At 34.8% G+C, this 263,171-nt stretch overlaps 5 protein-coding genes and 3 long non-coding RNA genes across 13 annotated transcripts; 3 read left to right on the top strand and 5 right to left on the bottom strand.

The window, feature by feature from the left end:
• Nucleotides 1-18,924: 18,924 nt before the first annotated feature.
• On the top strand, nt 18,925-21,430 carry LOC143911331 (beta-1,3-glucan-binding protein-like). The gene is made up of 8 exons (XM_077430577.1): nt 18,925-18,945; nt 19,050-19,257; nt 19,336-19,490; nt 19,603-19,766; nt 20,458-20,709; nt 20,791-20,942; nt 21,025-21,123; nt 21,207-21,430. The coding sequence occupies exons 2-8, from the start codon at nt 19,057-19,059 to the stop codon at nt 21,318-21,320; spliced, it is 1,137 nt and encodes a 378-aa protein (XP_077286703.1). The 5' UTR covers nt 18,925-18,945; nt 19,050-19,056; the 3' UTR covers nt 21,321-21,430.
• An 8,170-nt stretch (nt 21,431-29,600) lies between these two features.
• On the bottom strand, nt 29,601-33,501 carry LOC143911087 (uncharacterized). The gene is made up of 2 exons (XR_013260530.1): nt 32,348-33,501; nt 29,601-31,528 (listed from the first exon to the last, which is right to left on the bottom strand). It is a non-coding gene; the product is annotated as an uncharacterized LOC143911087 (long non-coding RNA).
• A 16,132-nt stretch (nt 33,502-49,633) lies between these two features.
• On the bottom strand, nt 49,634-52,742 carry Cdc2rk (cyclin-dependent kinase 10). Its single transcript, XM_077442543.1, has 7 exons — nt 52,471-52,742; nt 52,321-52,393; nt 52,049-52,223; nt 50,588-50,790; nt 50,288-50,515; nt 49,994-50,212; nt 49,634-49,914 (listed from the first exon to the last, which is right to left on the bottom strand). Exons 1-7 carry the CDS (start codon nt 52,678-52,680, stop codon nt 49,736-49,738), a joined length of 1,287 nt encoding a protein of 428 aa, XP_077298669.1. The 5' UTR covers nt 52,681-52,742; the 3' UTR covers nt 49,634-49,735.
• Nucleotides 52,743-57,192: 4,450 nt separating this feature from the next.
• On the bottom strand, nt 57,193-97,253 carry LOC143919919 (rho GTPase-activating protein conundrum-like). 2 transcript variants are annotated; one of them, XM_077442509.1, is made up of 12 exons: nt 96,648-97,253; nt 74,848-74,971; nt 68,110-68,336; nt 61,414-61,535; nt 61,131-61,339; nt 60,949-61,057; nt 60,720-60,876; nt 60,481-60,640; nt 59,234-59,400; nt 58,980-59,157; nt 58,715-58,898; nt 57,193-58,638 (listed from the first exon to the last, which is right to left on the bottom strand). In XM_077442509.1, exons 2-12 carry the CDS (start codon nt 74,957-74,959, stop codon nt 58,455-58,457), a joined length of 1,809 nt encoding a protein of 602 aa, XP_077298635.1. In that variant the 5' UTR covers nt 74,960-74,971; nt 96,648-97,253; the 3' UTR covers nt 57,193-58,454. The 2 variants fall into 2 exon arrangements, with proteins under 2 accessions (XP_077298635.1, XP_077298644.1); XM_077442518.1 differs by lacking the exons at nt 68,110-68,336; nt 74,848-74,971; nt 96,648-97,253 and adding an exon at nt 63,938-64,083.
• Nucleotides 90,649-96,367, top strand: LOC143920003 (uncharacterized). 2 transcript variants are annotated; one of them, XR_013261297.1, is made up of 2 exons: nt 90,649-93,148; nt 93,432-93,783. It is a non-coding gene; the product is annotated as an uncharacterized LOC143920003 (long non-coding RNA). The 2 variants fall into 2 exon arrangements; XR_013261296.1 differs by lacking the exon at nt 93,432-93,783 and adding an exon at nt 95,906-96,367 and having other exon boundaries at nt 90,655-93,148.
• A 5,455-nt stretch (nt 97,254-102,708) lies between the features above and the next one.
• Nucleotides 102,709-221,532, top strand: LOC143919900 (uncharacterized). Of its 3 annotated transcripts, none has more exons than XM_077442497.1 (4): nt 102,709-102,822; nt 102,903-103,147; nt 218,561-218,992; nt 219,064-221,532. In XM_077442497.1, the coding sequence occupies exons 3-4, from the start codon at nt 218,604-218,606 to the stop codon at nt 220,925-220,927; spliced, it is 2,253 nt and encodes a 750-aa protein (XP_077298623.1). In that variant the 5' UTR covers nt 102,709-102,822; nt 102,903-103,147; nt 218,561-218,603; the 3' UTR covers nt 220,928-221,532. The 3 variants fall into 3 exon arrangements, with proteins under 3 accessions (XP_077298623.1, XP_077298607.1, XP_077298615.1); XM_077442489.1 differs by lacking the exons at nt 102,709-102,822; nt 102,903-103,147 and adding exons at nt 214,438-214,466; nt 214,591-214,656; XM_077442481.1 differs by lacking the exons at nt 102,709-102,822; nt 102,903-103,147 and adding an exon at nt 214,412-214,466.
• LOC143919991 (uncharacterized) lies at nt 129,240-137,658 on the bottom strand. Its single transcript, XR_013261294.1, has 2 exons — nt 136,586-137,658; nt 129,240-130,542 (listed from the first exon to the last, which is right to left on the bottom strand). It is a non-coding gene; the product is annotated as an uncharacterized LOC143919991 (long non-coding RNA).
• Tap42 (immunoglobulin binding protein Tap42) lies at nt 206,357-210,120 on the bottom strand. Of its 2 annotated transcripts, none has more exons than XM_077442556.1 (7): nt 209,863-210,120; nt 209,580-209,788; nt 209,399-209,507; nt 209,105-209,330; nt 208,854-209,016; nt 207,043-207,139; nt 206,357-206,970 (listed from the first exon to the last, which is right to left on the bottom strand). In XM_077442556.1, the coding sequence occupies exons 1-7, from the start codon at nt 210,034-210,036 to the stop codon at nt 206,860-206,862; spliced, it is 1,089 nt and encodes a 362-aa protein (XP_077298682.1). In that variant the 5' UTR covers nt 210,037-210,120; the 3' UTR covers nt 206,357-206,859. The 2 variants fall into 2 exon arrangements, with proteins under 2 accessions (XP_077298682.1, XP_077298692.1); XM_077442566.1 differs by having other exon boundaries at nt 209,111-209,330; nt 209,863-210,088.
• Nucleotides 221,533-263,171: the final 41,639 nt, after the last annotated feature.

The raw sequence follows: 263,171 nt of genomic DNA, 5'->3' as shown, positions 1-263,171 counted from the left end.
AAAAAGCGCATACTTAAATTCGTTCGCGGAGCTCGAATAATTTTTTTCGGCTTTTCCCATAATTAAATTATTACATCGTTTACGATTCGCAGAGGCAATTCTCGAAAAAAATAGCTTTTTAAAGTAATTTTAAACATCTCCCGTTCTATGGTTATTGTTGAAAATTACATTGAGCCACAAAAAATCACGTTTTTTAGTTACCAGAGCGGAGACTAACCAATCTTTACTAACTTTGACCCACTGAATTCGAATATGATATTGATTTTTGCTGGTTGGTGATTGTTTACGAGATATGAGCGTTTAAAAAAATGCGCGATTTTTACAGTTTTTTGGCTTTTGCGGTCTTTAACTCAAAACCTAGTATTGCTGTGCTCAAAGTGAGTATTGGAATCAATAGTCAGATGTTTTTCCTATTGATTGTGATATTGCATTGCTTTAAAATACTTATAATTAATTGTCTAGCGAATTTTAAAAGTCAAAAAAATATTTTTTTTACGGATTTTTTCTCCGTGCTATTTTGCATTTATTTGGCAATTTTTTTATTTCACCTCGTTTATAAGGATTGGTTTTCTATTTCAATATTTTTTATTTTTATCTAAACGTACTAACTCGAGCGGTAATTGCAATTTAAATGCTTTCGTTTTTGTTGCTCAGTGTTATTATAGTCACATTAAAATCTATATGATAGTTTATAGTAATTAAGGCTCATTTCGTTTATCAATAATTTAATAAGGTATATTTTTACTAATTAATATCTTTCGCTTTTGTAAATTCGAAACATACATACATATGTATAACGAATTATGTTTACATCTATAACTGTCATCCAGCGCTCATCTGTTCATCTAATGTATAATTTCTTTAATAATATTTTATGCGTATAAAATATTACAAAGACCTTACAAGAAATTATATATTTTCAAATATTTGGACCGAATGAACGAACTCATTCAAAACGTTTTTTTTTTACTATGAGTGGCAGTTTTATTGCCTAAAGATAAATAATACCGCGTCTCATAGGCTAGGCTAGAGATGCTCTGCAAGTCATTTTGATAAAAGAGTTCTCAAAACGACTTTTGACAACTGTTTCTCGAACTACTTTTTTTCTTGATTGTTTTACATGACATGTTATACATACATACATATGTAAGGTTTTTCAACGGGTTTTTGCGGTATCATAAATTCATGGCCCTCAAATTTGGTTTCAAATAATGCAATGACGTAAATGATTTTATACCCTTTATCCTTTTATTAAATTCAAATTATTCTGAAAATATTTTTCATCACAGAGTAAATTCCAATAACTATTTTGAGGGAAGGTCTTGATTTCAAAAATATTTCGCATTTTAATTTAAGTATTTCATCCTCAACTAGTATTTGGTCTACATCCAAAAATTATTTTAATTTGATTGATATTTCTTCTATTTGTATTTCATCATTGAATGGGAATGACATGAATAATATTATATCCTCTATTTTTGAAAAATCTTTAAATCTATCAAACACATTTCGTAACTTATTAGCATATTGATCATATTCATGTGAGCTTCTATCGTAGATATGGCAGCCATATTTTCGAATTTGCATATTTGAGCTGGGCTCGTAAAAACTGACTTTCGACATTGTATTTTTGGTGATCAATTTAATATTCTCTATTTCTTCACCTTAATTTTTTCATTATAATCATCTGCTTCCTTTTTTTACCATTCATTTGACTAAAAAAATAACTGAACTTAAATAAATTATACAGTTAACATTAAAAAAGGAAAATATATACAAAACGTGTTTAAAGTATTGTCTAACATTCGAGAGTTTTTTTTTATAACTTTCTATTGTAGGGAGATATTTTCGTATCACATTTGAGCATTGAAGTAGATACTTCAATGAATTTGAGTCTTAAATGGTCAGTTTATTGTTCTCAAAAACATACCCAACTAACACCAAACATTCGAGCGAGAATTAACCTACGTAATTATTTTTTTTCCTGTATAACTGTAATCAATTCGGCTGCGATTTGTGTTTTTTAATTATTATTTAGTCGATCAATAGAGCGACTATCATCGGTTTGTTTGTTAAAAAATGTGGATCAACCGTAATAAATGCTTATTCCTAATCTTACGAAATTCCAAAATATGTAAAATTTGTATTCAAAGACATTTATTTATTTACATTAAATTAATTTTAGAATTGCTGGTATGTAGTCAATTCTAGAAACTCATAAATCGACCCGTTTTATTCGACCTTTTTTAATTTATTCCAATATTATTTTTTCAATATCGTATTCAAATTATTATTAATATTATTAATATATCACTGATCAAGTGATTTACTTTTACAATTTCTTGCTGGAAATTTGAAATCTGAACCGCTGTATTAGATAAACAGATGAGTGCTGGATGACCGTTATACATATGTACATATGTAGATGTAAACATGATTCGTTATACACGTACATATGTACATATGTATGTATGTATGTTGCTACTTTACAAAAGCAATAGATATTAAAAACCATGTGAACTGTATAATAGGTAAGTAAATACGAAATGAGCCTTAAATAATTTTGCAATCAATCCGTCGATTTTCATTCAGTATTTTTTTTTCTTCTCGAAGCAGGTTTTACGATTACCTACCAAAACAATGAAATAAATGGTCGGTCCCAAAATTGCAAACATTTTTCAAATGGACACACTTTTTTCTCTTTTAAATGTTATATTTCAGTTTTATCAATTGGATAAATTCACACCCTATTCTCAATTTTGTACTACACTGTAATAGTTATACATAATTACAAAATATTTTCTAACAGTGATTCATTCAACATTAGATGATATTTTGGACCGATCCCTTCAGGTACCGATCCCTTCGACAAAAAAAAGGGGAAGAACATAATATTTGATATTTTTACGATACAATCGTCTTAATGCAATACAATGCCTCTTTGGCCCTTCTGCGAACAAATTCTCTCATTGCCCCGAAAATATAAAAATCGATATTCGTACAAATTTACGTAAAAAATATTCGTACAAATTAAATGTTCAAAAATAAAAATATAAATACTTATATAATAGCGCGAATTGCATCGGCTTTCGATGATCTTAAAAAATATGGGATCAACCGTGTGATTGGTGCTTATTTTTAATCTTACGAAAATCCGAAACGTGTAAAATTTGTAACTCTCAACATTAGATCAATTCTAGAATCGCCAGTATTTAGTATATTCATCAAATCATAGTATTTGTTCCGACCAAGTCTTCATGGTCAGCTTTCGTGGCGTTACGACCAAAGGAGCCGTTTTGGAGGGAGATCGGCGCCGAGCGCGCGTCCCCGCCTCCTATTCGTTTTCCGCTTCGGTCGAGTGAACATCTCTGTTCGCTACCGAGTTTGTTCCCACCACCGAGTCCCGATCAGCTCAGCCTGGATCGGCAGACGATACTGGAAGTACAGCTTCAGTATACGTCCGGTGAGAAGTGAGGAAATCCTGGTCTTTCTTCGTCGAAGTCAGATCACGTAGTCACGTGAGGAGTGAGGTTATCATAACCTCTCGAACACGTGCGCGCTAATTTCACGACGGACTCCCCCCCCCCCTGCTTATTCTCTGTATTTATACATATATAAAATACAGTCACCATACAAACAGAATTATAACCTGTTTTCATTACTATTCAATTTCCCGCCTTTGTCCCGTATCACCCTCACTTACGCACACTGTACGAGAGAGAGAGAGATATACATCGAGCCGAGCCGACAGCAGCAGAGACCAGACCACCGACGACGAAGGAAGGCACCTTGAGGAAACCAGCCCCGCCCACGCTTACCACGAGCTTCTACGAAACCGACTTCCGGGGTGCTCTCGAGTTGAACATCCCTGGAGTCTGTACATTTGGTCCTTCGAAAGAGCCGGATTTCTTCCAGAGCTGGTCTGTCAACGTCGTCGAATCCAGGTTGGTCGTAATTAGCATTTTTCTGTTGTTGTTGCTATTTTTTTGGTCGTCAACGTCCATTTTGTTTTTTCCCGCGTCCATTTTTTCCTTTGTTTGATTTCGTCGCATTTCAATAATGGCGTCTTTGAGTACGCTTAAAAATACGCGGAAAAGAATTCGCGCTCGGTTAACGAGAAACGCGAATCAATTGGGGGACGATCTGAGCATCTTCGAGCTCAGAATCAGGCTCGAAACAATCAGACCATTACTGTCTGAATTCGAAGCGATCCAAGCTCAGATAAACGAGCTGGACCAAGAAGAGGCGCAGGCCTCCGAATCCGTCGTGGACCTATTTGATAGGGAGCATATGGCCGCCTTCGTGCGATGCACCGAAGCAATCAATTTGCGTGAGCCGCAATTGAGCGCTTCACCGTTAGATGGCGCTAACCTCACAATGTCACCTGTACCGCAATCAAATTCGGCAATAAAATTGCCCCGTTTGGAGTTGCCCACCTTCGAAGGCAACGTCCAAAATTGGCCGCTTTTTTCACAACGCTTCTTGGCCGCTATGGCCGGCGAGAGTTCGCAAATCGTCCGGTTCCAATACTTACTAGGAAGCCTAAAAGGAGAGCCCCAACGTTTAGTTGACGGCTTGGAATTAGCTTCAAATTCATTTACGAGCGCGTGGTCCATTTTGGATCAACGCTATAACAACAAAAAAATTGTTGTTCAGTATCACCTTCAGGCATTGCTTGAAGCCGAGCCAGTCGTGAGCAACAATCACGTCAGTCTGCGTCGTCTCATAGATGATGCCAACATGCATGTACGTGCGCTCGTTAACTTGGGCGTCCGGGTCGAGACCTGGAACGAGATTCTGGTGATGTTTATCACCAGAAAACTCGACCGGAGTACACTTCTGCAATGGGAGCTTCAGACTCCCAAGTATGAAGACTGCACGTTTAGCAAAATAATGCATTTTCTAACGTGCCAGTGCCAATCGATGGCAAATGCCGACTTCGTCTTAAAAGGCGAGTCGAATCCTCGACCAAGAACCATTACGAATCCGAAGGCAGCAGTTCTGCATGTGAGGAGGGAACGCCCCTCCTGCATCAGTTGCAGCGGAAGTCATTCTCTGCTAGCCTGTCCATCATTCCGCCAAATGAGCGGTGATGAGCGTAGGTCGAACGCCATAAAACGTCGACTATGTCTCAACTGCTTGAGGCCAGGGCACATAGTTCACGCGTGCCAAACAAAGCAGAGATGCTTCAAATGCGGTCATGCCCATCACACCATGTTACATGACTCAACTCCATACCAAACTTCGCCTTCAAATAAGGCCAAACATTATCGGAGCCCCAAGAAATCAGAGAACGCCAAACCCGTAAAATCATCGTTGGTTTTACACTCGGTGAGACGCGTATCGCCTTCTCACGCCCGAACTGTCCTGTTATCCACCGTGGAAGTACAAGTTCGCGGCGGAGATGGGCGTTCGCACAAGGTTCGAGCATTGTTAGATAACGGCTCCGAACTCAACCTCATCTCTGAAGACTTAAGAAGGCGACTCGCCTTAAAGTCGAAAAGGATGGACGTCAACCTGGTAGGAATAGGTTCAAATAGGACGTCCATTACTAGTGGCGCGGTAATTCGAATTCTACCGCGCATCCCCAATCAGGGCTCCAGTGTTGATCTCGATTGCGCAATCATGCCCGAGATCGCGAATCAACTTCCATCGCGCAACGTGTCCGAGATTCGGAGCCATTTGCCGCTTCATCTCCCCCTTGCCGATCCGTCATTCGATATTCCCGGTACAGTGGATATGGTGATAGGCAGCGACGCCTATCATGCGATGTTACGCAATGGCAAACGTACCATTTTAGTTCCCTCCAAGTCACGCGGTGACAGAGGAGGACGCATCGCGATGATGAATACAGCTTTCGGCTGGATATTGGGCGGCTCTCTAGAAGCGCCCACAGTTTCAAGCGATTCTCGGAATTGCCATCACACAACGGGTCGTGATCCGTTATCTTGTTTTGGCGCGAGACGTCCAGTCAAGACAGTTACGCGTCCCCTGGACGAATCGCGTATTTACGCGGAACGAAGATTCCGCTTGCCGAAGCGCAATGTACCCGCGCCCTTTAACCCTCACATCTTTCGACCTTCCCAACCCAGCTCCCATAACTCCTGGCCAGTTCCTAGTTGGCGCACCACTAGTTGCGCAACAGCAGGAGGATCTGGTCGATCAACCCGGAGCGAGGGTGCTACCACACCAGCACATGCAGCAGCGGCCCCTGGCAGACAGGGGCACAGGAGTAGGTCCTACTACTCCTCCATCAGCAACACCAAGCGAGCAGTCCGGCGAGTAGCTCGACTGCCAGTCGAGCAGCACTCAGTGAATTTGTGCAACGGTGTGGCGAACGTTCATAACGTCCCACATTAAAGTTGGCGCGTTGTTTGTATCTGTGTTGTGGATTCAGTTTATGTGTTTTAACTTAAGTTTTTGAGTTGCTTTTCTTTTATGCTTCTCTTGTTGGTTTGATTGGTGCTTTGTAATGGAGCTATCAGGATAGATTGGGACATATAACGGTTGAACAATATTGTTACCTAGCATTGGTGTTGGTTATTTGTTGGTGTTTTGGTTGTTTGTTTGTCTATTTTTTGTTTGTTTCTTGCCGGCTTAGTCAGCTGCTTATGTAGGATGGGAAACTGACGGTGGACTAATGTTATTTTGTTTGCTGACTGGGTTATTTTGTTGTGTTGTTTTTTATTTTGTTGTTATTTTTTTGCTTATTTGCTTGGTTTTTGTGTATTTCATTAGTCGCGTGTGCACCATTAATTCTTGTTTGTTTTGGAATTCGATCCTCTGACTTCCAACGGGGGGAGTATGTTCCGACCAAGTCTTTATGGTCAGCTTTCGTGGCGTTACGACCAAAGGAGCCGTTTTGGAGGGAGATCGGCGCCGAGCGCGCGTCCCCGCCTCCTATTCGTTTTCCGCTTCGGTCGAGTGAACATCTCTGTTCGCTACCGAGTTTGTTCCCACCACCGAGTCCCGATCAGCTCAGCCTGGATCGGCAGACGATACTGGAAGTACAGCTTCAGTATACGTCCGGTGAGAAGTGAGGAAATCCTGGTCTTTCTTCGTCGAAGTCAGATCACGTAGTCACGTGAGGAGTGAGGTTATCATAACCTCTCGAACACGTGCGCGCTAATTTCACGACGGACTCCCCCCCCCCCCCCTGCTTATTCTCTGTATTTATACATATATAAAATACAGTCACCATACAAACAGAATTATAACCTGTTTTCATTACTATTCAATTTCCCGCCTTTGTCCCGTATCACCCTCACTTACGCACACTGTACGAGAGAGAGAGAGATATACATCGAGCCGAGCCGACAGCAGCAGAGACCAGACCACCGACGACGAAGGAAGGCACCTTGAGGAAACCAGCCCCGCCCACGCTTACCACGAGCTTCTACGAAACCGACTTCCGGGGTGCTCTCGAGTTGAACATCCCTGGAGTCTGTACAGTATTAATAAAGTTTTTTGATTTACTTTTCATTGATGAATAATGAAAATAAATATTAAATTGAAAATTTTCAAAATAACATATGTACATATGTATGTACATTCATACAACACACACATACATACATTGAAAAAATTATTTCCATGCTAATTATAACATTTGAAAATTACAAGGTTTATCTTAGTTTTGGACAAACCTCCTAAAACTTTTCCGATCGCTTTGAAACTTTGCCATTTTTTTTGGAATAAAAAACGTTTATTTTATCGGAGAGGTTTTGAAAAAACGATGAAAACCATTTCAGAATAATTTGAATTTAATAAAAGGATGTTCAACTCGAGAGCACCCCGGAAGTCGGTTTCGTAGAAGCTCGTGGTAAGCGTGGGCGGGGCTGGTTTCCTCAAGGTGCCTTCCTTCGTCGTCGGTGGTCTGGTCTCTGCTGCTGTCGGCTCGGCTCGATGTATATCTCTCTCTCTCTCGTACAGTGTGCGTAAGTGAGGGTGATACGGGACAAAGGCGGGAAATTGAATAGTAATGAAAACAGGTTATAATTCTGTTTGTATGGTGACTGTATTTTATATATGTATAAATACAGAGAATAAGCAGGGGGGGGGGGAGTCCGTCGTGAAATTAGCGCGCACGTGTTCGAGAGGTTATGATAACCTCACTCCTCACGTGACTACGTGATCTGACTTCGACGAAGAAAGACCAGGATTTCCTCACTTCTCACCGGACGTATACTGAAGCTGTACTTCCAGTATCGTCTGCCGATCCAGGCTGAGCTGATCGGGACTCGGTGGTGGGAACAAACTCGGTAGCGAACAGAGATGTTCACTCGACCGAAGCGGAAAACGAATAGGAGGCGGGGACGCGCGCTCGGCGCCGATCTCCCTCCAAAACGGCTCCTTTGGTCGTAACGCCACGAAAGCTGACCATGAAGACTTGGTCGGAACAAATACTATGATTTGATGAATATACTAAATACTGGCGATTCTAGAATTGATCTAATGTTGAGAGTTACAAATTTTACACGTTTCGGATTTTCGTAAGATTAAAAATAAGCACCAATCACACGGTTGATCCCATATTTTTTAAGATCATCGAAAGCCGATGCAATTCGCGCTATTATATAAGTATTTATATTTTTATTTTTGAACATTTAATTTGTACGAATATTTTTTACGTAAATTTGTACGAATATCGATTTTTATATTTTCGGGGCAATGAGAGAATTTGTTCGCAGAAGGGCCAAAGAGGCATTGTATTGCATTAAGACGATTGTATCGTAAAAATATCAAATATTATGTTCTTCCCCTTTTTTTTGTCGAAGGGATCGGTACCTGAAGGGATCGGTCCAAAATATCATCTAATGTTGAATGAATCACTGTTAGAAAATATTTTGTAATTATGTATAACTATTACAGTGTAGTACAAAATTGAGAATAGGGTGTGAATTTATCCAATTGATAAAACTGAAATATAACATTTAAAAGAGAAAAAAGTGTGTCCATTTGAAAAATGTTTGCAATTTTGGGACCGACCATTTATTTCATTGTTTTGGTAGGTAATCGTAAAACCTGCTTCGAGAAGAAAAAAAAATACTGAATGAAAATCGACGGATTGATTGCAAAATTATTTAAGGCTCATTTCGTATTTACTTACCTATTATACAGTTCACATGGTTTTTAATATCTATTGCTTTTGTAAAGTAGCAACATACATACATACATATGTACATATGTACGTGTATAACGAATCATGTTTACATCTACATATGTACATATGTATAACGGTCATCCAGCACTCATCTGTTTATCTAATACAGCGGTTCAGATTTCAAATTTCCAGCAAGAAATTGTAAAAGTAAATCACTTGATCAGTGATATATTAATAATATTAATAATAATTTGAATACGATATTGAAAAAATAATATTGGAATAAATTAAAAAAGGTCGAATAAAACGGGTCGATTTATGAGTTTCTAGAATTGACTACATACCAGCAATTCTAAAATTAATTTAATGTAAATAAATAAATGTCTTTGAATACAAATTTTACATATTTTGGAATTTCGTAAGATTAGGAATAAGCATTTATTACGGTTGATCCACATTTTTTAACAAACAAACCGATGATAGTCGCTCTATTGATCGACTAAATAATAATTAAAAAACACAAATCGCAGCCGAATTGATTACAGTTATACAGGAAAAAAAATAATTACGTAGGTTAATTCTCGCTCGAATGTTTGGTGTTAGTTGGGTATGTTTTTGAGAACAATAAACTGACCATTTAAGACTCAAATTCATTGAAGTATCTACTTCAATGCTCAAATGTGATACGAAAATATCTCCCTACAATAGAAAGTTATAAAAAAAAACTCTCGAATGTTAGACAATACTTTAAACACGTTTTGTATATATTTTCCTTTTTTAATGTTAACTGTATAATTTATTTAAGTTCAGTTATTTTTTTAGTCAAATGAATGGTAAAAAAAGGAAGCAGATGATTATAATGAAAAAATTAAGGTGAAGAAATAGAGAATATTAAATTGATCACCAAAAATACAATGTCGAAAGTCAGTTTTTACGAGCCCAGCTCAAATATGCAAATTCGAAAATATGGCTGCCATATCTACGATAGAAGCTCACATGAATATGATCAATATGCTAATAAGTTACGAAATGTGTTTGATAGATTTAAAGATTTTTCAAAAATAGAGGATATAATATTATTCATGTCATTCCCATTCAATGATGAAATACAAATAGAAGAAATATCAATCAAATTAAAATAATTTTTGGATGTAGACCAAATACTAGTTGAGGATGAAATACTTAAATTAAAATGCGAAATATTTTTGAAATCAAGACCTTCCCTCAAAATAGTTATTGGAATTTACTCTGTGATGAAAAATATTTTCAGAATAATTTGAATTTAATAAAAGGATAAAGGGTATAAAATCATTTACGTCATTGCATTATTTGAAACCAAATTTGAGGGCCATGAATTTATGATACCGCAAAAACCCGTTGAAAAACCTTACATATGTATGTATGTATAACATGTCATGTAAAACAATCAAGAAAAAAAGTAGTTCGAGAAACAGTTGTCAAAAGTCGTTTTGAGAACTCTTTTATCAAAATGACTTGCAGAGCATCTCTAGCCTAGCCTATGAGACGCGGTATTATTTATCTTTAGGCAATAAAACTGCCACTCATAGTAAAAAAAAAACGTTTTGAATGAGTTCGTTCATTCGGTCCAAATATTTGAAAATATATAATTTCTTGTAAGGTCTTTGTAATATTTTATACGCATAAAATATTATTAAAGAAATTATACATTAGATGAACAGATGAGCGCTGGATGACAGTTATAGATGTAAACATAATTCGTTATACATATGTATGTATGTTTCGAATTTACAAAAGCGAAAGATATTAATTAGTAAAAATATACCTTATTAAATTATTGATAAACGAAATGAGCCTTAATTACTATAAACTATCATATAGATTTTAATGTGACTATAATAACACTGAGCAACAAAAACGAAAGCATTTAAATTGCAATTACCGCTCGAGTTAGTACGTTTAGATAAAAATAAAAAATATTGAAATAGAAAACCAATCCTTATAAACGAGGTGAAATAAAAAAATTGCCAAATAAATGCAAAATAGCACGGAGAAAAAATCCGTAAAAAAAATATTTTTTTGACTTTTAAAATTCGCTAGACAATTAATTATAAGTATTTTAAAGCAATACAATATCACAATCAATAGGAAAAACATCTGACTATTGATTCCAATACTCACTTTGAGCACAGCAATACTAGGTTTTGAGTTAAAGACCGCAAAAGCCAAAAAACTGTAAAAATCGCGCATTTTTTTAAACGCTCATATCTCGTAAACAATCACCAACCAGCAAAAATCAATATCATATTCGAATTCAGTGGGTCAAAGTTAGTAAAGATTGGTTAGTCTCCGCTCTGGTAACTAAAAAACGTGATTTTTTGTGGCTCAATGTAATTTTCAACAATAACCATAGAACGGGAGATGTTTAAAATTACTTTAAAAAGCTATTTTTTTCGAGAATTGCCTCTGCGAATCGTAAACGATGTAATAATTTAATTATGGGAAAAGCCGAAAAAAATTATTCGAGCTCCGCGAACGAATTTAAGTATGCGCTTTTTTTTCGTAAACGTATTTCATCATTGAAAAAAAATATAATCTTGAAAACTTTGAGAATCGCTATTAGAAAATATTTTGTTATTATGTATAACTAATACAGTGTTGAGAAAATTGAGAATAGAGTGTGAATTTATCCAATTGATAAAACTGAAATATAACATTTAAAAGAAAAAAAAGTGTGTCCATTTGAAAAAAAACTAAAAGCACTGCGCGAAAGATTCAATCGATCATTTTTCTTTTATATTATTTTGGAGAATATGTAGGTACATATGATTTGTCATCTTACAATTATTTTTTGTGAAAAGGTGCTACACATGTATTTATAAAAGTACGTTTAATATAAAATTCCAGCAAATGTAATATAATATAGCGAAAAAAATTAATAGTATGATTCGTGTTGTTACGAAAAATTGGTAAAACTGAAACGAAAAATAAAGCGGTATAAAGCATATGTATGTATGTAGGTAGAATATTTGTCAGTGCATCGGAAATTCCTATAACGCTCCGTTCGCGGTCGTTCCTTGCAAAACGCAGAGTTTACGTAAGCTTGGCGACCACTTCACCAGCGGGCCGTGTCGGTGGTCGCCCACGCGCCCTGGTCGCCCGGTCGCCGTCGGCCAGTCGATGATCGCCCAGTGCGATGGGCGCCCAATTGACGCAGGGCCCAATTGACGCAGTGTCCGCCAGTCTCGTCGTCCAATTGTCGCAGTGGCGAGTAACACTGATCGCCCAATCGTCCTGGGCGCCCAATCGTCACGTACCGCGGGTTGGTCCCCACTCGCAGGAAGGCAACCAAACTCGACCATGTCGTATAAGCGAGCCGCCACATCACTCCCCCCCCAGCATCAGCGATACCAAAATTACAAAGAAACAAATTTTACAAAAGAAAAAAATTATTGTTACACAAAGAGAAAAAATTATTACGTGGGGAGAAAAAAAATTGTTGACGTGGGTCATCCGCTGTGTACATAGGTGTACCGCCCTGAATGGTCGGTAGATTCGAGGGCGGTGACGTCGCGAGCAGGACGGTGGGTGGTCCGATGGTCGCGCCGATGCGATGCGATGCTGCGGCGGCGCCGCTCTTCCGAGGCTGATGTCGGTTGGTGGGTCGGCGGGGGCGGCAGGGGCATCGATGTGGTTGATGATACTCCGAGCTGGACTGTGAGTCGTTGTGGCTCGTGGAGGTGTTGTAGCGCTACCGCCCGTCTCGGCGTGACGACGCTCGTGGGGACGGACGGGGCCTTGATGATGATGATGGTGCTGAGGTGGTGTGTGATGAATCTTGTGGTGCTGGATGACCGTTCTATGTGTAGTGGATCGCGCATGACTCCACATCCAGCTGTCAAGATCGTCGTCTCATTCGCTCCCCCATTTTTTTAAGCACCTGTCATCGACGTTGTGGCTGGACTCATGTCGATAGATAGGTAGGTAGGTAGGTAGGTAGCCGTGTCTGCTCGTTTATTGTCACCCGCGGGCCGCGGCGTGCTGTGTTGATGGCGATGGGGGCGCGGCGGGTAGCTGGTAGCGGGTAGCCTGGCTCGGCGAGGCAGGGATGAGCGGCATCGAAAATGATTTTCGATACATAGAAAATTTTCAGACAGCTACGTAATTATCAATCAAGGAAAAGGAGAACTTGATTGACCTTTCAAATTATAGAATTTAAAAACTGAATTAAAAACAAATAAGGTTATTAATTTTTGGCTAAGTATTAGTGAAGAATATAAACGGCTGTCTGGCATAGCACTCAAATTTCTGTCGCCGTTTACTAGCACTGAAAACTGGTTGAGAGAGCTTCCTCTTCATATATTTTAATAAAATACAAATATAGAAATAGATTGAATGCAGCTCCAGACTTCAGGGTACATCTCGCATCATTTGAACGAAATTGTTAAAAAATTTTCTAAAAACAATCACAAGGATCTCATTAAATTTATTTTTTAAGGAGATTTATGTAATTAATGAAAATAAAATATATTATATGTACTTTGAAATCTTGTGTTTTTATTAAAACCGACAGAATAGTAAAATTGAGTATATTATAATCGTGACTCCGCAAATAACTATTTTTCCACAAAATTTCTTAATACAACAGATCTATTGCGTGTATCCTGTCACAACTAACGAAGATTTGGAAGAATAGAGCCATTACAACTGCTGTCAAAGTCCGTCTCGTGAATTCTCGTTTTTACATACCTCCTTTACGTTTCACTTACGATTACAATTTAGGAAAAAGTTTGCCTCTTATCCGATCGTTTAAATGGATCCTCCGCCATTACGATGGTGCAAAAATATCGTGTAAGATGCGTTTTAAATCTGCCCGGCGAGATAGTCGTTGACGCCTATCCACCGTTTGTTTATTAGTTTTAAACATAGATGGCGGTAGCAAAATTAAATAATAATTTTATATACACATTATAGAAGAGGTATGTTTTTAAAAAACCTTTTTTTTCTGTCTGCCTTTATGGAGTCGAGACGTGGACCATAAAGGCGGCGGATAGATGGAGATGTGGTCCTGGAGACGGCTATTGCGCGTGCCTTGAACCGACAAACGCACAAATGTGTCTATTCTTGAAGAATTAAAAATCAAGGATAGACCTTCAACAATATGCCTGAAACGTATATTGCAGTTACAAACGTATATTGCACATTGCACGAAGAGGTGAGGATAGTCTGGAATCTTGGGGATGGTGGAGAAACTCGGTCACTCCTAGTTGATTACGTTCGAGTATGGGCTCTGTAAAAGAAAATTTTCTACACCTGTAATTCAATATATATGCTTTTATTCAATGTATGCCATAGATAAAAATATGTATAAAATTATAAAAATAAATAAAAACTAATCTTTATGATAAAACTTTGTATATTATGGTATAGAATAAGCACTTGTAGGTGTGGTAAATGGAGGTGAATATAAAATTGTCTTTTTTTATCAGAAAATGGATTAGATATATCTCTAGAATAGTGATGACGTTCTATGACCTGAAATAAAATATAAATCTATAATTAATGATCAGTTTAAATTAAAACGAGGTACAATAATTCACTTACCTTATCAAAAAATCTACTCTATTTCACAGCATTTGTGGATCCAGGTGCAAATGCACTTTAAAATAATAGAAAAAAATCTATAAAGTACATATTTACAATTGCGAAAACTTCATATCGATCAAGTGATTACATGCTATCATTCATATTTAAGATAGTTACTTCATTTTATTAATGATTAATTATCATCTCTTAAATCCCATTTAATGCCGACCACAAATATTGGAATCTATAAATGAAAAAAGTTGTTGATATAACCGAAATAAAAAAAACAACTATATTATGTAATATCAAACCTGCGTAGTTCCGAAAAAATTGTTCAGAGTCTAAACCGGAACTCGGTAATAAACCATCAATTGACTTTTGCGATTGGTCAAATCGTGAACGAGTATAATCCCTGAAACTTATGTTATTGACCAACTTCATACCTTTAAAACTCGAAAGTCATTAAAGCTTTAATGTTGATGAACACATTGTAGGTACATACATACATATGTAGGAATTTGATGTATAAATGATTACTTAATGTAAGAGTAATGTCAAATAGTTGTTACACTTTAGTATTAATTTTTAAGAGTTGGTACCCCAGATACCGATTGAGTGCGGCTGAACTGTGATTGGTCGGGAGTGTCAGCGAGCCAGTCAGGGAATCATGCTTGGTGCGAATGGAGTACTGAATTGGCTGTATCGATATACATAGAATAAAAGACTTGCTATAAAGTCGCGTATAATTTCTCCCTCTTCACGATATTCCCTTACATGAATTCCCACACATATGTATATACCGTAGGTTGAATGATAGAAAACTGATCTCGATTCTTTATGATGATTTGACCCACGGATGTCATACAGTTCTATGAAATATGTATTTTGTTAAGGAGTTCCTTGTTTATACGTGTGCAATTTAACCGACACAGAACACCCGATTTTCAATGTGAAAAATTTCATTCCAATTGATGATGATTTATCTGCCAAAGCTGTCTTTCCAACTACTAAGCATTTGAATATAAATATACATACAAGGTGTACAATGTAGATGAATCCAATAGGATTCAAAAGGTCTCCAAAAAACTGTTATTAAACTCCTACGTCATTAATTTTATACTTTCCAGCAATGTGTTATTTATTGGTTTTGAATTATTGGTAATGGAATATTGTTGAGAAAGGATAAAAAAGAGATCCTGAATGATAGAAATCCTGTGTGCACCCAAGTCCTCGTTGAATGGCCTATTTTCAATGGTACATATGTACATACATATATGAAGTGGTTTCAGTGAAAAAGCCTAATTGCGTGCATAGAAGTATACACATTAAAACTTCCAAAATGACACTGTATTTAAGAATATTTAAAAAAAAATGTTATTTTAAGATTTAGATTTAAAAAATGCTACAGGGAAGATTTGTTGAAATTTGAAAAACAAGTTTGTGTTTAAAAAAAAGTTTCCTTATTGGTTCAGAATACAAGTTTGTATTATTTTATGTACAAAGGAGGTAGTTGCACGATTTCGGAGAATTGGGCTGGCTGAACTCCAGAGGCTCACTCTGTCGTCTGGAACTGGTGCACTGGTTTACATACTTTAGTTTCATACACAGCCGTGTGCAAATGGCATTGCCTGTAAAGTCGCTTTCAATGAATGCAAGAGTAAAAAACTATAAAATCGTTTAAAATTAAGGAAAAAAATATCCAGAAGTTTTCTCAGATCAATTTTATGAACAGTTCATTTAAGTAATTTCATTATTGAAAAACGATTTCACTGAAAACATGACCATAAGACAATTTTCACAATTACTTATCAGAAAATACAGTTGTTTATAAAGTGAATTTTCGAAAGTTTATGTCGTGTTTATTGTTATGTTATTTTTTACTTTACCAATAACAGTGTTGAGTGTTGAAATATCTAACAGTAAATTAAAAATGATTAAAAACCACAAAATAAACTCTATCGTACAATGAAGGCTAAATAATCTTGCATTGTTGGCCATTGAATATAAACAAGTGGCAAAATTAGAAGTTAAAAATTGAATTTTAGTGATTTCGCGAATATGAAAGAAAAATATTAAAATTGGTGAGCTTATTTCTGAATTATTTTCTCTATTATATGAATATTTATTATGTCAAACATGTATAGTATTTATTATACATAAACTTATTTCATTTCGTATTTAAAAAAATATCAAGGGGCCCTTGCTAGAAATTTTGGGCCCTGATGCAAAAATTACGTAATTATATTATGTTTAGATACAATATGTTGTCGCCATGAAATCAACAAATTATCTAATTTCCATTGTAAAATAATAATATTTTTACTAAAACAAATTAGTATTGTAATAATACTATTTATTTATATTTAATCGCTAAAAATGAAACATCATGCTTATAATCAATATAGTATATATCGGATTAGTGATAAAATTGTGTTAAGAAATTTCTTACGTCATAATCCAAATATAATCCATATAAGCCATCACACATACGATATAATGTAGTTATTATAATAAAGTACTAGGTGTTATTAAAATTGTGTGTTATTTAATTTGATCTTATTTATATTCCTAAGCATTATTGTTTTATATGCGTTATCACCAGGGTTGTGGAATCGCTTCAAAATTTACCGACTCTACCACTATCAACCTAAACATGTTGCACTTTTTTCTTAATTAAAGGGAGAATTAGATGTCTATGGATTTGGTACTAATAATTAGAATCAATATATCCTTCCCTTGTTTAAAAAATAATATAATTTTTTTTATAGTTGTCAATATTCTTTTAAAGCATATAAATAATGATAACAGATTTAATACGAGATATAATACGTAATCACGGTAATCTTCTTAATAGACGACAGGATGAAGTGAAGATAATCTGGACAGATTTCTGCAAATTTCGGAAACGAATTCATTAGAAACGGCACATCACAAACATTTTAAAACCATAATAAAAAGTAGGTATGTGGCCTCAACATTTAAAGGGCTTCCAATTCCTACGAACAAAAATCAATTATTTTGATTATATAATATTATTATATTCAATTATAGAATTTTGCCATAAAGCATTCGAGCTTACGACTCCTTTTTACTTAATCTATGTATGTACGCAGTAACAATAGATGATTTTATTTTGTCAAGTACTAGGTTTTGCGATAATAATGTTTTCTATACTTTTATACCAGAACTTGTGTAGATCATTGAAACTACTTTCAATAATATTTTATTGGTTTATGACCCGGTCTTCGTCCATTACTAAATCTCAAAGAAACCGCTAAGGGCTGTACCTTTTTACTTTATCTATGCTTTTGTTGTTCAAAGAAATATACGCCTATTACCTATGTAAGAGAGTTTTGAAATTCATAATTGTCATATTTGAGGAAAAACACATTTTTCGCTCGGTTTTCGGTCTTTTGAAAAATGGTCAAAAAGCCGGCATTTAGGTTTCGGTTTAAACCGGCTTGGAAGCCCTAGACTTATAATTATCATTATTTATAAGCTTTAAAATAATATTGAAAACAGATTTAATACAATACATAATAAGTAATCACTGTAATAATTACAATGAATGAGAATAATTAAGATAAAAAAAATCTAAATTTTAAAAAGTCTGCAAGTACGTACTTAATAGACGACAGGAGGAAGTGAAGATAATCTGAACAGATTTCTTTAAGACCAGAAATTGATAGACACACCGACAATATTCGAATAAATAATAATAGCTCTTAGAGGTAACAGCCCCGCAATAGGAAAAACAATAAGAGGTAAATTCAGAGCCGGTTTATGGGGGTACTGGGTCGGGCGGCGTCTAAGGGCGCTGAATAAGTTAGGGCGCCGAACGATGTGCCAAAGGCGCTTTAAAATTTAAAATTAGCGCCAAAAGGCATTCAAAATTTTAGATTAGAGCCCCAAAGGCGAAAGTTCTTTCTAAGGGTGTTTAGAAAAAATTGCCCGAGGGCACCATCGGGTGTAAGGCCGGCACTGGGTAAATTATTCACTTTAACCATCTATTGTGCACATGAAAATATCTTCTCAATTCAATAAGGCATAAAAATACAATAGTACATTTTAAATGCAAATAATATTATCATATGGTATTTGGAAATGCACCGTGAATTCAAAATATCATATTTGAGTTAGTAAGTATTCATAGTTTACAAAAAAGTAATTAATATTCATTAAGGCACTATCATTTATGTTATGCTTGTAGCCCAGTGTAGTATATAAAGCTGTAAAATGATACCAGATATCAAGTCAGCCCTGGCTCTCGACTGGAGGTAATTATCTAATTATAATTATTAGTAATTAGTCCAATGATTTGTATATTAATTTTGATAATTTGATCATATTAACTATCATACTATGAACAAACTAATTGCAGAATCAAAATGAAGATTTTATCGTTGTTCGTATTGTTATTTATTGTATATTCAGTAAATTCACAATGTGCCCAACCAAGTATCACGACAGCGAGTGGTCTCCATAAGCCAGCGGGTCAAATTTGCGCAGGAGATCTCATTTTTGAAGATAACTTCGACAAACTGGACTTTTCCAAATGGCAACACGAGAACACACTGTCCGGAGGAGGTGTAAGATACATATATTAAATAATATACCACAAAAGAATGAAATATAAAAATGTATACTTAATTATTACACTTTCACAGAATTGGGAGTTCCAGTGGTACACGAATAACAGAACTAATAGTTACACCAAGGAGGGACGCCTTTACATCAGACCCACTTTATTATCGGATCAAACTGGAGAGGGATTCTTATCGTCGGGGACTTTAAGTTGTCATGGTGGAGCACCAGCCGACGAGTAATACAATATGATTCATACTTTTACAATATTAATTATAATAAATTCTTATCATTATTACGAATACTTTTAAATCATTATCGTAAATTAAATTAAAATTATATTTTGCCAGATGTACAAATCCTGCTTTTTGGGGTTGCGAAAGAGCTGGAACTCCTTCAAATATTATCAATCCAACCAAAAGCGCCAGACTACGTTCGGTAAACTCTTTCAGATTTAAATATGGCCGAACCGAAATTTCAGCAAAAATGCCAGCCGGAGATTGGCTGTGGCCAGGTAATTAATTTTTTGTTGTTTTCAATCAGTGCCGGCCTTACACCCAATGGCGCCCTTGGGCAATTTTTCCTTAACACCCTTAGAAAAAAATTCGCCTTTGTTTTGTATGGCTTTTAGCGCTCTAATTTTAAATTTTAAAGCGCCTTTGACGTATCGAGCGGCACCCTAACTTATTTGGCGCCCTCGGGCGCCACCCGATCAAGCCCCCCCCCCCCCCTGAAACCGGCACTGTTTTCAATAATACTTGATATTTTTAAGTTCAACCTGTATAATTATCGGGTCTACCTAACGGGCCGAAATGTGAAATGCCGTAAAACGCAAATATCGGAAGGCAAAGATCGAAAATCGAAAGATCTTAAGTCGAAAGACCAAAAAAAAAGGGTGCATGGTAAATGGTACATATTCACTTAATTTGCGCGAGCAGGATACAATAGGAACAAGAGGAACAGCCTGTTCCTCTTGTTCCTGTTGTATCCTGCTTGCGCAAATTAAGTGAGTATGTACCGTTTACCATGCACTCTTTTTTTTGATCTTTCGACTTAAGATCTTTCGATTTTCGATCTTTGCCTTCCGATATTTGCGTTTTCCGGCATTTCACATTCCGGCCCGTCACGGAGACCGGTAATTATCTCATAAAAATTCTGCCGAATGAAATCATCTATTTGAATAACGAATGGTAATATTTTTTCAGCAATATGGATGTTGCCGGCTAATAATGAATACGGAACGTGGCCAGGATCAGGAGAAATTGACTTGGTAGAATCACGAGGTAATAGAAATCTTGAAATAAACGGTCTTAATATTGGAACCCAACAAGTCGGCAGCACTTTGCATTACGGACCATACCCTGGACTAAACGGTTGGGAAAAAGCTCATTATGAACAACAGTTTGCACCAGGATATGACACAGTTTTCAAAAAATATCAAATGGAATGGACTCCAGGTTATATAATTAAAGAGAGTTAAATTTTGTTCTTTTGTTTACCGTCTACAGACTTCTACAAATTTTTATTATCGTTTACAGACTACTTGAAATTTTCAATTGATGATGTTGAAATCGGAAGAATGTCACCACCTGCAGGTGGTTTTTGGGAACATGGTAATTTTGACGCGGCGGCTCCAAATACTGAAAATCCTTGGAGATTTGCAAGCAAAATGGCACCTTTCGATCAAGAGGTATTATTATTTTAATATGTTAAGCAAATAAAATTTATTACAAAACTTAATTGAAAGTTTGAACTAATAATTGTATTTTAAGTTCTATATTATCATGAATTTGGCTGTCGGTGGTACAAACTACTTCCCAGATTTCGCATCAAATCCTGATGGCAAACCATGGGATAACAATTCTCCCACGGTAAAATTATTCATTTCTTAAAACACACCTGTGAAATATGTTCATTACTGAAATAATCAATCTCAAACAAAATTATCATTCAGGCAATGAAAGATTTCTACGAACAACGTGAAAACTGGTTGCGAACATGGAATCTTCAGGATGGCGGAGAAACTCGATCACTTCAAGTCGATTACGTTCGAGTATGGGCTCTGTAAAAGAAATTTTACTACACCTGTAATTTAATACATATGCTTTTATTCAATGTATTCCATAGATAACAATATGTATATAATTATAAAAATAAATAAAAATGAATCTTTATGATAAAACTTTGTATATATATGATGGTGGAGAATAAGCACTTGGAGGTGTGGTAAATGGAGGTGAATATAAAATTGTCTTTTTTTATCAGAAAAAGGACTAGATATATCTCTAGAATAATGATGACGTTCTATGACCTGAAATAAAATATAAATCTATAATTAGTGATCACTGTAAATTGAAACGAGATACAATAATTCACTTACCTTATCGAAAAATCTACTCAATTTCACAGCATTTGTGGATCCATGTGCAAATGCACTTTAAAATAACAAAAAAAAAGTATATAGTACATATCTTCCTTTATACCCAACGAATGGAAAACTTCTAACAATTCCTATCTATCCTTATCCTTTTTGTAGATAGGAAAATTCCTATCTACAAAAAGGGAAACAAATTAAAAGCTATCAAGCTACTAATTATCGTCCTATCAGTCTTTCACCCATTTTGCGAAAATGTTTGGAAAAAATCATCTCCCCTCAACTGACTATATTTCTAGAATCTTGAAACCTATTATCTATATGCCAACATAGTTTTATAAAAGGCCGATCAGTACTGAGTAATCTTTTAACCGTGCACAATGATTGGTCTCTCCTTCTTAACAATAATATACCCGTAGATCTCGTCTAACTTCAAAAAAGCCTTTAATCGAGTTCCTATCGATCGGCTTTTACTAAAACTCGAGCATGTAGGTTCGAGAGGACGGCTACTTGACTGGATCAGAGTGTTTTTTAAAGTCTAGATACTTCTCAGTGAGGATTGGAACCTGCTCTTCAGAATCTCATCCCTTCCTTAGTGGTGTTCCTCAAGGGTCTGTTTTAGGCCCAATTCTTTTTTTAATTTACATATATTAATGATATAGCCCAGCGGTTCCCAACCTGTGGTACGCGTACCACTTGGTGGTACGCAGTCGATGTTTGGTGGTACGTGAAAAAAAATTAGTAATGGCGGACACGCAGGAATAATTAATTAATAATATCTTTATATAATTAATAAACATTATCTTAATTAATCACATTCGACGTCAATATGTTCAGTCGATGATCGAAAATCTAGCAATCGATACGTTTTCCTCTGATTCGGCATGGATTTTGGAGTGCCTTTTTAAATTTACCGCGTTAGCGCTCCAATAAATAAATGAATTGAATTTTACACCTGAGAACAGCTCGATAATGATCTTTTATGTTGCAGATAAAATTGAAAGTATGATTAGAAAATTATATTTTTAGTATCTATGTATCGAAAATGATCATAAAGAATATGTGTTACTCCAGATCCAGATCCACCCCCGATCGTACCTTTCCATATCTTGTTGGTAACTCTTTATTGAACTGGATCGATTCAACTGTTGATCTTGGGGTTGAATTCCATAGTGACCTAAATTTCTCTGATCATATCGAACATATCGTGTTGCTCTGCCTCACGAATGCTTGGGGTTCTCTTTCGTAATTCTCGACACTACCATAATCCCGCTGTTTTGAGATTGCTGTACAATGCTCTAGTTAGGAGTATTCTGGAATACGCCTCTATGATCTGGAATCCTTACACTAAATTTCTATCTATGAAACTTGAACTTATCCAAAGATGATTTCTCAGACTGCTTTATAAGGAGCAATATGGGATTTACCCATACTTATTTCCTTCACAATTCATCATGGGTATGGTCGGCTACACTTATCAAGTTCTTGTTTTCCATATTTAGAGGCTATATCTCCTGTCCGTCTATCCTAGCTGAGTTGGGCCTAGGGATCCCAATTGAATATTCGAATTATTCGTCTGATTTTTCAGTCATTCGTTATTCGAATATTTCATCAACTATTCGAATATTATTCGTGTATATATATTTTTATAAACTAAATAAACAAAATCAACATGAAAAGAGTGATGAAAAATAAGCCGACGATAATGAAGAAAATGAAATATATAATGGGGATAATTGTGATAAAAATGAAGATAATGAAGAAGATGAAATGTCTACATGTGAAGAAACGGATTTTTATTTATTAAATACGGAAATGTTTGAAGAAAATTACTTTTCGATCGATAATTTTAGAAAACATCAGAAAATAATACGAATATTTAACGTCTTGAACTCTGAAAGCCACTATAGTGGCTTTCGGATATTCGGCTGCCAGCTCTGAAAGCCAGTATAGTGGCTTTGTTAAGCGACTACTTTGAAGCTTTAGTTTTAATATTCATTGGCAAATTTTTGAAGGTTTTATTTTACAATAGTGTACTTAAAGGATACGAGATGCTAGAAAATGTATAAATAGGATAATTACAGTAAAGGGTTAGCGTCTATATTGTTTCTAAGAATATTTGAATTCTTTACCTGCTTCTACATTTGAGTGCGCCGTTTTATTTGGGCAGTCGGTATCGATACATTGTGCTCTAAGGAGGTATTTTAGGTGGGGTGACCATAATTTTACGACGTGTTCGGTAATATTAGTGCATATGGAGAAATAATAAATACAAGTGTTGGCAACATTGAAATTTCAGTTTTTAAACTGTTAGTTAAAATCACATTTTCTATTCGTTACCTAATAGAAAACTTTCAAAACCTAGAAGACTTCCAAAATGATTGTGATAATAATGAAAACGATAGTGAAGGTGATATCAGAGATACAAACAGTGATAATTGGTCGATTTTAAGTCATCATATTTTCAACCAAAAAATTTTTATTTTTCGGTTGAAAATATGTTTTTTAGGAGTGTCTTCAAAAGAGATCGGTTTCTACAAATATTTCGGATATTACAACTCAAAAATAATAATGTAGAACACAATGGCTTTTTGAATCATTTAGATGCTGAATGCAGACAATTAATTATACCGTGCAGAGACATAGTGGTCGATGAGTTCGTCGTGAACTTCAAAGGCAAGATTTGTTTGAAAAGCGTAAAAAAATAGTGATCAAAAACACCGTGTATCTGTTAAATCTAATATTTTCGTCTTTGCCCGCCTTCTGGGATGATCCAACTTTTTTTTTCGATGTATCCTACAAGTAGGTAACGAATAGAAAATATGATTTTAACTAACAGTTTAAAAACTAACCAATAGACACTTTATGAGGGTGGGTACGCATTAAAATACAATGAGTAAACAGACAATAGCTTTGCATCCTTGGACCCAAACTGCCTAACGAACTATAGGGTAGGTATGAAAACATTTCTATAGGCATATTTTAAAAGTTTCTAGTAATAAAACTCATTTATTATACAAAACTGCTGTCATAAATAATACAAGAAATGTAGAACTTATCATTTAGTTCGATTTAGTAATTATGATGGTTTGAAATAATTGAGTTTAGTGACTATATTCGAAAAATGCTATCCCAAATCAACATCATGTTATTATGGTCACAATTGGAGACGAACAGATAGTCCCAAAATAACTGAGCACAATATTTAGTTTTTACCTAAAAAAAAAAATTGCGTATTTTTTGCTAAAATGAATTCACCAATTTGATCTTCGACATAATTTAATAATATGAACAACTAAAATTAAAAAAAAAATCATATAATTTTTTCCATCCTAGAGTAGACTAGTGGTGAAGAGAAATTCCAATAAGAGTGCAAAGTGTTAAGAAGTCACTGGCGAAATATACATTTTTACAAGAAATCATAATGAAAAAAGAAAATAAAAAATTGGAATTATTATTGGCTGTAAAAACGAGGTATGACTATGATAAGACGATTCATTCAAACTTATGCTTGGTACATATATAATTACCTTTTTTTAATTTTCGAATAGCTCTTGATTTACTATTCGATATTCGAATAGTTTAAGTCGACGAATATTTGGGATCCCTAGTTGGGCCTTCATGCTCCGGAGAGTGTGATATGGACCCGCCATCGTCCCCTTATTCACACTCCTCTGGTTAGAACTGTGGCTTTTAGTTATTCTCCCATTCCTCGTGGCCTCCGTTTCTTAAATTCACTGGATGGTACCATTGACATTTGTCACAGGAATTGGTGCAGTTACGGAAGTCGCGACCATTTAGAAAGGTTGAGTTAGTTTATTTAATTATGAATTTATTAAGAATTCTTTTTTTCTGTCATGTTTTATTTAGTTATCTTTTCGGTATGTTCCGAATCTTGCCTTATTAAACTCGCCAGAAAGATCCAACTCAATTTTAATAATTGCATCTGTGCACATCGAAAGGTTACTCATCTGATGTGCAATCTATCATTCGAGAAAACGAGAATTACGTTTAAAGCTGCCGTTCTGTTAATCTGTCGTTCGTTTGTCTGGCGATTTTAGAGCGGATGCACCAAACCCAAGGATTTATGGGCAATTTTTTTCGGTACACTCTTAGATGGCACAAATTAATAGAATAGAACAATTCTTGACGTGAATATGTTAGATCTGGTCTAATCAAATTATTTGTGGTCATAATATCATAATATATATGGGACGAAAGAATAAATATAGCCAGATCCTGAATCCGCTAACACGTATATTCTGATACCACATTTATTTGGTTTGTTAAGGTTATACATCAGGAAACAAATTATACCTTTGAAATCAGTGGCGTAACGTGAATTCCAGGCGCCCCCCTCCTTTTAACACATATTATTTCATGTGTGTAAGGTGGGGGGGGTTATACACATGTATAAAAAAAACTTTCCAAAATAGTAATACATACCTTTCTTACATAGAAAAATCTGTTCTGCATTCAGTCACACAACCTGCTTTATATTTGGTTATCGATGATTTCAAAAATGGATCATAAGTTGCTAAAAGTAATAAAAGATGGAAAATTTCCAGGATTGTTAGAAAAATTAGACTGTCTTGATACCATCGAAGTGCCGAAAACATTTAGCCAATTTAAATGACATTAATAACACGATGAATGACTTGACGCCAGTATTTTACATGACTTTGCAGTTCCGACGAGATATGTATATTCTTCAATTGTCGCTGAATTTATCCACTAATCACACGTAAAACAGGATTTAGCGTGTAATTAAGATTTTTCTTGTCTTGATTTTTCAGTCTTGTTGTTTTACTGATTAACCTTTTTTTTTTTTTTTTTTTATCGTCGGAGGTGGGGAATCTTCCAAAGACATCCTCCAGCCCGCACTGGAGGATAGTGTCGGATTTTTACCGACTAAACCCCACCCCCTTGACTCCTCCGCTCCCCGGACACATTTTCATGTTTTGCTTCGGGAAAGCAGATTTGTCTCAGCCATTTATGGCTCTTCCTTAAAATTATCGGGTTCTTTCTGCGTCTTCTTTACTTTTCATTATCTTGGAAGCAAATGCTTCCCACGCTGACCAGGCAGTTGCGCTATCCAGTATGTCGAAGATCATGTTTCTCAGCGTCAGGTGTTCTACGTCGATGACAGTTCTGAATGTTCTTCTGTCATCAAAGGTTGTGTGGGCCGCGTCGTCCTTCTCGTTTTCACAGTGGTGGCACTTCGGAGTTGTTTCCTTCCCTATTTTGTGTAGGAAGGTCCCGAAGCACCCGTGACCTGCGAGTATTTGGGTCGTGTGGTGATTCAGTTCACCGTGCTTTCTTTGGCACCAAGCTTTTAGGTCTCCGATGAGATGGTGTGTCCATCGACCTTTTTCAGACCCGTTCCATCTGTCTTGCCATTTGATCATTGTGGTCTCTCTGGCTGTACTCTTCTTTTCACCTCTGTAGATCGCTTGTCGTTCAAGAGCGAGTAAGTCGATCGGTGGAATGGCGCACAACACCAGGATGGCATCTTCTGATACTGTTCGGTATGCCGCTGCGACTCTTAATGCAGCTTTTCTTTGAACTCTAGCGAGGCTGAGCCTCGTCCTCTCAACCTTTGTCGATTCCGCCCAAATCGGAGCACCGTACAGGAGGACTGAGTGTACTACTTCGCAGTATAGTTTTCTTCTCCTCTGTTTCGGTCCACCGATGTTGGGCATCAGTCTGGCGAGGTCTTCTGCTATTTGGGCCGCCCTAGCTCCCGCTTTTTCCGCATGTTCTGCAAAGCGTAATTTGTCATCCATCTGCACTGCCAAATACCGTAGTGATCTGCTGAACGTCACCTCAAAACCGTTGACTGTTATTTGAGGAGGCAGCAGCTTTCTGCGGTAAAGATGTTGTGTTCTTTGCGGTGACAAGCAACGCGACATCGTCAGCAAAGGCGACCAGGCTCGTTTCATCTGGCATTGGGATCTTCAACAAGCTGTCGTACATTACATTCCAAAGCGCCGGGCCCAGGACCGATCCCTGTGGTACGCCCGCAGTGACTGATCGCTCGTATTTTTTGCCCATGCATTCTGTACGAAAAATAGCTCTCGATCATCTTGATAAGTTTTTACGGAGCATTGATAGTGACTAATGCATCGAGTCCTTCCCCAGTTGGCAGTGTTGAATGCATTTTTTATGTCGAGTGCGATCATCACAACATGTTTGCTCGCCTTGACGCTCCCACGCCATGCAAGTCTTACGGTGTCTACGACTTCACTGATCGCGTCAATAGTTTAGCGACTGGGTCGAAATCCAAATTGCTGCGATGACAGTCCTGTGTCGTTGTTTTCCAGCTGTTGTTGTAGTCGCTGTAGAAGAAGTCTCTCTAGTAGTTTTCCTACCCCATCTAGTAGGCAGAGTGGTCTGTATGATGAGGGTCCTGGTGGCCCTCCCTTTCCTTTTGAAATCAGCACGAGTTTTTGTCTTTTCCATGGTTTTGGAAAGGTTCCTTCCGACAGACAAGCGTCATACTGAATAACCTAGCCACTTTATATGTATCTTAATCCCAGACTGGTTGGTCCACTTAAAAATTTTTTTGGAAAATTCTTTTTACCATATTGTCGCAAATATCGAATTTTGCATAATTGTATAAAATGCTGTAAATTTGACCATAGATGTCTCTGTGCATGTCAATTGATATTTGTATGATAATGTTACGTACACCGCCGAATAAGTGCAATCGGATTAGGCCAAGTAGCATCCCAGAGACTATATGACCGTTGTAATTGGTTTCGAGGATTATCTTAAGTGCATTCGGCTAACAAAGAACTCCCGAATGAACTAAGTGGGCGGCACGGCTTCCCGGTCGAGTTGATGGTCGGTCGAAGAAGTCAAAACATCTTCGAACCCACAGCGATAGCGTGGGACTGACTTCCGTGGCACATCTAGTACGTGACCACAACAATAGGTAAACAAAACGGACGTCGAAGATGCCCTGAGAGACCTGTCCTTAATAAGGAGGTACTTATGCGATATCAAGACATTCTGGACGTAGCACTGCTAGTGTGTGTATCTCCTTAATCATCAATAAATGCTGTGAAACGACTTTGGCCTTTTACTTGGATCCTCCACCCACCCCTACGCAACAATACTTATAATTCTTTGTACAATGTTTGACCATATGTTGTGTTTAATGTAAAAAATGTATACATGTATAAGATAAATAATAAAATGTAACTAATATGTTTGGTCACAGTGCTGCAATAGATTCAGTGCAATAGCTGCCACTGAAGTATAATAAATAAAAATAAATACAGTAATTTGCCTTGATTCTTTTTATTTACTTCACACATGCATATGTACATGTATATTTACGAATATATATAACATATTAAGTTTTTATTAAATTATTCTTAGAAAATAGAGCGATGAGGACACGAAACCATCGATGAAACCCAAATAAACAGTATAAATTTTTTGTCTCATTATATAATGTTGAGTCTGTTGATTCCAATTTGCTTTGCCTTCCATTAATTATTTTGCTTGCTTCCATTGGAGCGTTTCCTTTTCACTGTGCTGCAATCAACATAGAAATACGATGTAGTAAAAAAAAAAAACCTGATACCGTATAAAAAGTTATACGTTAATAAAACAGGAAAACATTGGTATATTATTGAATCCAAAAGTATGTAGGTACTTACATCAGTTACTGATTTGTGTTATCAGTTTGTATTGCTTCAGTCATCAGGATTTACATGCTTGCTTGTCTCCGGACGAACTCGTCTACGGGTGCGATTGTTGGCCTATTACACCGCCAGGATTTCTCCTAGCAACTCCTTGATTATGCAGACATCAAGTGCCATGAATCTGGAAAAATCAAATAAATAAGTGTCATTTTAAAATGCCGATTAGTAAGGAAGAAACATATATGTATGCTATTTATTATTTATATATATATATATATATATATATATATATATATATATGAGTAATTTATCTTTATTTATGTGTATATGCATGTATAATGTTTGTATGTTTATGGATGTATGTAATGTATGTGTATGTGTATATGTATATGTGAATATATATATGTGTAGGTGTGTATGTGTATTTTTATATTTATGTATGTATGTATGTGTATTTGTGTATATATGGATGGTGTACATATATGTTTATATAATTGTCTTTGGCCAGGAAGGTGCATTGGGTTTACCTGTTAGGCCTTCTTGGTGTAAATTAAATAAAAAAAAATAAAATAAAATAACATAGAGCAGTTTACCAGTAAGGTGGATGAAGATGATTTGTGGATTCGAAGATGTTTTGATAAAACCAAAACTATTTGTGGCTTATGTTGAATCCCAAGATCATATTATTTGACGTTGGCAATTAAAACAATGAAAATAGCTTCTTATTATTTCGAGGTAGCTGTGATTACTTACAGCCGTTATGGAGGCATTATTAGTAGATGCGAAACTGGTGAAAATATCACACCAAGAAACGGATACGAACTTGGCCGAGCCCCCTCTCGCTCGACAGAATTCGTAGCAGAATTAATAACAGAACTTCAGAACTCGTGCACCTTTTTTTGTGAGATAGGGTGACGCAAGCAGAAGGAATTCCTGCGAGGAGTCGTCCTTCAGGGATTGAATTCACGCTCACTAATGGAGCAAGTGAATGGATCCAAACAGCCCTGAAAAGACGATTTTCATCAGAGAATCTTGTAACAGTAGAAATATGACCCATGACCGGTGCGATCCTCAAATCCAACAACTTAAAAACACGCAATTGGAGCATCTAAAATGAGATACAACTTGATCTATCAAGGACCACCATCGATGGGAAAGACAATAGTGGTTTTAATGTTTTGAGTCGATAAAAATCGATTATATAGGTCCCAATCCCATCTCCCAACCACATAAATTGTGACCCCGCCAACAGCCAGAGTCTGGAAAAGTGGAAACGGAGATGAAACGAGAACAAAAATAAACAGTGACCAATACAACCAAACGTACTTCTTCGCTGGTATAAAGAACTCTTCGGCAATTCACTTTGATATGTATTTCTTTGTTTTATAGGTTAGCCCGTGAGGTTCTCGCTAAATCGTGTAGAGATCCATATTGTGGGTGCATTAATTATTCTTTAAGGATGAAACCAAAAAAAATTAAATTAGAAGCTACCTATGTACACACACATGTGTATACTTCGATTATACTATATAAATTTAAAACTTTTATGCATCTCCATTGATTTTTTAAATAGCAACCTTGTTTGAAGTTGAAATAACTTTGTATGATACAATCGAAGCTTGTTTTGAGTCGATAAAAATAATCGATTATATAAGCCGCACCTTTGATGCGATAGTCGATTAATACCATCAGACTCATTGAACAAGTCAAGTTTAAAGAACTCTTCGGCAATTCACTTAGATATGTATTTCTTTGTTTTATAGGTTAGCCCATAAGGTCCGCGCTAAATCGTGTAGAGATCCATATTGTATGAATTCTTTAAGGATGAAAACAAAAAAGATTAATAACGAAAGGCTTTGATTTCGTTCTCAAGAAATAAAAAGTCTGGGTCCGAAAATGATCGGAAAATCGAGTACTTGTAATTCAAGCAATCCCGCGCAAAGATAAAGATTTATATTGGAGTGCAATTTCGGCCCATACTTCGGCGATAACATAAAATGTTCCAAATCAGTACAATTCTTCGTGTACTGTATACGTACATATAAAATAACAACCTCAAAATAATTCGACGTCGTGATTTAATCATACCCTTAATCAACATGTATGAATGTTGTTGCGTGGGCGTGAGTAGGGGTTTCCAGATCAGATCGAAATGATACTAGTGGCGAAGTGTTCACATCTTGGGATAGTCAAGTTTCGAATGAATCAACGTAGCAATCCGCTGAACTTTTATATTATATGGACGGACTTGTGTTGGTTACGACCTATTTCCCCCTCCATTCAATCTAATGCTCTATAAGTTGCAATGCGCACGCACGGTCAGACAGACACGTAAAATCAGTCACTCGAGCCCACTCATACACACGGCAGCCGCTGGCACGCAACTTATAGAGCAAGCCAGGAAAGGATAGAATAACGGCTGCCAAAGTCAATATTCTCATTCGAGCTCTCACTAATTGCGAGTTTATTATCACACTGTTTACAGTGAGTGACATTATGAGCATAACATATCCAGTCAGCAAAATCTTACAAGACCCTAGCATAGACGTCGCGATGGCAAAATCAAAAATAGATTCGACGCTCAAGGTGTATGAGGACATGAGAGCTAATGCTGATAGCCACTTTGCTCGTATTGTTGAAGAGGCGAAGGCAGTTATGGAAGAGTTGGACGTGGAGATCAGTGTTCCTCGTCTTACAGGCAGACAAAGACACAGGGAAAACTGCGATCATAATGATGATGCTATGACATATTGGCAAAGAACTGTTTTTATTCCAACACTGGACCATGTTACGACTGACATGAGAAAGTTTTGCTGAAGAAAATATTTATCATTTAAAATTCAACATACTTTTGCCCTCACAACTACTAAAACATGCCGGTAATGATCTGGCACATAAATTGAATCAGTGCTTAACTGAACTATCGTTCTTTGAAGGAGAATCACCCTTTGTGATTAAAAAGTGATTAATGGGAGAGATCCTTCAATATAAGCACATAAACATAAACGCCCTTAATTATCCTGTGATTCTGTTATGCAAGCCTTGTCTGTTTGTCCTAGATCTTACTATCCTACTTTGCACACGCTGTACAAAATATTTGCTTGTCTACCTGTATCTATTGCTACAGTAGAAAGAAGTTTTTCAACATTGCTGCGTACAAAGACATGGCTGAGGTCGACAATGAAGGAGGATCGACTTAATGGCTTTAGCTCCTTCCTCACCGTCGCCTTCAAGCCAAGCATCGGACAGCCTTGATCTTTTTGAATAAAATTTTGTATGTTTTAGTTTTATGTAACCATTTTGTAAGTTTGTAAGTGAACTAAGCTTAATGCAAGCGGTCATTCGCGTTATTTATGAGAATGATGTAGTTTTACAGACGATTTTCTCATTCGGCTACCTCAAGATATAATAACTACTGGTATTGCAATCGGAGGAAGTAATATTGCCAAGGACGAGCAATGACGATACTCGTCGGTACGGACCAATAGTCCAAAATACATTGAACAAAATTAAAAACCCAAAAAAGGAAATAGTAGAGATTGTTATCGAGAAAAATTGTAGTTTTCCAGCAAATTTTTCCATTCAGGTACCTCAAGATTACTGGTAACAGACCGGGGAATTAGGCCTCCTGTGATGAGAGAACTTGCTACCACCGCAAGGGTGACTTTTTTTGCAACAAGTTTCTCTTATCATATATGTATATGCATATATGATAAGAGAAACTTGTATGTATATCCCATTTTATGAGGTCCGAGGTTCGGAACTTGTTTACTGGACAACCACAAGTCATCACGACTTACGTACCACGTAACACCAAAACCAACCAACACACCAACACCAACTCGACAAACCGCTTACAACGCACCAATGGCTGACAACGGATATACAACACAACCCGAAAGGCAACAAGGAGTCTACAAAGGTAGACCCGAAAACCGTAGAAACCCTCGCGCTATACAGTCTTCTAGACCTGACGCGCAAACCCAGTCATCTGGTAGTAGGCAGTCGAAACCGCCACTTCCCAAAACCATCCCAAAAGGAGGAATGGCGCAACGGGGGCCACCCCCCACACGAGATGAGATAGTGGAAAAGCCCACCGCTCTCGAGACTTCTGCGTTCCAAAGGAACCAAGTAGTCAAAGAGGCGAATATTAATGTGACTTTCACACCCTCCCTCGCCGCATTTCCCGAGATTGTGCGCATGACGCACCGGGAGATAATGTATTGTTTGTAATTTGGCCAGGAAGGCGCATTGGGGTTTACCTGTAATGCCTTCCTGGTATGTAAAAAAAAAAAAAAAAAAAAAAAAATAATAACTTTGTTTATATTCCTCTTGAATCTATTTTCAAAAAATACTCTGTTTGATTCAACACACACATAATAGGAAAACGGGGCATATGAATTTCGTGCATAAACACAATTTATAAATTCTTAAAAATTAGAGCCCTGTAAATCCTGTGTCATTTATAGATAAAAAATAAATAAGCATCAAAAATATATATCGTATACAGTTAGAAAATAAGTTCTTGAATATGTCTTATATTGTATTGTATTTTCAGAACCAACGAAACTGTAAATTCATACATTTACACTGAAAACTTTCCAAAATTAAGTCCAAATTATAGTATCACATAATTCAATCACTCGATTATTATAACTAAGTTTGCCATTTCTCAGAGTTTGACACATATTTTGAGACTGTTCATTCAACAAAAAGGCTAAAAGTCAGGACGCACATATTACATTTATATTGATTTTTACTTTATTCTATACCCAATTTTATGCAAACGTCTTTTGAAGCACTGCAAAGAACAATCAACCAGTAACGATTTCAATACATATTATGACATTATAGATTTTATATCAACGAGCCACTTGCTATCGATCAAATTTACCCTTCACTGTCATAACCGTCAAGATTAACATTGCGGGAAGTAATGCGTCACTGAGATGGACCACTGAAGCTCCCGCCTGAAACACCGGGCCCGGGAGATTACAGCCAACCCGTCCTCGGTATGAAAGTGACAATGAATGGGAGATTAGTGGTTCACATCTGAAGGTCTTCAGCACTCCCCGGCGGCTGCATTCGGCGGCTGATCAACGACCCGTTGGCAATTAGTTAAGTAACACCAACGTCCGCGGCCTTAAAGTTGCACGGGGGTGCACAAATTTCCAAGGTTTCAAAATTCTTAGCCCGCAATGTCTAATCCAGATTGGTTACAAACAATAAAAAAAAAAAAAGAGACTGAAAATGTATATAAAAACAATATGTATTGAGACCTATCTGCAGTTTGAGATGTTAATTGGGAACAAAAAACTTGAATATTAGTCGAAAAAAAAATGTCTAATTTAGACATTTTTTATTTATTAAGTCACGTCCTTTCTTTGCCCCAAAACTTAATATGTATGCCAGTTTATCAAAATCGGAAATAAAATTATTATTTTGAATAAAAACAATAATTTTATTTTACTACCGCCATCTATGTTCAAAACTAATAAACAAACGATGGACAAACGTCAACGACTATTTCGCTGGGCAGATATCAAACGCGTGTTACACGATATTTTTGCACCATCGTAATAGCGAAGGATCCATTTACTTATATTGATGACCAAAATGAACAATATGGCAATAAGTATGAAAACGATCGGATAAGAGGCAAACTTTTTCCTGAATTGTAATCGTAAGTGAAACTTAATGTAAAAAACAAACAAATTATATAAATTGCAAAGTTTTTATATGTTATATATTATGGTGGTAGTTCAAATGTGTTAACAAAGTGCGAATGGAATTTTCTAACTGTATAAAATAAAATTCGTAAGGTCAAACTATTTAAGTGGAATGTAAAAGGTTACTTACTTATTTAATTTTAATCGATCAGACACGGCGAAAAGTATTTTGGCTGTACCAGTAATTGTGAGCATACCTAACTGGAAATAATTGTAGGATTCAATTTGTGAATGGGGTGTACGGGTGGTCTTATTTTGGTGGTAAATTCATCTTTCCAGGGACAGGTTGTCTCCAAGAGTTTAACGATGATGTTTTGAAAAAGACAATGGATCTAAACACAAGTCTTAACGTTGTATTCAGACTTCGTCTTCGGGTAGTCTACTAACATACTGAATACGAATATAATTCAGAGACGCGAAGTTAAAAGAAAATATTCATTTATCTCTTCGCCATACTATCTTTTTTTTCACTTATGGATATAATGTATTTAACTCTAATGATGTCTTTAGTCATTGTTAACATGCGCGACTTTTCAACATTTACTCATGTCTCCAAAGGTAAAAGTATTTGCAAGTGGAAATACACTGCACTTGGAATACTATACAACTCTTTTGACTCAGGATCATCTTACTGGAATCAATATTGACTTTGTCGGTCTTGTTACAGATCGTACATCTTCTACTGCATTTGTTTATAAGCCCGATTCTTCATTGGAATCGGCTGTTCAACTTTTAGCAAGTTTTTAAGAATATGAATATTATTTACGGTGGATGATATATTAGCTCATCCTATGGGTGATAATGGCTACTAGGAGATGTCATCAAGCAAATAGTTATGATGATGATATACCAGTTTATATGGAAGTTTACAGGATTCTAGTGCACACATGGACTGTACACAATGCGAAACAAACAGCTGGAAAATGCGTTCATTCAAATCCATGCTTTTGAACAGGAAGACGTCATACCAGAACAACACATGGATGATAACCAGTTCCAGACGTCACAAAATACAGTGACAAAAGGATGAGTTTAAATTTAATACTCATAATATCTTTAGATCAAATTTAAAGCAGTAAGAATCGATTACTGCTATTCATTATAGATAATACTGGGACAGGAAAATCTTCCCTATTACCACAAGCTTGCCGACGACATCAACGGTTCCATTTTCTGCACCACTTTCTAAGTTACGGAAGTCGCGACCAATTAGAACGGTTGAGTCGATCACTAAGAATTTTTAATGTCATGTTAATTTATTTTTCTCTATTTCTTTTCTTCCATTTATGTATTTTTACTTGTATTTTCATGTACTTTTTACCATTCTTAATCGGTGTAGCACACTTGTTGCTTTGGAACAATCTGTTAGACGAGTAGGCTTGATTAATTTATGTATAATACAATATGAAATGCTGTGCATGATCAATTCAAGGCCAAAGCCATTAAAGAACAATGACAAGTTATTTGGAGGTATCAAAATGGTCTCCCTCGGTTGCTTGGACAGTATTGACGTATTTTTCTGTATACGTATTGTAATGTCGTGCTTTAACCGCTTAGACGCCCAGCCGACGCGCTGAGCGTATAATAGATACGGCTGTTTGCTCCTTAAGGCGCTTTGGGCAGCTAAGCGGTTAAATCAATTTACAACCGGTGTGACGTGATCTATCTGGAGGAAATGTTCTCCAAATCTTAGATCGTTGGCATTCTTGAGGCCACCTCCGAAATAATCTTGGTTGCGCGAGTGGAAGATGACTCCTCGCGGACGCCTGACACTCACACTCAGCTGATTGACCTCAAGCTAGCGGATAGTCTAATAAAGGACTCCCGTGGAGCAGGCTGTTCTTCGCCCCTTGGGCTATATAATGCTGAAATTGGAAAAGTTCTGATGATGCGAAAAATCCAGGGATGCTAATTTAAAGCCGAGAATAGCTACGACAGCTGCAGCGAACGGTATTCAATAACCGAACCTTGAGCTATATAAAGTTGAATTATCATTGTCCGCCGTGTTTGGACGAGGATTTGTCCTAACGAAACACCATCTCTCTACGAGAGCTGCAGCGAACGGTATTCAATAACCGAACCTTGAGCTATATAAAGTTAAATTATCATTGTCCGCCGTGTTTGGACGAGGATTTGTCCTAACGAAACATCATCTCTCTACGAGAGCTGCAGCGAACGGTATTCAATAACCGAACCTTGAGCTATATAAAGTTGAATTATCATTGTCCGCCGTGTTTGGACGAGGATTTGTCCTAACGAAACACCATCTCTCTACGAGAGCTGCAGCGAACGGTATTCAATAACCGAACCTTGAGCTATATAAAGTTAAATTATCATTGTCCGCCGTGTTTGGACGAGGATTTGTCCTAACGAAACATCATCTCTCTACGAGAGCTGCAGCGAACGGTATTCAATAACCGAACCTTGAGCTATATAAAGTTGAATTATCATTGTCCGCCGTGTTTGGACGAGGATTTGTCCTAACGAAACATCATCTCTCTAAGAGAGCTGCAGCGAACGGTATTCAATAACCGAACCTTGAGCTATATAAAGTTGAATTATCATTGTCCGCCGTGTTTGGACGAGGATTTGTCCTAACGAAACACCATCTCTCTACGAGAGCTGCAGCGAACGGTATTCAATAACCGAACCTTGAGCTATATAAAGTTAAATTATCATTGTCCGCCGTGTTTGGACGAGGATTTGTCCTAACGAAACATCATCTCTCTACGAGAGCTGCAGCGAACGGTATTCAATAACCGAACCTTGAGCTATATAAAGTTGAATTATCATTGTCCGCCGTGTTTGGACGAGGATTTGTCCTAACGAAACATCATCTCTCCACGACAGCTGCAGCGAACGGTATTCAAATAACCGAACCTTGAGCTATATAAAGTTAAATTATCATTGTCCGCCGTGTTTGGACGAGGATTTGTCCTAAAGAAACATCATCTCTCTACGACAGCTGCAGCGAACGGTATTCAATAACCGAACCTTGAGCTATATAAAGTTAAATTATCATTGTCAAAGTTAAATTATCATAGCTAAGTACAACTTCGATGTCATCGAACAAGATATTATCTTATACAATGCAATAGATCATTCTCAATTAATTATGATGATGGTGATACCAATATATATGGATCCCATCAAACGCACTCGTATTGGAATGACTTTAAGTGATGCCCTTAAAAGAATGTTTTTTGATCACTATGCTGGTTTCCTAATAACTGTGTCCAAGACACTAGGAGTCATGCATTGTGATGGTCGGTATTACTTCTTAGATTCACATTTGTGTGATCTAAAAGGTTGTATCGCATTTAATGGTAGGGCTTGTGTGATTGAATGAATGCGATACACTTGACGAACTTTTTCGTCATCGAACAAAAAAAAGGGAATCTCGTAACGTTCCGTTTACACTTAAATGTGACAACTTTTGATACTGGCGATGATCCTTTGCTAGTGGATAACCTACTTTCGTCACAAGACGCAATGAACCTTTCCTTTACAGTTGTAAATTAACCGTAAATAATAGGTGGTTCAGATATTTCCATGGAGAATATAGCAACCAAGCAGAAAATGACACCGCTCAAAGAGTGTACGTAAGACATCGAGGCCAAGACATAGACCCTTTTATGTCCAAGCTGGGCAAGATAGGTAAATTTACTTTATAGCGGCTCATCGAGGCACAGCCATAGATGTATGTAGAATGACATTCTATATCTATGGCTGTTATGGCTAATATTCTATATCTACACAATGTTGCGTGAGATATTAGAAGTATTGAAGTCCAGCATTACCGACAGAGAAGAAAATAAAAATAAAGACGCTGGTGAATTATTCTTGCTATCTTTGCTTGACGATTTTAAGTACATATATACCAAGTTCTTGCAAGGCAAGTGCAAAAATTGAGGTGATCAACCTAATTCAAAAATATCAGACATCATTTATTTCATTGAAGTGTGCAGGACATAACACAAGAAGTACCTAACAAATGAAAATTCTTCGGATGAAAGTGAACCAGAGGATGAAACACATTTAGCGGAATATAGAAAAATAACCACCGAAAATTTGATGCATCAAGCAAAACGGATCACAGAAAATACTGCCACCTCTGAGATAATGTTTTGAACTGAAGGAAAAATTATCCCGAACATAGTAAAGAATCTGCACATGTAATACAATTCACATTAGAAAAGGATTCTATTCAATTATCGGTGCAGACAATCATGAGACGGTGCCATGGAGCAAACCAAAAATAAAAAAAAACCCCGTAACACAGGATAGAACGTCAATTGTTCCGAGTTCAATCGATAAGACCAAAGGGGGACTGAAAGACCGAATTCGAAGTGGACTCTGCAAAAATGGGGTAACATATAATAATTCCCAGGATGTATGCTGTATCTCTAAATACCAAGATAAAAAAAAAACATTCTTATTTGTATTTCCTACTTTTATTTGTGGTCCCCTTGATATATATAGGAAAGCTTCAAACTTATGTTCGCAGAATGTACTTCAATAAAAAAAAAACGCAAGTGCAAAATAACAGGACAACCATCGGTTTTATGTATGCTAAAGATTGCTCAACAACAATCGTTTCCAGCAGAATATAAAGCTGTATTAAATAAGAATCCTATATCGAGTTCTAGTAAAATTCTTAACTTAAATCCTATATTAGTAAACAATTTGATACGAGTAGAAGATGAATCTGTAAGGCGAATGTGCACAAGTCGTAAAATCAAGTTTTCGAACAAATAAGGTCATATATATATGTATTTGAATCATGTACACACAGAATCTATAAATAACACATACATATTTGGATATTTTCTATGTATCAACTGAAAATCATTTTGAATTTTTACGTTAGTACTTGAAATTTTAAATACCCGGACCCGGCGGGTTTTGAAAGCCGGGTCGGGGTTTTAAGACATTACCCGGCCAGGTCGAGTCAAGTCCAGAAACCCTACCTTTATTGTGGGCTATCGCAAGAAAGTTTTTGATAGCATTTCCTTCTTCGTACTTCGTGGAAAGAGGTTTAAGTGTAGTTACCAATTTTCTTACGAAAAAAAGAAATCGGTTGCAAATCACTGAACGTGGAGATTTACGACTGTACCTTACGAATTTGAACCCAAATATTGACCAATTGATATCGGAGCATCCGGTTCATCCCTCTCATTAACAGAATTTATTATTTTATGTAAGAATTTTATTGTGTTTTGATTTGTTCATTTTCATTAAAAAAAAATTCAAAAAATTTAGAATCGAATATGATTTTCTCAGTCGTACTTTGGATTTTCAAGTGCTTAGATCTCGTTACGCGGTGTGTGTGTGTTGTGCTAAGACGCTGTTGTTTCTGTTAATTGTACGAAGATTATCTATTTTTATGTAAGTACATTTTATTTCAATATTTATATGTCCAGTTCTTCGATACAGCGAAGAATAAATCATCAATAATAAACATGGTTGTAAGTATGTCCAAATACTTCAGAGCCCGATATCGAAATAATAGATAATGACATAGAGAAAGTTAAACTAGAAATTGAACAGTCCTTGCAAGAAAAACTTGATCAAGCAAAGTAAATAATTGCAAAACTTGTCATCTGCTGTTTTGGATACCTAAATAATAATTTTAAAAATTCTTTATTACAGCTTCACCGCAAGCGTGGCATCTACAAAAAAAAAGGAGAAGAACTGAAGAAGAGCATCGAGAATTCAATCGGGATTGGATGGAGTCGTTCGCTTTCATATGCAACTCAGATGGCCTTCCGACTTGTCTCATTTGCCAAGAAAAACTCGCACACAATAAGAAATCAAATTTAGAGAGACACTTCACTAAAATAACATACTCAGTTTGCTAGTAAATATCCAGCCGGCGAAGAACGAAAAAAAGCTGTCGACGAGCTCTGTGAGAAGCTTTCAGATATGTTGCCAAGATCTATTGAAAACTCGGACCGCGTGGTAGTGAACGAGTATCTCGAAAACCTAGACATCACTTGGAAGTTCACTATATGTCGTACCAAGTTCGTGTTACCGACCAACTCAAGTGTTGAATCGTCTCAGCCTCCCTTACATAAACACTTACTTGCCATTAAATAATGTGGCAAGAATAGTAAGGGCCTCGCGGAATCAAGGTAATAGTAATATTTTCAATTCCGGATTTGCAGGAATGAATGAAGAAATGCAGTCAGAGCTGCATTTCAGCATCTCGCCATCTGCATGGGAAGGCGGTTCCCTCAATATTTTGTCTGCTTCATACAACATATAATAGACTTTTCAGTAAATTAAAAATGATCCTTCAAGATTGGGAACCCCATAGGGTAATGATGGATTTTGAGAGGGCAGCCATCAATGCCGTTCAAACCCAACGGCCAACTGCACAAGTAACAGGTTGCTTCCAGATAAAACTGGAACAACATATAATAGACTTTTTAGTAAATTAAAAATGATCCTTCAAGATTGGGAACCCCATAGGGCAGCCATCAATGCCGTTCAAACCCAACGGCCAACTGCACAAGTAACGGGTTGCTTTTTCATTTGTCCCAAAGTACCTACAGAAAAATCCAGGAATTGGGACTATCGGAATTTTATGATAACCAAGAAAGTGCAATTAGATTTAAAATGCTATTGGCATTAGCATTTGTTACTCCAGAAAAATGTCGTTGAAAGCTGGGAGGAACTCCTCCAAATTCTCAACCCATGGTTATTGGCACAAGAACTAGAAATCCAACAGAAGATCGATGATTTCCTCTTGTATTTTGAGGTCAATTACATTGGGAAAATCATGGCGAATGTCAGACGTGAACCTCGGGTAGCTGCCATAGACATATGGAATGTTTGAGCCCGAATATTAGATAACTATGGAAAAACGGACAACGAAGTGGAAGGCTTTCACATGAAAGTTGGCTATACAATATTGGAGTCCAATTTCCAAACCTATGGAAGTTCTTGAAGTCCCTTCAAGGTCTCCAAGCCGAAACCGAGAAGTTAGTGCAAGAATTAAACTCCGGAGCTGTGGGAAGACAACAGCGGCCGAAATACATACGCTTGGCAGAGAGGATACAAAACGTCACAGCCAATTTGGCTAATAAATCATTATGATATTGATACTGGTTTATATGGAAGTTAACAGGATTCCATCAATCGATAGTGTATCATTACATTTAGATCTCGCCATCTACATGAGAAGGCGATACAAACGTATCGTTGCATCGACTGCAAGTCAACGTTTGTTCATCTCGGATAGATGGAACAATGAGACTGGGGATCGAGAGATCGTTTCATTATTGGTGGCTGTTGATTGACAGCCATTGTCATCGGCGACAAAATCTACGCAACAGTTCGACCGTATACGTAAAAATATCAATTAATAAAGTGCAAATGTATTTAATAGAGTCCTATTATTGGAAATACCGCAACTAGATGATTCGGATACCGAATTTCACGTCATTTATGATTAGAACCAAAGCAGAGGAATTTAAGAGGTTATTATATTAAAGTAAAGAGGCTTGACACGACAAGGAGTAGAGGTGCAGCTCCTAAAAAACGAAAATTCACTTATAATATGTCGAATCTCTTCGCTTTTTAGATAGCACCAAAGAATCTCGTCCCACATCCCAGCAACGTAAGTGCTGAAGTCTGTATTCTACATACAGATATTACTGACAACCCCGCAACGCCATTGGAGTCACCAATGGTAATATAAAATAGGAGGAGTTGCATTAACATCAGATCTTTAACGGAAGGATTTTACTTCACTTCAAGATTATATTAATAATTCAAAAAATTTAAGTATATTTAATTCCAAAATGATTAATGAATTTTATTCAAATGTTCATATTATAGAATCAAACTTTAATAGTTCTCTAAGTTCTCATTGAAAACTGTAACGTTTTTGTTTACCGTGAACTAATTAAAACAATGGTTGACGGAAAAATTCGTAATACCCTTACAAATGTAGTACATATATAAATACCAAAATGTGTAGAGTGTTATCATTTCCAGCTGTTAAAGTAAAAATAGTACCGAATACATCACCATTAGTGGTGATGGATATACTAAAATACTATTTTATCTTTAGTGGAAAGGTGGAACAATTGCGAACGTATCATTAGATTGACTGCAAGAGGAGTCAACGCTTGTTCATCTCGAATAGATGGAATAACAAGACCAAGATTTGGGAGATCATGGCTCCATTGTCAACGCTTGTTCATCTCGAATAGACGGAACAACAAGACTGAGATTTGGGAGATCATGGCTCCATTGATAACGCTTGTTCATCTCGAATAGATGTAATAACAAGACCAAGATTTGGGAGATCATGGCTCCATTGTCAACGCTTGTTCATCTCGAATAGACGGAACAACAAGACTGAGATTTGAGAGATCATGGCTCCATTGATAACGCTTGTTCATCTCGAATAGATGGAATAACAAGACCAAGATTTGGGAGATCATGGCTCCATTGTCAACGCTTGTTCATCTCGAATAGACGGAACAACAAGACTGAGATTTGGGAGATCATGGCTCCATTGATAACGCTTGTTCATCTCGAATAGATGTAATAACAAGACCAAGATTTGGGAGATCATGGCTCCATTGTCAACGCTTGTTCATCTCGAATAGACGGAACAACAAGACTGAGATTTGAGAGATCATGGCTCCATTGATAACGCTTGTTCATCTCGAATAGATGGAATAACAAGACCAAGATTTGGGAGATCATGGCTCCATTGATAACGCTTGTTCATCTCGAATAGATGTAATAACAAGACCAAGATTTGGGAGATCATGGCTCCATTGTCAACGCTTGTTCATCTCGAATAGACGGAACAACAAGACTGAGATTTGAGAGATCATGGCTCCATTGATAACGCTTGTTCATCTCGAATAGATGGAATAACAAGACCAAGATTTGGGAGATCATGGCTCCATTGTCAACGCTTGTTCATCTCGAATAGACGGAACAACAAGACTGAGATTTGGGAGATCATGGCTCCATTGATAACGCTTGTTCATCTCGAATAGATGGAATAACAAGACCAAGATTTGGGAGATCATGGCTCCATTGTCAACGCTTGTTCATCTCGAATAGATGGAACAACAAGACTGAGATTTGGGAGATCATGGCTCCATTGATAACGCTTGTTCATCTCAAATAGATTAAATAACAAGACTGAGAAATGGATGATCATGGCTCCATTATCGACGGCTGTTGTTTCACAGTGGTTCATCAATGACAAAATTTACGTGACAGGCCGACCGTACAATCGACATATAGAAGAAATATCTATTAATAAAGTGCAAATGTATTTGGTGGAGTCCTATTCTTGGACGCACAACGCTGAGATGAACCAGGTAATTTCACGAAATTTGTGGTTAGAACCAAAGCGATATCTGATTGACGTCGTACTGTCGTCCATCATTAGTTGAAGACACATTCCGTGTCTGATCAGTGATTCGGATATCCAAAAGAAGATAACCGAATCGAGTAGAAAGATATGGCCTAATCCACTCATTCCTGAAATTCCCCTTACAATTAGACCCGTAAGCCTGTCATAGGTACTGTTATGTAGTTACCACAATAATCGAATTCCCACAATACTGCTCAGTATGTTACATTTCTCTGATAATGTAACTCAAAATTCTGGGGATAAATTATAAAAAACGAAACTCCTAATTGACCACACGTGTCAAATTTTCAAGCAGACTGAGAACCCCTATAAAAAAAAACCTATGTATCGACGAAAGCATTGTTGTTTTCAAAGGACGTCTAGCTTTTAAACAATTCCTTCCAATGAAACGACATCGACTCGGAATAAAGACGTTCGTTTTATGCGATGTAAAATCATCATATACTGTGGAGACAGAACAGAAATAACTGACGAACACGGGCTAGGTATGTCGGGAGTGATTGTTACTACTTTACCCAAGGACTACATTGGTAAAGGTCATATATAGTCTTTGGGTAGACAATTGGTAAACCAGCCCCAACTGATTTATCCACTTGCATAGACAAAATGCATAAAACCAAACAAAAATATTACAAACGCATGCAGTATCGTACGTAATATTAGAAAACGAATGCCCAAACGGGACGTACACATGCTCACTACCATTCATGACGACATTTTGACAATTTGTGCCGACTGGCAAAACAAACAGACAGACAGGGGAAGCCACACTGAAACCAAACTGTGTGGTGGACTACAACAAAAACATGGGGGGGCTGTTGACAAGACTGACATGATGCTCTCAAGCTTAAATTGCTCGAGGATAACAGTTAAATGGTACTAAAAAGTCGTATTTCATATATTCGACTTATACTTACTGAACGCCCATAGTATATATATGAATGTTAATGTAAAAAAGACCAGTTTGGCTAGTTACCAGCTAAATATCCTGAAGCAGTCACTGGAAAAATATAGAGATTCACCGACCTTTCGACTACAGTCAACCACATCTTCATCAGGATCCGGGCCGCCACGCATTACGTCATGTGATTTGGCGAGACATACACCGCCATATAGCTAAGTATGTGCAAATTCGCCATATAGCTATGTGCGATGTGCGGTTGTTCTTGTGCGATATTTATGAACAACCGTCTCGTTCTCCGACGAAAGGGTCTCTTAGACTGTATTCGTTGGGGGGTTGGTGGCCTCATATTGAGGGCTTTAAGGGTCAAATTCCTTGACCTTTAAAGCGGGCTTAGTATAATACTCACAGTAATGAGCGTGTATAGGGATCACGTTAAGAAAAAATTGTTGTTTTACAAAATCATGCCGTAAGGATTGTTAAGATTGAAAAAACTTATGTTAAGAGTTGATCTGTTTCCCGCCAAATGTAGCGTCCGGCCGCCATTTTGAAGAACGCTAACCGCTCAGCTCGCGGCGGCCATTTTGAATTACCGGCAAACCAATAAAAACATAACCCCCAAGATGTCAAGGTTGCGAAAAACATTTGAAAATAATTTTAAAAATACTCTGGAATTGCACTTATCGGTGTGCATTATCATTATAAACTCGATTTGATTTGCCGGAATATATACTATATATAAAAACAACGTGTCGGTAAATATGTGACGGACAACGGGCGCACTATGGGTAACCAATTATCGTATCATTTTTTCTCATTATCTTCAGTTTTTAAATTGCAACCAATCGTTTCAATTTCTTTTCGAAACCACCCAAATCAACGGGCACAACACTAGTTAATAATATAAACGATTGTGCAAAATGGATTGCATTGTATGCTAGTCTAACAAATTCATGGTGGATTGTCTTCCAAGTCGATAAAAAAAAAACGACATCGGATATTAATGTTTGCACTGCAAACATAATAAAGGAGTGACTTCTGGATAAATGTATATAGAAGACTCAAACAAAATATTCCGTAGACCAATCAATATACGTAGTCATTGGAAGGTGATTTTGCCAGTGTCAATGGCAAAATCCTCGGCTGGACGGATACGCACCATTTCGTGTATAATACACATCGAATGCGATATTTTCCACCTCGTTGAGGATATTATTTTAACATATTTATCTGGTAACCTGCACTCATCATTACTTTCTTAATTAGAATGTGATGTATGAGTGGAATCTTAATCTACTCTCTTCCGTTTGGGCCTCGCTGTGATTTTATTTTTTATTCATATTTTGTTTGATTTATTTTACTTTTCCGTTCTAATTTGTATATTTTTATGTACTATTTTAATTGTATTATTATTTTCCTTTTGTTACTTTTTTATTATTATTTTATTTTACCATGTTTTCAGCTTTTTAATTTTTTACTCATTTTACTTGTATTTATATCTTTGTTAAATGTAGGCCATTGTGGCGCATTAGGTTCTTCCTGTAATGCCACAATGGTCCAAAATTATTAATATATAATATTGGGGTAACCTGTGAAGACGATTGTGGTGCGTTTATTAAAATAATATATATATTAAAATAATATATATATTAAAATAATATATATATTAAAATAATATATATATTAAAATAATATATATATTAAAATAATATATATATTAAAATAAAATTTATATTTAAATATTACCCCCCCCCCCCCCCGAGAAGTGACAATGTGGTACCTCAACAGCAAGTTATTGCCAAAATACGGTCCAAATTTCTTAGCAAACAAAACATTGCATTGACTATTTAATGGATGAAATTCTCCATCCAGGTTTTTTGCTTAATTAGCAAACGAAATGGTTTGGTTAGAAGATTTGCTTCAGATTTTTCCACGGAAATGCAAAAATTGGTCGTTGATGAATGTTTAAAGTTATGATCGATATAATTTTTTTTTTCACGATTACACTTGAAAAGCGATACGTTTACAATAAGAGTGTAACCATCAACGCTTCAATAAGCGAATTATTTAGGGTTTTTTTGAAGTAATTTTTTTCATTATTTGGATCAATATGTAATTTAAAATAAATGTGTATCAACATAAGATATTAAAAACAAGATTTTTATCATTTATGTAGTGTATGTGATGACCCTGATTCTGGCCCGTCGTTCATTTGTACAAAACGGGCGTGGAGCGCGATAACGGGAACGCGCGCGTTTGCATGTGCATGTGCACGTGCACAAGTACACGTGTTCGGTGCAAGAGCATACACAAAAGTCGACAATGACAATGACAATGACAAGGGCACTTATCTTGGCAGAAGGCGGCAACGGCAACGGCAACGGCAACGGCAACGGCAACGGCAATGGCGATCGTCAGGTTCGCTGGAACCGGTAGCGATGGCGATGGCGGCCATGTTGGACGCGAGGCCGGCACGGAGCTCAGCTCGCGACGACAGCCCAACGGCTTCTGCGGTTACCCGCCAACGTCCCCTCTATATATAACCTCGCCCGGATCGCGCACGGCCGCCAACTGTTTCGTTCGACAAACACCGAATTTCAACTAAACTTTCATTTGAAATTGTATCTAATTTAACTCAAATTACACGTAAAACACGCTTCTCAATTCGGAAATATATTGTAATCAATTTTTTATGCGGCGTGAGTCTAGTTTCTTCGCTTTTTCGATATGGCCGTTCACACTTGTCCGCAAACCCAGACGTGACGTCACGGTATCACCTCTTCAGATTGAAATTTATCGATGTACCGTTTTATTTGTTGGAACATTCAATCGAACGATTGCACGAAGGACATTTTTTTTTATTTATTTAACGATAACGTATGTTCGAAACTCGGTTCTACCGTTGTCGGAGCAATTTATTTGTAAAAATGGCACAATAACGAATTCATTATTGATTTGTTTATATGAATTTTATTTTTAATCGTTCGAAAACTATTCTACTCATGTATTGTAGTATAATTTAACATAATATCTTCATATTTAAGGTGATGGATCAATTTAGATGCGTAAAACCCACTCAAAACATATTGACAGAGCTGTCATCTGACAGATTTTAAGAAACCTTCAAAATTTTAAATTTCTAGAAACCTTTATTATCACCGAAAAGTGAAAGACATTCTGCAACTTGTTAAATATAGTTATTAATACACGTTTACTCGACAGACATGTGTTGGAACAGAGTATTTTTAAGAGAAGATTAAGATTTTAGGATCTTAATGAGAAATCTGTACCTACATTATAATGATTAATGAGTTGATCTATCTTCAAAATTATTTGTATACTAGTATTTTTTATACAATACTAGTGACGACTGAGAATCATACAGAGCATTCTTCATATAAAAACAGTCATTTTTTAAACGATGAGTTATTGCAAATGTATGGTATTTTATTTAAGATATTTTTGTAATCATCGTAGGATGTATTGTTTTATTTTGTCAGTTTGACAATTCTTTGATAAATACATAGTAAAGATATAATTATTATGAAATCTGTAAAATTATATCAACTTAACTAGATTTTTATGTATGTACTATGAAATATAAGACACCTCCGTTCACAGATTATATTACATATAATAAAACTCAACAAATCAGCAGTTGTATTTGATCCTCATTGTTTTCATGTCCTAGCTTGTGTATTGTTGTAGTGTTAAATAACAAATTCCTTTAATGAAATGTGATCTTTATAAAATGCCAATTGATAGTACGAGTAAGCTTTTTACAAACCTCTTCTTTGTTCATTATTTATCAGGTTCAAAGATTACTTTGTCATATATGAGATAGTATTTTAATATATTTGTAGAAATTGGAAGACGGTACAATAATACATGACTCCATGTTGAACATGAGAATTTTAATTTTTTTTTTATCATATATTCAGTATGAAGAGAGGTTAATCGACTATCAAAAATCATTTGGTGTGTCAAATATAAATCGTTACCTTATTTTGAAAGGGTTTCAGCTGTTAGTTTAGAACCTTTTCACAGTGAAGTAACAATCTACATATATTTGAAATATTAAAAGATTTTTAAAGACACCCCTGATTCATACTCAATTTTCTCACATTTTGACCGAGTTTTTTCTAGCTGACACTATTGGGACAGTTTAGTTCACAATCGACAGTATTTTTAAGCATCGGTACAATCTATTAGATAAGAACTGACATACGTGTAAATATATACCCTGTTATCATTTAGAATCCACACATTACACATTACATTTATATAAAAAAAAATTTCAAACGCTTCTTTATTAAAACTTATTTATTTTTAAGTAAATACATACATTTATCATATCTTTTACACGGAAAAAAAAACCATTTTGCTTACAAATATATCAATTGATAAAAAATTTAGTCAACGCGTCTTTTTTTGACCAAAGAAGCAAAAAGATCAGATATGGCAGGGAGATTACTCGTTTGGTCGTTTGCTCCGGTGTTCATTGAGGAGTTTTGTCCGGAGCCATTATTTTTCGATTGCCCTTTCATGTTGCGATGTTGTGGAAAACTCGGCATCAACTTAGGATCACAGGCTAAATTAAAAAACATAGACATAAACATGGCAAACTTCAATACATCAACATTATCAACGAACGCTGAACGACAACTTACGAAGTGGAGCTTCTTTAAAATAGGAACTCTGAAGACATTCTTCGGCCGTCGCTCTCTTGTTTGGATCGTACATGAAGAGGAAATTGAGCAGTCTCAATCCTGCAGCCGACAGCCATGGGAATTTCTGTTTCAAATTATTATACGGCTGTTGTTTGAGGGTGAAGTTTTGCAGAGCGGGCAGGGAGCTGAACTCGGGCCATATCGCATCGGACGGAGTACCTGACATAATTAAAAATATATAAAATAAGCAGATCTAATGAATATTTTCAATGGTTAGGTTCAGAGATCACAAACCCAACAGATCGACGATCAATTCCAGCTGAGCGATTTCAGTACGACCCGGCAGCAACGGTTTGTGAGCAAGTAATTCTCCCAGTATGCATCCAGCCGCCCACATATCCAAAGCGGGAGTCTGTAACGGAGCTTGGAGCAGTAATTCCGGTGCTCGGTACCACAGAGTCACGACTCGTGGAGTCATACCCCGAGGCGGGAGACCAAGCCATCTTGCAAGACCAAAATCAGCTATAAAGTAAAAAAAAAATCAGTATTTTCTAAACATTGTATACATATACGTATGTGATAGTATTATTATACCTATTTTAACGCAGCCTTTATCGGTTAATAATAAATTTGAAACTTTTAAATCTCTGTGGACTATGTAGTTGGCATGTAAATACTTCAGACCTTTTAAAACTTGCAACATCAAACATTTGATTTGTGATTCTGTAAACGGAGACGCCATGTTGTCTAACAAGGATGCCAAGTCTTGTTCGCAATACTCCATTGATAGAAATATGCTGTAATAAAATTAAAATGAGTGAATACAGGAAGGACCAGCTGTGAATACAAAACAGACCCTGTGAGGCTCGAAAGGAAGAGAGAAGATCAAAATTCAATCATACATCACATGAAAATAATGATGAGTGCAGGCTACCGGACAAATAGGTTAAAATAATCTCTGGTAATCTACATTTACTGAGGTGGAGAATATCACATTCAGGCACGGCAGCAACGATTTCATTAAAAAAACGGAAATCTTTTGGAATAGGAGCCATCCGATAAAGATTGTGCGGGCAGGAGGTACAACCATCAAAAGATGATATCTTTTTATTTTATAATTTGCTCAAAAGAGTTTCTCAAGCTAGATGGAGAAATTTACAATGAGAATTCTTTATGGAGTACTGGTAGGTAAAAAGCTCGGGAGTTTGTTTTATGTAGTTATTTTTAACCGTTTGCCCGCGGCTGTCTTCTATGGAAGCTTTGCGCGACAAGTCTGTAGCGCGGCTGTCTTCCATAGAATTTCTGAACTATGCACGGGATTTTGAGCCTTATATGCGCCTATTTCAACTGTTTTAAGGTTCAAAATTGGTTGAATATATTACTGAAGGTTGAATGCCATCTATTCAATTTGCTTAAAATTCATATATACCAGTCAAAATTAGTTTTTTGTGGAACCATACTGAAACCTATTTTATGTGACGTCACGTCTGTTGAACAATGGCGAGGATACGTCTCAATTGTATGAAGAATGATTATTAGACAATTAAGCCAAAACTATGAGATATATTATGTATTTTATTGTTTAAAATAATACTTTATGTGTTAATTAACATATCTGGTTACTTGAGTAAATATTAAAATCTGTATCTAAGGTCGAAAACTCGATTGCCAAATTAGCGAAAAAGGTGCCGCCTACAGGGCTTGTTATACTAATGAAATTGAAAAAAGTCAATATTTTTCGTTAGTTTGTGATATATTCAAGAGAGTATTTAGTGTCAAAGGTTGACAACTAAACACAAATAATAAAATAATCGAATCGGTTTCAAAAAACGCTTGGCGATTAAGTGGTTAATGGTCAGATAATTTGATAAATTGGTAAACTCTGATAGAAAACGATCGACCTGGAGTCACAAATCCAAGGTCTGGTCAGCAGAAACTAGTGGGATTTGAACCCGTGACCACGTTGTTGCAATGTGTAACCTAGTATTTGGATCCTGAGCTTATTAGAAATATTCACAAGCTTATAAAGCAAGAAATAAAAGCAATAACATATACCTTTCCAAACTTTTTCCAACTAATACTTCCTTCAACTGTACGATGTTTTCATGCCGGCAAGATAACAATACTTGTATCTCGCGCAATCCACTCAAAGGCAGTCCATCTTTTTCCACTTCCATTCTCACTTTTTTCAACGCGACAATATTACCGTTGACTTTATCCTTGGCTCGGTCTGAAAATCAAAATCAAAATAAAAAAAAAACCTGTAAGCCACACACACAAGCGATAGTATATAATACGCTAATAAAATTGCAACAACGGTAACTTACAAACTATACCATAGGTCCCCTCACCGATGCGATTTAACTTTTCGAATTCTCCGACAAACCTACATTTACCGAACTGTAACAAGCAAAAAAAAAAAAACAACAATGAAATGTATGTATGTACGAATTATGTTTATAGTGTATATAGCTCACGATGTCTTTGTCTGGTATTTCGATGGTTTTGCCGTTGCGGAATGAAATTAGCAGTGGTTTGCGGGGCGAGGGGGCGTGCGGGTCTGAATCGGAGCCCGGGGGCAGAGCGCCTCCGCCCCCACCGCCGCCATCTTGACCTGCGGCTCCGCCCCCCATTTCGGAGCCCCCGTACTCGACTCGGCCCCCGACTTCCATCATGCCCACTGACATTACTGATCGGATCGACGAATTACGATTGTTGACAAGTGACAGGTTAGGTGGAGACGCCGACACAAAACAAGCGCGCTGGATTTGGTCGTAATGCATCCAAAAATGGCCCTCTTCTAATTTTATTTATTTCATTTTGCATACATATATCTTTAATTTATACCAGGAAGGCTTAACAGGTTGTAGGAATATAGTACGACTTGTGCTATTACGAATCAAAACCAGTGATCTCATCATCGATCCTGTACAAACATGCATAACTCAAGGGCAACGTCCCCTTTGACCATTCAAAAAGAAAGTGTTCGAGCTAAAAGCCCTCATGGCCGTTGGTTGTCCCCTTACGGCTTCGGCCTTTTTTCCTCACCTTTTGCACCGACCATCTGTCAGTCGCCCTTTATATTCCTTCCCGTGGGTTCGTATGTCCGGTGATCCCAGCGCGGACCGCCAGATGTAGCAGCCTCGTAAAACCCAGCCTTACTCAGGCAGGCTGGCCCGTGATTGACCCCTGCCTCGATCACGGCGAGCTCTCATTGGCATAGAAGTCCTCCGAGGAGTCTGACTTCTTATCGACTATGACACTTATCGACTACGGCCAGCTCGACCACGTGTTTCGACCCGAGGGAGCTCTCAGACGCTCCCGAGCTATCAACCAAGGTGATTGATGGGGCTGGTTCAGAGGTTCACCCTTCCTGACCAGCCAGCGCTCTCATCCACAGCCCCGCCATCAAGGGGCAGAGGCGCCGAGCAACTCTCCGGCTCGGCCATTCAAGCTCAATAAACGAAGTCGTAACTAAACTGACATTTCTAATTCCCCCACCCCGCGCCGTTCCAGAACGTGCTCGACGAGAGAGAAGACGACAACCATCACACATACACAGCCGCTGGTCATCTCCAAACAAACACATACACACATACAGCCCCTGCAGCTATCGAAACAGAAAGAGTTCATCGCTTGATCGTAAAACGAACGAAACCCAACAGTGATGTCATCAGGCAACCGCAACACATGTCCTAAAAATCGTTTACACGTGGCACACGACCGCATTCTTAAACGAACGACCTTCTGGCGCTGACCCCATAGCGCCCCGAAAACAGGTCAACACGTGTCTTGGAAATGAATACAAAGCATTTGCACACGGCACGCTTCAAGCCAGAACGTATATAAAGCGACGCACCAGCTCCAAACACCAGAGTGAACCTCTGGAGTTCAATCAGCTCACTTCTCAACCGAAGCTCAACCTCTTCGTACATACAATAACCATTGTAACAATTGAACAAAAATAAGCGATCCTCTTACAAACACAAACGGTGTTTTCTTAGACCGGCACACGGTCAACATATCTGTCCCGCATACTAAATTGATGACCACCGACTACTAAAAGGTAAACCTTAATGCACATTCCTGGCCAATTATAAACATCGATATACAATATTTTTTTAGAATTGTAGGAATCTCATCACCGTAATCGAAACCATCGAAATCTATTGCGACGGAGAATACATTTCTCACGCTCAACCATTGACGTCACCTCAAGTCGAAGAACACCTGCAGCCATTAAACTAAATCGAGTGGAACGACGCCAAACATTCGAGAAACGTCCACCCTAATCGACAAACCACATTCCTCGCATAACTCGCACACGTAAACACCACCTGCGACCAGTCACGTGGATCCCCAAAAGAATATAAAAGGAGGTCCACCCCAAACAACTTCAGTCGACCCACAGCAACAAGAGTCGACACACAGCAGCGGACCAGCCGAACGAGCCAGCAACACACTGCCGTATCCAGAGACTTGCTGAACATAGCCGAATGCCGAGCCAGCGACACTCTACCATATCCAGAGACCTTCTGAACATAGCCGAATGCCGAGCCAGCAACACACTGCCATATCCAGAGACATCTGAACATAGCCGGATCCAGAGCAACGACACATTGCAGATCCAGCGGCCCGCACGACACCAAGTCTCGAGAACACTACGATTCCAGCCGCTTCAACAACATATTTATACACTTGTATATTCAAACAATAAAGTACCTTATTCAAACAAACAGCAGTATTAACTACTAAAACACAAGACAAACTCGTCTATAATACATGTGGGACTGGTGGTGAAGAACACCTTCACAACTAGATCAGTCCCCATAACTGGTGACCCCGACGTGATCTACGCAGCCTTCACAGCATTCAACAGCGCTGTCAACACTACCTACCCCGCCTACAGAATAATGTTAACAAAGCTGCTTTGTTAACATTATACCATGTCCAGAGAAATATAATAATAATACAAGAGCCCTTACGAATAAATAATTGTTATCAATATTACGTGGTGCGTCTCTATAAATACGCTACAACGCATGGAATACAATCGGATCAATTTAATTATAAAAATGTATCCCATGTTGTTTATTGTGTGTTTTTGAATGCATTGTGCAATTTTTACCGATGCTTGCCCATTTTGCGAGTAATATAAACAAATAGATAAGTTTTTATCGGACATACGTCGAGCACCAAGCATCAAATACGACTGATGCTAAAATTATTTAGGAATGTCTGTGGACAATCGTCACTTGACAACAATATGACGCCTAAAGTCACTTCTATTAATATAACATTTCTCTGGGGTGGACCCTCTAGGCTCGGAAGCGAGGCTCGTTCGACCCACTCCTTCCTGTCATTGGTTGCTCTTTGACGAGTACAAACGAATGCGTGTATATTACATTCGCAATATGTGGAATATTTCCGTACGCTGCCCAACCGTCCGAAATTATATGCCAACCAGGCAGTATATGTCGGAGTATTTCATAAGGTAAAAGTCAAGTCAATTCAAGGCACGGCAATACTAAAGTACTCGTCAAAGAGCAACCAATGTCAGGATGGAGTGAGTCGACCGAGCCGAGAGGGTCCGCCCTGTCGAGAATTCCAACTTTTACCATTTTTTTAGGTATAATGTCAACAAAAATGCTTAGTTAACATTATGCCGTGTCATCAGATTAGGACTGCCAGGCGTCCCGGTATTCCGGGTTTGTCCCGGTTTCAAGCTTCTTGCCCCGGCATCCCGAAGGGACCTTTCGGAACAGCCAAATGTCCCGGTTTTCGATAGCTGCTTATTGACCTTTCATTATTCAAAAATACTGACCCCCGCAGTTATGAAACTGCACAAAAATGCACGAATCTCAATCTCACCGTAGATCCACATCCATGGTTAAAAAAAAAGCAAGAAAAGCGCGATTGAGAAAATCATTTTTTTTTCCAATCATCTTTGGCAATATGTAATTCTTTGATTCGATATGTATTCTTCTTTTCCAATACCTTTTCTATACTTTTGTTTTCTTTTAGTTATTATGTCACCGTTTAATATTATATATTTTTTTATTTTTCCTCTTTTGGTATTTTTTCTTATTTCGTATTTTTTTTCATATTACATACCTCTTTTACGTTTCACTTACGATTACAATTCAGGAAAAAGTTTACCTCTTATCCGATCGTTTTCATACTTTGCCATATTTCTCATTTTGTTCATCAATACATATAAGTAAATGGAGCCTCCGCCATTACGATAGAGATAAAATATCGTATAAGAAGCATTTCAGGTCCGAAGATTTTTAATCTCGGTGACAGTTGGTAGTCATTAGTTTTATACATAGATGGCGGTAGTAAAAAAAAAAATTGGTGTTTTTATTTAAAATAATAATTTTATATACAAATTATACAAGAGTTATGTTTTTAAAAAACTTTTTTTCTTCTTTCTTATTATTGTTATGAATGTTTTTGTTTTTATTTTGTTATTTTTATAAGTCAAACCCTGTGGGTCTATCGGCTTTGCCGTCTTCCTCATGTATTTAAATAAATAAATTTTGATTTCTAAATTTGAAAATTCGTCAATCACGAGATCTACTTTTTCTCAGTCAATGTTTACCTTCTGCTTTCCCCTATATGATGAGCTGCATGTTTCCAAGTCTTCAAAATATTTTTGACCACAATTTGCGTATGAAATGAATGGTGGTCAAAATATTTTTTTTCTTTTCTAATTAAAAAAGTTGTAATTTTAAACTTTTGTGTTTTTAAACATACGAATAATTGTTAAGCGTCAATCTATACATCTCTAGGTATCTAAGTGAAATTCTATGACTCTAAGTTTTTCATGTCTTCAAATACAAAGCAGAATATTTTAAAACAGGACTTCGAATTTGTTTGCATCATCTTTCCAGAAAAATATAAGGAAGAGACAATAATAAATGGGATGTCAATGGTCAATTTTAAGTTATATATACATAGCTATACACAGATTGGCAATGAATAAGAGATTTTGGGTACACAAGGCTTTCAGTGATGTTGTTTTTTTTCCGGTGACCAATAGTAATAGTAATATCTTATGTTTTATCAGTTTAAAGATAAAGTAAGCATTTAGTACTTATCTGGCCAATTGTTGCGGTCTTTTTCTTATGTGTGTAAGGTTTTGTTTGTAATCATCAATTTAATTTAATTAGAAAAATAATACAATTTAAAAAATTAAAAGTTTTAAGCGTGAATTCAAATTTTTATTCTCATCAACATGTACAATGGAATAATTATATCATTATATTCAATCAGTCTTCTTTTGTACAAGTCTCCAAGCAGTAAAAAGTTTTGTTCGTTAATTAAGAACTACTGACATCGTTTCTTACTATCACATAATCGATAAACATTAAAAAATGCCATAAAGGTATGTAAATGCAACAACGAAAATTTCATATATAACGAAATACAGAGAGTATTGGTATATTTAAATACATATTCAAACTACATATTATCGACAATTGAAATCGTTGTGCTATCGTTGATTCTTATGCATAATTAAGGTAACCCCATTTTTATAAATTATATATAGTCCTGTGATATACACACTGACACAAGAAATTAAACTATGTATGTAAAATACGCTATAATGAAATAATAATCTTGAGAAATAATATTAAAAAATCAGATATTGCACTGAATTATCTGCAGAATGGTACGCAAGTGATGAATACTTCATTGAATTAACTTATTATATTATTATATCACTTTGACTCTCTTTTGATTTTCTTTATCATTTAATTTAGATATTTATAAGTATATCGTAAGATACTGTATTTTACCGAAACTCGACTCTTCGAAGCTCGCTGCATTTAAGAACCAGAAGTTATTGCATGTGTGTATATTTAACAAAAAAAAAAGTCTGTAATATGGACTTTGTATATTGAATATATACAGAATAGTTAATTGTATATACAAAGCATAGTTCACAGATTGATTTTAATATGGCAGAGAGTCCAGGGAATCGTGTTTTGGTGAATGTGATGCCACCCGGTAAGATAACGTCTATGAAGAGAGCAATCTTATAAATAAATAGAGGTAGTCGGCTTTAAACCAACGTCACATAAGGTCTTTGGCAAATAATTCACTAAAATAAAGCAGATTCATCAATATAATAAAAACTTATAAAATGCCATATAGTAAAAAAAGAAATGTAGAAGCTTAAATAATATGTACATAAAATAAATGTGAAAGCAACACAATTAATATCTATCTATTATACACTTTGAAATTCAAACTAATTTTCTAGATAATGTAATAAAAAGTGGTTTAAAAACATTAAAAATATATAAATACACAATAGCTTAACTAAAATGGGTAAATATTATGATATATGTATATGGCTTTAGGATAATTATTTTTAAGTGTGACATTGGTTGTAATATCTTATGACTTTTATATTCTATATGTGAGTATAAAATGTTGGCTCGTTGAAAGGTCAAGAGTTTAATGCGTGTCCGTTGGCTTTTTTGAGATGAGGTTTTCTGTCAAGTTGGGAAGCAATCGACGGTGGAACGAGCCACAAGCTGTCACAATATCTCATCAACGCTTCGGTTACCCGACAACTGTTTGCGGCCATCTGAACTTGAGCTTCCAAACCGTCAGCCGGTCGGATGACAAGACTGCAATATAAAGTTCATATTGAAATTGTGATAATCGAAAAAAAATAACAGTAAACGGTATTATAAATCAAAATACCTAGGAGGAAAAAGTGTAGGAGCAATAATCATAGCAACGTTGTGTTCAGACATTTTGTTGGACGCTTGGAATTGAGATATTTTATTCAACAATCGCAACAATTCCAAGAGGGTAGCTCGATGTTCGAATGCCATCAACAGAACGAGTAGATTCAGTGCTCTTCCTTGAGCTGGACCGTCAAGATCTATAAATTTCAATTAAAAATTATTTCTTTGACTACGTTTGATATTGAGTAAATGAGTTACATATATGCACGTTAAAATACCATGCGTTTGGTAGAATAATTGAACCAATTCCGTTGTCAAGATCGGCTGAGGGAGTTCACGTAGGAATTTCTTTAATGCGGCTGTGATTTCATGGCATCCAGCTGCGGCGATTGCACTTTCGACTATTTCAGGCTCCGCGTAAAAGTTTCTCTCTATTTCTTGACACAAACTATCAATCTGAAAGTTTTCATCGTATAAGTAAACAGTAAAAATATAGTCGGTTGTTTAAATTATATGAAAAATAATAGCTAACCTTATGCTTATTTCCAGTGATTCTGAGAATTCCTTCCTCGTGCACCTTTTTGGAAAGGGCTTCTAATAATAATCGTAAAATTTTTGGAATAACAGAACCGGCTTCACCAGCAACCAAATGATCTTTTCGAATTAGTGTTAAAATACAAACTCCAAAAACGTTATTTTCTGTAATGAAAAACAAAATTATATGTAAATATCATTTAAATTTTGAAATTGCCTGAAATATATATGTACATATAATATTTGGATTAAAAAAATGATAAATGATACAAAAATTGTGAGATTGATAGTCAGAGTAGGGCCTGTTCTAAAGCCGTCAGGTTAGAAAACGTACGTTAAATTGGATTCAAGCCTTCAGCTAATAAGTTTCAAGTCCAATATTTTATTTTATTTTTATTACAATCAATGTACACTCGTCATTACAGATCGCTCCAATGTGACGAGTGTACGAGAATGGTCAGACAACGTATACAGTACGTTCAATAAACATCGAATACAATAATTAATCAAGTACAGAAATAATAATCATAGAGACATCTATGGATTATTTTTAGATTTTGTGCACAATTATTATTACAATTCCTATACACATAATAAACACGAAATTATAGAAACATCTATAGATTTCAGATTTCTGTGTATAATTTCTACAAATTATACACACAGATTTTTGTGACAACAGGAAATGGTCAATTACCAATTTTTAGGAATCGTTTCAACAATTAGATGATAGAGAAACGATCGATTTGGAGTCACAAAATCCCCAAACCTGACCAGCAGTTTGGCGAGTCGATCCATCGATCGCAGTGGTGCTAAATATATACGCTACCATTAAGCCAAACTGCTGACTAATAACATCTGTTTTCGTCCTTGATCAGGTTTATTAACTTTACCAATCTAATCTGATCTGAATGTTGATCTTTAAACTACTATAAAACAGAAAAGTTTTAGTTTTTGATCATAGTAAAAAGAAGACAGCCGTAGAAACGTGATTAAAAGTTATTTTCCTTTAATAAGTGTATGTGTGTCGCTTTTCTTGCTAAGCGAAATATCTTTTCATTTAGGATCAGACCTGGTATTGGATATGAACTACATATATACATATTTATCGCTACAGGTTTGGTTGGAGCCATTATTAGTATGTGAAAAAAGTCATAAGTGTCTGTCACTTGTTTGATTATTTTAGAAATGTTCGACATTATCGTTGAAGTACAGTAATTTAGTTAAAAATCAATTGAAAATCACCTTCTTTCTTTTTCCTTTTGTGAGGTTTTCTTTTTTGGAATGGTAAATTATGTCGGTCGTATAATGTAGTAAGATTCAACCACAAATGAGGAACAAGTTTCTTCAAGTGATTTTCGGACAAGTCTTCTATGTTTGTAGCTAAACCTTCTTCCGGCCACATCTAAAAGAATCGCATTATTATAGTACAATTTAGTCATCACTGAATGAATGTTAGGTAGATAAAAAAAATCAAAACAAACCTCATCAATAATAAAATGATCAGTATCTTTCTTAAACTTTTGCTCAAAGCTCAACACTTCATGAGATAAAGCACGGGAGAGATTAGTCTTGTCATCACCCAATCTCTCCGAAGCTACGCTGTGGGCTCGTGTCACCGAAGAGTGAGATTGTTTACGCCTGTAAAAATAGTTTCAATATTATAAAATTGGAATCAGAATGCAATTAACAACATGCTGATCGAATTCTCACTTGGATACTTCATTCTCAGGTATCAGTATTGCTGTCGGAAGTCTTTCTCTACCTAATCGGGGTCCTTGAATCGTTCCGAATCTTTGGTAGCCCAGAAGTTCAATACCCTCTGCAAGCAAATTTTAATTTAGAATTGAAAAGTTTTAAATGATTGTAATATAATGCAATTTTAATGCAACTACCTGTATTCGATGCAACGTCTGCCCAATGTAGCTCGGACGGTTTGAATAGTTCATGAACTGGAACTTGGGTGAAATGTGACGGTGGTGAGTGTCCATCTCTTCCATCGATGTCACGATGGTGAAGATTTGGAGGCAAGTGTGTGAAGGTTGTGGGCGGTGCAGACGGCGTCCGATACAAAGATTGCTTCGATATTGGATAGCCATCGCTTCTAGAAATGTATTTAGATTAATATTGATCTAATATATGCGTAATGAATTGATATAGTTAAAAAGTTTGACGTACATCATCAAATTGGGTGGAGGGTCTGCCCATTCCGTCGGCGGACTACCTGAGCCGCCGCTCGGTAATGAGTCTAGTGAGTCCGGCGTAGCACTCCGAGAACGAGGTTCACTTCCACTCGAGTTCTGAAAGCGTAATATAAATTCACGATTAAATAATGTAATGCATTGATGATTATATAGGTATAATAAATCTAAAGTTTCAATGTTATTGAACAGTCCTCCAACACCAACTATAAAGTACACATTTCTTTTATATAACCACAAAGAGCGGGAATAAATGTAAAACTATCCATATATTAAGAAACAGTCAGGCTTAAACAGCCTGTTTTTAATTATATAAATTGGAAGGCTAAGATCAGGGCCTAGGAGTTCGGCCACCTTTGTGCGAACTTAAATTGGCCGCTCTTTATTTTTATCATAGCATTTCTTTAAATCATATTAATTCGGGGTACAGTGTTGAAAATTTTAATCACAATAAAATTAACAAGAATAACAGACAGAAAAGCAAAAAGTTTAGTTCTGAACGGGACCAGACGACAAGAAAGACTTAACGTTTTCAAGTTTATTCATAAAAATATAGTGTTTTTACCCCCCAATTCTACCTCTAGGACATTGTTCTTTCGATGACCAACCAATACTCAACATCCGTAAGTCGCAAAGATAATAGAACATAAAAGATCTAGCTTTATGCGGAACGAAGCTATACCTGCTATCCCCTTATTTCCTTGAATTATAGTTCGGGTGTGTTACAAGTTGTAACTTACAAAAGCAATCCACAAGTATACAACAAGACAATCTAATTTTTTTATTTTAAAAAGTACATTGTCTCGTTTCTTATTTTTTAAGGAATATAATTTTTTCGACTCTAATTTTTTTTGCGGCCTGTTGCGAGGAACACATTTTTATAAACACATGTTTACTTGAGGTGTGCGTGCATTCGCACGGCACATTTCAGGTATTATTTCCTAACGCATGCGCGCTTTACGTGTTCATGCGTTGTTGTTTATTTTGTACTTGGTTATGTACAGTGTGGTTTTTTTTATTAGAACAGTGATGTGCGGCTGTTCTTGTGCGATATTCATGAACAACCGTCTCGTTCTCCGACGAAATGGTCTCTTAGACTGTATTCGTTGGAGGGGGGGGGGGGGGGCGGCCTCATGTTGAGGGCTTTAAGGGTCGAATTCCTTGATCTTTAAAGCGGGCGTAGAACCAGTTGTTGAGGAGTGTTCTGGATACATCAGAAAATATGTATAAGCTACAGCGGTTGTGCTATCTGAGATCTTACTAGAGGATTTGGGCCTAAAGACACATTAAAGACAAATTACAAATTGAATTGTCAGAATGTTAATTACATAAAATTTTTATAAGATATAGTTTGAAACAATTAAAATCTGACAAAAACGAGTGGGTGGCGGAAAGTCAAATATATAAGGCCTACTTGCCACTATACGTCACCGTCTCCAAAATTTTTGCATTCTTAAACGATTACGATTATTTTAAAACCGGGCAAAATAGCAAAGTTTCAAACCGATGGGAAGAATGTAGGAATCACTGGCGGATCCACGGTGGTGGCACAAGGTCAATGGTCACCACCCTAGAGGACTACATAATATTATACATATACAAAATAATTAAAATTCGTATTCGGCGTTTAAAAACGTGCCTTTTTGGTTCAAAAAGTAACATTATTGAATCGGGGGTGTAAGCAGACCACTCTGCCTTTCAGGTATAAAATGTTTACATGTGCATAATCAGTGCAGCTGATCCACGATCCTTCGCATATACTAAATATATAACGTATATGCGAAGTTGAAAATATTTTACAATGCCTCTTCTTATGTTTACTTCGCAAACGATTTATTATATAGGTAATTTAGTTGAAATATTGCTTCACAAATTAATAAGCTTCTATGACAATACATCAATAATATAACTGGATATACATACGTCTTATTTTTGACGTATATTCAATGGTTCAGGCAATATTTCTACTAGGAATAATGCCTGAACTACTAGCAAAGTGGAACATATAAAAGCCTTGTAAAAATAGCAATTTTATCAAATGGTACCCAAGATAATAAGAAAGCGAGGTGGGTCTGCAGAAAAGAGTAGTTTGGTGTGGTCCAGAATAGGGAAGATTTGTATTGGAGAGGCTTTTATCATCAAAGAATATTAAGTTTGAACACTACATATGTACATAAGAGTTTGAAGTCCGTCTAGTATTTGAACAAGTTCCCAGCTAACCAGTGGCACAGTATTCAGCTGATCAATAGAAATAATTGTGAAGCGAATTAAAGGTTGTTCCAATGAATGAATGAATGTTTGGTGTTATATACATATATGTAGATGTCCTTGAGTTGGCTGGGTATTGTTGTTTAACTAGTTCACAGAAGTTTAGCTCAACAAAAGCGATTAATAGCTTTGTAAAGGTCGTGATTGGGTGACGAATGCACGACTTTCGCTCCAAGCTACAAACTTACTATGTTTAAAGTACATATGTAGTGTATAATAAAGGGCATAGTTACAGAACGTGATAGTCTATCGAAGGCGACTATCTTCGGATAGGAGACGATCATCGCCATGAGGAGCCAACAGACCAGGAACACACGTTGTGACAATATTATCAACAAAAACAACAACAACAACCAACAACAACAACGGTTGCCGACTAAATGCTAGAGTGGCGCCTTGCTCGCCTTGCGACATTACCGCCACTCACCTCACAATTTACAAATGAATGCGTTGCTAAATTTGACTAGAAATGCGTAAACAGCAATGGCGAGTCTGGTTGAAATGCGTTTTTAATTGCCCAACAGGCAGATAGCATAATAGCGCCGAAAAATAAAACCTAACAGCGACAAACCCAGAAGTTGTCGAAGAAGAAGACAATCGTGCTTACGTGCAAGTTCTGGAGATACCTACTGAAGTGCTTGCTTGAAATTTTCTGTAGAAATCGGTTTCTACAATTGCCACGCGTTTGTAGAAACCGATTCGATTATTTTATTATATGTTTTTAGTGCCAACCCATGACATCTACTTCTTTAATGTATTAAAAACTAACAAAAAATATTGACGTTTTGCAATTTCATTAGTATCACAGGATATTTTTACATGTGAAGAAACCAAAATTAATTTCGAGTCATAGCCTTAAATACGAAGGAGCGCGCACCGTTGCGCTTATGGCGATGAAGTGGTTAAGCTTCAATAGCTCATATCTAGTCACCGGAGCCTGAGGGGGCCGTGTATTGTTCAAAGGTTGTAAATGCATTGTTAAAGGTTTGCCGAACAATGGATAGCACTGTGACTATCCTACCTCTACTCATATCTAAAGGGCGGATAGAGAGCGTGCTTTTTCCAGGAAACACGGCGTTTTGGGTCTATTCACAAAGCTAGAGTGCAATAAAAAAGGTTCGGCGAACCTTTAACAAAGGTTCATCATAAACATGAACAATGCACAACGAACAATAAACAAAGAACAGCACGCTTCCGGTCCTACCTCTACTCATATCTAGCTCGCATTGAACAATATCGCCAGTGAATTTGAGTACAAATGGTACTTATGTACATAGGTTCATTGTAAAATAAGTTTTGTCTTATCTAGAAGGATCTGAAAGGACGAATAATGGTAAGAACCGACGTGTACGTGGGACTCCGGTTGTGAGAGGCGTATCTTCATGTCACTGCTAATTCGTACAATTTTTTTTAGGATAACCAGTAGCATAGATCAATGGTTAGCATGTAATGCTTTCAATTGTGTGGTCACGGGTTATATTCCGTATGCTGCTGGCCAGACCTTGAATATTTATTTATTTACATATTAGCCACAGTGATATTACAGAATGTTCTAACGCGTCACTGTGACCAGACATATAAGCATAATACAAATACTACATATATATATATATATATATATATATATATATATATATATATATATATATATATATATAAGAAAATTAGCGAGACATCACTCGCGTTATAGATAATACATTTTTGAAATCATATCAAATAGTAGTGACATAGTGGGTAGGATGGTTTTTGCCAATTTGATGGAGGAACCGCTTCAACAATGAAATCAGATAAATTGGCAAACTCTAATAGGAAACGATCGACTTGGAGTCACAAATATCCAAGTGTAAGCTCTACCGAGGTCAGCTCACGGTATCGAACCCGGCGACCTCTCGGTGCTTAGGATCAACACAACCACCGACCCATGCTGATGGCTCAGTGGTTGTGCTGTCATGTGACCCCAAGTTCGATCGTTTCTTATTAGAGTTTGCAATTTTATTGAAACGGTTCCAACAAATTGACATCGATTTCGCAAAAATTCGAGCTATTCAGCATCTCGATTTTCGCTGTTTAGAAAATGCTGCAAAAAATTGTCCATAGATGTCTCTGTGGCTGTTAATCGTTTGACCATATGTAGATGTCGTGTTTATTAAATAATTAATAATTAATCGGTATAGCACAATCGTCAATCTGTTAGGCGAGTTGGATAATACTCTAAGGGTGAGGTTTGTCAAGGGACGCGACGATACAGATTAGCGTTTTGTGCATGTGCAAAAATATCTAAAAAAAAAAACACATGTCGTGTATCTCTCTGTGTGTTTACCTGACATTCCTACGAAAGATTTCCTTATTAAGATTTTTAATAACCTGAGACATCTAATGCCATATTCGCAACTCCTTTGAGGATATCATCGAAACTTCGAAAGGACGAGTGAAAGTTCCAGATCAGCCCTCTTCAGGTTAATATTTATATCTTTCCTATGCAATGAGCATTTTTGTTAGACTTTTTTATTTCATTCTTCGTTTCGGCTCTAACTTTCGGTCACTTTCACTCAATATATTTTCACCCAATGACATACAATTGACAGAGTGGCCTCAATTTTCACTCTGTCGCTCGTTCCTCTTTGCTCATTAGTGGAGTCGATATTGATGAACGTGTCCTTGCCTTGTTAATTGCATTTTCACATTACAATGTGACGAAAGTTTTAAAAGCAATTTCAAATGTATAACATGTGAAATAAAACACCAGGTTGAAATATTAACAATGCGGTGGGGAAATCGTCAAAATAATCTAAAGGTGAGTATGAATATTGATTGGTATGCAAATGGCAGTAAAACGCGTCGAATGTGCTAATGAAATCGTTGCACAAAATCTGATATACTTAATATAATATAATTTTGCAATTATACTCTATTTTTTTTTGCATAATGTGTTAAAGCAAGTATTTCGCGATAATTCAAAACGCGCAACGTAAGCGTCGATGCGTAAAATGTAAAGATTTAGATATGTATATGCATTTTGTGTGAACTTATTATGTGTGTATTTAAAAAATAATAATGAAATTATTTAACGGTGAGTGGTTGGATGATTTTGCAAAGAAGATAGTATGTAGTATATTGCGCGACACGCCATTCATTCGAAAATCGGAGAGAGAAGATGAGATGTCACTTGATAAGATGCCATTTTCATTAAAGGGGCAGATATACAGAGATATACACATTTTTTTTTTTAGTTAGTTTTGCACATGTAAAAAAAATGCTAGCACGCCTGATTTATGCTATGGCACCCAAGCCAAAACTTTTTGAATTAACATAGGTTTAACAGTGATTCCCATATCTGAAGAAATGTAAGAGAAACTTGTCGAAGAGAAACTCCTGCAGTGTGAGACATACTTGTTCACTACATGAGGCCAAGAACGCGTCCGTGCCGTACTCATCCATTCTCTCTTGTCAAAAATTCTGGATTATTAACTATAGTTCCACTTTTAAATTAAAAAAAATTAGAAGTTCAACATTCTTCTTACCTATAATACTTCTATCTAATGTTTTAACATTAAAATATGGTTTTCTTATGTGGACATGGCATAAAGATCAAAAGTAGTATTAAAAATTGTTGAAGGTATATTAAAAAGAAGAGAACTTGGGATTCAAGCCGAAAGGCAGCTATGACAGGCGAGTGTTTTGTGGATGATTTGTGTCGCTCCAGTATGTAGTTCAATAGCTTGTATCATAGTCATTCACAGCCATTCGCCACCCACTTGCTAGATGAAGGCCTCTCCAACACGCTTTCATTCGTCTCTGTTTTGAAGAACTCGCATTCATCTCATTCCACACATTTTTATGATCACTCATGTCCTCTGTGGCCTTCCATGAAACTTTTTACATTCTCTCGGGTATAATTAAAGCACTTCTTTCGTCCATCTATCGTCCGTTCTTCTAGCTACGTGACTCGCACATTTCCATTTCAATTTCTTAACTCTCAACATTACACAAACCACCTATTTTACGTATTCCGTTTTCTATCTCTCCTAGTTATTTTAAGCATACAGCGTTCCATCTTCGAATGCTCTAGAGCAGAGCACCGCAACTTGGTGGACGCGGCCCTTTTAATACCTTACGCACAACTTTGATCTAACGCGTGCGAGCGAGATGGCGTGTGAGGGAGAAAACCGTTTGTTAGTTAACGTTTTGTCACCTATGTACATATGTATGTAGGGACTAGCTAGCGACTCCCAATAAATTACACATGTATGTATGTACATAGTTGACAAACTCTACGAGTCATAAACAATGTGTTCCGCGAATATGCAGCATTCTGATTTTCAATGACCAAGTTTCGCATCCATACGGCATCACTGACAAGACATGAATAAAATGTTTTAATTTGATTTTAATAACAAAAATGTACCTCGTGGTCGCGGAACACATCTCTGATGTCTGGTCGTCGCGTTCTCTGTCTCCTGAGGGTTCTGTTGAGTCTGCGGACGCGACGTCTTGCAGCATCAGCTTGAGCCCTTGGCAATCTTCTCAGAGCTGCTGTGACTTCAGCTTCAGCAGCCTCTCGTCCAGCTAGAAAGGGAGCGGCTAGCTGTGCCAGACCAGCTGCCACCAACCATTCCGCCTCTTGCTCACCCTCTGAAAACAAAAATAAGCAAACATCAGCCTCGAGGATAAACAAAACGGATCCATTTTAGTGGAGAGGACATATCATCACATTTGGATTCTGTGATTCACTGCCGGCAAATGAGAAAGCTGACTGCTTCGAGCGCACACATCCGGCCTCAAATTAAAGTTTATTTTCATTCCGATCGAATTACATGCTAGTAAAATTTCATGTCTGTATGTTTTTTTTTTACCTAGGACACAATTGGGTAAAGGACACAACGCTCCCATCTTGTCAACGAGGTTCGTTCAACCCATGGTTGAGCTGTACCAACTAACCGAAAATACGATAGAAATAATAATACAGAGCAACGGAATATGTGTTCATCTTTTTGGGTTTAGACAGACGACAACACTCAACACTGCTTTCAGTGAAACTGAGGAGATTTCTGAACTGTCTCACCACTAAGAAGATCTGGAATAGATGACACACCAACTTTTCGTATTCAACTCCTACAGAATCAACTAGATCACCTTTGGTACAGTTATTCTTGTACTTTTGACTGTCGGAACTTTCAACAGAGTAATGATTAAGTATCGTGAAAAAAATAAGTAAGGAAGTCATCTGTATGCGCTACAAATTGGTGATTGGTTCTAATTAGATTTCGAATATGAAAGTCAAACAAGGCCGCTGTGAAGTGAACTTCAAGTTGTGCATTCGTTTAATTAGCATAATTGGGTATGGAATTGGAAGTATGTAAGTTCGAGGAAAGGTTCCCCCCGGAAAGGTGAGAAAAGAGGGTTTCTATTTATAGGTGGGTGAATCAAACGTACGAAGCACTCTCAGCTGAATCAGCATATGAAAAATGGTGTAAAAAGAAACAAAGCAAAGCTGTCGAAAGCACTCTCCAGAGTCGACGGAACGTTTGTTGCCAAATGGTATTTTCTCGCATCCGCCTTCTGTGTCATTACGCAGATATAATAGCTGCTTGAATTATGCAGATGTCACCCAGTGTAATGGTGGTACCTAAGGAAAAACAATAATCGAGAAAAACCTGTTCGGCAAATATTGAATCGACCTTGAATTGAATTAGAATATGTTTTGAGGTCAACCGGATCGTTTTCAAGAAATGAGATGTCGTTTGCGTGAAATCGCCGATGGTTTGCAAAGAAAGCCTTAAGCAAACTCAAAACCTCACCCAGTTTATATAAATTACATGAAATCCAACTTGAATGTAAGAAAAGTGCTCAAATGGCACCCAAGACGGTAAAATTACGCAAAGGAAGGTGAGGTGATAAGTGAGGAAAATGTGTGGAATTATAATATGTATGTACATAAATGCTCAAAACAGAGAAAAATGGAACTGTGTTAGAAAGGACTTTCAGTATTAATCTCACTATTCTTATCCTAATCAGGGCTCGAAATGGACGGGAGCGCATGGGAACCTTTCCCTTTCGTGAAAAATTCAATATTTAAAAATCTTTCAGTCTTGCATATCCCTCTGATGAGAAAACTTGAATTTAGCGACCGTGTTAAATAAATAAGCAATAATTAATTTGAGAAACTCTGATTCATCACACACAAATCTGTCAATCTATTATGAATATATGTACATATATGAATATGCATTTGTACATATGAAAACTTTTGAACATACTCTTCTTCGAACAGTGGCCCATTAAGCATATATTTTACACCAGGATTTCTCAAACATTCGAAATAAACTAATGCCTGCGGCGTATGATATTTTTTAATTGAACATAATGAATAAGGATACTTTTCTATTTCTGATTAAGACATACAATTTTTACTTTATCTATGTACATACGTAGTAACAATAGATGAAGTTTTGTGATCATGCGAAAATTCGAACTCGAGATTTTGACTGATTCGAACTCAGAATCGATTACTGATCACGTTTTCATGATCTAGTTTTCCTTTAGCTCAGGAGCAAATTTTTCTTTTTATCTCAGGTAACAAAATTTAGTACCGGCTCTAAATAAGAATGCATATAATGTTATAAAAAAATCAAAATTATGTTTTGAAAAAATAGGAAAAAGAGCTCAATATATTCAATTTATTAGCAAGTTTGTTTCGAAAAGTCTCAACTCCTCCCCCCCTCCCAGGGTAATCTTCGACTGTGTTATTAATGATGGATTACTGTTAGCACCTTGCGAAAATCTTGCGCTATTTCCAAACACCAAAGATCAGTCTGTTGTGGTGGTCCATTGCCCAACCTCAATATTTGGTAGATGGACAACAGAAGAAGACACCGCTTGCATGTGCCAGATACATCCTTGTCCACTAACCAGTCTGACCGGCCATCGTAAGCATTTTCGTTTCATAACCCAACTCAAATCATTGTTTTTTGTTTTCAATCCAGGTCTCAAGCCTGTCCATGTCAATTTTGGATTATTGCCGTTATTAATTGCAACCTGGGCGTGCATACAATTATTAGCAGTTTGTCAGCTCTTCTCTTGGGCGCTTGCGACGTTCTGGAATCGATTAGCACAGTTCGTATGTTCCACTTACGCTTTTACCTACCGTTATGCTTCGTCTTATTCGGAATTGATTAAAATTTCTTCTAAATATTCTGTGACATCTACTGTTATTTCACGCTTATCTACCAAAGTCATCGTTGCAAAAAATATCCTCATAATTGAAATATCTGCTTCGGTGACATTTTTTAATATAATCTTATACACATGTAGAACGAAATGTCAACATTTGCATCATATCTTGGCATCTCAAGTTTTTTTACAATATAAAATACTAGTTTTGTTCCTGAAGCGTGAAAAATGTCTACAAGTTGGTTAGTCGACCTTTACAAGTTGCTAGTACGTTAAGTAAGTTTGATATTTTTTACTAGTGAATAGAGTTGCATTTAAGGATAAGATCACAAAAAAAATGAGGCCAAAAGTTCCCATAATGAGTTATTTACGACCGTGACAAATTTACCCAAACGCATCTCGAGAGGGGTGGCGTAATATTCTGGTCAGGGACTGTAGTCTGACAGACTTCCTGAACTCTTCCGTTGGCTTTGAAACTTTGCCATTTTGCGAGGCTTGGCTCCCGATAGAAATATCAATTGTTTCCGCAATTCGACAGTAAAATTTAATTGTCATAAACAAGTTTAAACATTCAAAAAATGTGGAGATGGTGACAGCTAACCCATTGCCTTTAGCCAGTAGCCTCATTTTTTTGACTTTCCGCCCCCTACTAGATTTGTAAAATTTTAATTGTTGAAATGTCTATATGTCTTTTTCACACTATGTCTTATAAAATGTGCATTATAGGCTTTCACTAATAGATTATATAATTAGGATATATGTACATAAATAGTTTGCATCGTGTATTTGCCATGCGTGGAAATTTGACCGAATCGAGACTTGGTAGACGGACTTTAAGCTTACGGACGTACATTAAGTCTATTGTGTGTCAAAATTACTTAAAACCCAATGAAAACACATATATTATTCAGAAATCACTTGACTTATCAAGGATTGTAAATAGGTTTTTGAGCTCTTTTTCCTATTATGCTTTAGATTAACATTAGAATAATATAATACTGTGATTACTAACCAAATTAAATTAAAATTGTAAAATAGAAAATGATCAGTAGATCAGTAGCTATTAAAATAGATATAAGATGTATTGTGAACATAATTTCGTAATAATAAAAAGCATTTAAAAATCAAAATCAAACTTGACTTATCATTCAAATTTGATATTTTTGATAAATTTAAACGATTAAAAAAATCATTCAGGCAAATGTCAGCCTAGCGTCCATCGGCCAAGTGTCCGTTCGGCCAATGATCCGTCAACCGTACTTGCAGAAATGAATAAGGGCGAAAACACACTGAGTGGTACGGAATGTCATGTCCTTGGCTCGCCGCTGTTACAGCGGGTGTTCCCCAAACCGAACTCGGGTGTAGTTGCACGTGCAGAGTGCATATGTTTCTCCTACATTTCTTCAAATATGGAATTCACCGTTAACGATCACTGTCAAGCAAGGGTAAATACAAGGATAAAATATCACCGAAAACACACCAGGATGTGATTTTTGCGACTGTGCACCATGTACGTGGGCCGTTTTTTCGCATGTTTACAAGTATCCAAAAAGAAACACGTAACACGTACCACTCAGTGTGTTTTTTTACCCTAAGAATACTAATTATTAGCATTTCTGAAAAAGTTCCCATTTCAAAATTCGTTTCTCATGATTAATGAAGAAAAAAAATAAGAGGTCAACTGTAGAGTTTATCATAGAATTTATCAACAATCGTTTCAAAAGTTTGGCTGGTTGTTTTTTAAATAAGTATCTCATATTACAAAATAAAATAAATTGTGAGCTAAGCAAATGCGGAAAATGCTGGCAGATTTAGATAAAAAATTACATTAAAAAATATGAAATTCATGATAGATCAAACTGGTGATAGTTTTATAAGTGCTATTAGCACAGTGCGTGTAGGAAGTAGTAGCTGGTCTTCAGAAAGCGAAAGCATTGGCTGGTTCCTGTCTAGAAGTAGGGTCAAAAGAGTCACTGTTATCATGACACAATATTCTCTGGTGGTTCTTGTCATACCATGTAACAACAGAAGAAGTTTTTTCCCACGCGTGCGTCCACAATTGAGAAGAACTGTTTAGTGTCAAATCAGACTCCTGCAACAACCACTTGAGCTGTGATCATTGTTGTCCAGATCATTTCCCACGTCTTTTCAATGGAGCGGTAGCCGTTTTTGGTTCATATCGAACCGTATTTGTGAGTCATTAGCCATCAGATTTGAATTGTTTTGGAGCGGTCGTGGGTAGTGTCAATTGAATGTGTAACGCAAATGAAACGCAGATAAAGAGCTTTTGAATGCAGATTAGACGAAATCTTAGTGGCCTACGTCACAAGTTGACATAGAAAAGCTGTCGGTCACGTGCTTTCGACTATTTTTAAATGTTTTAATGTCGTAATAAATAAGCTCAAGAAGTGGCTAATTTTGCTCAGGATGCTACATTCGCGAGCACATGTTTTCCATGTGGTTCAAACTTTCGGAAAGAAAAAAAAATCGATATAAATAGTAGTACAATAACCGCTATAACAAAAATATAAAGAGATAAATTGAACTTGAGAATTAAATGTCAAGATTCTAAAGTGTTGGGTACCAGATGTATGCACGTAGCACAGAAATTGTAGGATCTTAAGTTGAAATGAGAATGACAATTTAAATGCGCATTTTATAAAACAAATATTTCGTAAGCTTTTCATAAAATTTGTGTGAATTAAAAAAATATATTATATTTTTAAAAAATATATTTTCTAATATATTAAAGAAAAAACAGCAACACATAGAAACAAATTATGATTAGATTATAAAACAAAAGAACACATCAAATTATGTTTCTTTAATATAATATTTGTACACTTAAAAAATAAAATGAGAAAAAAGACTAAAACCCTTTAATAAATAAATAATAAAAAAAGACGATCAAACGTATAAATAAGATATAATTAAGATTACAAAAATATAAATAAGATAAAATATTGCTAAATGTAACATTTTTTATTTAACAGAAATATATTAATTTAATGCGAAATTAATTTTATTCTAATGCGCAAATGATTCGTTCTATGGAGCAGCTATTTTTCTAAATAAACCGTTAAATGTCTGTTCATACCATCAAAACACTTTTTTAAACGGGTACGATTTAGGGCGCGAACACACAGCGCGGGCTGTGGGATGTGGTATATGGGACGTTTTTTTTAGATAGTTTTAAACATACAGAAAAAACATGTACACGGAACCGTCTATTCATTGGAGCGATCTCGTTGAAATTCTATAGTATTGTTTATCCTTGCTTGACGGTGATATATACCAAAACGACCCTTTGGATCATTGCTTGACAGTGATCGATAACGGTGTATCCCATATTTGAAAAAAATATAGCAGAACTAATAAGATCGAAATAATAAGATCGTAGGAAATAAAAATTATAATAAGGATTTCATGCTTTTATTGTTTAATAATAGCAATAGAAGGCGGAGAATACTTTTTCAATTATTCAATTGATGGTTTTTTTTACCCTAACAACGTAGGTTGCGAACTGATTTGAAATTATTTGACATAACTGATTTGAAATTATTTCCCGGTTTTTTTCCAGTAATCTTCCCGGACATGCATACAACAAATCCTGAAAGTTCTATCATAATCGGTTCAGTGGTTTAGGAGCCTATTCGAGACACATAGACATTCATTTTTATATATCTATATAGATATAGATTGGGTATAAGAAGCTTGTCCGTAGAATATTATTTAATTGGAATGCGCATGTAAGCTCGGAAAGATGGATTTACAAAAGTGGAAACATAAAAATTTGGGTGATATCAAAAAAGCAATGAAAGAGGTTGAAGATGTAACAGCCAAGACATGCAGTTTGAAAGCGCACGAGGGACGCTTAAGTGGTACCTAAGATAATGTAGGAGGAATCATGGATGGATGTAGCCCAAAATTATTCATGACTAGGGTCGATGTGATTATATGTAATGGAGATTACCTTCGTAGTGTTGAGGCTCTTCGTAGAAGTTGTGATGGCGTGCCAGGTCATATTCAGCCCAATAGTCGGCCAGCTCGTGGCCAACTTCTGGATAAGCCACCGTGGCCGCCATCGTAGGTGAAACCTGCAAAGATGCAAAATACCTATTAATAATATATCAACTTGGAAGTAGAGGCTCCCGAGGCGACAGCCTAAGCTGCTTTTAAACATGGTAAATATTGGAAAAGAACGTGTTGTCGATATCAAAATAATTAAATTAATCGACCTGTCGAACGAGATGTACATAACCTTGGTGCACGGATTTGCGAAGAAGACCACCCGGTGATGGAGACGAGCAAAAAATTATATTATGGCACACAAACAAAATGCGTGCAGTTTGCTTGAATAAATGATTACACCTGATGTTGGAACTATTTTTATAATTTGACTCTCCCACATGCAAGTGTATTTTTGTGTGACAAACAACTTAAATGCGTACAACATTCTCATTTTCTCAATTGAAATCAGAGTTCTTTACGTTATTGCTTGTTTACATACTCTCTAAATACGCAACAGGCAGTGTTGGGTAGATTCCATAGAGAGTGGCGAGTTAACTTTAGGGTTAATTTATCTTTGTGTATTGTACATTATGTACTAGTGGTTAGCATGCAATGCTTTGAACAGAGTGGTCACGGTTTCAAATCCCACTGGTTTCTGCTGGCCAGACCTTGGATTTGTGACTCCAGGTTGATCGTTTCCTATCAATTTATCTGATTTTCATTGAAACGGTTCCAAGAAATTGGCAACCTTACGTTTTCAGCAATCGCAAATTTCACTGAATTGTATAAGATGCTGCAAATTTACAAATTTGATCATAAATGTCTGTGAAATGTTAATATGTATGTTTACTGAATTTCGCTGAATTGCTTAAAAAGCTGCAAATTTATAAATTGTGGATATTAATTGATATGTGTTTATGTACTTTGAATAATACTAATAATATTTGTATCAAATGTGTTTATGGCCAGGAAGGCGCACTGGGTTTACCTGTTAGGCCTTCCTAGTATAAATTAAAGATGAAAATAAATAAGAACATACAAATATGTTATAGTTAAAGTGTTAAGTCTAGTTGATGTATATGTTGCAGTCGAAGTGTCAATCATATTTGAATACAATATTTTTACACTGAATAATTTATATAAATATGTATGTACACATGTGTGTATATTAAAATATTTTTTTTTATTACAGAAAATCCATTTTTTTTTTTGGTAAATATATAAGTACTAACAATTATATTTATACAATATCATAGATATCTATAGACAAATTCAATACACAGCAAATTTTTGTGAGAAATACATATGTACATACATGTAGGTGGGTAGCATATTTACAATAATCAACAAATTCGAGATGCTAGAAATTCAAATTTTCGAGAAACGTGAATACATAATTTGTCAATTTTGGTGGAACCGTTTTAACAACGAAATCAGATAAATTGGAAAATTCTCCAAGGTCTCCAATTCTCTAAGACCCTCATTGAAAGCATTATACGCTAAGCACTGAGCTATGCTGCTGGTCACTATTATACATCATCATCTACAGCCACTCACCATCCACTGCTGGATGAAGGCCTCTCCAACACGCTTTCACTCGTTTCTGTCATGCGCAACTCTCATCCATCTCACCCCACACATTTTCCTAATTTTGTCTACCCATCCTCCCTGCGGTCTTCCTTTTACCCTTTTGCATTCTCTCGGGTACCATTTTAGCACTTCTTTTGTCCACCTTTCATCCATTCTTCTAGCCACGTGTTCACTATCACTATGTTCATTACCCTTGTCATGTTTTTCACTCACGTATTCCGCTTCCTGTGTTTCCTGGTTATGCCAAGCATACAGCGTTCCATATCTCTTTGAGTGCATTGGATTTTGTGTAGCATTTTGGTGTTCAATGTCATCACTGGCAAAACGCATTGATCGATGTTTTTCTTCAGGCAGAGTGGCATTTTTGATTTAAAAACAACATTCAATCGTCCAAATGCACTCCATCCCAATTTCATACTTTTTTTTCTTTTTTACTACCGGACATGTCTATTATTTGACCTAAATATAAATAATTATGTATTTAAGCGCATTACGAAATAGTTGTCGACAACTAGCCGCATAGTATTGATTAACAGCTTGTTTTTACGGCTAAAACTCGACGTACAAAGTCATGTTTATGTTAAATTCCCAAATGTAACTCGTAATCATTATTGGCCATTGTCACGTCATACTTGACATCCTCGATCAATATATAAAAAAAAATGATATAGTGTATCATTGTCGTTGTCTCTAAATGGAGTTCATTTACTTTGTCTATCAGTAAACAGCGAAAAAAAAAAATAGATCAATGTATTATATTTAGTACGTCACTATGAACTTTGTCAATCATATGTACATATTTCTAATCAACGATATTTTATTACGACGAGTACGATAATTTAATAAACAGCCAGATTAGATAAAAATGCGGCAGTGATATCGAAAGAATGTGTGAAAAATATTTTTTTAGCGTTTGCGTAGAAAGTTATAAACTCAGCAAGGAGCAATTTCGCAATTATTCAGTCTCGAGTAAATCACATTCGCGATTTCACTGACAATGTGCAATTATTGGTAAATTATTCAATCAATCAGTTTGAGAGGAATAGATTCGAGCGAAAGGCGGCGCGAGAGCGGAAATCGAACGCCATTGATACTAAAATTCAAAATGATTGAAAAGAATAATCAAAGTAGCAAAAAACAAAATGATTTCAACAGAACTAATTGCGTATTGCTGTGAGCAATCAACGCGTACACACGTACACGAGAAACAAAAAGCGTAACGAATGATTTTTATTTCGTTTTCATTGTGTGAATGATCGCAGTTTTTCCCGCGCTTTTTCCAAATCGTTACGCCGAAGCGCAGATGACTGTTTTATTAATCGGAGTTTCGCACCGATGGGCAGCCGCAGATAAAGGGTCAACGCTCTTGCATCATATAGGATAATAGGGCTGTGCAGTCATTTTTGTCATCAAAACACTTTTTTATTATGTACATACAGCGTGAAATGGTCCACGTGGACTAAAACCTTTGACCAATTAGAGCAACGACGATACATTCTGACCAATGGGTGCATTCTAAGCTTCCGCTATAAGCGGAAGCGGGGAAAAGAGGGGTGTGGAGCGTCTAACATGTGCTCCTGATATTGAGAACTTGACTTTGAAATGGTGACGTCAGCGTCAGATGCGCTGCGCGGGAGCGTACACACATACAGCCAGCAGCATATCTCGGTCGTTAAGCTTCTACCTAGCACTGAGAGGCGCCGGGTTCAATCTCATGAGCTGACCTCGATTGAAAATAATTTGTATGTGTATATCTGTAGTGCTGCTGGTCAGACCTGGATATTTGTGACTCTACGTCGAACGTTTCCTATCAGAGATTGCCAATTTTCTCTGATTTCATTGTTGAAACGGTTCCCGGTAAAATTGGCTAAATATCCTTCCTACCCACTATGTCACCACTATTTGAGATTGATTAATGTACAATTCATAGATGTCTCGTTGATTTGCGAGTTTTTCAGTGTCTCGAAATTCAGCGACTTGTATAGTAAAAAAAAAATGCTGCAATGTTTGTAATTGGCCAGGAAGGCGTATGAGGGTTACCTGTAAGGCCTTCCTGGTATATACATATGTAAAAAATGAACACCGATAAAATCCTACGTAATCTACTGTTTTCAATTTAAAATATGCATTTCAGAGTCAGGGTTGCGAAGTCTTAAAAAAAGTTGGAACCTGACCAAAGCATGTCCGAGAAAACTTTTATGAATGGAATGATCCATTCATAACATAATTTGCACAAGTTTCGGAGTTTTTTTTTTTTGAGATAACTAAACATCGGATGGGAACTGCAATACTATCGAAAAGGAACGCTTAGAATGATCTCTACAAAATATTGAACTTTTGTCAATACTGTTGTCCTACAAAGCATGAGAGCAAAAAAAAGGTTGACAATAGTAAAACATTGTTTGTGGGTTAAAGCATCCACGCCGCCTAAGTTTGGTTATAAGTGTTATAAGTAGAGGTGGGATCGGAAGCGTGCTTTTTCTAGGAATCAGGGCGTTTTGGGTCTATTTACAAAGCTAGAGTGCAAAAGAAAAGTTCTTCATAAAATTGGACAAAGCACAGCGAACAATTAACAATGAAAGCAACGTACGCTTCCGGTCCGATCTCTACTTATTAGTAGAGGTCGGAATCTGAAGGGGCCGGAAACGTGTCGCCTATTGTTCCATTGTTGTAAATCCTTTGTAAAAAAGGTTCGGCAAACCTTTAACAATGCATTTACAATCTTTGAACAATAAACAGCCCCTTCAAATTCCGGTCTCTACTTAAAAGTAGTCTTCGGCACAGGACGGTGCTTTTCTAGGAAAGAGGGCAAACTACAAAGCTAGAGAGCAAAAAAATAATTCACAGTAGAAATGGACAATGGGGCGCAGGGTCGCGCCGGGCTATAGATATAACACTAAAAATTCTCTAGAGTAAAAGTACTACTTCCGGTTTAGGAAAAAATATTTAAAAAATATTGGGGTATAAAATTTATAATTTTTATTACATGTAAAAAAGTTTCAGTCCGATTCAATAAGAATTTTGAGAGATAATTGAATTCAAAAACTTAAAAAAAAATAGGACAGCTATAAGGGAAGGTACCATTTCCGGTCAACTTAAAAATATGAAAAAAATCTATGTCGTATCGATAAGAATTTCAGTAACCGATACTAAGTTTCAGTTCGATAGGAATAACGGTGTTCAAAAAATCCCCAAAATACACACACACACATTTTTTCTAGATCATAAAATCGTGATCAGCGATCGATTCTGAGTTCGAATCAGCCAAAATCTCGAGTTGGAATTTCAAGGCAAGGCAAGATTCAAAGCTTGCCTTATCAAACTCGCCAGAAAGATCCAACTCAATTTTAATAATTGCATTTGTGCACATCGAAAGGTTACTCGTCATCTGATGTGCAATCTATCATTCGAGAAGACGAGAATTGCGTTTAAAGCTGCCGTCCAGTTTATCTGTCGTTCAGTATGTCTGGTGATTGTCGAGCGCTTGCACCAAACCCAATTTCATATCGCAATCAGATAGTATGATTCTAAGAACGCATATATAAAATATTTTTAAAAGAATAAATTCTTCACAATTGACTCCACAGCCCTGATTACAGATAGTTACCCATCGTTTCGGGTGTACAAACATATGAGATAATTGGAAGCGTATCTTATGAAATGTCAAACGAAATTATCTACGTCCAAGCCGGAAGCAAGGTTCAATATTGTAATGACGAAAATGAAATGCAACGGGAAATTTTGTAAAACCGACACGCGGTTGGTCAATTATTTCGACACTTGAACAACTAATGGGACACCATTGATGATAAATTCACTTCGCACGTATGTAAATAGTCATGGTTATCTTATCGGAAGGCTGCTAGCTGAGGACAGTTCTAGTGCGGGTATTTTTATTACCTGTCATAATATCAACGCGACCTTTGCGATTGTGCTCTACCTGTATTTATGTAGGCATATATTCGTATCTACAGGTGGATTTCTGGTATTTGGTTAGAACCTCATTGAAACACTAACATATATGTAAATAGAATTTGACATTGGTTTGTATAATCTGACGTATTGTGATTGAAATGTTTGCTGAATTTTGCACGATGCAATTCTGGGATTGATGTGAAAGAGTTGGAGCTGTCATAGTCAATTTCGATGTTGTCACAGATGCCATAAGTTGTCAGAATTATATTTAAAAATGGACTGGAAATATATCGACTGAAAATCATAGCATAGCTCGGTGGTTGAGCTGATGCTAACCACCGAGAGGTTCCTGGGTTCAAGCCCTGGGTTGACCTCGATTGAAAAGAATTTATTCGGAAGTATTTCTGTAGTGCTGCTGGTCATATTTGGATATTTATGACTCCAAGTCGATCAGAGTTTGACAATTTATCTGATTTGAAACAGTTCCCCATCGAATTGGAAAAACTACTATTGGAATATGATTTCAAATTGATAATCTATAAATTTATATATGTATAAGTTTAATACCATAGGTGTCGCTCAGGGGCAATCTGCAATGACATAATGGAAGAACATATGTAAATAAAATAAAACACAATAAAAAAAAGTTTTTTAAAAACATACCTCTTCTGTAATTTGTATATAAAATTATTATTTTGCATAAAAATACCAATAATTTTATTTTACTACCGCCATCTATGTATAAAACTAAAAACTGGATAGACATCAGGCACTTTTCAGAAATTAAAATTTCAAACGCGTCTTACACGATATTTTTGCACCATCGTAATGGCGGAGGATCCATTTACTTACATATATTGATGACCAAAATGAGCAATATGGCAAAGTATGAAAACGATCGGATAAGATCGGCAAAAATTCCTGAATTATAATCGTAGGTGAAACGGAAAGGAGGTATGTAAAAATGAGAATCACCCTTTTGATCACTGTCAATAAAAGGATAAAATACCACTGAAAACACTCCAGGGGGTCAGTTTTGCCCTGGATCGTGACAGTATGGATCAGGCGTGTTAGCGTTTTTTACACGTGCAAAACTATGTCACCACTATTTGAATATGATTTCAAATTTATATACATATGTACAATTTTAATACCATTGGTAATAAATGACATAATGCCATCATGAGAAAATATAAATTTTATTTATTTATTTAAAATACGGTAAGCGAAGATGCCAGAAGTGACAATGGCAATAATTTGAAATCGTATGATGAATTGAGTCCGTATTATCATATGATGGACAAGTTATATCAGGCCTGGTATGTATGTATGTCATCGAGACGGATTGACTCCTTTTTTAATTTTACCTGCTTTTTAAGTAAATATACTATTATTTACTACATAATTGCTGGTGCTGGTAAGACCCTACGATGCATATTTATCATGGTAGCCGTTTGATTATTTCTTCGAATCCTCCTTTTCCCATAGCGGAAAAATCTTAGTATACGAACATCTGATCCTTTTAATACGACGGCAAATAGCTCGAATTTCTTTGGTATTTGATACACAATATAGCCGTTGCGATAGACGCGATTTATGTAAAATCAAATGTAAGTTGAGGTGTAGATGTAGGCCGGGTAACGCTTGGTAATTTAGTGGAGTAAAATTTTGTAATAGTGCGACCGAGTTTACTCCACAATATCGCAACAGCTGATTAGTGCAGCGAATTGACGCAAAGGCAATTTTGAAAGCAGTGTACCATTTTCCAAGGTTAAAAAAGCATTGTCATGACTTCATGAGTTTAGCAAGCTCATAGTAAACGGGCAAATTAACTTCGGCTGTCGATTTTTCCAAAGCGAAACGAAAATATGTGCGAGACTATTAACGCTTTTCCATCATCTGGGCACTTCGATGGTTAAAAAGTCATTGCTCGAACGGTGAAAGGCTCGTTTTGAGATTCTGTGCAAAACCAGTTCCTTTTTTTTCTTCGTCTTATTTTTACAAGCACACACACACACACAGATGGATACATCGAGCGAGACTTACATACATACTACGACCCGTTGCTTACATCATTAAAAAATGCGAATCAAAAGCCTTGAACTGACGACAACTGAGATCGGAGATTCAAGGTTGACTTTCTAGTGGAAGGAGTTGTCAATCAAACGCTCCTTAAAAAGAAGAGAAAATTCCACTCGGAAAAGGAAAAACTACAAAGATTTCTAATGTCGTCACAATCTCTGAAGATAAGATACTCGAATCGATGGAATAACTCGGAACTGTGATAGGCGAAAATGTGTCATAATGAGACATCCCCGATCGGCGTTCTTGATATGCGGATCCTCAAAGAGCGGACAAACTAGTCAGTCGTGATGATGGCTCGAGGATTTGATGGTTAATTTATTGGCTATCGATCTCGCCAGTGTGTACGAGACGTGTTAATTACCACACGAAAAAGAACAGGCGTAGAAAAAAAATTGAATTTGAAAGCGAATGATCTCATTTGGTCAGCGAAGGAAAATCGTGCCATGTGCGGTCACGTGTGTATGAATCGAGATATGTATGTATGCACGAATCGATTGTTGAATGGTCTTCATTTTTACAAGCTTTCTTATTTATTATTTCTTATTAGCTTCACTGTGTTAGTTCAGTGACATTTATGCCCTTCAAAAAATTTTGATCTGATTTTGAACCATTTCCACTCTTCAGCTCGATGTGATATCTTAATGACATACGGGGTTTAGCTAACATCGAAGTAGGCTAATGTCTCTGACATGAAGCTAGAGGAGTTTAATCATTAAAAGTAACAACGGAATCCTGTGTCAGATCGAAGCGATGATAGCTAGCTATCCATACTCGGGATTCTACCGCCCCTTTGCTACGTCATTGAACAGTTATAAAAGTTACTTTTTTCAGTCTCAAATTATCTCATCATATATGTATGTATATAATATCGCTATTCTATCTGTCTGAGATAACGCTCGCCGTATTATAGTCGTTTCGATTCGATATACATATGTACGTCTCAACTAAACCACTGCCAAAACGTATATACGAATACATACGGGGTTTAGCTAACGTATACACATACTAGGTTTAGCTAACATTGAAGTAAGTTAATGTTTCCGACATGAAGCTAGAGGAGTTTAATTACTAGCGAAATCATTAAAAGTTACATCGAAAGATCGAAGCGATGACACCTTGCTATCCGTACTCGGCTTTCTACCGCCCCTTTGCAACTCCATTGAATAGTTATAAAAGTTATTTTTTTCACTTTCAAAACATCTAATCATATATGTATATAATATCGGTAATCTATCTGAGATAACGCTCGCTGTATTGTAATAGTCGTTTCGATTCGTCATACATATGTACGTCACAGTTAAACCACTGCCAAAACGTATATACGAATAGATACGGGGCTTAGCTAACGTATAGACATACTGGGTTTAGCTAACATTTAAGTAAGTTAATGTCTCCGACATGAATCTAGAGGAGTTTAATTACTAACGAAATCATTAAAGGTTACATCGAAAGATCGAAGCGATGACACCTAGCTATTCATCCTCGGCTTTCTACCGCCCCTTTGCAACTCGATTGAACAGTGAAAAAAGATACTTTTTTCACTCTAAAATCATCTCATCATATATATAATTTCGCTATTCTGTCTGTCTGAGATAACACTTGCCGTACTATAATAGTCGTTTAATGGAACCTAAAATACTGTCTGAATTAGTAATACGTATTTTCCGTCTGTTTATCTTGTGCCAGCAAAGGTAAATCATCAAATAACTATGTCTATATCATAAATGATGTTTGTCTACAAGTCTACTCAAAAACTGACCTTGTCATTGTCATCTTTCAGCATTTAGTATGAAAGGAACGTCACTGGCAACACTGCTTGACATGTGTATTCCAATAGTAATAAAGTGCATGCTTAGAAAATGAACGAGTTTTATCTGAAATTGAGATGATTCAGATTGGCAGCTTTTCCTCAAAACAAGTCCTGCATCTAAATGAAGCATACGCCAAATGGGACTCAAATTGCAGTCGATATAAGCACGTCATTGAGGGTAAAAACATACAGCGATGACCGTGGCACATGAATTTTTTTCAGATAGTTTTGCGAAAAAATTCATGAAACGCCCAGCAGGTCCCAAAATGACCCCCTGGAGGGTTTTCGGTGAAATTGTATCCTTGCTTAAATACAAGGATACAATTTCAGTGATCGATAACGGTGTATCCCATATTTGAAGAAATGTAGGAGAATTTGTCGACGTTCCACGTGCCACGTTCCGTGCTGTGTGTTTTTGCCCTAATACACTTCACTGGGAACAGGCCTGTCGTAGCTGTTAATGTCATTGAAACGCGACGGCATACAATACGGTCATTAGTGTTTTATTTTAAGAACGATACAAAACAATAAAATTCGAATAGTTTAGTGAATTTATAGGTATTCGAGAAAGTAGTATACTTCGAATGCGATAATTTGAAGTTCCGTTTGAGCTGTGAACAGATTAACGGGTTTTTGGCAGTTAATGAAACCGAACTGCCTGTTGGTTATTTTACTTTTACGATGGCAATGCAATATACATATGTATGTACATATATGTATATGTATATAAAATAACGGAATGTTCGGATACGTCCTATATATTTCGAATCGATCGAGGTGACATCGGACGGCGAGATAAAACCCAAAATCTCTTGGGTCAGTTGGACAAGGTGGTTCAATTCAATGGTAGATCGTCGAAATTGATACCGCAGGGACGACGAGGTATTGTGGATCGCTATTATCCGTTGGGACCACCTTTTGTACCTGTGACGAATACAGGTACAAAAAAAAAAGGTACTAGACTCATCTAGAAACGAAAAACTGGAACAGGTTTCAACTACAGGTGTGCTCACGATGCGCACTGAGACAAGGGAGTTGTGGTTTCAAGAGTAACAATATACAATACATACTCAATTGATACACAAGGTGAGAGTAAAAGTTTTCAAATTTTCAATACATCGTATCAATTAGAGGTGGTTTTGCATAAAAGATCCAAACCAAGTAAGTATACAGAATTTTCTGCAATATCTATATTAGATATTAATTATGAATTTGATACAAGATTGTTTTTTGGTAGTACTTTAATATATTGAAGTTCTTCTGTTTGGATTTTGAATATCGGTTGGTCGATGAAAAACATATGATGAGTTGATTTTGTAGCCGATTGAGTTACTTTACTTGTTGAAGTGTTGTTTTTGGAGAAAAATTAGGCTTTCTCATTCGATTGGTTGTGTGGTAATAAAAATATGATGTAATGGAGTTTCAGTTGTTATTATTGTAGGATCTGGTTGTTAAGAGACATAGACCGTAGAATAAAATTATAATTCTTTGGAGCGCCACAACGAACTGATCGTTCAACGCGTTACATGTTACGATATGACAACTTAACCATTCATCAACTCATGCATGCGAACTATGTATATCATACTAAGGTTAACTGTTCGTGTTGTTTTTGGGAAAAAGTTCACATTTAGTTCTAAAACTCGGCTTCCTCACTCGATATTTTGGGTAGTAAAAAAATATGACGTAATGGAGTTTCAGTTGTTATTATTTTAGGATGTGGTTGTCAGGAGATACGCCTCCGGTAGAGTAAAATGAGAAATGGTAATTATCTTTGGAGCGCCACAATGAACTAATTGTTCGACGACATGTTACAAGATGACAACTTAACTATTCTTCAACTCATGCATGCCAACTAAATCATTCATATATGCATCTTTGGTAATTGGATTATTAGTCACATCACGATCGCCCAAAAGACAATTTTTGCCATGAAAATCGCGAATACGGAATATTTGGCACTCCAGTACTCTTTAGTATGATAGTTATCGTTAGTATGATGGACTCTTCGGCTGCCAGATGTTCCGTTATAAATATTTTAGTGACTTTTGGGCGAGCGCTTTGTGACCAATAACACTGTGACAAATGACGACTTTTTTTTTGGTTCAGAGACGAGCTATGACTTTTCTTATAGATCTATGCCCAGTGAACACGAATCTGGTAATAAAAAAGATTTGAAAGGTGAAAAGTACTACAAATAAACAGAAAATTGACAGATTTTGAGACATCGACTGAACAACACCAAGATATAGAAAAATCGCACGATTTAAAAAACACATATCTCCGCATCTCCAGCCAATCAACATTTTTTATTACCAGATTCGTGTTCACTGTGCATAGATCTATAAGAAAAGTCATATCTCGTCTCTGAACCATTTTTCGTGTCGAACAGTGTAATCACCGAACCGCATTCTTCTAGGTAAGGAAACTAAATCTCACATTATTTTGTTGTTTATAAATCCTATGAAAATATAAATGGTTGAAATAAAATTCTCGAGATAAGTCACTAGCTCATGAAACTCAGGTATGTATATACAAGATGAATGGTTGAGGCTATGATTATACCAATGTATGCGCATGTAAGTTGAGATTATCACAAGATCAAGGTTTCGAAGAAGCATTTGTAAGTAGCAAACTTGCTTATGTTCTATGTATGTAGAAAAAAGTTTTTCAGTGTACATCAAATAACAGTCCATAATTTTTATAAATTGAATTTTGTTTTTATATATATTTTTTTATTTCTATAGAAATATACATGTATGTAATTGGATTGGTTTTGGAATGTTATGGTTTTAATTATAATAATAATAACATGCGGGCTTTGGCTTATCGCTTCGGTTTATCGTCGGATGAAAAGTGGACGGTGACGTCACAATGTCGTCTGAAAAACATTCCAATCAAGTTTTACGACTAATGCATTTGCTCCACGCGAGAAAAATAATTATGCAACTGATTTTCATGTGGAACGGCAGCTGAAAAGAGTCGTCAATTACAACTGTAGAAATGCTGGCTAGAAAACCATTTGTAAAGCACAAATTAGCTAATCGGGAATAAATGCAGCTAATTTCTAAACAGCTAGTTAAACGAAAAACATACGTCAGATTTTAAAACAACATTATATATGTATATAGAAAGTGTAGCTCTAAATTAACATGTTAAATTAACGTAGAAAAAAAGTAAAAGTGATAGATGGTAGATTGTTCCAAGTTTTGGGCAAACATTTTGTTAAACCAAAAGCGATACGTATTTTTTTCGACTTGGACATTTTAGTACGAATTTCTCTCGTAAAAAGTTTCAATTAGAATTCCATCATTCCGAAACAATCATTTATTTTCGTTTGAGTATATAAAAGTTAAGAATTTGTGTCAACTACGTAATAAACGAGTACTAATTTGTGTAGTTTTGAAGTCGTTCCATTTATGAAGGCCCATCTCCAGTCCACGGAAAAGATGCGCACTCTAGGATTATGTACTGTTTCTTTACTTTTGCGCATCTTTTCCGATGAGTGGGGGTAGGCCGTCGTAAACGAAACGACTTCTAGTAAAATGACGATACATGTAAAATTAAATATAGGTGAATGTTAAGGATACAATGTGAATGTCTCCTAAGAATGTAATCTTTTAGATTTGAATAAATACTGGTTCATACAATACAAAAAAAAAACAATTAAATACTAGAGAAAGGAGTGAGTTCATAATTTTTATTTTTATATTATTATAATTAGTATAATTTCTTATTATCATTATTTATTATTAATAGTTAATATTTATTTTTTAATATTATTATATGTACATATATTATTATAATCATTATATTATATTTATTAATTGTATCATTCATTTGTATCATCTATATATTATTTATAATATATGGATGATGGGGATTGCACTATTCTCCCTATTGTCTGGAATAAAAAAATATTATTAAAATTATATATATACATATACCAGAAAGCTTAATAGGTAAACCTATAAACATCGATAAACAATTAATAGAGAATCATAGAGTCATCTATGGATACATTTGATAAAACTATTCGCATTTTTGCGCCATTTTATAAAATAAGTTAATTCGAGATGTTGAAAACTCGATTTTGTGCGAGAAATAGGACAAGGTTGCCAATTTGTTGGAACCGTTTCAACCAAATCGGATAAATTGGCTATGATCGACCTAGAGTCACATGTTCAAGGTCTGGCTAGCAGTCTGGGTCAGGGATTGAACCCGTGACCACTCAGTTGAAAGCATTACACGCGTATTTACTATATATATATACATATTATAACATTGATCTATGCTGCTGGTTATAATATACATATATACGTATAGTAAATACATGTTAAATACATACATATGTAAAACGATTCTACTGGACTTGAAATGAGTTGCTATTTCAAAACGATTTCTACATGTATGAATGGTAGACTAGCAGAAAGTGGAAAGTTGAAACTTTCATAAAAACTTAATTCGGAAGGATATTTGGCAACGAAAGTGCGTTTTCCAAATTTGTCAATTTCCTTATTCAGGTAGAGTACGACAGTTGACTTTCGAATGATTGTGCCAGAATTTTAGTGCTTGTGCATGATTGGGGTAAAAAAGATCAGGATCTGATATTTTTTGTTCCAGGCTTAACTTCAGATGGATCTTTGAAGAAAAGGTGCACAGAAATAGTTATGTAATTAACCACATCCGTCAAATCCCTATTGTGTGAAGAATTGAAGGAGGCTACCGACAAAGAAGCCGCTCCACTAAGGACGATGATGGAATTATAAAATGGTCTCGCAGTTTATACAACACGCTTGGTTACCCACAGGTAATAGACCTTATAGCCGGGGACAGGTAGAATCCAGAAGAAGAAAAAAAAGCACACACGGCAGCATTCAAAAAGCAAGTAAACTTTTCATATTTATTAATGGGTATCAGTTAGTTGCATAAATTACAGCTTTAAAAGACAAAATAATAGTTGGATGGATGATGTTGTCGAACCAAAACGATAAACTGGTTCACTTCAGCGATTTATGGTCCTTTTTATTGCCGTATAACGAACTGTTATTATTGCCTATCACGTTACCAGTTGTTGAATCGCGTGCGAATTAAACGCTTTGTACAAATTTATAACGCCATTGGAGACTTATCCGTGTGAAATATTTCCTATTCAAACGTCTGGTTGGGTCGAAGTGTAGGATTTTTAAAAATGGCCGGAACAATTACGTCTATTATGTCTGGAAATTGGTGTTAAACAAAAAATGTGTGTAAGTTCAAGGCAATATTGATTAGTGTCGTTCAATACAGTTGGACTTTGAGTGGCCAAATTTGGTAGAGTTCTGTTTATGGATAATTTCCTTTGAGAGATGACTTCCGCAGATGAGATAATATATCTTGGGTAAAAAATTTGGAGCGCTGTTTCCGGCTCAAGGGTCGACGCGTTTTGTATGGGAAATGTTGATGGAACTTTTATGGTTGTCGTTGATACCGGTCTAGTCTGCTTAGTCTACTTGTTGTTGATCGGGAGAATTTCATTTATTCCATAAGAAGGCGTGAAAGCTTGGGTGTAACTAAAAATCGTTACGTATTAAATGCCGTAGAAGACTATAACCATTGTGGACTATATATGTATATGTTTTTACATTTATGGTAAATAAATGGGTTTTTAATTAAGAATATGATTTAGAATGTGTAATAGTTTTACAGCTCGAGGCAATTTTTGTGCACATAACACATTTATTATGTAAAATTGGTTCATATGAATTCATTTGAGCTCATTTTACTGCTAGTTACTAGGCCATGTCCTAGAGCAGGAGGATTTGATGCAAGTTTCCTTGTTCCAAGTTGATATCTTGCAATATAATCTGATAGAGCTTTCAATTTAGAAACACGTGATAAATAAGATTCAATGGTTGTATATCAAACTCATAGCTGGATGTTTGAGTATTTTATAGGAGCTGGACTGATATTAGAGATGAACTTCCATCTCACCTACTAGTCTAATTTCTGATCATATGTACATTCCAGCAGTATAGATCAGTGGTTAGCGTGTAATTCTTTCAACTGAGTGGTCACGGGTTCAATCCTTGGCCCGGTGATGCTGGTCAGACCTTGGATATGTGACTCCAGGTCGATCGTTTCCTATCAGAGTTTGCCAATTAATCTGATCTCATTGAAACGGTTCCAACAAATTGGCAATCTTGTCATATTTTTCGCAAAATTTGAGTTTTCAGCTCAGTTCAAATTTGCTGATTTATAAAAATACAAAAATGTATGCTCTGTAAAATTGCTTTATAAATTGTTTATCGATATTTATAATTGGGCAGGAAAGCGCATCGGGGTTTACCTGTTAGGCCATTTTTTTACATTTTTTTTTATTTTGATTAAACCGCAGTAGCATTACAGAGTGATCCAACGCGTTATTTTCGCCATTGATTATTTATTTTACTGGTATGCACTCATATATTTTTACATTAAATACGACATCTACATATGGTCAAACATTGTAAGTATGTATTATACAAATATCAATTAAAATCCACAGAGGCGTCTATGGTCAATTTTGTAGTATTTTATACAAATCGGAGAAATTCGTGATGCTAAAAACTCAAAATTTGTGAGAAATGGGTAAAGGTTGCCAATTTGTTGGAACTTGGCAAACTCTGATAGGAAACGATCGACTTGGAACCACATATCCAAGATCTGGCCAGCAGCAACCAGTGGGATTAACCCGTGACCAATTTGTTCTAAAGCATTATATGCTATCCACCAGTCTTCCATCAGTTCCTGGTTAAATGTATAAAATAAAACATGCTGCATGTGTTTTTTGAGCATGATTTCATCTAGGCCGGAGTTCTAATTTGAGTTATGGGTATATGACGATTAAAGCGAAAACACGCGGAGCGGTACGTGGTACGTGATTATTTTTTAGATACTTTTAAACAAGCGAAAAAAACGCAGCACCCCTAGCCTATATACATGGTACACAGTCCCAAAAATCACCCCCTGGAATGTTTATCCTTATTATCCTTGTTTGACAGTGTCGATAATGGAGAATCCCATATTTGAAAAAATGTAGGAGAAACTTGTCTGTTGCATATGTATATGCATACACGTGCGACCTCCCAAACATATGCATTCTGCACGTGTAACTACACCCGAATTAAGTTATACGTGACGTCCCATACCTCTCAGTGGGTTTTCACCCTTGAACTCCACTGCGGTTGTACATATGTATGTATATCGCAATCTTCTAATCTTATATGTTTGGTTAAATGTTAATGAATCGAAATTGGCATTAAAAATTGTTTTTTGATTTTAAAAATTATTCGCTGGTTTCCTGTATTAGTTATAATATTAATAAAAGAATATTGAATGAGTTTAAAAAGCGAATAAACGATTGATAATATTTTGCGTCGTTATAATAAAACGGCAACATTAGGATAATATTATACGCAATTAGTCTTTGCGCATGAGAATATGATAATCTGCAATGGCTAACTGCCGTTTATATCATTTTCAGTATTTAACCGCTGGTACATAAATTAGTGATAAAATTTTACTTCAAATTATTTACCAAACGTTTAAAATTAGAAATTTTTTAAATTTCTTTTTTTCCCATGAGACTTTTTTCTTAAAATATTATTGTACAGTGAATTATATATTTTTTTTGAATAAATTAATGATTCACGAAGTTTACTTGTCGCGTGTTAAATAATTAAAGTTGTACAAATACGGCAAAAAATATATATATACACATAATTAATAAAAAAAAATGAGTCACTTTGAGTTTGTAGACACCTAATGGGTCAACAACAGCCCACTGTAGGTACACATATACAAGGCGTACAAACATCTAGTTGACCATATGTGATCATAATGTGACATGTGGAATAAATTTATGATGATTGCTCGGTCCATAAATCAAACTTTAATATCATGGAAGACGATTCTGAGACTTTGGAGGTCTTCAACTTTTACCTCGGACACGGTAAGAGGAAATCAATTTGGCCACTGCTCAAATGGCCACGGCCATTTCGAACCATACGGAAAAATTTTCCACAACACTTGTAATGAACAATGTCGAGAAAATGTGGAAAATGCAAACGATAGATAATCGAATGCGCTTTGCTTTGCATATTCACCGTGTTGCATATTAATTGTGCATTAAGTCGAAGGCGAACCGGCTCTTGTGAAACATATGTTCGCAAATTGCCATTTGCGGCAATGTCATGTCATGTCATGTGGAAAATTTGAAATTGCAGTGCTTGTTGAAAGCGAAACATGGAAAGTGACATTCGATGCAATTCTTCAAAACTGTTCAATACCCAGTAGTGTATTATATAACAGAAATACTTGTTCGCAACAGAAATACTTGGGTACAACCACATATTGAACAATGGATCTTGTCTTCCACTACTTGATTGATTGATCTCACAGAAGTATCGAGTAAATATGAAGAATTTCCTTCTGATATTTCATCATCATCTGTCTATCTTATGAACATTCATCCTGTTGAATAAAAAAATCTTAATTATTTTGGGTAGCATTCTAGGCTTTATTTTGCCACCTGTCATAAATTCCTATACACATGTATACCATATCATGTATTGGGGAACTGAAGTAAAGTATTGCAACCAACCTTTTAACCAACAACTATTGATTCCAATACTCACTTTGAGCACAGCAATACTAGATTTTGAGTTGAAGATCGCAAAACCTTCATATCTTGGAAACGATCACGAACCAACAAAAATCATTATTCGAATTCAGTGGGTCAAAGTTAGTAAAGATTGATTAGTTTCCGCTCTGGTCATTTTTTTTGTTGCTCAGTGTAAGAAACGATCGACCAGGAGCACAAACCGAAGTCTGGTCTGCAGTGGTACTCGAACCCGTGACCAATCTGCTCGAAATCATAATATGCTAACCACTAGTGTACGCCGCTGGTTATTATAATAGTTGATTGCTTACATTGGTAATACTTTGCACCAAGTTTAAAAGAAATCCTTACGACTTCTAAACCGGATATGGGACGGAAGTCGATGATGTGTGAAGATTGTGAGCATAAAAGGCAACTGGTTTGTTCTGGTTAGACGGAAGCGAGACGTAAGTGAGAGATCACTGAGGTGAAAAAGAGCAGACAAAGCACAGCAGGCAGGAGGTAGGTACTAGGTAGTCACCGATGCATCATGATGTGAGCATGGTATGGGTGGGTCTCACAGCACATGACGTCGTACGTGCAGGCATCGAGTGTCAACAGGTGTGGACACGGTTCAGATGCAGGTGCATCGTCACCTTGGCCCGGCATTGAAGTTCAAAAGGTTGTCAAATTGGCGTCGTTTTTCATCGCGTTTTCGAAAAACCGACAAACGAGCAGAGGGTCTGAGATTACTCGTTTCCAGTTTTCACTTATATAGCGAGCGGTCAGACGAGAATCTAATGCCATCTTGTCCCCGATCCGGTACCGCCATTCGAGTTTCCTCATACCAATGTAAGTTTCAGCTTGTATGTGCACTTGCACACATCCTACATACCCATGTACTTCCAACCGGGTGTGGAAGTAGGATGTGCTCTTCGTTGGCAATTATAAGATGCGATTTCACGTCGCAATGCAATGCAATGTCGTGTTTTGAGACTTGACAATTAGCAGCTAGTGTGCTGTTGCGGAATTCAATTGATAAACGACGCTGTTTTAGAAAACTGTGAAGATTTGAACGCTTGCATTAAATTAGAAATTGAATCAAAATGTCATAGGGCGATACTGTGGACTTTGGATTGCTACACTCAGAAGTTGTACAAATAAACAAAATACATAGTATTAATGCAAAGTCGGGAATACAATACTGATAATCGACTTGGTTGGGACATGTATTAAGCATTCGAGGAAGATGTTTAGTTGAAAGGCCAAAAAGGACATGGAATTGATTGATTTAAGGGGATTATTTCAAGACTGATTCAGCTCAATTGGGAAGGCATTTCAAATACTAAATAATTAACCAGTAGCGTGGTCTAGTGGTGAATGTTGAATTATCTCGTATTTGATGTTACGAGTTCGATTCCCGCTAAGTCTCGCTATTGGCCAGACCTTGATTTGTCAAGGTCGATCGTTTCTTATCAGAATTTGCCAATTTTTCTGATTTTCACTGAAACGATTCCTGAAAAATTGGCGTTTCCTTCCCAATTTTCTATTATGAACCTTTAGTTATTGTTATATCTTAGGTTTCGCCATATTGCTCACCATAGATGTCTCTGTGGTTGTTTATCGAATATAAAAAAAAATCGTATTGTTACATGAAAGTTATTCATCGTTATTTATCGTATTAATACGATATTTGTAATATCTGACGACAGATGTCAGATATTGTTTAGATTTACATGTATCTATGTAATAATTATGTGGACCAGGAAGATGCATTTGGGGTTTACCTGTTAAGTCTTCCTGGTATATTTGTATATATGTATGTAAAAATAAATAAATAAATAAAATACGGTCCAAAACAGGTCCGTGTATAATATAATACAAGAGGTATTCAAAACAGAAGATATGTACGTACACATATTAGAACGATGAAATGACACAATCTATTAAAAGAATATGCAACGTAAATACAATCTTAAAGAATAAGGGGGAGTGAAGAAGTGACGCGACTGAAACGGTAATGGGTAGGACATGTGCCAGAAGATGAACGAGTGGGTATCCAAGAGAATATATTAAATGTGGAGTTTTATACGGTTGTATACCAGATCGGGAAGAATTGAAGCGATCTGAATAGTATGATTAAGGGAGCAAATGTGGTGGGTTGAGGAATGATTTGATGGAATATACGAGATCGGTCCAACCTAAGGTGACACATTTTTGGAATTAGTTTAAACAGTATCATGAGGACCATTTCATACTTTTACTCTGACCCATGTAGAATTGTAATGATACGAGATGAGTTGAGAGTGAAAAAAGTAACTTATATCACTGTTCAATTGAGTTGCAAAGGGGTAGAAAGCCGAGTATGGATAGCTAGCTGTAATAGCTTCGATCTGATACAAGATTTGAATGTAAATTTTAATGAGTTTATTAATGATGAAACTCCTCTAGCTTCATGTTGGAAATAATATATTACTTCAATGTTAGATAACCCTCTATGTCGGTAAAATATGGAAGCAACCTGAAGATTGGAAGTGCTTCAAAATCAGATCAGAAAGGACAATGTTGGTCTTTTGAAAGTATTCAAAGAGCACACTCGCTTAATAGATCAATTAAGTTTATAACGCGATTTATAATCTAATTATTCAGAATATGTAGAATTAAAAGATATCAATCTTATTATTAGATTTTAAATAATTCAACTGATTTGTCTGAAAATCTTTCTAATTATTATACAATACATACGTTTTGATCTTATCAGCAGAAATTTACACCAGCGGCTATTGAAAATTTGGATACCGGTTAATTGAATTATAATGGAATACATGCACATCTAAATCAGATATTATCTCTTTACGGGTTTTGAATTGAGATAATTAAGAAATGACAAACCGGCGGCGTGGACTATTGGTTAGTATATTATGCTTTCGAGCAGAGTGGTCACGGGTTCGAGTCCCACTAGAGTCCCGCTGCTGGCCAGACATTGGTTTGTAACTCCAGGTCGAACGTTTCTCATCTTTGAAACGGTTCCAGTTAAATTGACTTCTCATTCCTATCTCTCTTGCTAATCTGAAGTTATTCAGCGTCTCGAGATTCGCCAATTTCATTATAAAATGCTGCAAAAATTTCTCCAAATAGATGTCACAGTGGATGTTTGTATTAATTCGCATTGTATAAAATGCTTATGTGTATTGATTGTATTGTATCTTGGTTAAGTGCACTCGTCGCTTTGGAGCGATCTGTAAAGGCGAGTGTTCATGTTCTATGACATAAAATAAAATCCATCAAAAAAAAAAGGCAATGATATCAATATATCATGATTCTTCAACGTTCCATGAACTACTTCGATTACTTGCGACAGCGATAAGTACTCATACAAAACGTCAACTTGCTAAGTGTGTGCGATTTTTCTCTTTTCTCTTTTTTTTCCATATTGTTTGGAAATTGGCGAAAATTAAGCCAAAGAAATTAGCGTACCATTGTTCCGAAAGTCACGTACAGTTTACGTGCGAAAATCGTCCGCTAAATACACTGCAATTAATACCGACAAAATAACACCAGTTTCGTTTAGTTCAGTAGAACGGAAACGACACGTCTAAAAAAAAAAAAAATGGCGGCAAACACAATTCTTCCCCCTTTTTATTATTATAATAATTTCCTTATTTTAACATATGCCGTCGTGATTTTACAGGACGTCATAATGAATACGTAATAATATAATATAATATACACATTTATATACCTTTGCAATCGGAATATTGGCGGTAGTTTCAATTTTTCGGCCGCTTTTGAGATTCCGCGGGCAGCAACATGGAGGAGCGTTGCTCAGCCCAGGCGTGGATTCCTCTCGCTAACGATCCCATTTGTATTCAGAATGCTGCACGTTAATACACAAACACACACAGACGCATTTGAATCTCCAACGATTATTTTTCCCGGCGTACGGGACGTCACAGCACAAACGCGCGATGGGTGGCAGCACTGGCGGTCGGGAACCGAAATTTTTCAGCACTGGCAACAATTTCAAATGCCCGAAACTGTTATCGTCCCGATTGAAACGGTCGCTTTCGAGGTTACGGCTGCAGTTCGATTGCACAAATTACAACTTAGATTAGTGTTTGAATGATTTATTATTTAGAATAAGTCACGCCGTTTATTATATACAGTAGTTTATTCGATTCAATTGTTTTGTTTTATTTCATAGATAAATAGAGTAAATAAATAACGAGTGTATGGAGAGTGGCACGACACACGTGCATACGCGACGAGTGCCGAAGCGCAACTGTCATGGCGCCTGTTGAGTGTGTGTCAGGTGTTGTAAATCTTGGGTGCGCGACCGTTTCAAAGTGGCGATGGTGCACACAAATCTTTTCTTACGATATTGTTTTTAATTTTACGGCAAACACGTGTATATGTAACAGTGAAACTGTTATTGTTAGTGAAATTAAAATTTCACCGATTCAATCAGTGAGTACGGATTAGGGATCCCAAATATTCGAATATATTCGAATAAAGAATATCGAATAGTAGCTTTAAATTATTTATTTGCAGTTTTAAGAAGTTCAAGATATTATTAAAATTTTAAGAGAATAATTATCCGGAATATCAAATAAAACTAAATGTGCTGTAGATTGAAAATAAAAAAAAGTCCGTATAAAAAGTATTCGAAAATTCGGATTTGGGTTCCCTAGTACAAATATAATGATCATTTAGAAATTACAAATTCACTTCTCAATGGCAGTGAATTTGTAATTTAAATTATAACATACTCCAACCCTAACAACCTAATTTAAAATGAATAAAAACAACCCTAACTTAACCTAATCTTAAATAAATAAAACAAACCGTAACTTAACCTAACTTAACCTAACCTAGCCATAAAAAAATAAAACCATTATTTTTTTTCGCTGCGCTGGAGGTGGGGGGGGGGGGGGGGGGGAGGGCATCTCCAGAAGATACCCTACAGTCCAAACTTAGTATAGTTGTATAGGTTACAGGGTTTTTTTTAATAGTATAGTTAGTATAGGGTAGTGTCGGATTTTTACTGGCTAAACCCCACGCCAGATCTCCACTATCTGGGACTTCTATGTATTTCATAGAGACTGGGATCCATTTATTCGTCGTCGTTCATTCGTTTTTCTTATTTCCCTCATCTCTACATCACAAATATATACATAAATTTAAAAATGCAAATCGGAATTTAAGAAAAAATAAGTTTAGAAACAAAATAAATAAAACCAACTCTAACTTAACCTAACCTAATCTAACCTTAAATAAAAAGGTGTTGGCTGCTAAGATATTGTGATATGTTTGCTTCCGCATCCAATCCCACACATGCGGCATCAAAAAAAGCCAAATCTAAACAGATAGTGGACCACAAGGAGATTGGGAAAGGACAGGAGCGGGGTTGCGGGGTGGGCGTGTGAGTGCGAATTTGGCATCGGAGTAGGGATGGAGAGGAGCGGGGTTGTGACGTGGGGTGGCGCGATTCGTATCGGCGGCGCACTATCATACAACGTCAAAAAATTTTACTGTGACATATACACACGAAAAATTCAACTATACGTACATACATATGTATGTGTGTATTCAAATTAAATAATATTTTAAATATAATCTATGTATGTATGTAAATATTTCATTTTGTTTGTTCCTTTTGTTTTTGTGAATCTCTTCAACGCCACCATATTGGACAGTTCGTTGTTCGAGCTAGCGTTTACTTCTCTTCAAATATGAAATAAGAAGACATCGATTAGCTCGGGGTGAGTGATCTTTTCACTTCATGGGTTCTAAAAATCCACTTTATGTGCAAACATTTGTATATCAGGTCACTAGTACGGTTCGGTGATTATTCCGCAAAAAGCGATCTCGCGCACGTCACTAAAATCTCGATCACGGAACATCTGGCGCCCAAAAACTCCATCAATCCACGCGAAATATCGAACCAACGAGAACTCGAGTGCCAGATTTTTGTGGCAACGATTGTCGTGCGTTCGATCGCAATGTGCGTAATAATCCGTTTACCCGTTGGCTTATCGATAAAAAGATTTCGATTCCTATCGGTCGACGAGATTTGTATATAAACCGTGTGCTTTATCGTAATCGATGCCTTGACATTTTTTTTTCATTCTGTCCGTTTTAAGTAATGTGCGTGCGTATTATTTTAATGAAGTAAAAGTGAAATAATAATTCTAAGGTCTAATATAAAAAAAAATTGACACACATGTAAAAATTAGACTGCAATTATTGCGAGAATGTACACATAAAGTTTTGATCGATTGTCGTCAGCTGATTTTTTTTTAATAATAATTTGTCATAAATTAAATTAAATTTCAGTACAAAATGCCATTGATCTATAATTAAAATATGAGGACAATAATTTTTATTAGTATGTTCTTTTGAAATTTCATTATTTTTTCAGTTTTTTTAATACATGCATAAGTATGTATGTAGATGTATGATTGTCCTTATTTTGTCGATGATTTATATATTTTTTTATTTTCTAATAAGTCTGTTAGTGAAAGTCTAGCGGTCTAATTTATTTTTTAATACTAGCAGATATACAGTCATCTCTCAAGTTAACATTATAATTTGTAAACATTTTTTATTACTCGACAACACGCTATGTACATATATTATGAAATATTTATACTTTTAATTAGAATGCTGGAAACCAAATTACATTTGAATATATGAAAATTTAAATAAGTGACCACTTTTATAAATAATGAGTGATGTTTTTGTTAAATATTTTTTTATATAAAAGTTTCGTTTATGACATGATCTAAATATGCAAAAGTAAAGGTGAATGAAAATTTTAATTTTATTGCGTCAAATTTAAGTGAAATTAATGGTTTGCCAAAAAACTTGTCAGATAAAACAAAAGCAAAAAAAAAATGACAGCGCGGAGATATCACGGTGCCGAATTTATTTGAACAATCATATTGTACGTATTAATTCGAAAATTTGTTGCACAAATTGATAATAATTAGAATAGAAAATGCTTTTTCAAAATTTATTCAACACATTAACTGCCTTAAACGACCAATTAACGAGGGAGGAGACATTCAGTCTCCGTGACGATTACACGCCACGGTGTTAGAGTTATTAATTAACCACTGTTATCATAGTTTCGGATATTCATAATCGCTGTCGTGTTATCATTTTAATTTTTAATTTTGTTCAATTTACTAATGTTTTAACAAATTTTCGATTTTATCTAACGGCACGTCGGATTCGATTTCACGATTGTGGTTATACTGTTTTGTTGTGGTACCCAGAAGTCGGCAATAGAATCGTGACGGTATTATTATTAATCGAGTGACCGACAAGAAAGTGATATGGACGACGAGAAAGTAGTGCTTTCGTGCTTGATGAGTGTATAGTTTTGTTTTTATAAACGTCGATCGGTTTTGTCATTTCTACAATTAAATCACACTTGGTGTTCAATGTTTTTGGAATAAAAGTTCAATATATTTAAGCAGATATTATATTATTTAATGAAAAAAGATCATAGAACAGAATGAAGACGACCCAGTTGAAGTGATCCCAAAAACCAATCAGTGAAAGGTTGGGAAAAAGTACATACATATGGAAAGCACGGTAATTGGATTATTTGTCACATTGCGGTGGTCACAAAGACAATTTTGGCCATGAAAATCGCGAATACACAATATTTGGCACTCAAGTTCTCGTTAGTATGATAGTTATCGGTAGTATGATGGACTTTTCGGCTGCCAGATGTTCCGTTTTAGAGATTTTAGTGACTTTGTGACGAGTACTTTGGGGTCTACGTGACGAGACAGAATTTTAAATTACAGAAAACACAAATATCGGAAGGCAAAGATCGAAAATCGAAAGATCTTGAGTCGAAAGATCAAAAAAAAAAAATGGTGCATGGTAAACGGTACATACTCACTTAATTTGCGCGAGCAGGATACAACAGGAACAAGAGGAACATGCTTTTCCTACCGTATTCTGCGCGCGCACATTAATACGGGAGGAAAAGCCTGTTCCTCTTGTTCCTGTTGTATCCTTTAAGTGAGTATGTACGATATTTGCCTTCCGATATTTGCGTTTTCTGTAATTTAACATTCTGTCTCGTCACGGAGACCGGTACTTTGTGACCAGTAATCCCTAGACTGCGGATAGAGAGCGTGCTTTTTCCAGGAATCGTGGTGGTTTGGCTCTATTTACAAAGCTAGAGTGAAAAAAAAAGGTTCGGCAAACCTTTAACAAAGCATTTACAACAATTGAACAATGAAAGGCGCGCTTTGAGTCCGCACTCTAGTAATCACCGAACCGGAAAGCACAATGTTGGTCCTTTGAAATTGTTCAAAGAGCACACTCGCTTGATAGATCCGTGAAGTTATTAAAAAATACAACTCATTCGTCTGAAAATCTTTCTAATCATTATACAATATATAAGTTTTGATTTTATCAGAGATAATTGAAAATTTGGATACCGGTTAATTGGATCAGTTGAAATGGTCCCAAAAGTTGTTGGAAGAAAATCAATCAATGAAAGGTTGGTCTCCAGTGGGAAAAAGTACATACATATGTATGTAGATTCTTCTGGACGAACCTTAGGGCGAAAACACACTGAATAGTACGGAACGTCAGGTCCTTGGGTCCACGCTGTGACAGTGATTGTTCCCTAAACCGAATTCGGTTGTAGTTGTAATTGTAGAATACGTATTTTTCTCCTACATTTCTTCAAATATGGTTTCAACGTTGTCGATCACTATCAAACAAGGATAAATACATGGATAAAAGATCACCGAAAACTCTCCAGGGGGTGATTTTTGGGACTGTGTACCATGTATATGGGCAAGGGGTGCCGTGTTTTTTCACATGTTTAGAAGTATATGAAAAAAACACGTATCACGTTCCACTCAGTGTGTTTTCGCCCTTATTGTGACTTCGACCCAATCTTAGATAAGGAGTGCGGTTCAAAAGGTTATTTATTCTTAGCCCAAAATAGAGAAAAAAGGAAGCGTTTTGGATTAACCAGAGATAAGGTTGTCGATACCTATTCTCTCTGAATTACTAATACGTATGCTTGTTTCCAGATGTGGAAATACATACATATATAGGTAGGTAGTTGAGTTTAATTTATAAAATGTTGGAACTCCAGAAGTAGCCGAAGATATCTATCAAATTGAGTAATTTCAGGACTTTAGAATTCTGACCCAATTTTGGATGAGGTAAAAAAGAAGAATAATGAAAAAAATTCATAGGTCACGTCACCTAAAAAGTCGATCTTTTTTAGGTGACGTGAGAATGGTGAGTACATCATCTTGTTGGAAGATGAATCAGAGTCCGAGTTTCGATCGATGCACTGCTCTGTATCCGTAAACTTATTAAATGGTGGACGTAGACTGATGACAGTTGGTATTATTAAGATAAATCTCAGAATATTTCCAGGGCTAAGTGATGCTTAGATTACGGAATTTGAAACTCCTGCCCTTGCTAAGTACATACTACACATATAAATACTAGTGCTGTTGTAATTACAAGTTATGTATTGTCCTGAGAGTTTTCTGCATTGAGAACAATGGTGAGATGTCAGTCTCTCCTCTCATATCTTAGATGCGCAATATCCATAATCCTTGTATTGTTTTGGAGGTCATTTTGATATTTTCCGACGAGTGATGTCCTTTCAATACAACAACGACCATGGCTCACCATAGTCAAATGTCAACAAGTACCGGATCGAGTGCTCTTATCTGCACTTGACTATTGTCAGTATTGACACGAGTGGTCTTTGACGTCATTGTTTTCCAATTCTTTTCAGCTGGTTCTTTGATTGTGCGCCAGCAGCAGGTGGTGGACGTGAAGCCTGCCTTGTCCCACTTGAGGTGCGGAATTTGTTCGAACCACGACTCGAAAACCCGGAAAAGTGAAAGTGGCGTACGGTAACGTCCCCATGATATACTTAACATACCGCGAGGGGAGCTTTCACTGACCAAAGCATGTGTCGGTTCAAAATTGCCAGGTAGGAGTGGACACGCAGGGGCAATTGGGTCGAAGCCCTCAAGCCGAGACGAAAGGACCAGACGAAGGTTGTAGTCGTTCGGCAATGGAAAGGTCGTCTCAGAAGTGTTGTCGAAGAGTGGCCTGTCGGAATGTCGTGCCACTTTGCGCTGGTGCTGGACCAGAACAGCCTCCGGCAAGAAGCACCTTCGCGTTCTCGCGAGAAGCAGCAGAGGCAGCTTGCCGTTTCGCCGAACATTTTCGAAGGTAGGCGATTAGCACTCGACATGATCGGATAATGGCTGTCGATAGTGTGGAGGCTAAATTATGTTAAATGCTATATTTACTAGGTAATTCCTGGGTGCGTATTACAATACAGAATATTTCGAATTCTACAAATGCAGGCAGTGGCGCGGACTGGGACTGAAATCAGTGCTTGCAAGGAGTCAAAGGGTTGACTCCTTGCAAAACCCAGGGTTGAAAAAAATTGTCTCCCCCCCCCATGTAACAAAATTTTCTTCTTTCCATCTCGCTAAAAATCAAGGGTAAAAAATAAATAAAATTTTCAAAAATGCACGAATCAAAAATTAAAAGTGCAATGATAATCAAATGTTATTTTGGAAGTATGAAGTAAATTGAATCGCTGGTTGATGAAGAATCATCCTATCAAAAATTTTTGAAGCAATTCTGTTGCGAATTGCTTAAAACAATTTTATTTATTTATTTTTTTACATATATGTATGTATACCAGGAAGGCCTTCCTGGCCAATTACAAACATTACAGCATTTTTTTTATTATACAAGTCGTTGAATTACGAGACATTGAAAAACTCGCAAATTATCGAGACTTTATTGTACATTAATCAATCTCAAATAGTGGTGACATAGTAGGTAGGAAGGATTTTAGCCAATCTAATCGGGAACCGTTTCAACAATGAAATCAGAAAAATTGGCAAACTCTGATAGGAAACCTTCGACTTGGAGTCACAAATATCCAGGTCTGATCAGCAGCACTATAGATATACTCAGAAAAATTCTTTTTAATCGAGGTCAGCTCATGGGATCGAACCCGGCGCCTCTCGACGCTGAGCAGAAGCTTAACAACCGAGCTATGCTGCTGGCTATTTTGATAGGATATATACAAATTCTTGAGGTTGGAAATGGGCCCGCGTAAAAGGGCCCACGCAAATGTCGAAAACTTACATTTCGACCCTTATTATAAAAAATAACCAATCCTTGAGCTGTAAAAGCAGGTATTATAGTATGGGTCATTTGCATCGATTTTTAATGCAATAATACGCCTGTATATGTACTTAATTCGCCATAAAATAGTTTCCGGTAATTACCAATGGTGAAATTTTGCAGATTTACCGGTAAATCAGTGAGCCGGCAAACCGGTAATGCATTCCCTGATAGTACCTCTTCTTCATTATTCAACATTAGATTTTGTCCCAATTTTTAGTGGAGTTCTACAGAAAAATAATATTTCGGTTCCTATTGGAACCTGTTTTCACTGAAGTTCAAATCCTTTTACAGACTGAATCTAATCAATAGAAATCTAATATATAATTTCGAAAGAGACTTTGTATGTACATATATATGTATCTTTGGTTGGGAATTTCGTAAACACGTCAAAATTTCTAAGAGGACGAGTTGATTTTTTTTTCGATTCAAATAAATTTAATAAAAAAATAAATGAATATTTACTATTAGATTCGCCATGTTTACGCTGTTTATATTACAAACACTGAGCGAAGCCGGGTAAAACAACTAGTGATCAATAAACCAATTTCTAGGAATTCCGTTATATATGTCTTATTTGAATAACTTAGTTGCGTTGAATATTAAATAGATGAAGAACAAGACTAAGTTTAAAATATTTACTGATCATATTATTGTTCTATCCATCTTCATTTGACCATTTACATATAAATGTAAAGCGTTCTCATGACAAATGATTATAACTGATTATATTAAGTACCAACACATGTATGTATGTGTATATTCACATGTATGTATGTACATATGTACATATATACATATTTATTTGTATCCATTATAATGATTTTAGTTTTTTATTGGTGTATCTCTGTTAATCGAAGAATTAACTGTATATTGTTTACTTTGAATAATCCAATCGTTCGATAAGCCGTTCTCCAATTAGGCAACCTGTCTAACGGCGATCATCAAACGTGTTATTTCTTTTCGACTGAAAATACGGATGTGTTCCAAAATCAATTACCAACGAACGGTACACGTTGAACGTGAACATTCGTAGAAAGAGCCAGAATTTAGTTACCTATATATTTATATGTGCATACATACATATGTGTATACATATAAATATTCAAGTATAGTATCATTGGGAAGACGTCTCTTTTCCCGGCCCCCACCCTAACCTAACCACCCCCTGCCCACATATTCTTTGATAATTACCCCATAAGCCTAAACTGTTTCTCAGTGGGTATGTACATATGTTGTAGATCTTGTCGCATGTTTTAAAAATAAATTGCTTCAACGAATTGTTGTGAGTGCCAAGTACCTGCCATTGCCAGACTAACAGGATGAATTGAAATATAATAATAGGATGATACCGAAAAAAATAAATAGCAGAAGTACACCCGCATGACTAACACACGGCCAAAACAAATTTGATAAGTTTGTATGTCGTAGGGCTTGTCTTAGGGTTGACAGATTATTGACTGAATTGATATTTGGCCGATGGACGCTTGACCGATGGAAATTTGGCAGAATGAAATTTGTAATGGTTTAAATTTATCGAATACTATCTGAATCTGGCATGCGTTGCAATGCCACAATAATGCGTGCAATTCCCGTTCCCGTTCTCGTTCCCGTTCCCGTTCTTGTTTCCGTTCTCGTTCCCGTTCCACAGACATTCAATTTTATGTATAGGTATAGATATATTTGTTGACGTGGGCCATTAATGTATCTATGAATGTTAATTGATTTGTATTTTCAGAATTTCGCTGAATTGTTTAAAAATGCTGCAAATTTACAAATTTGACCATAGATGTATTTACTTTGTATAATACTTGTATCAAATGTACAATGTTTCTGGCCAGGAAGGCGCATTGGGTTACCTATTAGGCCTTCCTGGTATAGATTAAAAATAAATACCATATCTTCCTTCCGCGACCCAAGGCTTTAAGTTTTATATTTATATTTCATTACATTAAGAGGGCTGTACACCCGAAACCTTAATTTTTTTACCGTTCCTTTCTTCGATATATATATTGAGTGTATGTATATATTGAGTGAATGCGACAATATATATCAATATATATATTGAGTGAATGCAACAGTTGCGCTTCGACCAGATAAAACGTATTTTAAATTGACAAAATCGAGGTTTCGTATTCTCCTATTTTCTCCTCCAAAACTAAACCAATTTAAAAAAAAAATTCATCATCGGTATGAGAAAGATACTTTCTGTGCATCTATCGGCATATTTTTTTTTAAATCGACCGTTAAATAAGCATGCTGGAATCGTTTCGTGGGTGTAAAAAAGAGGCGATTTTATAGATGTTTGGCGGCTCCTAGCTCCTATAAAAAATAATTAATCAAAAAAATAAAACAATAGATGCACCCCAATGGTGGATATCCATAGCATATTAAATCATTTCTCTAGTGCCATAATTGAGGAAGAGAGAAGTATAGTACGTTTGTATGGACAAGGCGCTGCTGTCCAGCCCTCTTAATCCTTTATATCAAATTTTCCTTCCTTCTATGAATTTTATAAAAACACTAGCTGAACCCAGCATGCGTTGCAATGCCACAATAATGCGTGTAATTCCCGTTCCCATTCTTTTCCCTTTCCCGTTCCCGTTTCCGTTTCCGTTCTCGTTCCCGTTCCACAGAGATTCAATTTTATATATAGGTATAGATATACATATTTAATGACGTGACCCATCCACTGTGTGTTTTTGGTACAGCCCTGAATGGTCAGTACATTCAAGTGTGAGGTAGGCGTGGCGCGATTATTGTCACACTCGCGGCGTGATGCGTTGAAGGCGGGAGGATTACTTTTCTTTCGCGTCAGTAAAATCGTAATTACGAATATTATTATTAATAGGTTTTTTTCACAGTAATCTTCCCGGACATGCATACAACAAATCCTGAAGGTTCCATCGTAATCGGTTCAGTGGTTTAGGAGCCTATTCGAGACATTCAATTTTATGTACATATATATGTAGATAGATACAGTAATAAACGGTGTCCAGTCAAAGCCACTCGGTAAATAAGCGCCCCGACATTACCGCGCGGCGACAAAACCACGCGAGACATAACCGCGCGGCGGCAAAACTGTGCGCCGACAAAACCACCCCAACAAAAAGCGCTCGGCGACAAAACCGCGCAAGAATATATAACAATGAAATATCTTTTGCGTTTTGTCTCCCAAGGTTTGAGACTTGTTCGGCGACTAATCTCCCCGTCAGTGAACCTTTTCCAGTGTACCGAATCAACGCAGTCATCAATAACCATCGTTTACGTCGGAGGAGATGTAAGACGGCGATAATGGAGAACAATGGTGAATACCCAGGTGGGCATGGGAGACTGGTTACTTCTTCATTGAAGACCAGAATCGACAAGCGTCTTCCGCTTCAGCTAATTCGAGGTGTACGCCGTCTAATTGACCGTCGTCCGACCGAGAGTGTGCTTAAAAACCGAAAATGGGAAAAAAATGTGTTCTCACGAACCGGTTGATGGTCTATCGCGCACCCATAGAGAGCTTTCGCTGACGCTTGAATTGCCATCGTTAATCGCTTATTCGTTATGAGAATATTTCGCATCGCATTTCGATCTAAATTTGCCGTGAAAAACGCGCATCTGTCGGTCCGTCCGCACCATATTATGGTTTCTAATTGCAGTCGGTCGCATTGCCACACGCGAATTCCGATTCTTCCGTCGTCGCATTCCGATAATACGATTCGATTCAAGTTTAATGCCAAGAATCAAGATTCGACGCCTCTGATGGTGCATTGTCAATGATGAATGACGTTGGGCTACTTACGTTTTAAACCACTGCCCACTCAATAGTTGGTAATTATATATTTCTGGTTCGGCCATATGGAGTCCTAATCATTTAAGGTACACGCTAATGTTAGAGAGGGTGCAAAGAAAATTTCTTCGCTATATCTACATGAGAGAGTTTGGGCGCTATCCCTACTTATTTCCCAGTAAGTTTGTCATGGGCTCCTTGGGCTTTGACTCCTTAGCTTCACGTAGAAACAATCATCTTGGTAAGCTTTTTCTAAAAATTCTAAGGGGTGAATGTCATCTTCCTGAAGTTCTGTGTAATCTTAAACTTAGAGTACCTGAGAAACTGAGAGAATCTCGCTCCAGAACTAATGTGCTTGATGACTCACCCCTTTCAAGAGCCATTCGACTATTTAACCTGCTTTCTGGGAGCCTTGATGTTTTTACTTCATCATACTGTTCTGTCAGGCAGCATATTTTAAATGACTTCTAGCTACATACATATTTACAAATGTTGTTTTCATTTTGTAATTTTATTATTTAGCATAATGTGTATGTATGTTGGTTTTATCTTTATTTATATATGTATACTATTTTTTATTTTTATATATATATATATAAAAATAAAAAATAGTATACATATATAAATAAAGATAAAACCAACATACATACACATTATGCTAAATAATAAAATTACAAAATGAAAACAACATTTGTAAAATATATATATATATATATATATATATATATATATATAAGCGTATACGAACGAGATACATCTCCCTACCTGAATACAAAAAAAATAAGGGTCGCCAGTCAAAATTCGGTCCCACAGAAGCAATAAATCTTCCACATAATTGCTTTCAGACAAAAATTTTTAACGAACTTTACTTAATAGAATAATAGCAAACAGAAACGGTGTTTCCCAACTGTCTAATAGTTCTTTTTCATATTTAATTTATATTAAAGTAATTCGTGTAATTTTATATTCTTTACTAAATTTATTATTAAAATATTAAATTGCAAACCGCACTCACATATATAAATCCGTTGTCTCCAAAGAGGCGTCTCACGATAAAGATCTGTAAAAAAGTAGTATAACAATTGCTAATCTATTATTATCATAACTAACTACTTTCACTTACAAAGTAACCCTGTTAAATGGCATGTAATAACTCATAAGTGATCCAAGTGATACCTAGGATGACTATCTGTCAAAGCTGACCACAGAGAAGAGTCTATGGCGGTAAGAACTCACTCCTTGAATGGAAATCTCTCTCAAGTACCGCCTTTTTCTCAACACATCTTGGATAAATGCGAGAAAAATAATATCCAAACCTCCAACAAGGTAAGAGTGACGATGGATGATAGCTTAGCTAATAGAAACCTGTATTTAGCCACGTACAATGTAAGAACGTTATCGAGTGAAGGAAGTGTGCTTGCATTAGAGAATGAATTAGAAAATATCAAATGGGATATAATAGGACTTAGTGAAGTAAGACGAAAACAGCAAAACCAAATAATCCTAAAAAGTGGTAACTGTCTCTACTGGAGAGGGCTACCAAATGGTAGAATAGGAGGAGTAGGGTTTCTTATCAATAAGAGAATAGAAAGAAATATTATAGAAATAAGCGACATATCGGAACGTATATGCTATATAGTATTAAGAATCTCGAGCAGGTACACTTGTCAAATCTTCCAAGTGTACGCCCCCACATCTAGCCACCCAGACGAGGAAATAGAAGACTTCTACGAAAAAATACAGGACGCATACGATAATAGCCGTCACCACTTTAAAATAATCATGGGCGACTTTAACGCAAAAATAGGACAAAAGGCAAATACTGAAAGAGCAGTAGGCAATTTTGGTACCGGCCAAAGAAACGACAGAGGCGATCGCCTCATAGAATTCGCAGAACACAACAGGCTCTTTATCACTAATTCATTTTTCAGGAAAAACACCAACAATAAGTGGACTTGGGAGAGTCCTAAAGGAGACAGAAACGAGATCGATTTCATCCTAACAAATGCCCTGCACTCCGTTAAAGACGTTAGTGTTTTAAGTAAAGTAGATATAGGTAGCGATCACAGATTAGTCCGTGCCAAGATGGCCATTAATATAAATTGCGAACGTAGGAAATTAATAAAAGGATGCAGTAACTCTCCAGATTTCGCTCAACTAAGGTCTAGGAAAAAGGAATTCGAACTCGAACTTGGAAATCGATACGGGAAATTAAACCCAGAAGCAGACATCGAGGAATTGAACACTGTAATTAGTTCGGTTCTAACCTCAACAGGTAAGAAATTAGGTGGATTCAGGAAACAGATTAAATTAAGCAAAATTTCAGCGGAAACAAAAAACCTAATTAAGCATAAAAGGAATTTAGATAGGGATAATAATAAGCAAGAATACAATCTAGTAAATAAGGAAATTAAAAAGAGAATAGTCAGGGATGTCAGGGATTTTAACAGCAAGCAAATAGAAAATACCATTAAGAATAACCGTAGCCTGAAAAAGTGCAAACAGGATCTTTTCTTAGGCAAAAACCAAATGATCGCAATCAGATCAGAGAGCGGAGTAATAATTAGGAATAGAGAAGAAATCATAGACAGAGTTTACACGTTCTATGCAAAACTATACGAGAACGACAACGGCCAATTCCCCGCTCTGGAATCGACACACGGCCAAAGGGTTCCTGCAGTATTGCCTAGCGAAGTAGAGGCCGCGCTAAAAACTGCAAAGAACGGTAAATCCCCAGGGGAAGATAATATTCCCATTGACTTACTAAAATGTGGCGGCCCCCCCCTAATTAATATCTTAGCTAGGCTTTTCAGCAAATGCATCCAGAACCAAGCTATACCAGAAGGATGGAATAACGCAACTATCATTTTAATACACAAAAAAGGCGACAAAAGCGATATCAAGAACTACCGACCCATTAGTCTACTTTCAGCGGTCTACAAGCTCTTCACGAAGGTTATTACAGAAAGGCTGAAGAATATCCTCGACGAGAACCAACCTGTAGAGCAGGCAGGGTTTAGGGCAAATTTCAGCACAATGGACCACCTCCAAGTAGTTGGCGAACTAATCGAGCGCGCCAACGAATATCAACGGCCATTGTGCCTAGGTTTCGTCGATTATGAGAAAGCCTTCGATACAGTTAGTCATAATGCAGTACTTAACGCTCTAAAAACACAGGGAGTGCCGGAAACCTATGTGGGACTGTTAGCTGCAATATATAAGAATGCCACAGCTTCGGTTAAAATTTTTTCAGGTACAGATAGATTTAGCATAGGAAAAGGAGTAAGACAAGGAGATACAATCTCGCCCAAGTTATTCAATGCGGTGCTTGAGGGAGTTTTCAGGAAATTGGATTGGGATACAGCCGGAGTAAGCATCAATGGTCGCTTTTTGAGTCACCTTCGGTTCGCAGACGATATAGTTTTAGTAGCTCGTGATTCAGCTGACCTACTCATCAGACTAACACAGCTGGACAGGGAAAGTAGAAAAGTAGGATTAAAAATTAACGTAGATAAGACTAAACTAATGTTCAATAGTTATTGCATGCCTGATAGCATCCCCTTAGATGATAAACCAGTAGAAGTAGTAAATAATTATTTATATTTAGGTCAAATAATTGACATGTCTGGTAGTAAAAATGAAGAGATAAAGAGACGTATGAAATTAGGGTGGAGTGCATTTGGACGGATGAATGCTGTTTTTAAATCAAAAATGCCACTCTGCCTGAAGAAAAGGATCTTTGATCAATGCGTTTTGCCAGTGATGACGTATGGATGTGAAACTTGGACACTGAACGCCAAGATGCAAAATAAAATCCAATGCACTCAAAGAAGTATGGAACGCTGTATGCTTGGCATAACGAGGAAAGACAGGAAGCGGAACACGTGGGTGAGAAATATGACAAGGGTAGTGGACATAGTGGATAGAGTGAAGAGATTGAAATGGCAATGGGCGGGTCACGTAGCTAGGAGGATGGACGAAAGGTGGACAAAAGAAGTGCTTGAATGGTACCCGAGAGAAGGCAAAAGAGTAAAAGGAAGACCGCAAGGAAGATGGGTGAACGAAATTAGGAAAATGTGCGGAATGAGATGGATGAGTGTTGCGCAAAACAGAGACGAGTGGAAGCGTGTTGGAGAGGCCTTCATCCAGCAGTGGATGGCGAATGGCTGTAAATGATGATGATGATGATGATATATATATATATATATATATATATATATATATATATTCACATATACATACATACACATATACATATACATATACACATACACATACATTACATACATCCATAAACATACAAACATTATACATGCATATACACATAAACACATAAATACACATAAATAAAGATAAATTACTCATATATATATATATATATATATATATATATATATATATATATATATATATATATATATATATATATATATATATATATATATATATATGTGTAGGTGTGTATGTATGTATATGTATATATGTGTATTTTTATATTTATGAATGTATGTATGTGTATTTGTGTATACGTGTAAGAATTTGTCTATATATGGATGGTGTACATATATGTTTATATAATTGTCTTTGGCCAGGAAGGTGCATTGGGTTTACCTGTTAGGCCTTCTTGGAGTAAATTAAATAAAAAAAAAAATAAAAAAAAAATTTTACTTGTTTCATTGTGGATTCATTTGCGTCGTATCTGCTTGCTTTTTTACACCATAGGGTAGTAATGGCAAACCTTTGGGTCGAACGAAAGGTATACCGCAGGGATGCGGTGCATCCGCTCTAAAATCGCCAGACAAATTGAACGACAGATTGATGGACGGCTGCTTTAAATGCAATTCTCGTCTTCTCGAATGATATATTGCACATCAGATGACGGGTAACCTTTCGATGTGCACAGATGCAATTATTAAAATGGTAATTATTAAAATTGAGTTGGATCTTTCAGGCGAGTTTAATAAGGCAAGATTCGATAAGTTCCGAATCTTGCCTTGCCTTAAACTCGCCAGAAAGATCCAACTCAATTTTAATAATTGCATCTGTGCACATCGAAAGGTTACTCGTCATCTGATGTGCAATCTATCATTCGAGAAAACGAGAATTACGTTTAAAGCTGCCGTTCTGTTGATCTGGCGATTTTAGAGCGGATGCACCAAACCCTACCGCTGATATTGTTTTTTTCAAATCTGAGCTTTAGGGCGAAATCACACAGCGGTGAATGTGGTACGTGGTTTTTTTTTTAGATAGTTTTAAACATATAGAAAAATGTGGTGTTCATGGGATGCGTGTATGGGATGGTCCTATCAAAACGACACTTTCAAGCTATGTCGTTGAAATTGTATGGTAGTATTTATCCATGCTTGACAGTTATCTATACCAAAACGACCCTCGACTGATCGAAAATGGTGTATCCCATATTCGTTATCGATCACTGTCAAGCATTGAATGGTCATAACTAAAGCCCGGATAACCAGGGTGCCGTTCATTGTTCAAATGTTGTAAATGCATTGTAAAAGGTTTGCCGAACCTTTTTTACAAAGCATTTACAGCAATTGAACAATGAACGGGGCGTTTTGGGTCCGTACTCTAGTCATAACTGTATTTCCAGAAGCTGAAGAACACGACATAACAAATAATTAATTAATTACAGAATTAATCCATCGAGACATCTATCGATTTTTAGATTTGTATATAATTTTTGCAAATTGTACATACAATAAATACAGAAGATTTGTGACAACAGGAAAGATGATTTTTTGCCAATTTTGAGGAACCATTTCAACAACGATCAGATAAAATTGGCAAACTCTGATAAGAAACGATCGATTTGGAGTCGCAGATACTCCCAAATCTAACCAGCAGTATGGCGGATCGAACCCACTGATCACTTGGTGCTAAACATACACGCTACCATTAAGCCATATTGCTGGCTGTATGTACATACATACGTATAAAAATCGGCGAACTCTTTAACAATCGAATTTGATATATTGAAATGGTACAATCAATCTGCAGAATGGGAAAAGATTATAGACGCAAGAAATGACGATAGTCCCATGAAATTATGTATGAACATTAGAGAAAGCCACAGAATCGATTGAACAACAAATGTAATCGGAACACATGCGTAATGCGCACACTGCGAAGATTTCTCCTGAAGATCGATTTCAGCATTTATTATTATAAACATATATAATATAATTGAAGAACGGGGGCGTCAACAACACATACATATGTGTACCTATGTCTTATATATATGTACATCATCGGAAAATTGCCGATAGATAATTTCCCACGGCGCCACTGGCACACTGATACATATTTCCTACAGCATCATTTTACTACATTGTCTACGATGTTCATTGTTTTCGCGTTGAAACTGTGACGAGACACACAACTGCGGTTTGTTCGGTTTCAACACGGCAAACTATAAATTACAAAATAAAAAATAATAAAATAGTCAACCATTTGGTTAAAGTGAAAAACTTTCGCGGGTAAATTTTTATTGTTAAAGCATAAAGTCTACTGTTGAATTTTCCGACCCAATAATTTGTGTACAGAGAGCGCACAACTTCTCACGCAAAATGTGTTCGAATAAATCATAAACCGACCAGACTCATTATCATCATTTATTGTACGGAATTGTTTAGATGGATATATTTTTTTTTTACTTTCACTACACTGTGATAGTCAAATAATTTACATTTGGAGTTTATTTTATAGTAATCAATCAAATTTAACGCCAAATCTGATTTTTTTTATATAGACCTTACGACATTATGTATTTAACCAGCAGCATAGCTCGGTCGTTAAGCTTCTGCTTAGCGCCGAGAGGCGCCGGGTTCGATCCCATGAGCTGACCTCGATTGAATACTATTTTTCTGAGTACATATGTAGTGCTGCTGGTCAGATTTGGATATTTGTGACTACAGGTCGATCGTTTCCTATCAGAGTTTGCCAATTTTCTCTGATTTCATTGTTGAAACGGTTCCCGTTTAAAAATTGGCTAAACCTATTACTACCTATTATGTCACCACTATTTCAGTGTCTCGTAATTCAACGACTTACGAGACACTGAAAATGCTGCATTGTAATTGTAATTTGTAGTTGCTAGGAAGGCGCATTGGGGTTTACATGTAAGGTCTTCCTGGTATACTATATGTAAAAAATAAAAAATAAATAAATTTACAAAAAGCTTTTATATTGTGATCTATTTCTACTGCAGTGCTTTTCTGATTATTTGTTTGACTCCAAAGTCAACCCCATATGTGATCGACTTTTAGCTCCTACTCGGATTTCAATTCCTACTTTGACTATCCATTTTCGATTAATATACGTTTTGTAAACCCTTTTGAGTCTGGTTTTGAAATTCTTGGTTTTTAATGCAATTTCATGTGTGGTTTTAATAATAATAATTATTATTAAAACCACATTTAATTATAATAATTCTATCAGTACATGGCTGGAAACATTCAGATTTCAAAATCGATGAATCTATATATCTTTTAGGTATATAAAATTCAATGTCTGTCTGTGTGTCTCAAATAGGCTCCTAAATCACTGAACCGATTACGATGCAACTTTCAGAATTTGTTGTATGCATGTCCGGGAAGATTACTGTGAAAAAAAAACGGGAAAAAATATTTTAATAATAGTATTCGTTATTAAGATTTTACTGACGCGAAAGTAAAGCTATTGAAAGCATCACACCGCGAGTGTGACAATAATCACGCCACGCCTACCTCGCAATCGAATTTACTGACCATTCAGGGCTGTACCAAACATACAGCGGATGGCCCACGTCTACAAATATATCTATACCTATATATAAAATTGAATGTCTGTGGAACGGGAACGTGAATTGCACGCGTTATTGTGGCATTGCAACGCATGCCAGGTTCAACTAGTTATTAATATTACTTTCAGGCACTTTTTAAAATAATGGGTATAACATTGACTTAACGATATCGAAGTGATTTATGTATGTGTCAGATACGTAATAATAGTCATTTTCCGTCAAGTGGTTTCACCAAGGCTAATTCGATCCAATCGAATCAATCCTTGTATGTATCAAATGAGCTTTTATTAAAAAAAATTGCCAATAATGACTTGTTTTCAACTTAAAATCCGAAAAATTTATTGCGGAAACCCAAAAAAATGCGTTCCTGACATAAATAGATTATTGTGATCGACCATTTCTCAGCTAGAAATATTTGATTCAATTATCAACTCAATCAATTATCAACACGCATTCTCGGAACGCATTCGTCTTATTATGCTGTCCGAAATGCTATAATGTAATAGTGGGTCAAGGTGTCCTTTTTTTGATATTGAATAGGCACTTTTGCGTCGTTTTTTTTTTTGCTGTTGTTGTCGATTTTGCCCGTGAAAATGCATGTGTACATACATACATACATACTATGTACAACACGCGTTCGTGAGCTGCAACAAAAAATATAATCAGTTTCTTTCAATCTATTACGTGACATCGTCTCGCACTAAGAATGGGCTTCTTTCGATCTTAACAATCGAATCAAATGGCCAATCGGCACGAAGGTAACACTTTCGCGGACACGGCACAAATAATTGTTTATTATTTATATTCCTACATTATGTTGATACAATGCTGGAAGCAGTGAATTGAAAAGTGTATGGAGAAACTTGATTCGTGCTCAAAAGATTATGTGCCATGTGTGAAGTTCTTAATACATGTATCCAAAGATAGAGAAGAATGGAATTATTCCGTACATATTAAGAATTCGATAGGTAAGGTTGCTGAAAAATGTTCTCTCCGTGGAACTGGTGATTGGAAGACTGGTGGGTCGAAGTTAGATTCTTCTGGAAGAACTTTATTGAAGTATTGGGACCCAATCTTAGGTAAAATGATGTGATTTTAAAGGATTTTTGGCACGGAATAGAAAAAAATAGCAAGCGCTTTGCAGTTATTTTTATTTATTTATATAATTTTAGCTATTTAGCTAATTTAAAAATACATTCTTAATTTTATGTTTAACTTATATGCACTGTCCCTCACAGAGGTGTCTCTTAGCACCTCGCAAGAATGCATCCACGGTCTTAGAAGACCTGACGCATTCAGGGAGGGCGTTTTACATGAGCACACCCCTGTGAAAAACACCCCCAGCTGTCTTCTTTTTTCTTACTCTACTTACAACTACTTTGTCCTTATTTCTAGTATAAAAACTATGTATATATCTATTCCTTATTGTATAATCCTTAAAGTACTTAGGTAATAACTTATGATCTAACTTATATACAAAAGACAATGTACTAAGATTTAAACTAATTCTAATACTCATCCATCTCAATTCATCTAATATACTTCTAATACTTTTTATTCTACCCACATTCAAAATAACTCCCATAGCTTTATTTTGTAATTTTTGTACCTTTCCTAAATCTTGGCCATTAAACATGTTAAGCACAGTGGCACAATAAACCACGTGTGGCAAGACAATTGTATTATAGACTAAAATTTTACTTTTTCTGCTTAAAATATTTCTTAACCTATGTACATAATACACCAAATTTTCTATCCATTTTTGTAATTATATATTCAGCGTGCACCTTAAAATTCAGTCTCGAGTCTATGTGAATTCCCAGATATTTTATATTATCAACTATTTCAATAATTTTATCAACAATTATAACTTCATTAAATACATTTTTGTTACAAAATGCCTGAGGTAAGGTTACCGGAAAGGATTATCTCTGCGTTATTGACAGGTTTATATAAAACCGTTATGGAGAGCAGTGAAAGGTTGGGACTACATTATGAATTTGTTCCAGTAGTAGCCCAAGATTTTTATTGATACTCTAACCCAATCTAGGATAAGAGAAATGAATAAAAACAATCACAAGATACAACTATGGAGATGAACAACTTGTAGACCCGAGAATTATGACTGAGCTAGGAAAAATAGTGGAGAAAGAAGAGGCTGAAACAGTAATGTCAGTGGCTTAAAGATAGGCGAGAGATATGCTAGAATGGTACTAAAAATATGTAATATATGTAAGAAGAATTTTGTAAAATATGAGAAGAAAAAATTCATTTTCAGGAGGATATACTGAGGTTAAAGATACTAAAATGGTACCAAAGGTAATGGTAGAAATATAGAGCGTAGTACAAAGAAAAATGAAGATGATTATGAGAAGATAAAATGCGAAACAAAATGTTGGGAAGTATGATAAATGTAGAAGAATGAAGGTAAATCAAGACGACACTTGTATGGTACCCAAGAGAAAATCAACGTACGTGTTTGCACGATAGGTCACTACTTGTTATAAATAATTGTATCCTACAATAAGGAATAGAATAGAAGTATGTTAGAAAAGTTTCAATTCAAGAGTCGATGTTGTATGGGCTTTGAAGTGTGCAAAATGTTAATGCGACCCAGAATAAGGTTACGCTGCATCTTTTGATTGATGTTATTTTTCCATGTGTTTTGTGCTAGCCGATGATCGGCGAAAAGGCGTGACGATACTGAACGACTTTTTATTACTATTATAGTCTGCTTAATTCCGTTGAAAGTGTATCAATTTTGAAGCTGAGTATGAAAGTTATTATAAAATGGAAACGTCTACGTGCGTGACGAATGCTATCAAACGCACGAAACGCACGATGATATCTTTGCCAAGGCCAAAATATGATCATCGGAACATTTTTCGCTTTCAGAATTAGGAAAATTAGTTTGTACCGAATTTGTACGACATTCAAACTTTTTGATATTGGACTGTATTATTTTTGGTTTATTTGTGTAATGAAAAAGAATATTCGAGAATTAGTTATTCAAATGTGATGATTTGGACAGCTGTGTAGTCGAAGTTGTAGTGGAATATTTTGGGTGTTGTTGGTGGAGTCGTAAAGTGAAATTGATGGAGTAGAATTTAAGTCGTAATTTAATTCGAAGATGATATCGGTGTCTGTTAAAAGTGGTAAATTTTGTGTTATAGTCAGTATTTCAGATTGGAAGAACAATCTTATATGTATTACCTTCTTATTTCCTTGTTTAATACACACATGTAGCATTATACATACCTATATAAAAGCATTCTGAAACATATTCTGGTCGATTTTGCACCATTATAATTTGAGGCAATGAATTTAAAGTGCCTATGCCTTTGGCAACGTTCAACACTCGTCTATTTGGCCAACACCATATTGAAGTGGAGCACACGTATTTGTATTGAACCAATGTGACTTATGCGGTGAGAAAGTGTCTCACTTCTTGTACCACTTAAATGTTCACAAATGAAAAATCTATTTGGCTATACTTTTGACGTCAAACTCAATTGAAGATAATCTTCACAGTCTTGAATTCTAGCAATAGTGCATACATATACATATACGCATGCAAAACACATTACTGATTGAGAAAGTGCAAAAAGCATTTCTTCGTTTCCTATATAGTGTTACGTACACCGCCGAGTAAGTTCAATCGGATTAGGCCAAGTAGCATCCCAGAGACTGTGTGACCGTTATAATTGGTTTCAAGGATTATCTCCAGACTAAGTGCAAGTAGGCTAAACAATGGCCACCGAATTGGCGTAGTAAGCGGCACCCAGTCCCTTCTCAGAAGTGACCGATAAAGTGGGACTGAGTGTTGTGGAATACATATCCGGGTACATGCCTAAACGATGGGGAAGTAACCGGACGTTCAAGATGTCCTGAGTGACCTGTCCCTTTATAAGGAGGTACTTAGACGATATCAAGACATTCTGGACGGAACACTGCCAGTGCGTGTATCTCCTTAATCACCAATAAATGCTGTGAAACGACTTTGGCCTTTTACTTGGATCTTCCACCCACCCCTACGCAACAATAGGAAAGATTATGTGCTAATCACCCATATCTCTACACTACTCTTATCCTTTTGGGCATACTAGGGTATAATTCCCTTGAACTTCGGGGAAACTTCTCATTAATTCATTTTGTTCTCCAGCTTCTACGCAGTAATACGTCATGCTCGTCGTTGCTGGAACAGTTGGGATTTCATGTCCCTAGTAATTATGTTCGTGGTAGACATCATCATTTTATGGTTGTACCTCCTGCTAGCCCAGTTCTTTATCGAATGGCTCCTATTCCAATAGCTATCCGACTTCTCAATGAAATCGTTGCTGCTGAGCCTGAATGTGATATTTGTCACCTCAGTGAGCGTGGGTTATCGGAGATTATTTGAACCTATTTGTCTGGTAGCCTGTGCTCATCATTATTTTCATAATTGAATGTGATGTATGAGTGGAATTTTGATCTTCTCTCTTCCATTTGGGCCTCGCAGGGATGCTTTGTATTGGCGGCTGGTTCGTATGTATATATTGGTGCTGGCTATAGGTGCAACACATTCCCTATTTTGTATTTTACTATTTGATATTGTAACTTTATCTGCTATTATTTATCTGCTATAGCCGTGCCTGAATGCAATACTAAGTGAGCGTAGATTATCGGATTTTATTTTAAAATATTTATCTGGTAACCTACGCTCATCATTATTTTCTTAATTTGAATGTGATGTATGTGTGGAATCTTATTCCACTCTCTTCCATTTGGGTTTCGCAGGGATGTTTTGTATTTGTAGCTAGTTTTTTATTTATCGGAACAGGATGCAGGTGCGAGAAATTCCCTTATTTGTATTTTTACTTATTTTAATTTAATTTTATTTATTATTATAAAGTTTTTTATGATTGTGTTATATGCTGTATTTTATTTTACTTTTCTTTGTTTTGTTTTCGTATTTTTTATATCTTAATTTTTTGCTTTTTGTTATTAATTTCTATTAATTTTTTTATTTTTTATTTTTTCCCTCTTATTTTATTTTATTATGTAGGCCATTGTGGCGCATTAGGTTCTTTCTGTAATGCCACAATGGTCCAAAATGTTAAATAAATTATTATAGTGCTATTGTTTTTTTATGATTGTGTATAAATGTATTTTTGCGATGCGGTGCAAAAGATCGACAAGCGCCAGACAGACTGAACCACAGATTAACGACACGTGTACCTTATGTGTGCGCACTGCTCGCACTTACACTAAGCGAAATCTACCCGAAGTCCCGACATACCTACCCTGTATACGTTCTGTGCTTCTGATACTTTAGTTCTGAATTTGCCTCATTAAACTCGCCAGAAAGATCCAACTCAATTTTAATAATTGCATCTGTGCACATCAAAAGGTTACTCGTCACATGATGTGCAATCTATCATTCGTGAAGTCGAGAGTTGCGTTTAAAGCAGCCATCCAGTTAATCTGTGGTTCAGTCTGTCTGGCGCTTGTCGATCGTTTGCACCAAACCCGTATTTTTGTCTGTATGTATATGTATATATTTTTATTTTTCTCATCTCTCTGTATTTTTTCGAGCAATTGTGGCGCATTATGGACTCCTGTAATGCCGCAATAGTTCAAACTTAAACTTAAATAAATAAATATCAAAAAAAGGTGTTAAAATTTTCATATTGTGTTTAAATTTGCGTGAGTAATGCGAACGTGGCCATAAACAGTACTGAGGCTAATACGTGCGAGTTTTTTTTTTTTTTTTTTGTTATTTATTTATTTGTGTGACTAGCTGTGGAGGTATGAAAGAAAGAAACATTTGTATTTAAACAGCGAATAATTGCACACTTTTGTCGGTGTGTTCACGCCATTTCGGTACATGGCAGTTATTCAAACAGCGATAATTGCGAGACGTGTCCATCCTCCTTTCGGGCCCCACATTTATGCAAATGTGCTGAAATTTGAACGGCGAAAAGTGGACCCAATTATGTATAATTTGATTGGATTTCAGCATGTAGATTGATTGTTTAGGAATCAGGGTCAGGCCGCTCCTTATGCGATATCCTCATCCTGAATTCCTTGGCCTACGCTCGTCTGCAGACTTGTCCTCTTTGCCCCGATAAAATTTGACCTAGAAATCGTACATAGAGGCGGTGCAAATTTTCTAATTGACACCTTAAAGATCGGTGTAAAATTTGACCGCAGATCCAGTTGTAAGTCCGAGGTTAATAGCCGTCGTAAATTTGCCAGTTGCGTCTAATGGCTTTGCAATTGTTGTGTATGTGCTGTTTTTTACGTCCGTCTGTTCGAATTACGGTCTCTCAAAGAGCAATCTCGAAGAATGTTGGATTTAAATCGCATTTGATTGTTTGGAAAAGTGTGTAATTTTTTTGTGTTAAAGAAATTAATCATTTGTTGGATGATAAACTAGTGTGCCTACATACACATACGTACATACGATCAATATCGAAAAACAATGTTTGACTATTGTATCATTTATTTATTAATCAACATTTTAAAGTTCGTGTGTATTTTAAGCGGAATTGAAGTGGATCTAAAAAATGGAGGATGTTTAAGCTGTTTTTTGTCATAATTTTACACAATGGTTTCAGACGCGTATTGAATAATTAATGTGAGAATATTTTTCGTATTTTTTTGTTGAAAGATTGTATCATTCTGTAAGGATTTCCGTATTTGTAAAAACTCGGTTAAAAACCCAAAAATAAAATGTCTATTGTTAAATTTAAATAAATACAAAGGTGGGTTTCCATTAATCGACTCATCTAATGTATTTTTTTTCATTATGATTTAAGGTTATCGTATGCAATGTAGGTTAATTATAACCTTATGATCGTTTGCTATAGAATTGATTCTTTTAATTTAAAATAAAATTTAAAAATTAAAGTTAAATTATTCGAGGGCTTATCGTTAAGGTATTTTTTTATGATATCAAGATAAGGAAATATGTATGTATGTAAAAACTTTTGCATAATTTAACAATTCACTTCCTTTGCCTCGTCTAGCATTTATAACATCGTATAGTGTAGATTCACATGGTTTTAAATCAGTGGCTCTTAGTCTTTTTTATTTAGATTACAAACTTAGATTACTAATATTCATTCGATTTTTCATACCTACTGCATATATGTATGTATATACTAGGGTTTCTTATTTCCTGGACTTTTTCAATTCCCGGGACACGGGCGGAACTCAGGATCGTTCCCGGGATTCCTGGGATTTCGGAACATATGACGTAAAATATATATTTTTTCGCAATTTCGCAAAAGGGACGAATTTTTGTTTGTTTCGGTCTCTTGTAAATTTAAATTTATTTTTTATAGTAGGGACTATTTTTATTTACGCTATTTTGTAGATTTGTTTAACTCCTTATTTAATTCTTCATTCATCGTCAAACACACAGTTGTCTAATCTTCATCAGAATACAAAAGAGCTTCTTCCATGGTGGAATTAATTGTCATTGACAAAATTGACAATTGACAAAAAGGATGCACTCGCTTCATAATTGTTTCATCGTTGGATGTTTGGACGTTTTAATTTGAAATATTCTTCCCAGGATTCAAGAAAAGGATTCCCGAGACATGAGACATCAAATGTACCGTGAATTCCCGGGAACTTTTGTCCTGGGTCAGAACCCTTATTACATAAATACATATGTACTTTAAGCTTCTTAAATTTTACGAATATATACATTGTATGTATGTACATAGATATGTTCAAATTTGTATATGTAAGCAATATGTATTATACATATAGAAACGTTACTCATTTTAGAGCTGAAAAAAAACACCGTTTTGTAATGGCGAATTTTTCTTTGATTTTTTCTTTATATTTTTTAAATGAAAGTTTGTAGTCATCAATGCAATGCTCTCCAAATTGTGTTAACACTCTTACGTGAATATGAAAAGATTTAACCTCTTATGACGAAAATCCGATGGCTGATTTGAACCTACATATGTATGATATATACTATGTACATGCATATAGCCAAAATTAGTAAGTACAGTCAAATTGGGTAAGCATTACAATTACATATTGGTTTATCATCGTATTATATCACACAAGTTATCATCACAATGATTTTAATTTATTTTTAGACATCGTTACGTACGAATTTTCAACATAAGGACAAGGAATAGGAAATGAAGTGATGTTTTTTTTATGGTTATACCAAACAACGATTGTTAATACTTCCGATGCCCATTTTTGATTTCAATTAATAACGGTGTATTCAACTACACGTCGAACTGAAAATATTATTGTTTATTTTTTTCTTTTATTATTATTTACGAGTATAACCACTGATTCATGCGATACACTTACGCTATCAACATTAGTTCGTTTTTATGAAAGAATGTACTGAAGATACGTATTTTTTATGGCAGTAATTATGGAACGTGCTTTTTTACTCTCGAGTGATAATAATTATGTGCGAGCGTTGAAACGACTCCAAATTTAATACTGACTTTTATTATTTTTAAATTGCTACATACAAGTACTTAGCCATTATTTTAATGGCGTGTTTTTATTCATTCACTTTTTAAAGTATAATCGGTAGTTGAATGATGCGAATCTGTAATTCGATATGTGGATTTTGATATTATTTAACTGAAAATTGAACAAACTGTATGAGTAATGAAAATTTATGCAAAAATGTTACATTTCATCGGTAAATATTGCTTATTTGTCGAAGCGAGTCTGTGTATGATCAGTTTTCCATATTAACGCCAATTTGATTAATTATTTCAGTATTTTTCATACAATTTGCAAATATTTCTTTCGGTGTGCGATAAACGACGGGTGTCTCTGTTTCGATAATATATTTTTCCAAGTAATATTTGACATAGAATTATTATTATAGTAAATATGTACATATGTGCAGTGTGTACGGTAATAATCGTAAATATACACGGATGTGTGACACGTTTTTGAACATATGCAATATATATCAATATTTATTATAATATGATGATGATCTTCGATGATTTTTGGTGTTAAATATATATTATATATCCATGGAAAGTGGGCGATCTTGCGGATGTGGATTGTATTCTGATGCAAATGTTGTCAATTTTTCCAAAATGTCGACGAATTCAGGTGGTAAATTGATTTATTGAATAATTTTACATTATTTAACACACTTTTAGACATCGGTAAGAACATTTCACCGTTAAACTTCGACTAAAAAAGTTAAATTCTTCGAGTGTATTTCTCGTTAGTATTCAATTGGTGGTTGGCGTGCATGCCCAATGAGCTTTGTCCTTTCTATAAATACTATGTGACTTATTTCGCAAACGATTCTTCAGATTGTTAAGAAGTACTCACATACATAAGTGTGCACTTTCTAGCATATAAATATAATATGTTGGATTAGAAAATGAAAAAAAAAACGATAAGGACAAGTAGAGTACTGAATATTTAACTACAAATACATATGTACATATTGTATAATACATGCAAAGATATATTGCATATTAATATAATTTATTTATTATGTTAAGGCAGTGTAAGTGTCTTTCAGATGACGAATCCCTTTTAAAATTAGTACAAAACTATTCATAAAAATTGTCGCTAAAAATGTTCTAAATACAGCACCGATCATGAATAGTGGAAAAAACAATCAAACGCATGTTTTATATAAAAATACCCTAAAAATATAATGCAGTTGTTTTTTTTTTTAAATGTAATTATATATGTATATTATTTTAATTCCATAATACTCCATTGCTTTAACTTTCTACACAATTAAACGATTTTTTTTTGGTAACGTCACGTTTTTGGTAAACTTTATTTTATAAAATTGCAAACATTTTTGTAAAGAATGGTAATAATTTTATTTATTTATTTAAATTTAAGATAATATAAAAATAGAAGTACTTTATTCCTCATCTACATATCGTAGCGGTATCTCCAGGTCCTTCAGAGCCGGTTGTTAAAAAATGGTAGTTCTAAAGACTGTTTGTCAAATTTTTCAGATTTGTTAACAATTCAACTTATTTTGACTCATGTCAGTTTAATAACAAATATAAAAAGTGATCTTCAAGTTTTTGAAACTGGTGGGGAGGGGGGAGTAAATTTATAAGTAATTTTTTAATTTAAAATTTCAAAAGTAAATTTTTAAGAATTCGAAAGATGTGTTATTTATCCTAAGCATGTTTTCTTTGTATTATATAAATGCATTTAAAAAAATAATTAAATGACAAAAAATACATTTTTCTATTTATACATATATTTTATTTTATTTTATTTTATTGTCACAAATCAATACACACTCGCCATTACAGATTTGCTCCAATGCGACGGGTGTACGTTAATGAAATACATAAACAATCAGAAATCAGAAATACAGTAATACATACATATACAATCAGAATATATAGAATATAACAATTAATCAGAAATAATAATCATAGTGACATCTATGGATTTCAGATTACTGTGTATAATTAATATAAATTATACACAGGCAGATTTTTGTGACAACAGGATTAGATTTAATACCAATTTTCAGGAACCGTTTCAGCAATGATCAGATAAAATTGGCAAACTCTGATAGAGAAACGATCGATTTGGAGTCACAAAACCCCCAAATCTAACCAGCAGTGGCGAGGACACGAACCTATGACCTCAGTGATGCTAAATATATACGCTATCACTAAGCCAAACTGCTGGCTTATATGTATGTATGTATTTCAAAATTCTATTAATTTTTAATCTATTGAGAAAAAAATATTTCAGTGTCTTTTTCATTGGGAGGGTGTGTCATTTAAAGGTTCAATAGAGAACCGGTTGATAAAAATTTGGCAGATTTCAATTCAAAACTTTGATACAAAAGTTCAAAAGGGCCGCTGACAGCAATACCAGGAAAAAATATCCCTATGACAAACTAAAAAAAAAAAGATTTTATATAATAGATATATTTTTAATATCCAAAAATATCTATGAGAATTATTAGAAAAATACCCTTTTTAAAATAATTGAATAAGAAAGTATAATATAACAGTAGGGCCCCTCGAGTAGTCCGGGTCCTGGAACTTTTCCTCGGCTCCCCCCCCCCCTTTCATCGGCCCTGTGCATGTACATATACTTTACATAATATAATGGGATAAAAAAAATCAAATAAATAAACTATATGGGAGAAAAATCACGTTTTCCGCAAAGAACGCAAGGTATCTATCTGTCTGCCTTTTCCGAACGAGACGCACATACATACATATGCTTAAAACACGTACAATTATCACAAAATTTTCCTTATATTATATTCTGCGTATTAAAGACAATCTTAAGGCGTCACATCCTAACGACATATTTGAAATATTTTCGCGGAAACACAGAAGATTCTAAACACATAGTAGTACGCATCCTGACCTTCGTCAATTCAAACACATCGCAGTTTAAGCATACATATAACATACATATATAGTTATGGTTATTTTTTTATCACTGTTGTGTTATTCTTGTCTCGAATTTCGAACGATATTTGCATAACCAATTCGATGTCAACTTATTTAACAACCTGAGCGGCCTTCGCGAGCATCGCAATAGATGCCGAGACTACGGCAAACAACAAACAAAACTGGCTGAACATTTCCCTCGAAACACCGAGACTGATTTAATTGTCATTTCAGTCACAGGCAAGGTCGACCCGGAACATCTGTTCTATCATTAGACATACAAACTGCAAGCTAATTTCAGAAAAAATTCAATTAAAATATCAGCTAAACAACGGTCAGGTCAACCATTTGAATGCTGACAAACGCCGATCGGCGTTTTGCCAACAAGGCGTTGCATTTTGAGCATATACAGAGTAAACAAGAATACTACCTCAACTTTTCCAGGTAGCATTATAAAATAAATGCATTGAACATGGGTCGTGTAATGCATGTCATTCATTTGTCAACGTGTATAAAGACTGGCTTACACCGGAATTTCCGAATTTATAGCAGTTTATATACAGAATTTATAACTGCTGAGTATTTTAGATTGTGGCTTGGCATTTAGATTTTGAGCATTATATTTTAACAACAATGAAGAAGATGGAACTGGTTTTGGAAAAATACATAAATTAATAGACTTCTTTTGCTTATTTTATATTGTTGCAAGATATATTAGAGAGTCTAAGCACACCTTTACAAAACTCGAAATCTTCGGCGATAGTTATCTAGGGTTTGTTTGGATTAGCTTCAATTTTTACAAGCCTCATATCGCTTGCTTTCGCTTTTTCGTCTGGCAAAATTTGGGTTTGATATCTACACTCTTCCGATCGTTTTCAAACTTTGCTATTTTGCTCGGTTTGGTCATCAATGTATGTATGTATGTGTAAATCAAATCCACCAGTACGATGGTGAAGAATAATCGTAATAGACACGTTTAAAAAATGCTACAATTTCGATCTTCTTGACGTCTAATGGTAAGTTGCCGTATTTATCTGCCTCTCTGCCACCCTCGCGCTTTGTCAGATTTTAATTGTTTAATATCTTATAAAATTTGCATTATAGGCTCTCATTATCTCTCATATGTATATATATATATATATATATATATATATATATATATATATATATATATATATATATATATATATATATATATATATATTTTACTTCACTCATACGTTATATAATTAATGTTAAAAAATGTAGATTGTGCGATTCGATATGTCCGATATATTCGCGAGTTTCGACCAAAAGTTAACGGTTATATCTGACGTCTCTGCGGATGGGCACTCGTGATTGTTCAACATTTCTTTGAATTTGGACTGTCTAGCTATCCTGAGACCGATCTTGTGATATTTTACGAACTTTATATTATTGTTGCATAGTGGTGGGTGGAGGATCCAAGTAATAGGCCAAAGTCGTTTCACAGCATTTATTGGTGATTCAGGAGATACACGCACCGCCAGTGCTCCGTCCAGAATATCTTGATATGGTCTAAGTACCTCCTTATAAATTTTCGACGTCCGGTTACTTCCCTATTGTTTAGGCATGTATCCGGATATGTATTCCCACGACACTCAGCCCCACGCTATCGCTGTCACTTCTGAGAAGGGACCGGGTGCCATTACTCCGCCAATTCGGTGGTCATTGTTTAGCCTACTTGCACTTAGTCTGGAGATAATCCTTGAAACTAATTATAACGGTAACACAGTCTCTGGGATCCTACTCGGCCTAATCCGATTGCACTTACTCGGCGGCGTACGTAACATTATTATACCTGCTTTCTATTGGATTTGTAAATAATTCTAGTTGGAAATTTTCAGCGTGGCGGGCTTTCAACAGAAATGACGTCAGACTTCAAAGGGTAAAGGCAGATTTCAAATGCTGGTTACAAATGCTGATTAGTCCCACTACTCATAGCTAATTGGAATATATGTTTGTAGTTAATTTAGAAAGAAGTTCAGGAGTTGATTGAAATGTGACGGGGACTGGATCACTGACGGAGATACGAACGTACATATATTTACCATACGTATAATCAGATCGTACATATGTTTAATAATCAGCATGAAATCTAGTCTTATCTAACGATAGTCGCTAGAAAGCCGAATACATCACAGTTTATGTTTATGCAAACAGTGCTCTTGCACAACGTTCAGATAACGAACGGTTCTGCTACGTTTTATTACTATGCACATAATTAGCAGAAAGAAAGCATACCGTTTCCTTTTTTTTCGCACTACTCCAATGAAGAGCTTTAGTGGGATATTCGTAAGCGGTTTAATAAAAAGCGAACGTCTTTGGAAGAGGTAAAAGTGCAATCATCTCTCGTTGCATTTCACTGATGGATATGATTGTAAAAAAAAATGAATTTTGAAAAAAATTAATGGCATTTCATAGTTTTTTCCTTTGTAAAATTCTGAACAATTCAATTTGTTATTTTTATTAATTGGTGTATGTATATGTCACAGTGACATTATATTTCAAGTGAAAATATATTGTAGCATATGTTAAAAGGAGCCGCCGTTTTAATTGGTTTTTGGAGGATTATCTCCAGGCTTAAGTGCAGTCGGCTAACAATGGAGACCCCCGAATTGACTTAGTGGTCAGTAACGGCATTCGGTCACTTCCCGATAAAGTTCTCAGAACTGAGAGTGCGAAAGCGTGGGACTGCATGCCAAGACCGTGGGACTGCGTATCTGGTACGTGACTAAACAATAGGTAAACAAACGCTTCGAGGAAGATGTAGTGAGCGACCTGCCCTTTAAGAGCAGGTACTTGGGCCATATGAAGGCATTCTGGACGGAGCACTGGTTGTGCGTGGATCTCCTTAATCACCCAATAAATGCTGTGAAGTGACTTTGGACTTTTATTTGGATCCTCCACCCACCCCTACGCGACGATATTTTCACTGAAGTTTCAGTGAAATCATAAATTCATAACCAGTTATATTTTCAGGGTTGGTTTTATTAATTTAAGATTAGATTGTTAGGGTTGGTATTATTTAAGGGTTAGGATAGGTGAGGTTAAGTAAGGGTTGGCCATATTCATTTAAGATCGGGTTGTTAGGGTTAAATTTATAGAGTTAAACGTTGTAAATTCATTGTTTGATACATTTTCACTGCTTGAATTGGTGAAAATATATTTTCACTTGAAATATTCTTTCCCTGTAACATATACATATATGTATACATATTTATTTGAGGGCCTGCATTAAAACTTCATATTTTAAATATTCTAAGCAAATAGAATTTTTATATTTGTGTTAAAATTTTGCTCTAGTCGATCCCATGTTTCGTGAGACTTATGAGAGCCGAGCATACTGTCGCATTCGTGCAATGCGTTGTAACATTGTAAGGACGTAAAATAATTTATTTATTTTTTTTAATTATAGCGTGAACTAGTGGTTAGCATATATGGTTTCGAACATAGTGGTCACGGCTTCGAGTCCCACTGGTTGCTGCTGGCCAGACCTTGGTTTGAGACTCCAGGTTGATTGTTCCCTATCAGAGTTTGCCAATTTATCTGATTTTCACAATAACGCATGCAATTCCCGTTCCCGTTCCCGTTCCCATTTGTCGGAAAAACGCAGGCAGTGAACGCATTTGAAATTATTGCGTTGAAATGACACTCATTCCCATTAGTGGGCGATTTTTTTTCACATTAATCTTCACGGACATGCATACAACAAATCCTGAAAATTCCATCGTAATCGGTTCTGTGGTTTAGAAGCCTATACGAGACACACAGGAGACAGAAATTCATTTATATATACATAGATATTTATACTATATACCAGGAAGGCTTGACAGGAAGACCCCAATGAGCCTTCCTGGACAATTAATTATAAACAATGCAGCATTTTATTATTACATAAATCACTGTATTTCCAGAAGCTGAAGAACACGACATAACAAATAATTAATTACTTAATTACAGAGTTAATCCATCGAGACATCTATGGATTTTAGATTTGTACATAATTTTTACAAATTGTACACACAATAAATACAGAAGAAAATTTGTGACAGCAGGAAAGATGATTTTTAGCCAATTTTGAGGAACCGTTTCGACAATGATCAGATAAAACTGGCAAACTCTGATAAGAAACGATCGATTTGGAGTCACAAATACGCTCAAATCTAACCAGCAGTATAGCGGATCGAACCCACTGATCACTTGGTGCTAAACATACACGCTACAATTATGTAAGCCACACTGCTGGCTAAATATTCATATTCATATCTCAATTAAACAAAACAATATGTCTGTCAGTAGATTATCGTCGTAGATTTGTAATAGATTTTTTTTGAAATATTATTTAAAATTTTTGATATTTAATATCACACCCAATATGATGCAATTAGCATTGGCCATGCATTTCAGACTAGTATAAAAAATTCAAAGATTTCATAGACACAACTTTCCTGTGCTCAGATTAAAATATATACAGATTAAAATAACCATATTTTTTTAAGTTTTTTTTTACAAAATATGCCCTTTCCTAGAACACGTATTCTCCAAATTTGGTACGATAATCGCACACCAAACAGCAATTCCTCAACCTGTCAAAATATCGGTAAATCCTTTTGATCGGGCAACGACGAAGAGGCCTCGAGGCGATTTTACGTTTACAACCTTCGTCGTAACATAATATTATTGTATGTGTGATAAGGTCGTTCTGTTCCGAATGTATTATAAACGACATTAGATTTATAGTGCGTTCGTACCTAGCCGTGGATATTAGACAGGTGTTTTGAGCTAATTTACGAGAGCAATATCATAGAAGAGTTCACCTCGTAAATTCCTGATATACTCTTAAGTGTACGAATGTGTAAGCTTTTTTATGTGTTCACGAAACCTTATCATTTCTACTGATTTTGTGATTGAAAAAAAAATGTATTGTAATTTTTTAATACATGCATATATGTACATATAGACGCTTCCTTTCCAAACACTAATAAATCATTGAGTAATAAATTACTTACTATTAATAAAAACGTTTCCGAATTGTAAGTAATTGATACCTATACTAAAACTTCAATAGAGTCGAACTAAATTTGCGCAGATGTAAAGGTGATAATTAACCAGCAGCGTGGACTAGTGGTTAGCGGGTCTACCTCACGGGACCGAAAGTGAAAAAGTCGAAAAAGCAAATATCTTAAGTCTTAAGTCGAAAGATCAAAAAATAGGGTGCATGGTAAACGGTACTATGTTTATATAATATATATCAGTGGCATAGGTTTTTGAGCTCTTTTTCCTATTATGCTGTAGATTAGTATTAGAATAATATAATACTATGATTACTAACCAAATTAAATTAAATTGTAAAATAGAAAATGATCAGTATATCAGTAGCTATTAAAATAGATATAAGATGTATTGTGAAAATAATTTCGTAATAATAAAAAGCATTTAAAAATCAAAATATATCAGTGGCATGCAGTGAAATTATCTCTATTTTTGTCATACAGCCTTGTTTAATGTGTGCGCGCAATATACGGAAGAAAAAGCCTGTTCCTCTTGTTCCTGTTGTATCCTGTTCGCGCAAATTAAGTGAGGATATACGACGGGGGGAGAGAGAATTTTACCGCACGCCACTGATATATATGTATGTATATACTAACCGTTTTTCATATGTATGCATGGTAAACGAACATTTTCGACTTCTTCACATTCGACTTTTTCACGGTCACCCCTACGAGAGATATCATCGTCATAATCATCTTTTTTTTTTCTTTTTACAGGCAGGCCTTACAGGTAAACCCATTGATGTATAATATACTAGATCCGCCCTCACTTGTTATACTTGTCTCCCTTTTGGCGCATGCACAGTTTCTCTTAGTAGGTAGGTAGGTACCGCTGCGTCGTAGGGAAAAAAACCCAACTTCCCCGGTAGTTAAACCCCCCGCACCCCTCAGTTAGTGAAGACAAGATCTCCGACCAAAATAACACGTCTGGGCCCATCTAGTGTATTATACATCAATGGGTAAACCCCAATGCGCCTTCCTGGCCAAACAATGCAGCACAATATTTTTATTACACAAGTAAATGAATTATGAAAACTGAAAACTCGTAATTAAGGAGACATCTATGAATTGTACATAAATTTTATTGTAAATTAATCAAACTCAAATAGTGGTGACATAGTAGGTAGGAAGGATTTTAGCCAATTTAATCGGGAACCGTTTCAATAATGAAATCAGAAAAATTGGCAAACTCTGATAGGAAACGATCGACCTGGAGTCACTAATATCCGAGTGTGACCAGCAGCACTACATATAAAATCAGAAAATTTATTTTCAATCGAGGTCAGCTCATTGGATATAACCCGGCGCCTCTCAGTGCTAGGCAGAAGCTTAACGACCGAGCTATGCTGCTGGCAACCACTCACCATCTACTATCATCTACAACCAATCACCATCTACTATCATCTACAACCACTCACCATCCACTGCTGGATGAAGGCCTCTCCAACACGCTTTCATTCGTGTCTGTTTTGCGCAACTCTCATCCATCTCACCCCATAAATTTTCCTAATTTCGTCTACTCATCTTCCCTGCGGTCTCCCTTATACCCTTTTGAGTTCTCTCGGGTACCATTCTAGCACTTGTTTTGTCCACCTTTCGTCTATTCTTCTAGCCATGTGGCCTGCTCATTGCCATTTCAATCTCTTCACTTTATCCACCATGTCCATTACCCTTGTCATATTATACTTCTCACCTACACGTTTCGTTTCTGAGAATCTTTTGTCGAACAAAATTTGTTTTTTTAATTGCAATTTTACAATTTAAGAAGGAAAAACTAAATTTGATCTTAAAACTGCGTTCAAATTAGTGCGCATGGAGGCATCATCATCTGCGGAAGACGAAGACACATCTGTTATTGTATCTTAACTTCACTTTGTTTAAGCTGTTTAGTGACATTAAAATTGTCGGTTTGAATCGGTCATTATTCGGAGAACAAAAGGCGTTTATACCACGTACGAAAAGAGGTGCGGAATGTGCATGATCAACTTGCTTATCCTCCATTGTTGTTTTATAAGAATGCCATTTCAAGTGCGTACATTTTTTTCTACTTGTGTCTGCGATAGCGTCGCGTGCAATCAAGTTCAACGGTACTGCAGTTTAATTGACATTTCGAAATTATCTCGGACCTGTTGAAATACCTGTAATGGAGGCATATACACTCGAAGTACGCAAACGTCTCAATAACGACGATAAAAGTGAAGGGACTCATCAAGCGATGAAAAAAGGTACACATGCATCAAAATATGTATCCGATTTGGAGTAGGTATGTCAATCACTGCACCTCGACAAAGCCGCGCTGACAATGTCACGCCGACAAAACCGCGCCGACAAAGTCACGCAGGACAAAAGTAAATACCTACGTATAATATGTTATATCCAATAATAATTAAATATACTATTTAAAAACTTGGGTCACCTTAGAATACTCAGAAACCAGCTGAATATACTAGTGGTTAGCATGCAATGCTTTGAACAGAGTGGTCACGGGTTCAAATACTACTGGTTTCTTCTGGCCAGACCTCGGATTTGTGACTCCAGGTCGATCGTTTCCTATTATAGTTTGCCAATTTATTTGATTTTCATTGAAACGGTTCCAACAAATTGGCAACCTTATCCATTCTCTCGTAAATATCGAGTTTTCAGCAATCTCGAATTTCGCTGAATTGTATAAGATGCTGCAAATTTACAAATCTGACCATTAATGATTTGTATTTACAGAATTTCGCTGAATTGTTTAAAAATGCTGCAAATTTACAAATTTGACCATAGATGTTTCTGTGGGTGTTAATTGATATGTATTTACTTTGTATAATACTTGTATCAAATGTACAATGTTTCTGGCCAGGAAAGTATAGATTAATTATAAATACCATATCTTCCTTCCGCGACCCAAGGCTTTTAGTTTTATATTTATATTTCATTACATTAATCCTTTATATCAATTTTTCTTCCTTCTATGAATTTTATAAAAACACTATCTGAACCCAGCATGTGTTGCAATGCCACAATAATGCGTGCAATTCCCGTTCCCATTCTTGTTCCCTTTTCTATTCCCGTTCCCATTCTTGTTCCCTTTTCTGTTCCCGTTTCCGTTCTTGTTGCCGTTCCACAGAGATTCAATTTTATATATAGGTATAGATATATTTAATGACGTGAGCCATCCGCTGTGTGTTTTTGGTACAGCCCTGAATGATCAGAAAATTCAAGTGCAAGGTAGGCGCGGCGCGATTATTGTCACACTCGCGGCGTGATGCGTTGAAAGCGGGAGGATAACTTTAGTTTCGCGTCAGTAAAATCGTAATTACGAATATTATTATTAAGAGGTTTTGCCCGTCTTTTTTCACAGTAATCTTCCCGGACATGCATACAACAAATACTGAAAGTTCCATCGTAATCAGGTCAGTGGTTTAGGAGTCTATTTCAGACACACAGAGAGACATTCAATTTTATATATGTGTATATTGGTATTTTTATCATTCATTATTAAGTGGATAGCCTATTAGTGCAATCTGATTAGTATATATGTAAACATTTAAAGTATATTGACTCACTTCGATGACGTCTGCCGTTCATCTTAAGACTGTCTTTCAATGAAAGCACTTAAATTTTGTTTTAATACGAAAATTTACACCGACCAGACTTCGATCGATTAAGAATTTTCTTGTTTTCTTTCCGAACCGAACGGTGCTAAAATTTTGGTGTTTATTTGCAAAGCGCTTAGCCTAAACAAACTTTTAACCGAGAGTGGAGAGTTCAAACATTGTTTGCCTTACGAATGCTTGATAAATTTGGGTTTTTCCAGTAATTTATACACGAGTCGTATATCCAGTTTCACGCCAAGTTGTTTATTATTATTGGCAAATCAGCGAATTTTCGCGCATTTTTAAAATTGTTGAATTTCATCGATGTACATATTAGGCATGGTCGGCATGGCCTTTTCATATATAAAATATTTTAAATATCAAATTTATTTCAAAAAAGTCGAATGAGTTTATTTTTATTTTACATACTTCCTGGTATATATGTATACATATAAGTATATGTATAGGTATATATCAGGAAGGCCTAAAAGGTGAACCCCAATGCGCCTTCTTGGCCAATTACAAACATACATAGATATACAATTATTAGAATAATTTTAACAAAGCATCATTTCCATGGATAAATTTTTGATAAATTTTTTGTTAATTACATTTTGAACATATAAATCGTTCTGCAAGACATTTATGGACGAATTTGCAACATTTTTTGGAAACTTGAAAATTGCCAGAACTAGGTTTAGGTTGCCAATTTGTTGGAACCGTTTCAATGAATATCAGATAAATTGGCAAACTCTGATAGGAAATGATCGACCTGGAGGCACAAACCAAGGTCTGGCCAGCAACAAACATTGGGACTCGAACCCGTGACCACTATGTTCGAAAGAATATACATATACTAACCACTAGTCCACGTTGCAGGTTACAGAGTTGTTGGCTTGCAACGAAAATCTATTAAGTTACATATTGTTCGGACAATATAATTTTATTTGTTCAAAATGTGTCAAATTTCATATTGTCGTCCCATTAGTCTTTAATTAATATTATGTATTAGATGTATAATATTATGAGCATTTATAAGAATTGTAAATAGGTTTTGGAGCTCTTTTTCCTATTACGCTGTACATTAACATTAGAATAATAAAATACTATGATTACTAACAAAATTAAATTAAAATTGTAAAATAGAAAATGATCAGTAGATCAGTAGCTATTAAAATAGATATAAGATGTATTCTGAACATAATTTAGTAATAATAAAAAGCATTTAAAAATATATATATATGTATATGCGTAATATCAAAAATTCAAATGATAATATAATCAACATATTATAAAAAATATTTTATATTCTTACTAGACATTGCAGTTTGTACTCGTGGTTGACTTAGTTAATTGATTTTCGTTGTATGTCGAAGAACTGTGTTTGTTTTTATAAGGAAGAAGACAATCGAACAAAATGCACACGTATTGAACGCGGTATTATAAAATGCACTTCCTATAACGGTTTCCTTTTATATTATACAATAACCAACAGTAGACGAACGGTATTAACGGTTTAACGTCAACAAATAACAATGTGTAATAGTTTAATAGTATTTAATAAACACGTATATGTTTTCGTTAATAAGGCATGCGAAAAATCTTACAGCACAATGTTATTGTAGTATAAAAGTATGTCAGTCAATTATGTACATATGTATAGTAAAAGCGTTGGTCAAGTTGAGGATAAAGGTGAACCTCAAAATATACTCAAGTTATCAAGCAAGTTCAGTTTGTATCAGAGTATTATTACTTTATGACGAGATGCAGGCTCTAAAAACAGGTGGGAATGTGGTGCAGGCTCTAAAAACAAAAAAAAAGAACTTTATATATTTTTAGTACCCTTTTATTCATGGAAGATGACTCTTTTGTTTAACTTATCAATTTCATTCATAATGTGTTCTGAAAAAGAAAAAAATGTGATCTGTTTCGACTGACTGTCTACACTCTACTAATTCAACGGCAGCTTTAAACGTAATTCTCGTTTTCTCGAATGATAGATTGCACATCAGATGACGAGTAACATTTCGATGTGTACAGATGCAATTATTAAAATTGAGTTGGATCTTTCTGGCGAGTTTAATAAGGCAAGATTCGGAACTTATCGAATCTTGCCTTATTAAACTCACCTGAAAGATCCAACTCAATTTTAATAATTATCATTTTAATAATTGCATCTGTGCACATCGAAAGGTTACCCGTCATCTGATGTGCAATCTATCATTCGAGAAGATGAGAATTGCATTTAAAGCAGCCGTCCGTTAATCTGTCGTTCAATTTGTCTGGCGATTTTAGAGCGAATGCACCGCATCCCTTGACGTCTAATGGTAAGTTGCCGTATTTATTTGCCTTTCCACCACTTTTAATTGTTTAAACACCTATAACTTTTTCTTTTTCATATAAAATTTGCATTATAGGTTCTCATTATCTCTCATATATATTTTTACTTCACTTATTGGTTATATAATGAATGTAAAAATGTTTATATTACAATGGTGATTCGATATGCTTGTTATGGCCATCTCACTGCACGAATCGGTCGATCTTTTTGTTTTGTTTTCATTTACCTCGTCATTCTATTGAGGATGGCTTACCCCCACTCCTCGAAAAATATGCGCAAAAGCAGCAGTCAGTACATAAACCGACGTGCGCACCTTTTTCGTATGGTGGGGGTGAGTCCTCGTTTAAGTTGTTAAGTTACATGCATTATATAGGTATAGATGTTGACGTGTTTCAAATATGCATGATGCAAGTAGAGAGGTAAAGTAATGTTTAACTTTCAACTTGCTTACTTGTATTTTAACCTTGTTTTTATTTAGCATATTTAGCATGTTTATGACGCACAAAGTGATGACTGTTTTTAATTTATTTTAAGCCGTAAAATTTTAATTTGAAATTCAATTTCATCACCGTCATCATTATCTCGCTTCAATGGCTTGCAGTTGATTTATGTTTTTCGGTTTTGTTTTTTTTCTTCTTCTCTACGAATGCGCCGATTCCTTGCGGTAAAAAATAAATCTAGCAGTCAAAGTCGATTGCTAAAATAATGTTTTGGGCCTAACTGTAAATTCGATTTTGGACCATTACTATAAATTTTACGACCTTGCGCAAATGTACAGTATTATAAATTTTATACGAAAAAGCGACCCATGATCGAAAACACTTTTATTGTGAGGTGGGCCGATCGATTTTATTCTGAACACTGTCATTACGGTTTGAATAAGCAAATATGCTAATCGACGTGTCTGGAGCTACTAATATTTTTAAACCCGCGAAAATATATACGTCTGTCATTGTCGGAACGTGTTTCTGCCAACGCAAAATGTCAACTGCTGATATAGAACTGCTTACGCCTTTGTACTGTGCATAATTCAACTTTTTATGTAACGACTTGAGTGTGCATAATAGTTTTTTTGCTCACATCAATCAATCAACAAAGCTCGAAGACTGCTTTAGAGAGCCAATTAAGCACCCTCGAGCTTTTAAGTCTTTTTCGGCTTTTTTTAAATCACCAACTATGTAAGTTGGCTGAGGAATATACTCAGAATACCTAAAGAACGCCTGTTGAAGAAGATTGTTGAGATAACCCAGAAGATGAAAGGAACCCCGAGTTTCTAGCAGCAGCAGCAGATAAATTCAGAGTTCAACTCAAATTATTAAAATAAAAAGGCAATTTAATCAATATTTCAACAACAAATGTACAAATGTGTGGGATTAAAATTTCAATCAAAATGATTTCAGTGATTAGGGTTTCAATCAAAAAGATTTCAATGATTGGGGTTTCAATCAAAATTATGATCCCGGCTTAAACTAATGTAATTAAATATATTACTAAGAGGTATGGGCCGCTTTTAGATCATCACATACATACCAAGGCACATAATCATCACATAATCAGTTTAGAATAGTTTATTAATACTAAGATTGCTTTAATGATAAAATTGAAGTTGTAATCATATTAACAATGAAATTGTAATGTAATCCATACAGTTAAGAATAGTTTATCAATGAATGATTGTCCATAAATGAGTTTATGTATTTACAGAAATGAACTTTTCAATCATCAGATAAATTAAATCAGCTGGTAACTAATAATGATTTGCTTTAAGAATAGTTTATCAATGTATGATTGTCCATAAATGAGTTTATGTATTTACAGAAATGAACTTTTCAATCATCAGATAAATTAAATCAGCTGATAACTAAAAATAATTGTATGTGATGTATGTATGTAAGCTTATTGTAAAAAACTAAATGTATGTCAGCTTATTGTAAATCATATTAACAATTAGATACAATATAACTTCTTATTGAATACTTATCTCGCAGATAAAACTCCGTGAACAGATATATTTTTAGCTGTGAAATGTCAGATTTGACATATTTGGCCATAAAACAATATTTTATTTTATTTTATTTTATTTTACATATATACCAGGAAGGCCTTACAGGAAAATCCCAATGCGCCTTCCTGGCCAATTACAAATACAAATGCAGCATTTTTTATTATAATTCGTTGAATTGCAAGACACTGAAAAAACTCGCAAATTAACGAGACATCTATGAATTGTACATAAATTCTTATTGTACATCCATCAAATTTTCAAATAGTGGTGACATAGTAGGTAGGAAGGATTTTTAGCCAATTTTTTTTTCCGGGAACCGTTTCAACAATGAAATCAGAGAAAATTGGCAAACTCTGATAGGAAACGATCAACCTGGAGTCACAAATCCAGGTCTGACCAACAGCATACTCTGAAAAATTCATTTTCATTCAAGATAGAAATATATATCGTGTATTACATTACATGAAGCTAGACGCAAAATTTGAAATTTATATATACATATGAGAGTTAAAACTATAAATATTTAAATATTAGAGATAACGAGAACCTATAGAGCAAATTTTATAAAATATAGAGTGAATTATAGGCGTTTAAACAATTAAAATCTGTAATGGGCATATCAAGGGGAAAAGGTTAGAAGACAGTATAACGCGGTTGACGTCGGCGTTGTAGACGTCAGGCAACTCGATGAGTTCGAAATTTGAAACCCGTTGTATACGATATTTTATCTCCAACGTAATGGCAGACGATACATTAACGTATATTGATGACCAAAATGAGCAATATCGCAAAGTATGAAAACGATCGGATAAGAGATAAGAGATATAAAAAATGACCACTAACACGAAAGCCATGTGAAACGTAAAGGAGGTAAGTAAAAAGAATATTATTTCTTAAGTGATGATGAGATCCAATACTGAATATAAAGCACTTTCTATTTATTTAGACTTATTAGAAGTTTTAGAGTGTTAAAGAAAAGTCCAATGAGTTGGTCCAGAAGATGGGAGAAACTCATTGAGAGATGAGATCAATCTACGAAAGGCTGTGAATGTTCTACAATAGTACAGTTGTAGATGAAAATTGTATTACAATGTTGAGATTCCAATCCAAAAGAAGAATATTATTTCAAAAGTGGTGATGAGATCCAATGTTGAACATAACGCACTTTCTATGTATGAAATAGTATTTAAACGTACTTTAGATCCAATACCGAATTTAAAGCACTTTCTATTTATGCTATTTATTTAAACTAATATTAAGTTTTAAAGTATTGGATAAAAGTCCATTGAGTTGATCCAGAAGATATTGAAAGAAACCCGATAAGATATGAGATCAATCTATGAAAGGCCATGAAGTACAATAATAACAGCAGAAGATAAGATTTCATATAGGAATCAAATTTAAATGTTGATATCCCAGCCCAAAAGAAGAATATTATTTCTTAAGTGGTGATGAGATCCAATTTGGAACATAAAGCACTTTTTATTTATGCAAAAGTGTTTGAACTTCTAAGTTTTACAGTGCTAGACAAAAGTCATAACGCACTTACTATGTATGAAAAAGTATTTAAACGTATAAAAAGTGTTAGAGTGATGGACAAATGTCCATTGAGTTGATCCAGAAGATATTGAAAGAAACCCAATAAGATATGAGATCAATCTATGAAAGGCAGTGAAGTAACATACAATAATAACAGCAGAATATAAGATCTCATATAGTAGTTTAGGTGACAGGAAAAATGCACTCGAGATAGTTGCACTCTCGAGACATCCATCTTTCGAAGATGCTCACAGAGAACTAACGCAATATAATAAAAAAAAAGCGTCAAGGGGTATTTGTATGTTATCCGAGGATGCTAACCTTTTTTTATGGAATTATAATGCGTAAGTTCTTTTTGAGCGCCTTTGAAAATTATGACTTTTCGAAACTGCGCTACTTACTATTCAGTGCAATTTAGTGCATCTTTCCGGGAATCAGTAGTTTATACCCAAAAGAAGACGCAGTTTATAAGTGTGGGTGGTATCTATTGTTGAAAAGAAAGGAATCAAAAAGGATTGTGCATATACATATGTATGTACATAGTAACAGAACATACTAAATGAATGACACACAAATCCTTTTTAAACTCAGGTCACCCCGTTTCTTGACGATCGCCAGGTTATTTTTGGATCTTGGGTAACTCCTTTGTTAGCTTGCTTTGTATAACACTTTCTGTCGTCCTTATGAGGCATCTGTGTCTGGATAATAACGAGGTGTTTTTCAGCACGAGAATATCCCAAATAGGAACGCGTCGGCGTTCAAAACAAATCATAAAAAGATCATTGAACGCCAGGCCGATTCATAAACATGTTTACCATTTGGTGATTCATTAATTATAATATTCACGAAAAACAACTCCAATTAACAAGTTAAATGTCAAAAGCACGATTAATTGTACTCGTTCTCCATACATGAATATTGTTTTGAACAATCCAAAGTTGTATACTTCGTGAGGTTGCAGTGGAAGCTGGTGATGAGTCTCCTGCTGTTTTTCACACGATAAAACACATATAAAGATGTCTTTCACGGTATATATTTGTATTGCATGCATTTTATGTAAATTTTCTCTTATTAGTATGCGAGCTACCCGCCAAGTTTTAAGTATCCAGTTCAACGTTTGAAGCAATGTTTATATATAGTCAAAATAAATAATAAAAAATATTCAACCAATAAAAGTGTTCATACAAATTACTGTCTATAGTAAATTTTCTTGGAAATAATTTATTTTATATTTTCATGTCTTATCGTCTTAAATCCTTTTAAATGAATGATACCTGTGGTCAGTCTCATTTGATATGGAAGAATGTAGGTGTTGATGTGGTGGCTGCGTCGAATTCTTCACCCCAGGAGTTTGCAGCAAGAAACTGGTTAGCATTTATAAAATAACTCAAAGAGACAATGCGACTTAGCAGAAATTAAAACAAACTGTATTCATCACTGAAGCAGTTTCGTTCGTTGTTTTTCCGCATTGTCGACGTTTGTTTGTGCTTCGCGTGACTACGAGCCAACTCACACAGGAATTCCAATAACAATTACAATCGTAAGGTGCGTAGAAGGTAACCAGAAGAGGACCAGTCTGTTTTGTGGCCTTTCCTCCACGAATCGGGGTATCCCTGGACCGGTTGGACCGGTTCGGAGAGGACACTTGTCATTTTTGAGATGTTTGCGTCGCACTCATTCAATATAATCAAAGCTCAGTGACTATTTCAATTGAAGGGCATTGAATCAAAGGCAAATTAAAAATATTTTTAAACCATTTGAAGGCGTGATTTTATGATCGGAATAAAGGTGCAGACACACAGAGAGGTACACGACAAGTGTTTATTTTTAAATAGTTTTGCACATGTAAAAAAAATACTAGCACGCCTGATATATGCTATGGCAACCAGGCTAAAAATCACCCCTCTAGAGTTTTATCGGTGATATTTTATCCTTGTATTTATTTTAAGTTTAAGTTTGGAACATTGGGGCATTACAGGAGTCTCTAATGCGTCAAAATGGTCAAAAAATACAGAGAGATAAGAAAAATAAAAATACATACATATATTCACAGACAAAAAATACATAATCATAAATAACCAATAATATTATAATAATAGCAGATAGAGTAAAAATATCAAATAATAAAATAAAAAGTAGGAAATATCTTGCACCTATAGCCAGCACCAATATATTGTATAAGAACCAGCCGCAAATACAAAATATCCCTGCGAGGCCCAAATCGAAGAGAGAAGATCAAAATTCCACTCATAGAACAAATTTAATTATTTTATTTTTAACATATGTATTTGCCACAGTGACATTACAGAGAGCTCTAACGCGTCATGCAATCATAAAATCATAATAATAATAACCTTAATCATAATAATAACAACTTGTTATATCTTGATGGAGAAATCATTGATATTTATTATTGATAAAATCAAAATATTAAGAAAATAATGGTGAGCGCAGGCTACCAGAAAAATACGTTAAAATAATTTGATTTGATTTTGATTTTTAAATGCTTTTTATTATTGCTAAATTATGTTCACAATACATCTTATATCTATTTTAATAGCTACTCATCTACTGATCATTTTCTATTTTACAATTTTAATTTAATTTTCTTAGTAATCATAGTAGTATATTATTCTATTGTTAATGTATGGCATAATAGGAAAAAGAGCTCAAAAACTTATTTACAATTCTTGTTAAAATAATTTCGAAAAATGACCAATAAAGGTGATTCCCTATATACATATGTAGGTGCTGAGGATTGACGGTGCAACTATGTTTTAACTTAAAAAATATTCTTCATACTGTACATATTGTGTGTGCAGTCATCTGGTTGCCATTTTGAATGTGCGCTTTTTTTTCGCATTTTTCTGTGCAATTGCGATACAAACACCACAATCGATTTTCAACACCATTGCCAATGCAATTAAATCGACACAATGAAGAAATTCAAGTTCAATCGTCGAGCTTCAAAGCGAAAATGATTTCCAGAGCGAGACGTCAAGGATGATTCAGGATGTGTCGATTTCGGATTCCGGACACGAGCGTGACCTCTCGTTCGACGGGGCTTAACAAATAAATTGCTAATTAAGTCCTCGAATTCGGGTCGGTGCCTAATTTTACGCATATTGACCTTGAGTCGACGTGTTATAGTCCTAAATTCTAATAGAATTAATGTGACGATGACAATTGTCGACGGACTAAGTAAGCGTGAGTCTGGCTGGGTCTTGTCGATGCAGTTTTCTCGGTTCATTCATGCAAATGTCGAGGTTCAGATGCAGCGTCAATTACATATTTATGCATGCGAGACCTCGTTTTGGCGAATGAACTCGGTGAAAATAGACTGCAGCTTGTGAAATATGAAGACGTATTAAAGACACGCCTAAAGCTATATGTTAAACATGCCTTTAAAGTAGACACTTCAGGGCGTGTTCGTGTAGAAGCTATCAACTATGTATAATTTCAATTGATCACAACATCAATAGTTCGAAGATCGTACAAATTCAAACATATCTCGATATTGAAAGACTATGAATGCTAAAAGTTGTAACTGTTCATAATTAAAAACTCGATTGATTAAATTTCAACTGGTTATATTCCGAAAAGTCATATAATAAAATCCCAACAAGTCCCAAATTTAAAAAACGGCGGTCAGGTTTCCGCCATAAAATAATAATAGAACTCTCCATCGTCCGAGAAAGCAGGAGAGTAAAAAAAATGGTTGACAGTAGAAATTGAGATTAGTAAATCATTTTTTTTAGCCGTCGAGCAATCTGAATGCCGTCTCTTAGTCACAATGAACTTTGAAACGTTTAAAAACACAAAACTGATATAGTGATTTGTCAAAAACGGGTCTACGTGACGAGCCAGAATGTTAAATTACAGAAAACACAAATATCGGAAGGCAAAGATCGAAAATCGAAAGATCAAAAAAGGGTGCATGGTAAACGGTACATACTCACTTAATTTGCGCGAGCAGGGTGCAACAGGAACAAGAGGAACAGGCTTTTCCTCCTGTATTCTGCTCGCGCAAATTAAGTGAGTATGTACCGTTTACCATGCACCATTTTTTTTTGATCTTTCGACTTAAGATCTTTCGATTTTCGATCTTTGCCTTCCGATATTTGCGTTTTCTGTAATTTAACATTCTGGCTCGTCACGGAGACCGGTCAAAAACGGCATCCTGACAAAGCCGCGCATGACAAGGTCGTGCCGACTAACCCGCTCCGACAATGCCGCGCAAAATAAACTACAAAACTAAATAAAAACTTTTTGGTTTTATTCGATTTTGCAGAACTGCTCATCGATACAAATTTACAAGGGTTTAACATCGATTGAGGTTTTTGTGAATATTCAAAATAGTTGAAATGTCGTATTTTATTTTTAGTATTTTTAGTTTTAGAGTAATATATTTGTTTAAATGGTATTAAATCCCGAATTTTTCTTCAAAACGCTATTGAATTTATTAAATAATTTTGATTTTAATTAATTTTCTGAATTAATCCGATAAGGCGCCCACGTGACTCCGATTTCTAATTATGAGTGTATTTTAATTTTTATCGGATATCTGGAGCGGAGCTGGAGCACAGAAATTTAGAGCAATTGAATTTAATTAAAAATTTAAAAATTAAATTAATGTGTCTTTTAAATGTATTTTTCAATTTATGAAAATTCAATATTTGATGGTTTATAACCCTGGGGTCTACGTGACGAGCCAGAATGTTAAATTCTGCGCGCGCACATTAATACGGGAGGAAAAGCCTGTTCCTCTTGTTCCTGCTGTATCCTGCTCGCGCAAATTAAGTGAGTATTTACCGTTTACCATGCACCCTTTTTTTTTGATCTTTCGATTTTCGATCTTTGCCTTCCGATATTTGCGTTTTCTGTAATTTAACATTCCGGCTCGTCACGGAGACCGATAACCCTGATATCGTTTGAAATGTGACGCGTCATGTAGTTTGGTTTTATTATTTGTATTGAGTATGTTTGTATTTTTTTTACACAATACATATATTAAATATTATGTTCTAAGTATTTTTTTTCACTTATTTTTGTTTTGTATATACATACATATATACATATGTACTTTCTTGTTTAATTTTCCATCGTAATCAAATTATATTATATAAATAAATAAAATAAATAAAGATGATAAATAATTTGATTCCTATCAAGACAGCTGGAGTAGAGCAACTAAAAAGTGGTTGCTCCAGATCTCTGATTTTTATTGGATATAAAATATAATACATAGGAATTTACTTCTGCGCGGCTATGTCGGCGCAGCGATGTCGTGCACGGTTTTGTCGGCGCGGCATTATCGTGCGTGGTTTTGTTGGAACATCATTGTCGTGTGGGGATTTGTCGGGATGCCGATGCAGTTTTCTGGTATTTAACGTCTCAAAATTAATTTTGAGTTGTTGGAACTTTTCTCAATTATGATCTGTTGAGATTTGAATAGTGAATTTTTGGAACCTTTGGCATCCATAGTTTTTCAATATCGAGATCTGTTTGAGTTTGTACGATCTACGAACTATCGATGTTGTGATCGATTGGAATTTATGGTCTTATAATATTTTGATCTTGATTTACAACCTATGCATAGCTATGTTTTGCCACAGTCGGCAAATCTTTCGCGTGTCGTCACAACGGTTCGTATTTTCGTTAAAACAATTTCGTCTAATTCCACACAATTACACGTTATTATTTTTATATTATAGAGTCGTCTTGATCGTGACTCAAAAGTACCGCCCTTTGCGCCGGAAAAACGAGCGTAAATGACTCAATTGAATACAAAATTAATATAAAAAACAAGAAGAAATATATGACCAAAGTACGCTTCGATTTACACGGTCAAATGTAAGCCATTAATTTTGCAATTACACCGGTTGTTTTATTTCGCGGGCATTGTGGATCGAGTGGAATTTTCCACTACGACTTGAGTGGAAATTGATGATCAGCTTGTTTTCGCAATTGCGGCTCGTCCACTGTCAACACAGATCGGAGAATTTGAATTATTTGAACAACAAGCTGACGTGTGTATGCCGAATTTTTATTAATATTTTCAATTACCATTTTTATCCATGTGTATCAGATTGCTTAAAATTACAATCCGACATTGATACAAATGCTGTAGTGTAAAGCTTGGGTATCTCGTAATATCTCAAAATGCTTCTCACTGATACTTTCCAAAAATCATCATTTAATTAATTAACATTAAGAGGGCTGTATACCCAAAACCTTAATTTTGTTGCCGTTCCTTTCTTCGATATATTCATATATATTATAGAATGAATATATATATATATATATATATATATATATATATATATATATATATATATATATATATATATATATATATATATATATATATCATCCACTGCTGGATGAAGGCCTCTCCAACACGCTTCCACTCGTCTCTGTTTTGCGCAACACTCATCCATCTCATTCCGCACATTTTCCTAATTTCGTTCACCCATCTTCCTTGCGGTCTTCCTTTTACTCTTTTGCCTTCTCTCGGGTACCATTCAAGCACTTCTTTTGTCCACCTTTCGTCCATCCTCCTAGCTACGTGACCCGCCCATTGCCATTTCAATCTCTTCACTCTATCCACTATGTCCACTACCCTTGTCATATTTCTCACCCACGTGTTCCGCTTTCTGTCTTTCCTCGTTATGCCAAGCATACAGCGTTCCATACTTCTTTGAGTGCATTGGATTTTATTTAGCATCTTGGCGTTCAGTGTCCAAGTTTCACATCCATACGTCATCACTGGCAAAACGCATTGATCAAAGATCCTTTTCTTCAGGCAGAGTGGCATTTTTGATTTAAAAACAGCATTCATCCGTCCAAATGCACTCCATCCTAATTTCATACGTCTCTTTATCTCTTCATTTTTACTACCAGACATGTCAATTATTTGACCTAAATATAAATAATTATTTACTACTTCTACTGGTTTATCATCTAAGGGGATGCTATCAGGCATGCAATAACTATTGAACATTAGTTTAGTCTTATCTACGTTAATTTTTAATCCTACTTTTCTACTTTCCCTGTCCAGCTGTGTTAGTCTGATAAGTAGGTCAGCTGAATCACGAGCTACTAAAACTATATCGTCTGCGAACCGAAGGTGACTCAAAAAGCGACCATTGATGTTTACTCCGGCTGTATCCCAATCCAAGTTCCTGAAAACTCCCTCAAGCACCGCATTGAATAACTTGGGCGAGATTGTATCTCCTTGTCTTACTCCTTTTCCTATGCTAAATCTATCTGTACCTGAAAAAATTTTAACCGAAGCTGTGGCATTCTTATATATTGCAGCTAACAGTCCCACATAGGGTCCCACTCCCTGTGTTTGTAGAGCGTTAAGTACTGCATTATGACTAACTGTATCGAAGGCTTTCTCATAATCGACGAAACCTAGGCACAATGGCCGTTGATATTCGTTGGCGCGCTCGATTAGTTCGCCAACTACTTGGAGGTGGTCCATTGTGCTGAAATTTGCCCTAAACCCTGCCTGCTCTATAGGTTGGTTCTCGTCGAGGATATTCTTCAGCCTTTCTGTAATAACCTTCGTGAAGAGCTTGTAGGCCGCTGAAAGTAAACTAATGGGTCGGTAGTTCTTGATATCGCTTTTGTCGCCTTTTTTGTGTATTAAAATGATAGTTGCGTAATTACATCCTTCTGGTATAGCTTGGTTCTGGATGCATTTGCTGAAAAGCCTAGCTAAGATATTAATTAGGGGGGGGCCGCCACATTTTAGTAAGTCAATGGGAATATTATCTTCCCCTGGGGTTTTACCGTTTTTTGCAGTTTTTAGCGCGGCCTCTACTTCGCTAGGCAATACTGCAGGAACCCTTTGGCCGTGTGTCGATTCCGGAGCGGGAAATTGACCGTTGTTGTTCTCGTAAAGTTTTGCATAGAACGTATAAACTTTGTCTATGATCTCTTCTCTATTCCTAATTATTACTCCGCTCTCTGATCTGATTGCGATCATTTGGTTTTTGCCTAAGAAAAGATCTTGTTTGCACTTTTTCAGGCTACGGTTATTCTTAATGGTATTTTCTATTAGCTTGCTGTTAAAATCCCTGACATCCCTGACTATTCTCTTCTTAATTTCCTTATTTACTAGATTGTATTCTTGCTTATTATTATCCCTATCTAACTTCCTTTTATTCTTAATTAGATTTTTGGTTTCCTCTGAAATTTTACTTAGCTTAATCTGTTTCCCGAGTCCAACTAATTTCTTACCTGTTGAGGCTAGAACCGAACTAATTACAGTGTTCAATTCCTCGATGTCTGCTTCTGGGTTTAATTTCCCGTATCGATTTCCAAGTTCGAGTTCGAATTCCTTTTTCCTAGACCTTAGTTGAGCGAAATCTGGAGAGTTACTGCATCCTTTTATTAATTTCCTACGTTCGCAATTTATATTAATGGCCATCCTGGCACGGACTAATCTGTGATCGCTACCTATATCTACTTTACTTAAAACACTAACGTCTTTAACGGAGTGCAGGGCATTTGTTAGGATGAAATCGATTTCGTTTCTGTCTCCTTTAGGACTCTCCCAAGTCCACTTATTGTTGGTGTTTTTCCTGAAAAATGAATTAGTGATAAAGAGCCTGTTGTGTTCTGCGAATTCTATGAGGCGATCGCCTCTGTCGTTTCTTTGGCCGGTACCAAAATTGCCTACTGCTCTTTCTGTGTTTGCCTTTTGTCCTATTTTTGCGTTAAAGTCGCCCATGATTATTTTAAAGTGGTGGCGGCTATTATCGTATGCGCCCTGTAGTTTTTCGTAGAAGTCTTCTATTTCCTCGTCTGGGTGGCTAGATGTGGGGGCGTACACTTGGAAGATTTGACAAGTGTACCTGCTCGAGATTCTTAATACTACATAGCATATACGTTCCGATATGTCGTTTATTTCTATAATATTTCTTTCTATTCTCTTATTGATAAGAAACCCTACTCCTCCTATTCTACCATTTGGTAGCCCTCTCCAGTAGAGACAGTTACCACTTTTTAGGATTATTTGGTTTTCCTGTTTTCGTCTTACTTCGCCTAGGTATAAGTCCTACTAAATCCCATTTGATACTTTCTAATTCATTCTCTAATGCAAGCACACTTCCTTCACTCGATAACGTTCTTACATTGTACGTGGCTAAATACAGGTTTCTATTAGCTAAGCTATCATCCATCGTCACTCTTACTTTGTTGGAGGTTTGGATATTATTTTTCTCGCATTTATCCAAGATGTGTTGAGAAAAAGGCGGTACTTGAGAGAGATTTCCATTCAAGGAGTGAGTTCTTACCGCCATAGACTCTTCTCTGTGGTCAGCTTTGACAGATAGTCATCCTAGGTATCACTTGGATCACTTATGAATTATTACATGCCATTTAACAGGGTTACTTTGTAAGTGAAAGTAGTTAGTTATGATAATAATAGATTAGCAATTGTTATACTACTTTTTTACAGATCTTTATCGTGAGACGCCTCTTTGGAGACAACGGATTTATATATGTGTGAGTGCGGTTTGCAATTTAATATTTTAATAATAAATTTAGTAAAGAATATAAAATTACACGAATTACTTTGATATAATTTAAATATGAAAAAGAACTGATAGACAGTTGGGAAACACTGTTTCTGCCTGTTATTAAATAAAGTTCGTTAAAAATTTTGCTGGAAGCAATTATGTGGAAGATTTATTGCTTCTGTGGGACAAACTATTGACAGACGGGAAAGGACCTTATTTTTTGTATTCAGGTAGGGAGATATTACGAATATACCCCGGCCGTATTGGCTTTGCACAGATTTTAGACAAACAAAAAAAAAAAACTAATATGACAAAATTTTACGAATTCACTGATATAAATACGCTTTACGACCGATCTGCTGATTATTTTTACACTTAAATTATACTAGGATGCAATTAGTAAAATAAGTGAGTGGATGGTTAAGTTTTTAGATTTAATTTCGTGCAATATATATATATATATATATATATATATATATATATATATATATATATATGTATATATATATATATATATATATATATATATATATATATATATATATACATATGTATATATATATATATATATATACATATATATATATATGTATATATATATATATATATACATATACATATATGTATATATATATATATATATATATATATATATATATACATATATATATATATATATATATATATATATATATATATATATATATATATATGTATATATATATATATATATATATATATATATATATATATATATATATATATATATATATATATATATATATATATATATGTATATATATATATGTATATGTATATATATATATATATATATATATATATATATATATATATATATATATATACATATATATATATATATATATATATATATATATATATATATATATATATATATATATATATACATATACATATATATATTTTTTATTTTATTTTTTACATATATACCAGGAAGGCCTTACAGGTAAATCCCAATGCGCCTTCCTGGCCAATTACAAATACAAATGCAGCATTTTTTTTTTATTATAAGTCGTTGAATTGCGAGACACTGAAAAAACTCGCAAATTAACGAGACATCTATGAATTGTACATAAATTTTTATTGTACATCAATCAAATTTCAAATAATGGTGACATAGTAGGTAGGAAGGATTTTTAGCCAATTTTTTTTTTCCGGGAACCGTTTCAACAATGAAATCAGAGAGAAAATTGGCAAACTCTGATAGGAAACGATCAACCTGGAGTCACAAGTCCAGGTCTGACCAACAGCATACTCTGAAAAATTCATTTTCATTCAGGGATTGAACCCGGCACCTTCTTGACGGTAAGCAGAAGCTTAACGTCCGAGCTATGCTGCTGGCTATATATATATATATATATATATATATATATATATATATATATATATATATATATGTATATGTATATATATATATATATATATATATATATATATATATATATATATATATATATATATATATATATATACATATATATATATACATATATATATATATACATATACATATATATATATATATATATATATATATATATACATATACATATATATATATATATATATATATATATATATATATATATATATATATATATATATATATATATATATATATATATATATATATGTATATATATATATATATATATATATATATATATATATATATATATATACATATATGTATATGTATATATATATATATATATATACATATATATATATGTATATATATATATATATATATATACATATGTATATATATATATATATATATATATATATATATATATATATATATATATACATATATATATATATATATATATATATATATATATATATATATATATATATATATATATATATATATGTATATGTATATATATATATATATATATATATATATATATATATATATATATATATATATACATATATGTATATGTATATATATATATATATATACATATATATATATGTATATATATATATATATATACATATGTATATATATATATATATATATATATATATATATATATATATATATACATATATATATATATATATATATATATATATATATATATATATATATATATATATATATATATATATATATATATATATATATATATATATATATATATATATATATATATATATATATGTATATATATATATATATATATATATATATATATATATATATATATATATATATATATATATATATATATATATATATATATATATATATATATATATATATATATATATATATATATATATATATATATGTATATAGTTAGGTTTTTGAGCTCTTTTTCCTATTATGCTGTAGATTAACATTAGAATAATATAATACTATGATTACTAACCAAATTAAATTAAATTGTAAAATAGAAAATGATCAGTTAGCTATTAAAATAGATTCGTAATAATAATTTAAAGCATTTAAGTGCATTAAAAATCAAAATATATTGAGTGAATGCGATAGTTGCGCTTCGACCAGATACATAATACGTATTTTAAATGGACAAAATCGAGGTTTCCTATTCTCCTATTTTCTCCTCCAAAACTTGGCCAATTTAAAAAAAATTTCATCATCGGTATGAGAAAGATATTTTCTGTGCAACTATGTGCGTATTTTTTTTAAAAATCGACCGTTAAATAAGCACGCTGGACTCTTTTCGTGGGTGTAAAAAAAAGGCGATTTTATAGATGTTTGGCGGCTCCTAGCTCCTATAAAAAATAACTAATCAAAACAAATAAAAGCACAGATGCATCCCAATGGTAAATATCCATAGCATATTAAAAAATAATTTATCTAGTGCCATAATTGAGGAAGGGAGAAGTGTAATACGTTTGTATGGACAAGGTGCTGGTGTCCAGCCCTCTTAACCTGGCTCGATATTTGGTTTTCATTGCAGCTAGTGCCAAAATGCCCGTTTCGCATAAATAAGACGTTACAAACGGTAGAAGCACTTGCATTGCTTTGCAATACAAAGATTCATACTCTCCACTAAGATTCATCCACAATTTAATTATGGTTTCATTGTGAAACTTTTGTTTTAGTGAGCTATCGCATGATAATTCTATCAATTTTTCTTTTTCGATGATTGTCAGCTCGAATTCATCTTCTTCATTGTAGTTAAATGGATTCTGTATCAACAAAAACTTTGAGAAATCAAGGTCTTTGAAATAATTTTGAAATAATTGGAAAAATGCAGCACTAAACCATCCAAGTGGTCAATAAAAAGATTTTTACTTGCTTCAATATTGGCTGTGGCCCAGAAATCTTTGGAATGTGAAAACATATCCTACTCATTCTTTCGTAAATTTGATTTTCATAACTTCAACTTTTTAATGAAAGCTTTTATTTTGTCTTTTTGAACAAATGTATGTATTTGTGATCCCTGCATTGATTTATTTAAACCGCTCAATTTTCCAAATATTTCAACCAAATAGGCAAGTGTAACAATAAAATTAGCATTTTTATTACATAAGTCGCTGAATTACAATACACGGAAAACTTGAAATTAATGAGACATCGATGAATTTTAACATGTACATACATACATTTTATTATACATTAATCATAGTCAAACAGTGGTGACTTAGTATGTCGGTAAGAAGGTTTTTAGCCAATTTAATCGAGGAACCGTTTCAACAATGAAATCAGAAAAATTGTCAAACTCCGATAGGAAACGATCAACCTGGAGTCACTAATATCCAAGTCTGACCAGCAGCATTAGAGATATACTCAGAATAAATTCTTTTCAATCGAGGTCACGGGATTGAACCCGGCGCCTCTCGGTGCTAGGCAAAAGCCCAACCACCGGGCCATGCTGCTGGCTATATGCTCTCTTTTTTAACAAAGTCATATATGTACACACATAGATCGTTTAAAGACTATTCAGAAGCGTTTTCTGCGTCATTTATCCCATAAGATTGGTCTTGTTCGATTGTTGCCAACCTATAAACATACTTAAGATCATAAGTTTTTCTCATCGCAGAAAAGCTTCTGATATATTATTCTTACATAAAATATAGTTAATGGTGCCTTTGATAAATCTGTTTTGGCAGATATCAATTTATTTTTTTTCGCTCGATTTCTTTTGTTATTGTATTTTTATTCTGTATGTATGTATGTACATATGTCATTATATTTAGAATAAAAAAAAACCTATAAAAATGAATTAAATCTATATGTATTGTTAGTATTTATGCCAGTAGACGGGCATGTTTGGTAATTGTGCCAATAGTGGTGTGATTGGGCAGCTTAATACTGTTAGTCACAGGTGATGAGAGCATTTTTGGGTACCATTTATCGGCCTTAATAGCCCTGCCAAGTGCTATAGGGCCGATAAATGGGAAATAGCCCTAATTCGCTCTAAATAATCCTATTTCCAGACACATCCCGGCATATTTATCACGACATCCCCGGGATTGAAAATTCCCAGCACCGCAATCCCGGTGCCGAAGTAACCTTCCGGGATTGGAAGCACTTGCACAGATATTACAAGAATGATAAAAAAACTTTGTAAAACGCGTTAACTTGACAAATTACATTTAAGATCCTTACTTTTATAAACTAGTATTTCCTTTATTTTTTCCAGTCTATTCAGTTATTATTATTTTAATATTAAATGAACTTTGATATATTGCCTAAGAAGATTGAGAAAAACTTTGATTTTCTCACTCTAGATTTTCTCGCTTTTTTAACCATAGATGCCAATTATTTATCCTTGGATAAGCAGCTATCGAAAACCGGGATATTTGACTGTCCCGAAAGATCCTTTCGGGACGCCTAAATCAATGGCGTGAAACTGGGACAATCCCGGAAAACCGGGACGTCTGGCGGCCCTAGTTATGATGCATTTGACAGTTTGATGAAATTTCGCATCGGTTTTTATTCTAATCGCATCGCATCAATTTACAACTATCAATAATTTGTAATCAGTGTTTATTTTTGATACTGGCAACCCATTTGACGTTTGATTTGCCGGGCGGACCCCGATTGGATCGTGCGAGCTATTTTAGAGATGGTAATTTGACATTAAATGTCGTTTTGACATATGTTGTCTCATTTATTTAACAGCCGTGTAAAAAATACTAACCCATATTTTTTACTGGAAAGGACTAACGAGCTAACGAAAGAGCTATGTATGTAACTTTAAAGCCGACTTTAGTAGCACAAGTAAGTAGGAGGGAAGACGATGCATCGTTACCAGAAAAAATACGGCAAAAACGCGGCCAGGAAACGCTGATGACTAAGCAACAATTGCTCTTTGATGGGTTTCGGTTTCAAGAAGTGTTTTTACGTCTGCGTATATTATTTTTTTGTGGTATATAATCTATCCGGACGTTACGTTACGGGCGAACGAAGAAGATCGAACCAGTATCGGTTACGGTTAAATCGGACATACCCAACTTTGATGGGTGTTATTTTTTTCCCCGCGATTAAAATCGTGTTAGTTCTGTTCTGCGACTGTTTATTGCGACATAATGACTTGTAAAATGTCGTAAATTTAAATTAAAAAACGCTAATAACAAATCCGTGGGAAGGCGATAGCGATCGATCGATCGATCGATCGGCTCTCTTCACTTGTAAATTTACAGTTATAATGCGATTACGGCATAATTATAGTGGTGTAAAATTTGCGGTGTGTATTTGATGTGAAAATTAAAATCGATGAACCTGCCATTATATTGACCACTTATGAGTGGATCTGTCGAAATTTATAGTATGGTGGGACAGTGGCGAAGTTTAGGCGGATGAACACGATGCAAATTGATAGGCAGGTTTACTTTTATCATATAAATACAACCAGTAGTGTGCCTGTTGATATGTCAACGGGTGGTTTTGGAAAGGAATTGTTGACATGAGTCACACTCTAGGCTATTGCCACTAGCAGTTTTAGCATGTATTTATAGCCATTGCGGTCAATGCACACTCTCGTTCTCCGATGAATACTTAATTGGATGGGAGGGTGGTCTCATGTTGAGGGCTCTATTGGTCGACTCCATTGGTCTTATATTCCAGACGACAAGGAAAACATTTCAATCTTTATCGTTCATATATATATATATATATATATATATATATATATATATATATATATATATATATATATATATATATATATATATGTATATGTAAAAAATATATAGATATATAATTAGCCAGCAGCATCGAGAGGCGCCGGGCTCAAACCCATGAGCTGACCTCGATTGAAAAGAATTTTTCTGAGTATATCTGTAGTGCTGCTGGATATTTGTGACTCCAGGTCGATCGTTTCCTATCAGAGTTTGCTAATTTTCTCTGATTTCATTGTTGAAACAGTTCCCGGTAAAATTGGCTAAATATCCTTCCTACCTACTATGTCACCACTATTTGAGATTGATTCATGTATAATAAAATTTGTGAACAATTCATAAATGACTCGTTAATTTTCGAGTGTTTCAGTGTTTCATAATTCAGTGACTTGTATAATAAAAAAAAAATGCTGCAATGTTTTTAATTGGCCAGGAAGGCACATTGGGGTTACCTGTTAGGCCTTCCTGGTATATATGTATGTAAAAAATAAATAAATATAGATAATACATATGAATGATAAAATACATAAATAGAATATAATGATATAATAATATTAAATAATAATAATAAGAAAGTCAATTTATGGCAGTCGGCGGAGTAGCCCCATCCACCGAACATACAGAGAAGAGTGGAAATGAGAAGACGCGGCAGCAAGAAAACAATTTGACGATACAAGTAGACGACGTAGGGAGGTCGCTCTAATCCTGAGAATGGCCTCAAAGTGAGGCACGTGCCCTTACACAAACATCTGCGACGCGCTGCAACTCCTTGGTAGCCTAAAGAGAACACGGTAGCAGTTGTTGTATTGTACCTTTATCCTCTTCATTGTCTCCTGCTTGTATTTCGTCCATAGTTTTCCAGTATAGAGACAAGTACATAATGATAGAAATAATAGTCTCTTCACCTCTATTCTGGATTGGTAAAACCATATTGCTAGTATATTTGATCTTTCACATAGTGCTCTTCTTTGCCTTTCTATGTCACGGTCATCGGAGAGATTCCCCGTCAGCAAGTGTCCCAGGTATTTGATTTCCCAGACGATTTGAAGATTTTGTCCACCCAAAATTATGTTGGGAACAAAATGAGGAGCTTGACCGTATCGGAAAATTAAGATAGTCGATCGGTTTGTAATACTTATTTTTTTGAAATCTCCATACTTATCAATGCAAAAAATATACTTATGTACCTGAACTATGTACATATATAAAAATGTACCTGAATTTTATATTGAGAGAAGATACAATATGCTAATGGAGTCCAGTGGAAAATATGGAAGACTACTTTAGGAATACCTAGGGAGCAGTTAGTGTGGTACAAAGATCTTAGTTTTACTGTTATTACAGACTGTGAGAAACAAGTTATCCTGGGTATAAACTCAAAAATAATTGACAGTTTCCATTAAATTCTTATTAAAATTACACCCGATCCCTATTCAATACAACACATCTCGTTAGGAAAACTGCCCCAAGGTGCTACAAAATGAACTTTGCAGAGCCGTGTATTAAAGATAAAGATAAACTTTCTATATATGTATGTAAGTTCTCGTTGATAGTAGGCAAATGCAACGACAGCGTTGCACTTCATGCACTTGGACCTGTTATCGCACACCGCCTAACCAGTGCAACTTCTCCTGGCAATTATCATACGAAATGCCTGCTTTCCTGCCAGCCATTAAAACCTGATGCCGACAGTGCATCCGCATCGCCATCTCCAGGAACAACTTTTATTTTTTGACGGCCGCGGGTCAAGTTCGCCGAGCGCATAACTTAACGGTACCCCGAGACTGCTTACTGCACTCTTAATCCGCTATCGCAATCCGCACAGGACTCTTCCTCAGCTCTCGTTTCACCTCTCGTTCATCAACGGGCATGTTCTGCTTAATTTAGGCTCTTTCCGCAATCATTCTGTATGCGGTGCACTCGTCACGGGAGTTATGCAAGTGGGTGTTGGCGTGTGCACCTGCGCTCATGAATGAACGGTGCTCGCCAAGTACTAGAGGTGCCGGCCAATGTCCGGCCAATGATCCCCGATGGCCGCTACTAGCCAGTTTTTGGCTACACCACTGGTGGAGGTCATGGTCAGGAAGAAGTTGTAGGAGTTTGTTGCTGGTTTTTTCAGCGATCATGGCCGATCGAGAGATTTTTGGTGCTCGGCCGCTCGTTTGCGACGTATCGTGGGAACGCTTGTGCTCATTATGCACTTTCAATCGTGATTTTGCTAAATTTGGTAGACGGGCACTCACTGGATGGTCCACATTTCTTTTGAATTGTAGCATGCTTGGTTGTGAGTGTTGTTGCTTCACCGTGACGAAGGTTTTTACAATTTGCCAGAGTTGCAGAGTTCAGGTTTGATGTTATTGCTTGCCCATTACATGAAGAAATGCAAGCTTGGAGAAGTAGGATAACAATTTCAGTAAAATTTTGCTTAAGATCAAGATCCCAAATTTATACATATAAATCTTAATACATTGTCTTTTGTTTGTAAGTTCAAAATTGTACAGGAACATTGTAAAAATTATACAAGGCAAATACAATCAATATCCACGGAGACGTACATATATGGAGAAATTTGCAGCGTTTATAGAAATCAGTGAAAAATCGAGATGCTGAATAGCTCGAATTTTTCATGAGATAGGACCGGGATGCCAATTTGTAGGAACAGTTTCAATGAAAATCAGATAAATTGGCAAACTCTGATAGGAAATGTCTGGCCAGCAGCAACCCCGTGACCACTGTGTTTGAAAGCATCATATGCTAACTAGTAGTACATGATGGTGATTCCCATATTTGAAGAAATGTTGAACAAACTTGTCGAAAAAAAAAACAAATGTGGATTTTTCACAGCAGGAGGCCAAGTACGTGCCCATGCCGTTCGATTCAGTGTGTTTTCACTCGTAGTGTTGTCAGAAGAATGTATTATTTGAGTATTGAACATTAAGCTTTTTTATTTATATCGTTCAAAGAAAAAAATGGGGCTTAGATATAATTTTTAAAACTTATAAGCTTTTGAAAATAAAAAATTAGTATTAAAAACACAAAATGTTTTTATTCTATTTGTTTTAAATAGAATAAAAGCCAGCAGCATAGATCGGTCGTTAAGCTTCTGCTAAGCGTCGAGAGGCACCGGGTTCGATCCCATGAGTACATCTGTAGTGTTGCTGGTGAGACTTGGATATTTGTGACTCCAGGTCGATCGTTTCCTATCAGAGTTTGCCGATTCTTCGGATTTAATTGTTGAAACGGTTCCCGATTAAAATTGGCTAAATATCCTTCCTACCTATTATGTCACCACTATTTGAGATTGATTAATGTACAATAAAATGTATGTACAATTCATAGAAGTCTCGTTAATTTGCGAGATTTTCAGTGTCTCGTAATTCAGCGACTTGTATAATAAAAAAAAAAATGCTGCAATGTTTGTAATTGGCCAGGAAGGCATTCCTGGTGGGTCTACCTCACGGGCCGGAATGTAAAGATCGAAAATCGAAAGATCTTAAGTCGAAAGATAAAAAAAGGGTGCATACTCACTTAATTTGCGCGAGCAGTATTCTGCGCGCGCACATTAATATGGGAGGAAAAGCCTGTTCCTCTTGTTCCTGTTGTATCCTGCTCGCGCAAATTAATTGAGTATGTACCGTTTACCATGCACCCTTTTTTTTTTTTGATTTTTCGACTTAAGATCTTTCGATTTTCGATCTTTGCCTTCCGATATTTGCGTTTTCTGTAATTTAACATTCTGTCTGGTATATATATAAGCCAGCAGTTTGGCTTAGTGATAGCGTATATATTTAGCATCACTGAGGTCATAGGTCCGTGTCCTCGCCACTGCTGGTTAGATTTGGGGGTTTTGTGACTCCAAATCGATCGTTTCTCTATCAGAGTTTGCCAATTTTATCTGATCATTGCTGAAACGGTTCCTGAAAATTGGTATTAAAAAATCTAATCCTGTTGTCACAAAAATCTGCCTGTGTATAATTTGTATTAATTATACACAGTAATCTGTAATCCATAGATGTCCCTATGATTATTATTTCTGATTAATTGTTATATTCTATATATTCTGATTGTATATGTATGTATTACTGTATTTCTGATTTCTGATTGTTTATGTATTTCATTAACGTACACCCGTCGCATTGGAGCAAATCTGTAATGGCGAGTGTGTATTGATTTGTGACAATAAATAAAAAATAAATAAAAATAAATATGTAATAAAAAAAAAATACTATAAATAATACTCACAATCTTTTATATGTATTATCTAGGAGTGGATTAGCATTATAAAGATTTCGCAACGCACATATTTGTTCAAAGCCGGCAATCATTATGTTGAAAACATTTTAAGTGCACAGTCAATATTGGAATAGAGGCGTCCACAAGTCGCATGAGAATTTTCATAATTAAACACCGAAGAGAAAAGGCAAAAACTACATTAAAACTGGGCTATCGTCATTAGAATAGAACCAGGTTATCTTCACCAATTCGAATAGTTGCACTTTCAACGGATTAGTCCGACAGATGATAAGATCCGAATCGATATGTCGAGAATCTATCAGATGAGGAAAAATGTCCGATTATGGCCGTATAACGGATAATTCGGTTAGAGGCGTTCGGCACGCGACAATCGAGCGAAATTGCGTCTGGCACGCGTTTCGTGTCCGAAATCACCGTTAACGGCTTCGCTGCCGTCACTTCCGGTAGGAATTTCCCTTCTTTGGCAGCAACAGCGGCCACTGCAATCAATCATCATTATCTTGTCACGCGAATCGACCGCCAAAAATGGATTTAATCTTGTGCCACTCGATTAGAGTGCTCAATTGAACGATCGCTGTATGTTGGAACCAGATCGGAAGCTAACCTATTCCACTCTCGACGTTTATTCACATACCCATACATACATATAGGGTTCAATCCGTGGATGGGACACGTGGACCAGGCCAATAATACTAGTTTAGTGCTTTAAACCATTTTTATTATTCGATGCACCACAACGAACTGTCGCTATGCAGCATACCAACTTGAAAATACACTCGACTCAATCATACCAACTATACCATTTATACAAACATACGTACACTCTTATGGTTTTAAAAACTAAATCCCACATATAATATGTACATATGCTTGTACATTTTGAATATTATTCAAGTCGCTTTAAAGGTCAATGAAGTCAACCTATAAAAATTTTACTTTAACCCTCCCTCACCGAAGTGGGGTATGCAAGTGTCTCAATTTTTACGTTTTTCATAATAACTATAAGGTTTTCAAAGCTATACACCGTACATTTCTTGTATTCCTAGAATGAACTACAATACATTTATTTTAATAGATTTTGTATGATTTAAAATACATTTATACATTTCTACATTCCAAAGTATGCTTTAAAGGCGGTAGTGATAAGTCACGTTTTTGACTGTTCGCTTGCATAATCTTGTTGATCGATGTATCGATGCGAGAGAAAGAGACAGCTATATTTTCGTAAGCTATTGTTTTAGTCGCTTTTGGCGCGTGACTTTTGAGTCACGCAGTTCCCTGTTGGCTTTACCTATGTGCGTTTGCGTGTTGATGCCTGTCGTTATTTTTTAATACAAAAATAGTCAAAAACATGCTATAGGACTAAAAATTTTTTTATGTTGATGTATAAAATGATTTATAAGATATATATTGAATCCATTTGTATACAATGCACATGCTCTGTGTATATACTCTTGGAAAAATCACATCAGAGGAATACGAATCCGTTTGACGGTTACTTTAAAAAACTAGCTTCTACTGTTGTATATAATCCATAGCAAAAATCGTCGACCAAGAGGAATCGAGGTCCACGTTTTGCCTACTGCCTGGAATATAACGCATCAATACTTTTTACAAACCTCGTCTAACTAGACTAAGAAACGATTTATTTGGTCGTGTGACAAAATTTGGGATCTTATCCGATCGTTTTCAAACTTTGCCATTTTGTTCTTGACGTCTATCGTTCGAATTGATCGTTCAGACTGTTCGTCCAGTTTGTTCGTTTTAGCCTCTTCTTACTTTATTCTACGTAATTTATGCGGTAACCGGGTAAAAGAGACCTGTGTATGTATAAATGTATGTGTGTATTTGACAATGGGCCTATAAAAAATCGGATTAATAAGCCATTAATTACGAAATGATAAAAATCGTGATAAGGAAGATCCGCATGTTGATGTTTGGCCGTTATTACATGTATGGGATTATAACATTTTTGCAAATTTTCTTAAAATAAAATTATGTCAAATCATTTTCGTTTGAAAAAAGTTTATTATTGTATAAAAGTATATTTTGATTCGGCATATTTTACATCGAATCCATTTTTTATTAGGGGAGTTGATGAGTGACATACAATGAATTGATTAACAGCATGATTGTTTTTTTCCCCCGGAATAATTTAACCGGTCATCAATTTTATTTTATTCATTGAGTGAAAAGCGTTAGTACGTATTATATTTAATGTTTCAAGATAACGATTCTTCAAACTAGTTCCGTTGCATTGACTTGCAAGTTCAACTTTGAATGAATTCTCACCTGTATATGTAATACGCAGGTCGTTCACTTGATTTTAAATAGCCGGTTCTGATAACGACTTAACTTTCGTGTAATTATTGTCCAATCTGAATATTGTTATGCGTAATGGATTATGTTTTTTTTATTATTATTTGTAATTTAATCGGAACGAAAACAAGATACTTTGTCGATGAACGATTAATGAACTTTCAAAATGCAATCGGGTGTAGCGTGAGGTACAGTTATGTTCCGATACGATATTTAATTACCGTGTAATATTTTCGATAACTGTATTTACATATATATTTTTTATCAATATGCAAGCCACAGATAACTTTGAAATTATTAAAATATCCTGTCATTATTTTTGGAGCAGGGATGACAAGATGGACAGTTTTATCGGCAAGTGTCATTCAAGATCAGTTTTAATTGTATTATTTTATTTATAAATACACATGCGTCCCATTTGAAATAATAATCATTATAATGCGAATCATATATGTATATATTATATCGTTATTCTGTGTGTGTATGTGTGCGATAACGCTCGTCGTACTATAATAGTAGTTTTGATTCGACATAGACACAGTTAAAGCACTGCCAACAAAACGTACGAATATAATAACAGATTCAACAAAAAAATTCTATATATACTGTTTGCTACCAATTTTTCCTCCAGGGCAATAGTCTCAGAGCATTTAGTACCATCTATTGAAAATTTATATATTTAACTAATTCATTAGTTAATAAATTTGTCAATTGGTATTTTATGTTGTGTATACGTAGGTAGGTATGTAGGTAGTTTTTATCAATTTTTTTTCTCATTAAAAATTTATTATAAATATTAAATTAAATATATTTAAAAGGTATTATATAAAAATACGACCGCGGGTGGATCCAACACAGGACTGATAAATTTCTTTATTATTTTTTTTATTTATTACCTTAATATGCCATAACCCATGCGATGATATTTCATCGGGCACAATACTAGTAATATACATATATAAAAACGGACGCGATTTATGTGTGTATGCTTGTATGTTTGTATGCACGAGTGCGTGGACAAGTATGGAGATTTCAAAAAAAAATTAGATTATCAGGAGTATGTGTTGTAACTAGAGATATAATAATATAATATTTAATTATAAATTTAAATTAAGAAATTTCAACGGGCACCACACTAGTAAGATTGTATTTTGAAAATTAATCACGAAATTTACAACTCGTAATAAAATGATTAATTAATTATTATTAGTAGTGTGCTATATACACCCAGCGCAAAGCGAAGCTTATCAGTTGCATCACATGCAAATAACGATATATTTTGAAAGACTAGGAAAGGAATTTAAAATAACAGTTTTCGTATTACTTTCTACAACTCCTCTTCATCAATATGAAGCAAAAAAAAAGGGATTTCGTCAATAGATAACATTATGAGGGGAATCATTGTAAATTTGGAGTAAAAATGAACTTTTTTTTTATACCTGGAGTAGATTTCATAAATCAAAAAATCGATAAAAACGAATTGTTTTCTTCTTCAAGCTTTTCAACATGTCAAGGGGACTTCAAATAATAGTAGGGAATACAAATAAAAATGTTTTTTTATATTAATATTTAATGGGAATCCCTTTGTTTTTAATAAATAGTTTTATTAGTTTAAGTAGTGATTCATATTATTTTTTAATAATTCATCACTAATTTCATTGTAGCATACATCATAAATAATGTATTTTAATTATTTTATGGTTTTTGGTTTCTTATCTCTAATTTTATTGCCTATTTTGCTTACATATTTTCGATTATATTTAGATCCGAGCTGTTTCCTGGCCATTCAATGGAGTTTATACCTAAACTATCTTTATCTTGATCTTTATTTAAAAAAAAAACAAAATGGTGATATACCAATGCATTAAAAATAATTAAAATTAATTGTGAAAACAATTTGAATACTCTCAAATTTTGAACGATGCACCGGTGCTGAATCATCGTGAAAGACAAGATCCTTAACCATTTCCGGTAAGCCTTCTAATGTAGGAATAAAGCTTTTGTCGATGATTTTTTTATACTCCTGTGAGTTGACTATCCCATCTAGTTTAATGATTGACCCAACACCAACCCGTGTGATGGCCACCAATACCATACCATGGCGAATGTTAAACAGTCAGCGCTTAGCACGATTCTTTATAGCGTTCGCCTGATTTTCGTCGTACTAGCGCCATCCCATCTGATCCAATCAGGTTGAATTTGGATACATCTGAAAAAGTAATCGTCTCCCAATCTTGAACTGTCCAATTTTTCTTCTCTTTGGCCCACCAAAGACGAGTATCCTTCATTTTCTTCGTGAGGAGGGTTTTTTTTTTGCACGGCGCCGTTAAAATAGACCAAGTTCATTTAGTTTATATTGAACTGTTCTAAGGTTTACTGTTTTTTCCAACTTCAATGAACTCAGACCTAATTTCTGACGCAGTTTTGAAACTGTTTTGAAGTAAAATTCTCTTTAAAATCCGTTCGTCTCGAGAAGTCAGTTTTTTTGCCATTTTTCCTCTTTCGACAGGTGTTATGTCCATTGTTTTTTTATACTTCTTAAAAAATACAGTTATTGTAGGTAGAATGTATCCCCGTTCGTCGATTAATTTCCCCAAAAGAATAATTTTCCTCCCAGAAAGTGACAATTTTTGATTTCTCGGCGATCGACAAAAATTCATATTTTACGCTCAACGCTCACAACACTAAAAAAAAAACACGCACTACTTGAAAGTCTGGGGGAAACTGACTTTAAAACTTTTTGGCAACAATACGTTGAGGTATGGTGAAAACAACTGTAAAATTATAAAAACAAAATTGCCGGAAAGTGAGACCCAATAGGGCGAAAAATGGGCGATTCCGGTAAAATTTGTGACTGATAAGCTTCGCTTTGCGCTGGGTGTATATCACCTTTTATCGCTGACAATAGGCTAATTTTATTGCGAAATGACTACAATCTGTAATAAAAGTGATGATTTTATTGCGAAATTTATACGCATTTATATTTTATATTTCATAGACGTAAGAAAAATTTGAGCGTTTTTGGTTTTAAATTATATTATGTGTGCATTTAACACATATGTACATATATGAGGGTTGATTTTGGGATTAATTGGGATTGGTCTAGCATTGAAAGACTTTGACAAATTCCACAGTAACTAGCGTTTTAGATATCTTCCGTTTGATGAACAGTATTTTGATGAACATTCTAGTATGTATGAAACAATCTTTGATGAACGGTTCGCAGTTCGGAATGTCGCCCATCAAATCCGAACAAGGTAGCACTAGCATTTTGACAAACTCCATAGTATCTAGAGTTTTGGATATTCTCTGTTTGATGAACAGTCTTTCAATGAGCATTCTATGTATGTATGTATTTATCAACCTTTGATGAACGGTTCAAAGTCCGGAATGTTACACTTTAAATCCGAACGAGGTAACACCGTATTGAAAGACATTGACAAATTCCAGAATACCTAAAATTTTGGATATCTTATGTTCGATGAACAGTCTTTATATAAACATTTTCTTTGATGAATGCTCCTTGATGATCATTCCATGTACGAATCAACCTTTGATGCCAACAGTTGACAGCCCGGAATGTGTGTGAAATCCGAACGAGGCAATACTGCATTAAAAGCGTTTTGGATACTATATGTTTTATGAACAGTCTTTCAATGAACGATTTTTTGATGAACAGTCTTTCGATGAGATCGAGTTAGCACCGCATTGACAAACTCTTATCTTGGATGAGCAGTCTTAATGTTTGATGAACAGTCTTTTTACGAACAGTCTCTTTGATGAACATTCCATGTATGAATCAACCTTTGATTTTTGATTTTTAAATGATTTTTATTATTACGAAATTATGTTCACAATATATCTTATATCGATTTTAATAGCTACTGATCAAATTTTTTTTTTATTATACAATTTTAATTTAATTTTGCTAGTAATCATAGTATTATATTATTCTAATGTTAATGTACAACATAATAGGAAAAAGAGCTCAAAAACCTATTTACAAGAATCAACCTTTGATTAAGAGTTGGCAGTCCGGAATGTCTGTGAAATCTCAACGAGGCAATACTGCAATAAAAGCTTTTTGGATACTCTATGTTTGATGAACAGCCTTTCAATGAATGATTTTTTGATGAACAGTCTGTCGATGAGAACGAGTTAGCACCGCATTGAAAAACTCTTATCTTTGATGAACATAATATGTATGAATCAACCTTTGATTAACAATTTGCAGTCTGGAATGTCTGTGAAATCCGAACGAGGCAATACTGCATTAAAAGCGTTTTGGATACTATATGTTTGATGAACAGTCTTTCAATGAACGATTTTTTTATGAACAGTCTTTCGATAAGATCGAGTTAGCACCGCATTGACAAACTCTTATTTTGGATGAGCAGTCTTAATGTTTGATGAACAGTTTTTTTACGAACAGTCTCTTTGATGAACATTCCATGTATGAATCAAACTTTGATTTTTGATTTTTAAATGTTTTTTATTATTACGAAATTATGTTCACAATATATCTTATATCGATTTTAATAGCTACTGATCTACTGATTATTTTCTATTATATAATTTTAATTTAATTTTGTTAGTAATCATAGTATTATATTATTCTAATGTTAATGTACAGCATAATAGGAAAAAGAGCTCAAAAACCTATTTACAAGAATCAACCTTTGATTAAGAGTTGGCAGTCCGGAATGTCTGTGAAATCCGAACGAGGCAATACTGCATTAAAAGCGTTTAGGATATTATATGCTTGATGAACAGTCTTTCAATGAACGATTTTTTGATGAACATTCTTTCGATGAGAACGAGTTAGCACCGCATTGACAAACTCTTATCTTTGGTGAACAGTCTCTTTGATGAACATTCCATGTATGAATCAACCTTTGATTAACAGTTTGCAGTCTGGAATGACTGTAAATTCCGAATGGGGCAATAATGCATTAAAAGCGTTTTTGATACTCTTGAAAATGTTTGATGAACAGTCTTTCAATGAAAGATTTTTTAATGAACAGTTTTTCGATGGGAACGAGGTAGCCCCGCATTGACAAACTCATATCTTGGATGAGAATTCTTTATGTTTGATGAACAGTATTTTTATAGACAGTCTCTTTGATGAACATTCCATGTATGAATCAACCCTTGATTAACAGTTTGCAGTCTGGAATGTCTGTAAATTCCGAACGAGGCAATACTGCATTAAAAGCGTTTTTGATACTCTTGGAAATGTTTGATGAACAGTCTTTCAATGAACGATTTTTTAATGAACAGTTTTTCGATGGGAACGAGGTAGCACCGCATTGACAAACTCATATATAGGATGAGAATTCTTTATGTTTGATGAACAGTATTTTTATGAACAGTCTCTTTGATGAACATTCCATGTATGAATCAACCTTTTATTAACAGTTTGCAGTCCGGGATGTCTGTGAAATTCGAACGAGGCAATACTGCATTAAAAGTGTTTTGGATACTCAGCGTTTATGTTTTGCGTTTGGATGTTTGATAAACAGTCTTTCAATGAACGATTTTTTGATGAACAGTCTTTTGATGAGAATGAATTAGCACCGCATTGAAAAACTCTTATCTTGAATGAGCAGTCTTTATGTTTGATGAACAGTCTCTTTGATGAACATTCCATGTATGAATCTACCTTTGATGAACAGTTGGCAGTCCGGAATGTCTGTGAAATCCGAACGAAGCAATACTGCATTAAAAGCGTTTTGAATACTTTTTGGATATGTTTGATGAACAGTCTTTCAATGAACGATTTTTTGATGAACAGTTTTTCGATGAGAACGAGATAGCACCCCATTGACAAACTCTTGTCTTTATGTTTGATGAACAGTCTTTTTATGAGCAATCTTTTTATGAGCAATCTCTTTGATGATCATTCCATGTATGAATCAACTTTTGATTAACAGTTTACAGTTCTGAATATCGTCGGTCAAATCCGAACAAGGTAGTAAGTACCGCATTTAAAAACTTTGGCAATCACTGGATACCTATAGCCGATCATGTATATAGCGAAATAACGGTGCCAGACCACACAAGGCATGCGCTCACATTTTATTCGACGGCAGGTCAAATAGAATCCGAAACCGCTAATCGAATTTGTCGGACGAATTTTCCCGCCTCGGTTTTCCCGGTCAAGGTCAAGTGGAAAATCGCCGATCCCGATTCGCGTGACGCAATATTGTTTTCATTTCGGTTCGTCGATCTCACAATTACGGGGTTTCGTAACGTTGCGTAACAACGAATTGTGAGAGGTGTGGCCGCAAAGCGACCGGACTGATTGTGAATAGCCCGAATTTGGACGGGTGCAATTATTCAGAATGCACTCGTTTCGACACGGTGCGTATATATTTTACAAGAACGGTGCTATCATGAAATGATTCGTGTGTGAAATAAGCCATGTACATATGTGAGGTATATACTGCATATGTAAATATGTATGTTCAAGGTTCGATGAACTTTAGGGTATGTATTGAGGATTTTCCTCATATGGTAAGTCCAGTGTGTAAACTGAGCAAAGTGCGTTCGAGGTTCAGTTTCACTTCAATTTGTTATGATTATTTTTTAAATATGCCATATTGCCATGACAAGTCACTCTCTATCGACATTATTGCTAACTTTGTATATAGCTATACATATATATTTTTTATTTTTATTTTTTACATATATGTACATATGTATACCAGGAAGGCCTTACAAGGTACCTTAATGCGCCTTCTTGGCTTATTATAAACAATGCAGCATTTTTATTATATTATACAAGTCGCTGAATTACGAGACACTGAAAAACTCACATCTATGAATTGTACATAAATTTTATTGTACATTAATCATGCTCAAATAGTGGTGAAATAGTAGGTAGGAAGGATTTTTTAGACAATTTTAATCGAAAAATTGGCAAACTTTGATAGGAAACGATCGACCTGGAGTCATAAATATCCAAGTCTCACCAGCAGCACTACAGATGTACGGAGAAAATTTTTTTTCAATCGAGGTCAGCTCATGGGATTAAACCCGGCGCCTCTCGGTGTTGAGCAAAAGCTTAACGACCGAGCTATGTCTGCTTACATTGATATTTTATTGTCTATAATAAGTCATTTGCCTTATATGGATAGTGCATGTTGTTGGATATATATGTTTTTCTTTTTTTTAATCATATATACGTGTACATATATATGTATGTACATATGTATTGTAGCGTGTGTTTAATAATTCACCAATTGATTCTGCCAAGCTTATTAAAAGTCTCAATTGCTGTGTCAACATTCTTTGGAAGTCTCTCATTGAACATCCATAAAAATTGCCCCAATCAAGTAAAATGAACCTCAAACAGAAGTGGATTATGATAATAAATAGTTCTGTGCAATTTTTTCTTACAACTTAATATAGCCAACAGTATGGCTCGGTGGTTGCGTTTATGTTTAGCACAGAGAGATTACTGGGTTCGATCCCGAGCTAATCTTTAATACTGCTGGTTACACTTGGATATTTATGACTCCAAATCGATCGTTTCTAATAAGAGTTTGCCAATTTGTCTGATTTTCATTGTTGAAACGGTTCCTCAAATTGGCAAAAATCATCCTACCCACTGTCACGAATATCTGAATTTGATTTATGTACAATATGTAAAAGTCTAAATCCATAGATGTCACAATGGATTAAAAAATAAATAATTAATTTCGTGTTCTTCAGCCTCTCGAAATACAGTGATTTACGTAATAAAAATGCTGCAATGTTTATAATTAATTTGTTTAAAAAGGCGTACTAGGCCTTCCTGGTATATATGAACATATGTATATGTAAAAATAAAATAAAATAAAATTTAATTTAAAAAGTTTAATTAATTGAACAATTATATTTCGAAGATATTTACATATATGCATGAAGTGATAGCTATTTTTAATGAACATAAGCTTTTTTTTATTATAATGATGTATGATATTATTTGTCGTATTAAGGAAATGAGTGGGTTTTATGGGACAGGTTGTTATTTAATTTTTTTCATGTTGATACCATATTTATACGTCATTTTTTTCAATTGTAAAATTAATCACAACACTACATAGATGTATTCATTGAAAATAATAATATCAATTATTATTAAAAAAAAAAAAACCACGTAGCTATCATGAAAGTATCTACATTTTGATACTATCAAATCATCAAATGGGTCAAGTTAATTATTGCGGTTGCGAAAAAAAATTAAATCTTTCTGCGATTGCATGTAGAAATGTATTATATTTATTTGGACGCAAAAAAATAAACAATTCAATTTCTACAATAAGCGCAATCGAGATTTCTAAATGTTAGACAAAAAAGCGCGATAATCATTTCTGCGGTTCACCATAACACGTACGAGCTGCCAGCGTTTATTTTATTATTTTGCAATAATGACTAAATTTTTTAAATTAATGCTTTCCGCACACTTAACGGTGAAAATAAACCGATTTTAAATATTACCATATACAATACATATATAAAAACATATAGGAAGTCAATGGAAAAGTGTCCCAAAAGTCAACAACGCCATTACGGATACTTGTTCAATGGATAGTCAGTTAATGGACGAATGCTTCGAATTCTTACTTACTTTTGAGTCTTATCTGGTTTGATTGATTGTCCAGGGGGCAAAGTGGTCTTTTTCGAGTATAAGGGACTAACGGTTCTATAGATAATTAAAACAAACGCTTTTGTGCGTGTGTGGGTCGCATGAGATGTTTCAGAAACTCTAAATAAAGGTGGATACTGACGGAGAGACAAGTCTCTCGTAGAGTCTCTAGTTACGAAATTTATCTTTGTTGACGAATCTCACGGCTTTTTTTTCCTTTCTATCTCAACAAATCGACACCAAACATACTATGCTCCAAATACAAAATGGCACAAATTTGCACGTGTCACAATTTGGCATCAACGACAACATTCTTTAACTCAATTTAAAATCATTTAACGCTAGAATTAGTACGTTCAGATAAAAAAAAATACCAAAATTGAAAACTTAACGTAAATATAGTGAAATATAAAACTGACCCAATGGATACATAATAAATAGCTCAAAAAAAAACCAACTGTATAACATTATGCATTTTTATAAACTCTCATTATGCATTTTTATAAACAAAACAAAAATCATTATCATATTCGAATTCAGTCGATCAAATTTAGTAAGGACTGATTAGCTCCGTTCTACCTACATATATTAGCTCAAAAACGTGATTTTTCGTTGCTCAGTGTAATTGACAAAATATTCAAGTTAGAATTAATATCCGCCTCAATTTCTCGCAAATTTGACTTAAATCGAGCTTGGCTTCTTGGTATGTCTGTAAATTGTATGTAAAATCTATCGTAATGTCTCTAGCTACGAAAAATATCGTAGATTGTTATCCGTACCTTTAATGTTTCCAGAAGTTATAAGTAGAGGTAGGACCTGAAGCGTGCCGTTCTTTGTTTATTGTTCGTCGTGCATTTTTCATTTTTATGATGAACCTTTGTTAAAGGTTCGACGAACCTTTTTTTTTTGCACTCTAGCTTTGTGAATAGACCCAAAACGCCGTGATTCCTGGAAAAAGCACGATATCTATCCGCCCTTTAGCTTATAAGAAACTTCTGGAAACTATCTGCCTGCTGTTCAAACGACTTCTAACTTGAATATTTTGACAATTACATTAAGCAACGGAAACTAATGTTTTTGAGCTAATAGGACGGAGCTAATCAGTCCTTACTAAATTTGACCGACTAAATTCAAAGATAATAATGATTTTTTTGAATGAACCTTGTTTATGAGAGTAGCCCTGAGGCAAACAGAGAGGCTTATGCTATTTTTTTATTTACTTCATTTATGTATATATATACATATATGGGTTATACATAATGGTTTGAGTACTAACAACATCATAATAAGCATTCAGAATAGTTTTAAATGATTTTTATTCAAATAAATCTTAAAAAAATTGAGTAAAACAATTAAAGAAAAACCTGAAAAGTCCGTTTGCCTTTTTTCAAGGAGCAAACGGATACAACATTTCAATCGTCATTTTCGCATCGAAAACATTTAAAAAGTGGGTCTTTTCCCAAGGGCAATAAGAATCTTAATGATATTTGGCGATTGTAGTGTGGTCTCCAAATTTAGGTACATTACTTAAGTATTTCTATATTTCTGTAGATAATACTATTCTTTCGTTGCCGCCTGCAAAGACAGGTCAAATACCTTAAGGGACTGTCCGTTTGCCCCAGGTTTACTCTATTAGGAACTTGTTTGCTGAGACGATTCTTTCCGTCAGTGTTCAACTTTACTTTGCAGAATTTGCATACAAAAGAATCTTCCGCCTGAAGAAGTCACCGAGAAGATTTGACCTCAAAAGGTGATGATCAAGGTGTTGAACAAAAGGATGGAGACGTCCTTGTTCAGCATTTGGAACGGTGAGATACATATCTATCAATACATGTCTTGAGAAAATTTTTCCAGTGGGTTGGGTTGGCTTTGTTTGTATTTTTAGTCAGACTTTTTCATACCGCATAATCTGATTTGAGCTGGTTGCAATTATTCATATTTTTTATTCGTATTATTAAGCTGAATTTATCGGGTGTAACGTACACTTAACAAGTAGCGTATGTATTTAATTAAATACCAGGAAGTTTGCGTAACTGATGGTAGTATTTTTGCTTAGATAGCTATGCATATAATGTACATATGTATTGGAGTTTAAACGTCAAACGAAATGAATTGTCTTTTAGGGACAATTTAAATGCGCATTTTATAAATCAAATGCGTATTTATCGTAAGCATTTCACAAAATTTGTGTGAATTAAAAAAATGTATTATATCACTTAATAAAGATATAAATGTAAATTTAAAAATATTTTCTAATATATTAAAGAAAAAAAAGCACACAGAATATATGTTTCTTTAATATTATATAATATTTTACGGGCTGAAAACCAGACTGGTACAAGTGACATTTTTAAAAAAGCTGGTTTAAGTGCTAAAATAATAGCATTTCATATATGCTATTATTTTAGCACTTAAACCAGATTTTTTTAAAAATGTCACTTGTACCAGTCTGGTTTTCAGACCGTCATTTATACACTTCAAAACATAAAATAAGAAACAAGACTAAATGTCCGCATTTGATATTAAAATGCGGAAATTTGATAAGTTACTTTTACAGCAGAAACATATAAAGCAACCTAAAACGAATGAAATGCGTATTAACGCATATCATACTAGCCAGCAGCGTAGCTCGGTGGTTGCGTTGATACTAAGCACCGAGAGGTCACCGGGTTCAAACCCGTGAGCTGATCTCGATTGAAAATAATTTATTCTGAGTATAATCTTAAATGCTGCCGGTCTGACTTGGATATTTGTGACTCCAAGTCGATCATTTTCTATCAGAGTTTGCCAATTATCTGATTTCATCGTTGAAGCGGTTCCTCCATCAAATTGGCAAAAACTATCCTACCCACTATGTCACCACTTTTTGAATATGATTTAAAAAAATTATTTTATATAACATAGATTTCTGGCTAGTTCTTATTTATTTATTTAAAGTTTGGACCGTTGTAGCATTACAGGAATTCCTAATGCGCCACAATGGTCAAAAATATAACAGAAAAGACAAGAAACAAAATAATAAATTAGACATAACAAAAACAAAACATATATATACACAAACAACTAAAAATAATAATTATTATTATTATATATCGTTTATCGTCTTGAATTCATTCTATGTTTACAAGGTTTTTGTATTTCTTAATATTCTTTCTCGATTATGATTTTCAAGTTATGAATTCTATAAGTCCTCACCAGATAGAGTTTCAAAATTTGTCATCCGGACTGACCGAAACCAATCACGACAAGCAAATAATACACCACCACCACGTCGATCTACTCTATATATATAGTATTTGTATTATGCTTATACATATGTCTGTATTCTTATATATATGTATAGTATTTGTATTGCGCTCATATGTATGTCTCGCCACAGTGACGCATTAGTGAATTCTGTTATGTCACTGTGGCAAAAATATGTAAATAAATAAATAAATATGCAGATCTCGCATATTTAGTGACATTGACACGTCTCTCGAGCGTTATAATGACCAATAACCATATATTTGATTTATAATTTCATGTTTTTTAATTGAGCACTTTTTAATTATTAAATAATAGAAACATTTTTTTGTTTCATACAAGAAATGAAACATTGTTCATTGTAACATTTTTTATTTAACAAAAATATATTTATTTAATGCTCAATTTCTTTTATTCTATTGCGCAGATGATTCGTTCTAAGGAGCTTAGTTATTTTTATAGATGCGCTTTTAAATCGTACCTATTATCTTATAGATGTTCTGCCTTTCGATAATAAGAATAAGAATACTATAATATAAACTGAACCATTGTCGATTTCTTGAACGATCAACATGCTTGCTCATTTCAAGAACTATGCATTTTCATTTCATCATAGACTTGCATGACATCGCACCAGCAAACTACCTGTCCGTCATTTCTCGCTAAATTGCGTGCAAATTGATCTGCAACCATTGTGTGAACTTTGAATGGAACAATATACCTATCCAATACATATTATACATGGAACGTGCAGAAACGCATAGCTAGTGGGTCAGTGTGACGACCCAATGCTCGACATGACCAATGTCGCACTGTTTCCAATGACAAACGAGCGGAACAAGTTACAATAAACCAACAGAGAACAATGGCTTCTTGTCACTGTTGAACATTACCGTTTGACATTGTCTTTTATCTGCTGTGCAACTTAAAAATCCATGACGAATCGTACGCAGGTACACTTGCAAAGTGCTCGCCAGATTTGCACCATTCTATACAAGACGTATGCAAAATGAAATCACGGTGGATTTTAAATTGAAAATTTTCGATGACATATTTCAAAATTATTCAATTCCACTATCAAGTAACCTTTACGCGTTCGAAAATAAATAAATATGACGCCTTTATGGTTTACTTCTTCGTAAATCATGCCGGTCGTTAATGCCATTGATATGTCTTAATAGTTGGTGTGTCATCGATGAATAAAAATCACAATGCCTATGTATATATTTTTAAAAGAATTTAAGTTTGTTTAACCCTTTGGCTGCTACGAGGTTTTTCAATGTCCAAGCGAAAAATGCTAACATTTGTAATTATTTTGAAAAAAAATAAATATAATATTTTTTTTTACATACTTACTTCGCCGAACACTCGTAATTTTTATAAAACTTTATATACATTTTTAAGAAGCAGTCGTGGACTCGTGCTCTCTCTTTCTGTCTTGCTTTTACATGCGTGCGTGCGAAAGAGATACCTACATATATACACTAAATAAGTTTTGACTATTTGAAATAATCTATTTTTAGATATCGATGTATCCTTACAACATGCGATATATTCGAAACAGGTAGCGGTCTTTCTCTCTTTCTTTCTTGGTTTTAATTGTGTATGTGTGAGCGAGACACACAAGGATGCGAAGTTTCTAATAATCAAATAATTTTTCAACATGTATCATAAACATTTTGTATGCATTTCAGTTGCATTTGATTGATTGCATGAATTCGTGACGTCTCGTGACCTATATAATTGAAAGCGGATTTCTATTGTTTTTTGCCATTTATTTTAACTCTGCAAAATGATATCGGACAGTGAAAGTGATGAAAGCGAAATAATAGCTCCTCGCCGAGGAACTCGACAAATCAGCAGCTCTACTGATTCTGAAAATGAATTTATCGACAATAATCAATTCCCAAGTAATAACTCCTTATATGACATTGACAACGAACCCGAAATTTACTTTGATGATGAACCCGAAATTGAAGAGCTTTTATTTAAAAAATTGATAAATATTTATAAAGCTCGATTGAAAAATAAATATAAATACGTATATAAAAAAAATGTTTCGTGCCACTGATGCGCTGGTGGCTCAAAGAAAGTATTGAAATACGACAATTAATGACGTCAACAACGATCGTCGTAGCAATCTTCGCCGATTTCAAAACAACGATTTATCGTTGTTGTAGCAGTCAAAGGGTTAAAAAATATAAAGTAGGGAAATATTTAACCAAAGTAACCAAACTAGTTTCAGTGTTTACGTTGATATTTGGGTAAATTAAAACGGCCTCGACGGCATGTTGAACCAGTATACTGGGCATCTAATCTTCATCTGGTTTAATCGGTCAGGGCTCTTCAACCGAAACGTTATGTTTTAATTGATATTTTTATGCAAATTTGAATAGCTTAGATTTCGTGGTATAAAATGTCGCATTGTATGTGTTTTGTGAATCGATCGATTGACTTTAGCAAAATTTTTTTATTACATTTTATACCAGGAAGGCCTTACAGGTAAGTCCCAATGCACCTTTCTGGCCAATTACAAACAATACAGCATTTTTATTATACAACTCGCTGAATTATGAGACACTGAAAACTCGCAAATTAACGAGACATCTATGTATGAATTGTAAATTTTATTGTAAATTAATCATACTCAAATAGTGGTGACATAGTAGGTAGGAAGGACTTTAGCCAATTTTTAATCGGGAACCGTTTCAATAATGATATCAGAGATAATTGGCAAACTCTGATAGGAAACGGGAGTCACAAATATCCAGGTCTGACCAGCAGCACTACAGATATACTCAGAAAAAATATTTTTTCAATCAAGGTCAGCTCATGGGATAGTGCATAATGTGTTTGGGCTGAGTGTTTTGGAGCTATTTAACTGTGTATAAGGCATTTGCCCTTTGACAGGCCTGACGTAAAGATGTATAATAAACGCTGTACAACACAATCCTTCGCATCCTGCTCCTACATATGTATGTATGTATATGTAAGGTTCATAAGAATTGCATTTTAATTTTTTTTCTCTTACTTCTGTATCACATTTGGCTACCCTAATCTTTGTGTCAAAATAATAATAATAATAAGAAAGTCAATTTATGGTGGTTGGTGGAGTATCCACCGAACATATAGAGTGGAATTGCGAAGACGCGGCAGCAAGCAAACAATTTGACAATAAAAATAGATGACGACGTAGGGAGGCCGCTCTTATCCTGAGAATGGTCTCAAAGTGCGGCATGTGCCCTTCTACAAAGATCTTTGACGCGTTGCAACCCCTCGGTAGCTCGGTAGCAGTTGTATTGTGCCTTTATCCTCTTCATTGTCTCCTGCTTGTTAATTTTTAATTAATTAAGTAATCCAACAGGTCAGTTTTGGAATTAAAACAAAGAATAATTCATCATAGCAAAAAATATATTTTTAAAATTTGGCCCACTGAGCTTAAATGATATGTAAAATTTATTCATCGTATTCGTTAAATGAACTACTAAGGTCGTCAAATAGTGGCAGCAAAATATAAAACAATACGTGTCATGTCCTCAATATATCCAATATGCATTCGTCATACATATACTTAATCATTACAAAATGGACAAATAAAACCGATTAAAAGTTTATTGGTAGCAGTATGTACATAAATAATACGTACATAAATAAATAATCCATATATGTCTCTATGATTATTATTTCCGATTAATTGTTATATGCTATATATTCTGATTGTATATGTATGTATTACTGTATTTCTGATTTCTGATTGTTTATGTATTCTGTATTTCGCTAGCGTACACCCGTCGCATTGGAGCAAATCTGTAATGGCGAGCAGCGTGGCTCGGTCGTTAAGCTTCTGCTTAACACTGAGAGGCGCCGAGTTCGATCCCTTGAGCTGACCTCGATTGAAAAGAATTTTTCTGAGTATATCTGTAATGCTGCTGGTCAGACCAGGATTTGTGACTCCTGGTTGATCGTTTCCTATCAGAGTTTGCCAATTTTCTCTGATTTCATTGTTGAAACGATTCCCGATTAAAAATTGGCTAAAAATCCTTCCTACCCACTATGTCACCACTATTTGAGTATGATTAATGTAAATATTACAATAAAAATGTATGTACAATTCATAGATGTCTCGTTAATTGTCGAGTTTAAGTCAGTGTCTCGTAATTTAGCGACTTATATAATAAAAAATGCTGTATTGTTTGTAATTTGGCCAGGAAGGCGCATTAGGGTTTACCTGTAATGCCTTCCTGGTATGAAATAAATAAATAAATAAATAAATATTGATTTGTAACAATAAAATAAAATATGTATATCGTCAATGATTTCTCTGACATAAAACAATGTCTCAATTCCTAATTGGACTTTCAAGCCATTTTAATATAAAGATTCATACTGATTTATTAAGTTTTAAATAAATCTGTCTCATTCTGAATACAGAATCTATCAATCATCACAAGCTCGCTTGATTACACGCAAATTTTTCAAGCTCGCTGTGCGGATGTAAAGACGAAGACTTTTATCGAAATTGGCACATAAGTACATATGTATGCTAATTGTAAAAGTATTACATTATACATCCAGCACGCAGAATCAATTGTAAAGTTGTCCGCCACTAGGCGAAAGTGTAATTAGTTCAATTTTAGCAGTTCAATGTTGGGTAATTATTTTGTTGTACACGTTTGGCGAAGTGTTACGGCTAATGTTCAAATAATTGGTTCACCGATATACATGTGTATGCGATAATTAATGCCGGATTTCGATCGCGGTCAGTGGAGTGATCAATGTCTGTAAATGAAATACAAAAAAAAAAAATATGGAATCGAAACATCTGAAAAGTGGGGTTGGGGGGGGATCTATCAATCAAACCCTTTAATTGCGGCGAAGCACTCCGAAGCCATTGACGTCAATGGGTTGTAAAGATAACCCGCACGAGTGCTGACAGATAAGACCCTGTCTAGGATCGAGGTCCCATCATCATCATCATCATCATCATCGTCGTTGTGTGGTGTGGGGGTGATCATCCGTTCGGGGAAACGGTTCGTTCATCACCTTCGTCACGGCTCCAGATAAGGACATTCCAAAGACAATACCAGTTCTCTAAATATATGTGTGTGTAGATAAAAGGAATCGTTTCTAATGCGGCTTACTTTTCAAAACAAAACTGTGTGTGTTATCAATTCAATGGATTATGGATGTAGTGTTGACCTTCGTTGAAAGATTTATTGGTTTATGTTTCGATACAGTGATAGTTGCGATTCGTCATTCGTGATTTTATGCTATGATGCAGTATGTGCGGCTTTGGAAGTAGTATTGAGATCAATCAATAAATAGCTATAGCGTAGCTCATTGCCGTAGAGACATGTACTTTGGGCATTTTTCCATAAATTCTAAAATTCGGAATATATGCCAATAGATGCTGAATTCGAAAAATATGCAAATAGATGCTAAAATAACAAACAAAAGTGAAATTTGCATAAAATTAATAGATAATATAGAAGGGTTTTCCTATCCCTTTGCCCATTTGGAGTTGTTGGAGCAGTTTTTCTAGATTTTAAGCGAGCGTTCGAGACAGTAGATAGGAATATCTTATTACAAAAATTATATAAGTTAGGAATAAATGGTATAGTATTAAAGTGGCTTCAATCATACTTAAATAATAGAAGGCAAAGAGTAAAAATTGATAAGGTGTTATCCTCTGAATTTGTAACACCTCATGGAGTGCCGCAAGGGTCCAAATTGGGACCCTTATTATTTATATTATATATAAACGATATTGTTAAGGTAATTAAGATGTGTAAAATACATTTGTTTGCAGATGATACATTGATATATATAATTGGAAAGAATGTTGATGTAATGTCTGAGATTTTAAATATAGAATTAAATTATGTGAATGACTGGTTGTGTGAAAATAAATTAAAGTTGAATGTGAATAAAACAAAAATGATGTGGTTGAATGGTAAAAATAAAAATATATTGAATGAAATTAGAATTGATGATAAGTTAATTGAAAAAGTTGAAAATATAAAATACTTAGGTGTATACATAGATTCAGGACTAAATTTTAAAATGCACGCTGACTATATAATAAAAAAAATGGCTAGAAAAGTTGGTGTATTATGTAGATTAAGAAATATTTTAAGTAAAAAAAGTAAAATTTTAGTGTTTAATTCAATTGTCTTGCCACATGTGGTTTATTGTGCCACTGTGCTTAATTTGTTTACTGGCCAAGATTTAGAAAAAATGCAAAAAATACAGAATAAAGCTATGAGAGCTATTTTGAATGTGAGTAGATTTAAGAGTATTGGAAGTATGTTAGATGAATTAGGATGGATGAGTATTAGAATTAGTCTAAATATTAGTACATTGTCTTTTGTTTATAAGTTAGATCATAAGTTATTACCTAAGTATTTTGATGATTATATAATAAGGAATAGAGATAAACATAGTTTTTATACTAGAAATAAAGACAAACTTGTTGTAAGTAGATTAAGAAAGAATAAGACGGCTGGGGGTGTTTTTCACAGGGGTGTGCTCATGTATAATGCCCTCCCTGAGTGCGTCAGGTCTGCTAAAAACATGGATGCATTTCTGCGAGGTGCGAAGAGACACCTCTGTGAGGGACAGTACATATAAGTTAATTATAAATTTTAGAGTTAAGTATAATAATTAAGATGTATTTTTAAATTAGCTTGATAGCTAAAATATATATAAATAAAAAAAAAAAAAATAAATAAATAAATAAAATAAAAAATTTATTATGTGAAGAAATTGAGGGGATAAAACAGAGCTTGCAGTTTACCATAGACGGTGCTTTTTCTGTCGAAACCAAGGAACTGCTTTTGAATAAAACAGTTGGAGATGTGTATCCAAAAGGCTGCTTAAAACTAGAATCGCAATCGAGACCGAATGAGACAAATCTTTTCTTCCAAAAAGTCCCTAAAAATAATTTATAATCCACCCATATATACTAACTTGAAGAAACTGCATGTCATATATAATATTCCGTTTGTTATAGACATTACTAACAAACTAACCAGTAGATTCTATGACAGAATCACTAATAACCATACTAACACACTTGTGAAGAGTCTCGGTGATTACAACAAAATGTTTATACCCTTCAGGTATAAACACAGATTACCTAAACACAATCTGCTTTAGGTCATCGACTTTAGAGAGTCTTTAATTAATATTATGTATCAGATGTATTATGAGCATTTATAAGAATTGTAAATAGGATTTTGAGTTATTTTTCCTATTATGCTGTACATAAACATTAGAATAATATAATAATATGATTACTAACAAAATTAAATTAAAATTGTAAAATGGAAAATGATCAGTAGATCAGTAGCTATTAAAATGGTTATTTTCGAGGGTTTCTCAAAACTGCGCTACTATTTAGTGTATATTTACGGAAACCATATTTTTATATTCATATTTTTTGTCTTTGTATTTTTATGTTCATGTTTTTTGTTTTTGTTTTTTTAATATTCATGTTTTTACTTTATCTATGTATGTACGTAGTAACAATAGATGAAGTTTTATGATCATGCGAAAATTCGAACTCGAGATTTTGACTGATTCGAACTCAGAATCGATCGCTGATCACGTTTTCATGATCTAGAAAAAAATGTCTGTGTATTTCGGGGATTTATTATACACCGTTAGTCCTATCGAACTGAAACTTAGTATCACTGAACATTTTGGGCGATTAACGTCAGGCACTTTTTCGTGGGAGAGTTTTCAAACGCGTCTAACACAATTATAATTTTGAATAAAAATACCAATAATTTTATTTTACTACCGCCATCTATGTTTAAAACTAAAAACTGAATAAACGTCTGGCACTTTTCAGAAACACGATATTTTTACACCATCGTAATGGCGGAGGATACATTTACTTACATTGATGACCAAAATGAGCAATATGGCAAAGTATGAAAACAGTAAGAGGCAAATTTTTTCCTGAATTTTATTCGTAAGTGAAACATAAAAGAGGTTTGTAAAAAAAGTAAACACTCAAATCTACATACTTAGGTCCTCGAATCACTTAACCTTGCTCATATTAGATTTTAAGAACACTCGAGCTTCATATATTTTACCGAAGCTCAATTTCCTATATACATAAATACATACATATAGTCCATTAAAATGCTAATTAGCTGGAACTAATTATCATCAAAAATGACGATTTCACGCATATTAATTAGTGATTTTTCGAACGTCGAAGGTCGATCTCGAGATTTTGACTACCTCACTGTCTAATTAGTATGCCCACGCTTGATACGATTAATATACGGGACGTTTTTTCGAGTGATTGATATCGGCGTGTTGAATTTGGGTATTCTTGACGGTTGGTCTCGTCAGGTTTTCCTGGTCATCATCAATCGTGCGAATTTTCGGTTGAATAATGGATGTTTGCGCTTCGGTCTTCTTCCGCGCAAAAAAGTCGCCTCTAAAGGTCGCTTCATACTATCAAGGGTAATTGGACTATTCGTCACATTGGGGTGGTCACAATTGGTCATATTTGGCACTCAAGTTCTCGTTACTATGATAGTTATCGTTAGTATGATGGACTTTTCGGCTGCCAGATGTTCCGTTATAGAGATTTTAGTGACTTTGTGACGAGTAATTTGTGACCAGTAATCACCGAACCACTATCAAGCACTGCAAGGCAACAAACCGGCACAACAGTGCACGGAAAAGACTACTTCTATTCATACTGTACAGCAACGCACGCTCAGACTTGTTTAAGTTGACTGCAAGGCAAAATAGGCTTACAAATACATACATACATTAAAGAGCGCGACGATACGGCGCAACATTGCTTGTCAATTACAAAAATTGCAGCATTTTTTTTTATTATACAAGTCGCTGAATTACGAGACACTGAAAAACTCGCAAATTAACGAGACATCTATGAATTGTACATACATTTTATTGTACATCAATCTCAAATAGTGGAGACATAGTAGATAGGAAGGATATTTAGCCAATTTTACCGGAAACCATTTCAACAATGAAATCAGAGAAAATTGACAAACTCTGATAGGAAACGATCGACCTGGAGTCACAAATATCCAGGTCTGACCAGCAGCACTACAGATATACTCAGAAAAATTATTTTAAATCAAGGTCAGCTCATGGGATCGAACCCGGTGCCTCTTGACGCTGAGCAGAAGCTTAACGACTGAGCTATGCTGCTGTCGTCTCATCATTCATGAATATTTCCATAGTGGTCAAAGAAAACCGGTTTTTCTTAATACGTTTCGGTGACATGTACTGCTGTATAATATGAATAGATTGTGTCGGCTACTGCTGTTACATCTACGCCATGTACATATTACGGAACATACATATAACATAACCAGCAGCGTGGACTATTGCTTATCATATTATGCTTTCGAATGGAGTAGTCACGGTTCAATTCTCACTAGTACTTGTTGCCCAAACCATGGTTTGTGACTCCAGATCAATCGTTTCCTTTCACATTTTGCCAATTTTTCTTATTTACATTGAAACGTTTCTTGTAAATTGGCATCTTCTTTCCAATCTTGCAAATCTCGAGTTATTCAGTGTCTTGAGGTTCGCGAATTTCTATCAAAAATGCTGCAATAATTTCTTCATAGGTGTCACTGTGAATGATGTTTGTATGAATTCACGTTGTGAAAAAATGCTTGTATTAATCGTATTATTGTATTGTGTCTGTATTAGTTCACTCGCCACTTTGGAGCGATCTGTAAAGGCGAGTGTACAAGTTCGATTGAAATAAAAATAAAACAAAATATAAAAATATTTGTATGTATCCACTTATTTAGAATGTGCCAGAGAATACTTTTCATACTGCTGTTTATGTACATACAGCTACCGGTCTGTGTTGTGCCAGTATGAACGGACCTTAATTCGAATCTTGTCGGTTTTGCATATCGGACTCGCATCTGTGAATTGAAATTAAATGGAATATCGCGGGCTTAGATCGTTTTTGTTTTGTAATTTAATTAAAATTGTGCGATTAGATTCATCGTGGAATAAATGCCGCGTTCAAGTTAATTACGAGTGGGTTTGTTGCGTGCATTTTATGCGCAGTGGGCTTGCGATTTAATTGTTATTATTGTTTTTAATTAATCATATTATAATAGTTTGCTTTTCTTATAAATTTTCAACTGAACTATTATTATTATTTTATACTAATTGTATTCACTCCAAAATCAATTTTTTTAGTAATTAATTTCATTTAAAAATACTTCGATTATTTAAAATGAAGATGAAAGAATCATGGATTCAGATTTATGAAATTATATTATAAAAAAAAGTTTTTTAAAAACATACCTCTTCTATAATTTGTATATAAAATTATTATTTTGAATAAAAATACTGTTGCGTAGGGGTGAGTGGAGGATCCAAGTAAAAGGCCAACAGTCGTTTCACAGGATTTATTGATGATTAAGGAGATACACGCACTGTCAGTGCTCAGTCCAGAATGACATGATATCGCCTACGTACCGCCTTATAAAGGGTCGATCTCTCAGGACGTCTAATCTGTTTACCTGTTGTATAGTCACGTATTCGGATATGTATTTCCACGACATTGGGTCTCCAAGTACCGATTCTGAGAAAAGCCTAATAACGGTCATTGTTTAGCCTAAATGCACTTAGAGTCCAGATATAATCCTGGAAGGTAAGTGCAAGCACTTAGTTAATCCGATAACAGATATCCGTTGGTCTAACTGAAAGCACTTAGTTAATCCGATAACAGATAACCCCTGAACGGTTACATAGTCTCTAGGATTCTATTCGCTTAATCCGCGGCGTACGTAACATTACCAATAATTTTATTTTACTACCGCCATCTATGTTTAAAACTAAAAACTGGATAGATTACAATTGAGCAAAAAATTTGCCTCTTATGCGATCGTTTTCATACTTTGCCATATTGCTCATTTTGGTTATCAATATAATTAAATGGATCCTCCGCCATTACGAATATTGCTTAAGACACCTTTGGCGTTTGCAAATTTGAAATCTGGGTGACGTCTATGTAGTCTTTAGTTTTATACATAGATGGCGGTAGTAAAATAAAATTATTGGTATTTTTATTCAAAATAATAATTTATATATCTTTATATTATTATATATATATATATATATATAGGTATATAGATTATAAATCGGTTATTTTGGACGCAATTTTTTGTTAATATTTTGCCAAGAAACAAAGTGAGGATTTCTTTAAGTACATAATTTAGTTAATTTTCATTAGATTTAACAATATATTTCACATGGTTCATATCAAATCAACAATGCTTGAAAATAAAGAAACCTGTATTTATTTGGTCAGTAACTTCATTTGATTTTGTAAGTTAATAGATGATCTGAAAGTTATATCAAAGTGAGGATTTCTTTAAGTACATAATTTAGTTAATTATCATTAGATTTAAAAATATATTTCACATGGTTCATATCAAATCAAAAATGCTTGAAAATAAAGAAACCTGTATTTATTTGGTCAGTAACTTCATTTGATTTAGTAAGTTAATAGATGATCTGAAAGTTATATCGCTCACTGACTGCATGACTATAGTTTGTTTGCCAAATAATAATTACAACTAGAGCCCGGATAACCAAGGTGCCGTTTATTGTTCAAATGTTGTAAATGCATTGTTAAAGGTTTGCCGAACCTTTTGTACAAAGCATTTACAACAATTGAACAATAAGCGGCACCTTGGCTATCCGTACTCTACTTACAACAATAAGGGTTCATATTGGCTAGAAAAATGTAATTTTTGACTTTGCATATTTATTGGAAAATCAAAAGTCAAAAATTATCAGCCCTCTTAATTTATTCTAATCTGAATTTATTTTGATTGATTCTGTAATAAAAGAATAGAAATTTATTCGATCTTTCAACAGAAAGCCTTAAAAATAAATCATACAATAAAATTGAGTAAATTTCACATTAAAATCTCGTCATTACATTACTTGAACATGAATCATTCAACACAAGTGCCATAAAGATTGAGAATGGAGTTTGACTTTAAATCAACTTTATTATTATTCTTTTCATACGTCCAGGGAAAGTAAAAATAATAGCGAACGACACTCTCTGTCGTACATTTAAAATTAAAATGAAATTATTTAAGTATTGAGTTTCGAGTGGAGAAATGTGAAAATTGGCATGTCGTAACGGCACGCGAAAAAAGTGAAAATTACACCCACTGTGGCTATACATCACATATAATAATAATACATATATTATATTTGTTAATTGTTTCCACGTGCAAATCGCGAGTGATGTATGCACGCGTTCACAATTTTAAATTTACGTAACTCTTGCCAAGTTACGCCACTGCATCAGTGCCGTTGCAGTCAATTTTGCAAGTGCAAAATATTATATGTTCCTATCGAAGAGACAGAGCTGTCAATTTGCGTCCGAATCATTTGTTTGTCGACATTTTCGCCCGGCGTTTCCCAATCTGGCACAAGGCACAGCCTTCGCTGTCGAGTTTCGAAACGATTACTGTTCGATGAACTCGAACAATTCGAAGAATCGATCGTCCATTATTATTCGCGCTAATTATGTGACGTAAGCACTCGCATACTTCACGTCGGAAAAACAAGCCAATTTTCCGCGAATGCCTAATCGCCAATGTCGGCAAACAAACTCCGATGCGCAATTTTCGGCGGCTTTTCTTTGAACTTGTCACCTATTTCTTTAATCATGTTTATTATATTACTAGTGTTGTGCCCGATGAAAAATCATCGCGTGAGTTATGTCTAGAGGTAGGACCGGAAGCGTGCCGTTCTTTGTTTATTGTTCGTTGTGCATTGTTCATTTTTATGATGAACCTTTGTTAAAGGTTCGCTGAACCTTTTTTTTTGCACTCTAGCTTTGTGAATAGTCCCAAAACGCCGTGATTCCTGGAAAAAGCACGCTCTCTATCCGCCCTTTAGTTATGGCATATTAAGCTATTAAATAATTTATTTATTTTTACATATATACCAGACAACCTTACAGGCAACTCCAATGTGCCTTCCTGGCCAATTACAAACACTGCAGCATTTTTTTTATTATTATACAAGTCGATGAATTACGAGACACTGAAAAAAACTCGCAAATTAACGAGACATCTATGAATTGTACATAACTTTTATTGTACATTAAATAGTGGTGACATAGTAGGTTAGGAAGGATATTTAACCAATTTAAACCGGGAACCGTTTTAACAATGAAATCAGAGAAAATTTGCAAACTTTGATAGGAAACGATCGACCTGGAGTCACAAATATCCCAGTCTGACCAGCAGCACTACAGATGTACAGATGTAGTATTTTCAAACGTGTCTATTACGATTATTTTTCACCATCGTAATGGCGGATTTGATTTCCACATATATATATATTGATGACCAAACCGAGCAAAATGAGAAGTTTGAAAAGGAAAATAGCTCACACTCTTTTTCAAAATGGCAAAGTTTGAAAAAGAGTGTGAATAAACCCAAATATTGTCAGATGAAAATATCGAAAGCAATTTGTTGAGAGGCTAGTCAAAAATGAAAAAAAGTTTTTTCAAGTATTGGCGAGCGTTATCTCACACAGACAGACATACAGAATAGCGATATTATATGATGGTTGAAGTTGCAGGTGAAAGTGATTTATTTTGCACAATTGAAATGTCATTAATTGGTTGAGAATCACACGTAAATCTGCTTCGCAAATGCGTAACGCACTTAATGGTGAAAATGGTTGGAAACAAATTAAATTACTTTCCCTTCTGTTAGAATCCTATCGACCATGAAAATTAAGGCCTAAATTGCCTATTGTTGTTGTTCTGCTTCCACATGTAAAGAATTTCGAATGAAAACGATGAAATATGTGATCAAATTTCAAGATTTGCAAAATCGATTTAAATGATTTGATGAGGTTGCCAACTTTCTTAGTTTTGACTTTAGTTTTTGAAGAAAAATTGTGTACATTAATGAAAAAAAACATTGTAACGTGGGAACATAATGAGAGTATCCACTGTGTAATCGTGGGTGAAAATTAGAAACCCCGGATTAGACTAACGGGACTCATTAAGTGCCCGAACAAAGGATACGCTGGGGTTCTCACAGAACGGGGCGAGTGCGGGTAGACCTATGTACGTGCCTAGACAATAGACACGGCAAATTGTCCTTTATAAGGACTTGGGTGAGTTTCTGCGTAAATAATAGATACGCCAGGGTAAACCTTGAAATGCCTAGACAATAGATACACCCACACACAACGGATCGGAGAGGTTATGCTGTGCAACTTGTGCTTTATAAGGAGGTACAGATGGTAGATCAAGTATTCTGGAGTGAGCTGTGGTCTCGTGTGGAATTTGGATCCTGAACCCACCCTACGCAACAATATGAAATATATAAATACATATATATATATATATATATATATATATATATATATATATATATATATATATATATATATACATATATATATATATATATATATATATATATATATATATATATATATATATATATATATATTTATATATATATATTTTTTTTTTAAATTAATTTGTGGAACATGCATTATGTTACGTAAATATGTAATTGAATTTTTCATAACAAAACAATGAAAATAAAAATGGTGGTTGCGTTGATACTAAGCACCGAGAGGTCACCGGGTTCAATCCCGTCAATTGACCGCTATCGGAAAGAAATTATTCTGAGTATAATCTTTAATGCTGCTGGTCAGACATGGATATTTGTGACTCCAAGTCGATTGTTTCCTATCAGAGTTTTGCAATTTGTCTGATTTAATTGTTGAAACGGTTCCTCCATTAAATTGGCAAAAACTATCCTACCCACTATGTCACCACTATATGAATATGATTTTTAAAAAAATATTATCTATAACATAGATGTCTCGATAATTTACTTATATATAAGGTAATCGTAATTGAAACGTAAAGGAGGTATGTAAAAATATAAAGCAACCTAAAATGAATGAAATGCGCATTAACACATCTCATATTAGCCAGCAGCGTGGCTCGGTGGTTGCGTTGATACTAAGCACCGAGATTCAATCCCGCGAGCTGGCCTCGATTGAAAATAATTTGTTCCGAGTTTAATCTTAAATGCTGCTGGTCAGACTTGGATATTTTTGACTCCAAGTCGATCATTTCCTATCAGAGTTTGCCAATTTATCTGATTTCATCGTTGAAGCGGTTTCTCCATCAAATTTGAAAAAAAAACATCCTACCCACTATGTCACCACGTTTTGAATATGATTTAAAAAAATTATTATCTATAACATATGTAGATGTCTGGCTAATTCTTATATACTATATAGTATTTGTATTATGCTTATATGCCTGTATTCTTATATATAGTATTTGTATTACGCTTATATGTATGTCTGGCCACAGTGACGCGTTAGATGTCACTGTGATAAAAATATGTAAATAAATATGCAGATCTCTCATATATTCACTTCAGTGACATTAACACGTCTCTTGAACGTCATAATGACCAAAAACCCATATATTTAATTTATAATTTCATGTTTTTTAACTGAGCACTTTTTAAAAACCTCCTATACGTTTCACTTACGATTACAATTCAGGAAAAAATTTGCCCCTTATCCGATCGTTTTTATACTTTGCCGTATTGCTCATTTTGGTCATCAATATAAGTAAATGGATCCTCCGCCAGTATGTCTGGCCACAGTGACGCGTTAGAGTATTCTGTAATGCCACTGTGGCTAATATGTAAATAAATAAATAAAAAACAATATATGACAATATTGATAAAACTCAATGAAAACAATATACAAAAGATCCCGAGGAAAATAAATCAAAAATAGCAAGAAAAACATGAAATATATTATTTATAAAATTTCAATGTGGGAAAGGGATGGGTTTTTTTTTATTTAATTTGAAGATTCTTCAATGTTTTTCCTCATTCTATATATTATACCAATATGTACATGCTATTACCTTTTGCGTTAGATAATCAAATGCCATTAAATGTGTAAATATTATTAGACATGTGAATTACTATCGCAATAAATTATAGGCCATGTACATTGTCGGAATTTTGCATTATGTACGAACGGACATAAGGAAATGATTGAAAAACAAATTTTCCCCCGATAAACATGCGGAATTACAAAAACGTGTTTTTAAATTCGAAGGAACACTGTTTCCGTTCCGGTGTTATAATTTTCTGTATACAACATTTACGACATTGCATCACATGATTTTACAGTGTTTTGCGTTTGGTAACACATAATAACAAGTTGTAAAAATAAATGGGAATGTTTTATGCAAATTACGAATTACTATAAACATTCGTGTAAAAAACGTCACGAGGGCTTCTCGCGTGTAATTAATTCCGAAAAATAAGCCAGTAGGCAAAACGTGGATTACAATTTAAAAAGTAAACGTCAATCGCGCTCTCACTCATCTGATATGAATTTGTCAACAATATAACAACAAAATGCACTATGCGCTCAACAATATATGCATATTGCGCAGTGCGCTCGCTCATATGGGTTATAACTTATAAGTTAGCCAGCAGAATGGCTCGGTGGTTGTTCTTTTGCCTAGCACCGGGAGGCGCCGGGTTCGATCCCGTGGGTTGACCTTGATCGAAAAGAATTTATTCTGAGTATATCTGTAATGCTGCTGGTCAAATTTGGATATTTGTGACTTCAGGTCGATCGTTTCCTATCAGAGTTTGCCAATTTATCTGATATTTATTGAAACAGTTCCAACAAATTGGCAACCTTTACATATTTCTGGCAATTTTCGAGTTTCCAGCATCTCGAATTTCGGTGATACGTTGCTGAAATGTTGCAAATTTGTCGATAAATGACTTGCAGAACGATTTATATTTCAAAAAATGTTGTTGAAGCGGTTCCTCCATCAAATTGGCAAAAATTATCCGACCGACTATGTCACCACTATTGAATATGATTCATGTACAATAAAATTTATGCAAAATTCACGTATGTATGTCTCGTTAATTTTGAGTTGTCAGTGTCTTGTAATTCAGTGACTTATGTTTTATGTAATAAATATGAGCGAATAAAAACTATATATGAGAGATAATGCGCAGGCGTCGAAATAAATGGGATCCTTTTGTCAATGTCTATTGTTAAATTGACAAGAGAAACTGACAAAAAAAAAAAGTAGAAATTGACAAAAGAAACCCATTTATTTCGGCGCAGCACCGGAGACTGATAATGAGAGCCCATAATGCAAATCTAGTATCAAATCACAGTAGAGAGCGGACCAACTTTGCGCCGTCATTGTTCATTGTTCGCCGTGCATTGTTCAGTTTTATGATGAACCTTTTTTTATGCTCTCTAGCTTTGTAGTTTGCCCTGTTTCCTGGAAAATAGACCCAAAGCGCCCTTTTTCATGGAAAAAGCACACTTCCGGTCCTACCTCTACTTATAAATAGTGAGCGGAACGTAAGCGTGCTGTTTATTGTTAATTGTTGGCCGTGCTTTGTTAAAGGTTCGCCGAACCTTTTTTTTTGCACTCTAGCTTTGTAAAAAGACCTAAAACGTCCGATTCCTGGAAAAAGCACCCTTTCTATCCGCTCTCTACTTATAAGATATAGTGTGAAAAAGAAAAAGAACGAGGTGGTTAAACAATTAAAATCTGACAAAGCGTGAGGGTGGCAGAAAGGCAAAATAAATACGGCAACTTACCATTAGACGTCAAGATGGTCAAAATTGTAGCATTTTTTAACTTGTCTAGTGTGATTATTTTTCACCATCGTAATGGCGGATTTGATTTAAATATATATTTTTGACCAAATCGCGCAAAATGGCAAAGTTTCGAAACGATCGGAAGAATGTAGGATATCAAGCCCAAAATGTTGTCAGACGAAAGAGCCAAGTGAAGTATAGAAGGGGTGTGTAATAATAAAAATGCTGCATTGTTTGTAATTGCCCAAGAAGGCGCATTGGGGTTTACCTGTTAGGCCTTCCTGGTATATGTTTATGTATGAATATAATAAAAAAATAAATAATAAGTACTCACGAAATAAGCATACATCTCATTTTATGCGATAGATGCGTTCCACGAGATATCGCATAATAAAAAAAAACCTCTTTTTTAGTTTTGTATATAGTATTAAGATATATAAATTATTATTTTTAATAAAAATACCAATGATTTTATTTTACTACCGCCATCTATGTATAAAACTACCGAATACATAGACGTCACCCAGATTTCATATTTACAAACTTCAAACGTGTCTTAAACGATATTTTATCTCTATCGTAATGGCTGAGGATCCATTCACTTATATTGATGAACAAAATGAACAATATGGCAAAGCATGAAAACGATGGGATAAGAGGCAAATTTTTTCCTGAATTGTAATCGTAAGTGAATCGTAAAAGAGGTTTAGTAAGTTTAGAGTACTTTTCTGCCTATTGCCTGATTGTATGCAATGAATTGTGGTCTCAGCGCTTACGATTTATATCACGACTCAATGACAAGTGTTCAGGAATGTAATATTGCTTTTTTATGTTGTCGGAAAACGACATTGACACTATGGAAAATGATGCAAGGCACATATCTGTATGTACGCAGGACGCATTTAAATCCATATTTAGAAAAATGGCGGCAAAACGGTGAAAGCATTGTTCTCTGTTGAATTTGTGCGCCCATTACGAATAATTAATGTGAAAAAATAAACATGCGTAAGTGAACGCAGAACAAAGAGCACGGTGGTTTGTCAAATTGTTATTTTTATGTGAAAATATTCCGTAATAAATTGCACCGTAAAATTAGCCTACAGAAGCTATAAAGATGGGTAAATGCTTGTATATATATAATGTGTCATTGTTTTGTCTTTTAAATGCAATGTGCAATGTTTTGAACCAAATTATAATGTCACTAGTGTTGTACCCGATGACATATCATCGCATTGGTGTTGGCATATTGAGTTATTAAAAAAAAACAAAATTAAAAGAAATGTGTCATCGGTCATGAGTTCGATCCCCCACTCGGTCCAATTTTTTTCAAATACCTTTTAATATTTATATTTTAATTTAATATTTATTTTCTTCTTATATTCTATTTTATAACCTTTTCCAAATATTTTAATACTATAGTTTAATTATGCAATGTTCTACATATTTTGTCATGCCTTTATTATTTACTTTTTAATTTGTTTTCCTTATATTTATCTTTTTCATTTTTGTAAAAATCTATTATTGGACTCGGATGTTACATGTATTATTTATTTACTATTTGTTTTTTTATACATATCTATGTACATCCTGTCTGTTGATTTTTCAATTAATAAAATAAAATAAAATATTTAATTGATATATATGAAAAAATGGTAAAGACTACCTACCTACCTACATATCTAATATACATATAATTTCGAAAGAGACTTTGTATGTAAGAAAATTTTGTTGGATGGAAAATTGTTGGGAACTTCGAAAACAAGTCAAAATTTCCATGACGACATGGGGACGGGGGACGGGGGCACCGGGGGCGAAGGGCGCCGGGGGAGCCGCCGGATTCTGATATATAATACATCTAATATAATAATTTCGAAAGAGACTTTCTAAGTTTGTAATTATAGTTGCTTGGAAATCGAAAACAAGGCAGTTTCTATGACGATTCGATTGGTTGAATATATATTTTTTTGAATATTTACTATCAGATTCGCCATGTTTTAGCTGTTTATATTACAAATACTGAGCGAAGCCGGGTAAAACATCTAGTAAACAATATAAAACACATAAAATACCGATAGAAAAAATAATTAATTAATTAGTTAAATAAATTTTCAAAAGATGGCGCTAAATGCTCTGAGATTTATTTATGAGAATTAAAATTGGTAGCAAACAGTATATATAGAAGTTTCGTACGTTTTATTGTCAGTGTTTTAGCTGTGACGTACATACGTATGTATGTCGAATCGAAACGACTATTATAATTAAAGAGCGGACCCAGAGCGCACCGTTCATTGTTCAATTGTTGTAAATACATTGTTAAAAGTTCACCGAACCTTTTTTTTTTACCTCTAGCTTTGTAAATAGAGCCAAACAGCCTCGATTCCTGGAAAAAGCACGATCTCTATCCGCGCTCTAATTATAATACGGCGAGCGCTATCTTACACAGAAACACAGAATAGCGATATTATATATATGATCGGTCTCCGTGACGAGCCAGAATGTTAAATTACAGAAAACGCAAATATCGGAAGGCAAAGATCGAAAATCGAAAGATCTTAATTAATGTGCGCGCGCAGAATACGGGAGGAAAAGCCTGTTCCTCTTGTTCCTGTTGTATCCTGCTCGCGCAAATTAAGTGAGTATGTACCGTTTACCATGCACCATTTTTTTTTTTTGATCTTTCGACTTAAGATCTTTCGATTTTCGATCTTTGCCTTCCGATATTTGTGTTTTCTGTAATTTAACATTCTGGCTCGTCACGTAGACCCATATATGATCAATATATCTAAAGAATTATTAACACTAGTGTCAACTATTCACGGATTTTTAGCTGTTTCTTTGATATAAAAAGTAAAATACTCGATACCATATATTGATCAAATAATATATTTCTACCAATAAGAATATGTAGTACATATATTTAGAGGATCAAATGACGGGCTGAAAACCAGACTGGTAAAAGTGACATTTTTAAAATAATCTGGTTTAAGTGCTAAAATAATAGTACATACATATGAAATGCTATTATTTTAGCACTTAAACCAGCTTTTTTTTTAAATGTCACTTGTACCAGTCTGGTTTACAGCCCGTCATTTGATCCTCTAAATATATGTACTACATATTCTTATTGGTAGAAATATATTATATTATCTGATCACTTGTACCAAATATTGTAAGAATGTCACTTGTACCAGTCTGGTTTACAGCCCGTCATATGAAATGCTATTATTTTATCACTTAAACCAGCTTTTTTTTAAATGTCACTTGTACCAGTCTGGTTTACAGCCCGTCATTTGATCCTCTAAATATATGTACTACATATTCTTATTGGTAGAAATATATTATATTATCTGATCACTTGTACCAAATATTGTAAGAATGTCACTTGTACCAGTCTGGTTTACAGCCCGTCATATGAAATGCTATTATTTTATCACTTAAACCAGCTTTTTTTTAAATGTCACTTGTACCAGTCTGGTTTACAGCCCGTCATTTGATCCTCTAAATATATGTACTACATATTCTTATTGGTAGAAATATATTATATTATCTGATCACTTGTACCAAATATTGTAAAAATGTCACTTGTACCAGTCTGGTTTACAGCCCGTCATATGAAATGCTATTATTTTAGCACTTAAACCAGCTTTTTTTTAAAAATGTCACTTGTACCAGTCCGGTTTTCAGCCCGTCAACTATGCTAGGGGTTCAGTATAAAGTTCATCAATCAACAGAAATTTAGATCTACTGCCAAGTTAAGCTAATTGAGCTATATTACTAATTATGTAGTTAAGAACATAATGATATATAATAATCGATGTGTGTAGCAGTTTTGAATAAAAAATCATAATCATAGCAGGATGCCCTGTCAGTGATTATGCATAGCAGGACGAGGGTGCATATCCTTTCTACGTTGATGACCACCGGTCGCTATCTAGCAATGGTGCAACTTCAAACGTGGAATTGTTCACTTCCTGCATAGCCCTACAGCGTCTGCTCTTTTTATTGCATCGTCGTCTGTCTGCTTCCTAATGCCACAGTTCATTCAGAGTTCAGAGTATGCACGAGTCTATTTCGGATCTAGAATTCGCATTGCCAGACAGTCTTCGGATTGCACACACTTTGGAGTCGTTCGATGCATCTGATCAGTTTGGAAGCTGGCCGGTCCTCCACTTTCACTCGTTCGTTTTTACTAAGACGTCTCCTCGAATGGGCACAATGACCATGCTTGAGGCGCATCAGGTGTAACCAAGCTCATTTGCTATACACATGCGCAACTGATCTCAATGCTTACCTAAATGCTAAACGTCGCATACTTTCAATTTCACTGTGGGTGCTTATTAAATCAATATTTAAAGTATAACTTTGTGATATAAAGTCCTACTTCTAATGACTTCTTCGTATGTCAAATATTTATTTATTTATTTGGAAAATTTACAGTTTATTAAGTTACATAGATTGATAGTAAAAAAACATAATTATGTTAAGTAAACCATTAATAATTTTCACATATAGGTAAAAAAAAGAAAAGCTCAAGCATTTAAAATAAGAAACAAAAATGATAATAGAGTAAGATAGTTAGAGAAAACAAAAAGAAAAAAATAGAAATAACAGTATAATAAAAATATCAAAATAATAAGAATAATAATATTGTTGCGTAGGGGTGGGTGGAGGATCCAAGTAAAAGGCCAACAGTCGTTTCACAGCATTTATTGATGATTCAGGAGATACACGTATTGCCAGTGTTCCGTCCAGAATGACATGATATCGCCTACGTACCGCCTTATAAGGGGTAGATCTCTCCGGGCGCCTAATCTGTTTACCTGTTGTATAGTCACGTATTCGGATATGTATTTCCACGACATTGGGTCTTCCCGTACCGATTCTGAGAAATAACTAATAACGGTCATTGTTTAGTCTAAATGCACTTAGAGTCCAGATATAATCTTTGGAAGTAAGTGCATGCATTTAGTTAATCCGATAACAGATATCCGTTGGTTTAAGTCAGTGGTTTCCAAACTTTATTATTTTTTTTCCGCGCCTCCCTACCTTTTATTTTTTAATATATATAATAATAAAGACATGTTTTAAATAATAAACCTTTATTTAAAAAAAAAATACTGAACACTACAATATACAGAATAATAAAAAGGTAACATAAATTTATACGAACACGTATATTTATTATTATATTAAATTACTAATTAAACTACATCTAACACATCAAAATTTAATGCGAATGATGTTGTTGTTTATTGGCACAAAGTTTATCAAATCTTGGGGGCAATATGAAGAGTGCCACTCGAAACTCCTTTTCGACTATTGACCTGGCTCGATATTTGGTTTTCATTGCAGCTAGTGCCGAAAAGCCCGTTTCGCATAAATAAGACGTTACAAGCGGTAGAAACACTTGCATTGCTTTGCAATACAAAGATTCATACTCTCCACTAAGATTCATCCAAAATTGAATTATGGTTTAATTTTGAAACTTTTTTTTAGTGAGCTATCGCATGATAATTCTATCAATTTTTCTTTTTCGATGGTTGTCAGTTCGAATTCGTCTTCTTCATTGTAGTTTAATGGATTCTGTATACACAAAAACTTTGAGAAATCAAGGTCTTTGAAATAATTGGAAAAATGCAGCACTAAACCATCCAAGAGGTCAATAAAAAGATTTTTACTTGCTTCAATATTAGCTGTGGCTCAGAAATCTTTGGAAAGTGAAAACATATCCAATTCATTCTTTTGTAAATTTAATTTCCATAACTTCAACTTTTTAATGAAAGCTTTTACTTTGTCTTTTTGAACAAGTGGATGTATTTTTGATCCCTGCATTGATTTATTTAAACCCCTCAATTTTACAAAAATTTCAACCAAATAGGCAAATTTAACAATTAAATTATCGAGAGGTTTTCTTCGAGAAAGGTTGCTAATTAAATGTGTATATAAAAATGAAAGAAAAATAAAAATAAACATTCATGCATTGAATTTTTACTGTTAAGCTACGATATGAAGTTTTATTTATTTGTAGATATTATGGTATGAAAATTATTTTTTTATTAAAAAGTTTTGGCGCCTCCCCTGGCAATAGTCCGCGCCTCCCAGTTTGGAAGCCGCTGGTTTAAGTGCAATTCGCTCAATCCGCGGCGTACGTAACAATATGATAAAAATTATGAAATAATAAAAATAATATAATATATAACAAAAAACAAAAAGACAAAATAAATACATCAAAATAAAAATTCATAATCACAATCGTAAATTTTCAATAAAATTAATCATCGAAAAACAAATTTGCAATAATCACTCTAGCTTGTTTAGCATTAATATTAAATAAGTCAAACATAGAAATTGTTAAAATTAGTGTGTTGACGGTGGAGCTTGCACGCCAGATGAATGAGCTTCTTCCATAATTAGAAAAAGTATTAGGTATGTAAAGGAGCTCATTACATCTAGTCATTCTATTTGGCACACGCAATGATAGTCTGCTCAATAATTGAGGACAGTCGATCGAGCCGTTAAGGATGTTCAAAATTGTTGAGATGTCAGCTATCTCCCTTCTTTTGACAAGTGGAATTAGATGCTGACACCTACAAGCATCTTCATAGGAAGTATGGGATAATCCAAAACGGCTACTGATGTACCTCAAGAATCTCTTCTGAATGCGCTCCAATCTGTCTCTTGCACCAGAGTACTCTGGGTTCCAAACTTGGGATGCAAACTCAACAATACTTCTTATGTATGCACAATTTAATATTTTGTATGATTTAATAGAAGTAAAGCATTTGGAGGACCGGATGACGAACCCGAGGGCCTTCGACGCTCGAGCTACAACATTGTCAATATGTTTACTAAAGGATAGATCAGAGTTTAAAAAGACTCCCAAATCCCTAATTTCCGATACCCTTGTGAGTCTATGTCCGTTGATTGAATAAGGAAAGTCAACTGGACATAGTTTTCTGGTGAAGGTTATGCAGGAGCATTTTGCTACATTAATTTCCAACTTATTTATGCTGCAATAAGCCTCTAGCCTGAACAAATCATCTTGTAGGGCCAAAGCATCATTTCGGTTGTCTATTCTAAATATAATATAACTCCGCGAAAATTAGCCAGCAGCATAGCTCGGTCGTTAAGCTTCTGCTTAGCGTCGAGAAGGCGCCGGGTTCGATCCCAGGGGCGGGCCTAGAATGAAAATGAATTTTTCAGTATGCTGTTGGTTAGACCTGGATTTGTGACTTCAGGTTGATCGTTTCCTACCAGAGTTTGCCAATTTTCTCTGATTTCATTGTTGAAATGGTTCCCGGAAAAAATCCCTCCTATACGATATGTCACCTATAATTTGTTATTAATTAATGTGCAATAAATAAGTTTGTGTACAAATTGATAGATGTCTCATTGATTTGCGAGTTTTTCAGTGTCTCGTAATTCAGTGATTTATATAAAAATGCTGCATTGTTATTTAATTTGTAATTGGTCAGAAAGGTGCATTGGGGTTTACCTGTAAGGCCTTCCTGGTATATATGTAAAAAAAATAAATAAAATAAAATAATCTTTCCAATTAATTATGAAGATCGTCGATAGTGCTCTTTTGGGAGGAGAGGTATGTTCTGATTTAATCGAACCCAACAATCCATTCCTAAAATCATTACGAAGTAAATTTTTGATAGTTTTGAGATAATCCAGGAGGAGTTAAAGCAGATTTTATTTTATTTTATATCAATTAATCATGCACACACTCGTCTAACAGATTGTTTCAAAGCGACGAGTGTACTAAACAGTTTAAGAACAGAATAAACTAGATCATGAAAACGTGATCAGTAGTCGTAGGACCGGAAGCGTGCTTTTTCCAGGAAACAGGACGTTATGGGTCTATTTTCCAGGATACAGAGTAAACTACAAAGTTAGAGTGCAAAAAAAAAGGTTCATCATAAAATTGAACAATGAACAATGAACGGCGCAAAGTTGGTCCGCTTTTGAGTGATCAGTGATCGATTCCGAGTTCGAATCAGTCAAAATCTCGAGTTCGAATTTTTGCACGATCAAAAAACTTTATTTATCTATTGTTACTACGTACATAGATAAAGTAAAAATTCTTACAATAAAAAAAAAATATAGCCAAGTCAACACTTAACAATTAGAATTGTCAAGTATTAACTGCTCTAGTTGGTGGTGACCGAGGAAGCGGTGCAGCGAATGAAAAGATATATGTCAAATGTCAATAGTAACATCCAGTGAATTAAAGATACGGAGGCCTAGAGGAATGGGAGAATTAAAATAAGCCACAGTTCTTGCCAGAGGAATATGAAATAGGGTATGATGGGGATCCAGATCAAACTCTCAAGAGCATGAAGGCCAATCTCCGCCAGATTAAATTGACATGAGATAAACCTCTAAATATAGAAAACCAGAACTTGATGAGGGCAACATTTCTCGTGTGTCCACGACCATACCCATGAAAAATCTTGAAGGAAATAAATATGGATAAATTCCATATTGCTCATAAAAAAGCCGGAGAAAGCGTCTTTGCATAAGTTCAAGTTTAATGGATTGAATTTTGGCTGAAGGACTCCAGATCATAGAGGCGTACTCCATGATACTTCTCACCAGCAGCATATATATATATATATTATATTATACAGCAGCCTCAGAACAATGGGATTATGGAAATGTGGGGAATTGCAAAATTGCAAAGCCTAGTCTTTCGTTGATGGGCTCAATCTACGAAAGATTAGGCTTACAGCTAGTTCGAATAGTAGAAGAAAACGTTGAGATTTATTTTGGATGAGTTAAAAAGAAGAAACTTATTATTATTGAATCCCAGGCAAATATCACAAAATATCTTTTTTTCTTTATTCTTGACGCTACTTAAGAGGGCTGTACACCCGAAACCTTAATTTTGTTGCCGTTCCTTTCTTAAATATATATATTGAGTGAATGCGACAATATATATTAATATATATATGTATATTGAGTGAATGCGACAGTTGCGCTTCGACCAGATAAAACGTATTTTAAATCGACAAAATCGAGGTTTCGTATTCTACTCTTTTCTCCTCCGAAACTGGACCAATTTAAAAAAAAATTTCATCATCAGTATGAGAAAGATATTTTCTGTGCAACTATATGCGTATTTTTTTTTAAATCGACCGTTAAATAAGCACGCTGGACTCTTTTCGTGGGTGTAAAAAAGAGGCGATTTTATAGATGTTTGGCGGCTCCTAGCTCCTGTAAAAAATTATTAATCAAAAAAATAAAACGATAGATGCATCCTAATGGTGGATATCTATAGCATATTAAAAAATAATTTCTCTAGTGCCATAATTGAGGAAGAGAGAAGTGTAATACGTTTGTATGGACAAGGCGCTGGTGTCCAGCCCTCTTAATCATTACAAGTATTTTTCAATTCGTTGTTTAAGTCTTCTGGAAAAGACTTAAAGTGAAAGTAAAGACTTCTTCAGTGGTTTTCTATCTGCCTTCTGGAGAGAATAGAAGGAAATAATGATGATTAAAATATGTCAATAATTTTGGATTGGAGCTATTTCAACAATCAAGTTACATGAATCTTTGAGTTTTTGGTTTGTAAGATTAAGGCAAGTTTTGAACAGTCAACTTTTTAATGATGTACGGTCAAAATCTCATGACCTTACATTCAAAATGAGTATATGAGATATTTATCTTCCTTCTATACCTATAGATATAAAACATTTAAAATATTGATATATGTATATGTACATGTCTTTGTCTAAAAATGTCTTTGTACAGTTTCCAAATAGTAATAATATTATAGTTTCAGCTCGGTTGATGTTTTGCTATTCAGTACTCCAGTATTCAGAATATCGTTGTACAAATTGGTACAAGTAACCCGTTAGTTTGTTACCTTTATAGTTGTAGTACATACATATTTGTGTTGCATTATACTATTACAGTGTAATTTGTATTTCTTGAAAAAACCGCAAGGAATGTATGCTAACGTTCCACATGCAAGATAAATCATCAGTTATAATGTATAATATAATACAACCGTAGTGTGGAAAAATTACACGGCTAGAAGCAATTTCGATAAAACCACAACACTCGTCGGTCTCCGCTTTGCTGTGTCAATAAATCGAAATTGGTCTTGATCTGATTTGTTTCGCACCGGGTAGGTAGAAAGAATCATTTAGCAAGAGTGTGAATCAACATGCCGCATCATCGTGAGATCAGATCGTTGACTCTCTCCTGTGGCGATTCTGAGAAGAGCGCAGACTCATCGACGGTCATCATTCAGAAGTTGGTTCCTCTAATTTTATATTCAAATATTCTTCAAATATCAATATTTATGGGTATATATACACAATGTTTTAATAAAATTTCTAGATATTACAATTTATTTTTAAATTAATTTTTTTTAAATTAATTAATCTAATTTTATATTCAAATATTCTTCAAATATCAATATTTATGGGTATATATACACAATGTTTTAATAAAATGAATGGCATTTAGATAGTTTAGCTTTTGGAGGTTCGACAGAACAAGTGCAACAGACCAGATCAGGTATTGTCATTAGACCCCTAGGCTACATGTCCCACTTTCTATGGAGATGTAGAATTAGCAGTTCAAGTTTTACCACTGGTCAGATCAGTATTGCGTCACGATTTTTGGCACTTGAATGCGTGTGCAATTTGAAATTGACATCTGTGGTTCACCTTCGAAAGCTAATAAATGCGAAAAGTTTTTTATTATGCATACTGTGGGATAAAATTTATTCAATTTGGCAATAGATTGAAACATCTCGTGAGGAATAAAAGTGAAAGATGATGTTGTATCGATAAATCTCGATTGGTTTCATCGCCTGTCAACATAGCTGGGCAAATATTACTTTCGTACGAAAGTTCAATCAATGACCTAGTGGCCTTTCTGCCGAGGAAAAGCATCGGATTGTGCAGGCCGAGGGTCAAAGGCTTGTTTTGTAATGTAGTAAATTATAATAGAGCCATTGAAATTTAGAATATGTGGTGAGAAACGACGAGTTGAGATTTTTCGAATTGAAAGTTGATTAAAAAGTGCAGACGGAATTCTTTAAAAGTTGAATGGAAAATGCAACGAAGATATATGATATTCCCCAAGAAGAATTTGTATTGCAAACTTAGACAAAAGGGCGGTCACAATTCAGATGAAAATTCTAAACTATACTTGGAGAGTTATTGGAAATGTATATACATATACTAACTTGAAAAAACTGCATGCTATAAATAATATTCCGTTTGTTACAGACATTAATAACAAACTAACCAGTAGATTCTATGACAGAATCACTAATAACCATACTAACACACTTGTGAAGAGTCTCGGTGATTACAACAAAATGTCTATACCCTTCAGGTATAAACACAGATTACCTAAACACAATCTGCTTTAGGTCATCGACATTAGAGAGTCTTTAATTAATATTATGTATTAGATGTATTATGAGCATTTATAATAGTTGTAAATAGGTTTTTGAGCTCTATTTCCTATTATGCTGTACATTAACATTAGAATAGTGTAATATTATGATTACTAACAAAATTAAATTAAAATTGTAAAATAGAAAATGATCAGTAGATCAGTAGCTATTAAAATAGATATAAGATGTATCGTGAACATAATTTAGTAATAATAAAAAGCATTTAAAAATCAAAATCAAATCGGAAATGTAAGAATGACCGGTGCGTCAAATTGGGATGCAGATTGACCATTCAAACTAAGGCAACATAAATTACCACGTAAAAGGTTCTATGTCATATAGTTATTATTTATTAACTTTAATTTCAAGATGCTGTAGTTTTTCTTTATCTTTAAAAGGTACTTATTGGTTATGCGGGCTCATCCGAGCATCGAGCACGTACAAATGCATGATATGAAGTTTCATGAACGGTCTCAAGGTGTCGCAAAAGTAAAGAGACAGTACGCAACCAGTGATTACGTTACATCGAACAATATATTATGTCGTATTGCCAATATATATGTCGGTATTGCCCTAGGGCCGGGCCGCACTGTGCAACTTTGTCGGCCGACTTGATGCGCGACACGAAAAAATGTATGGAAATGTGTGCGACAAACAAGTTGACGAGTGTGGCATGTCCCATCTACCTGCATGCATTGGTCTGGTCGCCCTCAACCAAGTTGTTCGCGAGTTGAGCGGTGTGGCCCGGCCCTTATTGCAGAGAATATCTTCCAATGGACATTGGTATAGTATTGTTACGTAGGGGTGGGTGGAGGATCCAAGTAAAAGTCCAAAGTCGTTTCACAGCATTTATTGGTGGTTAAGGAGATACACGCACCGCCCGTGCTCCATCCAGAATGTCTTGATATCGCCTAAGTACCGCTTTATAACGGATCGGTCGCTCAGGGCATCTTCGACGTCCGGTTGCTTCCCTATTGATTAGGCATGTACCCGGATATGTATTCCCACGACACTCAGTCCCACGGTATAGCTGTCACTTCTGAGAAGGGACCAATAGCGGCAAATTCGGTGGCCATTGGTTAGTCTAGAGATAATCCTTGAAACCAATTATAACGGTCACACAGTCTCTGGGATTCTACTTGGCCTAATCCGATTGCACTTACTCGGCGGTGTACGTAACAGTATTATAAACCACCACATAAACTCTGCAAAATAACTTTCCATATGTTAACAAGCCACACTTCAAGTTTTTATCATTAGTATATTGTCACTTTACCGAAAATATTTTGCGACACCTATTTATCATTCATGTAACTGCCATGTATTTGTACTAGTGAAGTGTGTACACTTAATGCTCGGATGCGTCCGTATAGCCAACAAGTACCTTTTAAAATGGCAATGTCTTAAAATTTGGAAACATTTAAAGGGAATAAAAAGTTGAAAAAAAAAAGACCTTGGGAAAGTAATGTTTTTATTTAAATAGGCAAGTTGTATGATTTTGTTAATACGTAGTAAAATATTTTGACATTCGCAAATCATTAATATTTTTTTTCACAATATAAAAGTCAACTTGTAAAATTTCACAACGGACCAATAACAGCATTAATGTTGAACAATAAAGGATTTTGCATGTCAATAAATGATTGACGAGGTTTAGATTTATTGGGCAAAAATATTTCCATTGTAAAAATTGAAATGAAATGATCCATATATGATATGTTGTAGATTGCTAGAAATTTGCTAGAAATAGTGTAATTTGTAACAAAACAAAAATTGAACAAAAGACTTTTCAAGTCTTTAAATTATTATAATTTAAATAAAATCATATGTTTTAGTTTCTATTTAATTTGAATCAACCATATGAATCAATTGTAAGAAAGTTCATAAATGTGATTTTGAACAATAGAACCACAGTGTATGTAAATTATGATTTTTTTCCAATTTTCTAAAAGTTTAACTTCTATTGTGTCGATTTCCTTCTCCTCTTTTGTGGTCGTCTCTGAATTCATCCATATCTCGTGCTTTTTGCAATGCGATTGCATCGTCTTCATCCAGCGGTTTCTCCTACAAGAGCAGAATAGTCAATACGGACAAAATAATTGGATATATCATCAAAAATAAACGAAAATGGCATACTTTCGAGTCTTCTTCATCACTTTCCGGCTCATTTTTCATCGTACTTGTATCGCGGTGATGCTTTGTAGAGATGCCAGAAGAATTTGGAGTAGGAAGGCTGAAAAAAAAATTCGGATGTGACCAACCCATGACTTCATCTATGTATTTGAGGAATATAAAATTCGATATTGAACCGTACAGACACATTCACACATACCGGCAGCATTATGAAATACTAATAGCTATGACAGCATTTTCGATACAAATTGAGCGCAAATGTATGGAAACTTGCACAAGACAAAAGTTCTACTTCTGGTTGTCGGATTTTGTTCAATTTTTTTTTATTACTTAAAATCACTATCAGTACTATACACAATAAATATCAAGAAAATAAAAAATAATTTAAAAGGTCAAAATAAAATGAAATATTCTTTAAAAAAAAAAAAAACTTCCGGTTTACGAATTCTGACCAAAACCTTATCAGCTCTAAGTTAGTACATAAAGAATGCAAATATAAATTTTTAGCTTGATACGTTCAGATGTGTGGAAAGAATCGTGGTCACTACATTTTTGACTTTTCTAAGAGGACAAAATTCCACTTACGGTTTATTAAATTTAATGATTTTTTTTTATTTTCATCACATTGATACAAGAACTATACTTGAATTTTTTCGTGAAGAGCACATATGTTTAAGGGGTCGAAAAAAAGTAGTGGAAGAAAAATCGAACAAGATTAAACTGCCACTTCCGGTTGACAGATGCTTACCAAATTTTATACATAACTTGGTATTTAACTCAAACTTCTAGATATGAAATTTCAATTCAATGAACTAAAAGGTTTCTGAGTAAAACACAAAAAACCTCGATTCTCTAGAGTAAAAGTACTACTTATGGTTCGGGTAAAAATATTAAAAAAATATTAGGGTATAAAATTTAAAATTTCTATTACATGTACAAAATTTTCAGTCTGATTTGATTAGCAGTTTGGGAGATAATAGAATTCAAAAACTTAGAAAAAAGAGGACACCTATAAGGGGAGGTACCATTTCCGGTCCTCTTAAAAATTTGAAAAAAAATGTACGTCGTATCGATAAGAATTTCAGCAACCGATACTAAGTGTCAGTTCGATAGGACTAACGGTGTTCAAAAAATCCCCAAAATACACAGACACATATTTTTTCTAGATCATGAAAACGTGACCAGTGATCGATTCCGAGTTCAAATTTTCGCATGATTACAAAACTTCATCTATTGTTACTACGTACATAAATGATGTCCATTGTCTAATGGGATTCGTGCGTGAACAATGAACACCCTGGATTAGGCTAACAGGACCCAGTAAGTACCCGAACAAAGGATATGCTGGAGTTCTCACACACTTGTGTGCAAACAATATATATGCCAGGGTAGACTTTTAAGTATCTAGACAATAGACACACTAACGGATCAGAGAGGCTATGCTGTGCAACTTGTCCTTTATAATTTTATAACGAGGAAGATTAGACGCACGGTAGATTAGATATTCTAGAGTGAGCAGTGGTTCCATGTGGACCTCCTGAATCGTTGAATAAATGCTGTGAAGCGACTTTAGTCTTTTACTTGGATCCTGAACCCACCCCTAGGCAACAATAGTATATACTAATGTAGGATCAGGATGCAACTGGCTTTTATTTCACGTCTTTCCTTCCTGCCAAAGGATAAGGGCCACATAAAAACTTTGCATTATGCACGCTCGGTAATTAAACACTCTGCATATTCGAAAATCTTTCCTACATACATAAATATGTAAATGTTAAATTTAATATTTGAATTAAAATCGGAAACCAACTTACGTTCCTTCTTTAGCTCTCTGTTCATAAAACTCATCAACTGTATATATAGGCAACGAAGGATAACCGAGACCAAATACGGCCTTTTGTGTTTCATTTTTAGTTATAATATAAGGACGGAGTGGAACCGGAGGATTTTTAGGCTTTCTAACCGGCTCCTTTTTGGCTGAAATTAATTGCACAATACACAAATTAATTCATTGCATAATATTTTACTTCATTGAAACAAAAAAAAAAACAAGAAATTTCATTACTTATACCCATATTTTTAGTCATTTCAATGAGCGGCAATTCAGACTTGATGAATTTCAATTCGTCGATTGCTAAAATTATATTTAGTTTGATCAAAGTGAAATAATACTCTCGCTTTGAAGACTCGTCAACGTTTTCCGACTTGGTTGTGGCTTCGAGCACGCAAAGCTTTTCACCAAGTTCTTTTTGCATGTTGAAACGTTTTATTTTCTCATCCCGACAGGACATCTAAAAAAAAAAAACAATAATAAAAAAGTCTTTAAAAACATAATTGAAATTGTAAAAAAAATACAAACCATAGAAGATAATTGTGCTTCTAATGAGGAGTTCGTTTTACTGTCTTCATTGGGTCCCGGCACTTTAATATCAGTCAATTCATACTCTTTACAACGTCTTATGAAATCTCTATAATAATTCTATTAAAATATGCACTTGAACGATAATTTAAATTGATATATTGTTATATATATATTTCACCTGAAGTATACATCGCTGATGGTAACAATTTCGAATCTAGATCCCGTAATGATACGCAGAGCCAAGTGTCCTAAAAATGCAGGTAGTAAGAGGTATTTCATAGATTCAGTCGTTAAGTCGTCCAATGTTTCGTTCGAACTGAAGACGCCAGCTGAGGATACCAAACGAGTGGCAAGTTCAAATTGTTCCATACATTTTCTGACTTCGGGCTGAAATGAAATGAAAACGATGGGGTAAATAAATGTAGTGTTGATATTGTATGGGGAGAGGTTATGTTTCTTACTTCTAGTTCTGCATCATTGCAGGTAGATCTTTTGCTTAGAAGCTGGTTATAGTTGGCCAGTGCTTTGTCGAAGATGTCTGAAAGCTTCTCCTCGCTCACTTCTGATGGTTCTGAAGGTTCAAATTCCTCGGAAGGCTCGGTTTTCACCGTAGAATTATCGGCTGTCTCGGCCATGACGCACACTTGAATTATAAAATCAACACTGCGTTTGACAGATCGTAGTAACAGTGTTGCCAGCGTAGAATTTAATTATATATTGCCATTTGAAAAATATTACAATAACATATGTGTGTAATGAAATTTCCCCTTCATCAGGAAAAAGTATAGCTGACAATTACGTGTGTATTGGGAGATTTAAATTATCACGGGATTCTGAAATTTATCACATTTTGTTTACGTATGTAAATTTAAATGTTTTATAGTATACTTATTGGCCAATTACATTGAGCAACAAAAAAGCGGAAGCTACTCAATCTTTACTAAGTTTGACTCATTAAATTCTAATATAGTGTGTCGGCTCGCTATACGACATGGTCGAGTTTGGTCACCTTCCTGCAAGTGGGGACCAACTCGGCTGGGTTCGCAGAGCGGCTACTCACTCTGCCTTCAGCTGTCATAAATAAAACACGTGCATTAACATGCCAGTCGTCTCATTCGTTCATCTCCCATAATAGCAATGATTTTTGTTGGTTTCTTTTCGTTTATGATATAAAAGCGTTTAATAAAATGCGTAATTTTTACAGATTGTTGGCTTTTGAAGCCTTTAACGTAAAATCTAGTAATTTTGTGCCATAAGTGAGTATTGGAATCAATAGTCTGATGTTTTTCAATTGATAGTGATTTTTTATTGCTTTGAAATACGTATAATTAGTTATTTAGCCAATTTTAAAAGTAAAAAATATACATATATATTTTTTTACATTTTTTTTCTCGAGCTATTATTCATTGGGCCAGTTTTATATTTCACTATATTTTCGTGTATTGGTTTTCAATTTCAGTATTTTTTTTATATGAACGTACTAATTCGAGCGGTAAATGATTTTAATAGATAATTGATTTTAATTTTTAAATGCTTTTTATTATTACGAAATTATGTTCACAATACCTCTTATATCTATTTTAACAGCTACTGATCTACTGATCATTTTCTATTTTACAATTTAATTTAATTTGGTTAGTAATCATAGTATTATATTATTCTAATGTTAATCTACAGCATAATAGGAAAAAGAGCTCAAAAACCTATTTACAATTCTTATAAATGCTCATAATACATCTAATACATAATATTAATTAAAGACTCTCTAAAGTCGATGACCTAAAGCAGATTGTGTTTAGGTAATCTGTGTTTATACCTGAAGGGTATAGACATTTTGTTGTAATCACCGAGACTCTTCACAAGTGTGTTAGTATGGTTATTAGTGATTCTGTCATAAAATCTACTGGTTAGTTTGTTAGTAATGTCTGTAACAAACGGAATATTATATATGGCATGCGGATGCAATAGATAATTAATCTGTATATTGTGCATATATTTTTATCAATTTTAGTGTTTTCATGTTTCCCTTCAACATAAGGTTCCATTTTAGCATCTAAATATGACTTTTAGATTAATTTCAATGCTTTGTAACTCATAGTATGAAATACGGTAAACGGATTATTGCCCAAATTGCAATCGGCTAACGGATTATTGCACAAAAATCGTGAATACGGAACATCTGGCAATATTTCGAGTGAATAGCTTTCGATTGATGAAGTTTTTGGGTGCCAGATGTTCCGTGTTCGAGATTTTAGTGACGTGCGCGAGATCGCTTTTTGCGGAAGAATTACGGAACCGACGGATGGGAAGTAAGTAAAGTGGGAACTAACAACATGTTCAAATAGTTCGGTGATTACTAGTCAAATGTGAACCGGTCACAGGACAAACGGTCGCTCTATAACGGTCACACGTGATCACCCTTCACACTAAAACTGGTCACGAGAAAACTGGTCACACCCTAAAACTGGTCACACTCAAAAATTAAAAATTGGTCGACTCATGTACCTATATGTTACAGTCGATGTGTATTATAAGTTGTAATATATTCCAACTGGGGTTTTAAACCATTCATTTTCGAATACAATTCAACTGTTAAATTATATCTCTACAAGCGCAAATACACTTTCAGCAATGTCCGCCAGTTGTAATATAACAGTTGAGTTTTGACAGCTCTGATGTTTCGACGAGTGCTTTACAATTTAATAATGAGTTAATATTTACTAGATATTACTGATAAAAGTAATGCGTACCGTGTTTGAAACAAAAATGTGACTTTCCAACTCAATTAACTATTCGAATGACGTTTTCACGAAAACCTAACCTCTCTACCTTACCTGGTATCAACTTATAGTTGAACTGTATTTTCCAATTGTAATATATTTTGACCAGTTGGAATGTAATTCGCCATATAAATCAACTTACGTGGGTTAGACGGTATATGTTCCAACTAGTCAAAATTAATTACAACTGAAAATACACTTCAACTAAAACGGTACTACGTTAGATAGAATAGTTAGATAGCTGGCACTACGTTAGATAGAATTTATTACAACCAGTCAAAATATATTACAACTAGAAGATAAACTTTAACTGTAAAAAATACAGTTGGTATATTTAAGCCGCGTATACACATGCTAGGTACTAGCCAATGTACATATGTGAGCTCTAGCGAGTAACTGGTACGTGTATCCATAGTGTTATAAGTCGAGAGTATTCTCGGACAACGAGAATATTCTCCAAAAGATTATTCGCCGAGAATTTTCTTTTTCCTTGGTTATAAAATATCTTTAGATAGTTTATTAGCTTTTCAGATGATTCTAGGATATTTTCAGAACATAATAGTAGTAATAGGACGTTATAGAATGTCTGAGAGCATTTTGAATGACATTTTTTCATTCTGACGACACCGAATGTGTCATTTCGTCATTTTGACATACGCGCACTACCACCATGAACGTTTTCCGCGAAATTCTCACAGGAATTCAATGCTTATTAACTCTGGAAGCAATAAATTATACATATTTTTATTGCTTTGGTGAATATATTCCAATGAAATTATTTTGCATTAATTAATTACTTTTATTCATTTCTTCCCCCATCTTTACCGTTCACATGAATTTATCAATTTACTTTCATAGTTTTCGACGAAATTTTTTAACACAAATTTTGTATGAGTTTCGGTATTTTAATTGTCATTTTACACCAGTGCGTACTTTTAAAAAACATTACATAAAATGAAATCGTAATTTTATTAAGTTTAGAGACGATAAAAATTGGTAAATAAACAATGCGTGTTACACTAAAATGTCAGTTGGTTTTTATTTGCTTCCAGATCCAAAATCGTTAAATTTTTGTTGTGTTTCGCCGACTGCTCAAAAGTCACATTTGCTTACCCTCTCTCTGTACAAATGCAATGCAAAATGCTAAAAATTATTTTTAATTAGGTTTTTTGCATTAGTTAATTAATTTTATTCGTGTCTTCCTTCATCTTACCGTTCACATGAATTTATCCATTTTTTTAAATTGCAACGGAATAGTATAAAGGTCTGACCGCACTATACGGCCGTCGACTGCTGCAGCACGACACAACACGGCAAAGTTGATACAAAAGGCAGCTCTGTCGCGTGATGCGTAGTGCGTTATATCTCTTACAATTTCTTACAAACAATATTTGGCCGCACGCTGCCGTTCGTGTCGCAGACGCATAGTGCGGTCACTTGGAAGTTACTCGAAGCGTGACAACAGGTGATCCTATCGTTTTTGAACGTTTTGGACATCCGACTTAAGGTCTGACCGCACTATGCGTCAACCGAACGATCCGACACTTCACAACAGTACGCCAGCAAATATTGTTTGTATGAAATTGAGACATAACGCACTGCGCGACAGTCGCATGACGTAGAACGACACTGTGCGTCAAAGTTGACTTTCCGACCAACTTTGACGCAAGGTGACGCAAGTATCGTTGAGTGGGGGTTGTCTTGCGACAATTATTCTCCTTCTTCATTTCGTGACTTTGAAATAGCATGTAGCCATAATCTTTTGGTTTTTCTCGATTGTTCTTCTTCCTCGCATATCAAAGATACTATAATAGCGTCCGTTTCGTCGATCTTGCTCCGAAGTACCGAACGAATGATTGAAATAATTTACTGCATATTGTCGCATTGCTGTCGTTCAAGTGCGGTTTATCTAATATTGTGTCGGATCGTTCGTTTGACGCATAGTGCGGTCAGACCTTAAAAGCCCTCCAGATGCTCTAAAAAAGAATATTCTCGAAAATTCTCGGCTTGGAGATTATTCCCGAGAATATTCTCCAAAAGATTATTACTGATAATTTTACAACACTATGTATGTATCCATCTATCAATTTTCGATGATAAATCAATCAAACGAATGATACAGTTTCTCATAATTTGCTCAAACCAAAAAAAAATATATTTTAATCCGTCAACGAAACATACAGTGTTGCCATACGTATGCTCACTATTAAATTAAAAACTAGTTAGCGGCATACCTGAGTAGTCGCATTCAAAAGCGCACTCGAGTCGAGTCGATGAGTGTGCGGGTTCGTTTCGATCATTATTATTTATATTAGTTTTAATTTACTTATATCAATATTAATAATAATAAATAAGAAATCGTATTTTAAATTTAAAAATTGTATATATTTATTTCTATACAATATATAGATACATATTTCGTCATATATAAAAAAGGCTATCTATCATCACTATCAAGTATTAATTTATGCAAATGTAAGTAAAATGTCTTTAATTTTCTACCCACACATGCAAGTGCACTTTAATATGTAAACATCACTAATAATAGTTATTGCTGCAAAAGAAATGTCATATATTTATTGTTATTATAATAATAAAACATAACATACAAGTATGGTGTATAAATTGCGTCGATTTTTTCACGTATCCATGACTCACTTGAAACGGAATGCATCAGTTGCATTTCTAGCTGCATTTTTTTTATCATCATCATTATATAAATTCACCGTATGGTCACGTACGCTTATATTTTTCTTTATGTTTATGTTTATGCTTTCGTGCGATTTGATTGCAACACGGATTCTAATCGACTTGGCAACATCACATTGGTGTCAAGATTATTGTTCTTCAAAACAAATATTCATCATGTATTCTATTTCATCAACACAATCATCAGTGAAAACGTAATACGGGGTGGTATTTTCTTTTACTAATGATAAATCTATAATGATTCGAATCGAGTTGTGTAATTTATTGCAAGTAAGCTTTATTATGGACATAACGAATGAGAAAGTGGTGTGTTATCGTTTGGTTACCCGTTCAGTGGTGATAAATTCTAGTTTGTTTACTTTAGTCAGTTTCACCAGCTTACGTAAATTTTAAAGTGGTTTTTATTACTTATTTTTCCTTGGTTTGATCGGAATCACGGCTAATCCGATCACGGTTAATCGAATTTGTGCTGTATTATTATATAAGTTATTCTATATTTGTCTTGTTAAGAATATATGTATGTACGTGCGTCAATTGGATCATATGTAGGGTGATCATATTTCCCAGGACTCAAAACAGGACAAAAAAATTACCCCTCCAACTATATATACATATATAAAAAAAAATTGTTATTGGTCAAAATATTTTATAAATTTTCCCTCAAATATTGTCAAGGAATTATAATTTTTTCAGAATATACAAGGAAAATAGAAACAATATAAAAAAAATATATAATACTCGATGTTCATGCGCCGCAGGTTGATTTTTTTCTGAAACGTGTTAAATTAACAAATAATGTAACTTACAAATTTTCCAAAAAGATATTCTCGGTTTCTTTAAATTATGTGCAACTGAAAATTTTGATATCTTTAATTTTCATTTATTTTTTTTATTATGTAATATAAATTGTATTAGAATGTACATTTCTTTAAAAAAAGAAAATGAAACGAGATAAATTAAATATAATATAATATTGTATTTTCAGTTATTTAAAAATAATTATGATTTAAAAAATAGCACGAAGCGATTTTATTTTCACAAAAAAGTAAAATGAATCATTGTAACAAAATATTAAAATTTTACTTTAAAATGAATATATGTATTGTATGTGAATGTATATTTATTTAATAACATTTGTTTTTGGGAAACGGATTGATTTGGAAAAACATGGACAAAACGGGACAAAAAAAAAAAAAAAAAAAACGAAAACGACGGGACGAACGCAAAAAACAGGACTGTCCCGGCCAAAACGGGACGTATGATCATCCCAATCATATATATGTATGTATGTATATACGTGTGTTTGTTTGATATTAATACTAGGTTGACACGATGTGAGTGGCTTGGGCCGAGTAACTTGGAAGTTACTGGAAGCGTGACCCGATCGTTTTTGAACGTTTTGGACATCCGACTTAAGGTCCGACCGCACTATGCGACAGCCAAACGATCCGACACTTCACAACAGTACGCGAACAAATATTGTTTGTATGAAATTGTATGAGACATAACGCACTGCGCGACAGTCGCATGACGTAGAACGACACCGTGCGTCAAAGTTGACTTTTCGACCAACTTTGACGCAAGGTGTCGTTCGCAAAGTGACGCAAGTGTCGTTGAGTGGGGGTTGCCTTGCAATTATTCTCCTTCTTCATATCGCGTCTTTGAAATAGCATGTAGCCATAATCTTTTAGTTTTTCTCGATTGTTCTTCTTCCTCGCATATCAAAGATACTATAATAGCGTCCGTTTCGTCCATCTTGCTCCGAGGTACTGAACGAATGATTGACATAATTTACTGCGTAGTGTCGCATCGCTGTCGTTCAAGTGCGGTTTACCTAATACTGTCGCACACTGTTGTGAAGTGTCGGATCGTTCATTTGACGCATAGTGCGGTCAGACCTTTACTTGGTTTCAAGCTAATTGCATCGTACCAACCCAGTATTGGCCTGGTATATACATTTGGATTGTTGGCAACAAATGTTGCATATGGTCTACGTATTTTGGCCAAAAGGAGACGAATTTGAGTGATCTTTTGATTGGAATATATTGACTATATATACCAAATATTGTCTTATTACATCATTACGCCTTATAGTCCATTTGAGATATGTCAACATTTTGGTAACACTTTCCATCGTCTCGTTGAAGTGATGTATATATGTATGTATTTTGAGTGCTGCGGCCCCAAGCGAGTGCAATGGATCACGTCATGGCGTTTATGTGATCAGTTAGTAGGTGTGTGCCTTTATCCAATTGGTGTATTACAAAAGGTCGCTCTTGAACACGATCCTGAGCTGAGACGTGCAGGGCTGCGGTGAAGCCAATTTGAAATTATTTTTGTATTTTAGAAGTCTCTAATTCTGATGAAACATTTGTCTATTTGACTCGTATTGGTTGTATAACCATTTTATAACTAGTTTTCAAATTGATTTTGAATGCCCACATGTTACTTAAAGAATGCGAACACAGCCAAGTTTGTTTGAAAGTGCCAATTTTAAAGATTGTATATACATTTATGGTAAATGGTTTACGTACCAAATGTGGATCGCTATCAGGATAACCACTGCTACGAAAATCTCTCGCGCGGTGCTCCTGTCGCACGAAAATTCTTCGTACAGGAACCACATTAATAGGTTATAAACTTGAAATCATATTCATACTATGTAGAACCACGATCTGTATTGATAGAGTGATACCCATCGTTAAAATATTATACATATACAATTCAAAGTAACCATTTGTACCGATGACAGTTTGTTGTGTGACAAGTTTTACTCGTGAGTCGTTGATATTTGACGGTTGTTTTTATATTCAACTTAATATTTCTACTCGAAGTAACCATACTGACTATTTAACGTTACAATTTATGAAGGACGCAGGAAGTCGACTGTCAAATATCAACGAACCTATTACACTATCAATACGGATCGCGATAGGTATGGATCGTGTGGTAATATTGATAGTGTAATATGCCCCAACGGAAAAATGTCATTACATATACAGCAAGTCTTCGCGATTGATTTGTTCCCATGATTTTCGTGTAAGGGTACCATATACCCTTGAGATGGGCCTGCTGCTGGCTAATGACTGTGAGTCTGATTTATCACATATTCTCCAATCTGACATATCTTTCGATGTAATTGTTAAACTTTTAAGTAATTATATACAATTTTTTTATAGGAAATGTCCTTATATTATTTAGATATGTACATATGTTTCAAAGTTGACTTTATCTAAAAACCAGTCAAAAGCTTATTCAATCATTTTGGGATCGATTGGGGATCTGCTTCTTTCTCTCCGTCCTTTCATATTTTGATAGACCACCACTTTCTTTATATTATGCTTATTATCAGGAAACAAAACTATTGTACAATTAAAATGTTACTTGTCTAAATTCCCTTCCAGCGTGTATTACCTAACTGTGAATTCATTCCTCATTGCTTTTAAACAAGCACTTACGTCCCTAACATTGCAAATATCTCACTTGTAAAGTGTGTGTAATAACAATCGTTTAGCACCAGCACATCTGACCTTCAATCTTCGAATGTCACACTGACAAATAGTAGACATTTGCCATTTACATTTAATCCCGTTGCAATCAGTGCATTGGTAATTTTAGACCCATCACTTCATTATCATTTTTGCATAAATACAATTGCGAAATTTTTCAGACGGAGCAATCTGAGATGAACCCAGCTTCGGAGCTCTGAAACGATGGAGATGAAGATTATGCGATTTGTATGGATATTGTTGGGTCTAGCAGCGCATGTCCTTTCGTATAACGGGGACAACTTCGAATTGGAGTGTCCCGATGAATGCGATTGCCACTATTTCAGGATCAACTGGGTCACGGATTGTTCAGAGAGCAACTTGACCCAAATACCGTACGACGAGCTAAGTCCCAACGTTTACATTTTGGACATGAACGGCAACAGTGTGAGCTCTTTGCAAACTTTTCCCAAGAATATAAAAATGAGGAGGCTGCAGCTGGCTCACAACCGACTGACTCAAATCAGAAAGGAGTCCTTCGAAGGACTAGAGTACCTTATAGACGTTGATCTATCAGAGAACAAAATAGCTAGCATCGATCCAGACACTTTCGAGTGAGTATAATACAATATATAAACAACTGTTCATCGAACTGTAAATGTTGATTAAATGTTTCGTGTTTTAGAGATTGTCCTGGGATACTTACGATCGAGCTGCAACACAATTTGTTAGAGGATGTGGAAGGACCCTTTTTAATCTCCCGATCCCTCCAATACTTAGACTTGAGCTATTCTAATTTGTCTGTTTTGAACGTCGATTTTTTCACAAACATCACAGCTTTACACACGCTGGATTTGTCTGGAAATCCTCTGGTCACGCTCGATCAAGGAATCTTTGACCCACTCACTAGTTTGGAAACGCTCAAGTTGAACAATTGCAACCTGACGCAGATATCAGACAACGCTTTCTTCAATTTGGAAGCGTTGAAAAGGTTAGAGTTGTCTGGAAACTTCTTAGTAGATATCGATTGGGCTTTGGTTCTGGGTACTTTGTATCGTTTGGAGCATTTGGATTTGAGGAATTCCGGTATAACTATTTTGCCTGAAGATTCGTTTATGAATTGCACTTGGTTAAGGACTTTGATTTTGGCTGAGAACGATTTGACTGATCTGGATGTCGCTATGACTCTCGGAAATAACCTGTACCATTTGGATACGTTGGATTTGTCACACTGTCATTTGAAAGGACCTTTGTCTGAAGATGCTTTCGCAAATGCGACAAAATTGAAAACGTTGTATTTATCAGGCAATCCTCTATTTGCGTTCGATTTGCAAGTCGCTCTGAAGCCTCTTGCAAACTTGCAAAGGCTATTTTTGAGCAGCTGCGGCTTGAAGTATTTGCCTAAAAGTTTTGAAAAGTTGAAGCAATTGGAAGAATTGGATATATCTTATAATCCGTTGAACGACGCTTTCATTAAAATTTTAGCTCCTTTGAATAAATTAGAATATTTAAATATGGGTTATAGCAATTTGTCGCATATAAGTCCGCAGACTTTCTCTAAGATGACTTCTATGAGGCGTTTGGTTTTGTCTGGGAACGATTTGAACTCTTTGGAAGCAGGACTTTTTGGAAATTTGACGCACTTGGAAAGTTTGGAGTTGAACGATTGCGGATTGATGCGACCTTTAAATGCAACGATCTTCTTTAACAATTTGACGTATACTGAATTGAAGGAATTGAAACTGGCAGGAAATCCCTTGGTCGTGACGAGGGAGAGTCCTCTATTGCCTGGACAATTGTCAGGTATACAGAACCTGGATTTGAGCAATTGCAACTTGACTTTCTTGCCTGATAATGCGTTCAAGAGAAACGGCAACATAACACGTCTGAATCTGTCTGGAAACAACTTCGATTCCCAACCAGGCACTTTGAAATTTCTGCAACTGCTACCCAAGTTGGAGCATTTAGATTTGGGCAACAATAAGTTGACTTCTTTGACTCCTCACATTTTGGTTAAAAATCCAAAGATTAATTCTTTGAGGCTTGTGGGTAATCCTTGGAAGTGCGATTGTAGCATAGCTGAGATGTGGGACTGGGCTTCGATGGTCAAAGGGGATTTGAGCGTGCTCGTCGGTTCGAAAACGTCTCCAGATGACTTTACATTGAAAGGAGCTAAAAGGAGGAAGAGTTTGATATGTTATTATGACGTTGCTGAATTGCGTGAGAATCCCATATTGAATAGAAGTGTCGCTGGAAGGAGACCTTTCACAAAGCCGCAAAGGGAGTTGACGAGCACTAACAGGACTTGGGCCAAGTACGTCAGGGAATCTGGGTGTGAACCCGTCGTGAAAATACTTCAACCCTTGACCTTGACTGGTTATGAGGCTCTGGATGCGGAGATGACTCTTCTGCCCTCTATGTGGATCGTTGCAGTATTTGCAGTCACGTTGATCATGATGACTAGTGTGGCCGTTGTGTTGTTGGGACGAATGAGAGCAAAGCATTCCAGAGTCAGCGACAGTTCGAATCAACTGCAAGTCAAAAGTTGAATGATTTTTAACAATTGAAAAAGGTTGCAGTAATATGTGCGTACACGTATTTCTCAAAAAATGTCTGTGATAGAAATTAAATTTATTTAATGCACGGGGGTGTGTTGAAAACATTGATGAATTGATGAATTAACGTTTTTATTAAAAAGTTTTAGACATTTTCAATAGATGCCACTGTATATTTTTTTTTAAATTTACTCAATTGTTTATTGAAAATATATTTTTTCAAATTTATTATTGCAATGAAAATATAAACACAGAAGTAATATTTACGTAATAAAAACAATAATGCCGCTTTCTTAGTGTTGCTCGGCTGGTTTTGCTGTAAAAAATTATAAAAAGCACAATAATTCAACACACAAAAAACAAAATTGACAACGTCTATTAGTTTTTTTTTTCTAAATTTGACGCATTTTAACTGAACAATCAAACCAAACCGTACACAAACGTAACCGTGAAAAATGAATGTCAACGTCCGTTGGGTAAAGTGAAAATGGGATTCAAATTGGTCGAAAAGATCTGATGTCATTCCTTATTTGTATAAATAGTTTTATTGAATAACGTTATTAAAGCATAATATTTAAAAAAAAATAGTTATTTGTGATGTAATAGTCTCATTTTGGTTACTAATATAAAGTAAAATAAATTGAATACTAAAATATAAACGATTGTTTTTTTATTTATATGATACATTCAAAGAGAAAAACTGAATATTTGAAAGCCTGATTTTATAAATGTAGAAAAAAATGGCGTGATGATACGATTTCACATTTGACTGAACGTCATCGAATGATTCACGGTTAAAAATGTTTTATTGCATTGAAAATACAGTTCTGCTTTCTCTGCATTGGAATTTAAAAAAAATCAAGTACAATTGTTATGTAATTTGAATGTACGTAAATTTTATAAATCAATTCATTTTAATCATATCATTCTATCTGACTTCTTTATACACAATAATGCTTCGTTTTTGTTCCAATTGTGTCAGTGAAAAAATCATTCAACCTTTAATTCATTATGTCTTTGATATCGGTAGAGTATTTATGTTCATATCCAGTTTTTGGTTACTTAGAATCTCAGTCACCAAAAACTGGGTATGGTATTGTTGCGTAGGGGTGGGTGGAGAATCCAAATAAAGAACCAAAGTCACTTTACAGCATGTATTGGGTGATTAAGGAGATCTACGCACTGCCAGTGATCCGTCCAAAATGTCTTCATATGGCCCAAGAACCTGCTTATAAAGGGCAGATCGCTCACTGCATCTTCCTCGACGCGTTTTTGTACCTATTGTTATAGTCACGTACAAGATATACAGTCCCACGGTCTCGCGCTGTCAGTTCGGAGAACTCTAACGGGAAGCGACCGAATGCCGCTACCGACCACTCGACGTTAAATCCATTCGGGGGTCTCCATTGTTAGCCGACAGCACTTAAGCCTGGAGATAATCCTCGAAAACCAATTATAACGGCGGCTCCTTTTACCATATGCTACAGTATCTTAGATAATGGCGTAGGAGTTTGTAAGTCATTGAATCTGTCAATTTAAACTCTTCATCATTTTAACTGAAGTCGAAACTTGTAAGATTTACATAAATACAATTTTGAATAAGTACGATACATTTTGAGAATTTAAAAGTATTCTACTTGCATATGCAATGTAATGTTGTGTAGTATTTGAAAATTCTACGATCATTAGGTGTGAAAGGTTGCAAAGGTGTTTGTAAACGAGATAATGTATCCTTATTCAGTTCTCGTTTCAAGTGGCTGGATGCAATAGTGCATTCTAAGGAAACTGCAACGTATTTACCGGCGAACGACTTGTAAGGTCATTTACGCTCTTCTTGTTGGCGATTGTGCACCTGTGCATTGCGAAAATAGTTTCCTGGTGAAAATATTGAGTTAATTATATCTGCAATTTGGTTGGAAGGAAAAAAGCAATGAAATGACGATGCAAATTTGTGCGAAAAAATCTCAAGTAAAAACAAACATAGAATATCGGAAATATTTATGATCAAAAAAATGTTTACTACGCATATTTTTTTAGAGAAATTCGTCAATCGATCGTGATATTTAGGCAGTAAAATTTCGATTCAGAATTAATCACGTTTTAGTAGAAAAAAATCTAAAAAAATACGGTTATGTTGCTCAAGGTGACCGGAAAGATGCACTCGAGATAGTTGCGCTCTCGAGACATCCAAACTTTCAAAGATGCTCAAGGAGAACTAACGCAATAGAATTCCACAAAAAAGCGTCAAGGGGTAGTTGTATGTTATCCGAGGGTGCTAAACTTTTTTTCTGAAATTCTATTGCGTAAGTTCTTTTTGAGAGCAGTTGAAAATTAGGACTTCTTGAAACTGCGCTTCTATTCAGTGCAATTTAGTGCATCTTTCCGGGAACCGTTGCAAAACGATTATATCTAAATTGTTATTATTACGATGTAATTATGTGATTTTTTGCTTAAACTAATTAAATAAGAATTTTATATACCAAATAAACTTCTGAAAATACAAATGATTCGAAAATCTCTCTCAGTATGGATATTTTCTTTGTTCAGTAAGTAATCATATGCATACTAGGGTTTACGAAGATTTTCCAGCTTTCTTGTAATGAAAATGAAAATCAATATTACTAAAGATGAAGATGAAGTTATTGTATAAGATTCAAAGAGAGTCTTATCGTGACTTGGTAATATTTTAAGAATATTACAACGCTTTTTAAAATATTCTTCATATATCAGTTTAATTTGTTACAATTATTTAGAAAGTCTGTTAGTTGAGTATACATTTTTAAAGGTTTTATTTATAATATTGTGTATTTTTTGTTAGATTTAATGAGTAAATATCATTAGAAAACAGATTAACTTTTCTTTGCAGTCAATTTAGAATCAGTTTTTCGGCTCATTAATTAACAAATATACGTATATATACCAGGAAGGCCTAACAAGTAAACCCCAATGCACCTTCTTGGTCAACTTCAAACATCGATAAACAACTTATGTTGTATTTTTACAAAGAATTCTAGACATTTTTTTATAAATCGCCGAATTTCGAGATGCTAGTAGTTAAATACATTTTGTAAGATCATCTTATAAATCAGTAAATTTAAGATGCGGTAAACTCCAATTTTGCGACAAATAGGACAGGGGTTGTTAATTTGTTGGGACCGTTTCAATGAAATCAGATAAATTTGTAAACTCTGATAGAAAACGATTGACCTTGGAGTATCATATTCACGGTCTGAACAGTAACACAGGCAGGGATTGAACCCGTGACTACACAATTTAACATATTACACGCTAGCATATTAAGTCTATCAGCTGGTAATAATGTGTGAGATTAAGTTTTGGAAAATATAGATAAAATATTTAACGCTGAATTATAATAAAATCAATTCCTCATACTTATGTAAGCTTTCGACTATATTGTAAAAAATATTTAGTAGTAAAAATAAAGTCAAAAGTTATTTTCGAAGTTCGAAATGATTTTTAGCCGCCAAATTTCATCTTAACTTAATAAGTTTTCAATACTGTGCTAAATTTTAAAAATTGGCAAGAACTGTTATCATCTGCATATATTAAGGAATTAAAAAAAATCTGTATATTTTTTCAACAAAATGTTAAAATTCATCAATTGTTTGTCTTTGTTGTGTTTTATAAATTTGATAAGAATAAATATGTAAGACATTGTTCATAGGATATGGGCCAGGTTGTGATATATGAAAAGATAGTATTATTTTTAAAAAACTTAACAATATATTCAATAAAAATTTACAAAAAGTTATTATATCGCATTAAAAAAATAGATGACTATGTGTTGTTATTTTTTTATAGTTTGGGCAACTATTGAGACTTGCTTGTCTTGCTGTAAAACCAATTTTCCTTGTATAGCTTTCGGTTCTGATTGGGCTCTGAATGTTTTGCCACCGAATCGACTTCTCGAGATCTGCTCGTGTCTACAACTTTGATCGGCTCAAAACCGTATTCGTAACTAGGTTTGAACTCAACTTCTGATCTGGAAGACGCAGATTCTTTAGAATTGTATGCTGGCTTCTTGACGGCCAACTTCTTGGGCGACGAGCTCACATGCCTCGAATCACTATACGGCTTTTTTGTTGAAGATTTGTAGTATTTGGAGGACTTTTTCGGTGACCTGTCACTATCTTCGTGTCTGTAGTACTTGCTGGATTCGTAGGAGGCTTTTGATTTTTGGTGCTTCTCTCGTGGTTCCTTCTTTGAGGTTTTTTGAGAGTAGTGGGCTTCGTGATCGCGGTCTGTGTAGCGTCCTCTCCTATCGTCGTCTTGGTCGTAAGGTTTTCTGGAACGCTCTCGATGGGTGCTGTGATATCCTCTGTGATCGTCGTCGTGGTCAGCATCGTATTTGGATCTGGATCTTTCGTAGCGATCCTCATCGTCGTTGTGATATCTAGATTGTCTGTAGTCATCCTCGTCGTCGTGATGGGGAAAACCTTTGGCTGCATCATCGTAACCTTTATCGAACTCCTCTTCGTCGTTGACTTCGTGTCTTATGATTTCACCTCTGACTTCTTTCCTTTCATGCCTCTCATCTTCGTCATCATCATCTGATTCTTCTTCTTCTTCTTGCTCTTTTTTCTGTGGCGCTGGAGTAGGTTTTGGAGGTGCTGGAGCTACTGGAGACGCTGGTTTTGTAAAAGCATCAAAAGGACTCTGTACGGGTGGGATGTAATGTTGAAGCTGAGGAACGATTGGATTTTCAAAAACTTGTGGTTGGTAGTAGTTAGAATGTAAAGGCTTATAGTTTTGAACTAAAGATGGTTGGAATTGACGGTGCTGCTGAAGAGGAGCGACTTGAAGTTTAACTGGAAGCTTGTATGGAGATGGTTGATACGAGTTTTGGAGTGGTAGAGTGTTGTAAGATTGAAGATTGTACTGTGCTTTAGGCAGTGGTTGGATGTATTTCAAAGAAGGCAAGTTTCCACCAGGTTGTCCATATATGATAGGAATGGTAGTGTACGATTCTATATACTCAGGAAGCTTAATTTCAGAAGTGGTTCTGATGTTCGCAGGCAAAGCCAAGTGTTTATCAGCTCCATAAAATGGAATAGGCGAAGATAATTTTTGGTATTGTGAATATTGAGGCGCCACGAGATGCTGAGGAGGTAGAGCCAAATGTTCGTGAGGTTTAGCAGTTTGTTGAGCAATTGGGTTGGAGAACTGAGCTGCATAGGATGGGTAGTGATGATGGTTCAAATGATTCGGCTCGTTTATTTTGTAGTGGTTGTTGGAAGATACTTTCAAAGCGTCGCCGTATTCGTAAGCATTTTGAGGATATCCACCATGCTCCAGATGGGCTTTGACATCCTCGTGTGACTTGTAAGTGAGGTCGACTTGAGATGGATCGTCGGACAGAGCTCGCACTTGAGTGTATCTTGTTAGGTGATGAAGTGGTAGGACATTGTAAGTAGGATCGCTCAAGTGGTAAATCCCTCGTTTGGTTTTGACCTCTTTGGTTTCATTTTTAGCATCAGTTGATGCTGCTATGATGTTGTTGCATCCCAATAAGAGGAGCAGGGGTAGTATCTGCGGATGAAATTTATATTGATTGGTGCTGTTTGGTTTGGTTGAGTGATTTGATGTGTTGGGTCTTACCCGTAATAGCATTTTGCTGGTTGCTTGGTGGACAGGTGTCGGTTCGATACTGAAATCGAAATCGCATATCTTGATATTTATAGTAAAGAACGCAGTTTGGGTGCTTTTTGTTCTTTGTGCGTCATGGGTCTGTGGCTACGCTCCAAAGATCGTGGTAGTATGGTGCCTCTCTCTCTTTGGTCCAGGTTCGAGTTTGCAGACTAGTTTTGTTTCTTTTTGGAATTTTGTTGGTTCTTCTCACTCTCACTGTCACTGTCCGTGCACTTGGACAGTGAAACGTGATCGCAACTCAGATCCGCAATAGAAAACTGCTAGTGTTTTAGGAAACAGGCAATCTACTTCTTGCACTCTTGTAGGACGATTTTGTTTCGGCTTTGAATCGATTCTCAACGGCGACAGCGTCTCGAGCACGTTTTTGGCAATTTTGTTCAACGAATAAGTTGAAAGATTCGACGTGGGAGTTAATGACATCAAACAGCATTGAAGGTTTTGAGAAGAAATGCTATTGAAACCATTTCAATTCAAGTTACGGTGAGACTGATGGATCATGAAATTTTACTGACAGTCAAAAAACGAATAAGATTTCTTGATAATTTCAATGTCCAACATTCAAAAGTGAAAACAAAAACGCGGGTGTCGTTTGTGCCTGAAATTTATTAAAATTTAATGGATCATGGGCAAACTTATAGAGATCCATCTTTTAAAATAAAATTAAGCAACAGTACTAATAGTAACAACTTTTTATTAAAGACGATAGTGAGAATAGTGGAATCCCCAACGTTTATATAAATATATAATATATAGATAATGCAAATTAAAAAAAAAATATTTATTTATTAAAAAATCAACAGGCCTCATATGTAGAAATTCGTAAAAACATTTTTACATAATACATAATATATCTAGAACATATAGACAAACAAATAATAAAAACTAAAATACAACTAAATAGGACAATGCATAGTTAAACATAAAGTGATTTAATATAATTAGACAAAGAATATCTCCTGATGGCAGTCCTGAATTAATGTAAGGAAATACCGAATAGATCAACCTCATTCAGCTCCCTGTTAAAGCATACGATAAACACGCTGTAGATAGGAATATTTTAGGGAATTGTTTTTGAAAGGATTAAGTGAAAAGAGTGCAACGTGTCAAGAATACCTAACTGGGATCCTGAAACCAACCCTACTTATTAAATCAGAACAATCAAGTAATCCATTTAGGAACTTAAAAAATAATGTAGCATCAGTGAGTCGTCGCCTGACAGAAAGATTGTTAAAGGATAGGATTTTTAAAATATCGGGAACAGTAGTATGGGCTTAAGTGAGAAAACGGTAACGTAAGGATTTAATAAATTTGGGGGCGAAAATTTGGGCTTCGCCCCCAGGGTGCCGAAGGCTTTGGGGGCGCTGGGGATGCCGGAGGCATCGGGGGTGCTGGGGGCGCCAGAGGCGTCGGCGGCGCTGGGGGCGAAGGCCCCGGAGCAACGGAGGCATCGGGGGTGCTGGGGGCAAAGGCGTCGGGGCGTCGGCGATGCACAAAACGTAATTAGTAATCACTTCGTAATTTGTCATTTGTGCATCAATTTCTTTCCGAAACCAGTCGATTCAATATCTTTAACTTTATTTTTATTCGAGTTTCAATTCCTTTTCGAAACCACCCGTTGAAATCAACGGGCCCAACACTAGTTTCATATACAAATTATAGAAGAGGTATATTTTTAAAAAACTTTTTTTTATTATTATTAGATATTTTTACTTTATCTGCTATTATTATAATGCTATTGTTTTTTTTATGATTATGTATTAGTGTTTTTTTTGTCTGTGTGTATATGTATATATTTTTATTTTTCTCATTTTTCTGTATTTTTTCGACCACTGTCGCGTATTCCTGTGATGCAATAATGGTCCAAACTTTAACTTTAAAGTTAAATGTACATATATATATATATATATATATATATACATATACCTGTATATAAATCAATGTTTGTCTGTTTGCCTGTTTATCTGTCACGTATGCGTTCTTATACCATTCAACTTTATTCTTATTTTAGAACGGGAACGGGAATTGCATGCTGTTATATCTACATAAGTCTTTATTTTTTTTATGTTAGCTGTATTCTATTCCCACGACCTTTAAATCAATCTGCGAGACGAATTATGTTTCCCCCAAAAATATCAAAGCCCTTCTTAAGCCTGCACAACAAATTGCGTGCATCTACTCAGCCATTTCTCGATACATTCAAGACACATATGTTAACACTAAAAATATCGTTTTTCAACTAACTTTATCGCTTTTCTGCATTATTCTCACGACTCTTAATCCGCACAACGAATTGCGTGAAATCTACCCTCAAGGGATACATATGCAAACACTAAAAATATTGTCTTTAATTAGTTTACCAGCATTTTTCACACGACTCGACTCGAATCGTATTCCCTCAAAAACCCTTTTAAAGCTGCGTAACTAATTGTGTGAAAACCATTTCTCGATACACTCAAGGGTCAAAGTATTAAAGTCTTAAGATATTGTTATACTTAACTCGAGTTCCCCCCTATTTTATCACGAACTATGATTGGTCCAAATTGTTACGTCTATTAAATATATACTGATGTTAAACATATGGAAGATCACTTGCGATCGAACCGTCTAACTTACAACCGAACCGTCTCTTACTTATAACTTGCGATCGAACCGTCTGACTTACAACCGAACCGTCTCTTACTAATCACTGACTTACATACAATTGAACCGTCTAACTAGTGACTCGCGATTAGACGACTTAACTAGTAACGTGTAATACTAACTAATCTCGTGTATACTTACTACTATTAAAGAAAATAATCATCTTATAAAATAAAGTGAGTTTTATTTACGGAGTAGCGTTCCGCAAAAACGCTTGGTGGCAGCGGAAATATTAATAACAACAAAATACACATCACCCACGAATGTAACAATGCGTTATTGTGGCATTGCAGCGCATGTCGGGTTCAGCTAAAGCAACGTAGCACACTATGAGCAACTATGAGCAACGCAGATAAATTCAGCTCCTACTTACATACATATTAATAAATAAACAAACTAAATAAGCTTAAATGTATCACTAAAGAAACTCAATACAGTTGGGGGACTTGCTCCACTGCGTTGTCGAACAAACTCGTTGTATTGTGTCGGAAAATGCACCGATTTTTCTACGGCTCACTGTTTTTCCTCGGCGTCGATTTCACACGTCAAGCCTGGAAGGCTTCATAGGACGATATCGATAAGGGCCACCCCCCCCCCCCTTTTTACATATGCAAATGGGCCGACGAGGGACGTGCGCCACGGCCCCTTTCACCGGCGGGAAAACCTTTTTCCAGCACGGTCACGTGGAGATTAGCAACGTTACACACATATAAGCAAACGGCGCAGGGACGGGGGTAAAGAGGGGTGAAGGGTCTGTATTAAAAATGACCCTGCCTCCTTCACGGAAGACTATTAGTGCAGCAACCACTCGACTCGGATCCTATGTACGAGACGTGTCCTATGAGGGAGCGTTCGAAACAATGCCAAGAGTGATGATACCTCGAGTGCTACTACGTATACTTGATGGATTTTCAAGACTACCTATGTACATACATATATACACTTAAAATTTGTGTATTTATAATGCACGATTGAATTTTTTCAAAATTGAAAGTCATCTTTTGACTTTATTGTATTTCAATTTTTACTATAACGATAAGTTTCCATAGTGCGTCTATACATTCATACACGCTGTCTTCGTTTAAGTAATGAGATGGGCACCTCAAATTGAGGGAGCGAAATGCAAGGCGATGCGGGGTATATCCTCAATATTTCCAATATTTAATCGCCATAGTTCTTTATCAACTCAAAATAAAATAAAATTATATCGCGCGCACATAATACCATTATTAACCTATGCTTCACCTGTATGGAATAACGCCTCGAATACTAATCTTTCCAAGCTCCCAGTAATACAAAATAAATCCCTAAAAATAATTTATAATACACCCATATATACTAACTTGAAAAAACTGCATGCCATATACAATATTCCGTTTGTTACAGACATTACTAACAAACTTACCAGTAGATTCTATGACAGAATCACTAATAACCATACTAACACACTTGTGAAGAGTCTCGGTGATTACAACAAAATGTCTATACCCTTCAGGTATAAACACAGATTACCTAAACACAATCTGCCTTAGCTCATCGACTTTAGAGAGTCTTTAATTAATATTATGTATTAGATGTATTATGAACATTTATAAGGATTGTAAATAGGTTTTTGAGCTCTTTTTCCTATTACGCTGTACATATTAACATTATAATAATATAATACTATGATTACTAACAAACTTAATTTAAAATTGTAAAATAGAAAATGATCAGTAGATCAGTAGCTATTAAAATAGATATAAGTTGTATTGTGAACATAATTTAGTAATAATAAAAAGCATTTAAAGATAAAAAATAAATACACGCTGTCGCGTTCCAATGAAAGATTAAATCAATTTTCTTTTTTAAAACTACTTGGTTAACGAACCAATATTTCTTTATTATCCTAAAGCGCTACATTTATCTTATTGGTAGAATTTAATTATTTTATTTTTATTTTTACATAGATACATACATATATACCAACCTTGGTATATAGCCTTAGATAAATAAGTGTTTGGCCGCTAAGATATTGCGATGTGTTTGGATGGATATTACGATGTGTGGACCATGAGGAGATTGGGAATGGACAGGAGCGGGGCGACGCGCTCTCATCTAACTGTCAAAAATTATAATTTCACAGATAGGGGCCGAAATACATCGAACAAGTCACGAGATATTGCAAGTTGGTGGAACGAGGTAGATCCAGTCAACTTCTAGAAGAACAAAATCAGTCCTTGTATAATAACTTTGTAAGATCTCTTTTAGAGTTTTGACAATTAAAATTATTTTATTTTATTTTTATTTTTACATAAATATATACCAGGAAGACTTGACAGGAAGACCCCAATGCGCCTTCCTGGACAATTAATTACAAACAATGCAGCATTTTATTATTACATAAATCAATGTATTTTCAGAAGTTGAAGAACACGAAATAAAAATTAATTAATTAATTACAGAATTAATATATCGAGACATCTATGGATTTACATTTTGTACATAATTTTTACAAATTATACGCACAATAAATACAGATGATTTGTGACAGTAGGAAAGATTATTTTTATGCCAATTTTGAGGAACAGTTTCAACAATGATCAGATAAAATTGGAAAACTCTGATAAGAAACGATCGATTTGGAGTCACGAATACCCCCAAATCTAACCAGCAGTATGGCGGATCGAACCCACTGATCACTTGGTGCTAAACATACACGCTACCATTAAGCGATACTACTGCCTAACATAGAATTTAAATGAGATACGTAGAACTATTTCACTTTAACATTGCTTCATTATTTGTTCTGCTGCTGATGTGTTGACTGCTACTCTCGGAGTCTCGATGGTGATGACTAGTCTTCGGTGTTGTGTTGCGCCAGCCCGAAATAAATGGGTTCCTTTTGTCAATTTCTATTGTTAACCTTTTTTTTGCTCTCTAGAGCCAAAAAAAGTGAGAATTGTACATTTTAAGTTTTATGATAGATCGGTTCGACTATTCTTATTATTAGTGATTTAGAGTACATCTTCGACTGAGATCGGTTACAAATTGTCTATATACCTACATATATAGAGACGACCTCGCTCTAAATCTTTTAGGAACGATTAGTAATTAATGATTAAACGGTAGAGGGGTCAAATGCTACGAACCACTTCAGAAATTTAATTTTTTTTATAAAAATAGCCACTTATTTTTTAATTTTATATTATAAAATATGTAAATTTATTTAAATTCGGATCGATTTGTTTCGTGTTTATTCTGGCTTAAGTAAGATGGTATTTTTGCATGGCGAATAACGTGCATTTCGCCATTACATTGGTCGGTCAACGTACCCAAACGCGATAACGACCATAAACAAATTTTTAATAAAGACCCTTTGTCACGCATGGGCTGTTTACACGTTTTTGCATATGGAGTGCGTGAAAAGTTATAAATTTGCCAGTTTTTGTGATTGACACTGTACGATGTATTGTGAACATAATTTCGTAATAATAAAAAGCATTTAAAAAAAAAAAAAAAAAAAATATATATATATATATATATATATATATATATATATATATATATATATATATATATATATATATATATATATATATATATATATAGTATATGTATATGTACATATAAACTTATAAACTTAAAGATTCAAAATCAATTAATAATAATAATAAATTTATATATAAATATTTTAAAATATAAAAATAAATTTAAACTTATATAAATTTAAAATTTATCTTTATAAATTAAATGTTAAAATTAAGCCAAACAATGCTAATGATAGTTAAATTTCATTTATAAATATAATACCAAATTTTTATAAATAATTATAAATTTAAATAAATTCCAGTTCGGGATTCCTTTTTCAGTTCCGGATCGAAATTCCTGTTTCAGTCCCTGATCTGGATTCCTGTTTCAATTCCGATTCCCGATTCCTGTTTCAGTTCATATTCCCGATTTCTGTTTCAGTTCCGATTTCCGATCCCTGCTTTAATTCCGATTCCCAATACCTGTTTCAGATCCGATTCCCGATTCCCGATTTCTGTTTCAGTTCCGATTACAATTAATTACACTGAGCAACAAAAAAAATAACCAGAGCGGAGAATAACCAATCTTTACTAAGTTTGACCCACTAAATTCAAATATGATAATGATTTTTGTTGGTTAGTGATCGTTTACGAGATATAAGCGTTTAAAAAAATGCGTGATTTTTACAGTTTTTTGGCTTTTGCGGTTTTTAACTCAAAATCTAGTATTGTTGTGATCAAAGTAAGTATTGAAATCAATAGTCAGATGTTTTTTCTATTGATTGTGATTTTTTATTGTTTTTAAATAATTATAATTAATTATTTAGCGAATTTTAAAAGTCAAAAATATATATATTTTTTTTACGGATTTTGTCTCCGTGTTATGTTGCGTTTATTTGGCCAGTTTTTTATTTCACCAAATTCGTAATAGTTTAGCTTGATCCCGGTCATTCTATACCGGATATTACTATCCAGAATATGCGAGTGTATAAAAATGAGGTGATGTCATTGTTTGTCCATTGTGTGAAAGTACCCCAGTAATTGATTCAATAAAATATTTTATAATGCATGGCACACATAAACCATTGCAAAATGTACATAATACAAAGACGACATAACATTTAACCGCAAATGATCGGAAGCCAGTAACAGTTCGGAAGCGGGAAGAAAATAAAAGTGTAATGAACATTGTACTATATTGACTGCACTTTCACACAGTCTATTCATCGGAGAAAGTTCACTTTGCGGTTTTTTCTAATGAAACGAAATGTAATGTATATTCATACATACATACATACATACATACATATGTATGTATGTATGTACATTTTGCACAATAATGTTGATTGGAAAACTTTATGGTTCATTTTATGTGGAGTTCGTTCGTAGGCGATAGTAATTATAATTTAGAGGCATTTTCCGAATTGTGCATGCGATATTTTCCGATATGAAAATTGCATAATACATAAATAAACGACCGAATAACTGATTTATCGGGCTATTTTAGCACCGCCAATCGAGACCATACCCCGCCGCAACAATTTAATAAAATCCAATGAATGAATCTTGTGGCACCTCGACGAAGCCGCGCACGGCAATCCAGCGCCGACATAGCCGCGCAGGACAAAAGTAAATACATTTGTATAAATATATATATATATATATATATATATATATATATATATATATATATATATATATATATATATATATATATCCTGTAAGGTTTCGGTCAACTTAAAAATTGAAAAAAATTTCAGGCTGTAATTATAAGTATTTTAGTAACCACTGCTAAGTTTAAGTTTTTCCAAGACCACTCAAAAATCAAAATGAAATTTTTTCACATTTAATAGAAATCATCAATTTTATTCAATAATACTTTTTAAATATTTTACCTCAGTCGGAAGTAGTAATTCTACTTTAGAGAATCGAGTTTTTTTTTATGTTTTTCTCAAAAACCTTTCAGTGTATTGAACTAAAATCTTATATCTAGAAATTTAAACTCAATACCAAGTTACATATATATAAAATTTGGTGAGCACCCGGAGACTGGAAGTGGCATTTTCATCAATTTTTCTTCCACTATTTTATTCGACCCCTTAAATATGCGTGCTCATCTTGAGAAAACTGAAGTATAATCCTTGTGTCAATGTGATGGAAATAAAAAATATCATCAAATTTTGTCAACCGGAAGTGGCATTTTTTCCTCTTAGAAAAGTCAAAATTAATGTGACCACACGATTTTTTCCACACCACTGAACGTATCAAGTTGAAAATTAATATTGTATGTAATATATAATTTCGAAAGATGTATGTACGTATGTACTATGTATGTAAGTTTTGGTTCGTAGAATACGTGACTTAATAAAATACGTAAATTTAATAATGTTTAATGTTTAATGTTTACTATTAAATTAGCCATGTTTAAGCGGTTTATATTACAAAAATACCGAGCGAAGCCGAGTAAAACCACTAGTTCTCTATAAACTAACTAGGGGTTGATAAGGTTTTGCTTAGAATTCGTAAATCGGAAGTAATAATTTTTATTCATTATTTGATTTTGACCGTTTAAATTATTATATATTTCATGTTTATAACATATATGCCAGCAGTATGGTGTTCAGCTTCTGAAAATACAGTGATTAATTTAATAATAAAATGCTGCATTGTTTGTAATTAATTGTCCAGGAAAAATCATATTTCGAAATATGATTTCATAACAAAAATTCTATTGATAACTGGCTTACCTCGATAAAATAAACGAATTTTTGTTATTGATCCACAAGAATAGTCGAAATATGATTTTTATAAGTGGAATTTTATTTAATTCTCTTATAAAGATAATTTCATATATTATCCCTCTTAATTCAATTCAGATTCGTGTAAATACGAGTAAATACTAGTACGAGCTTTATGCTCGCAATTTTACCAATTTAAAGTTCAGTACACTTGCAATTAACTCTTTTAAACAAAAACAAAAAATAGTGTGATCAGAACACTATCCCAATAAACATGTTGAAATAGAAAAAACTTAATATAAAATAGTATTAATAGTGGGAAAAAATCCCAAGTGAAAATACGTACTTTTGACTTTTGATTTGAACTGGACGACTACTTAGAGAGATTTGAAAGCTGAAAAGTAGTACAAATGGAAGATAAAATACCCGGCTATAGATTCCAATATTCATTTTGAATAGGAAATTGACAGATTTTGAGACATCGACCGAACATCACCAAGATATAGAAAAATCGCGCGATTTATAAAACACATATATCTCCGAATCTCAAGCCAATCAACATGTTATATTACCAGATTCGTGTTCACTGGGCATAGATCTATAAGAAAAGTCATATATCGTCTCTGAACCATTTTTCGTGTCGAACAGTGTTATTAAATTTTGTTTTTTATACTTCTGATGTTTCTCAAATACAAGGTTTGGTCACATCCGAATGTGTTTTTATCTATGTATGTACATTACACGTCCGCCTATAAACGTGTATGGGAAGATCCTCTTGGATGCACGCTCATTAGTGAAAATCCTCCTACGAGGCTCTGAGAGGCCGCCGAGTGCTTGTGTGTCTACGTGTAAGACGTGTTTGCACATAAAAAACACTATTTCTAGACATGCAAGGGGAGATAAGTGCCATTGTTGTACAGACTAAAAAGAGAGTAAAAAAAAAGTCGCACGTAAAGAAGAAATGTCGTCGTTCGCAGAAGAACGCCGCCTGGAATAATGTAACCCTAAAGTGAAACAATATAAAGTAAACAAAGAAGATTGCGAGTGATTAATGCTAATGTGGATTATACGTTAAAAATCACAGTCGCATTGTGAGACTTTACCTTTACAATTTCATACACTTTGAAGTCTGATTTATATATGTAAGAGCTTTACGTTTATTGATAACTCTCATATGTAAGCATCGTATAAATACTCATTTTAATTAAAAAGATCAAAACTTCATATATTACATAATTGCATAAAATAAAATTATATCGCTCGCTCATTATACCATTATCAACCTATGCTTCACCTGTATAGAATAACGCCTCAAATACTAACCTTTCCAACCTCCAAATAATACAGAATAAATCCCTAAAAATAATTTATAATACACCCATATATACTAACATGAAAAAACTGCATGCCATAAATAATATTCCGTTTGTTACAGACATTAATAACAAACTAACATAAACTAGATTCTATGACAGAATCACTAATAACCACACTAACACACTTGTGAAGAGTCTCGGTGATTACGACAAAATGTCTATACCCTTCAGGTATAAACACAGATTACCTAAACACAATCTGCTTTAAGTCATCGACTTTAGAGAGTCTTTAATTAATATTATGTATTAGATGTATTATGAGCATTTATAAGAATTGTAAATAGGGTTTGGAGCTCTTTTTCCTATTATGCTGTATATTTACATAAGAATAATATAATACTAGTCAGACTGGGATATTTGTGACTCCAAATCGATCGTTTCCTATCAGAATTTTCCATGTTATCTGATTTAATTATTAAAGCGATTCAGTAAGCTAATGTCCCCGAAATGAGGCTAGAGCGATGACAGCTAACTATCTATACGCCTCTTTCTACCACCCGTTTGCAACTCATTACAGCAGTGGTACAGCTTTTTTGGGTTTCATTTACTTTCATCTAATATATGAAATTAATATTAGAAGCTTTTTTATTTCCTTATATTTCTTTTCAAATTCACTTATAGATTCTTTTCAATTCGTCAGAGGGAGATTTTTCATCGTTACAGTTCATAGAAAATATTCAACGCTAATATAAGGTGTCCATTGATTTGGTATTTATATTTATAATCAATACTACTGCTCCATTATAGTTTAAAAAATAATGTTAATTTTATTAATTATAATAATTCTTTGAAAAATATAAATGAATTGCCTCTGAAGTGATTATTTTTTTCATTTTTGCTGTAATCTTTATCTGACATTTAGTTATAACTAGAGCTAGTCTACTTTCTCGTTAGGGTAATTGTAAAATAACAATAGAACGTTCCATCAGTGTTCAAAGCAAGATAGCAAAAAGGCCTGTAAAATATGTTTTTCTAAGAAATTAAAAATAGTATCCCGATCTCTAGAGTACATAAGTATCGTTTTAGCAGATTGGTAATATTGAACTAAGCAGCTTGGAATTGAGCTATCAAATTTAGTAGAAAAAAGAATGGTAGCCACGATATATTAAATACATCCAATATAATTAAATGTATTGAACAATTAAACAATTAAACACAAAATTGTCAAAATTACATAAAAAAGACAAAAATGGGTCGAATTCGTTGATAGTTTTGTTATGAAAGTGATTGGTTTGGTTTGGTATGCATGTACAATATGTATATAATACAATACTTTTACAAAAAACTCATAGAGAGGTATGACGAATTTGTTTAAATTTAAATACGTTACTAAATGGAAATTTAAATGGTGAAAAAAACGAACGATAAAAGCTCATAAATATACAATCAATCACCAAAAATTTTTTTATAAAAGTTTACAAACTTGTATTGTACGCAAATAAAATACGCTCTCTGCAAATATTATATAATAGAAATTCCTGCTAGGATAAATTGGATTTTTTTTATATAAATCTAATATTAAATTTTGATTAAAATTTTTGCGAGCCTTAAAGCGAAGTAGTAAAAAAATATATAAACGAATAATATTTAAAAAATTCCCAGCAAAAACAGTTTACAAATACAAATTTGCGTCTGGAAAATGTGGCTGGTAACTTATGAATTATTAAACGTATAGTTTAACCGACTAATTGAACGGAAGCATGGAAATATTTAAAATAAATTTTTGTTTCGCCATTTTTTCCTCGCGTCGAATTTGAATAATTCATCACAACCCACTGATACTACAACCGTTTCAAATAAATATTTAACACTTTTTTTTTCATTTTCGAAAACCGGCCAAACATCACCAATTACAAAGATAATTTAAACCAGTAAATGAGTTTTCCCCAAGTCGAAACTCATTTTATTACAAAATTTAGGCTAGAAATGAAAAGTTAAACATATAAACCAGCGGCATAGACTAGTAAAGTGGTCACGGGTTCGATCTCACTGGTTGCTGCTGGCCAGACTATGGATATCTGACTCCAAGTTGATTGTTAACTATCAAATTTATTTAAGTTTTATTGAAACGGTTCCTACAAATTGGCATCCCTGTCCTATCTCTCGCAAAAATTCGAGCTATTCAGCATCTCAATTTTTCGCTAATTTGTAAAAAAGCTGCAAATTTGTTCATAGATGTCTCTGTGGATGTTGATCGTATGTATTGTTCATTCGTAACTTTTTTAACAAGTAAGTTTCTATGACGATATATTTTCTTTTCGATTCAAACAAATTCCTCTCTCAGCCCCGAGGGGCACCGAATGCTCCAGGGGCGCAGGCGCCGGATTCTAGTATACATATAATTTCGAAAGAGACTCAGTATATATGTTTGTTTGTTCGCGACAGTCAATTTAGTAAAAAAAAAAAATGAATAGTCAAATAAATTTATATAAAATAAAGTTATTCAATTAAATTTAATAAAATGTTTACTATAAGATTAGTCATGTTTAAGTGGTTTATATTACAAATACCGATCGAAGCCGGGTAAAACCATTAGTATATAATAATTATATATGTAAAATTGATATTTCTTGATCTGTATAGTACACTCGTTGAATTGGAGCAATTTGTAAATTCGAGTGGGCATGATTGATTGAATAAAATAAAATAAAACAAACATATGTAGATACTGTTATGTATCCCGTGCCGCAATAGTTCGCTTTGATCTTATTTTAAATAAGTGCAGGAATCGAACATAGGGAATACAACACCATAATAGCGAAAAGACAATTTAATCGCCATAAGATAAACACTGAAATCATCAGATTCAGTATACAAACCGTGCCCGAGGTACGAAAGCGAGTCACAACATCAGACATCATTCAACTAGCATGAGCATAAGTTCTTAGCAGTGAAGTACATAAATTATAAATAGTTCTACCCATCTATTTATGTAAGTTCATCGTTCAAATATTAAACTGTTCTTCAAATATAAGTGATAATTAAAAGTATATATTTTTAAATTTAATATAAGGTGCCACTTTAGGTCTACCTTCACATATCTACTTTAGTATGCGATCTACCTTCACGATTTTACTTTAATATGCGGTCTCACTGTTTCGGCTTTCGCGTATGACAGTGAGACTGAATAATACCGACCCTAACAACCTAATTTTAAATGAATAGGGCCAACCCTAACTTAACCTAACCTAACCTGATCCTTAAATAAAAGGAGGTGAGTATTTAAAAAAGTTTTTTTTACCAGGGTTTTTATTTTAAATTTTTTAGTTTACTAGTTATATAACCGGAGTAGAATTTTTAAATCAGCTGATAACTAATAACTAAAAATAAAACTATCACTGTTTGATCTGTGTACATATATTAAGCCTGTATTGGTTAGAAAGTTTGTTATGATTTGAGGTTATGGGTTAAACGTCATTCTGTCAGACTCACCGAACAGTGTTGCTACCCTGCATAAAGGCCGGTGTGGCAACACCCAAGACCGTTGGCTCAGCAAGCCGCCACAAAACTATAAATATTTATATATTAGAGATAACGAGAACCTATAAAGCAAATTTTATAAAATATAGAGTGAAAAAAGAAAAAGTTGTAGATATTTTTTCACCATCGTAATTGCGGATGATACCTTAACTTATATTGATGACCAAAATGAGCAATATGGCAAAGTATGAAAACGATCGGATAAGAGATAAGGGATATAAAAAATGACCGCTTACACGAAAACCATGTGAAACGTATAAGAGGTTAGTAAAAAATAAGTATTAGCTGCTAAGATATGTTTTTTTTAAGTTTTATTTCATCAATATTTTTACATAAAAAATATCTTAGCAGCCAACACCTATTTATGTATATAAGGGTCAGGTTAGATTAGGTTAAGTTAAGGTTGGCCCTATTAATTTAAGATTTGGTTAAGAGATATGTATCTGCTGACGATATTTTGATAGAAATGCTTCGACAACATTATGGGGCGGCAGAAAAAAAACAAAAATTATAATAAACAGGTCGTTGCTACGATACAAATAAAAAAATACTTGACTGCGATCCAAAGGTAGATCGTATGATAAGGTAGACCGCATACTAAAGTAGCACCTAATATATGTAATATAAGGATTCAGCGTTAAAGATCTTTTATTCAGAACTTAAATGCTTGTAATAAAATATAGAAATATTGATTGAATCACATTAACTTTTTTTACAAACCTCCTTTACGTTTCACTTACGATTACAATTCTGGAAAAAAATTGACTCTTATCCGATCGTTTTCATACTTTGCCATATTGCTCATTTTGTTCATCAATATAAGTAAATGGATCATCCGCCATTACAATAGAGATAAAATATAGTTTAAGACGCGTTTGAAGTTTGCAAATTCGAAATCTGGGTGACGTCTTTGTAGTCTTTAGTTTTATACATAGATGGCGGTAGTAAAATAAAATAATTATTGGTAGTTTCAAAGATTTAATAGCACTTTGATTTATCCACTGAGACTTTTCCGTATAAAATGTCATGTTCTACGTGATATGATCTAGTTTGGTTCATATTTTATTCAACAGCTATATACTATGTATGTGCATTATATACATATGTATACATTGATGAATAATGAAGTTCGTGTCACCTGTTGGAAGGGATTAAGATTCACTTCATGTTTTCAAGGGTCTGGAATTTTCATTGTCGCAGCTGAAAATTTTGTTTCGACAGCTTCGATACCACTTGCTTTGTTATCGTCACTTCTTTTTTGTCCACTGGACAACACAGGCCCTCCAGTTACACCATTCCTTTACGGTTTTATTTTAACATCCTTCAATGTATTTTATAATATGATATAATATAATATACATAGAAGTTAATCTTTGGTTTGTTATTTTGCCCTTTGAAGATTTTGCTGTTTTTTTTTTTTAAATGAATTATAATATTTATGTGAGAGAATCTTGAGGAAAATCTTTATGAACCTACAATTATTATAAAATGTATATGTACGTGTATTATTGCTGAAAAGTTCCATTGATCGATTTTAAGATAATTGAAAATTGTAGTTTGTTTTGTGTCTATACAGTGTATATATTTTTGATTTTCCTTTTTTCTTTGGGGCACGATTTTCAATTTTCTCGCGAGAAAGCCTTCAAGAGTAAAGGGTCTCTCGAGGATGAAGTGTTGAGAAAAAAAATGCTTACACAAGAAGAACCCAGAGTGATCCTTCCCAGGTCAAGTTAAACACTAAGAAACACGCTTAATATATACAAAGGTATTTATTTACACACCCTTTTTTATACACGTGGAAATTTCCCGGAACCGAAAACCGACCATGACCGAACCGAACCGGCTTTAAAGTCACGCGACATTCAGCTAAAGACTAATGCTTCGATAAGGCTTTATCGTATAGGGATAATCTGAAAGTTTTCAAGAGATTCAGAGTAGGGGTAAATCGAAGGGCACGATAGGGCTAACATATCTGCTGTCCTAAAATAATACGAATTAATAATCTGTTTTTATTTCAATATTTTAAAATTTACATATGGTAATCTTTTGATTCATTTATAATCTGGTATAAACTACATACATATATTCCTCATATTATTTATGTATGCATAAACATAGTAGCACGTAACGTAAAAAGTGACACGTCACGTAACAACGCTTTAGACGCAAAGCTTGGGGCATTAAATGTCAAAAATGTGTATAGAGTTTAAGTTTATCAGAATTTGATGTTCTCATTTATTAAAATTTGTCAGGTTTATCGTACATAGTTTGTTCCTGCTTCCCGCACATAACTTCATAGGATGGCTCATGTTCTAAAAGCTACCTGTTTTCTTAATAACATCAATGCTGTCATTTAAGAATACGATTTTTTTCACCTTAGTGACAAGTAGTTTATATACAATGAATTATCAGGCTTTGGTATCTATTTTTATTTCATACTAGCTGAACCCGGCATGCATTGCAATGCCAGAATAAGGTCAATTCCCATTCCCGTTTCCGTTCCCGTTCCCGTTCCCGTTCCAGGTTCTCGTTCCAGTTCCCGTTGCGTTCCCGTTTCAAGTGATGGTTGAAGCTCAAATAACGTCTCTTCAAAGCCGTGTCGCAATAAACCAACTGGTAATGTGGTTACCAACGAACTTATTTCTTTGACTACACAATGGTGCTTCAAACTTTCGCGTCGGAAAAATCGTAATTACGAATATTATTATTAAGAGGTTTTTTCCCGTTTTTTTTCACAGTAGGCTTCCCCGAAATGCATATAACAAATCCTGGAAGTTCCATCGTAATCGGTTGAGTGGTTTAAGAGCCTGTACGACACAGACATTGAATTTTATATTATTTCATATACATGTGTTCATTTGTATGTATGTATATACCAGGAAGCCCTAACTGATTTAATAAACACATATACATATATCCGAATCCGATTCGGTGCAAACGATCGACAAGCGCCAGACAGACTGAACCACAGATTAACCTTATGCGTGCGCACTGCTCGCACTTACACTAAGTGAAATCTACCCGAAGTCCCGACATACCTACCCTGTATACGTTCTGTGCTTCTGATACTTTAGTTCCGAATTTTGCCTTATTAAACACGCCAGAAAGATCCAACTCAATTTTAATAATTACCATTTTAATAATTGCATCTGTGCACATCGAAAGGTTACTCGTCATCTGATGTGCAATCTATCATTCGTGAAGTCGAGAATTGCGTTTAAAGCAGCCATCCAGTTAATCTGTGCTTCAGTCTGTCTGGCGCTTGTCGATCGTTTGCACCAAACCCATCCGAATCTCGAGCCAATCAACATGTTTTATGACTAGATTCGTGTTCACTGAGCATAGATCTATAAGAAAAGTCATATCTCGTTTCTGAACCAAAAATTCGGGTGCGACCAACCCATGAGTTTATCTATGTATTTGAGGAATATAAGAAGTTTACAAATCAAAATTCGATATTGAACTGATGACTATGATAGCGATACAAATTGAGCGCAAATGTATGGAAACTTGCACAAAACAAAAGTTCTACTTCCGGTTGTCTGATTTTGTTCAAATTTTTTTTATTACTAAAAATAACTATCAGTATCATACTCATTAAATATCAAGAAAATAAAAATAATTTTAAAGGTCAAAATAAAATAATGAAATATTGTTTTAAAAAATAATACTACTTCCGGTTTACTAATTCTGACCAAAACCCTACCAGATCTAAGTTAGTACATAAAGGATATAAATATTAATTCTCAGCTGAATACGTTTAGGCATGTGGACAGAGTACTGGGCACAACATTTTCAACCTTTCTAAGAGAAAAAAATCCCACTTCCGGTTTATAAAATTTAATATTTTTTTTTATTTTCATCAAATTGCTACAAGAATTATACTTGAATTTTTTTGGTACGAACACACATGTCTAAGGGGTCGAAAAAAATAGTAGAAGAAAAATCGAACAAGAGTAAACTGCCACTTCCAGTTGACAGATGCTTACTAAATTTTATAAATAACTTGTTATTAAGCTTAAACTTAAACAAGATTCTATAAGTTCCGAATCCGAATTCCGATTTAATTAACGAGACATCTAAAATCATAATTATTACATACATACATACAAATGTAAATCAATACAATAAAAAAACAAGAATTATACTTGCATTTTTTCGTGAAGACCACACATGTTTAAGGGGTCGAAAAAAATAGTGGAAGAAAAATTGAACAAGAGTAAACTTCCACTTCCAGTTGACAGATGCTTACTAAATTTTATAAATAACTTGTAATTAAGCTTAAACTTCTAGGTATGAAATTTAAGTTAATAAACCAAAATGTTTTTGAGAAAAACATAAAAAACCTCGATTCTCTAGAGTAAAAGTACTACTTCCGGTTCAGATAGAAATATTTAAAAAATATTAAATTATAAAAATTATTATTTCTATTATATTTAAAAAAAATTCAGTCTGATTCAGTTAAGGGGTTTGGGAGAAATTTGAATTCAAAAACTTAAAAAAAAAAAGAGGACACCTATAAGGGGAGGTACCATTTCCGGTCAATTTAAAAATTTGAAAAAAAATTACGTCGTGTCGATAAAAATTTTAGTAACCGATACTAAGTTTCAGTTTGATAGAACTAACGGTGTTTAAAATATCCCCAAAATACACACACACACACATTTTTTCTAGATCATGAAAACGTGATCAGTGATCGATTCTGAGTTCGAATCAGTCAAAATCTCGAGTTCGAATTTTCGCATGATCACAAAACTTCATCTATTGTTACTACGTACATAGATAAAGTAAAAAAAGTTGTCATTTGTCGAACAGTATTATCTTACTTTTTATTTTTATTTTGATTCCATTTGATACTACAATTGTTTGATTTTTGAGACAATCTTCATAAGTATAGCGAAAAGAGTTCCTGTTGTCGTTTTGACGGTAGCCCTAGGTGTACGCACGTGTCCTGACCTCGTCCTATGCGACAACTGGGTCGACACGCGCCAGTTAAATATTAGTCCTCGCACAACAATATATTAATAGTGTATGTGTCGCGTGAGGAAAAACGGGGGAAAATTGCGTCCTACTTCAAAGCGGACCCGGAATAAAACATGAGGTGTCCTGTTTGCCTTCCAGTCCTTCCCGGAGGATGCTCCAGCCTTGTGGGGGTCAGCCAAGCCCGACCTTGGCGTGCAAACAGACGTCTTTGTATATTTCAAATGTTTGCTTAGGTCTGTCTTCTTTATATTCCTTAATAATATTGCCGAAGGGGCAGTTTGCGCGTCCACTCGTGGCCTACTTTGTACTCTTCCCTGCTCACTGGATGCTAACACGAAATTGTCGCGTTCGTCCAATTTATTATCGCTATGCTGAATTTTTCCCACTGTGCGTGCGTACATATGTGTGAGTGTGCCCATTTCAGAATTAAATTACGTTTTTGTCATCTCGTAAAAAGATTCTCGGGCAGGATGTATGTAGTACGTACATACATATATGTATAGTGTGAGCTAAATTTTATACGACACAAAAAAGTGCTTTTGCCAGTTTGGGATTCTTACAAAACGCTTTTTAAAATTGAATCAAAATTTATGTGAAAGTGATGTAAATATAAAGGCGCGTGCAAACTAGGCGAACACAACGAAAACGAATTTAAATTTTTTCTTTGAAGTTCTGTGTTCGTCTGGTCGTAATGTTCGCCGGGTCTGAACGCGCCTTAAGTATTAAGCGCTAATAACTAAAGCCCGGACCCTGAGGGGGCTGTAAATTGTTCAAATGTTTTAAATGCATTGTTAAAGGTTTGCCGAACGTTTTTTACAAAGGATTTACAACAATTGAACAATAAACGGCACGCTTCCGGTCCTACCTCTACTAACAACTAGAGTACGGACCCAAAGCGCACCGCTCATTGTTCAATTGTTGTAAATACTTTGTAAAAAAGGTTCGGCAAACCTTTAACAATGCATTTACAACATTTGAACAATAAACGGCACCTTGGTTATCCGGGCTCTACTAATAACTAGACATCGGATAGTCATTAGGACAATTTACTTTTTTATTAGCTTCACTCTGTTGGTTCAGTGACATTCCTGTGATCTGATTTTTAAGCACTTCTACTCGTTAGGTCGCTTTGATACGAGTATCTTACCGACATACAGGGTTAGCTAACATTCAAGTAAGCTAATGTCTCCCACATGAAGCTAGAGGAGCTTAATCATTAACCAGCAGAATAGACTAGTGGTTAGCATATAATGCTTTGAACAGAGTGGTCACGGGTTCAAATCTAACTGGTTTCTGCTGGCCAGACCTGGGATTTGTGACTCCAGGTCGATCGTTTCCTATCAGAGTTTGCCAATTTATCTGATTTTCGCGAGTTTTCAGCAATCTCGAATTTCGCTGAATTGTATAAAATGCTGTAAATATGTATTTACTGAATTTCGTTTGTATGTAGTCTTTTCAGGTTAATTATTTTAAATTATTTTTCTACAATTTCGCCACAGTGACATTACAGATTAGCTCTAGGTCGTCACTATGGCTAATTTATTACAAGACATTGAAAACTCATAATTAACGAGACATCTAAATACATAATTATTACAAACATACACATGTAAATCGAAACAATACCTGACATCTATGGTCAGATATTACAAACATCGTAAAAATACGAGTAATAACATTTTTCATGTAACAATACGAATTTTTACATTAGATAAACAACCACAGAGACATCTATGGTGAGAAATCTGGTGAAACCTGAGATATAACAATAACTCAAGCTTTTGAAACAGAAAATTGGGAAGAAAAAGCCATCTTTACAGGAACCGTTTCAATGAAAATCAGAAAAATTGGCAAATTCTGATAAGAAACGATCGACCTCGACAAACCAAGGTCTGGCCAACAACGAGACTCTTAGTAGGAATCAAACCCGTGACGTCAAGCACGAAAAAATTCAATTCTCACCACTAGACCACGTTGCTGGTTAATATAAACGGGCTTGTTGTAAATGATTTATTATGGATTACTTGAAGCTTTGAGTGATTAGTATTAGATGCATTATCCCATACAGATGCGGGAATAATGCCATAATGTATGTACATACATACGGGTCTACCTCACGGCACCGAAAGTGAAAAGGTTGAAAAAGCAAATATCGGAAGGCAAAGATCAAAAATCGAAAGATCTTAAGTCCAAAGATCAAAAGAAAGGGTGCATGGTAAACGGTAGTATGTATATATAATATATATGAGTGGCATGCGGTGAAAGTATCTCTCTTTTTGTCATACAGCCTTGTTTAATGTGCGCGCGCAGGATATGGGAGGAAAAGTCTGTTCCTTTTGTTCCTGTTGTTTCCTGTTCGCGCAAATTAAGTGAGGATTTACGACAGGGGGAGAGAGAGTTTTACCGCACGCCACTGATATATATATACACTAACCGTTTTTCATATGTATGCATGGTAAACGAATATTTTCGACTTTTTCACGGTCACCCCATACATACATACATATTTTTTTTTAAATTTTTTTTATTGTTACAAATCAATATACACTCGTCATTACAGATTTGCTCCAATGCGACGGGTGTACGTTAACGGAATACAGAATACATAAACAATCAGAAATCAGAAATACAGTAATACATATACAATCAGAATATATAGCATATAATAATTAATCAGAAATAATAATCATAGAGACATCTATAGATTATTTTTAGATTTTTTTTTTGTGTACAATTTTTATACATATAATAAATACGAAATTATAGAGATGTCTATAGAGATATCTATAGATTTCAGATTACTGTGCATAATTATTACAAATAATACACAGGCAGATTTTTGTGACAACAGGAATAGATCTAATACCAATTTTCAGGAACCGTTTCAGCAATGATCAGATAAAATTGGCAAACTCTGATAGAGAAACGATCGATTTGGAGTCACAAAACCCCCAAATCTAACCAGCAGATGGCAAGGACTCGAACCTTTGACCTCAGTGGTGCTAAATATATACGCTACCACTAAGCCACACTGCTGGCTGTAGTATGTACTGACATACATATGTAGGTTAATATGGATAATATGAGTGCGTGGTATATTTTTATAAGTAAATGTTTGAGTAATAAAAAAAAGGTACGAATTCGTAAACATTAGCAATTTAGTTAGTTTTCAAGATAAGAATATGGATGGTTTTTATTTTCACCCGATTCCTTTATAATTTGGCTCGGTTTTTTCCATTTTAACGGCCAGGGGTGGACAGGGGGTGGACGGGGGGGGGGGTGGAAAGCCTGGAGTTCTCCTTATTTATATCGCGCTTTAACATCTGGTGTCCTCGTCACATCCGTCACGGCTTATCCGATTGTCATCTGGAGAAGGCAATAAAGAAATGTCAAGTTATCGCAGGCACAGTCGGGGTCAGCGTAGGATTTCTCTCGCGGCGATCCAAATGAAAAAGGGTCCCCCTAACCAGAAATATAAATTAGCCCCCTCTTACCTCCCCCCCGCCTCACCCACCGAGGAAAAAGTGTGAAAGAAGCGAGATGAACCGGAGTTGGATTGAGTGTGACGAAGATAAAAGTGGGCGATTAAGGCTTTCATATTATTCCATCTTTGATACTTCAGTTTTTGTTTTTCAGGTTCAAAGGTTTTCAAATATGAAGAATGTAATGCAATCAATCTCTTTTTATTACAAGCCTCTTCTATGTTTGCCTTCGCTTGTTTGTGTGACAACATTTGGATTTGATATCCTACATTCTTCCTATCGTTTTGAAACTTTGCCATTTTGCGCGGTTTGGTCAACATCATATATTAAAATGAATAACGCCTCGAATACTAACCTTTAAAAACTCCAAATAATACAAAATAAATCCTTAAAAATAATTTATAATACACCCATATATACTAACTTGAAAAAACTGCATGCCATATATAATATTCCGTTTGTTACAGACATTACTCACAAACTAACCAGTAGATTATATGACAAAATCACTAATAACCATACTAACACACTTGTGAAGAGTCTCGGTGATTACAACATAATGTCTATACCCTTCAGGTATAAACACAGATTACCTAAACACAATCTGCTTAAGATTATGAGCATTTATAAGAATTGTAAATAGGTTTTTGAGCTCTTTTTCCTATTACGCTGTACATATTAACATCATATTAAAATAATATAATACTATGATTACTAACAAAATTAATTAAAAATTGTAAAATAGAAAGTGATCAGTAGATCAGTAGCTATTAAAATAGATATAATATGTATTGTGAACATAATTTAGTAATTATAAAAAGCATTTAAAAGACAAGTTTAAAAATGCTACAATTTTGACCATCTTGACGTCTAATGGTTAGTTGCCGTATTTATTTGCCTTTCCGCCACCCTCTCGCTTTGTCAGATTTTAATTGTTCAAACGCCTATTACTTTTTATTTTTCAGACTATATATTATAAAATTCAGATGTAATAAATCCTCTTTGACAGTTGATAATCTTCCCTATGCTGTGATTAGTAGATTAGTTTACATGTTTTAGTTATTTTGTGAATACGCATCACAAATCTACAGTTTTTGATTAAGACGAACCAAATTTTACTATACTACATACATGTGTATATACATATATAGGATCTGGTTGTCAGGAGATATAGGAGGAGGTTAATTTCACAGAGCGCCACAACGAACTGTCGTTCGCCCCGTTCTATGTACAAGATGACAACCATTCTTCAACTCATGCATGCCAACCTAATCATTCATACAAGCATTTTTCTAGGTTAGAAAATGAAATCCCACAATAATACGGTACTTTATAATAAATCGTCGTCGGTTTTTGAAAGGTGAGCAAAATTTCGCTCAAGGAACGCTGGGCAATTACTGGAGATCGATACTGAACAGAAATCAGTCAAAATCTCAAGGTCGAATTCTTCCGCGATCACAATATTTTATCCTCTGATAAAAGTTAAAATTATTGTTTGTTAAATAGCATTTACTGAACGCATAACAATTCACCAGGATTTATAATATCTAATAATCTTTTTTAATAATTGCTTTATATTGTACCCCTGCGCATACTAACGACATTCATTAGCAAAAAAAAAAAAAATTGCGTATGAATTAATGCAAAATGTGACCGGAATACGATCCGGTTGCATTCAACCGGTTGAAATCGGCCCTTAATTGGCCAATATTTTTTCCGGATAGAGGGCGTGAAGGGAGGGGGGGGGGGAGCAGGTCGCGAGAGGGTTGGCGGCAATTTAACCCGGGCCTGTTTGTGTTCGTAAATTAATACGCATATTTCACGCGAGTTAATATAACATAAATGAAGGATTATAAAGGGTTTCCGGCCGTAACCTGCAACCCGACGGCCATGACTCACCGGTAAACGAAATTAGACCTAATGCCACCTACGTCGAACTTTTCAGTTTTTACAAGCTTTTCATTAGTTTGTTCGCAACGGAAAATTTGTGAGCCGATTTTGAACCACTTCAACTATTCCGATCTGCCATTAGAGTAAACAAATTACTCACGTTAATCGCAATTAATTACGATCGACCTGAAGTCACAAATATCTACGTCTGACTAGCAGCAATTCAGATATACTCAGAATAAATTCTGTTCGATCAAGGTGAATTCACGGGATTGAACCCGACGCCTCTCTGTACTAGGCAAAAGTCCAACCACCGAGCCATGCTGCTGGCTGTATTTATTTTATTTAAATTGGCACACATATAGAATGAAATATAAAAAATTCGGATGTGACCAACCCCTGACTTTATCTATGTATTTGAGGAATATAAGAAGGTTACAAAATAAAATTCGATATTGAGCTATGACAGAATTTTCGATACAAATTGAGCGCAAATCTATGGAAACTTGCACAAGACAAAAGTTCTACTTCCGGTTGTCGGATTTTGTTCAATGTTTTTTTATTAATTAAAATCAATAATAATTATCCACAATAAATATCAAGAAGATTAAAATAATTTAAAAGGTCAAAATAAAATAATGAAATATTAAAAAAAAAAATACTACTACCGGTTTACGAATTCTGACCAAAACCTTATCAGCTCTAAGTTAGTACATAAATAGTACAAATATAAATTTTCAGCTTGATACGTTCAGGGGTGTGGACAGAGTAGTTGGCACAACATTTTTGACCTTTCTAAGAGGAAAAAATCCCACTTCCGGTTTATTAAATTTAATGATTTTTTTTTATTTTCATCACATTAATACAAGAATTACACTTATTTTTTCGTGAAGAACACACATGTTTAAGAGGTCGAAAGAAATAGTGTGAGAAAAATCGAACAAGAGTAAACTGCCTCTTTCGGTTAAGGGATGCTTACCAAATTTTATACTTAACTTGTTATAAAGGTATTGAGTTTAAATTTCTAAATATGAAATTTCAGTTCAATAAATCAAAAGGTTTCTGAGAAAAAAATAAAGAAACCTCGATTCTCTAGAGTAAAAGTACTTCTTCCGGTTCATATTAAATATATTTAAAAAATATAAAGTTATAAAGATTATTATTTCTATTACAAGTAAAAAAATTTCAGTCTGATTTAGTTCGAATTTTCGCATGATCACAAAACTTCATCTATTGTTACTATATACGTACATAGATAAAGTAAAAAGAAAGCAGTACAGTGAGACAAATAATATAAAAATATAAATGAAAATATTATATTCCATGTACAATAAGCACCACATGGTAATATAAGAAAAAAAAAGAAAAATACAAAAACATATTAATTTGTATTGGAACCCTCACATCAATTAAGTTAGATAAATTGGAAAACAATCATTAATCATTGAGAAAATCGAATAAAATTTTCGATTTCGGTCTGAATTCACTGAGCAACAAAAATTCATGTTTTTGAGTTACCAGAGCGGAGACTAACCAATCTTTACTAAGTTTGACCCATTAAATTCGAATATGATATTGATTTTTGTTGTTTGGGTCTCCTTTACGAGATATGAGCGTTTAAAAAAATGCGCACTTTTTACAGATTTTTGGCTTTTGCGGTCTTTAATTCAAAATCTAGTATTGCTGTGCTCAAAGTGAGTATTGGAATCAATAGTCAGATGTTTTTTCTATTGATTGTGATTTTTTATTGTTTTAAAATACTTATAATTAATTTCATAGCGAATTTTAAAAGTCAAAAATATATATATTTTTACGGATTTTTTCTCTGTGCTATTTTGCATTTATTTGGTCAGTTTTTTATTTCACCCCGTTTATAAGGATTGATTTTCTATCTCCATATTTTTTATTTTTAAACGCTCATATCTCGTAAAGGAGACGCAAACAACAAAAATCAATATCATATTCGAATTCAGTGGGTCAAACTTAGTAAAGATTGGTTAGTCTCCACTCTTGTAATTTTTTTTGTTGCTCAGTGATTTCAAACATCAACTTCTCTATTGGTAAAACATTGCTTAATAAAGCTATGGTCTTCGTTTATGGGTGAGCGTCCTGCGTGTCCGTGTTTCATCGTGCGCGATGTGTCCTAATTTGTTCAAGCAATAACATACTGTTGCGTTGGGGTGGGTGGAGGATCCAAGTAAAAGGCCAACAGTCGTTTCACAGCATTTATTGATGATTAAGGAGATACACGCAGTGTCACGGCTATGTCCAGAATTGACATGATATCGCCTACGTACCGCCTTATAAGGGGTAGATCTCTCAGGGCGCCTAATCTGTTTACCTGTTGTATAGTCACGTATTCGGATATGTATTTCCACGACATTGGGTCTTCCCGTACCGATTCTGAGAAATAACTAATAACGGTCATTGTTTAGCCTAAATGCACTTAGAGTCCAGATACAATCCTGGAAGTAAGTGCAAGCACTTACATAGTTAATCCGATAACAGATAACCCTTGAACGGTCACATAGTCTCTGGGATTCTATTCGCTTAATCCGCGGCGTACGTAACAATACTAATCATTTATGGGGGTAGAATCAACAACCGAAGCTTTTCCCCATGTATTCGTATTGCATAAACAGTGTATTCTTCATTTATAATGTTTTGTATATATGTTGCGCGTGATATGAAGAAAAAATTTACGTTTTCAGAAATATCCGAAATCCAATAATATACGAAGCGTCTCACCCTAGCGCCGCTCCTTTAACGTATTCATAACCGTATATCGAACAGCGCTAAAAAAGAATGGGAAAAACGAAAAGAGGGAGAGAATGCATCGTGCGATTTTTCACGGAAAATTCAGACGGAAAATGGAAAGGGAGGGGGGGGGGGGGGGGTGGAAACTCGATCATAAATCAATCACTTAGAGGGGTGCCGGCTGCATATCGGAGCGCTCGGTTATCGCGTCGTTTCATTACTCGGATAAACCTGGTCAGGCCTCCCCAATATCAATTTGCGGACGGGCCAACTTTTAGGGGTGTTCAATTCGCGACCCTTTGTTTCTCCGGTCTTTTTTTCCTATTTTTTTTTTCGGTTGCTTTTATCCAGGCCGACACCTGCCGCCACTGCCGTGCCCATATCCGGACAGGGACGATTTTCGCCGGAAACGACATCTGCAATTGTTCGCCGAGGCGGTATTTCCGGTTTTCGAATCGCGGCTAACCGCCCTGAAAATTGCATTCGCCCGTGGAACGATTCTGTACATCGTGTAGAGTGTATTTTAAATATTCGAAATTATGACACACCAGCCGTCGTTGCCAGCGTTGCTCGGCATTGCTCGAGCAGATGTAAATTGAAAATGGAAAATTCGACCGTGTACTCGACACTACACAGTTTGTATGTAAATAGGAGCGAAAATACAAATATTGGATTTATCACAGTGGAACTAGTGGAAAGCTCGCTTCTTATCAAGTGAACGTTATATAAAACTAGTTTTTTTACCCGGCTTCCCCCAGTGTTTGTAATATAAACAGCTTAAACATGGCGAATCTAATAGTAAATATTTATTTGTTTTTTTTAAAGGTCATTGGGCGCAATCCGACCCGGTCGCGGACATGAATGAAAATGATATGAAATGAAAGAGTATAAATTCACTTAACATTATTTTTTATTTTTTATTTTATTTTATTAATTGAAAAATCAACAGACAGGATGTACAGAGATAGGTATAAAAAAAAACAAAAAGTAAATAAATAATATATGTAACATCCGAGTCCAATAATAGATTTTTACAAAAATGAAAAAGATAAATATAAGGAAAACAAATTAAAAAGTAAAGAATAAAGGCATGACAAAATATGTAGTACATTGCATAGTTAAACTATAGTATTAAAATATTTGGAAAAGGTTATAATATAGAATATAAGAAGAAATTGAAATTTACAAATATAAAACAAACGAAAAAGGTAAATACAAAATAAACAAATGAAAAGGAAAAGAATGAAAGCTATAATATGATTAAATAGCACATTACATAACTAAACTAAAGTATAAAAATAATGGAAATATTGGAAAAATAGAATAGGAGAAAAAATGAATCAATCGGTCAAGATTTTCTTGATGTTAGACCTGAATTGATGTAGGGAAATACCAAACAGATCAACCTCATTCAGCTCTCCGTTAAACATACGATAAACGCGCTGCAGATAAAAATATTTTTGGGAATTAGTATTGAAAGGATCAAGTGAAAAGAGTGCAACGCGTCTAGAGTATCGAACTGGGATTCTGAAATTAACCTTATTCAGTAAATCAGAACAATCAAGGAAACCATTTATGAGCTTAAAGAAGAATATAGCATCAGTATGTCGTCGTCTGACAGAAAGATTGTTAAAAGAGAGGATTTTTAAAATGTCGGAAACAGTAGAATGGGTATAGGTAGGAAAAAGGTAGCGTAAGGATTTAATAAATTTAAGTTGAACTTTCTCAATACAATTAATATGGGATAAATAAAAAGGTGACCAGATAATTGAGGCAAATTCAAGGTGAGACCTTACAAAGGAAAAATAAAGTTCATTATATATGGTTATAAAGTTATGGTTATAAAGTTCATTATATATGGTTATAAAGTTATGGTTATAAAGTTCATTCCATTATATATGGTTATTTTATTTAGAATCCATGGGAGAACAAAGTTTGAACCAAAAATATATTTATTCACAAAATCGAATACTACTATTAAATACAAGTTGTCGTTCTGTTAAATAGCTACTAAAGCAGCCATACTCAGATTTTTTTTTCTTCCGGGTTTGTTTTGGTTTCTTCTCCACGGGTAGCTACCCTTCGACGCTTACAAAACTTTAGTAAGTAAAGGGTTTTGGCGAGTTGATGTACGTCCCGCGTGATGTTGATGTACGTACCTGGCAGGCATACGTTCGCTCCCTCTCTCTCACACGCAGGTATAGGGTCGCGTCTCGCTCGTTGTAATATTTTTTCACTCGTTTTTCAATATTCCCACAACCGATGTGGTGCAAACGATCGAAAGGCGCCAGACAGACTGAACCACAGATTAACAGCACGTGTACCTTATGCGTGCGCACTGCTCGCACTTACACTAAGTAAAATCTACCCGAAGTCCCGACATACCTACCCTGTATACGTTCTGTGCTTCTGATACTTTAGTTCCGGATTTTTCCTTATTAAATTATTAAAAACTCGCCAGAAAGATCCAACTCAATTTTAATAATTACCATTTTAATAATTGAATCTGTGCACATCGAAAGGTTACTCGTCATTTGATGTGCAATTTTTCATTCGTGAAGTCGAGAATTGCGCTTAAAGCAGCCGTCCAGTTAATCTGTGGTTCAATCTGTCTGGCGCTTTTCGATCGTTTGCACCAAACCCAGTATTTATGTATTAGTGACTTTTGTGAGCAGCCCTTTGACGATCTGTAATGACGAGTGTACATTGAATGATTGAATAAAATAAATAAATATACAAATTGATCGTATTTGAATTGGAATTTTGTATAAATTTGTAATAATAATTTGTACATATTTATTGTAGGTATTATACATATGTATATATATATAAATGCTGTGGGTATTGGCATTGGAAATGATTACGTTTTCCATTAGATATAAAGGGCCTGTGTGTGGAGTCCTTATTGATCACCGTACTGGGATAGGCCAGTGGAAGGGTAAGTCTCTCTACTTTTTCTTCAGGCCATCTCCTATTCATCTCAATTAGGGGGTGGAGCCCTTCGCCAGTGTCCGATTCATTATTCGGCCTTTCCATCATAATGCCCTAAAATTGATAGTCGACCGAGTGTTTCTTTATTCGATTTTTCGAGCTTTCACTACTCCTTTTTGCAGCCTATTATTGTTGCGTATCGGTAATAAAATTTCTCCAGCGAGATTTCCAGGAATGTAACGTTATGATGCTTTTGTAATAATGAGAATATCACATTTTGTAACGTGTCAGTTCGATTCAACATTAGGATATATGTACATACATATGTACTTAATATTTGAATTTTGACTAGACTGGTTCTTATATACAAAAAGCAACTGTAATTGTGTCTATTAAGCATTTACATATTTATTTAACATTCGCTAGATAATTAATTATAAGCAGTGATGTAGTCGGGCCAGGTGGGGGTAGGTCGCCACCCTGGCACTTTGATTGATATGAAAATGTCTTATGAATACAATTAAAAAATATTTTGGCTAATATTTCATATAAAATTTTGTATAAAAATATTGTGAGCAGACTCTCGTTATAACATTTGGTGGTTATTCAACAAGTAATCTGAGCATGTTCAAAACGTATGTGCTTTTTTTTTAAACATTCTTTAAACTATTTACCGTACGCACTTGAAGATAGATAAAATAAGGGAAATAAAACAAAAACAAAAAATTAAACACAAGTTTGCAAAATCAAATATGTTGAAGAGGACGCAGTATGGAAGTTTTTATAAAATATAAAAAAAAAACATCATAATTTCAACAAGTAAGAATATTTGTTAATTAGCATTTGATTTTTTTTATAAATATTTGAACTACCAATATTAGGATACATATTTTTTAAGTAATGAAAAAAGTAAGGAGGGGAGGGGGGGGGGGGTTGTAAAAATTAAGCACCACCCTGGTACTTTTTTATTTCGCACTACACCACTGATTATATGTAAGTATTTAAAGCTATAAATCGACGTCACCGTACCCGAGATTCTGGATATTTGATACGCATTGTATACGATATTTTATCTCCAACGTAATGGCAGACGATACATTAACGTATATTGTTGATCAAAATGAGCAATATGGCAAAGTATGAAAACTATCGGATAAGAAATAAGAGATATCAAAAATGACCACTAACACGAAAACCATGTGAACTTAATAAGAAGTAAGTAAAAATCAAAATCATTAGGAAGAACATCCGATTTCACTATTACTATAAAAATCAAAAAACTGTAAACTTTATACGGCGCATCTGACACTGACGTCACCCGTTCTAAGACGCTCAATATGAGAAGCACTTGGTGTGCGATCCTCAAATTCTTGCTGAATTGAAATTCAATGTTCCCAGCAAACTCAGAAATACTAGATAACGAGATTTATTCTCCTCACCTGAGGCACGTACCAATTTAATGGTTTCGTCCCCTGTCGGCATCACCCCTAGGGCTTCGTCCCCGACAGCGCCTGCGCTCTCGGTGTCTTTGCCCCCGGGGACTTCGAATCCTTTGAATTGAAAAAAAAAATCGAACGTGTCGTCTACGAACGAACCAACCAACCAATGTTACATACAATGTCTCTTTCATTTATTTATTCATTCAAATAGCAAAACTGCTAATACATCTAATACAAAATAACAAAATAACAACAAAAAATTATAAATCATCTTCCACAAAGGTATCCATTAACACCCTTCAAGAAAGCAGCAATGTTATTAGAACTGCTAATGCCTTCAGGAAGGGCATTATACATTTGAACACCTCTGTGAAAAACACCTCCTGCAGTTTTAGCTTTCTTAACTCTACCTATAATTAATTTATTCCTATTTCTCGTTTAATAATTATGTGTATCTCTATTCCTAACTATATGATTATTAAAATATTTGGGTAATAGATTCTTATCTAGCTTATATATAAACTTTAAAGTGCTTACTTTAAGACTATTCTTAATGTCCAACCATTTCAATTCATCTAACATACTTCTTACATTCTTACGTTTCCTCACATTCAAAATTGCACGCATTGCTCTATTCTGCACTTTCTGCAGTTTATCAATACACAAACCACTAAATAGATTGAGGACTTAAGCGCAGTATACAGTATGAGGCCGTACAATACAATTATATATCAATATTTTACTTTTTATACTTAATAAATTTCTTTAACTACAAAGTACACCAACTTTTTTTGCCATTTTTTTAATAATTTAATCTGCGTGCACCTTAAAACTTAATTTACAATCCAAATAAATGCCCAAATACTTAATATTATCTACTACTTCTACCACTCTCCCATCCATAATCACATCACTCACAACTTTTTTATTATTCATCCACATCATCTTAGTCTTAGTTCACTTTCAGTTTATTCTCACATAACCAATCACTTAAATACCGTAATTCCCTAGATAAAATATCACTCATAACTTGCACACCATCACCTACATCACCTATTTCGAAATTATATATTAGATTATTATTTTAATATGATGGGTTAGAATACACCAAAGTCAAAGAAGTTGGGAACCGTTGATTTGTGTTTAATATTGTATAGGTAGATATGCTATTGCATATTATTTGAAAATCAATAAATGCACGTAGTTGTAATTGCGATTATTCGTCGGCATAGTACAAGCCCGTGCATAAAACAAAACAACGAGACAGTTTGCGTGGGCGGAAAAGCGATGAAATTTCTACGCGAGCCGGAAAACAGATTTCCCGCATAATTGTTTTTTGCCCGTGGCCAAACGATGATTTATGCCGCGGCGTATTCGCAACTAGGCGATAGCCATTCTCTGTCTAATATTTCACCGGCTTCCGGTGGAAAAGCGCAATCGCACGAAATCCGCCAGCCGATCTTCGCTTTTTTTGCCACCCGGCCTCCCCCTTCTCCCATCGACTATCTGACCGAAGGACGATAAGGTTCTTTGGGAGGCTGGGGTCGTATATGGGGTGGGTGGGATCCAGATCCGAGATATATATCGTTGAAAAACTTTTGGCAGATTACGCGCTTCCGCGGCTAATGGCCATCTTATTTCATCGGTTGGAACAATAAGGCCGATGATAAAAACCGCTATTAAATACGAATCGAAAGCGAAAAATTTAATAAATCTACCGAGGAGCAGAAAAAAAAAACAATATCGGGTTTCGCATGCCGATCCTTAATTAGGACGAAGGAATACAATTGGATTCGTATATACAATTGGACGTAGTAAGTATAGTGTTCGCCGAATTCTGCGCGAATGTGCTCTCTCTCTCTCTCTCTCTTTCTCTTTCTTTCTTCTTTGTAATCACATTTTCTTTTTTCGGAAGCCCAGTTTTTTCGTGCCGGGGAAAACTTGTAAAAATATTTGTGTAACGAATTTAAATTATTAAAGTAAATCTGGTTAGCGCTGTTAACGAATTTACAATTCGTAATTGTGTTAGGCGAATTGCTTTCTTTAACTGAAATTTAATATTATTCTATATCCGATGTACAGGCGGATTTATGTATTGTGTTGTATTCGAATATTATTTTCCCCTTGATGAATACTTAACTGCTAATATTATTTTACGAAATTAGAACAAAATATCAAATTTCAAATACGAATTGTATGTTTTGCCTTTTTTAGGAATTTTAATTATAATTATATAATTGTCATTTTAGTTTTATTCGTGGTACGACGTTCGCATTTTTTAGATGGTTGATTGGTAAAAAACAGCACGCCTGATCAATGCTATGGCTACCTCGGCCAAAACTGAACCACATGGAATGTTTAAAAAAATGTGGTCGCTTTGCTATCTTACCGACATACGCGGGTTAGCTAGCATTGAAGTCAATTAATATCTCTGACATAAAGGTAGTGGAGTTTAATCATAAATAAAATCATTAAAACTTACATCTGAATTTTGTGTCAGATTGAAGCGATGACAGCTAACTATCCAAATACGTCTTTCTACCACCCCTTTACAACTCACAGGCCAAACGGTTAGACGGTTATAACCGTTACTTTTTTCGCTCTCATTTAATCTCATCTCATATAAACTTAATATTATAAGCTTTCATACTTTTTCACAAACGTTTTAAATTACATAAAGTAATATATTGGTGATATTTGTGGGCTAGCTATTGAAGTGTTTTGGTCATATTATAGCCTACATATATATATATATATATATATATATATATATATATATATATATATATATATATATATATATATACCAGGAAGGCTTGACAGGAAGACCCCAATGCACTTTCCTGGACAATTAATTACAAACAATGCAGCATTTTATTATTACATAAATCACTGTATTTCCAGAAGCTGACATCTATGGATTTAGATTTTGTAGATAATATTTACAAATTGTACATACGATAACTACAGAAGATTTGTGACAACAGGAAAGATGATTTTTTGCCAATTTCGAGAAACAGTTTCAACAATGATTAGATAAAATTGGAAAACTCTGATAAGAAACGATCGATTTGGAGTCACAAATACCCCCAAATCTAACCAGCAGTGTAGCAGATCAAACCCACTGATCACTCGGTGCTAAACATACTCGCTATCATTAAGCCATACTGCTGGCTAGCGGATTATGGAACGGATAATTTAAATGAGATACGTAGAATTGTTTCACTTTAACTTTGCTTCACTATTTGTTCTGCTGCTGATGTGTTGACTGCTACTCTCGGAGTCTCGATGGTGATGACTAACTATACTCTAATACTCTTCTTTAAAACAATGAAGTGTTGAGGACACGTGTCGTACAATTTCGGCTAGTCAGTGTTTAAGGTGTGCTATAAATAAATGTTACTTATTAAATTAGGTGTGCCACAAATCAATGGTGCGTCTTATTAAATTAGGTGTGCCACAAATTAATGGTGTGTCTTATCCTTACTGGTTAGTCGACTACATTGATAAGATTGGAAAACTCTGATAAGAAACGATCGATTTGGAGTCACAAATACCCCCAAATCCAACCAGCAGTATAGCGGATCGAACCCACTGATCTCTTGGTGCTAAACATAAACGCTACCATTGAGCCATACCACTGGCTAACATTTTTTTTATATGTGGTATTTTTTATAAGATGTTTGACTGTTATTTTGATTGTGTTTATTTAATACAAAGTTTCAGAATAGAACAGAATATTCACTCCAGACTTTTAGATCAGATAATTGAAGGTTAAAAAAATTAGTTTAATCCTAGAAAAGATAAATAGCAAAGTAAATATAAAACGACGATAAAATCCGCAGACGACGGGAACACGCAACGAGCAAAAAAGCAGGTGTTTGTGAAAAATTTCTCGTGCCTTTTATAACATTATAAGTCACGACTTTTCATCCTGCATATTTTCACGCAAGTGTGTGTTTTTAAATGCACTTTGATATATTATATTAATTGGCTCGTTATGGGCTGCAAAATACACCGTTCGCATAGTGTAAAAGTCGATTCGTTTTTAATTGACTCTTTGATTCGAATGCGCCGTGAAACAATTTTCATGACCCAATTCAATTCGAATCCGACGTGTGTATGTGTATATTTTTTAAATATAAATATATATACAATTAAGGTCGTGTGATGTGTGTGTTAGTGAGCGTCGCCGGAACGATTCTTTTTCGGTTTTACTGTATGATTATACAGGGGACGCATTATGCAAATTTTTTAAAATTAAGTCTGTGTCGTCCTTTTCTATTACCAATTCACGCCAGGAAGGTTATATTGTGGAAACTCAGACAACTAAGAAGAAAAAAATAAACGAAACCGCAAATTAATTCACCCGTAGGTGAATCGTCGTCGCCGATGAAAGTTATTTTTATATTTTTATAAAGAGGAAAATGTTATTTTACTTTTTATAACTGAAACATAAAAACAAGATTATCAACAAAAAAAAACTGTTATAAAACAATTGATATTTTATTAAATTTTATTTTATATAGTCAAAATTAGTTGTTTAACTAGTTCACAGCCATTGCTAGGGGTCTATGGGGGCGCCAGCCCTCAAATTAAAAAAAATAATACATATTGAGACTATTAACTACAATGGAGGCGAGAAGAATAAGGGGAGACTTAATCTTTAAAATATTAAATAATCATTAATTATTACGTTCAATGAAATCACTCATCTCAAAGGTCAATCACTTAAAATCCAAAAATAATACGAACTCAAATATTATCAGACGAAAAAATCAAAAGCAATTTGATAAGAGGCTAGTAATAAAAAAAAATGTTTTTAAAAACATACCTCTTCTATAATTTGTATATAAAATTATTATTTTGACTAAAAATACCAATAATTTTATTTTACTACCGCCATCTATGTATAAAATTAATGACTACGAGACGGCACCGAGATTAAAAATTTTTGATCTTGAAACGCTTGAAGAATAAGGGGAGACTTAATCGAAGTCTTTAAAATATTAAATAATCATTAATTATTACGTTCAATGAAATCACTCATCTCAAAGGTCCATCACTTAAAATCCAAAAATAATACGAACCCAAATATTATCAGACGAAAAAATCAAAAGCAATTTGATAAGAGGCTAGTAATAAAAAAAAAGTTTTTTTAAAAACATACCTCTTCTATAATTTGTATATAAAATTATTATTTTGAATAAAAATACCAATAATTTTATTTTACTACCGCCATCTATGTATAAAATTAATGACTACGAGACGGCACCGAGATTAAAAATTTTCGATCTTGAAACGCTTGAAGAATAAGGGGAGACTTAATCGAAGTCTTTAAAA

This window comes from Arctopsyche grandis, chromosome 1 (genome assembly GCF_051622035.1).
Source record: "Arctopsyche grandis isolate Sample6627 chromosome 1, ASM5162203v2, whole genome shotgun sequence".
NCBI classification, from domain to species: Eukaryota; Metazoa; Arthropoda; class Insecta; order Trichoptera; family Hydropsychidae; genus Arctopsyche; species Arctopsyche grandis.
This window is presented reverse-complemented; position numbering and strand designations above follow the sequence as displayed.

Coding starts and splice junctions, on each gene's coding strand:
- LOC143919919 (XM_077442509.1), bottom strand. CDS start 74,959: ATGGCGGCCACGGTGGCTTATCCAGAAGTTGGCCACGAGCTGGCCGAC. Junction 61,536..68,109: donor ATGTGTTCCGCGACCACGAG/GTACATTTTTGT, acceptor TTACGCTTTCAG/AACTCGAGTGGAAGTGAACC. Junction 58,899..58,979: donor ATTATTCTACCAAACGCATG/GTATTTTAACGT, acceptor TGAAATTTATAG/ATCTTGACGGTCCAGCTCAA.
- LOC143919900 (XM_077442497.1), top strand. CDS start 218,604: ATGGAGATGAAGATTATGCGATTTGTATGGATATTGTTGGGTCTAGCA. Junction 218,993..219,063: donor ATCGATCCAGACACTTTCGA/GTGAGTATAATA, acceptor TTCGTGTTTTAG/AGATTGTCCTGGGATACTTA.
- Cdc2rk (XM_077442543.1), bottom strand. CDS start 52,680: ATGTCAGTGGGCATGATGGAAGTCGGGGGCCGAGTCGAGTACGGGGGC. Junction 52,394..52,470: donor AAATACCAGACAAAGACATC/GTGAGCTATATA, acceptor TGCTTGTTACAG/TTCGGTAAATGTAGGTTTGT. Junction 50,516..50,587: donor TAAAGGCTGCGTTAAAATAG/GTATAATAATAC, acceptor TTTACTTTATAG/CTGATTTTGGTCTTGCAAGA.
- LOC143911331 (XM_077430577.1), top strand. CDS start 19,057: ATGAAGATTTTATCGTTGTTCGTATTGTTATTTATTGTATATTCAGTA. Junction 19,767..20,457: donor CGGAGATTGGCTGTGGCCAG/GTAATTAATTTT, acceptor ATATTTTTTCAG/CAATATGGATGTTGCCGGCT. Junction 20,710..20,790: donor TCAAATGGAATGGACTCCAG/GTTATATAATTA, acceptor TATCGTTTACAG/ACTACTTGAAATTTTCAATT.
- Tap42 (XM_077442556.1), bottom strand. CDS start 210,036: ATGGCCGAGACAGCCGATAATTCTACGGTGAAAACCGAGCCTTCCGAG. Junction 209,789..209,862: donor GCAATGATGCAGAACTAGAA/GTAAGAAACATA, acceptor ATTTCATTTCAG/CCCGAAGTCAGAAAATGTAT. Junction 209,508..209,579: donor ATCAGCGATGTATACTTCAG/GTGAAATATATA, acceptor GAATTATTATAG/AGATTTCATAAGACGTTGTA.